The sequence below is a fragment of the Miniopterus schreibersii genome (genome assembly GCF_964146895.1).
Source record: "Miniopterus schreibersii genome assembly, chromosome: 1".
NCBI classification, from domain to species: Eukaryota; Metazoa; Chordata; class Mammalia; order Chiroptera; family Miniopteridae; genus Miniopterus; species Miniopterus schreibersii.
In genome coordinates, this window is record NC_138101.1 from 162,328,073 (window position 1) to 162,590,868 (window position 262,796).

Here is a 262,796-nt window from a genome sequence, read left to right on the forward strand (position 1 = left end):
CTAGCACCTATGCAGCCCGGGCAATATATCAACCTTTCATGTGACCCTTTAAATATTAAAGTTACTGCCCGGCCAGGGGTGGCTCAGCAGTTGAGCATCGACCTAGGACCCAGGAGATCGCTATTCGATCCCCAGTCGGGTGTGCAGGAGGCCACCAATCAATGACAACTCTCATCATTGATGTTTCTATCTCTCTCTCCCTTCCTCTCTCTGAAATCGATATATTAAAAAATATTAAAGTTACTCTTCAAAATACATGTAAACACATATAAAAACCTTAAACACATTTTACCAAAAGTGTAAATTGCTGAAATAGCAGTAAGAAACTTATAAAGCCTCTATAGTTTGTAAGATTTTTATTTCTTTTTTAAATGGACATTAATATTCATTATATATTTACATCTTAAAACACCACCTAATTTAGTGAAAACAAGACACTCAATGGCACACTGGCAGAAGCTGCTTATTAACTACCAATCATTATGAAGTCATATCTATACAAAAACACTAAAAAGAATAAATAAGAATTAACTAAAGTTAATAAGAAACAAGTATAATTATAAATAATACCAGATTTTAAGCAGGAATCTGTAAAGGTTTTACTACATAAGGATTTCACTCAAAGTAGGCAAAATACATAGGAATCTCAAACTTGGAGGATACCAAGTTAATTTCCTCTTAGTTGAGGCCTATCCAACTTCAGTAACATTTCTAGATGAAGCATTTTAAAAGGATTGGTCCAGTTGAGTTTTCTCTATTTTTAACTCCTCCTCTTCATTTACAGTATTGGCAGCAGCACCATTATGTGGATTATCTAGAATGTCTTTGTTAAGTCCATCTGATTCCTCCTCGTTTAGATCCTCACCTGTATTAACATCTTCAACTGTCTGTGCCCCGGATGTGTTCATTAACAAGTCTGAAAGGGAAAGCATCATTACACATTACTTAAGCACCTACTCCAATCTTGCCTAACACAACTCTTTACAAGCTTAGATCAAAAGAAATGATATCTATGATCATTTTAGTTCATGTTAATTACAATTACTTTCTTCCCCCCCAAAAAAGCCATTTTTATACATATATAAAGTTCATTAAAAAACACAAGAGGTCTTGGCCCTGGCCAGGTATTTCAGTTGGTTAGAGCTTAGTCCCAATATGCCAAGGTCACGGTTCGATCCCATCAGGGCACATACAAGGAAAAACCAAATAAGTGGAACAACAAATTGATATTTTTTTCTCTCTTTCTCTCTCCCTTTCTCTAAAATCAATAAATAAAATTAAAAAAAAATTTTTTTTTAAATGCAAGAGGTCTTGAAAGACACTGAACTCAAACTCTCAAATCACTGCCAAATGAAACTGTTCTCATTCAAAATCACAACTACTGAACAGAAGTCTTAAAGATTAAATGCTCTTAACAGCTGTATGTCAAAGTGATCTATAGTAAAGGAAATTTTAGATACTTATTTCTACTTGGGCAAATTTTAAAGTCGTGTATTATAAATAAAAGATGAGCCTTAAGATGCTTATTGCCTTGATAATAACAGTAAGGAAGACACTGCTATCAACAATAATTTTATCTTCATGTAATTTTTCACATGGAAATAAAAGAGCCATTTGTAAATTTAAAAATTAAATTCATTTGATTTTCAATAATTTTCACTTGAGAATTTTATTATCTTGGGTAAAACTTGTTTTATAACATGATAATTTTTCACTACTTACTATAATTCTTATTTTCCCATTTCAAAAGGAAAAACTGGATTGGAAATTGAGAATGACATGCCATCTTGCTTCACTCAAACCAATTTGCAATTTTATTTATTTTTTATTGATTTGATTGATTGAGTGATTAAGAGAGAAACATCAACTTGTTGTTCCACTTCTTTATGCATTCACTGGTTAATTCTTGTATGTGTCCTGTCTAGGGATGAAACCCACAACCTTGGCATATTGGGTCAATGCTCTAACCAATTGAGCTACCCAGCCAGGGCTGCCATTATTATTTTTAATTTTCACCTGAGGATATTTTTTCCATCGCTTTTCAGAGACAGTAGGAGAGAGAGAGAGAGAAACATCAATGTGAGAGACACATTGATTGGTTGCCTCCCTCACAAGCCCCGACCAGGACCAGGGATTGAGCCTGCAACCCAGGCATGTGCCCTTGGCCGGAATCCAACCCAGGACCCTGCAGTCCAAGGGCCAACACTCCAACCACTGAGCCAAGCTGGCTAGAGGCTGCGATTATTTTTAAATACAGTTTTAACAAACTTGGCTGTCTAATTTTCAAACTGACAGTCTATTTTAAAAACAGCACATTTTGCCATGGCCATTGTGGCTGGGTGGGGCATCATCCCGTACAACAAAATGTTGCTGCTTCGATTCCCAGTCAGGCACATGCCCAGGTTACAGGCTCAATCCCAGGTAGGAAGCACGTAGGAGGCATCAATGTTCTACTTTCACATCGATGTTTCTCCTTCTCTCTTCCCTTCCTCTCTCTAAAAATCAACAAAAATATTGAAAAAAAAATAAAAACAGCACAATTTAAGATAGCTTTACTCGAGAGAAGGGAATGTAATGTAATCAAACTGATAGCTCACAACAAGTGACACAATGCAATTAAAAAAACATTTTAGGACCACCTATTCACATCATAGCAAATGGCTCTAAAATACTCAATGGGTATAAAAGGCATTTTATATGTTTAAGGAAAGTACCATAATAATTAATGTTCCTAATTATAATTCTAAAGATAAAATTATGTGTTACATGCTTTAAGGAGTCAGAGAAGAGTATGTTTTTGACAGACTCAGAATCAATTTTAAATGATTAAAATAACTTTTAAAGAGGTACTCAACTATTCAGAAAACCATCTTGCACTCACTTATTCTTTGTGGATTGCAAATAGCTAACATGCTAACACTAACACACACACACACACTGTCTCTTTCTCTCAAGTGTACATAAACTTAATATATACTATGTCATTTTTCTATTCCTAGAGGTATTTTATTTTGGGAGGTAGTAGAGAAGTTAAAATTTCTAACATGCCCTTGCTATATTAATGGCAGCACATAAAAACCAACATAAAATTTACCATTTTCTAGGGACTGACTATTACTCAGTAGCTTTGCCTGCCTTCTTTCCAAGGCCAGCTGTTTATTTCTCTGAATTCTTTGTTGTTGCTCTTCAGTTAGGCTCCTACTTGACTCAGAAGCAAACGTCACATTTTCAGATGAGTTTGTCAAAAAGGGATCTAATTCAGCAGCAGTTACATCATGGCCATCATTTTCCCCTACTTCATCTGCAGTAGAAAAGAAAAAGTGAGTACATCTTTAGTATTAAACTAAGTAGAAAAAGAGCTCATGTAGCTATTAATTTAAAACCAGTTTAAAGTGACGAGGTGCAGACCAGAAGAAACAATTTGTGAGGCATGAGGATGTTACAAACACATGCTTGATTCAAACAAGTGAAAGTAATATTTATAAGTCACTTAAAAGGGGCATTTTAAGTCAAACACTAATTTAAAAATATGCATGTCCAGAAGGCTTGGCTCTGGCTGAGCGGCAACTAGGCATGCATATTTTTTAATTAGTGTACAGATTCTGTAGGGCCATGCTGGACATTAGAAGGGTTTTGGCTTTTACACTGAATAAAATAAGAAGCCACTAAAGGGCTTTGAGTGGAGGACTGACATGACTACACATTAGTTAAAAATACAAAAATATAACCCCTGCTTAATTTTTAAGAAAACCAATTGATTACAAAAGGGTAAATGAAAATTTTCTAGTAAATTTCCAACAAAAATCTTTGCATTAGTGAATGGGATTAAAAAATGAATATCAAGATTTATTAAGTACAGTTAATGATGATCTACTTCCATTTGGATTTATGTATCGCAGTAAGGTAAAAACCAAGATTTGAGGGGAAAAACAATCTACAACTACACCATCAAATCACTGATCAAGAAGTACTAGCCCAAGATTTTTTTTTTAATTCGGTAGAATATTTATTCATATTGTTCTGACTTTAAAACTGTATGGTTATGTTTTGGTGACAACAAAAATGTACATTATGATCAGCATAGTAGTAAATGTATTAGAAAAATAAGTAAATAAAATGCTCAAAACATTTTTATTTTTGTGGTGTCTGATCCAAAAGGTTTGGAGACTATTCCCTTAGGATACAAAAAAAAAAAAAAAAAAAGATTCAACAAACAAGCCTCTCTGATACAGACAGACCTTCTCTGTGTACCCTATATTTTAGCATGCCTGTGATTCTGTGGTCTGTATTCATTTACTCCTCTGCATACATGGCTCCCTGTATCCAAAATCACCTGTCTGACTGTTACTGCTTATATTTCAAAGTTCTTATGATGCCTCCTCTGTGAAGCTTTCCCCTCCCCTAGGTGAAAGTAACCACTCGCCCTTGCATCCTACCCTGTGCCCTGTTCATATCTGTAGTTACAGCATATATCAAACCACTGGCAACGTTATATGTCTCACTTGTTCATCAGTCTGTTAGCCTGTGAGACAAGTGGTCTCATCTTATGTATCTTTATCCCTGACCTTTAGCATACAGTACACAGCCCAAAAAGTGCTGCTGAATAAACTAACCCAGTGGTATATGCTGTGGGATCTAGTACTATAATAACTGATTCCTTTCCATATACAAAATCCTATGCCATTGGTAAATACCATATATTACCAAAAAATTAAATCATGGATTATTTAAATCACAATCTTTTATACTTTTAAAAGTGATTTATAAATAACTTGGGGGAATTCTATATGGAGCATGTATTTTCTACCATATCTACCATTTCTACCACTTCCTTAATGGTGTACATGTATATGAACACTATATTTTTACTAACAAGCACTAAACGAAAACAGCCCAGCCAGTGTGGCTCAGCGGTTGAACACTGACCTATGATCTAGGAGCTAGAAGTTGATTCCCTATCAGGGTACATGCCCGGGTTGTGGGTTCCATCCCCAGTAGGGGGTGTGCAGGAGGCAGCCAATCACTGATATTTCTCTCTCTCTCTCTCTCTCCCCCTCCCCCTTTCTCTGAAATCAATAAAAATATATTTAAAAACAAAAACAAAAACAAACATGTATGGAGCCATCGCACAGAAAATCTGATAACTATACAGACCCTGTCGGCAGGAACCATATGTTTTGATGTGTGTGACTGCCTATGGTTGCACTGTACAGCCAACAAATGCAACCAATACCAGGCACAGTCACGTAGGATCTGCACTCTTAAGTGAAATGTAAACTATTTCTTCATCAAATTATTCTAATTTCCCAGAGCCACTTTCTTAATGGTGTACATGTTAATGAACACTACATTTTTACTAACAAGCACTACAAAGGATCTGTGGGTTACCATCAGAGTTCTTAAAAGCTCATGTTCTATGGCTAAATAGATTTTTATATCTCTTAATAGCACTGCAGCCATGTCTTTAAAGAAACAAATGTCATACAAAACATTCTAAATGTACCAAAGCAATTTAACTCATTCTTATTTACTATACTTTAATTATATACTCAAAATAGACTAAGAACCCAGTCCTGTAATACTGTCCACACCAACTAAATCCATTTCTAAAGGAAAAATTGTTATAAAAGTAGATAAACCTATATTCTTACCATTATTGCTAATAAAATCTTCATGTAAAATAGGGAGATCAAGTCGAATTCGTTTTAAACAGGTCTGAAAATAAAGAGATATTTTTATACGTATTTTTACTAATGACATTTGGGGGGAAATGGTAATTTATTCCATTCTGAGTTTCAAAAAAGGTGTCATTTAAATAACTACTGTTCATTTTCCTTCTCTAGCAAGACAGATTTCAAAATGAAGACCCCAGCTTTAACTAACTTAGCTTTAACTAAATCTATCCTTGTACTAGTCAACATTGTGAATGATATTCATAATAATCTAAACACATACCTGAACTTCCTTTTTATTTCCCAAGTATTCAACTCTGTCAATAAAATCTTCAAATTGCAGTTTAGGGAATAGCCTATGCGCCCAGTGCTCCATGTGTCTGATTAGCGTCTTCAAGTCTTCAGCCTGGCACATAAAAATAAAAATGCTAAATAGGAAACCCATTCTCAGAACTGATCTTGTCAGCAGATTTTAAAATTGAATAGCAATGGCAAAGTCACTGGTGTCATTTTACATTTATAAGGTAAAGAAACTCTAAAAAGAAAAGTATCTATTAAGGGCTTAGAGGATGCAGTCTAAAAGAGCACTGGATACAATTTTTTTTAATCAGAGGGAAAAATAAAAGATGGAAGCATAATAAAAGTTAAAAGATAGTCGCATTTTTTCTGGATAGTAAAGTAACACTAAAAAAAGCTTTAATAAAATATGTCAAGATATCTTTTAGGAGTAACTAAACAAAGTGGCAGTACCCTAAATCATATATAGAGAAGAAAGCACTGAGAATTCAGCATTGTGAAAATACATTCAGAAATCCCAAGGGCAAAGTACTGAAGATCAGCAAGAACAGTTTAAACACTCTCAGACCAGAATACCTGTATTTGAAATTTAAATTTAACAATAAATTTTTTAAAAATTAAATGAAATACAAAGTTTAAATAAATTGGACTAATTAATGAGAAAAGTTCCAAATTCCAGGTTTTACCATAAAATATTTTATTCTTAACAGAATTTTAAAATAGAGTAGTTAAAAGCACAGGCTCTGGCTCAGACTACATAAATTCAAATCTCAATTCTACTACTTAACAGCTGTGACTCTGAACAAAATGCTTCTCTGTGCCTATTTCTTCATGTATAAAATGAGAATGATAATATACATACATCGGGTTATTATGAAGATTAAGTAATATAAGTAAAGCACCTGATACAAAGTGAGCACTCAAATGTTGGCAATTATTGTTGTTATTTAATCTTGTTTAAGCCAATGGTTAAGACAATCATCTCTACCAACAACAAAATATGTAATACTGAGAGTGTAATGTCTTATCATTCTCATTCTGATAATAAAGATAGACATTCTTTTAAAAATTCAATCACCTAAGATCATTTTCCAATTGTTGGGCATAGCTGGCCAGCCACCTCACAATGCCATGTTAGACTCAAGGGACACAAGAAGAGAAATATCTAAATACAATGGGAAGTCCCAAGTCATATATAAAGGAAAAAGTAGTGAGGATTCAACATTGTAATAAAATAGTAAGAATTTTCAAGGGCAAAGTACAGAAGACTAAACTCTTTCACAGCCCACCCTCACCCAGTGAAACCCAAAGTATCAACCCTTCATATAAATTTATCTTACTATGAAAATGATGAAGACTTCATAAATTCAAAGCACCAATTCATCATTACTACCTGAAAATTTCAAGGGCAATGAATTAAGTGAGCTGGTATGGCTTTAATATATCCTGATTTATGTTAGTTTTGTGGCAAAACATGACACAGGCTTATAGTCTCTTCCAGTCCACCGAAGCTGAGCAAATGTACAAGTTTTCACCCTCCCAGATTTGAAATGTTGGGATTATTTTTGACTCCTTTTGCCACCTTCCTAAATCCAATCAACTACTAGTACTGTATGTTGATCTCTACTACTTCCCTATCTATCCAAACTATTTTCACCTTGTTCCACTGGTAGTGCACTGGCTTCTGAATTGCTGTCTGCTTCATCTCTTCTCTTTCCACTTATCCTGAATACCGCACCAAGATGGTGCTCACTTTTGTAACATTATTCAAGCTGGGCTATAAAATGGGAAATCTAGGCTCTGCCCTAACTGTTGTCATTGGACACTTAAAACTCTAAAACTCAGTCTCCTTAATTAAATAATGGGAACAACACCTATCCCACAAATTGGGAATTAAAAGAATATATTTGAAAATACTTCATAAACTGCAAAGCTCTATAAAGATATCATCTGCAAAAAAATGTATCTACATGATTCAAAGATAAGAAAAATTTTAAATGTACATTTGTCCAGTGATTCACAATTCTTAAATATCTCCATTTTTCAACAAAACTTAACTGATGCCTATTATGAACCAGGCATGGTGCCATATCTTGGGGACATGTAAGTGATCAATACAGGTAAAGTCCTTGCTCTCATAAAGCTTAAGACCACTCTCTGAAGTAGATAAAGTAAATTTTATTCCTCAAAATTATAAAGTACAAACTCACGCTTACTGACTCAGATATGATTTACTAAAGCCATACTGTGCAAAACCAAGACTAGAAGACATGTTTTCTGATTCTTCTAACAATGCCTTTTCCAAATCATAGTTTCTCAAAAGATATGATGATGAGTGACTGTATCTGTGAAACACTCTAAGAATTCCTAACAGGCCCAGTTTTATAGATACATTCATCCCTACATATGAGTGACTTCTGCATACATGGATACAACCAATTGTGGGATAAAAATATTCAGGCAAAAAAAATGTTATTCTGTTGCTAACATGTGCTAGTAGTTAGACCTATGATGGTTGCTGCGTCTGTAGTGAACATGTACAGACTTCTTTTCTTGTCATTATTTCCTAAACAATGTAATATAACAACTATTTACTTAACATTCACATTGTATTAGGCATTACAAGTAATCTAAAGATAACTTAAAGTAGGTTATGTGCAAATACTATGCCATTTTATATAATGAACTTGAGCATCTGTGGATTTTGGCATCCGCCATGGTCCTGGAACCAATCCCCCATGCATGAGGACAACTGTATCTTAAAAAACAAAGGTCTAAAATAAAAACCAGATATTTCTTACCTCATGACCTTTACCTTTGAATTTTGTCTTATCAAACACATGTCTTAATGCTGGAAGCCCTCTCTCTGAAATTAATCTGTGAAAAGAAATATGTTTTTAATTCCAAGTTTTCTAGAGCTTTCAAGGCCAAAACAAGACCATAAGAAAAGACATTATCTGAACTGAAAAAAATCTTTATAAATATCTTATGTCCAAATCATCCCAATCAAAAGACTGTAACATAAGAAGAAAAAAAAAAAAATGTAAAAAAAAAAAGTGCAAATGTTTAAGGAAATAGTAAATATACCTCTGAGCATCCAGCTTGGGTATATTCCTTTTAACTGTTCTCTTTGGAGGTACAAGAACAGGTGCTCCTCTTCCTGACTCTGGTGAAATATAACAAAATTTATTATTACTTGAATAACTTAAACCTCACTTATAAAATGTATCTTTTATTAGCTGACAGACGGATAACTGAACACATTTTTTTGGAACTCTATACAGACCGTCATCAGGTTCAGCTTCTTCAGCATCTCCTCTCTCTGGAGAAGCTGGAGGTGGGAAAGGAGGAAAAGTTTCATCTTCTACATGCTCATAATCTGGTAGGTCAATCAACCCATTCTCCTGTGGTTCCAGCATCTTTTCCTCTGGGGGAAAAAAAGTAAACATGTTTATTCATCCAAGTAGACTTTCTATTACACAGTTAAGATCCACCTACAGCAAAATTCAAGTGTTTGTCAGTTAAACCATATTTCAAACTCACACATGATGAAAAGAAGTGGGGATGATAATTGTTATGGAAAAAAGAACTGGGCTAAAAATGAGAACCCAAGACAAACATCACATGATCTTGCTTATACGTGGAATCTAAAGAACTTAATAAACGGATGAACAGAATAGATTCAATGACATGGAAGCATAGATGAGACTGACGAATGTCAGAGGGATGGAGGAAGGCAGGTGGGTAGAGGGGGAGAGAGTAAAGAATTTATGTGCATATATGCACAACCCAAGGACATGGACAATGGTGGGGAGAGGGACTGGGGAGAGGGATGGGACGGGGTGGAACGGGTCATTGGGGAGAAAAAGGGACATCTGTAATATTTTAAACAAAAAAAAAAAAAAAGAGAACCCAGTTCTAATGTATACCCTACCACTAAATAACAGTATTAATTTTGAACAAGTCATTTTTACCTCAACTGTTGAGCTTTCTTTATCATAAAATGATTTAGGCTTTTCAGAGGGTTTCAAACTATGGTCCAAATGGGTGTGAAATATGCGGAAGATGGGTACCTCACCTGCCACTTTAAAGGTTTCCCTTGAAGAAACAGAAATAATCCTCAGGTTGATAACTTGAAAGAATACTTTTCAGTACCATCTAACTTGAACTCTCAGCAACAGCTGACACTTTTGATCAGTTCCTTTTTCTGGAAAAGCATTTCCACTGACTTTTGAAACATAGTACTCACCTGGTTTGCCTCCCTTTCTGGACATTCCTCTTGTATCTTCTTTGAAGATTCATATTTCTCTAACCTGGTCAGTAAGTATCCAAGACTCCATCCTAGGCTCTCTTCACTCATTTATGCACATGGCTTTAATAAGCATTTACAGATGACTCATTAATTTATCTCCATCCTAGACATCACATCTGAGCTCCAGATCCCCACTTTTCATTTCACAGCTCTTAAATTTCTCAAAGTTGTCTGGCTGGCATGGCTCAGTGGTTAAACATCAACCTATAACCCAGGAGATCGACGTTCAATTCCCACTCAGGGCACATGCCCCGGTTGCGGGCTCAATCCCCAGTAGGGTGTACAGGTGTGAGAGAGTGACTCTCTCATCACTAATGTTTCTATATCTCTCTCTCCCTCTCCCTTCCCCTCTCTGAAATAAAGATACACACACACACACACACACACACACACCTATATAAATTTCTCAAAGGCACCTAAAACCAAACAAAACCAAACTTCTAATTTTCCCAATTCACTGAATGACATCTATCCAGCTAAGTAAGTCAGAAACCTACAAGTCATCCTTGACACTTCCTTCCCTCTACATATCCTGTCCATTTTACCTCGTAAATATCCCTTGAATCTGTTCTTCTCCCTATCTCCACAACCACTTCCTAACATTTCTACTTGGATTACTCTGTTACTCCTATCCGCTTTTGCCTTTTCTGAAACATTCTCCATATTACAGCTAAGTTGAATCTATGGAGTGTAAAGCTGATCACTTTACCACTTGCCTTAAATTATTTCAATGGCTTCCTTCTGCTCTTAGCATAATGATAAAACTCTAAGGCTCAGCATGGTTTGGCACCCTCCTACTTCAGGTTCACTTCACAACACTCTTCATGCTCTTTTCTTTCAGTTCTTTGAAAGAGCCACTAGACTTTTGCAAAGGACATTTCCTATCTTGAAGGCTCTTCCTTGACTCCTAACCTCTTTCAGATCTCCACTATCACTTCCCCAGAAAAGTCCAGCCCAATTTCCCTAACCTAAATCCTCCTATAATAAGCCTTCACAGTGATTATTTAATTAATGTTCGTCTCCCATACTAGGCTGCAGCTCTAAAAGGGCAAAGACCAAGTAGGTCTCTCTGTGCTTCACCACTGTATTCCCAACGCTGGTACACAGCAGATGCTCAACATATATTTGTTGAATGAAGGAATGAAGAAAAGAATTCCAAAGGTTCCCCCCAAACTGTAAAATTACTGGAGCTAGATGATCTCTAGACTCTCCAATTCCCATGACCATAATACATAAAAACAAAGTAAATACCAACTCTTGATGATGACCCAGTTTCTTCAAATAAGGTTCAAGAACCATAGATTTTCAAAATTGAAAGAAAGGCATAACCTCTCAAGTAGCTTCCTATCTACAAAAAATATATTTAGCCCCCTTCTAGTTAAGCTCTGTAGGAAGAAATGGGGTTCACATCTTTGAGGCCATCAGGGAGCTCTGAGTTTGATGACAGGACACAAACTATATTAAGTGTGGTGAGATGAAATGTAAGGAACTGGCCGAGCAGGGGTGGGGCTGTAAACTGAGAGTGAACAAGTCATCTCTATTCCTCTTCCTTTTTCAATTTAATTGTATATCTTATATCTTTCACTTCTTGATAATGGTTGCATTGTCTCTTTACTGTCTCTGTTTAGACATAGATGAAATTCCCTTAACTTCTTCCTCTAGTCCTCAAACTCCCAGAGGAATTAACGTAACAAAGAAATGTAATGTCCAAACTACAGTTCGTTTCCAGGGCCCTTTAGATGTCCAAGGTCCAACTTTTTCCAAGTTATCAACACAGAAGCCCCGTTAGCAAGGGAGGTTGTACCAGACCGACTCGACATCGCTCTTTGCTAACCATCCCTGGAAACACTGCATTGCCCATCCCATCCATTCCCCAACACCCTCATTCCCGCTCCCGTCTATTCCCTCACTTCAACTTCACTCAACAGTCACCGCACGCCTTTTATGTTCAGAAGCTATTACAGAAGCTGGCCACGTAAAGATGTCTCTGACACACGTTCCCTCCCGCTAAAAGGCTAGATTTAGTGAGGGGCAGACCCGAAACAGAAACAAAAAGTCAACATGCCCGCCTTTGTCCCCACCGGTCTCCTCTCCCCACAGGTCCAGGCCGGTCAGGCCTCGCCTGTTTGGCTCAGCCCAAGGCCACCTCAGTCCTGTACTCCACCCTCCTCACTCCGGCCTTTGCTACTACTCCCCAGCACCCCGGCTCTTCCGCCCGAGACCCTCGGCCGCTTCTCCCCTCAGCGACTTCACTCTCCCGCTGCCCACTCTCACCTCACGCAGACAGCAGAGGCCACAGCGCCCGGCTTGGCGCCGTTCGAAAGCCGCGCTTCTCGCGAGACTCTAAAGCTACCGCGAAAAGAGGCCTCCGCACTTGGCGCCAAATCCGCGCACGGCCCGGAAGTAGCTGCCGGACCCTCCTCCCTCAGGTCACGCCCACACACGTCCGACCCCGCCTTCCTCGGGCCCCGCCCATCCCACCGCTCCCCTCCCCACAGCTTCCTTCCTCCCGCATCCCTCGGAGGGGTTCGGCCTCACATTTGCATAAAGCTCACCTTTGCTATGCTCTCGGCGTTTAGACTGTAGGAACAGGTCTGTTTTTTAGAAAACTGGATCGTGGATGGAGTAGGAAGGACACAGGCAAACAATTTGATGAGAAACTACTCATTCTTCAGAATTAACAGAATATCTTGAACATGGATTTTTATTAATTGCTTATTGAATGATGAGCTGAGATTAAAAAAGGAGTAAAGAGTGTTAGGAGTGTAGACACAAAGAAGAATGTCAAAGGTTTGTGACTCTTAATTTTTAAGTGAGTCCAAATGTAATCATATTTGTTTCCATATACACATGCACACTAGCACACAAAACTGGAGGGAAATAGATATGTAACACTTGTGGGGATGGGACCTGGGCATACGGGACAGGGTGGGATGAGGACTTAACTCTACTTTTTTTTGAACATATAATTGTATTAACTATTCAAAAGACCAAAAAAAGTTATCTGCAGCAAATATAACATCAAGATTTGACAAGCCAGGAACATAAATGTTTGTAACATTATTCTGTTTTTCTGTAGCTTGGAATATTTCATTAAAATTATAAAACAATAAATCAAGGATGTGAAAATATAAAATAAATTATAAGCTCTATCTAAAATTATGTGTGCAAATATGTATATATACCACATTTTCCTTAGTTTTATGGTTTATTTCTATATATGCAAGATAATTATATTAATATTAAGCAATTAACTAAATTAACATTAACTTGAACAGGAACTATGTCATCCTCAAGAGGCAAGAGACATTCTTCTAATTATCCGGATAGTCTATATTCTCTACTGAATGTCTAATAAAGTAGATATAAACACACTTTGAGAAATTAAAAAGTTATATACCACCCTTCTCACCCTACAAAACAAAAAAAGCCCAGAGCAAAAGCTCTGAGAGTTTGAATCTCATTTCTATCATTTAGTACTTGATGACTTTTGACTATGCTTCAGTTTCCTCATTATTAATAATACTACCTACTTTGTAGGGTTATGAGGATTAAATAATAGTATTTAATAAATGTTACCTATTATTATCTATATAATTTTTAGAATGTTTGACCTTTTTAGAAAATGTAAATACCTTGGCAAATAATTGTTTGTGAGCCCATGTGAATATAACTACCACAGTTGTAAGGCATTGACATATTATTGTCAAAGACTAATAATTGTTTCTTTTTTTCATATGTGAGGAATACTAGAATTATATTTTCCTTAGCAATTTCATCAGAGATATAAAAGATAGCTTTCCCATAGTCCATAGCATTAACACTTTTTAAACAATATTTAAAAAAATGGTGTTAATAAAAAATAAACCATTAAAGACCAAAGATTAAGTATGTAGTGTAAAAGTTATTCTGGCAAGCGGGGAACTGAGTCCAGAGATGAGGTTTGAAAGAAGAGAAATGGCACAAATCTTTCAAAGCAAAAAGACAATGAACTTTCTCTAGCCCACATTTCAAAAGCAAATCTATGAATCTTGTTGATTGGCTGGTGCTATTTGAGGTTATCACTTAGGTAAGCGCTGGACTGGCTGGTGGTAGGAGTCTGCTGTGTACTTGAGGACTCCACCTCAAGATTATGGTATCTACTTGCCCCTCCCTGCCTTGTACTGGCAGCTGGAGTCACATCACCCAGTTAGGTCTGCATCAGCATTAGCAATCAAGGTGGCTAGGCGGGGGATTATGAGTTAGGATCTGGTTCAGCTACAAATACCAGAAAAAGTAAACTAAAATAACAAACAAGATAGAAACTTTGTCTTTCGAAAGTCCACAGTTGTTATGGTGCTCCATGGTGTTAGGAATCCAGTCTCCTGTCTTGCTTTACCATGTGAGTATTACATTCTCAAGATCTCCTCATTGTCCATAGCTCCTGGAGCTCCAGCTGCATTCCAGTCAGCAGGAAGGAGGAAAAAGGGAAGGCCCCACATTTTAAGAACATTTCCCAAAAGTCGCATACAACAATTCTGGTTACATCCAGAGTATAATCCTATGACCACACATAGCTGCAAAAGAAGCTAGGAATATAATCTTTATTCTTGATGGTCATGGTCCAATAAAAATTCAGGGTTTCTATTACTGTGGAAGAGGGGTGAAAAGATGTTGAGGGACAACTAACAGACTGCCGCATATAACAACATAGAAAAAAATTAAGCTAATATTAATTTTGCAAACCTACAATTTTAGAGTGTTTCCAAAAGTAAATATTAAGAATGTGAATAGCTAGTACTTTCACAATAATGCACACAAGCAATTCTTAGCACAAGAAAACTGTAATGTCACTGTACATTGTATCATGCCTTTCAGAATCTTTCCCTAGAATATATCTTCAAACTACAATATCGGCTTTACTAAGAACTAAAAGTCTGACCATGATCAAATCACTTTATTGCTCTGTTTTCTCCTTTGTAATACAAGAGGTGTAGATTAGATGACCCCAAAGGTACTGTTTTAATGGGGGATAGTGAAGGATAATAAATCAACAGGCACTTATTAAGTGTTATGTGTTTTAGGTATAAAATAATCTTTGAACGCCCTTTCTATGTTTGAGGATTCCCACCATCTTATGAATTCATCCCAAAGACAGAAGAGAAAAACTCAGCTTCTTAGGTTCCATATAGTTGGGTGTATACTGGGTACCCCGGTTCCACAACTGAATGAGATTTCAGGTCAGAAGAGGGCAAAGTGAAGATGGAGGCACCATTTGCAATCCATTCTGGAAAAAAAAAAAATACAAAAATCCACCACCACCACCAACAACAACAAAAACAGCTTCCAAGGGCAGTGGGGCTAGAGGTACCAGTGTCCAATGTCAGTGGTGAGAGTGGAAGTCCACTTTTCCCCAGTGGGGTTACCAGTAGGATCTCCACTAGAGCGTCACAACAGCACAATTTCGGTATCAGTCCTCATTTTCTGCTTACTCAGAAATTATAGGAGCCATCTGCATCCTTTAATAAATTTCTGTTTAAGCTAGTAATGAGACTAGATTCTGTTATTTGCAATGAACAACACTAACATACACTGACTAGTTATAAATGATAAGACAATATACAATTAAATGCTGATTTGCTTGGAACCCAAAAGTTGATAAGTGTTAGAGGAAAGAAAGATGAACAAGAGCTGGAGTAGTCAGGGAAGACTTCTGGAAAGATCTGGAACTTGAGCAGAACCTGGGAATTAGGTAAGATTTGGATAGATGTAGGAGAAGGTGCCCTAAGATAAGAGAAGTAACAGAAGCATAAAAAATGATTGAGCTTCAATAAGGAGGCTGACCTAATTGACTCAGATTGTGTTGCTGGGAAAAATGAAAAATAATGTTAAGATAGCTACTTCGAACTAAGGGAGATCTCAGCATAGATTCTTTTTTCCCCAGAACCTCTAAAAGGTTTTAAATATCTTTACATATTTGATATCCACAATATATGTAATACTTATGTATGTTATAAAGCACAACAAAATATACACACCTGAGAACATACCATCCAACCTGAGAACTAGCCAGTATTTTACATCTAGCTATGTGCTTATCAGTTCTCCCATTCCTCTGCATCTCCCATCCTACTGAAATCGCTGCTACCCTGAGTTTTGTATTTGTCATTCCTTTTAAAAGTAGTTTTAGTATATATGTATAGGACTAAACAATATAAGCAATATGTTGTTTAACATTACTTGTTTTTGAGCTTTATAAAAATGCTATCAAACTGTATGCAATCTGCTTGGACTTCCTTTTCTCATTCCATATTTTATTCTGTGATTTTTTCATATTGTTTCATATGGCTGTAGTATAGAAATTTGTCACTGCTGTATACTATTTTATTATTGAATATACCACAGTTTATGTAACCATTCTCTTGTTGATAAACATTTGGAATGGTTTGAGTTTTTTTGCAACTGAGAGCAGTGCTGCTATTAAGCATTCTTACATGTATTTTATACGTGAGTGTTATTTATGTACAGGGTGAGGCAAAAGAAGGTTTACAGTTGTTCGTATGGAAAATAATACAATAATTAATAAATAAAATAAGAATAAACTATTTCATGTACTCACAACTGTAAACCTACTTTTACCCTGTCTTGTATCGATTGTTATATATAAAGCAAAGGAGCAAAGGCCTTGAAAAGACGGGGAAATGGGATCCAGATCGCAGGTGGAAGGGATAGCCTTTGATGGGAGGATGCAGCACTTCTCTCCACTCTAATATGAAGGATGAGAAGTTTGACTGTAGGTGTATTATTTGGTTTGTGAAAGGAAGGGATCAGAGAAGATGACGGGGTCATTGCAGGGTTGAAGTTTGCCCAAGTAAGTACAATGGAAAGAAAAAGAAACATTATTTGAAGTATTTGCAGGAACTGATGAACCTTGCAATCTGAACGGGATGAAGTATGACAGGAGGAAACTGAGTGAAGGTGGAGGAGTGAATGAATCTGAGCTTGGATAGGTCTAAGGCTTGTTTCCAGGAGAGCACTTGAGCAAGTAAGCCCATTGTAGTCAAAAGATAGACAGTTAAACTTGTGATACTGGAGGTTGCACCATTTCAGAATCACACAAAGGCCCAAGATAAATACAACTGACTGAACACTTTCACTGACTGTGGAAGTTAAAGGCCCTCCCAAGATTTTGTAAATACTCAGTGAGACCTAGGTCTCCAGGTTCATCTGGGCCTCTGAGCTTCTGAATTTTTCATGTTATTTATGTCTAGGACCACTTTAATTTAGGCCCTTTCTTCAGTTTCAAAAATAAAAGTCACTTATTTAGTAGATGTAGGCACTTTGTGAGGTTCCTGGAGAGAGGGTTACATCATATCTGGCAAAGCCTTCATCTTCAAGCTACCTTCCCCACTCTTCTCTCTTTTTCCCATCTCCTCTGTTACAGAGACCACTTTTCTGTCTTTGTAAGCTTGGAGCAATTGACACCCTCAGGATAGGAGGAGGAGGCAGCGTATGTGGGTGCTCACCAACATTGAGCACTTATTACAATGCAGTATTCTTCCTCACAAGAACATTTCTCTCCCTTGGAGGACTTTAGTGTTATCCATTAAGGTAGTAAAATGTACTTTACCTCCACCCAAATAGAATTTAATGGAAACAAAGGGTGATAAGAAAGTACAGTCTTGCACTTCACAATGACGTTTCACTCAACAATATATGGATGGTGATTCCATAAGACTATAATGAAGCTGAAATATTCCTATTACCTAGTGATGTCCTAAAGTTGTAGCCCCAATAGGACCTGGAGTGTGGCTATGAGGATGATTATAAGTTGGCTTTGTGAATTCTACCTGATTTTCTCATGGGAGTCACCCTCTCTCCTTTCTTTCCTCCCTCCTCCCCTCCTCCTGTCTCTCCCCCAAAGTGCTCAGGTGCAAATGGAGAGGAGCCAGGAACTGTTGGTCCAAAGACACACATTTTCCACACCCACCCCCAACCCCCGGGGCCTTGGACACCTTTTTTGGGAACTTGATAGTCTTAGCACAAGACATCACTCATGTGCTTTGGTGATGCTGGTATAACTGAACCTAACTGTACCACCAGCCATCTAAAAGTACTGTACTTACCATTGTATTATAGTTGCCTACAGTACTCAATACAGTAACATGCTGTCCAGGTTGGTAGCCTAGGAGCAATAGGCTATGCTATATAGCCTATGTGTATAGTAGGCTAATATCATCTAGGTTTGTGTAAGTACATTTTATGATGTTCACACAAGGAGGTAATCACCTAATGACATATTTCTCAGAAAGTATTCTTGTCAGTAAGCAGCGCATGACTGTATTTCCAAGGTAAGGTGGAGTTAGAAGCAAGCACTCAACCATCTAACAGATTGAAACAGGCACTATTTGATTTTCATGTCTCACATTTTCTAATTATTTCTTCTGTGTTCCCAACAGAAAGGAATTTTGCAATTCTGAAAAATACTTTAAAAAAGAAAAACATATTAGGAACTTTTTGGCTCTCATAATTTAAAAATGTTTATGTTCAAATGTTTCCTAAGAGCATTCTCACCAGGTGAGGGAGCTGGGGAGTGGTTCTTTAAGCTTTTCATGACCAAAGAGCATGTTTTAAAGATTTAAAGTTTAAGAGATGTTATTCAAAATATGGAAGAAAATTTCTCTAATGGCATTCAAATGGCAAAAGTTTGTAAACTATAACATAAAAAACATGAACTACAAAAGACAAGATCAATAAATTGGACTTCACCAAAATTAAAAATTGTTCTTCAAAGGAAATTAAAAGACAAGTTACAAGTAGGAAGAATTTAGTTGCAAATCATATATTTGATAAAGGACTTGAACTCTTACAACTCAATAACAAGACAGACAACCCAATTCAAAATGGGCAAAAGATTTAAACATTCACTTCACCAAAGAAGATATATGGATGTCAAATAAGCACATAAAAAGATGCTTGATATCATTAGTAAGGAAGGAAATGCAAATTAAAACCACAATGAGATACCACTATACCTCCACTAGAATGGCTAAAATTTAAAAGACTGATCAGACCAGATATTGGCAAAGATGACAACTGGAACTGTCCTAACCTGCTGATGGAAATGAAAAATAGCTTAAATAGTTTGGAAGTTTCTTTAAAAGTTAAACAATCACCTACCATATGACTAAGCCACTTTACTTGTAGGTATCTACCCAAGAGAAATGAAGACATAGCCATATAAAGATTTGTACACAGATGTAGCTTTATTTGAAATAGCCAAAAAAACCTGGAAATGACAAAAATATCCATCAAAAGATGAACAGATAAACAAATTGTGGTATAACCACAAAATGACATACTACTCAGCAATCAATAGACTATGGAAATACACAGAAAGTGATTACTCATTCAATTCCTATAAAGTAACAGGACCCAAATTCAGTGCTATATACCCTCAATAACTGGGAACTCAATAAATGTAACAAAATTAATTTAAATACAATTGAGACAACTTTATTCTATATTTTAAAAACATTTCTTAGGCCCTAGCTGGTTTGACTTAATGGTTAGAGCATCGACCAGCAGACTGAAGGGTCCTGGGTTTGATTCTGTCCAAAGGGCCCGTAGCTCAGTTGCAGGCTCAATGCTGGGCCCCCGGTGGGGTGCGTGTGGGAGGCAACCATCTGATGTTTCTCTCTCACATCGATGTTTCTCTCTCTTTCTCTCCCTTCCACTGTCTTTGAAAAGCAATGAAAAAAATATCATTGGATGACCATTAAAAAAATAAAGACATTTCTTAGATTTTGAATCTTTTTTTTTTAATCCTCACCCAAGGATATGTTTTTTTAAATTTATCTTTATTGTTCAAAGTATTACACATATTCCCTCTTTATTTCCAAATTGATCCCCTCCACCCTGCATCTGCCCTCAGCCCCCCAGGCCTTCACCACACTATTGTCTGTGTTCACAGATTATGCATATATGCATATCAATTTTTTTATTAATCTCTCTCCATCCCCCCACCCCCACCTTCCCACTGAGATTCATCAGTCTGTTCCATGCTTCTGTGTCTCTGGATCTATTTTGTTCCTCAATCTATTTTGTTTATTAGATTCCACATATGAGTGAGATCATGTAAAACTGAATCAGGAAGAATCAGAAAACCTGAATAGGCTAGTAACAACTGATGAAATCAAAGCAGTAATAATAAATAAATAAAAAACCAGCAAACAAAAGCCCTGGTCTGGATGGGCTTCACAGGGGAGCTTTCTAATTCTTTAAGTTGTAGGGTTAGATAGTTCACTAAAGATTTTTCTTGCTTTTTGAGGTAGGCCTGCAGTGCTATGACCTTCTCCCCTAGGACCGCTTTCGCTGTGTCCCATAGATTTTGGGTTGTTGTGTGGTCATTTTCATTTTTTCCAGGAAGTTTTTTTTTTTTTGGTAATAAATGTCAGGTGTTCATATATTCAAAGAAAAATACTTTGGGCAGGGGAAGGCAGACAAAGGATAACTGTGGGGGGAGGGGGACTTGGGGGGGAAGGGAGATGTGTGAGTGCTCCCTCATAAAATAATGACATAAAAAGTCTTCCTGGTATGATGACATTTGAACAGAGAACCAAAAGAAGTGACAGAGCAAGCTGAATGGATGGATACACAGAAGAGCATTTCAGGATCAGGGAACAGAGGTCCCTCAATGACAGAATGCTAACTTTCTAAAACCACAATTGAGTATAACGCAATCACTACTACGTACTGGTTATGACAACTCAAAAGGGTAGAAATAAAAGTTGGCACAGTGTTGATTAAATGGGAATCAGGAATAGCTTTCTATGTAACTCCAAAAAAAATCTAATCCAGATTTACCTCCTCTACCAGCTGGACACCATAGTCCCTTTTATTTGGCTGAATGGTCACACCTCTTCCACTGACAAGCTGAGTTAAGTCAATAGGTTGAGTAGGATCAACTAGACCCAAATCAATAAGATATTGCAGTCTGTTGAGACTCAAAGGTTGATACTGACGTCTGAAGCTATGTCCTTCATTAAACCCATATTTGGGGATTCGGAGGTAAAACAGGGTCTGGCCTCCCTTGAAGCCCAGTCAGGGCCGGGTTTCTTTGAATATATGAACACTTGCCGTTCTCCTTCATGGCCTCTACCACATTTTCTACCTCTTCACTGACCTCTTGGTCGTCTTTCCAGTCTCCTGGAGCCTGGATTTGGCTTTAAGTTGGCCAGACTCACACAGGGCAGGGCCTGGAGCAAGTCCAGAGCCCTGCACCCACCGCCTCGCATGGGACCGGCGAGGCCCAGAACTTCCAAGGGCGCCCCAGCGCACCTTGGAGCCCACGTGGTTCACCAGGAAGTTTTTGATTTCTTTCTTGATCTTATTGGTAGCCCATTCATTGTTTAATAACATGTTATTTAGCCTCCATGTGTTTGAAGATTTTTGAATGTTTTTACTATAGTTGATTTCTTATTTTATGCCTTTGTGATCTGAGATGCTCAATATGATTTCAATCTTCTTGAACTTGTAGAGACTTGTTTTGTGTCCTAACATGTGGGCTGTCTTTGAGAATGACCCATGTGCACTTGAGAGGAATGTATATTCTGCAGCTTTGGGGTGAAATGTTCTGTAAACAATAATTAAATCCATCTTATCTAGTGTGCTATTTAGTCACTGTTTCTGAGTTGACTTTTTGTCTGGAAGATCTATCCAATGAAGTCAGTGGGGTGCCAAAGTCCACCACTATGACTATATTGCTGTTGATCCCCCCCTTAAAGTCCTTAAGGTTATTATTGATAGGTTCTTATTTATTGCCATTTTAATTCTTTATGCCTATGTTCTTTCTCTATTTCTTCTTATTATTACAGCAGTCCCTTTAACATTTCTTGCAATGCTTCCATTTCTACTTCTAATTACAGCAGTCCCTTTAACATTTCCTGCAATGCTGGTTTGATGGTGATAAACTCCTTCAGCCTTTTTTTTTGTCTGAGGAGCTCTTTATTTCACCATCTATTTTGAATGATAGCCTTGCTGGATAGAGTAGTCTTGGTTTCAGATCCTTGTTTTGCATTATCTTGAATACTTCATGCCATTCACTTCTGGCCTGTAGAGTTTCTGATGACAAGAAGGCTGACAACCTTATGGGAGGTTCTTTGTAGGTAACAGATTTGCTTTTCTCTTGCTGCCTTTAATACTCTTGCTTTGAATTTTTGGCATTTTAACTATGATGTGTCTGGGCATGGGCTTCTGTGGATTCTTCTCGCTTTAGACTCTCTGTACCCCCTGAACTTGTGTGACTTTTTCCTTCACCAGGTTAGGGAAGTTTTCTGACATTATTTCTTCAAATAGGTTCTCTAACCCTTGCTTACTTTTTTTTTTGAAATATATCTTTATTGATTTCAGAGAGAGGAAAGGAGAGGGAGAGAGAGAGATAGAAACATCAATGATGAGAGAGCCATTGATCGAGCCCGCAACCCGGGCATGTGCCCTGACCGGGAATCGAACCCCGATCGCCTGGATCCTAGGTCGACACTCAACTGCTGAGCCACGCCTGGCCGGGACCTTGCTTACTTTTGACCTCTTCTGGCACTCCTATGATGTGAATATTGTTACATATCATGTTGTCCCACAGCTCCCTGAGACTGTCCTCCTGTTTTTAAATTGTTTTTTCTTTCTGGATCTCTGATTGAGTGATTTTTTTCTACTCTGTCTTCTAATTCACTGATCTGATCCTCAGCTTCCTCTAATCTGCTATTTATTCCTTCCAATGTATTCTTTATTTCCGCTATGTTATTCTTAATTTCCTTCATAGTTTCCATATCTTTTTTTCAGTCTGTTGAGCATCCTTACAATCAGTATTCTGAACGCTATATCTGATAGATTATTTATCTCCATTTCATTTAGCTCTTTATCTGAAGACTTCTCTTGTTCTTTCATTTGGGGCTTGTTTTTTTGTCTCCCCATTTTGGCTGTCTATTTGGGTTTGTTTCTACGTGTTAGGTAGGCCTGCTAGAACTCTCAGTCTTTTCAGGAGGACTCTGGTGCAGACCAATGTCAGATGCTGTTTGTGACTGGCCTTGAGTACCCTGTTTGGAGCTATCAACAACCCACAGCTTGAGGTCCCCTCTGTTGGGGCTGGGTGCATTTGAACAGGACCAAGATGCACACCAAAGTCTGCTTTTGCAAGGCCTGGGTCCAGATACAGATCAGGCAAAGACTCAAAGCACTCTGAGGTCTGCCTCTGCCCTCAGGCTGATTAATCTGATTCTCTTAATGAACCTCAGGCTGTAGAAACTCCACAGGGTGAGATAGCTGATGTTATCAGTCTCTTAATGAGCCTCAGACTGTAGAAACTCCATGGGGTAGGGTAGAGCGAGAGGTTTTCCAGCAGGGTGGGGCAATTGCTTCCCCATCAGGCAAATGCTGCTTGGAAGGTAAATGTCTGTCTCTGCAGTATGGGGGAATGACTTGGCACAGGAATCCAGAGGGGTGCCCTCTGAGCTCTATCTCCAGAGCCCACAACCTTAGATTCTCCTCACACAGCTCTAGTCCACTCTGCCTTCCCTCTGCTGGAGCTCAAGGTGAGTGGCTGCATGCAAAACTTTGTACGTTGACCAAAGGTCAGAGGGATGGAGGGGGGCCGGGGGGTGGAGGGGGAGAGAGTAATCAAAGAATTGATGTGCATACATACACAACCCAAGGACACGGACAATGGTGGGGAGAGTGACTGGGGAGGGGGAAGGAACGGGGGGGAAGGGGTCATTGGGGAGAAAAAGGGACATTTGTAATGCTTTAAACAAAAATAAAAATTATAAAAAAACAACAACAAATGACAGAAAAAAACACACAAAAAAAACTTTGTACGTTGGCCCTTTAAGAAGGTGCCTGCATTTCTGGCTGTCTTTTCCTGGCAGACAGAACCCTGCTGCTTTTCACAGCCAGGTGTTATATGGGCATCTTTCTCAGTTCTGGTGCTCTGGGCTGGGAAGCCCAGGGTTTAGGCTCCAGAGTTCTCAGTGGGAACCCCCCACAGCTGAGATATCCCTTCGCACTTTCAGTGGCTGCCTGTGGGCGCCCAGCCAGCCCTTCCGGGCCTCTGCACTTCCTACCAGTCTCTATGCGGTCTCCACTTTTCCTCCTTGGTTATGAGGGTGTTCTCCAGCTTATCTTCAGTTGCAGTTGACTATTCAGGATGGTTTTTCTATATTTCAGTTGTAGTTTCAGTTTGGTCCTGGGAGAGTGCCAGTGTAGCTTCCACTTAGTCTGCTGCCATCTTTAACCCCCCGGGATATTTTTTCCAATGCTCTTCATAGAGAATGGAAGTGGGAGAGAGAGAGAGAGAAATATCAATGTGAGAGAGACACATTGATTGGTTGCCTCCCACTTGCGCATGCGGCCTGAGAAGCTGGGACCCTTACAGTCTGTGGGCCAACACTCTAACCACTGAGCCAAACCAGCTAGATCTAGACTTCTAATCTTTTTTAGGCTTTCTTGAAGCCTGACTTAAAAAGAGCACATTAAAGAGTATACAACAGCCTGGCTGGCATGGCTTGGCGGTTGAGCATTGACTTATGATCCAGGAGATCAAGGTTTGATTCCTGGTCAGGGCACATGCCCAGGTTGTGGGCTTGATCCCCGGTGAGGGGCGTGCAGGAGGCAGCCAATCAATGACTCTCTCCCATCATTGATGTTTCTCTCTCTCTCTCCCTCTCTCTTCCTCTCTCTAAAGTAAAAAAAGATATATTTAAAAATAAAAATAAAGAGTACACACCATACAATTCCAATTATATACAATTCTAGAAAACGCAAACTATAGTGGGGACAATGGGTAGATGAGAGAAGGATTCTAAAGGGGTCCAGGGAAACTGTTGGGGGATGATAAGTGTGTTCATTATCTTGATTGTGGTAATGGTTTCTCCATATATGTCAAAACTGTTCAAATTTAACAGTTTCAATATATGTCACCCAACTTATGTTATTATGCCTCAAGAAAGCTGTAAAAAAGATTCAAAGTCTAAGAAATGTTCTTAAAATATAGAAGAAAATTCCCTCAATAGTATTTAATTTGATTACATTTATTGAGTTCCCAGTTATTGAGGACATATAACACTGAATTTGGGACCTGTTACTTTATAGGAATTGAATAAGTAATCACTTTCTGTCTTAACTTTTTTGCATTAAAAAGCAAACAAAAACAACAGAAGTACTATAATTGTAAGGCAGAGGAATTAAAAGGGACATGTGAATTAGCTGATTATTTCATTTTATAGATGTTCTCTCTAGCAGTCTTAACCCTTCAAGGTGAGAATGCTTCTTTTTACCTTTACATTGCAAACTGGTTAAAGGGCTTGAAAGAAAACAAAATAATTTAATGCAAAAAGAAACTATATATATATTAAAATCACCAATAAGGGTGAAAAGTTGTGACAAAGAGTTTTGAGTAAATGCCTTGGAATACTTTTTTATAAGAGGGCATTATAGTACATCACAGCTAGAGTTTTTTCAGAAACTTGCTAAGGATTTTTCCTTCTCTAAAATGGTACAATTCTATTTTTTATTTTATTTATGTATGTATGTATGTATTTATTTATTTTTATTATTTTTTTAATCCTTACCCGAAGATATTTTTTCCATTGCTTTTCAGAGAGAGTGGAATGAAGAGAGAAAGAGAGAGAGAGAGAGAGAAACATTGATGTGATAGAGATACATCAATTGGTTGCCTTCTACACGCAGCTGACCAGCTACATGCCCTTGTCCAGAATCAAACCCGAGACCCTTCAGGCTGTGGGCTGATGCTCTAACCACTGATCCAAACCAGCTAGGGCTGAAATGGTACAATTCTATATTTTCACAAAGAGTACAGGAAAATGCATGGGGAAGATGGATTCTTTGGCTTTAGTAAGTTCTCAGGTAGGTTGCTGTGGAAAGAGCCTGGGGCTGGTGAGACACAAGACCTGGATCCTGTCCAATCTTGGCTACTGATTTATAGTGTAACCCAACATGGTCTGGCAACCAGCATCTTCTATAAAACAGAGATCACACTGGATCATGTTACTTAAATAATGTGCCTCAAGATATTGTTTACGGGATCTGGTTGGAAGGAGAATAAAGAGATATATTCATTTGACAAATATTTATTGTCTATATGCCAGGTGTGGTTCTTGGAGCCAGTGATGAAATGGGGAACAAGGTAGATGAGATCCCTCTCTTCTAACAGGGAACCAAAAAAAAAAAAAAAGAAAAGAAATAAAGAAGATAATAAAAGAAAATGGTAATGTGATAGAGAGTGACTAGAAGAACAATGTAGAAAGGGCGAGGAAGTGACATTCGGGCAAAGTCCTAATGGCAAGAAGTGGGCAGATAAGCAAAGGGTTAAGGAAAGTCTGCTCCAAACTCAGTAAACAGGAAGCCCAAAGGCTCTGAGGTGAGAACTAGCAGGAGTGGTCAGAAGGAGGAAAGAAGGTCACTGTGGTCAGAGTTTGGTGACTAGTGGGGAGAGTAAGATGAGGTGAGGTATGGAGGAGGCAGAGCTGGAAAATTCTGATAAGGGTTTTAAAGATGGATCCACTGGGGGACCTTAAGCAGTCCACTAATGTTTGTTTTTTAAAATCCTCTAACTGCTGTATGGAGAATGGACTATCAGGAGGCCAGCAGGAAAGCAGAGAGCCAGTTAGGATTATATATTTGGGAGATAGAATTTAAAGGCAGGCCCAACCCTGATGGTTGCAGGGTTCAAGGCAAGAGAACATATGGAAGCCCAAATCCAAATGATTGTGTATGTAAAAGTTATAAATTAAGCTAAAGACCACTAAATATAATATGTTCTATCCTCCTATCTTGAAAAATACACTTTCATAACAATGTGGAATTCCAGGTTGAAATTTAGATTTCTCAGATTCCTTGGAATGCTGTAATGGAACATGGGGAGAGCTGGCCCCTCGCCTTCCTCCCTCTGTCTCTCTTCTCTTCCCACACTGCAAGGACCTTCATCCACAGGTAGGTGGAAATGCAGCTCACCAGCCAAGTTTTGTCCACACATTCTTCAAATAGGCCCTTGGCCACCTCTTGGAGCTAAAGGAGTCTATGCCCGAGTGCCGTCTGTCACTCTGCCCTTAGGAGGATGGATCAGGGGAAGAGGCCCCTGCAGGCCCTGGGAGCAAGCTCTAGAGTCTTGGGTGATCAGAGAATGGTCTAGAAGGGAGAGCACAGGCTCCATGCAGGCATGACCCCTTGGCCCCTCGTGAGGAGGGGTGCGGCCAGACAAGGGCCAGAGGGGAGCCTCGGAAACCATGGCCCAGAAATGGGCCTCAAAATTTTGTGGCAGGTTGGATGCAGGTGGTGCTAGATAGAGAAGAATCAAGTGGTTATAGTGGGGAGTGGAATCAAGTGCTCCAGTTTAGATGTTTTGAGTCTGAGATGCCCCTTGATATATCCAAGTAGAAATTCCAAGGAGGCAGTTGCCTATGTGTGTCTGAAGCTTAGGAGGAGAGGTCTAGCCAGAAGTAATAAAATTGGGAGCTCATCGACATGTAGATGGTAGAGGTCACATAAGCAGAGAGTGGAGACAAAAAAGGGACTGAGTCTGAGGCACTACCAACTAATAAACATTCCCAACAGATCTGGGAAATGTCAAAAAGCACAAAATAAAAAATAAAATAGTCTCACCTATACTTTCACTTCCTAGAAATAAATACTGTTAACATTTTGAGATATTTTCTTTGTCTTCTCTCTCTCACTTTCTCTGTCATACATATATATACTGTATTTTAATAATAAAATGGCACTCATGTGTACTACATACTTTTTATAAGTGCTTTGTTCACTTACTATTTTTAGAACACTTTCCCGTGCCATTACCATTACTTTTAAAATGAGAATTTAAAACTGATGTGTTGAATTCCATCATGTAGATATATCATAAAATCCTCTATTTTTGGATATTAATTTTTAAGATAATATAATTTATTACTTTTTAACATAAAGAACTCCAAAGAAGAAAATCAAAAATTGTCCATAATCTTCTCACCTAGGAAATATCTGTTGATGTTTCTGAAGAAAATAAAGTAGTACATATACATATATGGGCAGAAAAATCGAACTGTACAAAATGAAAAGCAAAAGCCTTTCTTCCCACTCAGCAATTCTTTCTTTCCAAAGGTAATTACTGTTAACAAATTCTTGTAGTTTTTTCCAAAAAAAAAAAGCAAACACATATCGAGTTCAATAAAAGACAGTAAACAAGTTGAGTATAAAAAAAATTAATTTGTGACAATATCTTACTATGAGTAATGCTGAAACAAACACCCCTATTGCATATAAATCTTTGTGCACATCTCTGATTATTTTCCTAAAATAAATTCCTACCCTTGAACTATATGCGTTATGGACATTATATAATAATTGCTTTTTTTTTTTTTTAATCCTCACCCAAGGATATTTTTTCCATTGCTTTTCAGAGAGAGTGGAAGGGACAGAGAGAGAAAAAAACATTGATGTGAGAGACACACATCAATTAGTTGCCTCCTGCACGCGCCCCCAAACCAAGCCCAGTGACTGAGCCTGCAACTGAGGTAAATGCCCTTGACTGGAATCGAACCCGAGACCCTTCAGTCTGCAGGGCGACGCTCTAACCACTGAGGCAAAATGACTAGGTCACTTTTCTTTTTTTTTAATCAAACAGTTTATAAACTAAATTTAAATGCAATCTAGATCTATCAGTTTCTAAGTTTGGCCCAAATTCATAGAACTCAAAATAACTGTGGACTATGATCTATCCAAATCTACTGAACTTATGCCAAATATGGTTTAATATCACTTGAAATTGATGGTAAATATCAAAATTAGAGAAAAAATGATAAAGAAAAAATAATTATATTATGCCATTACCAAGATCTTTAGTGTCTTTATAATTAAAGATACTTGAAAAGCTAACAAACCTACCTGATGACTAGCAAACAAAATAAAGTTTACCTATTTACTATTTGGAAAGTTACCAAGACTTTTTAAATAATCATTGGCCTGGGAATTGGGATATATGTCCCTGTTCTACCCCTAACTAGCTGTGTAACATCAAAGAACACCACTGAACCTTCTGAGGCTGTTTTCCCATTTATAAAATGGGGTGATTGGACACCATAATCTCTATAGTCCAACTCTAAAATTCTAAAATGAACTCACTTTGTCTTTCTCTATATGCCAAAACCCCACATCAGATGCCATTCCCTGATCTAGTTATAAAGGTCTATCTATTCAGAGAAAGCGCACAGGAGCAAGGATAAATAACCATATGGTTCAGTGGTAATTATAATGACACAACAAAGCCATCATTATCATAACAATATTTTATATTTATGAGGCTATACAATTAAAACAATCTGGCACATTGCAGAGAAAAGATTCCTTGCTTCCCAGAAGTATATAAAACTACAAAACACAAAAATGTATCAATAGTTATAGTTTATAATATCTTAAAGTATACATAAACCCAGAATTATGTATCATTTACAGCTCATTGTTGGAGATGAAACTTTTTAAAGCAAATTCTCAGCTCTCTCTAAGCTGACCTGGCCTCTGAGCAAGAGTGAGAATTATAAAAAAGATTGATAGATTTAAGATAGCTCTGCATGTGTACATCCCATATGCCCTTATCACAGCTCCCAGACCACTACAGTTCAAATGATCATTCTCATTTTAAATTTCCTGCTTGTAATCTTTGCAAAGCACTTGGCAGGAAAAGGATGATGCAGGGGTTTTCCATAGATTAGAAGAAAGCATTAAATTTTTTTTTTAAAGACCAATGATGACAAGCATTCAAATGAATGTTCTGGGAAAGAGATTTGTTTAATCTCAGACCAGTTATGAGAATAAGGATATCCGGGATCCTGGACTGTGATTCAAAAGGAAATCAAGACTTCCTTCCCTACAGCTGCTATCTAGGAAGCTGGTATGTCCAAGTATATATATCTTCTTTCAAGGGTCAAAAACAAAGTACCACATCTCCTCTCTGGAATGCCAAGCCAGGGCGAGGTCCCTCTCCTCCCTCCCCTCCAAAAAAGGCCCCCTATCTGACGTCCTGTCTGGTTGAATGAAGCCACATCCTTAGAGAGTAATTGAAATTGCATGATTCCTCACCTTGTGAAGGCAGCTTTTCCTTTAAATGAAGGGCAAGTGAACATTATAAGTGGCTCCCAAAATAGCCCAGTGGTTTCACTGCATTCAGAATGTCTGACTTCCAGAAGCAAGGAAGTGGATGTACCTCCTCTGAAGGAGGAGAGGGGTAGTGTTACCTTCACACAGTCACTCAACAGAAACAGCTGCCAAACTCACAGGCACTGAAAAATCTAGGCAAGGGATTCCTTAACTATTAATTTAAACGTTTAAAAAATTAGCCCCACACTGAACAGAATGAATTATCGGCAAAGGGAGTTAATGATAGTAAGGCATTTAATAAAAAGTCAGAGGTCTCTCATGACTAGAGATTTGGAAAATATGGTATTAAAGTGAGAAAAAAAATGTAAATGGAATTTCTTCATATGAAATAACTTCTATTTACAATAACTAATTATTTTCAATATCCCAAGTGAATTTTTCATAACAAGAGAGTAAAAGACCTTAATTTGTAAGGGGCAAATGTGGACTTGCCTCTAAAATAAAGCTCATAAACGGATAATATCATAAATTCACTGACCCTATAATATCAACAGTGTGTATGGCTAAGATAAATACAGGTCTCCATAATGTAAACAGAAGTTGTCATTGAGTAGTGTATCAAGAATGATTTTTATGATCTTTTTTATACTTTTCTAGTGTTTCCTCACATAATAAGCTGGTATTAGTTATATATATTTTTTCAAAACTTACAAAATTCTAAACAAAAACAAAATGCTCAGAAGATGCAAATATTTTAATATAAGAAATGCCTATATTATTCTTTCACTTTAAAAAAAGCAGAACAATTAAAAATACATTTTGGTTACTCTGTTCTGTTTTCTGAGGAAAAAACCATAAATTTCTTTTTCTTTTCTATAGAAATTGTTTTATTGAAAGGCTAACACATATCCAGAAAGTTACGTAAATCACAAAGGGGACACACCTGTATTTTTTTGTATTGGATTAGTATTTCTTGGTTAATAACATAAATTTCAGGTGTACAACTTTATAATACAACATCTGTATACTCTATTATGTGCTCGCTACCCGAATTCACCTTGTATTTGACCCCTTTTACCCTTTTTGTCTTCCCTCCACTGTTTTGTTTTTTTAATCCTCACTTGAGGATATGCTTTCATTGATTTTTAAAGAGACAGAGAAAGAGAGAGAAACATCAATGTGAGAGAGAAACATGGATCAGTTGTCACCCACATGTACCCCAACTGAGGATCGAACCCACAACCTTTTGGTGTATGGGACAATGCTCCAATTTAAGCCACCTGTCCAGGGCAACACACCTGTATTTTATTGGTATACAAAGTGATAAACTTGTATTACTTTCTTGCATGTAGCTCTTCTACTCAGAGGATGTTTTGCAGACTCATTCATATTATTGAAGGTGCTAAAAAATTGCCTACTGATTGAAATCTCTGGAGAGAAAAGCCTTTCCTTGCCCAATATTCCATCATATGGATGTATCATAAATGATGTAATTATTTCCCTTTTGTTGAATATTTAGGTGGTTTCAAATTTTAGCTATTAAATAATACCCTTCTTTTACAAAGCTTTCATAATTCCCTTATAAGATATTCATAGAAATGGGATTACTAAGTCAAAGTGTGTGAATATTATTGAAAACCAAACTGTTTTCCAGAAAGCCTCTATCAATTATTTTCCTTCCAGCAGATTATGTTTCTATGAGAAAACTCACCACTGGCACCATTTATTTAGCTCCTATATGTTGGGCAATGTTCTTTTATAATCTGTTACAATGGGCAGTATAATTCTTATTTTATAAGTGAGTTAACTGAGGCTCAGAGAAATAAAGTAATCAGCCCAAAGCAGAACTGGAATTAATCCAGTTCTTTCTCTCTCAAATTCATGCTCTTTTGTTTGTTTGTTTTGTTTGATTTGATTTTGGACCTCATAGAGGATTAAGTTAAATGTAGTTCTCTGTTCATGATACATTTTCATCATCGGTTGACCTTGTATTACTTGGTTCCTCACATTTGTGATCTCACTCTGCTGTGTACTTATGGGATGACCTATATGAAATTGTCAGTATCCAAGAATTTTTTACTTACAAACATGGCAACTTCATATGGCCCAGCCTAATATGAACAGTGTTTATCACATGGTAGTCACTAACTCACACACATATATCTGAGTCTTATTCTTGTCTGTATGGTCAGCACTTATGTTAGGTCCTCAAGAAAAGTAGATAGGACTGATGAATCATTGCCTGCCTGTCTTAAATGGAAATGAAGAAAACTCTCTTATCTTGGACAATTTTACTAACTCAAACTACTAGAGCATTTCTTGATCTGAACTTCCCAGGCCACAGTGACGGTTTAGAAACACTATTCAATGGAGACTGAACCTCAGCAGCATTCACAGACTCATAATATTTAGTATTGGAGGAATTTCAAATTTTTTCATAGGGTGAAAATGAAGCCTTGTAAAGTTCAATTAATTGCTAGAAATCCTACCAGTATTCATTTGCACTAGTAATTATAAAACTATATCAAATAGCCTGTCTTGTTCCTCAATATACATTGTTCTGAAAAATTAGTTTCAATTAATTTTTTTAAATTGGAGAGAGAGAGGAATGCACTTATTTATGCATTCCTTGGTTGATCCCTGTATGTGCCCTGATCAGGGATCGAACTTGGAACCTTGGGGTATCAGGATGAAGCTCTAACCAACTGAGCTATTTGGCCAGGGCCTCAATTAATTTTTTTAAATCCTCAATCAAGGATATGTCTTGATTGACTTTAAGAGAGGAAGGGGGGGAAACATCAATGTGAGAGAAACATTGATCAGTTGCCTCCCATATACATCCCGATGGGGTATTGAACCTGCAACCTAGGTATGTGCCTGGACTGGAATCGAACCCATAACCTTTTGGTATACGAGATGATGCTGCAACCAACTGAGCCACCAGGCCAGGACCTCAATTAAATTTTAATGTTTATTATTTTACTCTGATATGAAGAATTTGCATGTTTAATACGCATAAATACAGGATTACATCTGCTCATACACATTCACACATTAAATTTTCCTATATATTGAAAACTATGAGTTCACATCAATACCCCAATTCCAATACAACACCGCAGGGTTTTCTTCCTTTCCCTTTCCTTCCTTTCTTCCCACAGTGAGGAACCTGGCTCTATAATCCTGATTATATTTAGGCTCCCACCTAAGCTGCCATGCTTCCCCCTCTTGGATGCTTTGCCCTACCTGCCTGGCTCTAGGGTTACCAGACACAGTGTAGGGTTGCCTCCTTGGTGGGCAAGCCCTCTTCACCCTCCCGGGTTTCTACAGCCTTCTTCCCTGCTGGGTTGCTGAAACCCTGCTCTGGACCACCACGTGCAGATGCTTACTTTGTCCTGCGCAACTAATACCTTCAGGACTGAACGCTTCAGGAACGGCAAAGGGGATGAGGAAAACTGAATGTGCATTTTGAATAGGCATTGCACCTCTTTTATGAAACTCTTTATTCACATCTTAATACTTCAAGTTTCATATAACTGGACTTATTGGATGAAAGGGCTTTTCTCTAAGGCTTTAAAAATACCAATCTTCTCTCAAAAAAGGTTGGCCCAATTTACAATCTCATCAGCACTATCCGTCTCTCCGTACCCTCGTCTGTGAGTAGATCAGTACTATTACCATTACAGGCGCAAGGGGCCTCTGAACAAGTTTTCTATTCCCCCACGCTGCCCTTCCCTTGGACCACAGAAGGGGTCCTTTTCCTTATTTATTTTATTATTTCATTTCCGTCAACATAATTCAGTCCCCAAGGGCTCCAGTCACCACAGAGGGAAAAGCAGACGATACCTGGCCGGGACAAACTCACCTCTCCGCTGCCTGCGGGAGCCGGGATGCTCGGCCTCCTTTCCCGCCGGGTCCACCCGAGTGCCTCCGGCCAGTAGAGGGCTCTGTGGAGTCCTCGTGGGACTCCGCCCTCAGGGCAGCACGCCGCGCCCCGTGACGTATTTCCGCGTCATCTGCCGCCGAGGCTCGCGCGCATAGGCTGCCGGCGAGGCAATGGGGGCGGAGCCGAGTGGGTGTGTGGCAGAGGCGTCGGCCCTGGTGCGGGACGCGCGGCTTTCCCCTTCCCCGCTCCTCCCCCGCCCTGCAGTGCCTCCCCGGGACCGCTGCGCGGAGCGACTGGGAGCGCGGCGACGGCGGCGGCTGCACTTTCCCGGGCTGTGGTTGAAGTAGGGTTCTTGTGCGCGCGCTGCGGGGCTGCTCGAGCCCGAGCGACCGGTTGACTGAGGGAGAGAGGGAGGGAATCCTGGGCTGCCGAGCTGCGCCTGCTGGGAAGCCCTTTGGCTCCCTGTGCGCGGAGCCGAGCCCGGGACGAGCAGGGCGGGGGTCCCACGAGACCGCCGCCGCGCCTAGGTGCTGACGGGACCGCGCGGGGCGCGCCGCCCCCCGAAGGCAGTCCCCGGCCCGCGGCCCCGAATTGGCCCCGCGCGCCGGACATAGCAGAGGGAGGAAGCAGAGGGGCCGCTTTCCCCTCGGAGTTGGAAGCGCCTTTCCCAGGTTCAAAATGCCCAAGAAGAAGCCGACGCCCATCCAGCTGAACCCGGCCCCAGACGGCTCCGCGGTTAACGGGACCAGCTCGGCGGAGTAAGTATGGGGTGGGCGCCGAGCTCCGGGCTGGACTGGGGAGGCCCCCGCAGGGGTGCAGGAGCAGAGTCGGGTGTGCGCCTCGCGCTGGGCTCCGCTGGAGTTCGTCACGTACGTCTCGGGCTGGCAGGAGCGAAGAACTCCGGCCGCCGAGCTATCGGTGACTAAGCATTGATTGTGCTCCTGACTCAGAACCAGTCAGTGGACCCAGCACGTCTCGATTTTTACCCCTTTCCCGACCCTTTCCGTCATCCCTGGCCACAAGAAAATAAAAAAACTGGTTCTTCCACTGCTCCTCGCCAGCTGTTTTCTAAATGCGATCCTCTGAGATTCTGGCCTGCAATAGGGAGAGGGGGACACATGCCTTAGAAAGAATTAAGGTCGCATCCGCTGCTTTGAGACCGGCTCAGAGTATAGAGTTGGGACCAGGTAGCAGCGTTCTCACCTTGGTGCCTGACACCTGTGGGCCAGGAGTGCCGGGTTGCCGGCCCGCTGCCAGGCCAGCGGGGGCGTGTGTACACTGGCATCCCAGTGGCTCTTCCCTTGCTGACTTTGAGGGCTCCTAGTCCTTGCCCTTCTTCCTGGAAACTATCTGGTCTTATAGGGAGCGGTTTTCCTCCTCTTCATCTGACTTAATCCACCTGTCCATCCAGTCACTCCTCACCTTGCTTATGAGCCCTAAACTCCTGACCTGAGACATGCACACCATGACCATGGAAACTACACACAAGGCGCTCCATCTTTGCAGCTTCCCGTGTTGCTTAGGAGCCAGCACTTTATTACTTTAAATAATGATGAGATTGTTTCATGGGGGATTCTGAGCTCTCACAACTCTTTTGGGTTTTGAGTTAGAAACAAGAAAGACTGTGAGGGAGAGAGACCCAGCTAGCTGGAGAGAGAACTGGGAAAGATGTGGCTTTTAATCTTTTACCTGAACACTTTAGTAAACTAGCTGATGAAATGAATAGAGTAGGCCTTCCTCTCTCTGGATTTTAATATTCCAGAGACCTGTTGGCTTGGTGAATGTTCATCCCTGTAATGATCATAAGGCCGTTGGTGGACCTGTAGTGTGAGCTCAGCCAAGTTCTTCACACCTGCTCCCAACCACCCCTCTTTAATACTGTAGTGTCTGTTTTGCATGTTATTGAATTGTACAGGTCAGTGGATTGCTTTGCAAACATTTGTTCAGTTTTAGTTTATAGAATTTTATCTCCTTAAAATAGACTGAAAATCCCCAGAGATGGGGATTCTTTAGTAACCGTCACTGTTTTCAGGTCAAATTTTTGACCTTTTGTTTTGACCATAGTGGATTCTGGCTGAATGTTGTGGCCTGTTGATCCTGCTCCTATCTGATTTGGAGGAAGGTACTAAACTAAGTAGAATTACCTGTTGTCATTCTGTTCTTAATTGTGACACCACTGCTGTATTCTTATAAAGGGGAGAAATTTCATTAACAGAAAACAGTTAAGGAAGGAAAAGAAGAAAGTACCCTGGAGCCTGGCAGAAAAATTTGGGTGGGACTGGGAGATTCTAAACAGTGGTTAAGAGGTTGGAGTCTGAAGTTAGGCTAAGTTTGAAGCTTGGCTATGTGGTTTTGTGACTTGAGACAAATCTTTTCAGTCTCTCTAAAGCTTAGGTTTAGTTTTTTCATCTGCGAAAATGAGGCTAATGATAGAACTGGTTTAGGGTAGTTATGAAGATTAAATAAGCTAATACATAGTAAATCTCCCATAGATGTTAGCTGTTGGTGCATTTGTTACTAGGTAAATGTTGAGAAGGCTGAAGGAAACTGGAAGGTAGTTTTCATTCTTTTATTCATTTTGGTGGTGGATATGTGTGTTGCTGGATGAGTGACTCTCCCTTACTTAGTTTTTTGTGCCATATGCACAATTACCTCCATGACACATTGGAGGCATCTTTGTGTAGGCTGCCTGAGACAAACAGGGACTGTCCCACTACATTTCCTGGCACTAACAGGGGCAAAGCTGTGTACACTTCATCTTTCATCTTCGAGAGTGTTTTTCAAGCAAAGCTACTGTTCTCATGAGTTCTCTGATTAGACCAGGTCCAATTCTGAACATTGTCTTACAATGTAAACTAAAGAAGAAAAAAATCCATTGACAGTAAAGAACTCTTGGTACTAAATTGGCAAGGTTGATTCTCCTCTGTGGTTCCCTGGCACCTTGAGATTTACCTCTAATGTACACTTACCCCATTTAGATGGAGCTGGGTTATATGGGACCTGAAGTTTGTGCAAGTTCTGGGAGATCCTTGAAGAAAATGAATGCAAAAATACTTTTGCAAGTTTTGCAAAAAAGCATGATCATATTGCAAGAATGTTAAGTATTAGAATGAAATAAATTGGATATAAGATCATATTCCCCTGTTTAAAATGTTTTTCATGGTCCTATTGCAGTTAGAATAAAATTCAGGCGTCTTATATTGGTCTGTGAGATTAGGAGTGATCTGCCTACTGTGTCCCCAACCCCCATCTCTTTAATCACATTTCCTGCTGCTTTTTTTCTTCCGCCACACTAGCTATCTTTCACTTCCTCTATGGGATGATCCATACTCCGACCAAGCCCCTTGCACATGCCGTTCCTTTGGCCTGGACTGAATCATCACGTCCTCTTTGCAAGCTAGGAAGGAAGCAATCTTCACCTCTCTTAAATGTCATTTCCGCAGAGATGTTCACAGACCACTAACTTAAAGTAGATCCCTCTTTCTCATGTCACCTCATTTTTAAATGACACTCATTCATTGACTATAATTCTTTCCTAGGGTATTTTAAATATCTCTCTCTCCTGTACACCATAAATTCTAAGCACAGGGCTGCCATTTTTTGATTCGCTGCTCTGTAAGTAGTACCTAGAATACAGTACTTGGCACATTATAACTGTGCCAATGTTTGTTGAGTGAATCAGTAAAGTTTCTAATATTTGTACAATGTGTTTAGCCTTTTTATACCTTTTCACTTTTTCCTTTTATTTTCCCTTTTACTGTCATCTCCCCATCCCCATTTTCTTTTCTTTCACAGGCACCACTCACCCACTCTAGGGTATTTAATATTTGGTCTTATAATTCCACCCATTTGTTGGGTATATATGTACTTCTGGGAGGTAGATAATATTGTTTTGTTGTTTCTGAGCTTAGAGTGCTTAATGCTATTGTGCTACTCTTCAGCCTTAAAAAAGAAGGAGGTCTTGCTATTTGTGACAGCATGGATAAACCTGGAGGACATTATGCTAAGTGAAATAAACCAGACATAGAAAGAAAAATACTGCATGTTATCACTTATATATGGAATCTAAAAAAGTGGAATACACAGATGCAGAGATTAGAAAGGTGATTATCAGGGGTGCAGAGGTGGGGGAAATGGAAAGATTGGTCAAAGGGTACAAAGTTGCAGTTATGTGGAATGAATAAGTCTAGAGATCCAACATATAGCATGATGACTATAGTTAATACTGTATTGAATACTGTAAATTTGCTAAGAGAGTAGATTTTAGGTGTATTTACCACATTAAGATATGGTAACTATGTGAGGAGATGGATATGTTAATTAGCTTGACTATAGTAATCATTTTACTATATATGCAAATATCAAATCATTGTGTTGAACACCTTAAATATATTCCTTTTTATTAAAAATGCTATTGTACTATAAATCTGCATTAGTTGGGATAAACTAGGTTATGTTGAGGTTAACAACTACAAAATCTTATTAATTTAACACACTTGCAGGTCAGTGGGAAGCTCTGTTGATTGGATTCCATCAGGGACCAGCCTGATGGTGGTACCATCTCTGAAATATGCTTATGTGAGAAGGGAATCTTGTGAACCATGTTTTGGCTCTTAAAGTTTCTGACCACAAGTGACTCATATCACTTCTTCAACGACAGATATTTCATTGGCCAAATCTTCATGTGGGGGTCTTCTTGGAAGAGAACCGGAATATTTGAACAGAAGCAGTGATCACCCCAAATTTTGAGTGTCTTATCTTTTTATTTTAAAAACCAGATTGCATGTTTCTGAGCTCTATTCATGATGCTTTATGTGTATCTGGTTCATTATTTCTCTCAGTTGCAGAGCAGTAGGTCATGTGCATGTACCACATTTTACTTATTCCCCTAGAATTAGACCACTTTGTTGTTTCCAACCCTTTGCTGCCTCAAACAGTGCTGCCATGACTGTCTTTGTACCATAGCTCCTATTGGACCCTTGTGAGAGTCCTCTGTGGAATGTACTCAGAAATGGGATTGCTGGGTCTTAAGGTACCTTGCCGCTCCTTCCAAGATGAGGCACATTGATCTCCACAGGGGAAGGCTGAGACCTGAGTAGAAATCTCAGTAGTAACACCGGGTACTTCTTTAAGACCTCACTTTTTCTTTGACCTTAGGCAAGTCCTTCGTACTTCCTGACCTTTAGTTTCCTTGTCTGTGAAGCAGAGATAATAATTGTTTACCTTAATGGCTTACAAGGCCCTACCTAATCAGGTTCTTTGTTTTCTTCCAAGGTCCCCTTCAGTCATGTACTCTATCTAGCCACACTGTTCTCTGTGCTGTTTAGCAGTGGGGTTGGCCCATTCCCATCTCAGAGCCTTTGCACTTGCCATTCCCTTTACTTGGAATGCTCTTTTCCCAGATACCCGCATGACTTGCTCCCTCACTTCCTTCAAGACCTCTACTCATGTTTCCACATGGAGGACATCCTGATCACTCTAATGTAACACTTCCTGTAATTTTCTACTCCTTTGTTTTGCTCTATTTTTCTTCGTAGCACTTACCACTAACTAACATTGCATTGTGTACAAGTATTTATCTGCCCCCCCACTAAAACATTAGCTTCATGAGGGTGGGGGCTTGGCTTTGTTTCTTGCTCAGTACGTAGAACAGTGTCTGTCTCCTAGGAGGTACTCAGTAGATATCTGTTGATTAAATACTCATACCTTGAAGGAATATTGTGAAGATTAAATACACTAAACACTTTGAAGGCTAAGGTGCTGAATAAATAGGAGGGTGCGTTGCTTTGCTTTGGTGGCATCCACAGATTTTGGATTTTGATCTTTTTTTTTTTTTAAATATGTTTTTGTTTTTTTTATTCAGAGAGAGGAAGGGAGAGGGGGAGAGAGAGAGATAGAAACATCAATGATGAGAGAGAGTCATTGATCGGCTGCCTCCTGCACGCCCCCTACTGGGGATCGAGCCCGCAACCTGGGCATGTGCCCTGACGGGGAATCAAACCGCGATCTCCTGGATCATAGGTCGATGCTCAACCGCTGAGCCATGCAGCCCATAACCCTGAAACACTCAGCCTTACTTAATTTTTACATTCAGAACATAGTTTATAGCATCAGCAGTTCTGCCAGGTTTGTAAGGGACACATTTCTGTTAGCGTTCGAGGCCCTTAAGGAAGGGAATGGAAAGGTTGAGATAGGTTGATGTTCTTTTTTTGAGGGGCTGATGGTCTCTTATGGTCTTTTCAGAGATGTGCACCATGATAACTAAGAGCTTTTGAAGTGGTGGTAACTGATTTTGTAGTTTTGAACTTGGATGTTTCTACTGGCTAGTTGCTGCAATAACTAATGCTGTGTTGTCTTTTGAAAACAGTTTTTGTAAAAAGTAAGGCAAGCTGAGGCCCATGTCCTTAGAAAGAACATCTCTGCTGCTGTTGCAGCAGATACAGAAGTGGGAAAAGATTCATGAAAATGGCTTAGCCCACGGCAGGGAGATGTGTGTGGGGCTCTTGTTTGAACATAAACACACAAAATACTATTACTTTTCACGCATCTTTGAAAGAAAGGGAGAGGATGCTTCAGTAAAGTAGCTGTTGGCCCTTCCTTACCCATCTAGTTTGATTTTCCTCTTTTTCCCAGTTCACCTGCTTTGGTCCACTCTGACTCATCCCTTTACTGTCCTCCCCGTGGCCTCCAAATACTGCTTTTTACCTCTGTCTAGTCTTCTTCACATGATTTTTGTCTGGGATGCCCTCCCCTCCTTTCCTGTGTGATTTTGTTTTTGTTTTGTACTTGCCACCACCTTTCAGCTTCTATGAGGGCAGGGACCATGACTGTTTTGTGTACTGATGTTTCCTCAGCACCTATCGAAGTGCCTGGGATAGATGAATGTGACCCATCTTTCAAGATGTAGCATAAATGTCTTCTGCTATGTACCCTTCTAACTAAACTCCATGCTATTCTAGGGCCTGGGTACTAGACTTAGTCATACCACTTAATTGTTGACCTTGGGCATGTCATTTAGCTTCACTGAACCTCAGTTTTCCTCATTAGTAAAGTAAGAATGATTATATAATAAAACTGTGAGGGAAGGTGGGAAGGTGAACATCATCTGAAATAATGCTTATGAAAGCACTTTATGGGTGCTGGAGTGGTCTTCTCAGAAACCTGACTCTTACCCTTTGTTCTTTTTTCTTTTTTAAATTTTCACCCAAGGACAGGCTTGGGAGGGGGGAGAGGGAGAAAAACAGAAACATTGATGTGAGAAATACTGATCTGTTGCCTTCCATGTGTGCCCCGACTGGGATTGAATCCACAACCCAGGTATGCACCCTGCCTGGGAGTCAAACCATCAACCTTTCAGTATATAGGATGACGCTCAACTGAGCCACTCTGGCAAGACACCGTTTGTTCTTAATACCAAATTGCAAATGTTGATAAATCATATTGATTTGGACATTTAATATGCTGTCCATCCCTTAAAATCTAACCCAGTCCTGCATCTAATCAAGCCTTGAGACCTAACTTTGTATTTATAGCAAATACCGGGACAGAGGAACAAATTAAATGACACAAAGAAGAAACAGACAAATCCAGGACGTGGAACGTTCTCCAAGACAACTGATCTAGTCTCCTTAAAAAGTCAGTCATAGGGCCCGGCCGGGCGTGGCTCAGTGGTTGAGCATCGACCTAGGATCCAGGCGATCGGGGTTCGATTCCTGGTCAGGGCACATGCCTGGGTTGAGGGATTGATCCTCAGTTGGGGGTGTGCAGGAGAAGGCTGATCAGTGACTCTCTCATCATTGATGTTTCTATCTCTCTCCCTCTCCTTTCCTCTCTCTGTAATCAATAAAGATATATTTTTTTTAAAAAAAGTCAGTGATAGGGAAAAAGGGGGTTTGGGGTAGGTGATGGGTAGTGGTATTCTAGAATAAGAGACTAAGGAACATGCTAACTAAATGGAATGCATGAAATTCGATTGGGTACTGAGTAAAAACATGAAATAGCTATAAAATGCATTCTTGGGAAAATTAGGGAAATTTGAATAGAGAGTTATTTTTTTTAGGTGTCATAGTGGTAGTATGATTATATAGGAGAGTGCTGTGATTCATAGGTGATGCATGAAACTTATTTTGAAATGGTTAAGCAAAAAATACACATACAGCCCTAGCCAGTTTGGCTCAGTAGTTAGAGTGTTGGCCCTCGGACTGAAGGGTCTCTGGTTCGATTCTGGTCAAGGGCATGTGCCTCGGTTGCAGGCTCAATCCCTGACCCTGGTTGGGGCATGTTCGGGAGGCAACCAATCGATGTGTCCCTCTCACATCAGTGTTCTTCCCTCCCTCCCTCCCTCCCTCCCTCTCTCTCTCTCTCTCTCTCTCTCTCTCTCTCTCTCTCTTTCTCTCTCTCTCTCTCTCTCTTCCTTCCACTTTCTCTGAAAAGCAATGGGGGAAAGTATATATGTATTCTCAAGTGAGGATTAAAAAAAAATACGCATACACACATAGTGGTAAAGCAAATGGGACAAATGTTCACAATTGTTTAGTTGGAAAGTACCCAGAGAACAAATCCATCCTAATTTTTATGCCTTTTATAATGTTAACTCACATTTCTTTCCTTTTGAACTTCTGGCCTATATTGTGTAATAAATATCACATTAAATGCAATATCACTTTTAATCATAATACTTTCTTGGTTATTAGGGACCATACCATTCTGGACCCCTGGGTCTTATAACACTGTTGATACCAAGTAAATAATTTTTGGTAGAGTGGACAATGCCAAAATAATGTTTAAACAAACAAACAAAAAACTTCTTGCTAGCTTTTGTCTATATGAAGTGGTAGTTATTTCCAGCATATCTACAGGAAGCACAGGTCAAGCAATGGTGAATCTTTCTGACATCTTGAGAAAACAAATCTAGAGAACCCACAGGCTGGAAAGATGAGGTGAGCCTAAGAAAAAAACTTAGGGTTTTGTTTCTGTTGTTCCGTTCCAGAAGCTGCCAATTTTGAAAAATCATCCTGGACTCTTACTGACACTTGATTGTGGTTTTACTTTATGTCCTGTGTCCTGGTTCTGTTGCCTGAAAACCCAGGAGAACTGTTTGGAGGCTCACAAACCTGTTTGCAAAGTTAACACCTCCCACAATGAATAGTATTTTGTTTTAAAGTAGCAGGTGTTCTCTGAATCCTGGTGCAGGGCCGACTGCTAAAAATGCTGATCCTGCCCCTAATTTCTTTGGTGTAAATCCCAGGGGCATCGTGCTTTGATGTCAGCAAGGGAGTAGATTAAGAAGAGGTTACATGGAAGTTGAACAAAAAGTGCATAAGGATAGAGTGACCTCTTTTCCTCTCATCCCGTCTTTGAATGTTTGCCTGCTTAAGCATAAGTTTCAAAAATTTTGAATGTATAAACACCTTTTAAAGAAAGAACCTACCGACTTTAAGTTTTCCAGTTTAACTTTTGGTTTTCTATTATATACATATTTAGATAGTTGTGATTAGTTGATGATTTCCCCCCAACCCCCCCATTTTTACATGGGGACATAATCCTCATGCTTGTGTTTATTTTTGTCTGAAAAATAGAATTTGATAGGTTCTTGTTTCACAAATGACACTTTGTTAATTATTTAAGTGGCTTCCAGATTTTTATTGTTTATTGATATTCCTGTAAATGTTCTGAACCAATTTATTTTGTTCTGCTTTTAGATTACTTCATACACAGAATCAGAGGCAATGAACCATGTTACCTCTGTTGTTACATATTAACAGAATATGTTCCAAAAAAAGATAGAACTAATTTACAATGTATATTTCAACTGTTTCCTCAAGATTGAGGAAGTGTTTTTAAGTTTAGTGATTTTTGATAGTTTAGTAGGCAGTACAAGGGCTTCTTTGAAGGTCAGTCTACTTTACTTTAATAGTTAGCCAGGCTGTATTTTTGAAATGGGATTATTTTTCTGTATTTCACTAATTCAGTTTCCTATGTGTCAACTGCTTACTGAATGTAATTCACTATGCTGGAAGCTGTGGGTAGGTGAGTAAGGCTGTCTTTGCCTCCAAGATCTTAAAATCTCATGTAGGAGGAAGAGGTTGCAGGCGCACAAGAAAGAAAGAAATGGCTGCAGAATAAGAAAAGTGCCCTGAAAGAAGAGGTACAAAGAAAGTACTGTTGGAGCTCATTGAGAGGAGGAAGACACATCCAGTGGAAGAGATTAGTAGAACCTTCATGGAGGAGATGACATTTGAGCTGGGTCTTGAAGGATGGCTAGGATTTCCCTGGGAATGGGGGTGGGGGACGCCGGAAGAGAACGAAGGATGAGCTACTTTACACAAGTGGGAAAGCTTCGGATGCGTGAAGGAGCCAACAAGTAGTTTAGTGTGCCTGGTGCATCAGTGCAGGTTGCAGGAGATGAAGCTGGAGAGGTAGGTGGGACTTTTTTTGGTGCTAGCTGGACGTTTTGAAGTCATATGCAAACTTTTCTTCCCCTCTATTTTTAAAAATATATCTGAATAGTTTTTATATGCTTTGTATTTTATTTATATTTTTCTTATTTCATGTCTTTTATTAATCCATACACAATTGCTTGTCTTCTGACTTTTTGAAGCAATAGGTCAGTGTGCTTTGTATTTTAAAGTTTTATAAATTACATGGTTTACTACACTGCCCTGTTGTGATTGCCTTTTATGTTGTATTGCTTAAAAAATATATATTTATTTTTTTGTCTGCAAAAACATGTCTTTTTTTATGGAGTGGCTTACTTTTCTTTAGTATTTAGACATCTGTCATCTTTTCATAACTAGCAGGAGTATGTGGCTTCATTTTCTTCCAGTCTTTTCCCTACCTTATATGGTTAACTTTTTGTCCCAGGTAGAATTAATGAATTAATGTGTTTGGCATGAGGGATGGGTCTAAGTTAATTTTTCTCCACAGTGAGTTCTAATATCTTACTGGAGTTTATTAAATATGATGTATTTATCCATCTGTTATATTTTCAGGTTTACTTTTATTTGGTCTTTAGGGTAATTTGTTCTAGTTCTAAAATTTCCTTTTAAGTCACCCTTACAGTTTTGATAGTCTTTTTAAAAATTTTTTAATTTGGTAAGGTTAAAGAAAACTGTAAAATTTTTCATGGTATACTTTGCATTTATTAATATTTCCTGTGATGGTGTTATAGTTTCTTCTGAATAATTCTCTTGTGTCCTGAGTTAATATTTCAAATACTTAACATTTTGATGCTGTTGTGATTGAACCTTTTAAAATTTGTGTTTCCATCTTAACTATGGGTTGATTTGTATGAATTGTTTATGTCCCGTCCCGCAGCTTTGTTAACTTTACTTACTATATCTAGTCATTTTTTTATTGAATATGTACGCATTTCTAGATTTATTAGTGTCATCTGCCAAACACAGTTTTTTCCTCTCAACACCTTTTTTATTTTATAGCCATCTCATCTTTCATTGCTCTCAATAGCAGTTCTTGTGTCCCAGGGGGACACTATTAAGTATAATGAAGTTTCCCAAGAACCTTCTGGCCCAGGGACTTTTCTACTCTTTCCAAGGAGCCATGAAAATAGGAAGCAGCTGCTTGGCTTTAGAGAAGTAGAGCCTGTTAGGACTGGATGGAATCTTATAGATCCTCTAGCCCAGTGCCTTCATTTGTGAGAGGAGGAAACCATTCCCAGAGAGGGAAAGGAACTTGCTCGGAGCTCACACAGCTGGAGTGGAAAGAGGTGGTTAAGCTTTCATCCCCGCTCATTTTCTTATGGTGTAGATATTACATGTTTTCATTTGGGACACTTACTTGGTTTGAAGAATTTTCAAGTTTACCCAACCCTGAATTTCGGTAACTTTATCCAATATCCTAAAAAATTTTTTTAAAACCTGTTTTCTTTTAATCCTCACCTGAGAATATTTTGTTCATTGATTTTTAGAGAGAGTGGAAGGGAGTAAAGAGGGGGAGGAGAGACACACTGATTGGTTGCCTCCTGCACTCTCCCTGACCAGGGTCGGGAATCGAACCCACAACCCTTTTGTCAGAGGGCCGGTGCGCTAACCACTGAGCAAAACTGGCCAGGGCTAAAAATCTCTTTTCAAGTAATAATCTGAAGCTCTGGAGAAGATACCACTCTGTATTACCACTCTCCTAGGTGTTTGAGGGAAAAGGGAAATAAGGAAATGGGGGAAGGAAAGGGTATTTTAGTCCAGGATCCTTAGTAGGAGGGCCTATTTTTAAGCTTCATAATGTCAGTTTTAAAAACAGTGGTTTTCAAAATAACCACAGACAAAAGTCCCCTTGGAATGAATGCTTTTCTAGAGTTGACCTATTTTGAGTTTAACTATTACCAGGAAAGGTTCAGAATCTTGAATGCTCTTCAGTACGTTTACTTTTTTAGACAAAGTGGAACAATTGAGTTGAGTGAATGATGCACTTGGGTTCTAGATTCAAGTTAAAACTTAAAATTTGGGGAGCTGTAGGAAGACATGACTAATTACCCAATCATATTGCTTTATTCACAGATTTGTCTGGATTCAGATTATGTTTCCTTCTTTATTGAGTTATATCCATGTTAGTTTTAAAAAATTAGATGAGACCTTCATTATATTTGAGAGTCCAGAGTCAAAATTATTCATCGTATTTGATTTCATACCATCCTTCAATAAATGATCCTTCAAGAATGTTCTTGTTGAGGGGGGCCTCAGAGTTTACCATGAATTCCATACTAATTGTAAACCTTTGTCTAATGGCTTACTCAAATCCAGATTGAAATCCTACCAAAATGCCAGCCTATATTTCAGCACACCTCTCCCTTGGCCCTCTTCTCTGTCCCCTCTCCTCTCCAGTAGGGAAACCAGAGCAGCTTAACATTCCAACAATTGTTAATAATAGAAAATTTATTCTGTTTACCTCAGTCATTTGTATTCCCTTGTATAAACTTGGTCATTTAAACCATGGAAAGGTTCCATTTACCAAAGGATGGACCAGTGGAATGTTTGGGTCAGGCTCGTAACACATTATATTAATTTAGATAGAGATTTTAACACTTTTATTATTTTACTGGAACACTCCTTCTAAAACAGTCTCCTTTGCCTCGTTTTATTCTGGTAACTAAACTAATGCTGGGTTAGACATAAATGTAGTTTGCTGCATTTTTATTTCTGAGTATACAGAAAACAATTATAAAAAGAAAAAGATAGTCATAAGCATTTCTAAATTTTAAAGAAGCCATAAAATATTTATTAGGGGAAGTCAAGGGGAGAGTTAGTGCGGAAAGTACCAGAAACCACCAACAGGTGTTTTAGTTGCATTGAACAAAGTTTCAGCTTGAAAGGCAATCACAGGGAGGAGTTTTGTGAATTCCTAAATGCTGGTGTGAGGTGAAGGAGACACCGGGTAAGCGGAAATCAGCAGTTCCGGAGGCACAGAGGACTTGGGTTACAAAAGGCTCGCCCATAGCTGAGGACCTGGAATAATTTCTAAGCAAGTTACTTTCTTGGAAGAAAAGAGCTAGATCTGTAGGACCACAGCTGTTAATCTGTAGGGTAATAATTAAGTTTGGGAACAGTAGAATGAAGTCAGGAGACATGAAATTTTTATCCCTGAAGGACATCATAACTGGAAAAATAACTACTATTTATTTAGGGTCTATCTGGTCTGTTTACATCCATTATCTTGAATTTGCACTAAAATTATGCAAGAAAGGTTATAATATTCTATTGTACAAATGAGGAAAATGAAGTTCAGGGAAGTTAAGTATTTGTACAAAGTTATACAACTAGTAAGCAGTGGAACTAAGTTTAGAACCCAGGTCTGTCCTACTTCAACACCCATTCTTTTCCCATATACCATCCAAAGATTGCAAAAAATGCTAGAGGTCTTTTTAGAGCTTCACTCTCCAAAAATGTAGCCACTAGCCATTAATTAATTAAAATTAAAGAAAGTTTAAAAATCAGTTCCTAAGTTGCATTAGCATATGTCAGGGGCCCGGTGGCCACATGTGGCTAATGGCTGCTGTATTGGAGAGCACAGATTAGAACATTTCCATCACTGCAGAAAATTCTGTTAGTGCCTAGAGGTTACATAATTTTACCCTTTTGTTAATTTATTTGATTTTTGCTTCTTTATTTTGTGAAGGAGAAAATGAGAGACAAAGGCAGGAAGTAACTTGTTCAGTGTCATACATCTAATTAATCCAGGCTTTTGGATTGGTTTCTTATCCATTGTTCCACACTCTCTCTCAAAGAAAAATGAACAGAATGGAGATAATGCAAAAGGAGTGACTCCCCTATTCTCCCAGCTTTGCCTGGCCTTCAAACTAGGTTCTTCCCAAAGTACAGCCCTGTGTTTTCCTAAGTTCAAAGGGCATATCTGGATTGGCTTTCCCTGGGGAAATGAAAGATGTTGTTTAGAAAGAAATTGCACGCTTAATATATGAAATAGCACTTTGATTCCTCTGGTTCTTTCTCTGCCTTCCTACCATGCATTTTGTAATTGAACTTGCAGCTGCTAACCATTTGTCTTCTAAACAAGAAGACAACTTCAAAACAGGTCAAATGACAGAGGTATGTATACTTTGAATGCAAGCAGCTGCTTGTTATTTGCTGTTGACTCGAATGGCATTTGTGTTGAGGTCAAATATATTTAGATTACTAAAATTACAATAGATTTCTAACTTGTGTGTTACGAAGATAAAGACGTATTAACATTGATTAAGCTGATATTTAGTACATACCTAATATATATCAGGCACTGGGCTAAGAGATGGACAAAAAGGACTTTTGCTGAAAATTGAAAAAGATGCCAATATTATGGGTGAATTGAATGCATTTTAAAATCTTGTCTGAGTTTTATCAGTATTTGCCATCCATGTATTTACCTATTTAGTCCTGAAATTCAGTAAAAGCTGCAGTTTTGATCATAGCTTTGAGGTAAAGTGAAGAATCATGTGCAAATGTCCTTTTAGTAGGTGCTATTAAAGAGATTTAAATTATACACTGTAGTATCTAAATGACAGTTTAAAGTATGTGTGTGTGTTTGGGAGATGGGCATGTGGGAACAAAAAGGAGGCATTGTGCTGGGGTAATATTTTTAGGAAGCCTAAATGTGATGTTTGATTTCAGTATAATAGACTCATGGTTTAGAAAGTTGTCTTTCAGAAACTGAGAAATTAAAGTTTTGGGTTTTTTCCTAAAGAAATGTTAAAGTCACATGTGTGAATATGCTCAGAGAGATTAAAAACAGAGAAATTAGAACGATGGCAGGGTATCCAGGAAAGTGCCTGTGTTCCCTGCAAGCACAAAGGCAGGGGTGGAGAGGACTTCAAATATGGTGGGGACAGCTGGAAGGGATCTTAAGGAGCTCTGACATGTGTCTGGTCTGTCTAATGGACTGAGATTGTGTAGTGGTGGGGCGGGCAGAGCACTCAGATGACTCCATATATAGTATTGTTTGTAGAGTAGGGTCTGATTTCTAGAAAGTTGGGAATAGGCTATGAGAGTTTTGGAGTGAACAGGCCCAAACGCAGGGTGACCTGAGGAGGACATACTGTTCACCTCTCAGAGTGTTACTTGTTTTTGGATGCTAGCAGTGCAGTGAAGAGCCCAGCTTCCTGATCGGATTTTGAATGAATATTTCTGTCTCCCCAAGTGTTTCCTTTGAATCCAGAGACTATCCTCTCTTCCAGGGGTGTCTGAAAGTCTGCAGGCTTCAGAATTTCCAGGCTGCAGTGCTTTTGAATAACAGTGCTTTGTGTAGAGGAAAAGTGTGTGATTTGAGCTCCTTCCCTGGTGCAGCTGTTAACTCACCACATGACCACTCTGTGCCTGCTGCTTCTCTGCAGAGTGGGGGTAATGGCAATGCCTTGCTACCTTTCAGGGTTTGTATAATGAACTCCACATGACCGTATAGGTCACCACTGAGCACACATTCAAGCTCTAAGATGTTAAGTAGATTAAATTTTATTGTTGAAAGGGATCTTGGAGATCTTTGTTGCTATCCCATTTTTTGGCAGATAAAAGAACCCAGGGCTACAAAGAAGGGTTAAGAGAAATTGGCTTTATCATACAACAGGTTCTATTTTGAATTGTGAGTGTGACTTTTGAGAAAGCATAGCCTGGAGACACTGTTGCACAGCGGAAGGGCTTTGAAGCCAGCAGACTTGGGTTTGATTCCTGACCCTTTCTCTTACAATCTGAGTGATCTCTTGCTAGTTCTTCCAGTCCTTGAGTCTATTTCCACATTAATAAAATGGGCATAAAACACCTTCCCAGCAGAAAGGATTCATAGACACTGTGTGAACTCCTTTTTATGATGAACAGGACTAATGGTAAGGACTAGGACCAGATTCCCAACCCAGGGTTCTTTATTCTCTATCAGGTGAGAAGGAGAGAAAATTCTCACTTCCCAAAGAACTTCCAGTGATGGGGCTCTTCACCTGTTCCTTATCTGCACAGACTTAGAATGGAGACAATGCCAGGCATACTTGCAATTTTTTGGGTTGTGCAGGAAGCAAAAGAATTATTTTCAGTGAACAGGAGACTGCAAAAGGTGCCTAGGAAACAGTTGTCACATAGTACATCCCAATATAGACTCCTCCCAGCTTCTCTAGGACTGCCATCTGCCTGACAAGCACCACTCAGGAAGCTCAACTTTCTTCTTCAAGAGTTTAAGGAGGATTTCCTGGGCACTCTGTGTGTGTTTACCAAGGAAGGAATAGGGAGGTGTATTACTGTCATAAAGGGAAGGTAACACTCCCTTCCTGTGGCTCTAGCCAGATGTTGGTTCTAGGTAGATCTTGGGTTGAGCTTATCCATGGTTCATTCACACATATTTCCCAGTGGGCTCTGGCCTTCTACTCAAACTGTGTCTTCTTCTGGGATTCCTTTCTCCACACTCAGTGCATGTTGAAATCCTAATCTTAGGTCAGAACTCAATTTGTAGGTCACCACTTCTGTAAATCCCTCACGGACCTCTCCCCCACCCCATTCCAGGCAGTGGTCATCTGCTCCGCCTTTAAGAGGATTCTGTACATATCTCACCACACCTAAGTTGTTTGTGTGACTCTGTCTAGTTGGACTGGACTTGGGAAAGTCTGGGGCTGGGTCTTTTTTTTTTTTTAATCTTCACCTGAGGATTTTTTTTCCATTGCTTTTTTAGAGAGAGTGGAAGGGGGGAAGAGAGAGGGAGAAATATCGATTGGTTGCCTCCCTCTCTCACCCTGACTGGGGCAGAGCCTGCAACCGAAGTATGTGCCCTTGGCTGGAATCAAACCTGGGACCCTTCAGTCCGAAGGCCAACACTCTTAACCACTGAGCCAGACAGGCTAGGGCATGGGACTGGGTCTTATTTATCATTATCTCTGGTGCATAGAATGTTCCCTGGCATCTGGTTTGGTAAAATTTTGTTGAATGACTAACCAAGCCTTGAGATGGCAGTAAAGGCAGAGGGCAGAACACGCTCTGCTCCCAAGATCAAGACTCTGCTAATACCTATGAAGGCTTTGACTTTATTGATGGTTGATTATTTTCAGTTTATAGTATCTTGGCACAAGAGGGTCACAGTGTTGGTGGTAATAATAGCATTTGTTCTGCAAGGCTCTGTATACAGTTTATTGTTTTTACATCCATTTATTTCCTAATTCAACTACATGAGACATGTGGGATGTGTGTTATCTCTACTCTGTAGATAGGAATCTGATTCTGGTTAAGGGTTTTGTGCAAGTCCTACAGGCATCTGAGAGTGCCTGTAGACCTCTGTACTGCCTTTTCAGTCAACAGTCCCTTACTAGCCCAGAGGGGAAGCTGGCAGTGACATTCTATGGTATTCCCTCAGCCACATGCCTGGCACAGAAGAAGGCTCAGGGGATTGTTTGGGGCTGGATGGGTCAACGAGCCTCTTCTGAATGATGAGCTGATTACTTATCCTCAGCAAATGCTGGGCTCCTTGATGGATGTGTGACATCGGTGGCTGAGTATACATGGCACCTGTGGCTTTTCACACTTTCCCCCCACGCCTCTCCAGGGACTCGGATAGGACAGATGGCCAGAGATGGGATTCTCAGCTCTGCATCCTCTCTGCAAATCACATTTAGAGAAAAGTTAAGCTTGTGCAGTAACACAATTTCAGTAACACAGTTTCATGCTGCTGGTAGTTGTTTAACACTCTGGATAAATCACACTTCAGCAGAACTCATTTGGGAACAGAGTTTAATTTCACTGTAGGTGGCTGTGATTCTCACCCACCAGTCCTCCTATACCCCCCCTTCCCAATAAATCTAGGCTGATAGGTGAATGTAGCACTAAGCCAGGCTATTTCTGGACCCAGGATAGCATTACATTATGTTAATCATCATTTTTACCACCAACACCTTTCATTCCTTCTCCCCTGAATATAACTGCCTGTCTATCCTTATATGCTACGGATGGAAAAGAACTTGATAGTTCAGCCTGCTGGAAGTATCACAAAGAGATTAAGACCCAGAGAGGCTAGGCAGTTTCCTCAGTGTTAAGTGGATAGTGAAGGCTGGATTGAGGTGCAGGGCCCCTGACTTCTCTTTAGGCTCCTGTTTTCTGCCCTGCCCTATTGCCTGCCCTTTGATCTGTCTTACAAAAAAGGGAGAATATATGTGTTCAGTTTAAAATGAATAAAGGTGACCAGTTGTTCTTTTTTTGTTTGTTTTATTCAGTTGCTCGTTGCCACGAGCACAGAGTGAATTGATTTTCTGCTAACCCTCACAGCCTGTCTTTGATATATCTTTGATAAGGGTCATTAAAGTCTTGACATGTTTCTGTACAGTCAGCTGCAGCCTAAGGGTAACCCTGTGTGGATTTGACTGATAGGATTTAAATTTTAGGGGGAAAAAAGAAAAAGAGGGAAGGCTAATAAGTATATGTAGAGGGAGAGAAAAAGTATTGTTAAGAAAAAACATTAACAGCGTATACCTTTGGCTATAAAAAAACAACAGATTTTGATGTTTCAAATAAGGCACGTCTCCAGACTGCTGTAGATTATTAAAATGTAACAATAGGCCCAAGTTTGAAGCTTGAAAAAAATAATACTTCTCATTTGCCATAGAAGCTTCAGTGTTCTGCATTCTCTAGCTAATGGACTTGGGGAGACTTGGGAGCTCAGCAACTGGTGTGCCATGGACTGTTCTCTGGTCCTCCGCTATTGGGAGTGGGTGCACTCTTTTTTCAGGTGGGAACTTTTGGGAGGAACACACATGCCTGACCAGCCAGAGGGGCCCGATTAACTTGCACTGGGGTGGTGTCTGTAGCAGGAAGTCCAGTTGTAACAGAGCAGATGATAATTCTTTGTACAGGATTTCACAGATAGTAAAATGGTCAGTGTTTACTGATTTCTTGATTTAAAAAAAATCTTCCTTTTCTTTCTTGAATACAAAGATCTCAAATTTCTTAAAGGGGAAAAGAGTAGCTAATTATGCCCTGCTCCTCTTCTAGTATTATGACCAGCTCCCCACATATACAAACTCTCTTCTGGCTCTCAGTCTTACAGGAGGGGTCCATGGAGGCAAACAGCTGAGGTTGGAGTCCTGGCTTAACCTCTAAACAAGCTGTGTCAGTCTGGCTCATTACTAAACGTCTCTCATACCTAGCTTCCTCATTAGTAAATATGAGGGTGATAATACCTAACTTGTAGGGTTGTTTTAAGGTTTAAAGGTCTTCGACATAACACCTAAATCACTCACTGCAAGCACTCAATAAAATGTTACCCATGACTATTTACATTTCATTTGGGGTTTCTCCTTCAAGTTTGTTGCCAGTTTGGGAGTGTACCTCTCCTTTAAGGTTAAAGTCAGATACTATCTTGATCATGAAACTTTGTGTGGTCTTCCTTGGAAAAACTCCAGTGGAACTGTCCATGAACTACTCAGGAGACAAACCACTTGTGAGTGTATGTGTATGGTGATCGTGATACATATCTGTTGTGTTTCACCACCTACCCTGGAGATCTTCTGGAGATCAAGAATTCAGTCTTTAATGCCCTATCTCTAGTCTATGCCTTGCATGGTTGTTTGTAATTGTGGAATGAATGAATGCTGGTGTTAGTTTACAGAGCTCATGTGGGACAGATTTGTTCTATAAGCATACCTCAGAGATGTAGTGGGTTTGGTTCTCTTCAACCACAATAAAGTAAGTATTGCAATAAAGGGAGTCATAATCTTTTTTGCTGGTGGGGGGTCTTGCCTTCAATTTGTAAAAAAAGCAACATCTGTGAAGTGCAGTAAAGTGAGGTGCAATAAAACAAGGTATGCCTGTATTGGATTTTCACTGATATCATATACAATATCGTGCATTGATTTCCTTGATAACTCGTCTTGAATCATTTCTCTCTCTCACTCTCTCTCTCTCTCTCTAGATATATATATATATAAATTTTTTTTTTTTTTTTTTTACCGATTAAGCAAAAGCTGGGCTAGTTGGACTTCCAGATAGTACCAAGAGATGTGACTTCTACCTGATTCTGTTGTAGGTAAAGTACTTAATTCAGTGCTTGGCATGAAGGAAGTTGGAAGTATTATCTGGTCAAATAGAGAAAGCCTAGTTACTAGACGGTATAAGTATGGTGGGTAGGGATGTCATAAATATACTAATGGTCCAGGGCAGCGATTTTCAACCTTTTTCATCTCATGGCACATATAAATTAATTACTGAAATTCTGTAGCACACCAAAAAAATATATTTTTTACCAATCTGACAAAGAAAAAAATAGGTGCAATTTTGAGTGGTTTACCAAAAAAAAAAAAAAAAAAAGAAAAAAAAAATCTATCCTTTTTGCTTCAAAGTGACTTTTTAAAAAATTAGGTGCCTATACTTGTATATAAGGATTTCTGGAACCAGGAATTAACCAATCAGATGCAACCTTATTATGCAACATGACCAATATGATGCATTTCTGTTATATGATCTATATATTTATGTTTCAAGACAGGGCATTCACACCAGATGGCTATTGTGTTGGGTCTTGTCATTTTTTTATTTGACAGTCTAAGGGAAAAGAGGTCAGTGCCCCTGACTAAGTAGTCAGATATTGCATGTTTTTAAAATTCTTGTGGCACACCGGTTAAAAATCGCTGGTCTAGGGGCATGAAAGTGTTAAAGCTCCTGAGAATAGCCCAAGCAACTCCTAGGAAATAGCTTCAGAGGCAGGATGTGGCAAACCAGTATATAAATGAGAGCCCTTCTCCTTTGGAAGAAAAGGAAGTGGGTGGGGAGAAGTGAAGAGGAAGAGCTTGGTGGACAAATCTTTTTATCTGCTGCTACAAGACCATGCATCCCTTTTGAATGCCATGCAGAGCCTGTAGAATTTTGACCCAAAGTGACCAACGTCCAACAGACACTTAATAATTCTGGTTTTGCAGTTTTCTTGTTTTTCCTCCACAGTTCATGTTTAATAAACTCATTTAATATGCAATGGAGTATTATCTTGGTAGATTTTGTTTGTAATCTTCATCACTGGTATGTTCCTTAATGCTCTTTGAGAACTCACAGTTAATGTGAGGTGTCATCCACAATCACATTCTTTTCTAACCAAGAATGAGTTATAAGAAAGGCTTTTTTTTTTTTTTTTTTTTTTAAAGGAAAGTATATCTTCAGTGTGTTTACCTGTTTATCTGTTTTAGAATACATTCTCACCCATTCTCTTTCCAGGTGTTCATAACAGTCCCTGTGATAGAGGACCAAGAGTGGGCTTCCATTTTTATTTATTTTCCCAGTATTTCAAAGACAGTTTTTGCTTTATTCATACACCTTCCCCTGATTTTGTGGAATGATCTCAACAAATTTCAGAAGAATCGAGAAGACCAATTTCTGAATCATCTGGAGTAATTAATTCCAGTGACTGGACTTAATTATGATGAGGCAATTCATAAAGTATGCAGTAGGAAAACAGCAACTGATGAGACTTCATCTGCAGTGGGATTTTTTTCAAAGGCATTCTGGCAGTGCCTTTCAAAGTTAAATGTGTGCTTTAATGGTGGGAAAAATAGTTTATGAGGTTATCATTAGGTATGGTATGAATTATGTGCAAGTGGCCCTATGTATATTTTTGCAGCTAGGATATAGGCTTAATAGGTATATAACATGGAAGACTTAATGACGATAGCAGACCTTAACTCCATTGTTTTTTTTAATGTACAATCTATCATATATTTACAAAAAATCCATTAGTAAAATAGCATGATATGAAAAAATATAAAAATTAACAGGAACATATTGAGTATAAAAATGACAATTTGGGAAGCAGTGTGCTTCCATTTAATGCAGATGAGGGATGTTCAAGGTTAGATGACCAGGTACCAGCAGAGTTGATGGAGGGTTCCAGACCTCTTGACTTCAAGTTCAGGGTTATTTCCATGGACCAGGTAATAGGTAATGAGAGGTTAACTATCTAAAAGAGAAGTCCTCAGTGTGCTTCCAAGGATCTGGAAAGCTGAGCTCAGTAGTTTTTAGACTTCAGATTTCTATACACTCTTTGTCTCAAGGAAGCCAGTCTCTCCTGAGTTGTGCACCTCTTGACTCCATTTCTATGAAGGCTTCAAATAAGAATTTTCTCACTTACCCAAATATCTACCTTGCACAAGCACGTGATGGGTGATTTGACCCCAAAACTGCATGCTTAAATTGCATCCTAGTCAAATTGTGATATCTTCAATGTATTTTAGATGTTTAAATACAGGGCTGGGCAAAAGTAAGTTTACAGTTATATGTGAAACACAAGAGTTTATTCTTGTATTATTTATTTATCATTGTATTGTTTTCCATATGAACAATTGTAAACCTACTTTTGCCCACCCCTATATTAAAACAAATATGATATTTTTAGAAGCTAAGATGTCAGGCTGCTGACCATCCTGAGGCATTTTAGGCTGGTGTGCTATGACCATCTTTTTTTTTTTTTACTTAAGATTTTAATTAAAAAAAATTTTTTTAAATTAATCCTCACCCAAGGATATTTTTTCCATTGCTTTTCAGAGAGATGGAAGAGGGGGTGGGGAGACAGAGGAGAGAGAGAGTGAGAGAGACAGAGAGAAACATTCATTGGTTGCCTCCTGCATGTGCTCTATCTAACCAGGGCTGGGGATTGAACCTGCAACCCATGTTTGTGCCCTTGACCGGGAATCGGACCCGCAACCCTTCAGTGTGTGGGCCGACGCTCTAAGCACTGGACCACGCCAGCCAGGGCTAATTTATTTTTTATTGAGATGTAATTGATATAAAAATTGTGTGAATTTAAGGTGTACAATGTTGACTTGACACATTTATGTATTGCAGTATGATTACCACCATAGTATTAGCTAATGCCTCGTATCATGTCATATAATTATAATTTCTCTTTTGGGTGAAAACATTTAAGATCTAGTCTCATAGCAACTTTGAAGTATATAATTCAGTATTGTTGACTGTAATCACTGTGCTGTGCATTAGATCTCCAGAACCTACCTGTTTATGTTCTAACTGCAAGTTTGTACTCTGACCAATATCTCATCAAAACCTAATTTCTTGGTATGATGTACTGCGTCCTTCATGGTGTAGCCCAACTTACCCTCCAGCCTCAACTGGGCTCTATTCTGGATGTATCTACTTTCTGGCCACTTGGAACTGCTTGTAACTTTCAGTACCTTTTTGTTCATGCTGATGTCCAAGCCTGGGTGCTTTTCTCTCTGCTGCAAAAACTGATATCCTTCAGGTCTAAACTTGGGCGTTACATATTCTGACTTTCACTTTTCCTTCCTCATCTTAGATGGAATTGGGGTCTTTTTTCTGTTCCCATAGCCCACTGTGCCAACCTCACTTTCAGCATTATTATCTACCTGACCCTGCAGTTATTGCTGTACTTGTTTCTCTCTTTCATCTCTATCTCCCTGTCTCCCTGTCTGTTGCACACAAACTAAGATTGCCTGGTGAGGGTAGGGACCTTGTCTTCCTCATCTGCACCTTCCTAGCCGCCGGCATAGATAGTGCGTCACACAGTGGATGTTCTATAATCTGCATTGCATTTCCACAGCTGTAGGCATAAATGGGTGTAAGCCAGATGTCTGCTCAAGTTCCCTATCCCTTGTCATTCTCTAGTTTGGAGCAGTTTTAGAGGTTTACATTCTCATGGCTACTTCTGCTTCTGTGGGATTCACGTTTCCCTTTCTGTGGTTTTTCTCTTCTTTTTGCTGTGTGTTGAACCAGCTTGAGTTTTACCCCCTTTCCCTAGTTTCCACCAAACAACAGTAAGAACAAAATATACACAAAGCTATTTGTGTGCATGGCAGATTGGATTGAAGGTCTGGGTGGGGAGAATTATTATAGCAATAAAGACAACTTATAATCTAGTATTAGGTATTTTCAGTCTTAAATGACCTTTGCCACTTGGCCATGGTGCATCCTTTTCTTCCTATCTCACTACCTCAGAGCTACTTCTAAAACAAGCTTCTCCCATTTTATTCTGCAACATAATTTAGCTCTCCGGCTCTAACTCTATGTGCTGCTGCTCAGGCCTGCTTCTGTCTATGCCAAGGCTCAGGAGCAAGCCCTTCTTAACTATGTGCAAGCCTTCTGGTCCTCTGGTAGCATCTGCTATGAGGGGGTTGGTTAGCACAAACACTTAGTCTTTCAGAAGACAGAAGCAAGCACTATCAGTTTTGGTTTTAATTATATTTTGTTTTCTCTGGTTCGTGATGTTACTTCTACTAGGTAGGTTTTGACCCAACCAAGTCAACTGCTATTTTTTTTTAATTTTTATTTTTTAATGTCTTTATTGATTTCAGAGAGAGGAAGGGAGAGGGGGAGAGAGAGAGAAACATCAGTGAAGAGAGAGTTATTAATCGGCTGCCTCCTGCATGCCCCCAACTGGGGATCGAGCCCGCAACCTGGGCATGTGCCCTGACCAGGAATCGAACCCCGATCTCCTGGATCCTAGGTCAACACTCAACCACTGAGCCACACCTGCCGGGCTGCTATTTTTTTTTTTTAATCCTCTTTCGAGGATATTTTTCCATTACTTTTAGATGGAGTGGAAGGAAGGGAGGGAGGGGGAAAGAGAAAGAGAGTAAGAGAAACATTGATGTGAGAGACACATCGATTGGTTGCCTGCTGCATGCACTCTGACTGGGGCAGGGGATTGAACCTGCAACTCAGGTACACGCCCTTGACTGGGACTCAGATCCGTGACCCTTCAGTCCTAGGACCAGCGCTCTAACCACTGAGCAACACTGGCCAGGGAAGCCAACTGCTTTTAATTTGAGGGCCTGACTAGTTTTCCACACACTAGATTAAGGAGCTGAGTTGCCCAAGTGAGCACTTCTGTGGATTTCTAGCCCCAATCCTGAGATCAGGATTCCCTGAGCATTGCTACAAAGTGATCTAGGGAATGGGATTTTCCCCAGAGATGAGGTTTGCTCACCCCTCTTGTGTGTACTTTGGGTAAGAAGAAGGGAGAAACATGGTTTTATATTTAAGGGAGGTAACAGTTTTGGGGAATTAAAATTCCTCAATATGGACTAGAATTGGAGAGGTTTTGAGTGCTGTGATTCTTCTGACTACATTTTCCTGTCTTTAGCTATGCTTCTGGGTACTTACTGGCTGTTGATCTTTTTGTCCTGGGAACTTGATTGTTCTCGTGGTTTTGGGTTATGAGGTCTAAGATTATAGTCACATTGGGTCCTCTACCTCCTCTTTTATTGAAGAACAACCTGCATCTTTGATTCACAGAGCAGTAGGGACCATTATTACATAAGGTGTTTCTAACATGTTATGTTCTCAAGAACAGGGAATGGGTGGGGTCAAATACATATCTTTCTAAGACTACAGTCCACCAGCTTGTTATTTCAGGAATAGCAAGCCATTCTCATTCTGTGGCTACCACCAGACCCAAGACTCCCTTTGTTTTTCTGATCGTCACCACACATTTATTGTATTTTCTCTCTGGGTTTTCCTTGGTTCTTTCTTCCTTTCAACACTCCCTGCTTATCCTCTCTATCCTTCCCTCCCTCAGTAGTGCCTGGTTTTTTATGGCCACCAGAATTATTACTGCTTCTACAAGTGTGTTTTACCTGGGCAGTGTCCTGTCTCTTCCCTTTCTACCCCAATCAAAATATGTCAGCCTTGGATGTTCCTCTGAAGGGAGTTCTTTGGGTAGATTTAATTTGTTGTCCTTACAAGGACTTTGACCTTTTAGCAGAACACAGTCCTTTACCTCAAAAGAATAAGTCACTAATGGGTAAATACCTGGTTTTAGGGTTGAGCTGGTGGGGGATTTATTTGAAGAACATGAGGTCTCCAGCAAGGTGTGGAGAAAAGATCAAGCTTTGGAGTTCCAGTCCTAACCTTGGGTAAATTACTTAATTGCTCCTGGCCTCCATTTACATATCTGTAAAATGGGAACAACATACCTATTTTTAAAAAATATTTTTTAATATGTTTTTATTGATTTCAGAGAGAGGAAGGGAGAGATGGAAATACCAATGATGAGAGAGAATCATAGATCAGCTGCCTCCTTGATGCTGCTACTGGGGATTGAGCCCGAAACCCAGGCATGTGCCCTGACCGGGAATTGAACTGTGACCTCCTGATTCATGAGTCGATACTCAACCACTGAGCAACGCCAGCTGGACTTTTTAGAAAAGATTTTAAAATTTATTTTTAGAGAGAGAGGAAGGGAAAAGGAGAGAGGGAGAGAGAGAAACATCAATGAGAGTGAAACATCAGTCGACTGCATCCTGCTGCCTACCAGGGATCGAGCCTACAACCCGGGCATGTGCCCTGACTGGGAATCAAATCAGCAACCTGCCCAGCTGGCATGGCTCAGTGGTTTAGCATCACCTATGATCCAGGAGGTCTGGGTTTGATTCCCAGTCAGGGCACATGCCCAGGTTTCTGGCTCTATCCCCAGCAGGGGGCTAGCAGGAGGTAGCCAATCAATGACTCTCTCATTATTGATGTTCCTATCTCTCTCTCTCTCCCTTCCTCTCTCTGAAATCAATAAAAATATAAAAAAAACCCAACCCCCTCCCCCCCAGCAACCTTTCAGTGCATGGGATGACACCCAACCAATTGAGCCACACCAGCCAGGGCATAACATACCTATTTTTTAATGTTGTGAGGATTAAATGAGTTAATGGGTGGCATTTAGGAAGCTCACTTCTTAACTATATCTAAATTTCATTCTTTACCAGACCATTATGTCCCTCTTTGCCCGTCAAATAAATGTGATATTCCATTTTTGTCCTCTATCTTCTGATCTTTTTTCCCCCCTCTCCCTCCAGACTTGATTACTTTTCCTTTTTGTATTTCTGGGAAGTCTGATCCTTTAGGAATTAATTCATAGATGGCTGATATGAAACAAAATATGCCCACTGGGGCAGAAGGAACCATAGGCTGTTGGTTCTTTCAAGCAACAATATGATACCCCTCTCTCTGATTCAGGATGTTGTTCAATATTTAAGAGGAGTCTATGTGAGTGGGTAGTCTTATCACTCCAGAGGTTCTTCTGTGTGTGTGTGTGTGTATGTGTGTGTTTTTCAGTGAGTCTGTCTGCGGAAACATGCCGTGGGAAGGTAATTTATATGATTTCAGAAGCCTGTTTGATTCCAAGGGGTAAGTTGATTTTTATTTTTAAGGCTAGGAATATATGATTCTCATTTGTCTTTTTTTAATTAAACCAGTTTTTTGTTGTTGTTTTTTTACTTTTAAAAACATTTGTTCATTGGCTTGGAAGCCACTTGATTTAAAGTGAAATTAAAGATAAACATCTATCTTAACTCTCATTTTTTTCCTTTACTTTTGTTTTATTCCCCCAACACTTATTCTTTGCTTATAATATTTTAATCCTAGTTGTATACCATTGTCTACAGAGTGGACCTTGTTAGAATGCCCCTTTTCCTTTTTGCTAGCAAAAATTTAAAAAAATTTAAACTTTTTGGGGTAACTTTGGTTAATAACATAATTTTCAGCTGTACAAGATTATAACTTGATGTCTATCTAAATTTTATGTATTATTCTAGACCAGTTCAGGTCTCATTTCCCTACAAAACTTACTCTGATTACTTGAGCATATCCTGAACTACAGCGCCATCTGTGTCATGGGTACCTTGTGAGAATTAGGGGAACTGTGGGACAGTCTTTATTCCATAGTCTTTTTTGGGAGTGGTGATGAAATCAATTAAAGGCAATAAAGGTGTAGTATTTAACTAATTTGTACATTTTTTTCAGATTACTTATTTATTGCATGAAAATGTAGGAATTTCATCAGTAAAATGGGGCTAAAAGTGGTAGTCACATCTTGGTGGTGTTAGGAGATTAAAGGAGCTTATCTACATTTAGCAGAATACCTGGCACAGAGCAGGTATGTAATAAATCAATGGTAGGTACTATCAAATGTTATTAACTAATAATTAGCTGACAGTAGAATAACAATATTAAATATTTGTTTAGCACTTTAAATGATTCTAACTTGTTTTTTACATTACACTCTCATTTAATCTCTATAACCACCTTTTATTGGTCATCACATCATTGCCTTAACCTGTATTCCTTTCGCTTCACTGAGGGCCTTCTCGTGTTGAAATGCATGCATTCTCAGAGAATATCTGGGAAGATGAAGTAATCGATTTAGTCTCAAAGGAAAATGCAGTGAGGATGAGTTAACTGTCAGTGGGGTTTATATATGGACAAAAAGTGATGACTAGGGCCTCAAACCATACAACATGGGAAGCTAACTATTAGCTTGCAGAAATGTATGGTACTTAGCTACAGAGTTCTCTCTTTGGAATATTACAGGAGGAATCTGATATTAGGATTAGAGAATTATAGCACTGAAGAGGACCTTAAAGACCACTTAGTTTAATACCCCTATTTTACCTATGAGAAAAATTGAGGGGAAGTGACTCCTACAAGTTCACAGAGCAAGTAACTATCAAAATTGAATCCAGGTCTTCTGACTTCCAAAGCCTTCACACCTATTTCCCAAGCACAGACTTCTGGCAGCCACATGCATGTTTTTCTACTTTCTAGTAGTTTCATGTGCCATTGTGAAAAACCAGCTCTGTACTGACCCAGAAGCAGCTGATTTCCTGTATATGTCTCTGGCCCTGGAAGTGGGTCTGGGGGCTGCTTTCAAGAACAGTGGCTGTGAGACTCTTCTCACCTACACATCTGTCAGCAGGCAGAGAAGAGTAGGTGGCTGACGTGTGAGCAGCCTGCATAAAGGAAAAGGAAAAAAATAAATCTGCTAAATTCAATGAAGTACATTTTGAACCATGCAAGAGAATGGCTGCACTGAAGCATGGATTCCCACAGCTGCTTAAGAAAATAAGCCCAAAAGTGGGCTCAACACCAACAAGCAGATGCTACAAAGGTCTACTATTGCTGGAGGAGGTATAGGAAACTTTCTCCTGCCCAAGAATTGCCACAGATACGAGGTAGAGTTTGGCTGCCATGGAGAGAAGGGAAATTCATGCTCACAGGGCCTGCTTAAGACTGAGGCGGGACAAGGACTATAGAGAACCTACAACCATCTACCTATTCCTACTACAAGCCTAGTACCAAATAAATGTAATTTCAGTTTACCTGTGGAGGAGGGACAAGAGCATGGAGAAAGACACCACTCTGTGACCAGGCATTAAGGAATAGTTTAAAGCTGAAGGAAGAGTAGGAACACTGAGAAAAAAAACTATGCAGCTCAGGCTCTACTCTTAGCACAAGATAAAACTCACTGCCTGAGAAATTTTCAGCCTGTGGTGTGCGAACATTAACAAGAAAACCTAAACCCAGCTCAACTCCTAACCAATAGCCTAACACATACTAACAGCATGACAGAAGAGTATGCCCATTACCCAGCATAAAGATGATTTACTTCAGTCTTTGTTCTTCTGTAATAATGTCCAGCATTCAGTAAAAAATTACAAAGTACAAAAATCAAGCGAGAGAGGGGAGAAAAACAACCTATTATCAAGAGAGAAGACAATCAAGAGAACCAGACCAAAGGATGACTCAGCTGTTGGAATTATAGGACAGGGGCTTTAAAATAGTCGTGCTTAATATGTTAAAGGTAGATAACATTGATGAACAAATGAATTTTAGAAGAGATGCAAACTAAAAATAGATTCAAGTGGAAATTCTAGAAATTAAAAACAAAACACGTGATATCAAAGGTCAGCAGGCTCATCAGACTAAACAGAACTAAGGAATCAGTGACCCTGTACATAGGTCAATAGAAATTATCCAAACTGAAATACATAAAGGGGAAAAAAAGAATTAAAAGATATCAGAACACCGCATCTAAGATCAGTCTATCTACATCCATCCATCCATTTATCCATCCATCCATAAAGAAATTGAGATTGAGAGAGGAGACAGATAGATACTGACTGGGACTTTTATAAGAATTGGCTTATGTGATTGTGGAAGCCTGGGTAAGTCCAAAATCTCCAGGTTAGGCCGGCAGGTTGGAGACCCATGGAAGAGTTGTAGTTTGAGTCCAAAGGCAACCTGTTGGCAAAGTTCCTCTTCTTCAGGGAGGTCAGTCTTTATTTTATTAAGGCCTTCAAATTATTGGATGAGACCCACTCACACTATGGAGGGTAATCTGCTTTACTGAGTCTACCAATTTGAATAATTTCACATCCCCCTCAAAAGAGACATACTTTCATAGAAACATCCAGAATAATGTTTGACTATATCGGCACTGTGGCTCAGCCAGATTGACACATAAAATTAACCGTCACATACCCCCTTCTAATTACTACCTTTCCCCACAAAAGGTGATCCTTTTCCTACTTTATAGTTGTGTAGATTAGTTTTCCCTTTCTTTGAATTTTATATAGATGGAACATAGTATGTGTTCTTCTGCATCTGGCTCCTTTTACAGAGCCTATATACATAATCCTGGAATTTTATTGCCCAGTTAGTTGACCAGCCCTTCCCAGAGTGGCCTGCAGGAGTGAGGCATGGGAGGATATAGAGGTGGCAGATCTGCAATCTCTATAACACAGATGGGCTAGCCTAGGGTTCAGTCTAGAAGTTGGTTAGTTGTGCCTTTGGCCTTCTCTGTCATTCTCCTTCAGGACCATTCTCCTTTCTTTTCTTACTATTCTGTAACCACTCTTCCACCCCCTCCCTGCATCCTCAGCTGTCTACGGGTTCACTGTGCCAGTTCTCTTTTTTTCCTCACATTTCCTCCACTGCCTGTTGAAGCTCCTCAGCCCCTCAGCTGAACACGCCTCAGCCTTATTCTGCACCTCCTCAGCTGGCTGTCACATTGACAGGCTTGGATCTTAGGATATTTAGACAACTCTCCCCTCTCTCTCCTCGTCCTCCCCATATACTTTTTTAATGGATGTGGAAACTGAGGACAAGAAAGGGCGGTAACTTGCCAAAGATCTCACAAATGGGGAGTGGTATAGGATGTGAATCAAGGGGTTGCAGCCTTAGTCTCTGAGTGCTGTTAACCTCTTAGCCTGAGTCTTTCTGGCTTTCCTTTCCTCTTCCTGTCCCAGGAGCAATCCTCCTTGCCATATGCCACAGGGGAGAAAGAACTTTACAACTCCTTGGGCTCTCTGGTGAGAAGAACCACCTGCACTGGGACCCTTTCTCTCCTTCCTGCACAATGATTGGTTGTCAACCTCTGCTTCTCCCTCTATGCTCCCTCCTGGCAGAGATAGGGCCTGCCACCTAGAGCAGCCTTGCTCTGCCAGGCGAGGGCAAGGCTCAGGTTGGTGACAGTTAGCTGGCTGGTGTTTGGCATGCAGTCATGGCCCATTTCTGTTTAGTGTGTGGCAGTTTGAGAACCCCATTCCTTCGTCTGTACATCACCTCCCTCTCCCGTCATTCCTTTAGTTCAGAGTCCCATTTCAGTGACTGTCAGGATTGGCAGTGGGGACTTGAAAGGATCTCTGTTCTACGAGTTGGAAGACCTGCCACCATTAAGCTGTATGGCCTTGTCCTCTCTGGACGTCAGTTTTCTTACCTGTAAAATGGGTTGGATTAGGTCCTCTTTAATGTTCCTCCCTGTGCTACATTTTATATGGCTTCTTGATTTAAACCACAAGCCACAAATAAAAGATTCCAGTTGTGGTAGTGTAATTAGGCTTAGCAGATGGGCAAGATGAGAGGGAAGGAGATATTCTTGCCCATAGGATTATCTTTTCCCCACCCACTTCCTTGTGCCTCCCTGGTGTTTTCAGAACACAAATGACAACCCTTGTTTTTCTTCATGTTCCTTGTTTTTTTGTGTTCTCATTTTAAACCTATAATCTCCTTGTATCTTGATGAACTTGTGTTTACTGTAAGACAGCGTGGTGCACAATTCACATTACTGTGTGTGGTTTTCTCTCTGCTGTGGTGAACTGGGTGGGGGTCAGATATCATCACAGTTGGTCTCTGGAGAGGGCTCTATGTATGTGTCAGAGATTTTTTGTGCTGGGCTCCAGTTTCTTTTCTCAATCCCTAGTTCTGATTTTGCTGTTTTTGAGTTAGAACCAAAAATTATGAAAGAGGCAGGTTCTTGCCCTCTGAGTTTGGGAGATTTGTGGTGTAGTTGAGGGGCCCCCTCTCTTTCCATTTCCTTTGCTTGAGACATTTCACCTTGGGAAGGTAGAAATAAGCCTTGTTGAACATGATTGACTCCCCGTGCCAGAGAGGAAGCAGTACTGAATACTGTTAAATTATTGAGCGATTTCTTTTTAATGAGTACTGAAAGCCATTTGGATTTGAGAATTTTCTTTTCACCTTCCAATAAAATCTTGTCTTTCACTTTCTGAAACAGTTTTTAAAAAACTGGTAGAGGGTTTTAAGAATTATTAAAATAAAGGAAAGGCAGTATTTCTGGGTCCTGCTGTTGCTGCCTTGGCTCCTGCTCCTTATCCTCCAACCTCCCCCATCTGTCCTAACATTAGTGTAGAAATGTGTCAGAACTCCAGTGTTTCTTCCCATTAGTTTTCTGTGTTGATCCTCCACTGGTGCTGTGAGCATGGGGTTTTTGCTTATTTTACATAAGAGAAAATGGAGATGTGTCAAGGTTAAATGACTTGCCCTTAAATGACTTGTCCATGGTCACACAGCTAATTGATGAACACCACTTGGGGTAAGAATCAGGATTCCAGATTACCAATGACTTGTTTATTTGGCAACAGTATCACACCCTTGGTCATTAGGAGAGTCTTCCCACCGCAACTTATGATACAGTCTTTGCCTGTGTCTGTCCTGGGCTCTATCTTCTGAAAGCACAAAGCAGGGGTCAGTTCCTTACTGGTAGGGTAGGTGGTTAGACAGTATGGCATAGGAATAGAGGAGGGAGGAAGCTGGCACAATGCCCAGATTTAGTTTTTTTTTCCCCCCCTGAAGGTAGGCGAATCACTTATTTCTACAGAGAATTGGGAAAAAGAATAGTCAGCATCCTCCCTCCCCCTTTTTATTTAACAAATGGGTGGTGTCCCACAGTGGAGCAAGGGTGTAATGGCCACTGTATTGAGAAGGTATCTTAGGACTGACAAAACAAGCAAGCAACTCCACAGAATGTAGCGGAATTTATGATAGGGTAATTTACTTATAGGAAGATTGGGTCAGGATGCAGATTATTCCCCACTAACAGACCACTGTTACAGTACTTCTTTTTATATGTAACTCTGATGCTAATGCAGTAGTGCCAGGGGTCATCTCTCTTGGTGGTCTTGTGATAGGTGATTGTTTATAATTGATACTATCATCAGTTTGTTGTCTGTCCCGGTTGTCATGCCATTCTGGCTATTACTAACAAAAACATTTATGGCTACATCTTAAGGAACACAGATAATCTTCAACTAGAAAACTTTGATATACTTTAGTAAGGACAATGAGTTTGGTCAAAGGTCACATGAAACTTAAAAAATGAAATCGAATCCAGGATACAGAGATGGAGTTAGTTTTGGTCACATCTACATCTATACAGGTGGGATTTTTTGTGGCCACTGTTACTTACAAGGCAATGTTCAGATTGATGTGAAGGGGAAATATAATTGCATCTGGGGCAACAGGGCTCTTTGTGTGAGTACACCATTTTCATGTCTAATTGAGCCTGGTGTGTTAAATGCCCTACACTAGGATCTTACCTGTGTTTGTAAGTTGCCTTCCTTGAAAGTATATTGAAGAGGATCCTGGCTCTGCCACCTACTTTCTTTGTGACCTTGGACAAGTTACTTCTCCTGCCTGTACTTGAGTGTGTTTGCTATCTGTTGTAATTTTAGGATTGTTTATTAAATGCATGAGTACATGTAAAACAGAAGAATAATACACAGTGTTGTGAGAGGAGTGGTTTTTCTTCCATCCAGCCCTCCTTCCCTCTCTTCCTCATATCCACTCATTGTGCGTGTGTTTGAGAGCACCTTTTGGAGTTGCATTTCCAGCTGGCCTGATGAGCCCTCCAGGCAACTGCAACCAAGTTTTAGCTATGGGGTCTGTCTGCATTTGATATATGTTTCTAAATGTTGTCATCAATGGGCTCCATTGTGGAGAGAGCTGAAAGAAAGGAAACCAGAGTGTGTGTACTGTGCACTCCAATCATACTGTTTTGAGTCTCCATACCTGAGCGTCCGGGAGCAGCTGAAACTTAGTTGAGCCTTTTAGTAGGATGAAAATATTGACTAGCTGTCAGCCTGCTTGGGCTGCATAATAAAGTACTACAGACTGGGTGGCTTAAACAATGGAAATTTGTTTTCTTACAGTTCTGGAGGTTTGAATTCCAATATAAGGGTGCCAGTATGTGCAGGAGTGCAGGGGAGGATGCCACTTCTTATAAGGCCACCAGTCCTGTCTGATTAGGACTCCACTTATATGACCTTATTTAACCTTAGTTACCTCCTAAAAGCTCTATCTCTAAACATAATTACATTTGGGGGTTAGGCTTTCAACATATGAATTGGGGGGGCATACAATTCAGTCCACAGCATCAGCGTTCCTCTCCCCAGAATTACTCAGTGAGGAAAATTGGTAAGTTCAGCCTTGTGTCCTCTTTGGCCTCATGTGCTGTGTTATTTAAGACAGTGTTGGATCTTCCCATATACTGGGGAGACATTAGGTTTTTGTCTTCCTGCTTTCTGAGGATTGGAATAGAGTGTGAATGAAAAGGAGAAGATTATGCTTGCTTCTACCCTCCAAGCTCAGAATTGGTGTGTGTGTTGGGGTGGGCGCACCAACATTCTGGTGTGTGATGATGGCCTGTCTTGTCACCTGTGATGTTTGTTTAGACTAGGAGCTGAAATAAAGTGAAACACAGTGGAAGCTCTCTCTACCACCCTCCTTACCACCCTCCTCTTAATGAACTCCCAGGAGTAATGAACAGTTTTCAGTTCTTTCTGTAAAACACACTTAGTAATGCCCATAGCATGCTGAACACACAGCGAGGAGGCTGCTCTCTGCCTTGCCCACTCACTTGAGCACCCACTGGTTGAATTATGTGCTTACCAAGAGCCAGTTTGTTCCCAAAACCATTTGTGCAGTTTTAGCTGGTGTTGTAATTAAGTAATATATTTAAATATTAGAAAAACTGATGAAATATGACTGCAAATGAGGTGGTTTTCTTCCCCCCCCCCCCCCCCCAGTTAACTAGTTAACACTAGTTAAAAATCTGTGGAAAGGCTCAAGTTCAAGTCACTAAAAAACATTACTACTCTCCAGTTAGATGAGTATTAAGATTGGAGAAATCATAAAACTCTTAGAATTTTATTCTGATATCACTCTGTAAGTATTTGCATTTTTATTCCACTTTAAAGAATCAGGAATTAGAAATGTTCGACATTGTATTACGTTCTGGTTCATGTAAGAAAGATGATGTCAGGCTCTTACCAGTGTACCCTTACTCAAAGAGAGGGCCTTCCCCTATGTTAAAAGATGGGTGAACAAATGTATATATATATTATGCAAAAATAAAAATTTTTAGGTATATCTTTTTGTGATTTCTTGCTTTATTTTGATTAACCTGGTTTCTGGCCTGATCACATTGGAAAAGAGAGTTTCTACTGCTGTAATTCAGCTTAGAGCCTCTTTTGATGATTTAGTTTGGTTTCAGGAAATAGATTTTACTTTGTATATGGTGTCAACTTAACACAACCAACACTAGTGGGGCTTTTGAAATTGGGGTTTTAAAGGAAATTAAGGTGGCTCATCGTGAAGCCACTTTCCTTTTAGTAGTTTCTTTGGTTCCTCTTATAGACTCACAGCATATTGAGAGAAACCTAAATCTGTCATATTACAAATGAGGAAACCAAGGCCTTCACAATTCAGTGGTAAATTGTGTGGGGTGGCGGAGTGAAGAGGACAGAGCCACAGTGATAGAACCTTCCCCCCTAGCTTCTTCCATTGGGTGGACTTCTCTGGTGACAATATTGACCTGTGCTCCCCCTTTTGGGACAGGACCAACCTGGAGGCTTTGCAGAAGAAACTGGAAGAACTGGAGCTGGATGAGCAACAGCGGAAGCGCCTTGAGGCCTTTCTTACCCAGAAGCAGAAGGTGGGGGAACTGAAGGATGATGACTTTGAGAAGATCAGTGAGCTGGGTGCTGGAAATGGTGGTGTGGTGTTCAAGGTCTCCCACAAGCCGTCCGGCCTGGTTATGGCCAGAAAGGTGAGGGTGCCTTAAAAAAAAAAAAAAAAAGACTGAATCAAGTTTGCTTGGAAAACAGGTAAATGGTTTATCTCTTAGAAGACCTGGGGACCTGGGGGCCTAGGGCAAGGGTGGAAGGAAAACTGACTTTTCACTTAGTACCTTTGGTGCTGTTTGAATTTCAAACTCATGTTATCTATCAGATTATAGATAAACACATTAATGATGTGTTAGTGTATTTATCCCATCCCCAGACTGGAAAATAATAGCAAGTGACCCTTTGTTAGCTTTCTGTGTGTTCTGGAAAGAATGCTAGGGTGCATGTTTGTTCTTTATCAAGTACAGGAGAAGCTGCTTTCATTTACCCAGCCCCAGTGATGCACAAAACTCTCACTTCAAGTTGTTTCCCCCTGCTCCAGCCCTGCCAGTGGTTCCCCTCATTTCCCTTCAGTATAACATCTCAGCTCCCCACCGTATGCCATGCAGTCTTTGAGCTGGACTTTCCTTCCTGCCTACCCTGGGTCCTCTTTCTGAACACAGTCTCCTGCTCCGGTGAAGTTTGACTCTTCCATGTTTTTAAAAAGCACATGTTTATTCCTGTCCATATGTTTTTGCTTGTGCTATTCCTTTCATCATTTCAGAGTCTGCATCTTGAAGGCCCACCTCTTGTCTAGCTTGCACTAGCTGCTGTGGCCCACACTGATAACCACTGCTTCCATGTCCTCTGGTACTCCTTGCCTGTGGCTCTTTTTACAAGTTCAGCCTTATTCAGAAACCATTTCATGTATCTATCACTTTTCTCCCTGGCTGAAACAAGGGACAGATTAGGGGGATATATGGTGGTATCTGAGGATCTGACTAAATTTCAACCACATGAGGCTCCTGAGGTCAAAGAGAAATCTCTTGGGCAGCTTCGGTCAACATACTCAGTTCCTCATTTCTTTCTACTCCTATAAAGCTTGAGTATCAACCAAGTTCTCAAGGCCACTTTCCCTTCATCTCTCAGCTTCACAGGTCCTTTTGGGGGAAACCTGGTGTTCAGCTTTGTTCCTGGGAGGGGTGAGTCCTTATTCCTCAGACTTGGCTCCTAGGAGCAGAGGCACAGCTGGCCCTCCCCTAGTTACAGGTCCTTAAGTGCTTACACCTGCCTTGGTGTGTTGGTAGTCAGTGCTTTGGTTGGGCAGAAACTTGTTTGTTAAAACTTGTCTGTTCCCTCTTATCCTACCTTTAAGAGCTTAAGCATTTAAGAAAGTTCCATCCATCCATTCGTTTATATATTTTTAAAGCCTCTCTTCATCCGACCTTTCTTTCCTTAGCTAATTCACCTGGAGATCAAACCTGCGATCCGGAACCAGATCATAAGGGAGCTGCAGGTTCTACATGAGTGTAACTCCCCATACATCGTGGGCTTCTATGGTGCATTCTACAGCGATGGCGAGATCAGCATCTGCATGGAACACATGGTATGTAGCCACCTGTTGGCCTGTGGAGCCTGGGAGTTGGGTGGCTCTTGTCTAATATTTAGTCTGAAAGGTCACCAGCTTCCTCCTGCTTCTTCCTGGATCCCCATACTGTCTTGGGCATCTGGGGTACCTGACTATAGAACTTAGAATACCCAAAAGATGAAGGCTTCCTGCCTAGATCCCTGCCTCTCTTCAAGGAGAGGTGGCAGCAACCAGTTATCCCTTGTGTGTGTGCCTAGTGCACATCTCCCAGTTTTCTTGACCCCAAGATTTTGATGTGGGTAAAATCTGGTTAATGTAGTTCAAATCCATTTATTATATGCAATGCTATGTGCTAGATATATGGTTCTGAGGTTATAAAGATGAGTGAGATAGTCTCTACTCTCAGAGAGTTTATAATTCACTTTAAGGACAGCCTGAAGGTGTTCTTTGGGTGTGTAGAGAAGTAATCCTACCTGATACACAATAGAGCATGTGAGAGGGCATTTATGTTTCTTATCATGTTTGTGAGCTGCCAGTCTTTCTTACCATTAGCAGTCTGGAGTTCCTGTTTTCTCTTTCCAGTGACTAACAGTAATAATAACAGTAACAGTAATAATGCTAGCAATACTGATTATGATAAACTAATATTTATTGGGTGTATACTATATCAAGCGCTACCCTAAGCAAATTAATATTTTATTTCATTTTCACAACAATCTTATTGTGTGGGTATGTTATCCCCATTTTACAAATGAGGAAACAAGCTCAGAGAAGTGGAATAATTTACTCAAGGTCATGCAGCTAGTAAGTGGTATTGGTAGAATTTAAACTGATGCAGCCTGACCTCAGTGCCTGTGCTTTGATGAATCTACTGGATAGTGATTGGGGCTTTCTTTCCTTCTTGATGCCTAGAACTTCAAAGAGAGAGAGGCTGGCTTCATGGTTGCTATTTTCTTCTGTCCAAATTAGGCAGCCTGGCACAGGAGACTTTGGAATCTGAGATATTTATTCACATCTTCTTTCTCCACAAAAATCCAATTAGGCACTTTGTTTTGTTTGCCACTGTGCCTCCAAAGCCCAGAATAGTCCTAGCACACAGCAGGTGCTCAGTAATTATTTGCTTACTGGTTGTCAGTGTCTCATCATGACCTTGGGCAAGTTTCTTTATCGTTTTGATTTTCAGTTTCCTCATCTGTAAAATAGTCATTGTTATTACCCCATGCTAACATCCTGTGTTTTTATGGTTTTTGGCACTTGTAGCCTGTCAAGATTTACATTAGTTACACTTATTTATAGTGACTATTTATGTGCAAGGTGCCATGTCAGCTGCTGAGAGATGGAGACATTGAGAGTAGCATCTCTGCCCCCTAGAGCTGAATGGTTAGGGCCTTCTCAAGTAAGGATTGTCAGTGCAGATGTGAGGGCTTTTGAGCACCAGGTGTCTCATTTCATGCCTGCTGTCTTCTGATCCACCAGAGATTCTTTCCTCCAAGACTGCCACCCAGAATTCTCCTGTTTTAATAGGGAAAACAGAAGGCTCTTTCTGGAGTGTGAGCATGGTTGAACTTCAGGGTACTTGCTTCAGAGGTTAGGATTAGGCCCAAACATTGATAGGCAGTGACCTATTCATTTATTTAGACCTTGCCAGAACCTCTTGTATTAGCTTTACATGGCTTCTTGCCATGTGGAGGACAATCTTTTTCTTTTATTTATTTTTAATTATTATTTTAAATTTATCTTTATTGTTGAAAGCACTACAGGTGTCCCATCCCCCCCCAATTGACCTCCTCCACCTCGCTCCCACCCCTTCCCCAGGCCTTCACCCCATCATTGTCCATGTCCATGGGTTATGCATATATGCATATAACTTCTTTGGTTAATCTCTTCCCACCCTCCACCCCCCTTCCCTCTTCCCTCTGAAATATGATCATCTGTTGCATGCGTCAATGTCTCTGGATCCATTTAGTTTGTCAGATTCTTTTGTTCATTAGCTTCTTCTCTTAAAGAAGACCCTTTAACATTTCACATCGTACTGGTCTGGTGGTGATGAACTCCTTTAGCTTTCCCTTGTCTGACAAGCTCTTTATTTGACCATCTGTTCTAAATGATAGCTTTGTTGGGTAGAGTAGTCTTGGTTGTAGGTTCTTGCTTTTCATCACTTTGAATATTTCTTGCCACTCCCTTCTGGCCTGCAAGGTTTCTGTTGAGAAATCAGCTAACAGTCATATGGGAGCTCCCTTGTAGGTAACTAACTGCTTTTCTCTTGCTGCTTTTAAGATTCTCTCTTTGTCTTTAACCTTTGGCATTTTAATTATGATGTGTCTTGCTGTGGGCCTCTTTAGGTTCCTCTTGTTTGGGACCCTCTGTGCTTTCTGGACTTGTAAGTCTATTTCTTTCCCCAGGTAGGGGAAGTTTTCTGTAATTATTTTTTCAAATAGGCTTTCAATTTCTTGCTCTCTTTCTTCTCCTTCTGGCATCCCAATAATACAAACATTGGGCCACTTGAAGTTGTCCCAGAGACTCCTTATACTATCTCATATTTCTGGATTCTTTTTTCTTTTTGTTCTTCTGGTTGGGTGTTTTTTGTTTCCTCATGTTCCAAATTGCTGATTTGATTCTGAGTGTCCTCTACTCTACTGTTGATTCCCTGTAAATTATTCTTCATTTCAGTTTGTGTAGCCTTCATTTCTGATAGGTATTTTATTAGGTCATCGATGATCTCACTTGTTTTCGTAATAGGCTTACTAATATTCTTGAGCATCCTTATAACCAAAATTCTGAACTCTGTATCTGTTAGCTTGCTTGGATCTATTTCATTTAGTTCCTTTTCTGGAGATTTCTCCTGTTCTTTCCTTTGTGACATGTTTCTTTGCCTCTACATTTTGGCTGCTTCCAGGTGTTTGTTTTTATGTATTAGGTAGAGCTGCTATGTCTCCTGGAATTGGTAGAGTGGCTTTGTGTAGTAGGTGTCCTGTAGGGTCCAGTGGCGCAGCCTCCCTAATCACCTGAGCTGGGCCTTCTAGGTGCTCCCCTATGTGGGCTGTGTGCACTGTCCTGTTGTAGTTGAGCCTTGGTTGCTGTTGTTGTCACTGGGAGGAATTGACCCCAGGCCAATCGGCTGTAAGGACCAGCTGCAACTAAGCCAAAGAGCTGCTGTGCTGGAGATACCCCTATGGAGCAGGATTTACTTCAGTGGAGCTTTGATGTTCACCAAGTGTGGACCTTGAGTGTTTCACTTGTGGATGTGGTAGGTTTGTAATCCAGCGTGGTGAGCCTGACCACCGGGTGCACTCTCTGTGAGGCTCCCGGGAGGTGCAAAGTCAGCCTGTGCCAGTGCCTTGCCCAGGGCCACCCAGTATGAGCTACACAGCAAACCGTAGATGGCTGCTACTTGTGCTGGGCTTGGAGGTGTCCAGAAGAGGCCAAGCTGTGAACCAATGCAGGCTGCCACTAGTGTCAGGCCTGGGGCCACTTATCAAGACATATGGGGCATGCTGAGCTCAGCTGCTGCTTGTTTGAGAGGTTTTAGGAAAGTCCTAAGCATGAGGCTTGAGAGGCCACTTGCACAGAAAAGCCACTGGAAATGGCTCGGATGAGCTTGCAGGTAGGGAGGGGCGGGGCTTCTGGGAATCACGGGGGAGGGGGTCAAAGGTGTGAGTCAGGTGTTGGAGATTCAAGTATGGTGCCTGCCTGCTCGCTTTGTAGGGGGAGGGCTCGCCAAAGGAGCAATGGCCTCTGCCAGCTCTTCTGCCTGGGAGAAAGCTGCCCCTCCACCTCCTGCCCCAATTTCAGGCAAGTTAGTTCCTCCCCAAATGTCCCATGTTCCTTTCAAGTGTCCGCCCAGTGCTGGAGCTCAGAGGGTGCATGTCTGAGTCCGTGTAAGAGCCCTTTAAGAGGAAAGCCTGGGGCTCCTGCAGCCTCCGTGTCCCCCAGTGACAGTCCCTCCTGGTTTTTACAGCCCGAAGTTGTGGGGACCTCTCTTCCTGGCCCTGGAGCCCTGGGGTGGGGGCCCGATGTGGGGCTGGAACCCCTTACTCCTCCGGGAAACCTCCATTGCCAAGATGTCCCTCCCAGGTTGAAACCGCGGCAGGAGGTGTGGGCCCGCGGCCTCGTCTCATCTCCAGGATTCAGCCCCGATCCACCCATGTCTCTGTTCCTCCTACCGGTCTCGATGCTTCTTCATTTCCCTGGTTGTAGGGCTTCTGTTCAGCTAGATTTCAGGAGGTTCTGAGTTATGGTTGTTCTGTATTTTAGTTGTAATTTTGATGTGGTTGCGGGAGATGGCAGGTACAGCTGTTACCTACGCCGCCATCTTGTTTCTCCTCGACAATCTTTTAAATTTATCTTAAATTGACCTGCTCTGAGGCTTCCTCATTCTGGAATAACTTCATTCTTCTAAGGCCCTTGGCCAGGGTCTGCCTTTCCTAGAAATAAGCTGTGTGCGCACTGCCCACTCTGAATTTTGAGTCCCAAGGGATAAATGAGTGCTCCCTGATTAGAACAGGAATGCGCTTGTCTTTGGGGAAGTAGATTTCTGCTCTGCTGGTAGCTGGGAAACCAGAGGACTGGGGACTCAGGGTTGATGGTTCTCATGCAAGAGTAAAAGCTTTTGAGCCCCCTCCCCCCATAAATCATTTATCTCTCCTATAGAAAACCTTCACAAAAGCACCATTGAGTTGGTTAATAATCGGCTTCTAAAAATAAGCACAGTTTCAGTAGCTTTAGTCAGTGAAGGCAAGTCCTTGGCAACAGTAAAGTAGAATTAAAAGGTTGTGAGGTGAGTTGCAGGCAACTCTGGGTAATCCTGACTTTGGTTCATGCTTCTTAAGTCTTGCTAATTCCACTGTTCATACTGTAACTCTGCTTATACCTCAGAAGGGGGTGAAAGAGAAGAGAGCCAAGGTTTCTTTCTTTTTATTAGAAATATTTACCACAACTCCCAGGGAAAGTGTAAACCAAGACAGTTAGCTGAGCTGCCCTCAGTCCTAGGCTGTGGAACCTGAGCACCACAGGTTCTACTTCATTCCAATTAGATTTTGACAGAGATGTTTTGTTACCTTAAGTCCTCCCTAAGAATTAGGCAGAGCCATTCAAATGAAGGGTCTGAAACCACATTCAGTTGGAAGCAAAATAGAAATGTCTGGGACACTTTCTGCATTGGAGTTCCTCTTCCCGTCCAGTAAAGGAAATTGTGAGGTGCCAGCTGACTTGGGAGTGGTTATCTGGGCTATTGTGTTGTCCTGATTTGGCCACCAGGAGCCTGTGGCATTATGAAGGCAGCCAGGCTTACAGGATGACTCAAACCTCAGCCTGAGTAGGGGCTCTTCCAAGGGCTCTTGGAAAATAAGTGTTTATAGGAGAATTCTGTTTGGTTCTAGATTCGTAAGTCCACTCTTGTATCTGTGTGCAGATTCTGTACGTTTGATTTTTAGGTTGAATTTTACAGTCTTCTACCGTGCTCTTTGGTGGACTTAGCTGACCCACCATTAATTAGATAGTTGTGCTAGGGAATTGGTTATGATTTGAAGTCAAATGTATTCAGGGGTGTTAGTATGCTTTTGAGAATCCACACCTGTACTACTTTTTTCATCAGCATCCGTGATCCAGAGTTGACGTGACAGAAAGGGATTGTTCCAAACTGTCCTTTTTAAAGTGTAGAATTTTTAAGTTGATAATCTATTTTTAGCAGTTTTAGGTAACATTTTCTGAGGTCTTTGTCCCTGAATGAGTATTACTTTCTTACTTCCTTTAGGAAGAAAGCAGTGTTGTAGCTACCGAACAGTGCTTTTGCACCAAATGGGTGTTCAATTGATTTATGGATTTAGTTTTCCACTTTCATAAATGAGTTCACTACTTTAAAAAGGCAAAGTATTTATTCATTGTAGAAAATTTGTAAACAATATAAAAGCACAAAAGAAGAAACTATCATGCAACACAAATCCCTGATAATCTTACTACCTTGATTGTAAGTAACCATTTATAACATTTTTGATGTTCTGGTTTTGTGTGAGTATACACACACTTTTTTACTTCTTTAGTTTATCATGTTATGCATTGTTCTGTGACCTCACAGTCCGTGGCTGCATTGTAGAGGCTGGACGATTTTGGAGGGAACGTCTCTTTGGCTGTGATCACCTCCAGAGCTCAGCTTCCATGTCACTTCTGTTGTGAGTCCTTCCCTTAGCCTCTTTGTTCAGGAATCACTTCCTCCTCTGAACACCTGTAGCAATGTCTGTTCTTTTCATTCAACTATTTGTTCCTTGCCTTGTTTCAGAGGAGGATTTAAGGTGCTTTGCCTCTTTATGAATATGTCCTGGCTCCCCAAGCAGAGTATCGTCGTTTTTTCTGTCTTTATACTTTTTTTCATCCCTAGTTCCTTACATATCCCTGAGGCTTACACAGAGGTGATTAATAAATGATAGGTGATGACGGTAACTGCTCTGTGTAGACAGGATACTTTAGAAAATAATTCTGAGTTTGCAGGAATAATCTCAACCTCAGGGTAATTTTAAATCATGGTTGATTATTGGCTACACCTGAAGCCATAGGGGCACAAACCTATTTCTGTCTCGACACATCAGCATTCCCTGAGTGAAGCATTCTTCAGGATCTCAGGTTAAAATGTAGAATCCATAAATAGAAAGGTCCTGCTTGGAGTGTGAGCCTTGCAGGGACTGGCTTCACACTGTACTTGTATCCTCTCTTATACTCTCCATTTCTGCCACCTTTGTCCTTAGTCCAGCTCATGTCATCTTCCCATGATCTATTCCTTGCTGATCTCCCTGTCTCTTTCTCTCAGATGCTGTTGTTTCCTTCTTAAAACATCCTGGTGGGATTCCTATCCTTCTGTCTCCATAAAGTCAAATCTTGGTTCCTTAGTGGGGCTCTGTGATCTGGCCACAGCCGGCCATTTCTAGCCTGATCCATCACTGCATTTCTTTGTGACCCACAGTGAAATGAACCACATGTCATTCTAGGAGTACTATGCAATTTAATGCTTCTGTGCTTTTGATCTTAATGAAATACTCTGTTCTTTTCTTCCCTTGCTCCTCTCCTATTCCAGGTATAGAAACCACATTTATTCTTTGAGTAAGATTTCAGCTCAAATGCCATTCTTCTAAGTGAAGTCAGAATTCTCCCTTCTTTTGCACATCTACAACACTTTTACATATATTTGGTTTTTTATATTTTATTAAGGGATGTATAGTTTTCCTATTGGTCTTTTTCATATCTTTATCTGCCGTAGAACCTGATGTGGTCCATGGCACTTGGTAGGATTTTTGGAATGAATTTATTGCTTTCTATGACATTTAAAAAAATTTTATTATGATTTGTTAAGATAATACCAAATGCACGTTGTGACTTAAATGATGGTGATAAAATGGCTAACATTGATTGAGCACTTACTATGTGTTAGACATTGTTCTTCATGCTTCCTTTGTATTAGCTTATTTAATACTTAAAATAGCCCTATGATTATTATAATAGCCTTATAATTATTATCATCCCCAATTTATGAGTTGGGTAACTTGGTCAAAGTCCCCTAAATAGTAAGCAGCAGAGTTGGGATTCAGACTTAGATAGTTTGCCTCTAGAGCCTGCACTCCTAATCAGTATACTATACTGTCAGTATAGTGCAAATCAAGCCCTTTGTTGACCACTGAATTTGTCATTTGCTTAATGATTATCATAGGATTTGAGTTACTAGTTATTTGATACCCCCCACAATATTTTGCATTCATATACTATTTGATATCTGGAATAAACCAAAGGGTGCCCTTCCAGGAGGATTTGCCATGTGTGAGATTCACTTTTTTCATGAAGTTTAACATTTGAAAGAATAGGTGGAAACATTGTCACTAAATAGGCTGGTATTCTTATTCTTAGGATGGGGGTTCCTTGGATCAAGTCCTGAAGAAAGCTGGAAGAATTCCTGAACAAATTTTAGGAAAAGTTAGCATTGCTGTGAGTATATTGTGAAGTTTCTCTTCTAAGTTCGTTCTCTCTCTTTCTCTCTCTCATTAAAACTAGAAAAATGGCTTTCTCTATATTAAAATCTGTGTCTTGAAAAGTATGATAGAGTATCCAAAAGAATTCCCATTTGTGACATCAGAAAGCCTATTTTTATTTTTATTGTTATTATATTTTGTTAATCCTAACCTGAGGATATTTTTTTCTATTGATTTTTAGAGAGAGTGAAAGGCAGGGAAGGAGGAGGAGGAGGAGAGGGAGGGAGGGAGAGAGAGAGAGAAACATTGATATGAGAGAGAGACACTGATTGGTTGCTTCCCGCACCCGTCCTAACCAGGGCCAGGGGACCGATACTACAAGCCCTCGGTGCTTGGATCAATGCTCTAACCACTGGGTAATACTGACCAGGGTGTGAAGTGTTTTTTAATGTAGTTTAAACTTGTAATAATCAATTTTACTTAAAAATAATACTCTATATGCTATGTAAAAAGATGGTTTCTTTCTTTTTTCCCCCCATACTATAAGAGAACATTTATTTGGGAAATCACAGAGGTAGAAGAAGTCATTTGTAGAAGAAATGGGCTTAGGAAACAAGTTGTAGAGGTAAAGGAAGGGCCCTTGGAGCTTGGGAGTGAGGAAGGTAATGGTAATGCGCCTGGGGCGATGGGGAGGGAGGGAAAGGGAAAGGCTCCCGGGAGAGAGCGCCAAAAGATGGTTTCTTGATATAAGGCAGGTTAAAAGACAAAATGAAAGAATAAAAAATAAGAGAAGAAAGCAAATTCGTGATGTTAGATAAAATATTTTCTAGATCATTTTAAAATAGAGACATTATTTTCTAAACACACTATTTCCATTCTCTTTTTATGTTCTCTTTCCTTTAGGTAATAAAAGGCCTGACATATCTGAGGGAGAAGCACAAGATTATGCATAGAGGTAAGAAATTACTTGCTAGTTGTTATCTTTTAAGTTTTAGCTGAAATCTGAAAGTTGTTGCATCCTCTTTTATGTTTTAGTGTAAAAGCCATTTAATAGTATTTTTAACTTTTATTACAAATCTTTGGCTATTTAGGTTGATGGTTGGAACAGAAAGTTCCACTCTCTTCTTGGTCTGTGATATACCGATTACCTGAAGCTATAATAGGCATAGAGGGCAGCAAGCTTATCCTAGAGGCTCTTCTAGAACTCAGTTACCCAGCCCCCAGTGTCACTAACTGCCTGCTCCGCTAGATTGTGCATAGTCCCAAAGCTGTGACTAACCAATCAGATATGAGTTTGACTGCAGTGAGATTGTGGTTTTAATTACATTACAAAACACCCAGGTTCTAAAGACACAGATGACTATATGTTATTGAGGATGTAGAGCAACTGGAACTCAGATGCTGCTGGTAGGAATGTAAAATGGTACAGTTATGTTGGAAAATAGCAATTTCATAAATGTTAAGCATGTACCTACTATGCATTCAGCCATCTCATTCTCAGAGTTTACCCTGAAGAAATGAAAGCATATGTCCAGTCAGGTACTTATACGTGAATGTTCATAGTAATTTTATTTGTAATAGTCAAAAACTAGAAACAACCCAAATGTCCATCAACAGTTGAATGGATAAACGAATTGTGTTATATCCATAAACAGGATACTACTTAGCAATAAAAAAGAATAAATCATTGATGCATGAAACAACATGGATGAATCTTAAAAGAATGATGCTGAGTGAAAGAGACAGAAAGCACATACTATGTGATTCCATTTGTATAATTCTAGAAATTGCAAACTAATCGGTAGTGACAATGCAAATCAGTTGCATAGGGAATGAGGGAAAGGGGAAGGAGGGAAGAATTACAAAGGAGCATGAAGAAACTTTTTGGGGTGATATGTTTATAATCTTGATTGTGGTGATGGTCATATATTTTCATCAAATGAAACACTTTAAGTATGTGGATTTATTGTATAAAAATTATATACCAATAAAGCTATTAAAAAACCAAAAGAAAAAAAAAAAAAAAAAGTTGCTGAAAACCAGTGATAAAGAGAGATTCTTAAAAGTAGCCAGAGAAAAGGACAACCACTTTCGAAAACAGTTTGGTAGTTTCTTTAAAAATTAAACCATACATTTCCACCCCACTTTTCAGTATTGACCTAAAGAAATGGAGACATTTGTTCACACAAAGGTTTGTGCACAGATGTTCATAGCATCTTTATTCCTAATAGCCCTGAACTAGAAACAAAATGTTTGGCACCACGTGAGTGGGTAAGCAAATTTTGATATATTCAAACAACAGAAAGCAACTCAACAATAAAAGTGAACACTGTTGATAAACACAACATGGATGAGTCTCAATAACATGCTAAGTGAAAGAGGCCTCACACAAAAAAGTACATATTGTATGAATCTGATTACATGAAATTCTGGAACAGACAATTAATCCACAGTAGCCTAAAGTAAATCAGTGATTGCCTGAGGGTCTGTGGGGTAGGGGCTGTAGTTTGGGTATTAACTTACAGGGACATGAGGGAACTTTCTGGAGTAATCAAAATAGTAAATGTTGATTTTGGTGATGGGTTCACAGATATCTACATTTTTTCAAAATGCTTTAAATTACACACTTAAAGTGCAGAGACATAGAAAGCTGCCTGCTCTCTGACCGGACGCCAACACTTTGTCCCCTTCTGCTCACCGTTAACAAAGGATCAGGAGGAGGTGTTATGGCTTCAGGGGAAAGCAGTTTTCCAGCAGTTTTTGGCCCTTAATCTGTGATTAAGATATGAGTTCCATGTTAGAATATTTTAGTGTATTCTAGGAAATAGGAGTAGCTGAAAGGAGAGGAGAACTGAACATTTCTTGAGCATGGACCTGTGTTCTAGGGCAGCAACTGACATATGTAGTCTCACTGAGAGGGACCCATGAGGTCAGTGTTAGAGGGATTTGGTGAAGTAAAGCCATTACATAGTCTGTAAAATGGAATCCTCACGTCCACTCCTAGGTTGCTGTGAGGATTAATATTACAAAAGGAAGCAACTGGAAACGTGTTTTGCATATAGAAGGGCCTAACAGATGCCAATTGCCTTCCTTATTCCTTTATGTAATTTGTGAGGAAACCGAGACCCAGTGAGATGAAATTCCTTTTATGAGCTGTACCTTTGTGTGTGCCTCACCTTTGCTCCTACTACTGCCTTTCCAGGGAGTACTCCACATCCCCACCCTACTCCCTCATACTCATACCTTTGCAGGATTTAGTCTGTTTATACTTTTTTTTTTAAAGATTTTTTAAAAAATTGATTTTTAGCCTGGCTGGTAATGGCTCAGAGGCTGAGTGTCGGCCTAGGATTCAGGAGATCATGGTTTGTTTCCTGATCAGGGCACATGCCCGGGTTGCGGGCTCGATCCCCAGTTGGGGGCATGCAGGAGGCAGCCAATCAATGACTGTCCCATCATTGATGTTTCTATCTCTCTCATTCCCTCTCCCTTCCTCTCTCTGAAATCATTAAAGATATATTTAAAATAAAATATGTGATTTTTAGAGAGAGAGAGTGAGAGCGAGAGAGAAACATCAATGTGAGAGCAAAACATCGATCAGCTGCCTCTTGCACACCCCTTACTGGGGATGGAGCCCGCAGCCTGGGCATGTGCCATGACCTGGTATTGAACCAGCAACCTTTCAGTGCATGGGATTATGCCCAACCAACAGAGCTGCAGCAGCCAGGGCTGCTCATACTTTAAATACAGCACTGAGATTGGGGAATCAGCCAGTTAAAGTTCAAATCCTGACTCATAAATTTTTATAAAAGGGCGTATAAACTCATTGTTATTTATTCATCTGTAAAATGAGGATAATTCATGCCAAAGAGCAATAATTGCAAATTACATACTTATTTCATATAGTTGTGAGAATTAGTCTTCCTCATAAGTCTTTAATACATTTTAGCTAATAGTAATATTATCACTTAGTTCAGACATCTCGTCTTCTAAGAAGCTTTCCCCTGAACCATCCCCATCCCAGAATATGCTGCCTCTGTATTCCTTTGGCAGTTTCCATTTCTTTCTTGTTGTAATAAATAATGATCATTATTTATTGAGGACCTGTTATGTACCAAGTGCCATATTATATGCTCCATGCTACTTATCTCATTTGTTGTTCACAACAACTTTGTGAAACAGGTATATTTTTCCCATTTTACACTTATGGAAACCAAAGCTCACAGAGTTTATAGGTCTTTCTCACTAGTCTTTGAGTTTCTTTAAATCAGGAAATATGTCTGATTCATCTTTGTATCCCCAGTCCCTAACTTAATTGTAGAAAATAGCTTCTTTTAGAGAGTTGTTATGGGTGTTTGTGTGATTGAGTTTTGTTGGAACACACAAGAATCAACAGTGAAACTTGTCCAAGAACCCATGTGTTCTGCTCTTAACACACTCATTAATCTAGTTGTGTGTGTTTTTCTACCCTGTGCCTTCTCTGTGGTTTTGACAAAAAGCTCTAGCTTTATTTCCATTCCAGAGAGAGGAAGGTTTCAGCTCATTCCTGGAATAACCACTTTGCTTTCCCTTCAGCCTGATGCCGCCCCCACTTTCATAGGAATTTCTTTTCTGGCTTTACCAGTTATTGCTCTTTGACATTAAGAGCTGCTTTGTGAGCCAGATAGGTCTGGGGATAGATGTCTTTGGTGGAGAGTTCACTACTTGCCCAGCCAAAAAGGAGAAGTCACTAGAAGGGCTTCTGCCCCAATGAGCAGCATGTGCGCCTGCTGGCCTGGCTGCTCAGCTCTTCAGACTCCTGCTGTTTGAAAGTGATTTCTCAGTGTACCCTGCTCTAAGTAGAACTAAAATAACTTATAACACAAGTTGCTCCAGGGCTAATTCTTTGCTTTTTTGAAACATTCACCACAGGATCTTTCAAATACAAGTTTTCATAGAATCTTCACAAAGGCAAACAAATCACAATGTGATTCAGACATTTCTTTTTAGGAATATGTCAGTGATACAAACTAGGCACATCTGTACTTATGAATTATTTTGTAAGTGAGAGGAAGTAAATAGTGGTATTTAGGAGGGAAGACAACTGTTTTCAGGTACCATTTAGGTAGTGTTGTATCGTTTTTCAACTAGGTGAGTGTGCCTTGATCCTAGTGAGGTATACCATCTTGGGTGTGCACATGCTAGCTTTCCTACCATTCAAATGTCTTTATGCTCGAGGGGAACTTAGAGAAAGAGCTCCGCTACTATCCCCAGCATCCAGATCAGTGCTTGACCACTGATTGGTTCTGATTGAAGTGCCCACCCATTCATGGACCAGTCATTGTGTCTAGGGGACTAGAGTAGCTTGGCTGGCCATCCTAGGTTATAAACCCACCTCAGTGGCCAGATAGATGGGGCCCAATTGACATCCTAACAGAAACACTTGCTGTTGAGGGAGGGGCATATCCCAAATGAAAAAGAGGACTGCCAGAAGATGGGGAGGAAGGATGGATGCTGAAAGCAAGGAAATTAGAAAAAAAGTTTTCCACTATAAGTACTATTAAGCATTGGGTTAGAAAGACAAAAAACTGCTAACAAATCAAAACAATAATTGAGCCTTTAAGGCAGGGGTGGGCAAACTGGCTTCCTGCAGGTCAAATGTAGCCCACTGCACATTTTTGTATGGCCTGCAAGCTAGGAAGTGTTTTTCAGAATTTTGTGACATGTGATAAATTGTGTGAAATTCACATTTTGGTGTTCATAAATTAAGTTTTATTGGAACACAGGCATGTTTATTTGTAAAAGTGTTGCCTATGGCTGCTTTCGTGCTATAATGAGAAAATTTGTGAAAGAGACTGTGCGGCCCTCAAAGCCTAAAATATTTGCTCTCTAGTCATTTACAGAAAAAGCTTCCAGACCACTGAGTTAAGGGAAAGAAGAATCCCCTAAGGAAACTTTAGAATTTAATCACAAAACTCAGCTTTAAGTTTATCAGCTTTAGTTTTTGATGAAAACATGATGGATGACATAGGTAGGAAAGCGTTTTTTCCCCTGACCCTGGAGCTCTGAAAAGAATTAGCTACAAAAGTTTCTGTGTAGTCTTTCCTTTTACTGTGACAGGAGGTAGTAGGTTCACTTCATCCAGAGCCGACCCCCAGGTGGTTAGATTCTGAGTTAAACTGTGTGTGTTGGGAGGGGGTACTAGGATACAGCTGTTTCCTGCCATTTAAAACAGTGATTTGCATTGTTAGCCTGCCGCTCTTCTTAGCCCACTCTAATTACCAAGGTTTTATTTTGATCAAGACCCTGAAGAAGCATTACATGATTTATATCAGCACAGAGTTCATACAGCTTTGTCCATAAGCTATTTCTGCCTTGGAGTTGCTTGCTGATGATCAGTAAATGGCCAACAACAGTGTTCAATTATGCCTCACCTTGTTTTTCTTTCCCTTCTATCAGATGAAACAGTGTAACCTGCCTGATCTTTATGTCCAGTATTGAATTAGCAGCCCAAGCCTGCCATATAATTAGAAAGCTAGCCTAGATTTTTGTAATTGGAGCAAGCTAGATGGTTCTTCAGAGCTAGAGTAGTTTGTACCTTGGGGCCATCCTGCTTGAAGCCCGCTCCAAAAGAGTTCCTTATTGCTCAGGATAAAGTTTTTTATAAAAACAGGGGTCTCTTGGGTCAGAATGAAATTTAAAGTTTCTTTGGAGACTTGCTGTACGTTTTTTGGACCCTATAAGTTTCTGGGGACAGATGGGCGTCTCTAAAGTACCTCATGGGTATTCCAGCAGCAGCCTCCAGAGGAACTGGGTCCTCAGCCGCAGACAGGATTTCAGCCTCTGAAGTCCACCCTCCCACTTCAGTCAGACTTACTATAAGCACTGGTAGCAAGATACTCAGTGGCCTGAGATTTTTTATTTTGTTATTTTTATTTATTTTTTGTTAATCCTCAACTGAGGATATTTTTTCCATTGATTTTTTTTTTTTTTTTTAGAGAGAGTGCAAGGGAGGGAAACATGGACGTGAGAGAGACACATCCATTGGTTGCCACCTGTATGCACCCTGACCGGGGCCAGGGATCGATCTTGCAACCGAGGTACATGCCCTTGACCAGAATCGAACCTGCAGCCCTTCAGTCTGCAGGCTGACACTCTAACCACTGAGCATACCGGCTAGGGCATTGTTTTGTTATTGTTTTACAGGCTGTTTGTTGGTATCAGTCTCACATGTAATGAGTTTCTGCAACCTTTGCAAGGCACTTTCCTGCCTGCCAGGCTTTTCCTGGTATGTTGCTAGGCTTCCCTGCGCAGACACTCAGGGTTGCCTCTGAGGCTGCACACAGGGTTCTCTCCTGAGTACAGTCCCTGTGTGTGTGTGTGTGTGTGTGTGTGTGTGTGTGTGTGTGTGTGTGTAGATTCTGTGTCTTGATCCATAAGTTGGTCTATGGTGTCCAGGAGGTGGTCCTGGCTGCACCTCTTTTTCCTTTCCCACCTGTCTCATCCCCCAGCCACGTGGTGACAGCCTCAAGGCGGCAGTACATCTACAGGGAGACCAATTCCTTTGGACTCTGTCTAGACTTCCCCACCTTACAGATGGAGAGAAACAGTGGCTAATTAGTAGTTGGCATCTAGTAAGCTGGTCTCTTGGTTAGAAATGAGAGTCACGTTCACTCTAGAATTATCTCATCTGTTATACACACAACTATGATTACAGCTCCAGATGAGTTTGTCTTTAGCTCCTCAAGCAAGGCAGATGGGAAGTTGGAGGAGGCAGAGTGCTTCCTCAGGTCCTTTTAGGGGAGCATCATGGAGGAGGTGGTCAGTTTCCACCTGAAGCATTGGCTAGATTGAGGAAGGAGCACTTCTTCCAAAGGAGTGTGTGTGGTGGGGAGAGGATTTTCTCAGTACACTACACATTTGTCCTTAAATTGGAAAACATACTCTTCTAGTGCTTTTCTTTAGGGGCTTATCCCAATCTGAGCTATGAACAACTGGTGAGTAGCCTCTTGACTCCTTTCCAGACTTCTTTTACGAATCATGCTGAGCTGTGACCTAGACACAAATGGTATGCCTTATTTTGGTGGAGCTTGGGTTGCCATAAATACAGTGATGTTACTAGGAATTTTCTCCCACTCCATTTAAAAATGAACAGTTGTCCAGCCTGTCTCTACCTTTTCTTTTACATTGCTTTTATTTTCCCTCTCCTCCTGCTGAGCCAAATAGGTAATCCTTCAGCAGGTCAAAACAGGTCTTTAGCTAATTTTCGTTTCTTGAATAGCAGATGATGAGTATCCAAGTTAGCCAACACTGTATTCCTGCCCACTGGGGTTGAATGGCTTTGTGATAGATTTTGTGATAGATTAGGTGTCTGTGTGTCTTCTGAAGTAGCTTAGATAGTCTGGAGGGGAAATACACTACTTTAAGGCACGTTATTTTAGTGGAAAGGTTATTTTATGATCTTTGACAAGGAACTTCACTTGAGCCTTAATTTCCATATCTGTAAAATGGGGCTGCTTTGCCAAATATCAGGGGTTATTAGAAATGAGATCAGGGGCCCGGCTGGGCGTGGCTCAGTGGTTGAGCGTCGACCTAGGATCCAGGCGATTGGGATTCAATTCCCGGTCAGGGCACATGCCCGGGTTGCGGGCTCAATCAATGACTTTCTCATCATTGATGCTTCTATCTCTCTCTTTCCCTCTCCTTTCCTCTCTCTGAAATCAATAAAGATATATTTAAAAAAAAGAAAAAAAGAAATGAGATCAGGGAATCAAGGACCGATAAGCATTTTCCTTTACTGCCCCTCTTTCCTTTTCCTCTTTCTCTCTGTCTCTCTGACTCTCTCTCTAGTGTAACCCCTGTTTGTTTTGCTCTGGCTTTTGTTATATCCTATTTTAAAAATTTAGAACATTTCTTAGAGTGGTGTGTGCTAATGAAAACCAGATCCTGACTCTTGTAACATCCTCTCGGAAATGAGTAGTGAATTTACAGAGAGGGGTGCACAGAGGTAGAGAGTGAAAGCATTTCAAAATTAATGAATCTTGGGAGGGAAGAAAAAAATTTTAATGCAGTTACTAGACTTGTTTGCAAAAATATTGAAAGTGAAGAGAGATAGAGAGAGCTGCTTGTTAGGACCTGGCATGTGTGCTTGGAAGGCTCCCTGTTGAACTCAATTGTTAATGAGAAGGTGGTGGGAAACAACCTCTAGTTCCTTCTGTTTCTTGCAGTTAGACTTGTCAAGGAGCATAAAGAGCTGGAGCTCAGAAGGAAGCACACATTCACTAAGCCTGAGTAGAGAATTATTTTCTTTTACAACCAGATTTCAAGGATTTCAGCCTACCCCAAGTCACACCCTATTCCCAGATAAAGCTTGTTTCATGAGTGACCCTTCTCCAACCAAAACTTGTAAAAAATTGAGATACAGTTGACATAACATTGTATTAGTTTTAAGTGTACAATATAATGATTTGATATATGTATATATTGTGAAATGATTACCACAATAAGTTTAGTTAACATCCATCACCATACATAGTTACAGGGTTTTTTCTTGTGATGAGAACTTTTAAGATGAATTCTCTTAGCAACTTTCAAATATACAATACAGTATTTGTTAACTATAGTCATTGTACTGTGTGTTATATCCCCAGGACTTCTTTAACTTATAACGAAGTTTGTACCTTTTGACCACCTTCACCCACAACTTAATAATGACTTCTGAAACTTCGGAGTATAACTCACTATGGTTTACCATTTGATCTGTTGTGTACCCAGATTATCTAGGCTCTGGATAATCAATCAAGAGTCTATGAGTTCTACTGTAGCCTCTGCCATTAGTTCGCTTTGTAATTTTGACAGGTAACTCCTGGACTCTGGACCTCAGTGTTTCTCATCTCCGCACAAGGGTTCTTAATGCTTACTTCCCAGCATTGTTGTGAGAATTAAAGAAGACAATATATTTAAAAGGCCTGGCATAGTAGGTGCCATAGACCCAGAACTATTGTGGCATCTTCCTAGGTCTGCTGGGCTTCCTGGCTTCCCATCCTCCCACCCCAGTCTTACATCTGCATTAATTTTGCTTAGCCTGGGGGAAGGCAGCAAGGGGAGAAAGCTGGAGCCTCTTTTTAATACTCTTGGGGAAGGTGGGATGGGAAAAAGAGGTTACAGGTCACGGCTAATTGAAGAGGTTGGGATTTTCTCTGAATTTTAATTAACTTTGCTGCTTAATTAGCTCTCAAGGCTATGGGTAACTGGAGGTGGCTCTGTGGAGACTGCTGTTTGACTCATCAGGGTCAGCTGCCTTCCCTTCTGCCTTTTCATCTTCAGAGAAGGGTTATTAAGGGTCTGCCAGGGTTGCTAAGAAGAGGTCATTTGAAGCCTAGAGTCACCATTTTAAAATTTCATCTGCCTTTTTTTCTTTAACCTTTAACTCTCACTTATCCAAGATTATCTTACTTTTGGATTCAGCCGCTGTCACAGATGAGCCAGAGTCTGGTGTCAAGTGTCCTCAGCTTGCTTCTCCGGGGCCCCCATTTCTTCCCTCCATCTCTTCTGTTCCCCGTTGCCTCCCCTGCTCCTCTGCCCTTCCATTCCTCCATGTTCTACCTTCTTCCACTTTCCTCTTCCCCCTCCCCTACAGTAGGTAACTCATCTTGTAGTATTAGCCTAAACCAAACATAATGAGGTTACTCAAAACATAGTACCCTCTGCCTGCTTTGTCTGCCTCATGGGGCCTCACCACCCAGTCAGGCTGGCCTCGGTCCTAGCTGCTTAGAAGAATTTAGTCTAGCTGAGTCCACAGTGCCCTGACCATTTCTCTCTTCGCTCTTATTGCCACACACGTGCACACGTGTTCTTGTTATTTGTTTGATTCTGTCTCTAGTGGCAGTGGCCTTGAGACAGGGACAGGGACTGTGTCCTTTTTACTCATAGCTCAGTGCAGGCATTCTATAAATGTTTATAGAACAAACAGATGACCTGCTTATTTAATTCAAACCCCTTGTTGTAGAGTAGTAGAAAATGCTTAGAAATTAAGATAAAATAATGTGTTCTTGGGGGGGGAAACAGGGGACTTTGGTTATTTCTGGGGCAGAAAATATCAGAGAAGAACATATTTTTGTCACTTAGCTTTTCCTAAAACTTCCTTGTTCATTTTTGAGAAGGGGTGTTTCCCCATCCTCATTGTTGCAGAGGCTGAGCAGGATGGCACTATCAAACCTCAGCGTCTTGTGGGTTTCCTAGGGAGGCTTGTAAGCCTGGGAGCCTGGCACGGTGGTGGATGCTTCCTCCAGACTGCAGCCCAGCCACCAGGTGCTGGGGCTCCTCCTAGCCTTTCCCTCTTGATATTGAAGGGTCAGATAGAGAACCCAAGGTCTGGAGAAGGCCTCAGGAAGTAGGGAGAGACCAGGCCTATGATTTGAACAGTGTTTAAGGTTGCTGCTAGGAAAGATATGGGAGGAAACCAATTAAACCCTGGGCTCCAGAAGCAGGGCAGTATTCCACGTTGGGAAGGGGACACAGAAGAACTAGGCACCTAGAAGTAGAGGTGAGTAGCGTAGTTGGTAACGGAGGATGCCTCAGACATAGGTACCAGTACAAGACAGCACAGTCAGAGAGGCAGGCAAGCCTGAGCCGGGAAGAGATGAACATGGAGACACGGAGAGGTAAGGAGGGACAATGGAAGGCTTAGAAAGGCAGGCCAAGGGCCTTGGACTGTACTCTAAAAGCAGATAGGAGACACTGCAGGCTCTGTGCAGGGGCTGTCCCTCTGGAGGGGGAAGATTTGGAGAGCAGGAATAGAGGAGGGAGGTGTGGCGATTGTAGAAAGCAAATGTGGATGCTGATAGTTAGAAGGAACACTCTCTGTGGTGTTGTCTGACATGTACCTCTTTTGTGCCCTCAGAGAAGAGCTCGACTTGGCTGGGGCTGCCAGAGAGGAGCTTGCTCCAGCCTGGCTGCTCCAGCCACATGCTCTGGAGTTGAGGGATTTAGTGTGCCCAGGTCTCCAAGCAACTTCTTGTCAGGCTTCCTGGGTCACCAGGAGGGGCCATGTGCAGTGCCTCTGGCTCCCAGGATGGATGTGGTCCAAGCAGGGAAATGCCCCTCAGGGTTTCCCTCTGCTCCTTTCTGACCCTACCCCCATCATGGATCTTTGCAGCCTCCCAAGCAGTGCTGTTCCCTGGGGCAGGGCGGGGGAAGCTGTTGCTGACAGCCAGGGATGGAGGAAAATGTGTTACATAAGTTTGAAAAAAAGAAGGCTTGCTTGCCATGTGAATAGAAATTAGATACAAGGACAGCTACAAAGGCAGTGCAGTCACTCCTGAGCAGCAGCTACAGCCTGGAGAGAAGTGTCTAAGCCATCAGAGGAAGGAGTCCCAGGCCCTGGGGGAGGAAAGGGGGCTGGTGCTGTCCTGTCTTGGAGGACGACTTGTGAAAGAATCATTCTTTGTGTTCCTGTAGCATTTTCTATGCCTGCATTTCATTAGATTGACCCTGGTCTCCATCTGGTGAGGCGGCAAGAGCCACGATTGCCCCTTTCTGATAAGCAAACCACAGACTGGAGAAGCAAAGTGACTGCTCAAGGCCACATGTACAACAGGTGGCAGGGCCAGGATTTGAATGCAGGTGTCTTGTCTCTTTAGCTACTGCCGCTCTTTTGCTTTAAAACAAGGTCTAATAGGCCATTTCTAAATAGGCCATGGGAGCATTTGGAAGGTGAGGGAGCTGAGGGCTTCTTGGTCTAGGCACAGGGATGAAGGGTGTGGCGTTTGGTGGGAGTGGGAGAGAGGCTCATGTTGGTGTGCCAACTATGTGCTCTCCACCAGGCCCCAGCAAGCACTGTCACATGCCTAGCTCTTCCAGTTCTGTCCTATTACTCAGCCTCACTTTCCACATACCGAACACTGACTTCTAGGGGTCAGTCATCTGTCTGTCCTCTGTTTGAGAAGGGTCACAGTACTGTGGGGAGGAGGACCTCCTTGGTTGAAAGTGTTAGTCTAGGCTTTTCCTAATATTAGGCTTGCAAAAGAAACAAAAGAAAAGCTAGTCCCCGACCTCCTAAAGTTTATAATCTCGACCCTTGTGCTTGAAGTAACTCTCCAGGAAGTCACACAGCTCCCTCACCTCATCCAGGTTGTTGCTCAAGGATCATCCCACAGCGAGGCTTCCCTCATTGCCCTGTCACAACAGCACCCCACCCCTACTGTCTATGCTTTTTCAAGGTTTTGTTATTTTTGTTTTCTTCATGGTATTTGAGAGACTACCTGACGTTACACATTGGTTTGTCAGTTTGTTCCTGTCTCTCCTCACACTAAAATCTAAGCTTCATTTTACACTGGAAACTTGATCAGTTTGTTCACTGTTGTCTTCCTGGTACCTGCATGGTGCCTGGCATGTAGTTAGGTGCTCAGTGGCAGCAAGGTAGGTGGGAAGAAAACAGGTCTAGGTATTGAAGGTCTGAGTTCTGATTCTGGCTTTACTCAGTTTTTGCTGTGTAACCTCGGACAAGTCCCTGGACTCCTTTGGGCCTTAGACATTTCATCGTCACCATGAAGGAGGGGGAACCAGATGCTGGGACCACTTCTGATGCCTACATTCTGAGTCTATATATAGGAGCCACAGGGTTGCTAAGGGATTTGGAAAGATCTCGTATCCTTTGTTCTCGTATCTTGTGACATTATGAGGGCGGGGTCTTAGAAAGACTGCACAGATGGCTTGGATTGTGTGCATTGTGGGGCACTGTGAGTATAGATCCATGATTCACAGTGTTTTGGAGCACCTGCTCTGTGCCAGGTCTCTTCCTGACTCAGATTACAGTGGTGAGGCAGCAGCCAGCATTCCCCTTTCTTGGAGCTGATAGTAGGTGGAGAGGGGCTAGAGTTGGCTAGGTGCTGTGGTTATGGCCCCACCGGAGCTGGAGATGCTGAGGGGCTAGGTGGGGGTGGGGTAGGGAAGGACTTACTGGGCTATGAAAGGGTGATTAGTTTTTCAGTTTATTCTTGGAAAGATACTAAAATAGAGCTGTTAGAATCTGTTTAAAAATAAATAAATTTATATGAGAGTATTAAAGGGAAAAATAAAATGTTAATAGCAGTTCTGGTAGGTTGGAATTATGGGGATTTGGTTTTTATCCTGATTCTCAGATGTTCTATACAGTGTCTGTATTACTTCTGTCAAAGATTCCCTGTCATAGTTTATGACTTTGTCCCTGGGTGTAGCCTGTTCTTGAGTGGGTCTCATGTTTGCTGATGTCTGTCTACAAAGTTCTGGCCTGGGAACTTTTACTGAGTCCCAGCCTCAGTTTTCCCACCTGTAAATGAGAATAATACTTGGCCTTGGTCTGCCCACTTTATAGGTCAGCTGTTTGAATCAGAGGAGATGGTGGAAGAAAACATTTGGAAGTTTACCTCTCTCTGCAAAGGGAAGGGCCAGTGGACTAGCAGTGGAGATGGCAGCTAGGGTGGGAAGCGGGGAAGGTCTGTGTGCAGGGAAGGGGGATGGTGCTGGTCCTGGGGGCACTGCCTTGACCACAGTGAGGAGCAGTTTTCCAGGCCTTTCTAGTTCTCCAGCTCTCCTTGATTAACAGGTAGACGCTACTGTGTAGGCTGTTAGGTAAATTATTTTAGTGAAAGTCATGTCAGCTCCTAATTGCTGCCACACATATTCATAAGACCCACATGCTCTGTGCTTGTAACCAACATCAAGAACAGGAAATCCCACCCCCATTCCATTCCCCTTTAGTGTTTGGTCTGTAGGCTCAGCAAGCGTACAGGTCTTATTATTTGTGTTTTTCTTCCACCCTTATGATCCAACCGTAGATACTTTGTTTTGCCAATAGGGGCAGTTGAAGCAACAGACTTTGAAGTCTTGATTATTCATGGTAATTGACTCCCTTCTTTGGGTCATCTGGCCAAATCTGGATTCTCAGAGTTGAAATTTACTGGCTTTCTGTTCTGCTTCTGCAGCAGCTTGTCATTCCCTCTCCTGACAGTCTTTCCTCAAACTCTGAACAAGGGGGAATTAGGGAGTTTTGGTGTCAAGTGTTTGCAAGCTGAGGGCTAGCTCTGTGTTGGGGGTTGGGGTATGTCCTAAGACTCATGGTCAGGGCTGGTCTGTCTGTAGAATGCTGACTCTTCTCCCCAACCTAGCTGTGTCAATTCCCTATTTAAAAAAAAAAAAAAAAGTTTTTATTGATTTTAGAGAGAGAGGAAGGGAGAGGGGGAGAGAAAGAAAAAAACATCAATGTGAGAGAGAAACATTGATCGGTTTCTTCCTGCATGCACCCCAACAAGGAACAAACCTGCAACCTGGGCATGTGCCCTGACCGGAAATTGAGCTAGTGACCTCTTTGTGCTCAGGATGATGCTCAATCAACTGAGCCTCACAAGCCAGGACAATTCCCTACTTTTGAATTTTCTTTTCCCTGCAGATGTCAAGCCTTCCAACATCCTGGTGAACTCCCGTGGGGAGATCAAGCTCTGTGACTTTGGGGTCAGCGGGCAGCTCATTGACTCCATGGCCAACTCCTTCGTGGGCACAAGGTCCTACATGTCGGTATGAGCAACAGGTTCCATTTCTGGAGCTTCTTGTCTAGTCAGGGATATTTGCTAAGTGGGTGCCTGTTCCTGTGGAGCCAGAGCCTGGTGATGGGGGAGGGGAGGAAGAAATGATCGGTGGTGAAGCATTGTGGTCCCCGAGGAGATTGCAATCTAATGGGGATATGGTCTCAGCCTTTCATAGGCCTTGGAGCATAATTGGGGTACTGAGCTTTGTCACAAAGGTCTTCCCTCCTGCTTTCAACTCCAGTGGTCCCACTGCCACCAGGGCTCTGTGTGAGGCTGTGCCCACGCCCATGGCAGCTTGTTCTCTTCCCTCCTCCATACAGCGAGCTCTTTGGGGCAGGGATAGGCCTGTAGGTGTTTCTGTTGTCCCTAGAGTCTGGCTCAGGGCCTGGCACAGGGTGGGTGCTCAGGGAATGGTTGGTGAGTGGGTGAATGTTTGGTTGAGTAAATGGGTGGGAAGTGGCTAGCATGCTCCTTAAGAGGATTTAGAAAGGGGGAAGCTTGACTGGATGAGTGCTGAGTGGGGCAGAGTAAAGGAGCATTAGAGTGAGCGAGAGGTCCCTATGGAGGTGGACATGAGTGCAGGCCAGGATTGGAGGGGGCCAGGCACAGAGACTCAGGGCATCTTTGCACGTAGAGTGTTTTATGTGTTCCCTTTCAAGCACTTTCACACCTTTGAGTGATCCCATTTGATCTGTGTGGTTGTTCCCATGTTAGAGATGAGGAAATCTAGATTGAGGGAGGTTAAGTGATCTGCTCACTTAAACTTGCAGAGCCAGGATTGAAAGCTAGATCTCTTTCCTGCCAGTCTCCCTCCCTTTGCACTGCATGCCCTCGTTTCTTAGGTAGGATTTGTCAGCTGCTCCTGGCCTCCCTGTGTGGAAGTTCACGTTCCCATCTTCATTCCTTCTTGCCTGCCCCCTACTCCACTACAACTCCAGTCACTTGACATCACTCAACCAGCACTGACCCGCATCTCCACACTCCATTCCATAGTCTTAAGAAACGTGAAACCCATGGGTCCTTCAGAACTCCCTTCTACTCTCTCTCCTTGCCATCCCCTCATTGCTTATTCCCTGCATGTCTAAAAACTGGGTCACTCACTGCCAACTCTCAAATTCAAAATTAATTAACAGGCCCTGGGACTTATTGATCCAGGGGTTTGTTTAGTGGTTTGGGTTTTTGTGGTTATGTGGTCAATTCCAAAATAGTCCAGTGTTGGAGTTAGGGGAAAATCCTGTAGGAGAAGTTAATTTGTTGTCTAAATAAATGTATGATGGCCCTGGCTGGTGTGGCTCAGTTGGTTGGGCATTGTTCCGTGCTCTGAAAGGTTGCTGTTTCAATTCTTGGACAGGGCACAGACCCAGGTTGTGGGCTTGATCCCCAATACAGGGCATGCAGGAGGCAGCTGATCGATGTTCTCTCACATTGATCTCTCTCTCCCTCTCCCTTCTTCTCTCTCCAAAAATCAATAAAAAAATTTTTTTTAAATGTTTTTATTGATTTCAGAGAGAGGAAGGGAGGGGGAGAGATAGAAACATCAAGGATGAGAGAGAATCATTGATTGGCTGCCTCCTGCACACCCCCTACTAGGAATAGGGTCTGCAACCCAAGCATGTGCCCTGACTGGGAATCAAACTGTGACCTCCTGGTTCATGGGTCGACACTCAACCACTGAGCCACACTGGCTGAGCTAAAAAAAACTCTTAAAAAATAATAAATGTATGATGGTCAGATAAGGAATTTTTTAGGGTTTTGAAATACATGTGCTATTTCAAATAATGCTTTTATATAGCACTATATTCTTACTTCTTTGCTTCTTCCCATGAGTAACAGCTCATATTTGTACACCATTTTGTAACATGCAACATGTATTTTCATTTGTTTTGATCTTTCTAATAACCCTAGTAAGTAGAGTGGGTATTTTGTTATTACTATTGTTACCATCATCACCAGCCCCATTTTATAGATGAGGAAATGGAGGCTCTGGATCATGTAGCTTATAAGTCCTAGAGTTGGGGTTTGAACCCAGGTCTTCTGATCCTTTGCCTATTCTGCCATTCCATATTATCCAAGAGCAGTGAGTCAGTGGTAGAGCTAGGCTTAGAACTTCTTTCTACCCACTGTACCATCTCATTCATGACCCATGTTCCAGAAGCTTCATGTGAGTCTCTCATGTTGGGCTCTGGACAGGCTGCCCCACACATGCAAGACAGTGACTAGGCTGGGCAAAGCTGGAACCACAGCTGGGTTGGATTTGGTTCAGGGCAGGTTTCAGGGGAGACAGAGAATTGAGGAGGGGTCAGAGCCATGGGAACCGGCTAGGACTTGGTAAGCACAGTATTTGGGGACAGGCAGAAGGCCAAGTTCAATAGGTTAGTGGAGGTATTAAAATGGGATGTAAACTCTGGAGAGGAAAGGGCAAAAGAAAATGAAATGTATCAGCAGACCCAGGGCCGAACCATGTGGGGAAGCCCACTCTCCTGCAGTGCAAGCAAGTCTCAAAGGGGCAGGAAGTCGTGAGGCTCCCTTTGAGCATCCATGGGGACTCGTCCATCCCTCTTCTGCATGTGCACAGGTTAGCTCACAGGTGATTGTAACTGTTTCGGTCTCTCCTGCAGCCAGAAAGACTCCAGGGGACTCATTACTCGGTGCAGTCGGACATCTGGAGCATGGGGCTCTCTCTGGTTGAGATGGCGGTTGGGAGGTATCCCATCCCTCCTCCAGATGCGAAGGAGCTGGAGCTGATGTTTGGGTGCCAGGTGGAGGGAGATGCGGCTGAGACACCACCCAGGCCAAGGACCCCTGGGAGGCCTCTTAGCTGTGAGTGTCCTGGTGTGCCCCAGCTTGGACTGTGGGGGTCCCTTACTGTTGGGCATTTCTGGAGGGCTGATTCTTTTTATACTCTCCCAAGACTGATTCCCTGTCTCAGGATGCCAGGCTGGGGCCAGGGGAAGCAGAGCAGAAGTCTCCAGGTAGGTGTAGGAAATTACTGTTATAAACAACTTCCTACCATTTGTTTTAAGTGCCTACTATGTTCCAAGCACTGCACTTTGCACTTATGTGCATTATCTAATTTTTAAAAATCAGACATTTTCTTTTTAGGTAGACTTTTTAACTGAGAGAAAATTAATATAACATAAAACACACATTTAAAAGTGTTCAGTTCCGTGGTTTTTAGTATAATCCTCCATGTAGTGCAGCTATTGCCGTTATGTAATGCCAGAACATTTCCATCACTGCAAAAAGAAACCTCATTTCCATTAGCATTCACTCCAGCTCCCCCTAACCCCATCCCCAGCAATCTGCTTTATATCTCCATGGGTTTGCCTATCATTGTCTAATTTTAATAGCAGTTGCGAGCACAATTATAATCTCCATTTTAGATATGGGGAAACTGAGGCATAGAGCACTTGACTTGCCAAGCCACATACACTTATGAGTGGCCAAGTCTGACTCTGCAGTGGTCAACACTGTGCAGTACTGCCTGCCTCTTTGAACATGAACAGTGTGAAGTAAAGCTGGTACTCAGAAGATCCTGGCTCAGCCATCTTCTACTACAGGTCCTGCCAGAACAATCCTGTCTGGCCAGGGAGACCTGGTCTTTACCCTCATGAGGCCCACATGGGAGAGGGTGTGTATGAAGGGAGCAGCACTGGTGGCTGTGGCCCCTGAGACTGGCCCATGACTGGAGTATAAAAGGAAAAAACCCAAGTTCAGGGAGAATTAAAACTAAGTTTTTTAGTCATTTAGTATTACTTCATTTGCTCCTCTCTCAATATAAGGAAGGGGGGACATAATTATTATCTATCTCTACTTTATAAAACTCACAACTACGCTCAATGATTTGCCTAAGGTCACAAACCTTGAATGTGGCAGAACCTAGATTCATACCATGGCTGGCTGACTCTGTGGTCTTTGCTGGTGCCTTCTGTGTTCAGGTTTGATCTGTGGCTGTTCCATCTCTTTTTTGTCCACTGCCCTATTCTGGTCCCCAGTATCCATGCCCACCACTTAACCTCTTATTGGCAAATAACCTCCTGTTTGTTTCTTCTTTTTATAAAATCTGTAGCTTATGGAATGGACAGCCGACCTCCCATGGCAATTTTTGAGTTGTTGGATTACATAGTCAATGAGGTAAGTACTGCATGGCTTCCTTGACCATGGAATCTACTTGCTCCTCTTAAGAAAAAACTCACAGTTGATTTTACTGGGAAGCCCGCGAGTCATTCCCATGGAATGGGCTGCTTGGGTCCCAAGATTCATGGGTTCTGCTTTGTGCATCATGCTTTTGGAATCAAGTTGCTGGTTTAGAGGCTGCAGGAATCCCTTCCCCAGGGAACATCTTCAGGTAAGTCTGAGTCCCTCTTCTTTTCTCAGATTTAGAAGCCTCCACGTTATCCACTTACATTCTCATTTCTTCATTTCTTGTGTACTTCCTATGTGCTAAGTACTGGGGGGGTGTCAGGAATGTGGTGAGGATCCAAAGATAGAAAATCCAAAGTTGCTAGTCTTAAAGACTGTTAGATTGTGTAGGGGAGGCAAGGTAAATGCATTTATAACTGCAATATAAGGTTTTGTCTTGTGCCATTAAAAAGCAATGAAGTGGGGGAGGGAGGAGATCAACCAAAGGATTTAAATGCTATATTGCATAACCCATGGACACAGACAGTAGAGGGGTGAAGGCCTGGGGAGGGGACAGGAGTGGGGAGAATGAGGGTCAATGGGAAAAGGGACATTTATAATACTTTTAACAATAACGATAAATTTTTTTAAAAAAAGCAAAAAAGCAATGAACAGCCGAACTGGAATGGCTCAGTTGGTTGAGTGTCATCCAGTGCACCAAAAGGTGGCTGGTTCGATTACCCATCAGGGCACATACCTGGGTTGCTGGTTTGATCCCCCGTTGGAGAGTGTATGGAAGGCAACTGATCAGTGTTTCTCTCTCACATCAATAGCTCTCTCCCTCCCTCTTTCCCTCTCACCCTCCCTCTTTCCTTCTCACTCTGCCTTCCTCTTTTCCTCTCACTCTCCCTTCCTCTTTCCCTCTCACTCTCCCCCTCCCTTCCTCCCTCCCTTCCTCTCTCCTTTCTCTAAGCATGTCCTCGGGTGAGAATTAAAACAAAATAAAATGAAAAAGCAATGAACATTAAAAAATGACAGTGTAGAAATATGGAGAATATTCACTATAAATTGTTGCATGCAAAAAAACAGATTACAAAATAGTATGTATATTATGATCACTCTCTCTTCTTTCCTCTCTCTAAAAATCAACTAAAAGCCTGGCTGGCATGGCTCAGCGGTTGAGCATCGACCTATGATCCAGGAGATCAAGGTTCAATTCTGGGCCAGGGCACAAGCCTGGGTTTCGGGCTCGATCCCTAGCAGGGGGCGTGCAGGAAGCAGCTGTTCAATGACTCTCTCATCATTGATTTCTATCTCTCTCTCCCTCTCCCTTCCTCTCTCTGAAATCAATTAAAAATATATATATATATAAAATGAAATGAAATAAAAATTAATTAAAAATAGTATGTATACATATATGTGCATATAAAGTCTAGAAAGTAATACAATATAGGTAGAATTACAGGTGATTAAAGGTTTCTTTTTGCTTATTGCTGTTAGCCGACTTTAATACAAGGAACACATGTTATTTGCAAATATGTATACCAGTATGTTTAAATGAGAAAAATGATAGCCCTGGCCGGGTGGGTAGCTCACTTGGTTAGAGTGTTGTCCCGATACGCCAAGGTTGTGGGTTCGATCCCCAGTCAGGGCACCTACAAGGGTCAGCCAATGAATGCATAAATAAGTGAAACAACAAATTGATGTTTCTCTCTCTCTCTCCCTCAAAAAAATCAATACATTTTTTAAAATGCTTAAAAAAGAAAAAGAAAGAAAAGGATCAAGGAACGAAGAGACTGATAAGCATTCATCAAACTTGGGTGGGTTTGGGAGGAATGGAAGCTATAGACTAGCAGCACGGTTGCTCAGAGAGGGTGGGGCAGGGCTGGAGGAGCTGGGCTGGGGCTCAGGACAGGATTTCAGATATAGGGCCAGCACTCCTAGCTTCAGGAGCAGCATGGGTAGTAGACGACAAGGATAAGCTCTGGCATGTTTGGGAGGCAGTTGAAGGCCCCCATTCGGCTGGGGTATATGGTAGAGGGCATCACCCCATTTTCTTCCTGAAGAGTCTAGTGGGATAAATTTTCATACTTTTACTGCTCTCTAAAACCAGATCCAAAAAGGCTCAAAAAGGTCCCCTTATCTATTACAAACTCAACAGGGAAGATCCTGGTACACCCCAGCAGTTAATAAATCAATGTCACTGACTCACAGTCTGCTAGGGAGGTTAATTGACTTCTCTTTCCTGGCTGTCTAAGTGGCTTCAAATTCAGCACCGTGGGACACAGAAAAGAAGTTCATCTGATCTTGGCTGCTTAAGGACTCAGGAAAGGCCATGTGCATTGCATTTGTGGTGGTCAGGAAAGCCGTCCTCTACTGCTGGACCTAAGCTGAGTGGTGCTGGGTGGGAGCCACGTTAAGGGAAAGATGGCCTGAAGTTATGCAGCCGCCAGTCTCCTAGTGTGCACTTTCTTCCATATTTTCACATTTTCCTAATCCTCCACGCACTGCTCAGGTGGGTCCAGTTGGCTTTGTTATCCTCTTCATACAGGCGAAGAACATGAGGCTCCAGGATGAAAGGGGATCAGGTTCTTCCCACCTAGTGCTATTCCTTCTTTACCACCTACTCCCCCAACCCCCAGCCCCCCACCCCAGCCTCCCAGGAGGCTGGGCTGCATGGTGACAGGTGCGTGCATCTCACACTCTGCTGGTGCACAGTCCCTCCCTTGCCCAGCCCCCTCCTATTCAGGACTGTCTGGCCTCTGGAGGCCAAGCTACTGGTTTCACCCTTGAATGCTCCCTTCATAGTCCCCTCAGCAGCAGAGACCATCTGCAGAGTGGGCCTAAGAGCTGGGTTTTACTCCTAGACCTCAGATCACGCTTATTCACCTGCTGTTCTTACAAGGCCAGGGTGGGGAACCTTTTTTCTGTCACGGTCCATTTGGATATTTATAACATCGTTCAGGGGCCATACAGAATTATCAACTTAGAAATTAGCTATGGAAAAAGCTCCTAAATTTATTGAATTTCGAGTTCTGCCTGCGGTTGCCTTGGCACGGCCAGACCAAATGATTTTGCAGCTGTATACGGCCTGGGGGCCGGACGTTCCCCACCCCTGTACAAGGCATTCAGGGAAGAGGGCTAGGCTGGACTTTTTTGGTAGTGTCAATATTTAATTTTTAGTCTCGAACCACCTATTTATTTGGGCGACCCATCAGAGCAATGGCATCCTGGGCAGGGTCTGGGGGGCAGCTTACAAGGAAGCTGCACACAGCCCTAGCACGTCACATGGGTGGGTCACGTTTCCTGAGCTGTGTGGTACACAGGTGCTGCAGGGCCTTGTCCTGTGTAGCCCTGAGTGATGTCTACCATACACCCTCGGAAATGAGCTGTGGCCAGTGTTCTTCCTCTGATGCCTGCAAATAGCTTCATTCCTGGAATGACCGTGCAACTAACATTCTTCCAGACCCAGCCCTCTGCCAGTTAATGTTTTATTAACCTTTCTTTGTTCCTTCGGGGCTTAGAAAGGGTATATATGTTTTATTTAGTTAGCTAGTTAGCCTTCTATGACTTTCACAAGTGCTGTCTGGGCTGGACTATGCCTGGTGGTTTGCATATGCCCCTAGCTGCTGCTACTAGTAATTGCTGGTTGTTTCCTTGCCACACTCCAAGATTTACTGTTTTAGAGTGTGTGCTGGAAAGGGTCATGAGGCCCTCCTCATTTCATAGAAGGGTAATTGAGGCTCAAGAGGAACTGCGGTTTATTCAGTAACTAGACAATGAGTGGTTCTAACTGGTTTGAGACCAATGGTTACACCAGAGTGACCCAGGAGCCAGCCACTGGCCTCCGACCCTTGGCCTTTCCTTGCCTGGATAAGGGCAGCACTGCCCAGAGGCAGGGTTGGGGAGGAGAGATGGCTGGGGCAGGAAGCCAAACTACCTTTTTTAAAAAAAAGGCATTCATTCATTCATTCCTCACCCGAGGATATGCTTTTTATTGATTTGAGAGAGAGGGAGGGAGGAAGAGAGAGAAACAAACATTGATCAGTTGCCTCCTGTATCCACTCTGACTGGGGATTGAACCTGAAACCTGGGTATGTGCCCTGACCGGGAATGGAACCCACCACCTTTTGGTGTGTACAGGACAGTGCTTCAACCAACTAAGCCACACTGGCCAGTGCAGGAAGCCAGACATCTCTTATGTGTTGACATGTATTTGCAGCCTCCTCCAAAACTGCCCAGTGGAGTATTCAGTCTGGAATTTCAAGATTTTGTGAATAAATGGTAAGTTGGCTCCTCGGTATCTGGGAGTACTGTTTTTGTTAGGCTCCCCACCCCACCTGACAGTTGAAGTTGGTAAAATAGCTGCTGCTTTTGCTGCCTGCTCTACAGGGATTGGCATGTTGCCTTGTGACCTTAGTTCAGCATTTATTAGTCTACTGTGGGCTAAGAACAGGAGGGTGAATAAGGCTCAGGCCCTTGGAACCTGTAGGGTGTGGGGACAGGCAGGCAAACATAAGTAACTGGAGTTAGGCACACTCCAGGCAGAAGCTCTCATTGTTATCTTTCTTCCTTTAAGCTTAATAAAAAACCCTGCAGAGAGAGCAGATTTGAAACAACTCATGGTAAGTCCATTTATTTCAGATTCTTACACTGTTCTCCTATCAGTCATCCATCCAGTCCTTCCTGAACCCATTCCCTGCTCTGCAACTGCAGTCCAGCTGAGCCTGCTGCAGAACACCAGATATCAGTCTCCTCTGTCCTCCTGTCAGTTTAAAGGAGAAACTGGGGTGGCCCTGCAGCCCCAGGAGTCACAGGGACAGGGTCTTTTGGTAATACTGACTGGCTCACCTCACATTCAGCACCCTCCCCAAGCTACTCTCCACTTGCCTCCCCTTTGGTTGTGGTGGTAGAGGGAGGAGTTGGGAAGTAATAATATAAATATCTGAGCTTACATGCCTTGTGGAGCCTGTACAGTGTAATGTGCACTTCTTTTTTGTTTTTAATATATTTTTATTGATTTCAGGGAGAGGGAGAGATAGAAACATCAGTGATGAGAGTCATTGATCGGTTGCCTCCTGCATGCCCCCTACTGGGGATCGAGCCCAAAACCCAGGCATGTGCCCCAACAGGGAATCGAATCTACATCTCCTGGATCGTAAGTCGATGCTCAACTGCTGAGCCACATCAGCTGGGCCATAATGTGCACTCTCAAGCCCATTAGTTTCTTTGTTCCTTCTAACAATCATGTGAGGCACTGAAGGCAGAGCTACTATCCCTATTTCATAGCTCTAGAGAGCAGGCCCAGGGACGTGAGCAAGTTGCCCAAGGCCTCACAGCTGGTATAACTGGCAGAGCTAGGCAGAGCTGGTCTTTTGTCCTGCAGCTGGCCCTGCTTTCCTGGCCCCCACTGCTGCTCAAGGGCAGGCTCCAGGAGCTCCTTCCAGCTTTAGACCTACCAGGACTCTTGAATTTTCCTTCTTGGTGGTTTTTTAACACCATTGTTTCCTCACATGTAGGTTCATGCTTTTATCAAGAGATCTGATGCTGAGGAAGTGGATTTTGCAGGTTGGCTCTGCTCCACCATCGGCCTTAACCAGCCCAGCACACCGACCCATGCAGCTGGTGTCTAAGCGTTTGGGAAACAGCAAAGAGCGAGTCCCCTGCCCAGTGGCTTGTCATGTTGCTTGCAGGCCTCTTTCCTATGCCTCTGTCAGACATGCATTTCACCTATGACAAAGGATGAAGAACACAGCATGTGCCAAAATTCTATTCGTGTCATTTTTAATAATTGCTGTCTTTACTCTTACTATTATTATTCCCCTAAGTGGATTGGCTTTGTGCTTGGGGCTATTTTTGTGTGTTGATCAAAACATGAGCAACACTGAATTACAGTGAAACTTTGGTGACTGTGGGTAGTCATTCTTACTGAAAATTGCACTGCTCTCCCCTCACCGTGATTGGCTGGCCACCTGTATTTTGGGGATTCTTTGACACTTGGTACTTCATTCTTGCTGGGCATGCCTTCTTTCTACTTGAGGAAGGAGCCTTGTAAGATCCTTCACAGGCAGTGCATGTGAAGCATGCTTTGCTGCTATGAAAATGAGCATCAGAAAGTGTATGTCATGATATTTTATTATGTTTTTGCTTTTGGTGTAGAACTCAGCGATTTCTATCAAAGTCTAGTCAGAGCCCTTCACTGCCATGATAAATGGGGCTTCACCAGTCTGTCTACTCTGATGATTTGTAGATTTCTGGTTATATTTCTATATTTATTTTTAAATATACTGTGTGGGATATATAGTGGTATATGTCTCTAAGTTTGGATTAGTGTTTCTAAAATGGTTACTTTGAATGTTACAAGTGTATCAAGGCATTAAAATGTATGAGATTTATCTTTCCCCAAATCCAAGTACTGATGCTATTGTAAACAACAGTGTGTATAGTGCCTAAAAATTGTATGAAAATCCTTTTAACCATTTTAATCCAAATGTTTAACAAATCTAATCTCTTATTCTAATAAATATATTATTGAGTTAAAAGGCTGAAATATATTTCTACTTTTGTGTTAGGATATTCAGTGTCTCTAGTACACAAGAAATCAGATGATTTAGCCAAGCGTTATTGTGAGGGGAAAGATAAAGACAGGAAGGGGGCTGGAAGGCGGAAATGCCACCCTGGAGACAAGTTCAGTGCTTTGGACTAATGGGGCTTCCTGAAATTCCAATCTTTGGACTTTTTCCAACTCTTCTCAGCAAACACCATTATCTGTGAATCTTCCAGCCAGCGACCTATCCTGTGGACCTGGGAATGAATCCCATCTGTTCCTTCTATCTCTATAAGGGAAAAACAGTAGGTGGGGATGGCCAGCATGCACACAGGAGCACCTTGCTGGTGGTGAGTGGAGCCTGGCTGGCTTTGGAGCCTCCACCCGGGACGGTCTGTCCATGATGCTTTGCTCCCTGAGCAATGGTTTCCCTCTTTCACTGGTTACACTTAACTACACCTTTCTGGAGAGGAGGAATGTGCCTGGTGTTGGTTTTGTTATGCCTGTGAGGTGGCAGTGAGGTCACAAAAAACAAAGCCATATCCCAGCTGGCCACTGGTATCCTTTTCTTCTTTGAAAAGTGGACTTTTGGAACTTGAGGTGCATGTGAGGCTGCCTGGTCAGCACCTCTTCAGACCTCTTTTTCTTCTCTGAGAGGGAAGGTTAGAGAAAGCCAAGTAAATATACAGGAGGTGGGCAAAAGTAGGTTTACAGTTGTGAGTATGCAAATACAGCTTATTTTCATATTATTATTTATTCATTATTGTTTTTCTGTATGAACAACTGTAAACCTAACTTTTGTCCCACCATGTACATTTTGAAAAGCCTATTTTGTTTTCAAAGTTAAAACAGAATTTGGGTAAGTATCTTGGGCAGGTAGCTCCCCTCTGGATCTACTGGAGCTTGGAATTCAGCCAGGATTCTAAAAGCTGCTCAATGCTGTACACTGCTGCCGCGGCTAGTCGGTAACATTTCTCTTGCTGTGAAGCCAATATCCTAAGTCAACAGTCTGACTTACACATTTCTGACATACAAACATTCACACCTTCCTCATACTGTCTTTTGTTAACAGAAAATGCAACCACTGCTGAGAATGTCTCATTAAAACGAGCAAATTCCATCCGAGAAGGAAGGAATGGTGTAACCTGGAGCGTCAAATCTGGAGCAAAACGCTTTCATGCTCAGTATCTTTGGAGGGCTGTTTTTAAATTCTCTATTCACCTCCAAAGGAAGTACATCTTAAGAGGCAAAAGATGCTTTCTCAGTAGTTCCTAAGAAAGATCCCTCGCAAGAATGAGGCTCCCTGCATCAGTCCTACTGTTTTGAGTTTCTCCCCAGACTTCTTACTGAAACACTGACAGTGCTGGGTTTTTCAGCATCTCATTAGCATCCCGCAGTAACCTGTAAAAATGCGAGCAGGAATAGCCTCATTTTACAGATGGGAAAGTGAGACTTGCAAAGAAGTGAGGGCCGCGATCAGATAGTGGTAGGGCTAGAATTCATAGCCAATTTTCTAGCTCCTAAAAACCCATGCTCATATTTTAAATTAGACCCCCAAAATGTATACCTGGAGGCGCGTCATTGCAAAACTATCTTCACATTGTGTCTTCTAAGAAATGCGTTCATTTAAACTTCTTGCTGCTTCCTCTAAGAGTAGCTCAAAATAACTTGAATGAACTGTTGTTAAACATATCCACGTTCTCTCTCCTGGAACAGTTACATAAGAAGTTCTGCTTGAGGAGGTTCTTTGTGTTATGTTTGGCGTTTCTGTTGCATGGGCAGGGCAAATAACTTTTAAAAAGCTAAGTAACTTAACTGTACGTTCAATGGGTAAGGGACAGTATGCAGAAATAAATCTCAACTTCAAATGCTAAGTTTTAACAACACCTATTCTGTAACTATCATCTCTTTATTATAAAAATCCAATCTCCCAAGCATAGTGATTCCTTCTTTAATGGCACATTTCCCCCGAAGTCCAGAAATGGGTTTTAAACCATCCTGCTGGCTGTACTGTTTTCCCCAGAGAGGAACTGATCCATTTTCCTGTTGCTATCTGGAAACCAGCAAGCTGCATGATGGCTATTCATCTACATATTATTTCTATGCACATTTTATCATAGCGATATCTCAACCTAGAAGTGATGACAGCCACACAAAACAGTCTGTAGTGGGCAGTGTGCTGCGATGTCACTGAGAGGTGGCAACAACTGGTGCTCTCAAGTGGTGGTCTGTCCTCCTTGTCATCTTCCTCTCCTGGACTTTGGCTATGCTTACAAGGGTTCAATAGTATGCAAATAGCCTTTAACTGGTTTGCTTAAAAGAGGCATTGTTGATTGAAAAGGCTAGCTTGTACTTACACTCTGCCCTTTTTCAAATGCCAGACTTTCTTAATAGCATTTCAGAGGAAATTTTCTGTTTTGAACACAATCACTGGATCTGACCAGAATACAGACACAGCACCACCCATATTGCTCAATGCTAAGACACTACATCTTTGCTTTTCTATGTGTCACTAATTTTTCTTAAAGCATTCTGAAACTTGAATTTTTGATGGAACCATTTTTTACAAGTACACATCCTCCTAAAGTTCTTGCTTCCTTTTAAAGCAGGCCATAGGGCCCAGGGCAGGAATTCTTTGGAGAGAAAGTTTCTGCAACTTAGAAATTTAATTTGTAGAACTAACCCTGGCTCTTTCCCCACTTCAGGAATCGGATTCTTCCTCTTCCTCCTCCTCCTCCTCTTCTTCTGGCGCATGGCTCCTTGTGCTCAACTCCAGCGTAGTTTGGTTGATTGATGCTTCATTGTCTACATGCACCAACATCTGCTTTAGCCAAGGACATTATGGATTAGTAGGAGGGCCTCAAAACAGCAAATTCTTAAAAATGATTTAAAACCAAATCTCAATTGGGTATTCATTCCCAGTATTTACCACTAAGGTATGGCCACTTTCCTATTTCTCCAAATTCGTCCCCCACTCCAACCCGCATTGCCAAAATGGGAGGGTAAATGCCCTAAATTTGACAGAATGTTACGTGATTTATAAACATGGTTCTTACATAAGAATTATGCTGGCTTAGATGTATTGCTTCCAAATGGCTTCACACAACTGGGAGAGATGCTCAAATATGGTATATTGACAAAGATTCTGATTTTACTGATTTAAGTGAGGGCATATGGTAAGAGGAGGCTACGATGAGGACTAGAACTCACTCTCTAGTACTAAGCTTTGAAGTTGAAGCCACACTACTTTTGAACCCCAAACTTATTCATGGAGCAGCAAGAGGTTTGACATATCCCTGCAAAGATCTCCACTCTCCCTGCATTCATTAGAGTAACCAGAAAGGATAGATGACTAGGATGGTGGAGGCAATATAAGTACCTAATTAATAAATCAATATTAATCAAAGTGTAACCAGCTGGGCTGTTCCCTGACTAAAACAGTAAGATCAAACGGCCAGTTTATCAAACTAGAATATTCTTATTAGTACTTCCCAGAGTCCTTTGGGCTTGATAATTTACAATAATTTTTTGACCTCCAAGCAGCATGACAGCAGAATGGACTTTGCATTCATTCCCTAGGCCCACACTTGATTAAGCTTACATCATGTGACGGTTCATGTGTAGCTTGAGAAGACAGCATCTCATCCCCTCTTCTAGAACTAATCATAGATTGGAGGGCCAATTCTTCAACCTAGAAAAGAATTAAGGACATTTTTCTTACTATTTCACTGGGCTACTGATATGGGAAAATTTACTGTCCATGCTGTAAAAGGTTGGCATCAGGAGAAGATGTGAAGATAGTGTAATCTCCCAGCAGTTTCAGAGAAAAGGGTGGGGTTCTTAAGTTTCCCCTGCCTTTTAAGGAAATAAGCAAAGAAAGCCTCTAGCCCTTTCCCTTGAGGTACTCAGGTGTTCTGACTGAGCCAAGGTTTCCACCCCCCAGACCTAGCTGGCACTGGGAAGAAAACACAAGTGAGCCCTTAAAAAAGCCAAGTGTCATCTTCTGATTCCACAGAGGGCAGATTCCTTAGGCTTGAGCTTGTCTACCTAGTAATGAGAAACTGAAAGCAGGAAAAATGGAAAAGGGAAGTGTTTCCAGGAGCATAAAGAAATTTAGGCTTTGGAGGTCATCATCAACACACACTGGTGCTATGAGAACATAAATAACTGTAGGATATCACAACTGTCCTGAGGAAAAGTGCATATTATTTTGATACATGGCACATGTATACACGTGTACAATGTTTTTCAGTTTACAAAGGGCTTTCATAAATCCTCATCTCATTTGGACTTAAAAGACCCTGAAGAATGGTGCTAAGCAGGAATTATCAGGATCATTGCACTGGGGCTGAAGGAAATGAATTACGCAGAGGTCTGGGAAATGGTCCTGGTGGGCCTAAATCTATATTCCGTGTCAAGGCCGTGGTTTCAGTAACGGCACGGGGAAGAAAAGCTACTGGGAACTCTGCGACTTGTCTCTTCTCTCCGCCTCCTAGTCTTTCTTAGCACAGTGGGAGAATGTGCGAGTCTCTCCTAGCTTTGCAATACTAGAGCTGTTTCAAGCGGTTTATACGAGCCAGGAAACGGCGGCTAGGAAATGTTGTAGGAGCTCAGGAGGAAGAAAGAGGTCGGTGGACGGGGAAGATCGAGGCGAGCCTTCGGGAGGTGGCACTTCTTCCCCGCGTGGGAGCCACCTGCATTTCCGGGGTGTCGGGTATTGGAATGAACTCGCCAAGTGTGCAGACTGCTGGGTTTCAACCTAGACCTACAGGATCAAGATTCTGAGATGGGCCCTTAATCTAAAAACAAGCTCCCCAGGGGCTGGTAAGCCACCAGATCAGCGCCCCAGCCTCCAGGTAAGGGAGAGAGCACTAGCAACAGGGAGGCGCTGCAGACACCTGGGGTTCGCGTAGAGCCGGGCTCGGGGCAGTGGGGCGGGTGGGGGCCGCGGGGTCACCTTGAGCCTGTTCAGCTGGTCGTGCAGTGCCGCCTTCAACCGGAGCAGCGTCTCCTCCTCCTTGCGCAGCTCCTGGAGCCGGCTCAGCATCGCGTCTCCACACGCCCATACGGCCGGGCGCTCGCTGATGACGCCACAGCCTCCGCGTTTCCGGAAACGGAACAGCGAGCTGGTTGCACGTGGGCCGTGGCGCTTCCTGCCAGCTCCACCGAGGGGTTAAGTCGGGGTTTTAAGCCATAAAAACTAGACTCCAATAATGATTCTTAAAGCACAGGCCGTTGGAGCCGTACAGATCCTGGAGATAAAGTTGCTCAAGTATCGCCCTGGCCCCGGTGGCTCGGTTGGGGCGTTGACCGGTACACCAAAAGGTTGTGGGTTCCATTCAGGTCAGGGCACATACCTAGGTTGAGGTTTGATCCCTGGTTGGGTCCATGTTCCTCTCAAATGAATAAAATATATCCTCTGGTAAGGACTAACAAAGAAATAATGCTCAAGTATCGAGTTTCAAATGCTTGTGGGGACAGTACTTTCACTTCCAATGTTATGTTGCAGTTAAGTGGTTATTTTAATGCCACAAAACCTGCAAGTGCGTTTTTTAAGGCAGGAACTATTACCAGCATTCAGCACAGGCACAGGTGCCCGTTTTCGTAGGCAGATTCCTGGTTAAATTTTTCCCAGGTCTGTACAAGTTAGAGCATGAAAATAATGCAACGAACCAATTGGGAGAGGGTGCCTTGACATGCTAGGTTAACTCTTGAATCGACAGGTGGGAGTATTATAGATCACCCTTGCTATGGATTTGACCGCCAATGGGAGAAAAATCAAGATCCTGACATGAGACGACTTTAGAGTGGTCAGTGAAATAGCTTTAGAGAAAAATGCTTGTGGGTACATTTTTCTGCACCACGCTTGATCAACAGTCATCCCCTTAGTAAAACTGAATACACAAGTAGTTCTGAAAATAATGAGGTGGCAAGCATATCCTCCAACAGTGGTCTATCATAGCAGGTTATAACAAGAACACTTCAAGGGAACCAAGTTTCTTACTGCTACACCTCAAAACATATTGATTCTGCCCTCTTGTGGTTACTGGTCAAATCTTTATGGAATTTTCCTAAGTGCTTTTCTTTTTTCGGTGGTGGTGGGGGGGAAGTAAATTCTAACAGCTTCTGTATTTCTGAGACAAGTCTTTTAACCATCTTTCTCAAGAACATTACTTACAAAGTAGATTTTATTACTGACAAAGTAGATTTTATAGCTGGATTTATGGAGCATCCCTCCTTCCATTCAACAGCATGGATTTTGTATAAAGCCAATGCTCCATTTTAGACCAGACTATAACAAGTGAAAGGCTGAAATTATGGAGAAAGTGTCATCAAAAAAATTCTAATCAAGATTCACACAACACACGCAACAAGTCATGTTTCTCACTGCCTTTGATCACTTTTTTATTCAAAATTAGCTGTCCAAAGTGATTTGACTTTTATGGAATAAACAAATTTAAGTTTATGCCACAGGCTTCTTTTCTTCTGTGGTGGGTTTCTTTTCTGCAGGTTTCTTCTCAGCTGCTGGTTTCTTGGTAGCTGCAGCCTTTTTTCCCACCAAAGGCTTCTTCTGCTTCTTAACGCCAACAGCCTTCTTTCCTTTCTTCCCTACCACAGGCTTCTTGCCTGGAGCCCCCTTCTCATCTGATTTGGCTTTTTGCGCTGCTGCTGCTGCTGCTTTATTCACCCGGAGCTTGTGCTGCAACAAATTAGGAAGAAAATCTAAGAATCAAGTTTTCTAAAAAATCATCATATCTGCAAAAGCCGTATCATTATTTACGTTTTTGGCCTGGCGAAGAATGGTGTTCCGGCGCATGGTCTTTGCATATGGGTTTAGCTTCAACATGATTCTCAGGTTTTTCAGTGGATTCTTCTTCAGGACTCTGCGATGAATCTTCTTGCTATAAAAAGGTAGATTCTATCTTAACATTTTAACCAATTATAATGAGGTTGGGGCAAGAATTACTATAAATATCACAACTTTACCGTGGTGCTCGGAGGGCTCTTTGGATCTCTGGGCTTTTCAAGATTCTGCTAAGGTCTGTATTAAGCATCTTGTGCATGGGAAGGCTGAAAGAAAAACCAACAAAATGTTGAAAATAGAGGCCCAATTCTTATTTCTCATGTGTTTAACATGTACCTCAACAGAAGATAAAATTTTAACAATTTAAAGCTTTCCAGAATTCAACTAAAATTTCCAACTACACTATCACTTCTCAGAGTATCTCACCATTTCAGCATATTGCATCTGTACGAGGGGAAATAGCAACACAATCCATTATTTAGAAAACATGAAAACCAATTCTGAATGTAAATATCCGTAGTATAAACATCAGTGTTCAGTATATGAATGTAAGAACACTCACTTGTAGTTACTCTTGAGAGAGGCAGCTTTACGCCATGTGCCATACAGCTCATCTAACTTGCGGAAAGCACTTTCAGTCCAAATGCAGAAACGGCCCACATGCCCACCAGGAGCAAGTTTCAAAATGTTCAGTTTGCTTACATTAAGCAGAGTAATTCCTTTTAAAGGGAAAGGAGAATTAGGGAGGGTGTATTTCAACAGAAGAAATGCAAATCATCTTTATGGCTTACGGGCTACATAATATACCTGAGAGCTATCATCAGTTATGAAGTTTCAACCATTAATGGTGCACTCATTCAGCCAAGAATCAGATATTCCACAAAATCATGTGTTTCAGAAACACGGACCATAAGTGGAATCTCATCATAATAAAAGCTGAGTAAGCATGCAAAGCATGGGCAATCAAAACACGTAGGCAACACAAGAATTACCAGGGATGTTTCTGAAGGCTTTGATGATACCGTTGTCCTCATTATAGATGATGCAAGGACCCCTGCGCTGGATACGACGACGGTTTCTCATTTTGCCCTTGCCAGCTCTCATTCGCTGTGAGGCATAGACCTACAAAGCGAGGTTTAGTATTCTGATTAAGATGATTCCAGTAGTAGATATTCAGTTACAAAGCCCCATTTTAGAAATAAAACAGATTAAAATGACTTCCCTAACATTAAAACACAGCTATAAAAATGGCAGTCACAATCCACTCAAGTATTGTTATCCACTGCATAACATTTCCATCTATGATAAATCATACATAGACAGTGGTACACTACACAGTCTAAGTGTGTAATCAGTAGGATACATACCATGTAGGTTTGTGTGAGTACTCTTATAGTTGCATAACCACAAAATCACCTAACAACGCACTTCTCAAACAGTATCCCTGTTAAGTGGTGCATGACTATAATATGGTTCTAGAGTCCTTGCTTTCACATCCAAGATGTTAATACTGCCTCCTTGAGCAATCTTTTGAAAAAAAGTTCTGACACATTTGTGAGGGCTACCAAAAACTGTAAATGTGTTCATCAAACCTACCTTTTTAATGTCATTCCAGGCCTTAAGTTTCTTAAGAAGCAAAACAGCCTCCTTGGTTTTCTTGTAGCCTTCAACTTTATTTTCAACCACCAAAGGAAGTTCAGGAACTTCCTCAATACGATGACCTGACAAAGCCAATTAACATAGAACTGGTTACCCTGAACCTTTTGAAAAATTAAGCACTTCATATAATCCACAAAAGCAAAATGGTACACAATTTGCCAAATCAGAACTTCCACAAATATCATGTGTTTCAGAAACACGGACCAATGAAGTGGAATCTCATCATTTTGACAGTTAGAAGAATTGGCAACATGATGGGAAATTTTCTAATATGCTAAATGTACTTCCCCAGTTATACAGCATTCACTGATGACTGATTTGTTAGAGGAAAACAGTCAGAATTAGTATTTAATAGAAGGAAATTTAGTCATGCACTCTGGGATGAACAGAATTTACATGTTATTAACACAATGACAAGGGTTCAGGTGAAGGAAGGAAAAAATGGGCATTTTGTTATCAGTCCTACAATACAAAGTATCACGAACCTTTAGACATGACCAGTGCTGGTAAGGCAGAAGCAGCCAAGGCAGAGCAAATGGCATATCGTTTCTGTGTTGTGTTCACCCTGCGGTGCCAACGGCGCCAGGTTTTGGTTGGTGCAAACATGCGGCCCCCACGACACATCTATTTTTCCCAGTTAAGAATCACATTTCTCAAATGTCAGGGGGAAAAAAGGTTATGTTATGTCTTGCTCAGTAAGAATTTTCGTCACCCTTCTGAACCAGCTTACTGACAGCAGGCAACTGTCGCCGAGAACAGAGTAAGACGCAAATTACGACATCATTGCAAGTAAAACTTTCCAATGTCAAGCCCTTATTGTCTTTAGTATTTAACAAAAAATCTACCAGATTCCAGATCTGTCTAGAGTTACCTGGACACTATTTGTATTCTGGACAAAAATATTTTCAAACCACTAACACAAACAAACCAGGCCCAGTCTGCTAAATTCCATGACGGCTGATCAGTCTAGGTAGTGACCACAAAAGATACATTTCCAAAAGCACCCTGGCCAGAACGATGAGTTCCACCACCTCGGACTCTGGGAATTCGAGCCACAGCTCTGCCAGTACCCCAAGACTCGGCACTGGTCTGATGACCTGAAATTGGGAAAGAGAAAAGTTTTAGCTATACAACCATAGCACTGTGACTACTATGCATGATAGCAGACAGCATCAGAACATCCAGGAAAATCATCTGATTCAGAAACACGGACCAATGGAGTGGAATTTCATCACTGCTGTTAAGCAGCTCTTAAAGTATCAACCCATGAAAGATCTAAGTTCATACCTGCCAGTTCACTGACAGCATAGGGCTGTCTATTGTTTTTGCGCAAATTGGTGTGAACGAAGTTCACAATATCTGGTCGAATGGGAGCCTTGAACACAGCAGGTAAAGTGACATTTTTGCCAGATGTTTCCCCCTTTTCAGAGTACACGGATATCAGTGGACGAGCACACGCCTAGGAAAAAGAGAAGATATTGATATTGACAAGCAATGTAAGAAGCACTCATGTGCCAACAATTCCATTAAATGCTCAGTTACAGTTTGGTGAGGTAGACATTGCTTAAAGCTAAAACAAAGGCTATGTTCACAACACATTAAGTCTATTAGCTTCAATAAGTTCTTATACTGGAAGGACACTTAGAATCAATCAAGTTTTGCCACGTAACTTTCTAAGAGAATGGTTTATCACTAAACTTTCAAACCAGGGCTTACAAAACAAAATGATCAAAACTATGTTTTAAGGTTTGAGAATGCTGTTAAGCCACTATCTAAATGCTTTAACCCCAAATGTTAACAAATCTTGTCTAACACAGCTCTACTCCTCCCAACTTCCATCCTTGCCCCCTTCATCCCATTCTAAACACATCTTCCAAAAACTTACTAAAAACACTGGTGGTTACTTTCTGCTCAACCTTCTCCAAAGACTTACCACCTGAAAAGTTCTGAGGTTGGCCTACACAATATGTTCAACCTCATCTCCCATACTCTCTTCAGGATATGCTCAGGGTAATCATCACCCTTCTACCTCAGAGGTAACAAGTCTTCTCCCAAAAGATACTCTTAGCATGGTTCCTCACCTCCTTCAAAGGAAGGCCACCTTTCTCTAGGTTTCTCGGATCACTGTTTAAAGCTCAACTACTGCCTCCTTCCTAATTTCTTATGTCCGCAGCACTGACTACCATCAACCATTACTGTGTATTTTACACCCAACTCAATCACGACCCAAGCATCATATACTGATATATTTTGCCCATTGAGCTCTCTAGGGCCCAGAACACTACACAGTACATATAAAAACATTCTTTATGGAAACGCAGTACATTTAACATCTGCCGAACTATGAGCGGGTTGAGAGCTAAAAGATTTAGGGGGCACCAAATAGAAAAATTAATTTTTAAGGTAAGAGAATCAGAAAGCTTTTGATAGAGGCGATTCTTAAGGCGAACAGGCGGGAATTCGGAAAAAGGTGTTAAAACAAGTTGTTTTAACAAAGTCTCTCTCAAAAGACGAGAATATCCTTTACTAATCAGCACATGCATATTTAAGACCTAAAATTGACTCTCTCACCACGATCTATCTTAGGATCCAAGAACTCCCAAGACTTCAGTAGAGCTCATGCTTTCTAAGATCAAGGAAAGCTAGAATTCCAAAAGTCCCTCTGCGTCTGAGAACCATCTGGTGTCCAGCGTTGCTCCCAGGAGCGCCCCGTGCCGGGAAGCCCACGTTGCCTCTAAGATGGCTGCCCTACAGCTGCACCACCCAGCTGTCCGCAACGCACAGACGCAATTGACTTTCATCTCCTTTTGCTTGTTTTCTCTACTGAAGACTTTATGTTCTGAACCCCCAGTGCATTCCTGCCAGGCCGGACAGCAGGGCAAAATCCAGAGGAAAGAACTTCCACTCACCATGGCAGGGAGAGGAGAGAGCCACACTCCTCTCTACCCGGCGGCTCCCACAGGAAAAGGAAGTGCTTACTACTTCCTCGTTCTATATGTAACCTTCAACTCGTCCCCTCGCTGCTCCGCCTCAGAACCAATCCAGAGACACAAAATATCTCTCTACCACTCTAAGAAATTAAAAATAGCTTATTACTTCTTCATCTGCGTCAGATTACAATATCTATTGACTTCCAAAGCCAACAATAACGCTTAGAAACGAGGGACTCCTTTTCGCGGAATAATTCTTAAGTGGGCGTGGCCAACTCTCGCGAGACGTGATGTCTTCCCTTCAACTACTGTAACGTGTTTTAACTTTTCCTTATGGAAATGAAAAATTACTGGGAAGGGGAAAACCGCTGTGTGCTTTAAAACAAAGTTTAACTTGTGAACAAACGGGACCTATTGTGGGTGGTGGAAGTAGTCCCGGCGGGGGTGGGGTCATGACGCCGGACGTCAGCGTCCCGCGCGAAGTTTAGTTTGGCTGCGTCGGATCCGCCGAGACTGAGGCGGGATGTGGTCGCGAGTGAACCGAGCAGCTGAGGAGTTTTACAGTCGTCTCCTGCAGTGAGTTGTAGCCCCTGCTGTTGGCTAGGTTGCGAGGACACTCGGGGCATCTCCGTTTCCCCCCAAGCCTTGAGGATTGGCGCCTTGTCAGTTCTCAGTGGCGCGTACGTTATACACTAACTTTACTGGGGTCCGGGGGTTGGCGAGAGGCCGTTATCTGCTCCAGTGTGGGGTTGGCTCTGTGGGGGCTTGGGTGTAATATAGTTGAGGAGAAAACATCTGTACGTTATCGTTTGCAGTGGAAGGAGACAGATTTCCCAAGAGGCACGTTACTCATTCTGATAATGCACACAACTTACAGTATGTTAGAGGCACCTTCCAATATATGGAAAACTAGATGTTGGCATCCTTCACCTGTTTAAAGACTTGCTGGTGTGAAACGTACTGCCATATAGCCCGTTCAAGACAGTTATCATATGAGCTACGGTTATGATAACGTGATGGTGTGTTGGCTTTTAAAAGTACCTTTATTTCACTGGGCCCTAAAAGTGCATTTTATTCTTATAGTGAAGTATTAGTACCAAAAGTAGAGTCCGTCTAGTCCTGCATACAACGTAAAAATGGAATCCATTAGTTATCAAATTTGAGCGTGCATCAGAATCACCTGGAGGGTTGTCAAACATAGATTGCTGGGCCCCGTCTCCAGGGTTTCTGATTTAGTAGATCTGGGTGGGGCCAAAGAATTTGCCTTTCTAACGAATTTCAGGTGAAGCAGATGCTGCTGCCCTGACACACTTTGAGAACCGCTGGTGTAATCTAACCCCTTATTTTCTAAATGCTATAAATTTTCATTGTTTATCTTTATTGGTTTTTTTCTGCTTACAAAAGTGGTCATTCTTGTCAATTTTTTGATCGTTATAGAAAGAACACTAGCTTTTTTAAACTAGCAGTGTCTTGGATAGCTTTCAGTATGAGAGCCTATGGATCTGTCTCTTTGTTTTTATTAACTGCTATACAATATTTCATTCTATGGCTTGAGAAATATACACGTGCTTGAGAAATGATTGCTGAATGATGGACTAACATCCCTGAGTTGTACACTGAAGACAAACATCTTTAAGTCACAGTCTTGTCCAAAATGGCAAAAGCAAATTGGTCTAAAGTTTTATCTCCTGTTTTATTTCAGTAAGTCATAGAGTAGATCAAATAATAAATGGTATCATGAAACAATTCCATTGGGTTCCTTTAGGACTCTAAAGATTCTTTTTCTCTTTCAGAGTGTATAGCAGGCTGATGTGCATTTTGGTATGTTAATGGTTTATAGGTTTACATGCTTTGGGATCACTATTTTAAAATTCTCTTGACTGAAATGATAATTATTTGATGATATTCTAGAGTTTTGTGCTTACATTTTTAAAAGGAAATTGTTTAAAATGATTAAATTTACTAATTTTTTAGTAACAGCTCATAAAAGTAGAGGGAGGATGGGTGCTTCCATTTTAGCCATAGAAATCTAAGGCCGGGGACCCTTAATAACTTCTCTGTTGTGGGCCACTGGTTCATTGGCAGGTCAAAATCCAGCCATTTTTGTCTGGCTGGCGTGGTGCAGTGGTTGGGGGCGTGCAGGAGACAGCCGATCAATGACTCTATCTCTCTCTTGTTTCTATCTCTCTCTCCTCTCTCTTCCTCTCTCTGAAATAATTAAAAAAAGAAAATCCAGTCATTTTTACTTCCCAAAAGTCATGTGGTAAATTACCTTTTAATAGTAGCTAGTCATGTGTTTTAAAAGATAAAAGAGTAGAGCTACCTCTTAGAAGCAGGTGTACCCATTTGTGGGCAGCAGTCTATTAATCTCTACATCTCCTTTTTCTTCTTAATACTCTTTTTCTTCTTTTTGCCCCTCTTCCCAACTATGCCTTAGGGATGTCATGACTACTTTGCATTTTGCTTTTCTCACTGTTGTCACACAGAGATGAAATGGTTGACTAACTCCTGAGTTGAAATGACAGAATACTGTAGCTCTGTTTTTCAGTGTGGTTCTGCATTACAGGGAATTTGATGAAGAAAAGAAGGGAATCTGTAAAGACCCATTTATCTATGAGGTATGAAAAATTTGTTTTTTAAACACAACTCAATAATCTTAAAATTGTGACTTTTAAAAAGTTGGGTTTATTGAAGTTAATTTGCATAAAGTAAATTTCACCCTTTTAGAGTGCAGTTCAATGAGTTCTTACAAATGCATTCAGTCATATAACCACCTCTATCAAGACATAGAACATTTCTATCACCTCCAAAAATCTCATGCCCCTTTATAGTCAACCCTTTTCTGTGTTCCCAGTCCCTAACAACCACTAATCTGTTTTCTATCTCTGTTTTCTGTCTTCTGTTTTGCCTTTTCCAGAATGTCATGTAAATAAAATCATACGGTTTGTAGCCTTTTGGGTCTAGCTTCTATCAATGAGTAATAATGCATTTGAGAGTCATCTGCGTTGTTGAGTGTATTAGTTCATTCCTTTATATTGCTGAACAGGTTTCCATCATGTGCATGCACTATAGTTTGGTTATCGTCTACCAGTTGAGGGACACTTGGATTGTGTCCAGTTTTTGATAGTTCTGAATAAAGCTGCTATAAACATGTATGAATTTATTAAGCATCTAATATATGCCAACTGTTTCATAGGTAAACTCCCCATAGAGTTTAATCCATAAAGTAATTAGTAACCTAAGGTAATTTTATACTAAAAGACAAGCTGGGGAGAAATAGTTGTAAATGATAAGGGTTAATATCCATATATAAAAAACATAAAAAGCTCTCTAAAATTAATAAGAAAAAAGACAACTATAATGGACACAAATAAGTAATCATAGAAGGAAAAATACAAATATCGTTATCTTGCACTATCTGAATTCTTGTCACCTGATACCTATATTAGTTACCTAGGGCTACTGTAACAAAGTACCACAAATTGGTTTGCTTAAAACATCAGAAATTTATTCTCTCACAGTTCTGGAGACTAGGAGTCTGAAATCAAAGTGTCAATAGGACCATGTTCCCACTGAAGGCTCTGGGAAAGTTTCTTTCTTTGCCTCTTCCTAGCTTTGGTGATTTTACTCTCTGAACTTGGTATCTAAATGCTTCAATATCCAAAATAAGAAATTAAACAGATTTAAATAATGAGAGATAATATGTAATAATAAGCATATTAGAGACTATTTATCTTCATTAGTGCTCAAGTAAACGAAAATGAAAACAATCACAAGATACTATTTTTTTGCTATGAGACCATAAAAATAATGAAAATAGTGTATTGACATAAGTGATGGGAATGCAAATGTGTGTGGTATATGTGAAAGACAATTTGACAATATCAATATGATTTTATATATTTATCTTAAGAAAGTAATTGAAGATGTCCATTATCAATTGTTTTTTATGGAAAATAACTTGAAACTACTTAAATGTCTGACAGTGTGGAATTAGTTATATGATGGTAGAGCCATGACAGTCAAAGAACATCTAATAGCATGGAATTTTATGGTATAAAAACTATTAGAATATCCTATTTTTATTAAACAAAATCATATCTATATCTAAATAATAGATACATTTTTATTTAAATAGATTTATTTATATGCGTGGAAAAAGAGCTAGCAAATATATACCAATAAGGCTAATAACAGTAATGATTACCCTGGCTAGTAGAATTATATGTGAGTTTTTTAAAATCTCTTTCAGCTTTCTATTTTCAAGCTTTTCTACAATAAATGTGTATTATAATTGGAATGAAAGACTATGCATTTCCTATAAACTGATAAAGTTTTAAATTCCATAGTTCAACCAGAAGAAAGGATAATATTTTGTAAAGGGCTAATTTTGTGGTACATAACAATAAATACAATGTGATTAGAGGAAAAGGCTGAAAGTGTGATCCTAATCCAAAGAAGGCTTTACAAGGCAGGGTGCATTTTAGGTGGGCCTTGAAGTATGTGTAGATATAGATATGAGCTACATTTTCTAAACATGAAAAACAACATGAGCAAAAAATAAATCTTTTAAAATATATGTCTTGTTCAAATTCTCCTTTCTAGTTACTTGCATAGAACTGGTCTTTATGTGTTTAAATATTTGTACAAGTATTAAATATATAAAGCATTGCTTTACATTATCTGTTTTTAATAGGCTGATGTCCAAGTGCAGTTGATTGGCAAAAGCCAACCAAATCCTTTGAAAAATATTCTAAATGAAAATGATGTTGTATTCATCTTGGAAAAAGTGGTAAGTAGTACTTGGGCTTTGTGGTTGTTCTATTCTTGATAACCAAATTTAGTTTCATGGGTACCTCTAGTACTAGGAACTTTTTGGAAAGCCAGGCCAGCCTGCAAGGAAATGAAATTTGGAATCTGGCAAAAGAAAGTCAAAGTTGAGGAAACAAGCATTTAGGTCTGATACCTATTAAATTGGCAGAGGATTTACCACTAGAAGAGACTGCCTAGATTCATGTGTTGGCTTTGTACTCAGCAGCTATGTTATCATCCTAGGCAAGTTATTTAGCTATTCACTATCTCAGTTTTCCCATCTCTAAAACAGAGTTAATAACACTACCTGTCTCAGGGCTTTTATGAAGAATAAAAGAAAACTTAGAACAGAAGCTTGTACCTGGTAATGCTTAGTAAATGTTAACTCATAATTGTTGTTGTTATTGGCAATACTAAGCTAGTTAACTAGTTAAACACATAGATATCAGAAATAAATATGCATCAGAACCCTGTAACACAAGTGAGAGTTGATAGCTCTAAGAGGAATAGCTTAAAGGAATCTTTGCACTTTGGGAGTGAAGAATTTGACAAAATCAGGGAGTCTCCTATGGGTTTTCCTTGGTATTTTGTCTTTAGCTCATCATTTTGTACATGTTGGAGCACTTTTTTTTCTAATGGCATCAGATGCTTCCTTTATAAGTAGCAACCTAGAACAATATCTTTTGATAGGACAGTGGAAATACTTCTGATAGCTAGATAGGTTGGTACCAAACTGGTTTGTAGCTATGATTCTTGCCATATCCCAACTCTTTGTGTTTAAAGTTTTAGAAATTAGTGCATTATGTTCTAGCATAGTGAACAGTTGACTGTTACCTTATGTTTTCTTTCATTTGGTTAAATAAATTTAAAACATTTTTTAAAGCCTTTAGAGAAGGAAGAAACAAGTCATGTTGAAGAGCTACAATCTGAAGAAACTGCTATTTCTGATTTCTCTGCTGGTGAGAATGTTGGACCACTTGCTTTACCAGTTGGGAGGGCAAGGTAAGTTTTTTCTTAGTATTGAGGTAGGAATAGGGGTGGAGGTTGGGAATTTAAATTGAAGCATTCTTATAAACATTGGGGGGAAAAATATGTATTTAGCACAGATCCCTCCCTCCTTCCTTCCCCCTCCCCCTAAATATGTATACCCAACTCTCTACTGAATGTCCCAGTGGTATCCCAAACATGACCAAGAAGGCCGCAGTGATTGTCCCTTTCTCTATTCTCCTATACCACTTGTTGTTGCTTCTTAAATGTTTTCCTTGTGTCTAATCTGGTTCCCCTCCAATCTTTCTTCCTCACTGCTGCCAGAAAGTCTGATCAAGTTTCTTTCCTGCTTATAAATCCCTCAGCAGTTCTCATTGCCTCATGATAACATCCAAATTCCTTTTGAGTGACACATAGGAACCTTCCTTGTCTAATCCAGTGGTCTTCCACCAGGGATACCATGCCCAGTGGGCATTTGGAAATTGCAGGGGTACTTTTTGGTCATCATGATGACTGAGGGGAGCTATTGGCTTGGGCCATGGATTGTAAATGTCCTGCAATGCATGGCACTCTCCTGCCCAGTGAGGAATGATCCTACCCTATTAGAAATTCTGCTGCCTCTCTCTGCCTTGCCAGCTTCACTTCCTGCTTCCTCCCTGTGCAGCCATATGCAATTCCTTCTGCCTGGCCTCCCCCACCTCCAGAACCAGACAGGTCCTTGCTATCAAGGAGTTCTGGAGGATAGAATCAGGAGAATAATAACATTTAGAGAATAACAACTGTAATAACATTCACAAAGCAACTTTCCTTCATGGCGGTTTTTGTTCATTTTGCTATGTAGAAGCTTTTAACACTTTTCAGTAGTTAAATTAAGCAACATTTTATTTCATGGCTTCTTGATTTTAAGTCACATTTGGCTTTTTTTCTTTTTCTCTCCCACAACTTAAACATTATTTATTTATATTGTTTTCTCCAGCCAGTGTTTGTTGGGATTCACCCATATGCTTATCATTTCTTTGCTTTCCATTTCTTCTTGCTTTTCAGACCTTCCTTCTGGGATTATTGTATTTCCTTTTTGAAGTATAGTCCCTTAGAAATTCCTTTCCTGAACATCTGTTGGTAATAAATTCAGTTTTCATCTGTTTTAAAAAAATTTAAGCCACATTTTTGGTAACTTAATTTTGATATGCTTTCAAATTTACAGAACAGTTACAAGAATAATGGAGGAACTTCTGTATGTCCTTAACCCAGATTCAACAATTGTTTATGTTTTGTTGTATCTGCTTTGTCGTTCTTTTATGCCGCCTCCTCCTGTCCCACTACCACCATCTATATCCACATACCACACATGCAACTTTTTTAGTATGTTGGAGACATTTTACTCCTTTACCCATAAGTATTTTACTATATATTTCCTAAGAACAAGTATATCTCTTGTGTAACCACAGAACAATGATCAGAATCTGGATTTTTAACATTGTTATAATACTATTATCTAATCCACAATCCATATCCTAATTTCCTTAAGTGTCCCAATGACTAATAACTTTGAGCATCTTTTCATCCTACTTATTTCCTTAGCTTAATCTCATACCGTACTTCCACTCTCACTGAACCTCTACCCTTGCTGTATTGAACTCCCTGCTTATAGTAGCTCTGTACCTGTCATTGTCACTTTCTGGTGTGTCATTCTTGATCTGCCTTGTGTGCTCATCTCTCACTTCTTCATTGGGTGAAATATTTATGTACATTTTCAGATTTTTGTTTCTGGGAGACCTTTCATGATATCTTTGGAAAAGAAAAATTCTTGACTGTTCACAATCTCTACCTATAATTTATTCTTTCTACTCTTGTTTTCAAGGCAGTTCATTGGACTTTACACCATGGCTCATAATCCTAATATGACCCATTTGAAGATTAATCGGCCAGTTACTGCCCTTCCTCCCCTTTGGGTAAGGTGTGACAGTTCAGATCCTGAAGGGACCTGTTGGCTAGGAGCTGAGCTTATCATGACAAATAACAGCATTACAGGAATTGTCTTATATGTGGTCAGTTGTAAAGGTGAGAGCTCACTCTTACTGCTTTTATGGGTGTATGGGTGTATATTTATTTATTTGATAGTCACTGTTTTGTGGTTTTTACTGAAAGTTGATATCGTTTAGAGGGAAGTGCACTCGGTGGAACTTGTGTTAGCCACCATGAATTTAGTCTAGTGTATAACTTGCAGCATGTAGGTGATATTCCAGAAACAGATCTCCAAAAGTCTGGACAGGAGTTTATGGCTGTTTTGTTTGGGTTTCATCTGATTTGTATGGGTATAATTTTGGAAATTTTCATTAAAGGATCAGAAACGGAATATAATGACAATCACCTGTGATTTAAACCTAAATTTCAACTGTTATTAGTGTTAAGTTGTAGTACCCTCAGAATTTTAATTTTCTAGTGTTAAGATGTAATTTTGAATTGTACATTTAAATTTTTTCCTTCTTTCATGTCCCATAGCTGATAAAAATTATTTTGAAAACCTTGAAGACTTAAAAAATTCACATAAGAAAAGACATCACTTGTCTACTGTAAGTATTTCTCTTCTCATATTATTTTCTTCAAACTGTTACTGACCTCACTTCCTATTTAAAGGTTTTTTTCACTTCTGTGTGAGGACATGCTTTTCTGTGGTATCAAAATGTTTGTTTGTTTCATATCAGCTAATGACTAAAATTAAAATATATGCCTTGCCTTTTAGCTAATCTTTGCGATTAAAAATAATTGTCTTATTTTTCCATTTGGGATGAAAGTATAGTACTGAAAATGGGCCTTTGGTCACATGAAAGCATAGCTGTTAGTATGCTGGATGCCCTCTTTTCAGGTTACAGCCAGGGGCTTTGCCCAGTATGAGCTCTTGAAGTCCACTGCCTTGGATGATACAGTCTCCACATCACAGACTACGATCACTTTGGATATTTCCTGGAGTCCTGTGGATGAGATTCTTCAAATCCCTCCACTCTCTTCAACTGCAACTCTGGTAGGAGCAAGCCCTGTTTTCTGTTGAGTTTACTCAGTGTAGGTTTAATTTGGTCGTTGCTGGTGCTGCATGCTTCCAGTCCCAGCCCTAGCCCCAGCCCCCCCGCCACCCAGCTCTTGACAGCTTGTCCCTGAAGTACCCAGAGAGGCCAGTGGAGGTTTTGCCAGGTGGTCTGATCTATAAGTTGCCCACAGCACTGCAGTTATATAACTTAAGAATTTTCCAGTGATTAATAAAGTCTCTTGAGTTGGAACTCAAGTGAAATTATCAAAGTGGCATCATCTCTGCTATTTTTATTATTATTTTTTCAATTGCAGCTGACATTTAATATTATATTAGTTTCAGGTGTACAGCATAGTGTTGGACATTTATATAACTTATGAAGTGATTCCCCTGATAAGTTTAGTAGCCACCTGGCACCATACACAGTTATTATAATATTATTGACTGTGTTCCCTATGTTGTACTTTACATCCCTGTCATCTCTGCTATTCTTTTTTTTGTTGTTAATCCTCACCAGAGAATATTTTTTTCCATTGCTTTTCAGAGAGAGTAGAAGGGAGGGAAGGTGGGAGAGAGAGAGAGATTAATATTGATGTGAGAGAGACACATCAACTGGTTGCCTCCCACACATGCCCTGACAAAGGGTGACTGGGGGCAGGAAAAGAACCAGCAACCCAGGTATGTGCCCTTGACCAGGAATCGAACCTATAACCCTTTGGCATGAGGGCTGACACTTTACCCATTGAATCACACCAGCCAGGACATCTCTGCTATTCTTAAAGGAGTGCATATATTGGCACTACATCAAGAATTATTCTATTGAGCCTTTTCACCCTATAACATTTCTAGGAATCTATCTTAAGAAATTAATCAGAATTGCTAACAAATACATGTACAAAGCTATTCGCAGTGATATAGCTGTGTTTCCAAAATATTAAAAACAAGACCTGAATGTTCAATAGGGAGATGACTAAAATAGATTTCCATGATGAAATATTACACCTTCTTGAAAAATCTATATTTAAAGTGTCTTTTATAATAATAGGAAATGCTTATTAAGTAGACAAGTAGAAAGTGTAAAATTGAATGTATAGTACAATCTCAACTATGTTTTTTAAAATGTGTACACAGAAGCCTGGATAGCTCTTTATTAAACTAGTGGTTCCTGCAGGGTGGTGGGATTATGGATGATCATATTCTTAATGCTTTTCCTTCAGTAGGAATTTACATACAACAGAATTTAATTTTTTTTTCACCCCCTTTCTTTTTAAATAATATCTTAGGGTTGTAAAATTTTACCTCCAGGTAGGACAGCATACTGTTAGGAGTCTAAGGAACATATTTATTCAGGGAGGTGTATTTTTGGTATGTGGTAATGCTAAGTTTATCATTGAGTCTTGAGCTGTATTTATATTTCTCCTACTTGTCCTTTGGAAAGTTGGTGGGAGAGAGCAGGAGAGCATGTAAAGAGAGCAATTGTTCCAGGCAGGTACAATTGTGGTATAGAAATGGGGTGTGATGACCCTAATTTAGGTTACTATATTGGGATGATCTATGGTATCTCTGAGTGAGATGTTCTAAGTGAAGTTTTGCCCTACTTTTTCAATTCATTAGTGCTTTATGAAATGTATTTTGTAATGTGTGGGTAGTTTGAAATGCAAGTAACTGTTATCCTTATGCTGAGAAGATGGGATTACCAGTGAAAACTGACTTTGGGAAATTTTTAGAATATTAAAGTGGAATCGGGAGATCCCAGAAGTCCTTTGAATCATCTTCAGAGAGAACTGAAATTTCTCCTTGTGAGTATCCTGGCATTTGTAACTTGCATTAAATCTCATGTTTTCGTAAAAAATGTTTGCTAATATCATTGTTATTTAGTTTTGTGTTCTTCAGAATTTGTTCCAAATGTTATGTATGCATTGGATACTCTTGGCAATTTGGGCAGCTTAATTTTACTATGTGGTAGTTGTCCATACATTTAAAGTGAGCATTAGTTAGATAATTAATAGCTACAGTTCTGCCTTTTTTGACTGGAGTGTTTGGTTTTTATTTATTGATGGATTCCCCTCTTTCCAGGTGAGTTAGCTGCCAATTTATTTCACATGCATATGTAATCTGCTTGTTAATAGCTTGGGTTTTGATTGATGCTAAAGATTAATGAGCATATATTTCAAGAATTTGATATTTCAGTAATTTTAGCTCCACTCTACAAATTGAATCTCAAGGGGGTGCCTCATTTTAATGCAGTAGAAAGTCCAAGTGTCTTAGCTTGTCGTACAAAGTCAGTTATGTCCAATCACTGCCCTACTTTTTTTTTAAACAGCTTCATTGAGATATGTTACATCCCATAAAATTTGCTTGTTCAATGGTTTTTAGTATACTTACAGAGTTGTATAACCATGACCATCTTTAATTTTAGATCATTTTCATCACCCCCAAAAGAAATCCCATACCCATTAGCAGTCACCTGTCACCCCCATCAGTGGTCGCCCCTGGCAATCACTAATGTGCTTTCTGTAGTACTTTTTCTACCTTTCTCACTTGTCTTCTTGAAAGCTCCTCTTCCAAGACTGCTTCTCTTCCAAGCATGTGGGCTGCCATCATGCTTCTGCCCTCATGTCTCTGCCCTTTTCTCGCCACCCTGGCAGAGCTTACACGTTCAGTGATTTGACTGATGCCTTTATGAGGGAACTCCAGATCCCTTCTTTTTCTTTTTCTTTTTCTTTTTTTAATCCTTACCTGATCAGGGTACATAATATTTTTATGTAAATTTCTAGTTTGTTTTACATTTGTTCCCAATTATTTCATATGTATTACCAGTTCTTTTTTTTTTTTTTTTTTTTTTTTAAATATATCTTTACTGATTTCAGAGAGAGGAACGGAGAGGGGGAGAGAGAGAGATAGAAACATCAATGATGAGAGAGTCATTGATCGGCTGCCTCCTGCACGCCCCCAGCTGGGGACTGAGCCCGCAACCCAGGCATGTGCCCTGACCGGGAATCAAACCACAATCTCCTGGATCCTAGGTCAATGCTCAACGGCTGAGCCACTGCCATCCGGGCCCAGTTCTTCTTAACCAAAATTAAAAGCATCTTCAGGCCAGGCTCATCAGTTTTGACTCTTGTAGCATCTATGCACATGGCATCATAGTTCAGAACATTGTCTTTGGGTGTATGTCCTAGCACCGTCAGTTACTAATTGTGTGACCTTAAGCAGGTTACTTTAGCCTCTCTTAGCTTCAATAAAATGAAGGTAAATAGTAATATCTGCTTCATAGAGATTTTGTGAAGATTAAATAACATATACTATATATGAAACACTCAGAACAGTCCTGGCATGTGATTAAATACTCAGGAAATATTAATACTATTAACTGTATCCTTACTGATTAAACTGTGTTTTCTGCTAACAAGCTTTTGGGTTTTTTAAATCTCCCATAGGTTTTGGCTGATGGTTTGAGGACTGGTGTAACTGAATGGCCTGCACCTCTGGAAGCAAAATCTGCTGTTGAACTTGTGCAAGAATTTCTGAATGGTGTTTGTTTTCCTAATTCACGCTTCTACATTGTTTATTTTTCTTAATTGGGAATTTATACTTGCTTTATTTAAATAGAAGTTGTCTTTTTAGACTTTGTATTGTTTTGGGTTGGGCTATATAAATTATGAAGTCTGTCGTGGTCAGAAGGACGGCTTTCAGTTGGAATTGCTAATGGCAACAGCCTAAGTAATTTTAAGAATAAGATTTAATTTAAAATTAATATATCACAACCATATTTGAGATTGTAGGAGAAGAGAGATGGAACAGTAATAGTAATGTTCAAGCACCTGCCATGTGCCTAGCATTGTGTGTCGGGCTTTCACTCTACCTCAGTTCACCCCTACCCAGGGTGTATCTATTATGACTTCCATTGGAGAGTTAAAAGTAATTTGCTAAAATCCCCACTTGTACTTTTACTGTCCTCATTTGCTACTTGAAAATAAGATTAGGATGGAAATAATTTCGAAAGCAGAAAAATAAAATCCAGAATTAATAAGTTTTTGCCACTTTTCTAGACTTAAATAAGCTGGATGGATTTGGTGATTCTACAAAAAAAGACACAGAAGTAAGTGATTGTTAGCATTTAGAAATGTACACTGAAATAGCTTTTAAAATGTGGTTGTACTGTTGTCCTTCATGCTGTATCATCCATGTCAAATGGATCTGGTACAGCAAAGGCAGTGGAGAGTAATCTTTTCTTGGTCTTTAATGTCAGCACTGGTGATTGTTTTCCTTAAGGGCTGATAAGTAGTTTTACACAGAACTAATACATATGTATTACTAATTCTCAACTGCAGAGATGTAGAAATGAGTATGTTAATATACTATAACATGGTATTACTTTAGTACATTAAAAGACGGCATGTTAATATGCCAGAGGTGATACTATTATTATTATTTTTTAAATATGTTTTTATTGATTTCAGAGAGGAAGGGATAGGGAGAGAGAGATAGAAACATCAGTGATGAGAGGCTCATTGACTGACTGCTTCCTGCACACCCCTGCTGGAGATCAAGCCTGCAACTCAGGCGTGTGCCCCGACCAGGAATCGAACTGCGATCTCCTGGATCAGAGATCAATGCTCAACTGCTGAGCCACGTTGGGCAGGCCAGAGGTGTTATTATTAAATTAAACTAATTGTGTTGTTATATAATAAACAGGAAAATGGAGACAACAGTAATTTAATTAAATATTTTTACATGAAGGAAAGTTGATGCTTATCTTTGGCATCACAGTTTTAAAACAATTTTAGGGGCCCAATTTTTCACTGTCTATTGATCTGTGGCTCCTCATTAGTGAATGAAGTTGTAGAAAATTCATTCACATCTTTCTCTGTGTGTGTGTGTTCATGGGCCCACATTTTCTCAGAGTAACATTTGAAAGTTTATTGGCCTTAAACTAATTCACTTTAAAAAAAAATTAAACTGCGTATTCTGTGGCACTTCTTTTTCAGACAGTGAAGCATGACAGTGCTGCATTTGATCGTTCCATCGAGTGTCTTTTCACAGTACGGGGAGATCTCGATTTTGCTGAGCAGCTGTGGTGCAAAATGAGTAGTAGTAGGTGTTCATAATGGTTGTAAAATAAAAAAATCTTTTTCTGTTACTTCTTAGGTTTACTTTTAACTCGGTCTTTTGGAAATAATACAGCGTGTCCAAGTCTGGTTCCTGTTTTACAAATTCATTTCTAATAATACACTGGCATATTCTACTCAAGAATTGTACTAATAATATAAGGCAGTTCATAGAATCTATTCTTTTCTTCTGCCTAAGTCTTAGGTGGGTTTTAGGCTGTGTTTATATGAATCAAAACATATACCTTAGTGAAATTGCAATGATTAGAGAAAGGAAAATACATTCCTTAATATTCTACTAAGTGTGTTATTTTGTGGCAGTTTAATTTCTTTCTTTAGAAATGCATTGTCTTTTTCTTTTCTCTTCCCCATCCATAAAGTACAGATACTTGTCTTCCTTTTTACTTGTATATGCTTAAGATTAATGACATATTTGATCTGCAGAAATACCATGAAAATAATGTTAGACTGACTTGTTTTTCAAGGTGTGATTTCATATCAAGACTTGGTAAAGTGTTTCACGTTGATCATCCAGAGTCTACTACGTGGTGATATACAGCCATGGGTAGGTTTAGTATTGTGTGTGTTGAATGTTTTTCCAGCAGCATAGCATGATGGTTAAGGACACAGGCTCTGGAACATACTGTCTGAGCTTGAGTTCCAACCCTGTGACTTACTAGCTGTGTAAACTTGGGAAGATTCCTTTTTTCGTCTGTGTGCTGGTTTCCTCATCTGTAAAGTAGGGGTAGGAATAATACCTACCTCATAGGTATTTGTTTAGGATTAATTTAATTAATGTAAAGCTCTTAGCACCAAGCTTATGGGTAAGTGCTCAGTATTTATAAGCTACTAATATTGTCATTGTTACTATCGCTGTGAACGATAATTCTCATGTACTACTGATAAGGGTATAATTTGGAACACTCTCTTAAAAGCAATTTTCATAATGATCCTGAAAATGTGTCATGCCCTTTGAATCAATAATTCTTTTGTTAGGATCCATCCTAAACTTAGACATGTGTATCAAGATTCTTTATATTAGAATAGTCATTAGAGTTTCATTTATGGTAGCAAAAAATTATAAATAACCTAAATTCCCACTATTAATGAAACGACTAAGTAAATAATAATATAACCACATAATGGCACATGTAATAGTTGCTAAAAAGTGATGCTGACAGATGATGTGGAGAAATGCTTGTAGTGTTGAAAACGTAAATTTTGGAGAGAAAAAGTGGCAGCAAATATGCTAAAATGTTTTAGCAGTACTTCTGGTGTTAGGGTTACAAGTGAGTTTTTCTAACTGCATTATAAATTTCTATACTTCATGAATTTTCCGTAATGAATTTGTGCTTCTGTAATCAAGAAAGAGCTATGTAAAAAGCTAGAAACAAAAAGATTCCTTATTGAATAGGAATTACTGTAAGTCATGTGGAGGTTAATTCATTACTATGAAGCTTTGACACTTCAATAGGTGTGAACAGAGGTACATTTCAGAGCAAAGGCATTCAAACTGCCCCTGGTTAATTGGGCATTAATGATTCTGGGTGTTGTTGTCTTGGACATTGAGTTTTTTTCTTGAGAGTTTCTTTGTTTGTGAAATGCTTACAAGTATATCCCTGCTATGTGCAGTGAGTGAAAATGAAGTGAAAATAGTTTTAAAAAAGAAAATTCAAAAGATTGTGATGAAAATTATAGATCACAGAAAGATAGTGGTGAGAAAATGTCAGATAGTTTAGGTATGCTTATAATTAATTGTTTAACATTTGGAACATATATTAGATCTGTAAGTTTATAGCTCTTTTTAATTTGCAAATGATCGAGTTAGTATGTTGGATATCGTAACCAATGAGGAGTTCCTTATGACACATGCATGGACCATTGAGGGAGTTTTCGGCTACAGCAGATTTTCAGTGTAGTTGAAGATGTTTGATTTGGGCATAGATGCTCTATAGCACTTGGCCAGGAGAAGAGATTTTCTGGCTGTAAAGCTTCAAAGGACCAACTCTGCCTTCTTTTTGGTGGAATTGCATCTGGGGTTGATAAGTCTCAACTTTTCTTAATTGCTTTGGACTTGAACAAATGAGGCAGGAAAGGCACTTTAGAAACTATGTTTGTAACTTGGGGGTTTTTATTCAAACAATTTATAGTATCAGGAGACAAAAGATGCAAGCTTACAATTTTTAGCTTGTAGCTAATGCAGTTTGCTTCTCTTTTGCTTCTTGAATTTATTTATGGTTTTATAAAATTTTCTTGATTTCTAGCTCCATAGTGGAAGTAACAGTCTACTAAGTAAGCTCATTCATCAGTCTTACCATGGAGCCATGGACACTGTTTCTCTCAGTGGGACTCTTCCAGTTCAGATGCTTTTGGAAATTGGTTTGGACAAACTAAAGAAAGATTATATCAGTTTTTTCATAGGTGAGTCCCTTTCCAAGCTCAAAAAATTAAAAAGTATATCACAGTTGTATGCTCATAGGTATTCCCAGATTTTATCTTTCTACTTGTCCCTAGTCATTTGTAGTCCTGGCTTTGCCCGTGGTTCACGGTGACTCAAACACTTTCATTCTCTGGGGCTTTAGTTTCTTCCTAGATAAAGATACTTGGGTCCGGCCGGGCATGGCTTAGCAGTTGAGCATCAACCTAGGATCCAGGCGATAGGGGTTTGATTCCCAGTCAGGGCACATGCCCGGGTTGCAGGCTGCAGCCAATCAATGACTCTCATCATTGATGTTTCTATATCTCTCCATCTCCTTTCCTCTCTCTGAAATCAATAAAGATATATTTAAAAAAAAAGATACTATAGTGTTTGTTTTTAGTTTGAACATTTTGAGATTCTGTGAGGATAATTTAGTAAATTAGGGCAAGCTGTGATCATTTTTAAAATAAGGACTAGTATGTCTTTATAGTATAATGTGCCAGAAAATTTGACTATCTCTGAGGAACTGTTTAGCTTGAGCATTTCTTTTATATATGAACTATGAAAGTTTTTACTTAGGTTTTTTAACATGTAAAAGATAATACCTAAAGCTTATTTGCATATATGTTTTTTTCATAATAGGTCAGGAACTTGCATCTTTGAATCATTTGGTGAGTTTATTTTTTAATCAAAACTTGGTTTTTCTTTTAGTCATTCATTCTGTATATAATTATTAAGTGCCTAATCTGTGCCTCTCTGTCCTAGGTCCTAGGAAACAGAAATGAGACAGTCAGTGCCTTTAATGCCTACTCTGTAGTAACTAGACAGACAGAAAAAGTAGCCCATTTGGTGTCATTAATCATTTTCTATAAATTTATGATACTGACATATAGTTGTATCCTGCTCAAGCCAGTGTACCCATTTATCTAAAGTAGTTAGGGAATGCCTGTCTTTGATAGACCCTATAAAGGGATTTTTTCTTTATATTCTCTTGACTCTTTTCTGTTACACAGATTCCAAAGAATTTATGATGTTCTTTAATATATGGATTCAAAAGAGACTTCTGGTTTCAGGGTCATGATTACAAACTTTGGTATTTTTCTAGTGTCTTTATTTAGGAAGTTTAGGAGATCGAACTGCATCTCTACTGACCCTTGACATTCGATGGAAGATCCTTTTAGAAATGAATCTATAGTAGCAGCTCATTTGTCATTTGTCTCTTAATAAAAATACAAGATAGAAAAACTCTAGCTGTGTCTGTTGTGCAAAGTAAGACTCGACTGGATTTTTTGGAGGTTTAATTTTTGCTTTTCAAATTTTAGACATTTTATATATCTTTTTAGTGGAAACATGCTCTGTCTATATCTACCTATATATAAACGTATACATACACATATATACATATACATACACAGAGGGGAATGGTTTGATACATTATTTTAAACTTAGAAAGCCTTTAACATTTTTGAAAGTTAGAATACTGTATAGGGCAAATATACCCTTAATCTCATCACTCAAATGTTAATACTCTAATTTTTATGAATTCCCCTCTAGTCATTTCATATGCCTGTTTTTTTAAAAATATGGTTTGACTTCAAACTTTTGACACAATAGTCCTTAAACTTGAGAATCTCCTAGAAGGCTTGTTAAAATGCTAACTCCTAGGCCCCGGTGACTCGGTAGGTCTAGGGCCAGTAATTGTCTTTTTAAACAAGCCATCTCCTCCAAATAACACTGATGTTTTCCCTTACTGTATTAGTTTTCTGTTGCTGCATAACAAATGACTACAAACTAAAAAGCTTAAATGAACACAAATTTATCTCACTGTTGCCAAGGGTTGGGAGTTGGGCACATTTTAGCTGGGTCCTCTCTGCTCAGGGTTTTGTCAATCTGCTACATTTTCATCTGAAGGCTTGAGGGAAAGATCTACTTCCAAGTTCCCTCATTTGTTGTTGGCAGAATTCTTTTCCTTGTGGCCTTATGACAGAGATCCCATTTTCTTGCTAACTGTTGGCCCAGGATCAGTCTTAGGTCCTTGAGGTTGCTTGTGGGTCCTTGCCAGTGTGGCCCTCTCCACAACATTACAGGCAGTTTGTTTCTTCAGAGGCAGTAGGAGAACATCTCTAATGTTTCACCTTTTATTTACTTATTTATGTATTCATTCATTCATTCATTCATTCATTCATTTTTTTTTTTTGTTAATCCTCACCTGAGGATATTTTTTCCATTGCTTTTCAGAGAGGGAGGGAGGGAGGGAGGGAGGGAGGGAGGGAGGGACGCATTGATTCGTTGCTGTCCTGACCAGGGGTAGGAAGGGAACCCGAAACCCAGGCACATGACCAGGAATTGAACCTGCAACCCTTTGGTGTCTGGGCCAACACTCATTTAGCCACATGGGCCAGGGCATGCTTCACCTTTTAAAGGGCTCACCTGATTAGGTCATAGTAATGACTGTAATCTCTCTCTTGGTTGATTCAAAGTCAATCAGTTAGTAACCTATTCACAAGAGTGACATCCCACCATATTCAGAGGTTCTGGCTCGCTCAAGGGGAAGGGATTATATAAGATGTGTACTCCAGGGGGTAGGAATCCTGGAGACCGTTGTAGAATTCCACCTACTATATTTACCATGGCCTTTTTCCCTAGGATGGCTTCTCAGAAATAGTATTAGAAGGTCTGAGCATTTTATGATGCTTGCTGTACATTGCCAAATTTATTTTCTAGAGGGTTATACCACCTTACCAGTGGTCTATGTGAGCGGAATCTTAGCAGTACACTTGCTTAACTTCTTGGTACTTCAGGCTTATTACCTATTTCAGAGGTGGACACTTCTGTCAACCTTGCAAGGGTACTGAAGTTACGAATTATCTGTGGATTTGCCGTTTATTCCATCTGGAGAGGTGGGTGGGTAGCATAGTCATGCACTCAGCCCTCCTTCGTGAAGCAGTTCTGTGATTTGCTTTCACCGAGAATATGTAGAATGGTTTGCTTAGAACATTTTCAGTGAAGATTTTACTTACAGATTAGAGAAATAGTATTGAAAAATGGTATAGTCTATCTAGCTGCCTCCTGTCTGCTGCCCCCCCCTCCCCCCGTGAAGTAAGCCTTCAGACTTAGGTTTAGCAGGCATAGCCATATTCTTTCTAAAGACTCCCCTTAATTTTCTCTCTATTTTGCTTATTCTTTTTTATTCTAGGAATATTTTATTTCTCCATCAGCAGATATACAAGAACAAGTGTATCATGTTCAAAAACTCCACCATATTCTAGAAATAATAGTCAGTTGCAAGCTTTTTATTAAACCTCAACATGAGCTCCTCTTTTCTTTAACACAGTAAGTATTTCTCTGTTGTTTTTACTCACATAACAGTATTCTCTTCTGAAATAGTTGCAACCAAAATATATGCCTTTTTTATTATCGCTTAGGATAGAATCTGTGCACCCTGTCTTCACAGTAGCAGAATGGTTCTAAGTCACTGTCATAGGAAGGAAAGGCTTTGAGTTCAGAAGGAATCAGTTTGACACTTGGCTCTAGCATTTCCTAATGTCCAGAGGAAGTTTCCTTTCATTGTATCTTGTTTTCTCATCTATAAAAGGGATCTAATAACCTCATGTGTTTGTTGTCAGGATTAAATGATATAATGTATATAAAGTACCTGTCACTTAGTAGGTGCTTAATAAATATTAGTTCCTGTCTTTTCTTTACATCCTTATACATACTGGCCAAACTAATTGCCAGCCATCTATATGGTAACTAAATGGATTTAAATATTACCAGACCTCTGTCAACAGTATTGCTGTAATTTTAGAGATTTCTGCAAATCAGTTTGATTAAAATTAGTTTGGAATAATTCTCATACCTGGATTGCTCGTGTCTTGTGTGTATTGGAGGTCTCAAACTGGAAATAAGTGAACCACCCAATGGCAGGGCTCTGTTTCTTTTTCTCTGTGAAAGGAAATGTACCTCTGCCTTTTCCACACTTAGAATTTGCCTCAGTTGTAAAGGGAAAAGTACCAAGTATTGTTTTTTCCGTTAAAGATAAGTAGTATAAACAAGTTAATTCTAATCCCTGAAAACCATGGAGGCAATGGTTTTCTCTTTTGCTTCTTTGTTTATTTCTTTCTGATAGCTCTCTCTCCCCACTTAAGCCTTTATTTGGGCTCACCGTAAATGTATTTTATATTTATAAGAAATATGTCTACTACTAATTTTTAAAACGCAAGTGATATTTCCTTCAAAGAAAAAGAAATATTTGTTTTGTTGGGAGTGGGGGTATTGTATGTTTGTTTTTTATTTTTGTGTCTCTGAAATTATTCTGATGTTGATGTTGTGATTAGTGGTATTCAACAAAATGTTTCCCTTGTGAGTTTTAGACTACCAGAAAGCCTTTATCTCCAAGTGGCATTTTTTTAATTTTCATAGATCCTGCATAAAATATTACAAACAAAATCCTCTTGATGAGCAACACATTTTTCAGCTGCCAGTCAGACCAACTGCTGTAAAAAACTTATACCAAAGGTAAGCAATTCAGTAATTAAATTGTACTTTGTTTGGTTATGATTCTAGGCAGTTTTGGTGTCTGTTCCATGGGGACCTCATAACCCAGAGCTGCTTCTCCTCTGAAAGCTTCATCATCTTACCCCCTCTCTGGACAGAGTCTGGTAGAGTTCACCCTCTGCCCCACCTTCTCCCACACCTTTTGTCTACTCTCTTTCCACCAGTGAGCCTCTAGTCTTTCATTTTCTCTCAATTTGTAATTCCTTTGCTGAACAGGATGGAAAGTATAGCCAGAGAGGAAATGGCAGTGGAAAAAGAATGATCAGGGTGCCCAGCAGGGCTTGGCTCAGTGGTTGAGCGTCGACCTAGGATCCAGGCGATCAGGGTTCGATTCCCGGTCAGGGCACATGCCCGTGTTGTGGGCTGCAGCCAATCAATGACTCTCTCATCATTGACATGTCTATCTTTCTCTCTCTCCCTCTCCCTTCCTCTCTCTGAAATCAGTAAAGATATATTTAAAAAAAAAAAAAAAAAAAAGAATGATCAGGGTAATAACAAAGTCAAAGGTATGGCAGTGGGAGTGAGAGAAGAGTTTGGGATTGGGGAAGTAGAGAACTGTGAGGCTAAGACAACAGATTCGCCGTCCACATGATACTGAGTTTACCTCAAATGATGGTCTCCCCTCAGCATATAATACACTTAAACTTTCTCTCATACTAAAGGCACTCTATTTATACCCTTCCTCAATTTAGTCCCCTTATTGAAACCCCAGCACTCCCATGAAACTGCTCTGGCAGAGGTCATCAGTGGCCTTCTTTTTTAAAGATTTTTTTATTATCGATTTTTTTTTTTAGAGAAAAAAAAAATCCATTTGTTGTTCCACTTATTTATGCATTCATTGGTTGCTCCTTGTAAGTGCCCTGACTGGGAATCAAACCTGCAACCTTGGTGTATCGGAATGACACACCAACTGAGCTACCTGGCCAGGGCCTATCAGTGGACTTCTAATAGCCATATCTGGTGGACACTTTCCAGTAAAACAGTGTATTTTAGCTCCTTGTGCAATTAGCTGGCCCACCAATTCTTTCTTCTTCAGTAAGCACTTATAAGGCAGTTTGGCATATAACAATTGCTTTCTTGACCTATCCCCTTCTCCATTTCTGTGACATAGCAGTCTGTCTTAATTTTAATTCTACCTTTCTGGTCCACCTCCAAGACAGAATAGTTCTCTATCAACTTCTGTCTGCTTTTTATATGCGAGTTTTCACCAGAACTCTGTTTTCTGCCCTCTTTTCTTCTTACTTTCTATCTTTCCCTGGGTGATTACATTCATTCTCAAGGCTTTTCAGTTCCTCTGGGCTAATGCTAATTCAAAACCCACATCTCCAGCTTCTCCTAAACTTCAGAGGCATATTTCTAAATGCCTATTAGATGTGAATCCCTAACTTCAATGTCGTGTAGGTAGGTAGCTCAGACTCTAAAATCCTGACATTTAGAATTGTGACCTGTTGGTCTCTTCTTCCTTAGTGCTTATCCCATAAGGACTTTACTAAATGACTGTAGAGGGAAGAAAGGAAGGAAATAACTAGTTTTCCCCCCCCTTTGATGTTTTTTATTTCCTTAGCGAGAAGCCACAAAAATGGAGAGTGGAAATAAATAGTGGTCAAAAAAAGGTGAAAACCGTTTGGCAACTGAGTGACAGTCTACCTGTAGACCATCTGAATTCCCACAGACCTGGTAAATATAGTTTGTAATCTATTTAGAGAAATTGAAAATGAAAATAAAATTTTACTGGTAGAGATAATTATTACAGTTCCTGTGCCCAACTTTAAATAATTTTCCTAAACTCTACATGTAAAACATATTTATTCTGAAAAACATCATTATTTCTCATCCTGGATAGAGGAGCTTTTATTAAAAGCGATCAAGCAGTAGGGACATAGGAGGAGAAATAGTTTAAAAGATTGAAATGCCATACTTCACACCTTTGTGCACTGTTTAAAATAGTGATATTTCTGCCCAAATGTCTTCTCTGTGTCTGCAATAAGGGTTGAGATTTCTAGTATTCTATCAAAGATGGTTTACATCAGTCAAAGAATATCTTAGCCCCTGGTGTACTTAACTGCCTCACCAAGTCTTCCTCCTTTGTTAAGCACCTCTAAAAGTGTTATCTTCACATAAGTGGATTGTATGGTGCTGCCATCTTTTACTTGTGTAGGTCTTAAATGGGCTGCATTCAAATATTGTAAAATTATTTCCAGAAAATGTTTATCCTTCTCCCCAAAATATATTTTACTTCAAGCATAAATGGAACTTCTCTCAACTAGAATGGAAACTTCTCTGTTCATGTGGCTGAACTGTATAAGTCCTAAAGAAAATGAAGGAACTTTCTTGAAAATCATCAGTTAAAATCATGCTGTCTTTTCTAAGTGTGATATAAAACATGGAAGCTTTATAAAAGATTGAAAATCAGCTATATCAAAATAGAAAAATTTCTGCATGGAAAAAATACTGGAGGCAAAACAGACAAATGATAAACTAGGAGGAGAAATTTGTAGCTCAATTTCAGAAAAGGGGCTACATGCCCTAGTAAAGAAATTTTAGATCAGGAAGAAAAATATTAATATCTCAATAGAAAAATAATCAAATGATATGAACAGTTTAACAGGAAGGAAATTTAGATGTCATTTTAAAAATAAAAGTACTCAACTCTACATGTAATCAGACAGATGTGAATTTATGTTATATGTCATGGCACATACCATCTTTCACCTGTCAGTTTAGCAAAGATCAAAACTTTTGGTATCACAGTGCTGGCAAGGACATGGGGGAACAGGCAGTCAATCTCCAAAGTTGTACAGCTTCTTTGGAAGGTGATATCCACCAAAATTTTACAAGAATACATTTTTTGGCCCAGCAGTTTCTTTAATAGGAATTTATTCCACAAATATAACCAGATGTGCAAAAAGACCTATGAACAAGGTTATTAATTGCAGGTATTATTTACAGAAGCAAACTACTGGATTAAACATGGAGACTGTGGCATAGGAAAAGGTCTGGAAGGATACAACCAAATTCCTGAGGTGTGGAACGGTGATGGCCAGAGTGGTTCTCATCTTTGGCTGAACGTTAGAATCATCTGGGGAGTTTTTAAAGTTGAAAGTTCTTATACCCAGACCAAGTAAATCAGAATCTTTTGAAGTAGACCTGGAAATCAGTAATATTTAAAGTTCTCCAGGTGACTCCCTTATGCACCTTAAGGTTGAGAACCACCAATTTAAACATCTTATTTTATCTACATATGCTGTTTGAGATATGTGTTTTTTTAAGATATATATTACTTTTATGATTAAAAAGTAAGTTTTAAAGATATGAACATATGTGAAGTATTTTTGGAAAATGCCATTTAAAAATCTAGCCCCACCTGGCCGGGCGTGGCTCAGCGGTTGAGCGTCGACCTAGGATCCAGGCGATCAGGGTTCGATTCCCGGTCAGGGCACATGCCCGGGTTGCGGGCTGCAGCCGATCAATGACTTTCATCATTGACGTTTCTGTCTGTCTCCCTCTCCTTTCCTCTCCCTGAAATCAATAAAGATATATTTAAAAAATAAATAAATAAATAAAATAAAAATAAAAATCTAGCCCGGCCGGGTGTGGCTCAGCGGTTGAGCGTCGACCTAGGATCCAGGCGATCGGGGTTCGATTCCCGGTCAGGGCACATGCCCGGGTTGTGGGCTCGATCAATGACTCTCTCATCATTGATGTTTCTGTCTCTCTCTCTCCCTCTCCTGTCCTCTCTCTGAAATCAATAAAGATATATTTTTAAAAAAAAATTTTTTTTAATCTTATTACATAAAGATTAAACTTCTGTCATGAGGAAATTCATGCAAGATTAAACACCTTTTTCCAATGATGCTGAATAAGTGAAGTATACGGAACATATGTTTCAGAGTTTTCTTTGACTTAGTTTGCTTCAAAAAAAACAGTGAAAGTGATTTTGAATGTTAGAGTTAAAACAATTGCCTAATGCATTGGTCTAATGACTCCTATGAAAATAAAATTTTTAAATGAAATTGTATATTTGTGTGCTTAGACACACTCAAATTCCATTTTGGCTTGGATGTTATAACCTCTTCTACCCATCATATATTCTTGATGTGTTTGTCTAGAAATTATTCAGTGAGCTTTGGCCCAAAACAAGGCCCACTGTTGATGGAGGATCTCATTTATATTCAAACAAAGCCCTGATTGTAAATATTAAAGCCCAATAATGATTTTTTTAATTTATTTATTTAGCTAAAGAGCATATGTATTTAAGAAGTTAGACTTTCTATTTCATTGGATTGAACACTTTGGTTGAATACTAGTTTTTCAAGATATCTAGTGGTATGATACTCTTGAGTAAAACAGTTGATATCAAAATCAGAAAAACTTAAGAGAGAAAAATGTGCCTTTATCTACCATGGGAAGAGATGATAATGATATGGAGTTAATGGGGGGAGACAGTGTCCAGTAGAGTGCTGCTCACCCAGTGGGTGTTCAGCAAATGATTGTTGTTAATGGCGAGACTATGGAAACCAAAATATTGACCCACAAGGAAGTGGACATAATCTCATCTAAATGTTAATTGTACCATTTATTTTGAAACACAACAGACTTCTGGAGGAAAAACAGGTATGTGTCTAGCCCTAAGACTACAAATCCTAGGCAGAATATGTTTTCTGAGATACATGTCAAGATTGGAAAAAATTGTTTAACTGTAGTGGATGAAGCACAAAAAACTAAAGCAAATTAAAAATACACAATTTTTAAAAAATCTGCTTTATATTTTCATTTGTTTAGTCATATTTTCAATGGACCAAGAGGGTTTACTATTTAAAGGAATTTTCCTTTCTGCTTTTTGTCTTAAATTCTCTTAAAGTAGAAGACACATCATTCAGGCTACCTTTCTGTTATGGTAAAATTCAGCAGTATACATGGTAGAAAAGCCAGCAGGGTGGTAAACAGTTCTGATCTCACTATCTTTCTGGTTACAGATTTTTCTGAATTAACATTAAACAGTAGCCTGGAAGAAAGGACATCCTTTACTAGCATGGTTACCTGCAGCCAGGTGCATTTCAAGTGAAATGTGCTGATGGGTCCCCTGTCAGGTAGTATGTTCACTTTTTGTTCTCTCTAAATACTTTGTAATGTGTTAAATACCTTATGTTTTATATCTTTCCACAACATAAATGCTGACTTAATACATTAGGCATATGGATTACTTATCAGTAATCACATAAAAGGCTTACCAGATGTTACTAAGCAGTGCAAATCTTTAATTTCCCTTCTACCTTCATAATCAGTTTAATCTTTTTATTTATTTTTTATTTTTTATAATCAGTTTAATCTTAAAACCAGAGAAACAAAAACGATTTTTTTTGAGTGGTAATGTCATAGAGTAGAAAGAGAGTTTGATTTCAAAAATATTGATGGAAGAGAAAAACCCTAAGTGAGCACATCAGTTTGATATTGAAAGCAAAGATTTGTTAAAAGCGATTTTGCCCCAGCCCAATTGTAGGACTAAGCCCCAGGTGTAAATACCATTTTTAAAATGTTTAATTTGAGGTAGTATTAACCAACCAAAAGGATTAATGGAATAGCATTTCCTACTATCTTACTGATTTTACATTTTAGAAACAACATTAAGTAGAATCAAATGAGTAAAATGCCTGATGTTTTTCCTTCTAAAGCCATGTTTTGTCCTCAGTTAAATGGTGATTAGTTAATTTTAGCATAGTTAAGAATAAAATGAGCCCTTATTTTAAAAAACAAAATATCTAGTTACAGAAATATAAAGTAATTTTATTTCCCTGAGATATTTCATTGAATGAAGTGAATTGAGATTAGGAAAGTGTGCTCATTTGCTTGGTTCCCACCTGAGCTTTTCCCTAGTTGCCTTATAGGATTTATAAACTGAAAGGATTGTTATCCATAGATGATTGACTGTCTATCATGTGTAGGACAGTGCTTAGGTGGCATTCATTTCTACATTAAAGTTATGTTTCTGGACAGATTTAAAAATGAAAAAAATATCAAGTCATAAAACAGTTTGTACTCTGTGATCCTTTTTTGCAAAATGAAAATAGATGCATAATATACCGCAAAATACTAACTTTGGCCCTTGATGGTTTTGCTCAGTGGTTAAGCATTGGCCTGCGGACTGAAGTGTCCTGGGTTTGATTATGGCCAAGGGTACGTACCTTCGTTGCCTTCTCAATTCCCGGTCCAGTGCATGTGGGAGACAACCAACAGATGTGTCTCTCACATTCATGTTTTTTCTCTCTCTTCTTCTACTCTCTCTCTGAAAAGCAATGGAAAAAATATCCTCGGGTGAGGATTTAAAAAACAAAAAATTAACTTTGACTTTGAAAAGGATAAGATGATGGATGACTTTTATTTTACTTATTAAATGCTTATTTTATTTTCTAATTCTTAAATCCCAGCATAGACCCAAAAAAGAAAGAGCCTGAAACAGAGATGTATATAAATCTTTGAAGCAGAAAATGGAGGAAGAGCCGGAAGATTCTCTCTGAAAGATGAAGCTGCAAAATGGGTAACCCTGTCTCAGCTCTGGCTCCGCAGGAGGAGCATTAGGAGAACCGCAGTGATTAGTACACAGAGGGTACAGACTGTAGGTACCACGATCTCTGTCACCATCTGCATATGACTTAGCAAAGGCTCTGAAATGAGAGAGAAAACACAGCCACAAATATGATCATTTTAGCAAGTATAGTTTCATCCTGAAGGCTTTAACTGTATTGGAAAAACTTGGAAAATGGCATCACGCTTTCTAATTATTCTCACTTGCAATAAAAGAATTAAATGTTATAAAAAATTATGTGAGGTCTTTGGAAAATATTTCAGAAAACAGGATAAAGAATGCCTAAATTTGGCTTCTTCTATAGGTACTGTAACAAAGTCTAAATGTGTATTAATACTAGTGCTTACCATAATTATTCTCAGAATATTAGCAACTATATCCCATGGTGTCTGTGATTTTCACTGGGGGGATTTGTGAAAGGAAAATCCTTAGGAAACATTTCCAGCCTTTCAAAGACGTTATTGTGTATTTTAAGAGGTATAGGAGTTTCTATATTGAAACATAGTAACATAGTTAAGTAATAGTCCTGAAGAGTTAAATGTTAAGCATATTTCATGTGCATGACTGTAGCAGTAGACGTTGATGCAATCAATACCTGCCTTTAGGTTTTGTGCCAGGCACTCTGTAAAGGCAGGTATTGATAAAGTACAGGCCCTACTCTTACGGAGTTCATAAGCTCAACAATAAATTCTCCATCATGTCTGTACATGATAAAAGTTTATTTTAATTTAATGGAATATACATCCTTAATGTTACCTGGTTATTTCGATGTGGGAAGGGGGATAGTCACAGTGATATATTGGCCTATAAAAATAGCAGAATTGGCAGGGTTTGATCTAGCACTTCCCACCTCTGATACCACATTAAAGATGTATTTATTAAAACAGGAAGTATACTTTTCTGATTGCCCTTATAGAGAGATAAAGATAAAATTCAAAGAAACAAATGATATGTGTTGGCATTTCTTGTTATTTTATATCTCTGAGCTTTTTAGATCCCATTGCATAAGAAATGATGCCTTCTATGAGGTCAGGGTCCTTGTTTTGTTCATTGCTATATTCCCAGAGCTTAAAACACCCTGTTCCTAAGAGTGAGTGCTTAACAATTACTTGAATATAATATCTCAAGTGTTCTTTGATTTTTCTTTATTTCATTTGGTATAATGGTTGAATTTTCCCCTCCTTCTGCAAAGCCCAGTATAACAAAACTTACAGATTTATAAGTTTACAATATGATTCAGGAAGAATAAGAATAAAGTGGACAAAATATTTCTGTTTCTGATAGGTTTTTAAAATATTATTTTAAATGCTTGTAGAAATTTGAAAATTGCTTCAAAAGAAAAAACTTTTTAATCGTGATTTTGGAAGATTGACATAGGATAGGTCCACATTTTGAGATTTTGGTGATGTCATTATATAATTATATAGTTTAATTATCAAAAGGAAAAATTAAATATACTCAACCTGCGGCAAGCATCTGATTGTTGATAGAGCAAGTTTCCAAGGCTTTGAAGTACCAACTTTCCACCTAATAAGAAGCCACTTGGTAGTTAATGTTGTTTTTAATCTGCTTGTAGATTAAGTTAGTTAACATTTATTGAATACCTCTGTGCATCATTGGGAGGGGGTCGAAAAGCAGTCTTTATTCTTGAGGAGCTTATAATCTAGTGCTTTTCTAGTGATACAAAACTCATGAATGCCTGATAGCTATGTCACTGCTCCCATGTGTAGTCTCAGTGGGGTCACCCTAAAGGAGTGTTGGTAAAGAAGTGAAGTTTAGTTTTAAAAAATATTTTTATTAAGACATTCTAAATTACAGTTTCTATTCTCTGTCATTGGGTTCAGCAACATAGAGAGCTGATAAAATAAATTGTATGTTATTGAAAATCCCATTGCATAAGACATGATGCCTTCTATGAGGTCAGGGTCCTTGTTTTGTTCATTGCTATATTTCCAGAGCTTAAAACACCCTGTTCCTAAGAGTGAGTGCTTGTTTGGTATGTTTTAAAGGATTATTACATTTAATTCTTCTGAATCTCATTTTGGAACCAGTGCATTTGTGTCTCTGCCACTTGGTGGGAAAGGAAATGAAAACTATATGGTCATTATACATTTGATTTAGTTGACTTCTTTTTTTTTTATATAATTTTTAAAAATCTTTATTGATTAGTTGACTTTTTATGTATCTTGTAGAATTTGCAATATTTGTTTACATTAAGATACAACATTTAGAATAACATTTAACTTAAAGCCTTTATTGACTAATATGTCCTAAAGCAAACAGGACTCTTGCATTACCATAGTCTGCCCTTAATGTTCTGCATGTTAGGGTTGAACTTTAATGTGTGCTTACCCTGTTATAAGCAAATGAGCAAAGAGGTTGTACGAGGGCCACGCTCCCATACGCCCCTGTCCTCTTTCATGGAGCACCGGAGAGAGATGCTTGCCGAGCTTGGTGCACCCCAGCTACCTAGCTCTTCTGAAATGCAGAATGAGTAACATGGATAACTAGTCCTACCTCTCTTGGATTGGGAAAGCCATTGGCAGTGATAATCTTCTTATAATATTCAACTGAAGCCTTTGGATACCGCGGCTTATTTCTGTTGTTAAATTCGACATAGTAGAGTCCATATCTATCTGAGTATCCTTTCTCCCATTCAAACTTATCCAACAGAGACCACAAAGTATATCCTTTTATGTCAGCACCATCTTTTATAGCTGCAAAGACATTTTATCCCATATTTAATATATTTCATTTACCTGGGAAAATAATATTGTGAAGATACTCTTAAACATTTTCATTTATGAGATTTAGAAACAAGTTTTAGTCCACCATGCGTATTATCAAATTTTGTTCAAGTTAAATAGAAAAATATGTGAAGACAGGCTTGGTTTGTATCTCACCTTTTAACATTTCATTTATATATCCTTTAAGGTATTTAATTCTCCACTCGTCACATAATTGAGTACAGTGTAATTTTTGCGATGCTCCATTTTCCATCACATATATGGGAGGATCACCATATTGAGTCTGAAAGTGAGTTATAGTAATAGATATGTTAAAAAAATCCAACTTACAGGTGGGTTTCTGAGTCTGAGGTACATATGGACACACATGTTCAAGCCTGCTGTATTTTAATCTAGTGTGTTTAGTGTTTAGTAAATGCCAGTTCATACATTTATTTAGAAGTGAATGCAGGCAGGAGGCAAGTTCATATGAAAGAATACATTTCTCAATAAATCAGTATCGTAGAGAGAATGTACTTCAGGTCTTCCTACATATTCCATTTCAGGTGAGAAGGGCAGCAAAATAACTAAATGTGGAATAAGGCTTTTAGCTACAGTTACACACTTTGAAATGCTTATTTATAACAGGCATTATCTGTAATGTAAGGTCTGTCTAATCTGTTAGCCTCTGAGTACGAGTAACTGGGTTTGTTTTGTTTTGTTAATAACTTTAAATGTAAGCAACTGCGCTTAAGCTCTAAGACCATGAATTCAGGTAAAAAATGCCTTTTAAATTGCTTAATGTAATAATCACCTGAGCAAAGTTGAGGAGCCTCCTAAGTCCCCATGGCACAGAATATAGCCACTGAGACCCCAGATCAGGCCAATTTGGGTCAACCAGTTCTACTAAGTCACGATCGTTCTGGTAGCTGGGCCCCTGGCGGGAGGGGTAGTTCCTTTCTGCGATGTACCGAGTTGTAAAATGACCTAATCCTAAGAAATCAGATGTGCCTTTAATGTAGCTCTTTTCCTGGAGGGAGAACACTGGTAATCTCGACATATCCAGGCCTTGCTCTGCACTCTTTCTTCCTATTGAGATAGGAAAATAGAATTTAACAATTTTACCTTCTCACAATCATCTTATGTACCATGATGATACTGACATGTTGACATCAAACCTTTTATCCAAATCCTGGGCTTTGGGATTCATTTGTATGAAAAATGTAACCTTAGCTTTTCAAACTAGAATTTTGACATTTGAATATGATCCTAAAATTTAAAAGTTTATATTGTTCAAAAGTAATACTTCCAGAGATTATTCAGTAAGTTGTATGTGGACAAGTGTGTAGCCATCTGGAAAACGGCTGAGTTGGATTCTATGTTATTCCTTACATCAAAAGTTGGTCATTTTGATTGCCCCTGGGAAGGGGACTGGAAGACCAGTGGGAGGTGGGAGACATACGGTCATGCTCATGCATTGTCGTAGGGTGAACTGTTACAGCTCTGTGTTGAGAAATATTTTTTTATTGATTTTTTTTTTAGAGAAAAACATCGCTTTGTTGTTCCACTTACTTATGCATTCACTGGTCACTTCTTGTATGTGCCCTGGCTAGGGGGGTCTAACCCACAACTTTGGCGTATCAGGACAACAATCTAACCAACCGAGCTACCTGGCCCAGGCAGGAAATTTTGTTCTAGCTTTCAAAATTGTAAAAGTGTATGTCCTTTCACTGATCAGTTACAAATCTGTTCATCCTACGTTTTATTCACACATGTAAAAGGATATACAAGGATCTTCATTGTAGATTGAGTAGCAAAAGTTAGAAACAATCTAAATGTCTGTCAGGAGACATTGGTTAAATAAATAATGGGGTATTCATCAGTACAACACTGCAGCCATTAGAATGAATGAGGCAGTACTTTGTATACCAGCATGGAAAGAATGCCAAGATAATGCATGTTTAAATGAAACAAAGATGCAGAGTATTACCTGTAATAACAAGTATGATAACAGGTACCACCTAGAAGCAGTGCTTTTGCTTCTGTGCACAATCCATGCCTGAAAGTGTGCTTCCTCCTGGGGAGGATAGGGGGGCAGGGGGAGGGACAGAAGCTTGACTTTTCACTGTGTACTATCTTGTACTTTAAAAGATTTGGAACAACCCTGGCTGGGTAGTTCATTTGGTTAGAGTGTTGTCCTGATACACCAAGGTTGCAGGTTCAATCCCCGGTCAGTACACATACAGGAAGCAACCAATGGCCCTGGCTGGTGTGGCTCAGTTGGCTGAGTGTTGTCCCTTGCACTGAGAGGTCACCCATTTGATTCCTGGTCAAGGCACATGCCCGGGTTGCCAGTTCAATCCCCAATAGGGTATGTGCAGGAGGCAGCCAATTGATGGTTCTCTCTCATCCATGTTTCTGTGTCTCTCTCCCTCTTTCTAAAATCAATAAAAACATTTAAAAAATAAAAAGAGGAAGCAACCAATGAATGCTTAAATAAGTGGGACAGCCCTGGCTGGTGTGGTTCAGTGGTTAGGGCATTGACCTGGGCACCGAACGGTTGCGGATTTAATTTCCGGTCAAGAGCACATACCTGGGTTGCAGGTTCAATCTCTGGCCTCATTCAGGGGTGAGCGGGAGGCAACCAATCAATTGCCTCTCTCTCTCATCCTTCCCCCTCCCACTCTTTCTAAAAATAAATAGAAAATAATATTCTCAGGTGAGGATTAACAAAAAATAAGTGGAACAACAAATTGATGTTTCTCTCTTTAAAATCAATAAATAAAATTTTTTAAAAAATTAAAATAAAAAATTTGAAACATGGATATCCTTGTATAATTTATGTAAAAAAGTTTTAAATGCATAAGTAAAAGTAACATTTTTATGAGTTGATATAAAATATAACGATAAAAATGTTTCCACTGAAGCTACTGATTTAAAGAATTGAAAAGTTTGTATTATTAAATGCCTTTAAGTGATTAGCATGTTATTACTTTCAGTTACATTTAGTAACTTGAGAAAAACCACAAGTTATTGCCACTTTACTGTCTAAATATAATAGCCACTCACCACATGTGGCTATTGGAATATGGCTAGTGTGACCTTATCTTTAATTCAGTCACACTGAAGGACTAAGTTTTTAATTTTAGTAGACAAATGGCTATAGGCTGTCATTGGCTAGCACAGATATACATTATATATCTGTATACACACACACACACAATTCATAATATTTCCATCATCACAAAAAGTTCTGTTGGTCAGCACTGGTCTAGAATTACTTTTGTTCATATGTTTATTGTGACTAAAAGGGTGCTTGAGATGCCTGGAAGTAATTTGTGAACAAGATTTCAAGCAGATGCTTTCACTACTAAAAAAAATATTAACTGCTCAGAGGATCCTTTCCACATTGTGCAAAGGAAAAATTCAGCCCAGTTTCCACTTGGATTATCACAAAGTTGGAGTTGGTAGGGTCTGGGATGATTGGCCTGAAGCCCAAGAACTGCTCTATGACATAATCAGTTTGCCTTTCAGTGCGGTCCTGTTGTGGCTCCTGCAATGGCCTCTGCGGTCCTGAGAGTGATTGCACCATGTGAATGATGGGATGTGCCTGCAGGAACATGGGCACTGTCTAGTCATGAGGGCTTTTTCCTTGTGCATCTTGAGGAAATCATTCCCAAGATTTTGAATGTATGTGTGTTGACTTGTCAAAGAACTGGTCATTGCCAAAAGATTTTTAGAGATGATTTTGTCTAATTCTTCATTTTCAGATGATAAAACTGACACCCAAAGAAGCAAAGCACCATGTCCAGTCACTCACTGATTAATGGTAGAGTTGGAATCAGATAAGTCTGATAAATGGTGCTTTAGAAAAGGAAAGTTTTGATATGTTGACAGTTCTCAGACATCCAGGATAGCCTTGTTACATGAGATTGTAACCTATTCAATGCCATCCTTGTCTCTTTTTTTAGTGGGGTGTGAGCTGATACCTCTAAATCACACAGAGATAATACATTTAGATTCCTGTGGCGAGACACTGCTGGCTGCCTGCCCAGTAGTCCCATGCCCATCTTTGCCCTCTTCCAAGGCACCATATCCTTTATGGGAGTCCTGGCCCCACCCCAGCCTCAGAGGTCCTAGTCCTGGTGGTCTAGGGCACTCCAGGGCACGTGGTTCTGTCCCTTAAGGCAGGAAGTGAGGGAAGCTTTGGGTGGAAGCTGTTTCCTGGGAAGATTCTTGTTCTTAAAAACAGATATGACAAAGCTATTTCCTTTTTGTGCCCCTGGGTATTGATGTGTAAAGATGTGATGCCTGGAGCTGCTGCAGCCATCTTGTGGCCATAGTGAGTAGTTGATGTTGCCAGAGAAGAAAGATGGAATGAGCCGAGTCCTCAAAGACATCTCTGAGGGCTGGATTAACTTAGCCCTGGATGGTCCTTTTCTGGACTCAGGTGAGATGGTATATCCCCTACTTTCCAAGTGACTTTAGTTTTTCAAAGATGGAGTTTTCTATTTTGGGGCTCTTAAAAGCATCCAAACTGGTACAGTCTTGTGAGCTCTACCTGTCTTTATTCTCTTCTCTGACACCGGAAACCAGAGCTTGGAAAGTATTTCTCAAGTGACAGAAGGAACTGGCAGTAGAACTGACACCGCCCACAACTCTGCCTTTGATTTCTCTCTCCTACTTCCCCGGAGTTAAAATGGAGTGGAATGGGGAGGAAAAGACAGGACAGCAGGACAGGAGGGAGCGCAGCCCAGAAAACTGCTAAATTTTTCTCCTGGGTTCTGAACCTCTTGGGATTTGTTTCGCTGCCCCCCACTCCCGTAATTCAAATAACCAGTTCTCAGTTCTTTGGGGGTAGGTTATCCCTTGAGTGCTTCACCCAAACCCATTGTGTTCTAGCCCCCTGCCTTTTGGTCATTTCACATGATTTCAGTACTGTTGCTGTGGCATCTGGAGTTTAGAAATGGGTCTTGGCTCACCGATACGCTCCTTCATGACTTGGGGGTAGTCACCGGCATAAATGGGGTTGGCAAACCAGCCCAAGCAGAACTGTAGGTATCTCTCAGCAGCTTCTATGTCCTTGGGATTACTGATGTCCACTGGTTCCCCCCAGTTGCAGTTCAAAGTAATCCCCACCAGCCCTTAAAGGAAAAGAAAGAAAAAGGGATGGCAGTTAGAATGATGTCACTCCTCTGGGCACTTCATTCTCAGCACGTGTGTGGTGGTGAGCCTCACCTTGCTGCTTGCTGCGCCATGTGCTGTTGTAAGAATGCCAGGCTTGGGCATGGGCCTGAAACAGGAAGGAATTCATCGGAGAGGTCTGACCATCCATTTCTCTGCCTTTCAGTCTGAGGTGGCCTTTCCTTCCTAACTCCAGAGATCCAGTTGGAGTCCTATCATTTTCATGAGTCTAGCCTTGATTATCCCAATCCATAGTCTCCCATCCTCTGACCTCTAGAGGCACTTACTTACTTTGTACGATACAGGAGACTTGGTCTAAATCTGGCATAAACACATAAAACACCACTTTGTGTGTTTATTTCTAAGATTTTTGCTTAAGTTTCTCATGTTCCTGGTCCTCTGGAATAACTTGGCAGTGCTTTTCCTCTAATGAGCTCAGGAAGCTAGGAAAAGACCAAAATCTGCAGCAATCTTGAGAAATGGGATTTAAGTGTGCCAACCCACCTTTTCGCCATATTCTCTACCAGTGACCCACTGATGTCTTCAGAGTTCTGCCCTTTAAATATTCACAGTTTAAGAAATCATAAGCCAAATGTAGAAAGAAAAAGTTCTGTACCCAACATGAATTTGAGGGTCTGGCATGTCACCCAGTGGCCCCTTCCTACTTCTCAGATGTTCCACCTTCTGCTCAGAGTCCACTGGGGCCTCCCATCATGCCTTGTACCCCTGTTCCCCAGTTCATCACCTTTACCCTCATATATGTCCTATAATGTGACCCAATTCCCTTCTTTCCCAAGCCTTTCCGGTAGCCTTGTAACCATGGTATGTCACCTTCAGCATCTCTGAATGTCTCCTTCACTTTTGTGCCCTGAGCTTGGTCATCCTGAAAGACTACCTCCCTTGCAGCTCTTTCCAGGAGAGGCCATTTCCCCCCCCTATACCCCACACACCTTAGGGTAGTGTCTGTATTGTTCTTCATTGCTGCTTCTAAGCCATTTTTCCTTCCTCCTCCAAAAACCTTAGGTCTTTTGAAGTCCGTGCTATCAGAGGAGCGCTCCTAACTTCTTACTACTGTCCTTCACCACCCTCCAGTTACTTTTCATTCATTGAAGATTTTAGCCCTTAGCTCACTGTCATTCCCCCCCCCCCGCCCCGTCACCATTCCACACAAGACAGCTTAGACCTATAGGTGACGAGTTTTCACATGCTCATGCTCCATCCCTTGGCTGGATTGTAAACCCTAGAGAGCAGCCAGCAAGCATCGTCTCAGCCGCAGTGTCTTGTAGAGCACTGGATGACAACACTCCCACATAAGTCCTAATGGAAGGACAGTGGACGGTGTAAAAGTGCTATGGAAGATGCTAGTTCTGAGGTGCAGCTGCAGAGGACTGAGCTCAGGCTCAGACCCCTGGGGCATGTGAGCTGACACGGAACCCAGACACTCCTCCCAGAAGGACCCACCTCACCTTAATGATGTGGTGTGCCGCCTTGTACAGGCCTGTGCCGTGTAGCTTCAGGCCTGGCGCGTGATGGCCCGTCTCATAGCCTTTTTCTGCCATTGTCTACAGGGATGGCGAGTGGAAACCAAAGGACCCGTGAGCAGTGGCAGGGTACACTTTGGTTTGGGAAGTGGGTTTTCTCATTGGGAGAGGGGCCCTGCTTACCCGAGGATCACTGAAAGTGACCCAGTGCTTCACCCGGTCCCCAAACACCTCGAAACACAGGTTGGCGTAGTCACTGAAGTAGTTGGTCATGCTCATGTTCTGCCACCCACCATACTTGACCTGAAGCAGCTGTGAGCAGAGGAGTGGAGAGAAAAGCAGGTGCCCCAAGGGTCTGTCTTCAGAAAAGACTTTTGGAGGTGGTTGGCCAAGTGTGTGGGAAAAACGGATGATTACAGTTACAGAGGATTTTCGGAGAAGAGCAAAGATGCAGGGTGTTGAGCATTAAGACTTGAAGGTGGTGGCAGTGATGAACCATGAAACATAAATATGGAGATGAACTGTGGGACATATCTTATACAAACAAGACAGATAGAACAAGGAGGGTTTGACACATGCTTAAAAGGAACTTGATTGAATATTTAAGAATATTTGGCAAGGGAAAGAGATCCAATCATGGGAAAGAATCTTGAATATAAATTCTGAAGAAATAAGATACTGGGCATGAAAGCTCTGATTAGAATTTTGAGGGCCGTGCTGATGTCAGAAACCTCAGAGAAGCCTCTTATGAGAGCGGGCTCTGCTGTCCTCAGCAGAGGGCTCTCTCCCACCCAAAGGCATCTGCTTATGAGGGCAGGCTTTCCCAAGATACATCATCCCGCCAATATTACCTACCAAGCTCTCCTTGGCGGGTTTGAGGGGATGCTAAAGGGGCTGGTAAGTGAAGGCAATCAAGGAAGGAGCTGGGGGGTCGTTTCCAGTTCATCTGCCTAAAGCCTTCTCTCTGCCCCTAGCCCCAGCTTAGCAGCCTCTGGTGACTTTCCTTCCCACAGAACAAACCCCTGTTACCTTAGCTTTGCAGTTGAGGCCTTCCAAGTTACCCCTCCAATCTCTCCAGCCTGCTCCCCATACTTTAACCCAATTACTTGCCCAGCCCCTCCTTGCCACACTCCCTCTAGCCAGAACACCCCTTCCACCGCATGCCCCAACCTTTCAAAGCACTGATCAGACTCCATCTCCTCCCAACACCTCCCTGAAGCCATGTCTCTATGCTCTGATCTCCCGCCACCCTGTGTCACACACAGCTACACACGTGGTTCCTCTCCTGGGTAGGCTGTGGTCTCTGTGTGGCCTTGTTGAGTGAATGAAAAAAAATCCCCTGAATAGTGATGTCTAACAGTGATGTATTTTAGCATGCTGAGACTTCATGGAAACTGCTTGGGGAGGTGGTGGGCCTCACATATGAGCACAGATGGTGCTGGCTCAAGCAAACTGGGAAGAAAAGGCTAAACAAACTTGTTAATTATACCATGTCATCAGATCTTACTCAAAAGATGTTTTTTTCTTTATAGTTTGATTTGTTGTTTTTAGGACAAATGTTCTGGAAAACCTCAAAATCCACAGTTAATCACTTATTACAAACATCAGTTAAACCAGTGTGACCCCCTGCCATGGGTGTCACTCCTTCCTATCTTTTTGTCCAAACCCAGTCTTTGTCTCTACCTTGCCTACCCCAGGTCCCAGATCAGTCTCCCTCCTGCTGAGCTGAGCTGAGCTGAGCTCCCTGTGGGCCTCAAGCCTGCACAGCCCTCACCTGCGGTAGATCCCAGTGGTGCAAGGTCACGATTGGGGTAATGTTGCTCTTCAAAAGGGCATCGATGAAGTCGCTGTAGAATTTGATTCCCTTCTCGTTCACCTGGTCACCTGAAGGTGAGATAAAAGAGGGCTTGACAAGAAAAGATCATGGCCTTGGCCTTCTGAAATGCAGCATTCACAGGCATGAAGGTACCTCAGCCCACCAGCACTTGAGCCTCAGAGGGGTGGAATAGATACTTCTGGGAGTTCAGCTATCTGCAGAGCCTGTGAGAGCTGCTGCCAAAAGAAACCATGTCCGTGGTCTCCCTCCCCAGGATTTTGTGGTGTCCCCCCAAAACCAACATGGCCTAAAGGGGCCACACTTGGGCTGGGGAGGGACTGCCCTAGCTTACCTCGGACACCAGTGGGTAGGAGCCGGGGCCAAGACAGGGAGAGTTGGTAGTGGTTCACGTGCAGCTCCCTTAGCAGAATGATGTCTTCCTGTGCAGATAGAGCAGGAGGCAGGTCAGGGTCACCCAGGGCCCTGGGGTAGGCAGATAGGGGTCTTGCTGGGGATCCCAGGCCAAGGCTTATTCATGTCCAGACCCCTAGAGGGTGAGGAAGCATCTGTTTCCTCATCTGTACAATAGGTGTGATACCACCCACCCCTGCTTCCTCCTAAGGATAGAGTCAAATAAAATGGGGGCGCTTTGAGAAGGCCATCAGGGTATCCCTAATAAACTTGGGTAATGAATTCCCCAAACAGTCAATCCAGAGAGAAAAAGTGAGTGCTGAGCAGATGGATTGAGGATGAGCTGATCCCACTCCCTCCACAGGGACTGATTCACATGCAGGGATCAGGGATTCAGGCCACTGTGGCCTGTAAGCTCTGGGCCATTAGCATCAGCCTTTCAGCTACCCATCACTTGGGTACCTCACCAAGGCCCTGGTTCAGGTGGGTCCTGCTTTCCTTTCCTCCTACATCTACCTTCCCACATTCTGCACACACTGCCAGTCCCCAGTCCCCACTGGCCCTGCTCCCTTTGGTGGGGAGTGTTTAGCAGAGCACTGGGTTAATTTTGTCACCTGGGCTCCCCTAGCATGTCACTGCCCACCTCTCAGCTAGCTTCATGCTTAAACACCACAGACAAGCCTTTCACTCACCTGGACCTTGTAGTAGCCGTTACAAGCCACGTCTGCTGTCTCATCCGCAAGCACCTTCCCTTTCCTGCTGTGTGTGAAGACATCCCAGATGCTGGGCCCCTTCCCATCCTGGTCCCAGGCCCCTTCTGTCTGGAAGGCGGAACTGCCCACACCCCAGGAGAATCCTGCAAGTAGAGACCCCAAGCTGTGCTCTGGGCCCTCCCACTTCCTGCCCAGTGCTGGGACTGTGGGCTACGTTCCCAGGCCACAGGGCAAGGCCCCTCCCCAGCAACTGCCCCTGTCTCTCTAGGAGTGGGAGCCTGTGGGGTGGGATGGGGGAAGACATAATGCATTAAAAACATTTTTTTGCACAATGTTAGCTCTGATTAGCATACTACCTGTTTAGTAACTTTAGACAAATCTGTTAGGGACTTCTCTTTTATTTTAGAACAACTACATGGAGTTATTTTCCACATTCTACCTGTCAGCTAAAACACTGAACTCCTTGGCAAGTCAATCAAGGTGGGTAAGCTGACAGGCAAACGGACAGACCAACAGAGGAATGGACATACCAAGTGGGAAGGTTCCGTAGTAGAAGGCCTCTTCTGGGGATCCCTTTCTGGTGGCCCCCAGTCTGGACACCAGAAGTAGCATCCACCAAAGGGTGACACATGGCACTGGCTTCATGGCACCTGGCCCTCCCCCATTCCTGGAAAAGCACACCTGGGCAGGTGTAGGCCCAGGCAGCCAGGGCTGGGGGGCCCAGATCCCAGCTTGGGCCAAAGGCCAGGAGGGGAGGACGGGAGGAGGTGGGGATGCTCTATCTAGAGAAGCACTGGCTCTGCTGGCAGCAGCTAAACCATGGTTCTGCTGAACCAGATAGAATTTCTGTGTGAAACACTAAGGAGAAGATGAGCACTGGGTGTGGAGAGCTCTGGGTCTGATGGGAAAGGCTTCAAACCAGCCCCACTCCCTGTGTGACAGGGTGACCCAGCCCATACCCTGTGAGAGACCCCAGTCTAATGGGGAAACCACCTCTGCCTTAGAGAAGCTCCAGTTTGATGGGGGAGGTGAGACAACCACAGAGCCACTGTAGCACCCCCACCTACACACTGGTATGTGCAGAGAGACAGACACCCTCAAGTTGGGGGCCTTGAGTAGGGTCACCATCCCAGGGCCTCCTGTCCTGAGGCTCAGGTCAATTCCCTCCCACTAGGATCCCGTCTCTGATGCCAGCCTAGCCAGCTTACCTAGGATTGTTCCTGGTCCCAGACTGCCCCAGAGCAGTACTTGGTGGCCACAGGGCTCTCAGACTGGCCCCAATGGTTTATGTTGCCCCCTCACGGCCAAGCCCACAGCCCTCCCGAAAGCTCTGGTTGGGGGCGTGGTCAGTGGCCTAACCCCTGTACAAAGAGCTTCAATAGCCCCATTCAGTAGGGGGCAGGAATGCTGAGCTGGCCAGTGGGACCTGAGTCAGCAGCTGTGCAGCTTAGCCCTGGGTCCAGGGGCATCCAGTCAGCCTCTTCCCAGGGAAGAGGAGCAGTGACCCAGTCCCCTTGACCTTTCTGGGCCTGACATGCCACACTTGAGCCTGCTAAGCTTAAAGTAGGGGTATGGGAGTGGGGAGCAGCATGTGTGGGTACTGTCTCTGTGTCTACCCCTTCCTGCTACAAGAGAGCATTCACGGTAGAAGGTAAAGTTGGTTTTCCACCTTGCATTCCTCTCTTTAGACCCCTCGTTTATTTCTTTACTCACTTATTCAACCAGGACTGCCTGCTCCCTTCACCTCACTCAACCTGCATTCTTCTTGCCTTTAGCTGAGCCTTCATTGTGGTTATCTCAACTTTGTAGTTGATTAATTTCTTTCTATGCATCCTTCAACTCTTCTATGGGCAGCAGCACCTCCTCCAGGAAGCCTTCCCTGACCCCCCCATCCCCAGGTCAGTTTAGGTGCTTTGGGTTTATCCCTCCAGCCCTGCACTTCCATGTGTACTGTTTATGTATCTGTGCCCCTTGCCCATTTGTAGGCTCCTGGGAGGCAGGGGCGTGCCTACCTTGTTCACCCAGCATTTCCAGAGCCAGTACTTAGTTGGCACTCAGTCACCTGAGTTGAATCTAAATAGTACAATAATTATCCTAAAATGGCCTAACACTTATTGGGCGCTTCCTGCAGGCCAGGTGTTTCCAAATAGTGATTCATTTAATCCTCCCAGCATCCCCTGCAGCAGAAGCAGCCTCATCCTTGGTGGGGGGAGAGGGTGTGGATTTCCTGGCCCCCTGCAAGGGTAGGATTGTACTGCTGTACAGACAGAAGCAGCCCCTCTGGGCTTGACACCAGCCTGGAGGTAGCCCTACTCTGAGGCTGGTACCACCACTGGACCCATTCTGAGCTCCTCCACCATTTCCCACCTGAGTTCCTTCAGGCTGCCTTGCCACCCTAGCAACTGTCCAGAGATTTGCTGCGAGAGGCCTGGGGGCAGGTGCCTGGACATAGGCGTGCGCTGCTTTCCCTTAGGCTTTCCCCACCCCCACCCCTGGAGCCCAGCTAGGGGCTCGAGCTGGCTCCCTTGGGCTTCCACTGCCAAAGACTGTGATAAGGGACTAAGGTTCTCTCCTCCTAGACTCCGAGGCTCCCCAGGCACATTCATGGGACAGAGACTGCTTCTTGGAGTGGATGCCAGGGCTGGTAGCTATCTCCCTACCACTCTCCATGGTTTCCTTCACAAGCACTTCCTGAGTTCCCACCAAGTACTACAAGAGGCCCTGGGGACCAGAGTGAAATGGGACTTGACCTGTGCCCTCCAGGGTCTCTGGTCTGATGGGGGAAGGGGAGGGGTAGAGGGGGAGGCGGGTGGGTAGTTGTAAACATGGTTCAGAGCTATCAGGCCTCTAGTGGGAGGATAGGACACTGGAGGCGTGGGGAGGTGGGGCTGGCTTCACAGGAGAGGGAGCACTGGACATGGTACTTGAAGGATGGGGAGGCTTTTGCTAGATGGCAGGGGAAGTGATAAAGGGAACAGTGTGAGCAAAGGCCTGAGGCATGTCTGGGGACCTGGGAGATGTCTCCTCTGGCCTCTGGCCTCCAGAGGCAGGGCTGTGTCCTCAGGGTGAGCAGGCTGCTGGATAGCCACCGTCCTGGCCATCTCTCCTGTGGATGGATTGCTGCGAGTGTCCATGGCCGGTGACGTGCCATTTGCTCTGGAGCTGGTGCCTGCCTCTCTAGGCTCGTGGGCTTTGGGGACTCCACTCTCTGGGCTGAAGTAGGCAGGAAACATAAAACTTTAAGAGCTGATGTCACCTCTGAAAAATGCCCCCTTCTCGCAGAGCCAGGGGCCCAGTGTTTGTGTTGGAGGGTCTGCTGGTTGGCCTGGCATGGCCAGGGCTGCCTGGGGTGTCTGTGGACTGGGTCTCTGCTGTCTGATCCTGTTCTTCCATGGCGCAGAGCCTGACTCTGGCTGGTGAGCCCCCTACAGACTCCCTCCCCCACATATACACACTCCAGGGGCTGCTTGGGCCCTGAGGCCTGGAGCAAGCAGGGCAGGACCCTTCTCTTGAGTTGGGGTCTGAAGTCCCTGGACCAGGGCTGGCTGAAGAGCAGGTGTGTTACTGGAGGTGCGGCTCAGCCCCTGTAGCTTCCTCCTCTTCCCTCCTTGCCAGGGGCTGCAGAGGCAGGGCTCCCACTCTCAACAGTTCCAAAGGGACTTGGTAAAAGCCAAAGGTCTGGTCTTAGGTCCTGGGGAGTACTGATGGGTCCCAGGCATGCAAGTATGAACATGGGAGGCACAGCTCAAGGACTTGCTGGGCAACCCGAGCCCACTCTGTGCCTCAGGATCCTTCAGAGAGAATCAAGGGGCAAAGGACTCTGGGGATTCAGGAAAATGGATTTCTGCCTCCATGTAGCTAGGAACTGGCTGTGGGATCCAGGGACAGGCACTTCCTTTCTCTGGAACTGAACCATCCCATCTATGAAATGAAAGTTGCTCTTTCAGTGTCTGACATTGCAGGGCCCAACAATGCTCTTCCCTGGCCTTAGGAGCTGGTCTTTCTATTTCCAGGAGGGTTTCTAGGCCCCATCTACTGCCTTCCCCCACTCTGAACCCCTCCCCACAACAGCCCTGCAGCCCAACTCAGCCCTGCCCAGCCCTGAGCTAAGGAGACAAGCCCCAGGAGATAAAGCTCAGTCCTGGTGTGCTGTGTGACATTGGGCCGACCACTGCCCCTTTCTGGGCTTTCTTTTCCTTCTCTGCAAAAACTATGGAACCTAGCTCTATCAGCTGAAGCCTTCCTTAGCTTTGGGATTCTATTAAAGGGAACAGGCTATTTTCAAGTGTCTAGGTTTTGATTTTGTGGTAGGCAGGGAAGCTGGTCAGAGCAGCTTCCTGGGGAGCAGAAGTTCAGGGGGAGGAATGAAGTGTTTGGTTTATAAGGAGCACTCTGGGCCTGACCCTGACTTTCTCCCAAGCTTTCTTCTGAGGCCAGAGCAGAGACAAGTCTGTGACAGGCCTTTGGGGAAGGCAGTGGGAAAGAAAGTGGAAGGGATGGGGACAGCAGCTTGTGCAGCAGAAGAGGCAGGGTTAGGATCGAAGCCTCTGGAGTCAAACAGACCTTCGAATCCCACCTCAGCATTTGCTAGGTGAGTGTTACATACAAGTTACTGAACTTTTCCCAATCATTTTTCACATATATGGGAATGACAATAGTCCCTGCATCCTAACATCACTTAAACATTAAACAATGTAAATGTAAATGCTTAATGCAGCACCAACAGAGAGAAAAGCCCCATTAAATGATCCCCGTCATCAACGCCATCATACTGTCAAGGCTGAAATCCAACTCTGCTCTTTACGCAGGCACTCTGTGCAAGGCACAGTGCCTCCTCGATGGCCTGACAACAGGTTTCCACGACGTGAGTGCTCTGTCTGGGAGATGCCAAAGTCCCACCATGCTTTGGGCTCTAGAGGAGCAAGGCCTCTCTGTCCCTGTTGAGGCCAGAGCTTTGCACCTAAGAGCCACCAGCTCTGGTCATGGGCCAGGTGACCGGGCGGGGCAGGGGAGGGGGGTCCTCTGCTAGCTCTGGCTCTGTGCACAAAACTCAGGGCCTTTCACTTTCTGGATGTTGATTGTAACTTCCAAAGTCCACTTCATTTCTTTTTTTTCTCTTCATTTTATTTTTTCCATCACCATTTATCCCCCCTTTACCCTTCTCCACCTCCACTTATCTCCCTACCCTTGCAATCACCATACTGAGTCCACTTCATTTCTTAGAGCCTCCAACCTTTTATTACAAAAATGCTCAAATACAGAAAAGTTGGAAGAATCATACAGTCCACAGCGTATGTCCACCACTGAGAATCCCTTTTAGTACAATTGTTTCATTGCATGTTAATCTCTCTATTTTCCCTTCCTTCCACCCAGCAATTCATCTTACTTTTTTGATGCATTTCAAAGTAAGCTGTGATGTCAGTTCACCCCTAAACACGTCAGTGGGCCTATCATTAACTACATTTGTGTATAATTCTTTTCTTTTTGAGGTAAAGTTTGCTGACAGTAAAGTGCACAAATCTTAAGTGTACTATTCTGTGAGTTTTGACAAATGCAGTCATTTTGTAACAAAACCACTATTAAGATACGGAACACGCATTGGTTCCTTTCTAACTCTGAGTCACACTGCGTCTTTCTGAGGACTTTGAGGGGAAACTCCAGCAGGTCTCAACGGCAGGAGTCCATGCTGACTTGTTTCCCTCTTAGCTCTGGCTGCTTGGAATTTCCGAGATACATTTGTGGCTTGCCTCCAGCATACACTCAGGACTTGAATTAAGCATTTCTGTGTGTCATCTTTCTCTTTTCCCTGATTCCCTTGTCTGTTATTTTTAAGTCCTCTGAAGTATATACAACTCTGCAAGCTGGTTCTCAAATCCTTTTTTTGGAACAAGACTGAAGGAGTGCTGCATAAATAATCATATTGGAATTTGCAGGATATTTCAATGGTTTGTGGTGTCCAAATATGTGAAAATTGAAGCTGTTCCAGTAAGTCTGGAATGAATTGACACCCTATGCGCAGAGTACGGACCTGTGTGTAGAGTATGCAGTGTACGCTTGCATACACACACACACACACACACACACACACACACACACACACGATTTCTTTTCTCAGTCTAGAAACAGGCATTGGTAGTGAAACCATCAATTCCAAACTGAAAGAACTCACTCAGCAGTGGTCTTGCTGCCCAGGATCCCTGATGGTGGAAGCTGGGGAGGGGATGGTGGTTTGAGCGGTGGCCTTGAATGGCCTCAGGCTGGCACTTGTGAACAAGAGATGATGATGGTGACAGGTCTGGACCAGCCTGCCATGGTGGACCGCACATCCCCACCAGGCTCTTTGGTCTGAGTTCATCTGCTGTGGTTTTCTGAGTCCTGTCTTGCATTTCTCCCCCTCATCTCCACTCGTGGGGAATTTTGGGAGCAGCTGCTGAAGACCCCAGCCAAGTCTTCAGGTTCCAGTTCCTGAAAGGTGGAAAGGGGAAGACATAGCTGGGGAGAAGGAGAGTCTCAGTAAAAGCAGTGGGGGTGGGGGGCTCCACAGCTTTTCTCTCCTCAGGACATTCTCTGGGTCTGTCTTCCAGAGTATCCATCACAGACCTCTTTGATTTAGGATGCTGTTGGATTGGAGTCTGTCTCCTCACTGGATTCTAATCTCTGTTGTTATTCACCATCGAATCTCTGTGGCTTCAGGGCAATACTATTTACTTAAGGAATGAAAGAATTAAGGGTGTGTTTTTCTCTCTCATCCCTCCACGGATGATGTAAGAACAAGCTCAAGGGATCATCCTTGGGCAGGAAGCAGGCCTGGGGCAGGGGTTCTGGGGTCCTGGTCTGACAACCCTCATTGGTGCATATAGCACCTCATCTGGTAAGGGGCACCAGCTTGGAAGAGGGGAGCCTGGGTCCTTCTACAGAGAGGTGCTGGCTCCATCCTCAGACACAAGTGTCTGTGGATCCAATGATGATCTCAGAAGTTTTCTGAAGCAATAGGTAGGGACTTAAAATTTTTATTGATTGATTTTTAGAGAAAGAGAGGAAAGGAAAAAGAGAAAGAGAGATGAATTTGTTGTTCCACTTATTTATGCATTCATTGGTTGATTCTTGTATGTGCCCTGACTGGGGATCTAACCTACAATCTTGGCGTATCAAAACAACACTCTAACCAACTGAGCTACCCAGCAAGGCCAAGGATTTAAAATTTTAAAGACAGTGAAAGATTTTATATAATTATATAAAATCCAACTGTAACTAAAAAATACAAATATAAAAATAAAATTAAAATATAAAAATTAAAAATATATAAATTTTAATTTTTACAAAATTACACAGAAAATATATGAATATATTCACATCACATAGAAATGGTAACCCCTTTCCATGCTACCCAGAGAGGTTGTCCATAACGTGTCTTTCTGCTTTTCTGTCGTAACTTTCACAGTGACTGGAGCCCTTGAGCTCCTGAAAACAAAGTAGGAGGATGTCCTCAAATGTCTTGCAACAGGACCTCACTTAGGTGGCACCAACCTTGATTTTAAAATGGAACAATTATCTACAAGAGGAAAACTGAGGGCACCTACATCATAAACATGAAGAGAACCCGGCAGAAGCTTCTGCCATTGTTGCCATAGAAAACCACTGATGTGAGAGCCCTATCCTCCAGCAATGCCTGCCAGCAGCCAGGCGCTGTGCTAAGGTTTGCTGCTGCCGTCCAGCCGCTCCTATTGCTGGTGGTTTCACCCCCGGAACCTGCACTACCAGCTCTAGACAGCCTTCTGGGAGACAGGAGACGCTCCATCTGGTGGTTACTGATTCCCTGGGCTGACCACCAGCTTCCCACAGCGGCCTCTTACGTTACCCTGCCCTCCATTGCCCCGTGTGACACACTCTCCTCCACGCCTTGCGCACTTCGCCAGCCCCGTGCAACAGGGAAACGCCCTCAGCGGGCCCAGGAAGCTCTGCGCATGCGTGGCACCATCTCCCATGAGCACCCGCGGGCCGTCCTGCCCGGTCTCTACTTCTACGGAGATCCTGAGGAGACTGAGGAGAAAGAGCGGGCAGGCCGCTGCTGAAAAGGCTGTGACTGGGGGGAAATTTCAGGGCGAATGGACCTCTCCAGACTCAGATTTACTGCTACTCAACCTGAGGTCTCAGACCGGCCTGGAGGCACGAAGGTGCTCTTGGTGGTGCCCGTCCAGCTGTTCCCTGCTGACTGGGTAGGAAGGGCCCCTGAGTGGTCGTAAGCCCTTTTCCACACACTCTTGAACACACGTGAAAATAATGTTGACAGAAACTAAACAGTTTCTTAAAAAAAAAGAAAGAACGAAAGAAAAGGAAGAAATAGCAACCGTCCCTGATGTATATGGAATAAAAAAGGGTAAGGCCCTTGTGCCTCTCCTCACCTACCCTTCCCCAGATGCCACTTCTGACAGCTGGCTGTATCCTTCCCTGACTTTCCTCTGTGGTTTCATACAAATCAGGTAATATACATATATGTAGTTTGGTTTGATTTTCTACATTAGTGGGGATAGATATGTGATAGTGTTTGGCAACTTGCTTTTTTTTCACTTATAATATATGTTAGAGATCTTTCTGGATCTGTTCACCCAGAGCTGCCTCATTCATTATAATGGCTTCACAGCATTTATTGTGTGGATGCTCCATAATTGGCCTAACCAGTCTCTTGTGAAGGGACACTTTTTTTTTTTTTTTTTTTTTTTACAATGCTTTGCTCTCACAAAGAATGCTGCAGTGCTGTGTCTGTACATGTAATCTCATACCTGTGTGTGTATATCTATTTCTTTTTAAAAGTGGAATTGCTGAGTCCATTGTGATTTTAATGGATGTTACCAAATCATCTTTCATTAGAGTTAACTTCGTAAGTAGTTAGAAATGATAATGGAACTATGGCTCAGGATGTGGGAGTCAACAGGACCACAGGCTGGTGGTTGAGGAAAGGATTAACTCCTGCTGGGAGCTCAGTAGTAAGAGGGAGGTACAATTGCTCTGGTTAATCCCCAAAGAAACCCACACTGGTCCAGAGCTTTATAGTTTACCGGGTGCATTTCTGTGCATAATCAATCTCATTTAACCCTATTGAATGAGGAAGGGCAATATTACTTATTTTCATTCCATTCTATGGATGAGGAAACTGAGCCTTGAATGAGTCTCACACTCAAGTGATTGGCAGGCCCAGACTTCAACTTTCAGGCATTTTTCCACCATGTCAACTGCTCTTCCCTTTCTCTCTGGGTCACATCCTCTGTCTCTCCCCTCACTCCTTGCCACCCCCTCTATAACCAAATCCTCCCCAAACAGTGCTGACCTCAGGGTCACCCCCAAAGCCCACTCTTCAGGCTACAATAAACCCAGGAATGTACAGTGAGATTAGAGGTGGTTCAGATTTGCCTGGAACACATCCATCCCCCAAGGCTGTCCCAGTAGAATTTGTAGCTTCCTGTTGTTCCACAGGCTCAGAGACCGAAGGTGGGGCCCAGACTCCTTCCTACACGGCCCCTTAGCACCCAGGGCCAGAAAAATAGTTACTTAAGTTTGGAAAATAAATAATTGGTGGGGGGTGCATAAAGGAGTACATGTGTGGAAAAGTAAAAGACCCAATTTATAAAGGTGCTGTATCATCCAATCCCTGTTTGATTTTGGTATCTTTGAGGGTCTTAGAACCAACCCCCACAGATACCAAGTGACGACAGTACAGCAAAAGTGAGGGGGGGGTCACTTCCAAAATCAGGTTACAGAAGGACTGTGTACCTTCAGGTTGCTCACCTGCTCTGAGGGAAGCCAGCTGCTATGTTGTGGCTGCTCTACAGAGGAGCCATCAAGATGAGGACCTGACTCTCTCAAGAGCTAGCAAGGACCTGGGACTGCCAACAGCCCAGTGAGTGAACTTAGAAGTGGATCCCCTCCCATCAAACTTTGAGATGTCTGCAGCCCCAGGCCACACCCAGATTGCAGGCTCCTGAGAGACCTTCAGCCAGAGGCACCCAGCCAAGCTGTACCTGGCTTCCTGACCCACAGAAACTGGGAGATAATAATAAATACTTGCTAAGCCACTAAGTTTGAGGGTAATTTATTACTCAGAAATAGGTAGCTAAAACACATTGTATGGTCTACATTTTCCTATTGCTGAATGTCTGGACTGTGTTTAACTTTTCATTAATATAAAATTATTTAGTGAACATCTTCTGTCCAACAAGCCTATCAACGTAAGAAACATTCAAACCTGTGAAGAATTTTGGTGAGTTTATTTGAGCCAAACTGTAGACAATTATTGGGAAGCAAAATCTCAATGGATAGAGATAATGCTCGGGAGAATGGCAGTTTTTCTCCTTATTTTATACATTACAATTAAAAGAGGAGACGTAAGTGGGTTACATAAAATCCACTGGTGACAGATTAGGGAGGTGGGAGAAAGCAAAGTGGGAAAACCTCTGGGACTGGATAAAAAGTAAAATGATAGACACACACTTCTTTATATAGGTGGGTACAGGATAGTTAACAGTCAACAATTAACAATAACAATGAGGGGATTTGTGATTTCCACAGAGGAGGTACCTGTGCTTTGAGGGGTTCGGAAAAAGGAAAATTACTTTGGCATTCCAAAGGTATGTCATCATAGAGGCAAAAAGACAATATTCAGGCTCAGTTAAGGTAAAGATTGAACTATGTCAGGGAAGATACTGGCCTAGCACATGACTGCCCACCATAAACTGCTTTTAGTTAAAAAGTTTTAATTTCAGACCATCCTTTGTGGTTATTTTAGGTCTCTGAGTTTGTAAGGCCTCCATGCAGGCCTCCTCTGAGCTTGACAGATTTTAGTATATGGCCCCTGTTCATCCACAAGGATCATTTCTGAATTTAGGATCATTTCCTGAGGGTGACCCAAGCAGGGAGATGATTGAGGCCAAGTTTCAAGCATGTAAGATTTTTCATAAACTTCTCCAAATTGCTGTCCTCCAAGGATGGGTGTGACCAAGTTGGGTCACCAGGAGTGTCCAGGCCCCCATTTTCACATACCCTTGGCCAGCACTTTTCTTAGTCTTCCTGATTATTAATGTCTCCAATAGCAATCAGGTAATTATAGTACTTTCCTTGACTACCTCTCAGGGTTATTGTTAGACTTGAAATCAAAATCAAGTAAATGAAGTTCCCTAGAGGCTGCACTGTGTTCTGTAAGGCTGTGAGAGGTTAGAGTTTTTCTTACCATCCTAAGGGCTTCTCAGAGCTCAGTTTATTCCAGTGCGTCGCTATGTCATAGGAGAGGAAGAAGGGGCTCAGAGATGAGCAGGGGCTTACTCGGGGCTTACACGGTAATGCGTGGCAGGGCTTGGACAAGGTAACAAGGGCCTTTGGCCTCCAGCGTGGAGCTCCTCTCTCTGACACTCATAGCCTCCCAGCTTGCCAGCTTTGCCTGAACCTAATATCCAGGTGGAACTACAGGTCTCTACTTCAACCTGAGAACTCAGAAAATCCCTACATTTCAAGAAAAGCTGGCCCCAAATCCTCCCTCCCTTTACTGACCTGGCCACTCAACAAAGCACCCTCATCTCCACCAACCAAGGCCAGTAAACCACCCTGTGTATCTTTGCCTAGCTCACTCCTCCTGCATCTCTGGGCAGGCTGGCCTTACCACTGAGCCTCCTCTCACCAGGGCCCCTCTCTTAGGCCATGAACCCAAACCCATGCTCTTTCCATCCCCCTGTCTCTGTGGCCAAGAAAACAGGAAGCATCTGAGTCACCCATTGTCCCCTGGGTCTTGGCTGTCTGGGCCCGAGTTTTAGAGTCAGGGAAGGACAAGGAAGGAAGAGGTTGGCCTCACAGAAGCCAGGACTGTCTGTGGAGCCCACTCTTCCAACACTATCTTCCAGCTTGTGGGACCCCCAAATCCTTCTTGGGATAAAAGGAAGAGCACTGTCTTAAGATTTGGAATTCTGGAGTTGGCTCTGCTTCCCACTGGCTTTGGGCCTTGAGCTTGTCCGATGGTTCTCAAGTGTTGGTTATGTATTAGAATTGCCTGGAGAGCTTTAAAAAATACTGACATCTGGGCTCTACCCCAAATGATTCGGACTTAATTTTTAAAAGCTCCCAGGTGATTCCAAAGTACATCCAGGCTTGAGAACCATTGTGCTAGTCACTCCCAAGCCTCAGACTCTCCCCTCTCAAATAGGGCTAATGATGCCTACTCTCCACAGCTGCTGAGAAACAACTGCAACCCTGGGTGTGTTCAGGCACATTGAAAACGTAGCACTAGTGTAATAAGTCTTTACATGTCCACCATGGTAGGGCTTGGGTGGAAGTGGGGTACCCTGAGGGTTCCCTTGGCATTTAGAACCATGGCCAAGATGACAGTGGTAGGACATTAACAGGATATTGATGAGCATGATGAGCAAGCCTGTCTACTGCCCCCTGTGGTTGTCCTCCAAAGTGCCCAGCACTGAGCAGAGGAAGTGCAAGGTGAAAACCACAGGGACACCCAAGGCCCAGGCCCTAAAGAGCTCTTGGTCCAGTGGGGAGAGAGGCAGGAATATAACGGCTCAAAATATAAGGCGGAGGGATAAAGGGTACCAGACTGGAGGGAGTAGGGAAGGCTTCTTGTAGGAAATGGCATTCATCCTGGGGGCTCCCTGGAACAAAGGCATAAAGGAAGGGATGAAAGAGCAATTGAGACTTCCCAGGGCCAGCTGGGGGTGTGAATTGTGAATGGAGAGGATAGGACAGGCAGGAGGCTGAAGTGCAGAGGCCAACATTCTCTTCCAGCCCTTTCCTCTTGGGAACATGTATATGAGGACATACTGTATGATTCCTTTTATGAAAAATTGCAAACACATTTGTCTTACAGCATGATTATTCCATATCTCATGGATCTTTTTTTATATTTATTGTTTGAGCTGACCCTTGGTATTGTCTTGTCACCTTGTGTGCCTGGTTATCTTTGATTATAAAATAGACATTTGTTTGAAACATTACTTCTAGAAATTACTAGAGGCCTAAATTCCTTCAGTTAGGAGTTTAATTAGCTTCTGCCAGGCATCCAGGGTACTAGCAATTCAGGATCACCTTGGTCCAATTTCAAGGTTTGTGGATTACCCAGACAATTCAAAGCTAGAGCATAGACCTTGTAAGAGCCAGTTTGCTTCTTGGTTCACCTTTAGTCTTAGAATGTAGCCCCTTGGATTTCCCAGTCCCATGTGTGGTGTGACTTCCCAGTTCTGTGCCCTAAGTTCTGTTCCTTGACTCCCTTAAGGCTCTCAGAGGTTCTGCTCAGCTTCTCAGCTTCCTCACCCTGATCAGCCAACTCCATCACTGCAGAAGTGCCTCCCAGTGCCGGGCTTGCTAGCCAGGCAATTTTTTTTGTTTCCTATTAGCTTTTTGATGCTTTTAAGAGTATTAAAATATTGTGGCCAGTTTTTAAAAGTTGCCTTCAGTAATAAGGTTGGTATGAGTCATCTAAGTCTGCCTTTACTGAAAGTAGAGGTCCTCTCCAATTCTAACATGATAGTGTTCCTACTTAATTTTTTTCCTCACCCAAGGATATGCTTTTTATTGACTTTAGAGAGAGGAAGTGGGGAGAGAGAAACATCGATTAGTTGCCTCCCTTACACGCCCCGACCGGGGATGGAACCTGCAACCTGAGTATGTGCCCTGACTGGGAGTGGAACCCACAACCCTTCAGTACATGGGACAACGCTCCAACCAACTGCGCCATACCAGCTCAGGCTTTATTTTTTATCTTAAAAACGATACCTCTTTTTCTTTTAAATTGAAAATATATCAAAAAATACTTATTTGCTTTTTCTGACAACATACAAAAAAGTTCAAAACAACAATACCAATATGAACAATAAAATCCACAGCATCCATCCAGATGTGATTTGTCTTGGGTCTGTGCAGTTCTCTGGGACCTCACTCCAGGCTTTCCTCAGGCTGCTGTGGTGGCCCCAGGATAACACCTTTCCCTTCTAGGCTAACACTACCAGGGAAGTAAAACCAGGGGTTCCCTTCCAGACTTTAAATTCAGCTTGAAAATCTTACTATTCAATTTATGTACCAAAACTTTAACAATCTCCTTTCACAGCTCTTTGAATAATGTTTGGTCCAGTTTATAAACTTAGTTAATCAAATATCTTAAAATAGTTTAAACTTTATTTAAAAATTAGACTTCCTGCCCTGGCTGGTGTGGCTCAGTTGGTTGGAGTGTCATCTTGTACACTGAAAGGTCACAGGTTAGATTCCCAGTCAGGGCACATACCCAGGTAGCAGGTTCAATCCCAGATTGGGGCACGTGCAGGAGGCAACTGATCAATGCTTAACTCTCATATTGATGTTTCCTTCTCTCTCCCTCTTTCTTCCTCTCTCTCTAAAATCAATAAAAGCATGTCCTTGGGTGAGGATTAAAAAATAGTGAAAATTAATAATGGTGAATTTAAAGTTCTCTTATATGTTCTAATATTGTGTATAAATTCAGTAAGAGTTCAATTTAAAATCCTCAGTTTAAATTATTCAATTATACACTTTCAATTATTAGTTAAAAAGCCATCACTCTGCCCTGCTGGGCATGGCTCAATGGTTGAGCGTCGACCTAGGATCCAGGCCATTGAGGTTTGATTCCCAGTCAGAGCACATGCCCAGGTTGTGGGCTTGATCCCCAGTCGGGGGCATGCAGGAGGCGGCCGATCAATGACTCTCTCATCATTGATGTTTCTATCTCTCTCCCTCTCCTTTCCTCTCTCTGAAATCAATAAAGATATATTTTTAAAAATATATGGATCGAGCCCACGAGCCGGGCATGTGCCCTGACTGGGAATGAAACCCCAATCACCTGGATCCTAGGTCGACGCTCAACTGAGCCACACCCGGCCGGGCAATAAAGATATATTTTTTAAAAAAGCCATCACTCTAAAAGACCAAAGTATCTTATACATTACAAGTATTACAGAGTACCAAATATGTATAGATTGTCTCTTAATACAGAAATATCAGGGTCACACAATACAATATGCAGATGATGTACTATAGAATTATACACCTGAAACCTACATAATTTTATTAACCAATATCACCTCAATAAAGTAATTAAATTTTAAAAATGGAAAAAAAAATCAGGGTCAAGTAGCCCACAACCTTGGTGCCAAATTTTCTACACACTTCCCAGTTCTTCTGGTGCAGCTCCCTCTCAGGCTGATAACCTGATTGGATTTTGAATCTTAAACTAGGTGTGAATAACACCCACCCACCCCCAAAGATGTGCACATCCTAGTTACTGGAACCTGTGAATATGTTTGTTGCCTTACTTGGCAAAGGGACTTTGTAAATGTGATCAAGTTAAGGGCCTGGAGATGGGGAGAGTATCTTGCATTATCCAGGTGGGCACGATAGAAGTACAAGTTTCTTATACGGGAAAGAGGGAGGCAGGAGAGTCACAAAGAGAGATGTGATAACAGAAGCAGAGGCCAGAGTGCTGTGATTACTGACTGAAAGGGAGCCACGAGTCAAGAAACGAGAGCAGCTTCTAGAAGCTGCAGAAGGTAAGGAAGCTGATCCCCCCTAGAGCCACTAGCAGGAATTCAGCCCTGCTCACACCTTGATTTTTGCCAAGTGAGACCCATTTGGGACTTATGTTCTCCGGGACTGTAAGATAATAAATTTGTGTTGTGTTAAGCCACTAAGTTTGTGGTAATTTGTTACAGCAGCAATAGGAAATTAATACACTATATGAATACATTTTTTTACTTAACCCTAAGGATTCTGAATTCCCATGTGATCCTAAGATATGTAAATATCTATTCCATTGAACTTTAAGGACTTTTGAATGACTGCAACAATAAAATTACTGAATAAATGGAAACTCCATGTTTTCTACACTGCTGTGTTTGCCCAGCACCCTGCACTGAAGACTTGAGTTAGATTCCTCATACTTCCTCCTTCCGTGTGGCTATGTAAGCTCTTACTGATGGGAGTGTTTTGGTTCATTTCTAATCGGCCAGTATTCACTTTCTACAGCTGACAGTCCTGGGTTCTTAGAAGGTGGTGTCTGCAGCTACTTGTGCTTCCTGATGACATTCGGGCAACTGAGGACAGTTGTGGAAGTTGGTTCTGTAGGCTACTTATGAGACAGCTCCCCCCATCAATTCTTCAAGAACTCCCAGAACAAAGAAGCGAATGGGATGGGTCTGCACCCTCAGAGCGCTCACCTGTAGGGGGGAGGCACAGATAATCATGATATGGTGCAGTAACAGGAGGACCAGCAGTGGTGCTGAACATCTGTCCAGCAGAGAGGAGAGAGGGTGAGGAGGAGGGTGTGGTCAGGAACTTGGGCTGAGAAGGGACAGCACACAGACTGTTCGAAATTGGACATGGCCAGGCTGGGAAACATGAATGAATAGTTGCCATGCCTGAGGGCCCTTGGTGGGGAGGCAAGGAGACCTGGGCTGGTGCTGGCTGGAAGGCATCCTCTGGAGACTGTCAGCCTGGGCTCAGGCTGGCTGGGTTCCAGTCCCAGCCCTGTCTTATAACTTCAGTTTCTTCATCTGAACAGTGTCATTCATACTAGAATCTTCCTCTTCACAGGGAGGCAGGAGACCTCTGGGAGAGCAGGGAAGATGAACTATGTCCAGGAGGATGAACCGCTGATATCAAAAGGTAAGCTGGGCTCCAGCCAGTGTATGCACTAGTTATCTGAGCTCTCTCACTTTCTAGGAAGGCCCCTGCCTGTTCCCCACTCCTTGAGGCTCAGATCTGGGCTTTAAATTGCACTGATGACATGACTGTCAACCAACAGTGAAGGGTGTTTGAGAAACAGGAGCCAGGTTCTAGCCTATACCAAATGAACCGGAATCTGTGATTATGTATGTGTGGAGAGTTAGTTCTGGGAATCTGAAGCCCAGGGGACCCTGGAGCCCCTCTAGGATTGAGAACTGCTGGGTTATAGGCCCAGGACTCAAGGCTGGGTTCACATGGGCTATTCCTGACCACCCCCTTTCCTTAATAAGTGCATGCCTCAGGCCTGGCATTCATTGTAGTATCATTCTCTAGGTCCACCTTCCCATGGTGCCTTTGGGTTTGTACACAGCCCCTACACAGTGTCCCCATACTCACTCACTCATACTGACAATGTTGGGTCATACACCGATATGTAGACTTGATTCCTGAGTAGGGCTGCCAGATTTAGCAAATAAAAATACAAAAGCCCTGTTAAATGTCGATTTCAGATGAGCAACTTACACTTTTTTAGTATAAGTATGTTCCAGGTATTGCAAGGACATACTTATACTAAAATTATTATATGTTGTTTATCTGAAATCCAATGAACTGGGCATCCTGTGTTTTACCAGTTAACCCTGCTGCTTAATCCCCAGGAGTAAAAGGCAATAAAACCTGAAGAGGGCGCCCTCCCCCCACAGGTTTCAGAGCCCACCTGCCCAGTGTTGGTGGTATATTGGATGGAGACAGGTCAGGCCCCAAAGGAAGACACTCACCCAGGTCAGAGGTTCTTAAAGTGTCAGACCTATCACCCTCCTTCTAATATAAAATATTGTGGATGCCCCTTTTACCATCATGAAATAAAATTCACAAATATTACCACCAATCAAGAGAGAGAATGAAAAAACAAATATAATACTTTAATTGTAATACTGAAGGAGAAATTGAGAAAGTAAATGAGAATAAAATACAATGTATTTCAACCTGTAAATGTTTAAGCATTGGCACACTAGGAAAACCTTGTAATTTTTCAGTACCCCTGGCTTTAGCTATAAATAGAAGCACTGAGCATGTGACTGGTGAAATGCAGGTGGATACAGGGGTGTTGTTCTGGTGAATCAAATACCTGAGATAATTTTATGAAAGAGGAATTTTTCTTGATAAAATTCCAAACTAAATGAAGTACCTGTCTTTCCTTGATTTACAGAGTGGTTGCATTCCAGCGTATGCTTTTAAAGCCATAAAACAAAATACTTGTGTTTATATGTAAAATAGAGTTACCTTCTAGACTTGGGGATTTATAAACAAGTTTTTCACCAATATGGCACCTGGGGCAATTTTCTCACCACCAATGATGCCCTATCCTCTACATAAAACATGTTCTGGGGCCAGTATCTGCTCTCTGAGGATCAGCATCAGCATCAGCACTGGGAGGACATAGTTCCCTCTCTGAGCTCAGGAATGCAAAGTAATGGCAGCGGCAGCATCTTTACCATCAGCTCCATCCAGGGATTCAGAGAATTCGTTCACAGATGTCTCCTAGGACATTTAAGGAAATTAAGAAAAATATTTATTGACTGCCCACTCTGTGCTGGTTCTACTTCCTCCAGGCAGCCTTTCCTTACTGCCTGTACCAGTGCATAATCCTTGCAGGCATCCACAATCTGAACTGCCTTTCTCTTGCAGCACTTTTCCCCCCTACCCCACCCCACGGTGGGGTTTGTAGCTTATCTCCACTTCTGCTCCCAGGCTGGGAGGGCTGGGAGGGAAAAGTTGCCTGAGGAGGCAACTGATTGAAGTCCTGCAAATTCCAGCCTTGACCCCTGTACCCCCCAAACACTAAAGGAAACAGAGGTCAAAATAGAGGCTTCTATTTTGGAGTTGTGGTTCTAAGGCCTTAAGCTCTTCTTTTTCTCTCCCTGCTACTCCAGCCAAAATGAGTTCTTAATCCACATCTACCTCCCTCTCCCCAGATCCATTTTCTTTCTAGAATCGCCCATCCCAGTCCTATTACACTACCTGCTATCACACAAACTCAAAGACCCTCTCCATTTTCCCAATCCTAAAAATTCCTCTACCCCACTTCACCAACGTCTAATTGAATACTTGATGGTAGCTGATAAGCCCTGTGGGCTTTTGCACCACCTGGCTGTGTGACTGTGGGGGAATCAGTCACTCTTTGAGCCTGTTTCCTTATGAATAAAATGGGGAAGGTTGTATTCATTGTGGTGGGATCCCTAGAATGAACTGGTACAATGATGTGATGCAGATGAGGTGGTGGAGAGGGCACTGGGGACTACTTACGTAAGGTCAGAGAAGGCTCCTGGACAGGAGTCAGGCTTAGGAACGTGGCCCAGGACAAAGCTTAGCTCTCAGAGAGGAGCGGTCATTTAGACACAGTGAGACTCACTGGTGAGGGGGCTTCTTAATTCTGGCCAATGGAGGTCATGGAAAAAGAAAAGTTTTAAAAAGGATAGAAAACTCTTTCAAAAAGGGATGCCTGGGGAGATGTATAGTAGCTACTTCAGGAAAGAAACAAAGCCCTGCCCTACATGCTTCTACCCTTTTTCCACTACAAAACAAAAGCTTTAAGCCACTTTGAAAAGAAAGGACAGTGTTCAGGGCACAGGGATAGACTTAGTGCAGCTGGGGGAAGGGAATAGAAAACGCACACACCATATCCATGGGGGAGAGAGAGAAAAAGGAGTGGGTCCAGATCTTTAGAGAGCCCTTATCCTGAGAGAGGGACAGGATTACAATAATAAAAAATATGAATACCTCCACCCCTCATCACCAAGCTAGCAAGCAATGAATAAACCATGTCAGCAGTATAGTGCTGGAGGAGAGACAGTCTGAGATGAAGCACAAAGGCAAGACCTAAAACAAGGCTATCCACTCTTGCCATTCTCTTCAACATTATAATGCAACTTTCAGGCAATGCAGTAAGGCAAGTGGAAAAAAGGCTCATAAATTGGGAAGGGAGAAGTAACACAATTCACATACAAGATTGTCTACTTAGGAAATTCCCCCAAAATCTACAAAAAAAGCTAATAGTAGTATTAAGTAAATTTAGTAAGATCATAGGATACAGGGTCACTATGAAAAAAAAAAAATGCATCCTAATGCTGTATAGTAACAATAAACAATTGGAAATTGAAGTAAATTTTTAAAAAGCACCATCTATAACAGCACTAAAAACCATGAGATGCTTTGGTGCCAGATCTGTATGCGGAAAACTACAAACTTATGAAGGAACTCAAAGAAGACCTAAACAAATGGAGAGATATACTATGTTCAGGGATTAGTTGCCTCAAGGTTGGCAAGATGTCACATTTTCCCAAACTAATCTATAGATTAAATAAAATTCCAATTAAAGTTCCAACAGGATATTTTCAGTAGAGATGGACAAGCTGATTCTAAAATTTATACAGAAAATCAAGGAAACTAGAAAAGCTAGAACAATTTCATAAAAGAAGATAAAGTTGGAAGATTCACACTGTTTTCAAAACTTACTATAAAGCTACAGTAGAAAAAAGGTAGAAAACTCATGTTTATTAACTGTTCTGTCCTGTGAAATCACACAGAATATGCTTTGGGAACCTAAGACATAGGAGAACTTAGCAGGGCTTTGACAGGTGGGAACCACAACATGTGAAGCATGCATGGGGTATACACAGACTTGAGCTGTAAATGACATGATGTCACCAATACTCCGGAGAGTAGGGGCTACTGCTGCTCTCTGTTCATGGGTCCTGTAAGATCCAGCTAAACATGTAGCCCATAGCGGACATGAATTATAGATAAAGGGTATATATGTACATGCGCACTGTGTGTGTATGCTCATCACCTCTTTGGAGACTGTTTCTGCCACTTTTCCTTTTGCCCAGAGAGTAGAGAGAGCTGACCCAGCAGAATAGATCACTGAGTATGTATAGGTTCTCTGTGACTGCCCAGAGTGAGAGGCTGCTGACTTCAGGGAGGAGGAATGCAAGCTGTCTGAAAGCACAGTGATGATGGATGAAAGGGAAAAGGCTGCATTCTTTCCTAGCAGAGAGCTGCCAGGCGTGAGCATATGTGTGTGTGTGTGTGTGCACACACTCACGTATGTGTGTATGTGTGTGTTTCGGGAACCCAGGAGAATGACATTTCAGTGGCTGAGTTCCAACTCAACTCCCAAGAATTTTTTATTTTTTAATTTTTAAAAATATATCTTTATTGATTTCAGAGAGAGGAAAGGAGAGGGAGAGAGAGAGATAGAAACATCAATGATGAGAGAGTCATTGATTGAGCCCGCAGCCCGGGCATGTGCCCTGACCGGGAATCGAACCCTGATCGCCTGGATCCTAGGTTGATGCTCAACTGCTGAGCCATGCCCGGCCGGGCCCAAGAATTTTTTAAATCAAAAGACACTTAGGGTCTTGCTTCCTGCCCTATCCCTGCTGTCTGTCTGTCTGGCTGGATCTTGGGTACTGAGGCAGGGTGGACAGTGCTGCTGGTATGTCAGCCAGGGCTCTTGTTTGCAGTGTCCCTGTCAGGTGCCCTGACCTTTGCCCAGAGGCTTCCGGAGGCTCCTTCTAGGTGTCTCTGATACCCTCAGTGCCAAGCCTTTATCTCAAGGTATAAGTTAACTGTTGTGTCTCAGCAGTGGGAAGGGTAGAGGGGGATGGAAAGTGTGCCTTTCCCCTTTAAGGGCAGATGCAAGCCCTGCTTTTCACAAGTGCTCACCCCGGAAGCCAGAGCTCAGTCACGTGGTCCCACCTAGCCATGAAGCAGGCTGGGAAAGGTGCCCAGCCAAAACACAGGGGTTCTGTTAATAAAGAAGAGGAGAATGGATATTGGGGAACAGTTAGCAGTTTTATCCATAGAGCAAGATATGTGGAGAGTGGATTGGAAAGCCTGAGTGTGGAGGCAGGGAGACCAGGTAAGAGGCCATTGGAATACTCCATGTGAGAAATTATGATGGTCTGGACTGGACAGGGCAGCTGGGATGAGACAGGTGGAAGGATGCAAAAACTATTGAAGAGGGAGAACCAATAGAATTTGGTATTAAATATTGAGGGTGAGGAGATGGAGGAATCAGGGACAACTTCCATCTACCTGGCACCAAAATTGGGCTCATTTATTCAGCAAACATTTACTGAATCCATCCCACATGGCAAGTACCAGGCCTGAAGATGTGTGGCATCGCCTCTGTCCTCAGGGGCATTGAAGGGGAAGAAGTAACCCCCAGGACACAAGGAGAGACTGACAGTGGGTGGACAGGATTTCAGGGGAAGCAGAGTCACCTTCAGGCATGGGGGCATTTGATAGGACTGAGCTCTCCTAGAGGAGGAGCTTGACAGTCCTGGTGAATAAGCAGGAGGACCCAAAACTTAGAGGTGGCCTAAGTTATACAAAAATTTTTTCTCGTGATGGCATTGATGGTCACGGTGCAGCAGAACAAGCACTGGCTTTAGAACCAGATAGACCTGAATTCAGATCTGGACTCTGTACTCACCTGTTGCTGTTGGAATTGTAAATTGGATCAATTTCTATTGCAGATTATTTGACATTATCTATCAAAACTAAATATACACATACCCCTTAACCCATCAATTCAACTTCTGGAATTTATCTATAAGTATACTCATACATATATGAAGCAACAAATATATAAGGCTGTTCACTGCAGTATTACTTTTGTAACTGCAAAGGATTGGAAACAAGTCAACTGTCCATGATTATAGGATTGGGTAAATAAATTGATATATTTATGCAATGGAATGCTGTGTGAAACAGAATGAAATTACTCTCTATGTATTAATATGGAAAGATCTCTAAGATATGTTGTAGGTGGTAGAAGCAATACACAGATCAGTGTATATAGTTTATTACCATTTGGGTAAAAAACAAAAATGGGGAGGGAAGGATATCTATATTCATCTATCTATCTAAATATGTATGTGTGTATTGTTTCATATTTGCTTGTGTATGCATAGAATATCTTTGGAAGGACACACAAGGCCAGTTGCTTCCAGAACAGAGAACTTGGTGGCTGGGAGTCAGGGTTGGGGGGTCAGATTTTTTACTGTATTCCCTTCTATATTTAGAATTTCAAATTATGTGAATGTTACATATATATTTCCCAGTTCTGCCATTTTGTAGCTGTGTTGGGCAAGTCATGTGCTTCTCTCAGCCTTAGTTTACTTTTCTGTAAAATAGCGATACCACCACTGGCCATGTAAGGTTCATCAGTGTTGCCTGGGACAAGAGCAGTGCCACATACATCCCTCTGATCTCTTCTTTCCTTCATCATCTGGCTGCTAAGCCTTGCCTGGCTCACCTGCTTGCAGGTGTGCGCTGCCTGCCCTAGACTTACTCGTGTTTGGGAGTCAAAGTGCAGAGCACTTGACAGCTGTCCTCGTGATTCCCAGCATCAGCCAAGACCGGAGGTGCTCAGGAAGAGGAGCAGGTTTGGAGGTGCTGAGTGTCAGGCTGAGTGTGGTATATCCTAAGGGACTCAATGTCTGGGATGGGGATGAAGATTTGAGAGTCTTCAGACCCTTTGACTCAAAAGGAATCGTAATTGTAGTAATAACAATTGCTAACATTTATTGAGCATGTACATGCACTAGCTCACTTAAACCTCTTCAGGGTTGACTATTATTATCTCCAAAGTTACCCCATCAGACTGGATTTCAACCCAGGTCTGTCTGACCAGAACCTGGGACCGAGACTTACAGCAGATCCTTAAAATCGGTAACTTTTGGGTTGGCAACTGTTTTCTGTAAAAGGCCAGAAAGTAAATATTTTAGGCTTTGCAGGCCACACATTGTCATAACTGCTCAACTCTGTGATTATATTGTGAAAGTATCCATAGACAAGCCATAAACAAATGAGCATGGCTGTGTCCCAATAAAACTTTATTTAGGGACACTGAAATTTGAATTTGATATAATTTTCATGTGTCATGAAATATTATTCATCTTATGATTGTTGTTTTTTTCCCAACCGCTGAAACTTGTAAAACTATTCTTAGCTCATAGGCTCTACAACCCCCCCCCCACACACACATCCTCTGATAACCAGAAAATGTACCACTGGCACCAGTACCTTCTTCAGTCTGGTTTTTGCCTCCCAGAGGCCAGTGGCCATGATGATAATACCTGCCCCTCTGTCTGGATGCTTGTCTCCAGAATAGAGGAGGAAGGAGCAGGGCCTGCGCCCTGTTCCCTATTAAATCCAGCTCCTTCTTAAAAGAGAAACAGGTTTTCTCAAGGGCCTGACCCTGCCATGTCTGACATCTGTCTTGGGGAAGAAAGCAGGGGCAAAGGTTGGCCCCAAATGCCCCTCTTCTGCCCTGTTCTAGTTCCAAGCCTGTCTCTGGGCTAGTGTGGGACAGGGCCAGCTCTGGTGGTGTCAGGGGGCTGCAGGCTCAGAGTGGGCCAGGGAGAGAGCTGGCCAGGGCTGTTGGGAGAGGCCAGTGGTGTCACCTGGGGCCTTCCTTCCTCTGGAAGACAGTGGATTTGGAGATTTTCTTTGAAAACCTACGGCAGAGTGTGGAGGACTCCAGTGAGCGAGACTGTACTGACTACTCTTTCAAAGTTTGCTACTCTTCTCTGTTCTCTGTTCTCTACTTTTGGCTAATCTCCTCTTCCCAACCCTCTTTTCTTCCTCTCCTCTCTTGACCTCTGTTCGGTCCCTTCTCTCTGGTCCCCTCCCAACATGCCCTGATTCTGCTGCCACAGAGCCTTTGTTCAGACAGCTGCCTCCTCCTGGAAGTCCTGTTCCCCTTTCCTCTCCTTTCAGGTACACCTTCTCCTCTTCCTAGCAGGCCAGGGGTTTGGGCTGGGAGTCTACCTTCCTGGATGATGGGTATATGGAGCTGGCCTTAAGAGAACCACTTCCCAGGTTTAGTGCTCCCCAGTACTGAGAGGGCAACTCCAGATCCCTCTGCCTGGTGTGCAAGGCCTTTCATGATCTGTATCTGGCTTTTTCTCCCACCCCCAACCCCACCCCCAGCCACTTGCTGCCCTTGATGCCTTCAGAGAGCTCACAGTCTAGTAGGGAGGAAATACTCAACCCAATGCCATGCAATAGAAATATAATGTGAGCCACAAGCATAATATAATTATTTTAGTAGCCACATTAAAAAAGTAGAGAGCCCTGGCCAGTGAAGCTCAGTGGTTAGAGCGCCAGCCTGTGCTCTGGAGGGTTTTGGATTTGATTCCCACGTACCTGGGTTGCAGGTTCGATCCCTGAGCATGCGGGAGGCAACCAACCAATGTGTCTCTCTCACATCAATGTCCTCTTTCCCCATCCCTTCTGTCTTCCCTTCCACTCTCTCTTAAAATCAATGGAAAATATCCTCAGGTGAGGATTAACAAAACAACAACAAAACAAAAAACAAAAAAAAAAAAAAAGGGAAAGAAAGAGAAAAAGTAGAGAGAAACAGGTAGAACTAATATTTATACCCATTATATCCAAAATGTTATCATCTTGACATGTAATCAATATAAAAATTAATGAGATTTTTATATTCTTTCTTTTTTACTAAGTCTTCGAGATCCCATGTGCATTTTACACTAACAGCACATCTCACCTCATACTGGCCACAGTTTAGTTTCACATGTGGCAGGTGGCCTCCATGTTGGACAGCTTAGGCCTAACCTAACCCAAACCCCACAACTGTTAGCTGTAAAAACTGCGTAAGTAATTACAAAGCAAGTGTAATAGAAGGCTCTGTTGGAAATTAAACCTGTGGGTTTTCTTTTATTTTTTGCTTTGATTTCTCTGGGAAGAGTAAGTGGTGCCTATTGGAAGCTTTGTGTGCATCTTAGAGTTGTTGTTCCCATAGGAGACAACCAAGTCTTGCCCAGAAAGTGGGGAATGGGCAGCCCTTTGGGTGTGAAGGTCAAAAATGAGCAGCTGTGACCTGGGTCCCCAGAAGAGAACTAGGTGGCTGTGCTGGGGTGGGGTTCGGATGGCTAGGGCAGTGGGCTCTTGTCAGTACCAAGCTCTGGATCTCTGTGGAGTCCCAGCTGGGGCAGCCACTTCCTGTTTTGGGTAGCAGGGAGTGTTTGTAGAAGAGGTCAGTGATCTCTTCCCTTCTCCTTTTAGCACCTTATTCCATTCTTTTCTTTCATGTCCCCTTCCTCTCTTTGCCCCAGAGCTAATAAGGTAGGTACCCAGTGAAAAGGTGGTATCTACCTGTTCATTCTTTGAATGCCCAGGCTTTGTTGGCTCTAGAGGAGCATGCTGGGAAAAGAGGCTGGCAGATGCTGGATTCTGTCCACCTGGAGGCTTGACCTCACCTGTGGGTGGTCTCTTCCCATCTGTGCATTGTGACTGAGAAGGCAACCCAGCCACCTGTCTGTGGCTTCAAACACTAGCCCCTTCCACTCGGAGTCATTTATAAAATGTATGTGAGTGTGTTAAGGAGGACTCCCAGACAGAGATGAGGCAGGGGGCTGTCTGGGGCACAGGGTTGATTGCTGGGGTCCGTAGACAGCTCTGGTATAAAGGATCATTCATTCCTGACAGGTGTGTGCTGGGTCCTGGGCCTGGCCAGGGCCAACCAGAGCTTTCAGCAGAATTTAATCAGGCTGAGGTGGGCCCCTCCCTCCTGAAAGCTGGAGCTGTGCTCTGGCAGAGGCCACTGTTTCATGCTGGAACCCTCTGTGGGTAACAGAAAGCCACCTGACCCTAGAGCCAGAAGGCCCCCTGGGTGACCAGCTGGTGCAGCCTGCTTGTGTTACAGGTGGGCAAAGGCCCCAGGTAGAAGGAGGAAATGAGTACCAATTCAGGGTCACCCTGTGGGAGTTAACTTGTTCATAAGTCCCTTATGTGTGGCTTATTATCCCTATTTTATAGGTGGGGAAATCAAGGTTCAGAAGCTTTAGGAGTTTGGCAGAGGCTCGTGGCTGGTAAGTGGCAGAGCAGGTACTTGAACCCCAGTACAGTTATGTGTCTGTGCCTTCTGCTGGGTTCATCTTTCCCTCAGCTTCTCTATCCTTCCTTGGGGGCTTTGTTTGAGGGGGTTTGGGCACAGGGAGGGAGGACCTCAGGGCTTGAACTGGGTAGTGACTCAGGTGAGCAAGAAATAAAAATGAATTTTTCAATCATTCCACTTACATCGTTTTAAGCCCTCCTTAGGGAGGGGAAGCAGAAGGAGGAAGTGGTACAAAGTTAATCTTCGGCTGTTTGGGTTCTTTCCCTTTATCCCAAAGGGTAGTCTCAATTCTATGGGGCAGCTCTCCCCTGACTTAGTGCCACTGTTGTGGACCTGAGAATCATCCTGACCCTTCTGAGGCCTCGTTGGGACCCAGAAACTTCTGTGGTGTGCTCAGAGCCCTGAATGCTTTCCCAGAGGTTCCCCTCCTAAGGGAGGCTTCCTTGGTGCCTGGACCCTCAAACGTACCTCGGGCTCAGCTATTTCTCAGGATACCTTAGAGTTCAATGGATTCCATCATCTATCTACCCTGCAATACAGGGGCTGGGGACTGGGTCCTGGGTCGGCAGCAAGGGAGGTGGTCCTCTGGGCTCCTGGGGACTGACCCACCCTGGTCCCTGGCAGCTCTGCTGATGGGAGCAATGCAGAAGTGTTCTGAGGGTCCCTGAAGGTCAAGGTGGCCTTCCACTCTCTTTCTTGGGGAGCAGGTTGCATACTGCTCTGACATCATTAATCAACTGTGAGTTCCCAGGGCCGTGGGGTTCTGTGGCCCAGCTAGGCTCTGAAAGCCCTCTGGGCTTCATTTCCCTGACCAAACCAAGGGAGCAGGTGCAGGTGCTCCTGGTTTGTCTGTTCCTGGTTTGTAGTTCCTGGGACTGAGAAAACTGGGAAACTAGGAGTCTTAGGTACACTGAGTTGAGCTATCACCCTATCTTTTCCCTCCCTCCCTCCCTCCCTCCCTCCCTCCCTCCCTCCCTCCCTCCCTCCCTCCCTCCCTCCCTCCAGTATGGCTGGTCTTGGGAGGGGATAACAGAATCAAAGCCCCTTCATTTCTATGTTCTTCTATATTCTATGCTTGGGTCAGGATGTCAGACAGACCAGGCCTTAGAAGTTGATTTGGGGAGACAAGACTCCTTGGTGCAACTAGCTCCAGCCCTTCCCACTGTCTTCACCCCTGTTGGAGGAGTAAGGGTTATTTTTGGTGCTCCTTGCCTCCATGCTAGGCCACTGCCAAGCTGGCCTCCTGTTGAAAAGTGTCCCAGGGGCTTTTGAATCAATAGGGCCAGGAAGCAGAGCCCCTGGGCCCATCCTGTCACACTCTGTGACTTCGAGCAGGCCACCACGCTTCCCTCTGGCCCCTAGTCTCCTTGGCTGTGAAATTGAGGATTGGATTTAAAGGATCCAGTGAGCCCCCTCTGGCTCTCACAAGTTATTTGAGCCCACACAGATGAGAACCTTGACACTTCTTCCCATATTTATAGCCCTGGAAAATCTAATGGGAGGCCAAAGGCTTGCACTATCAGGCTTTGGGCAGTGCAGGCCAAGGACACTGCCCCGTAGATCTGGACAAAGAACTACATTAGCCCTGCAGCAAGTGGCTAGAGCCGGGGCTCCCATAGGACTTGGACCCATCCAGTAAGTCCAACTCTCCCCACTTTTGGAAGCAAACAGGCCCAGAGAGGGAATGTGAATTGTCCAAGGTAACACAGCAAGTGTGTGACTGAGTGGGCATTAGATACCTGGTCTCGTGGCTACTCACCAGGGCTGTCTTGGGCCCGTCTCAGGATCACTAATATTACTAAGTGCCCTTCACATGGAGCGTCTCCTCCTCCTTGCCCCCATTTTGCCCAGAACATCCTATCCTCCAGCTTCCTGAACCTTAGAGATGGATCCCACAGACATGGGGCTGTGGTTCACCTCTGAGCTGCTGGAGGAGCTGTGTTGGAACTGGTGCCCTGATAGAATGGGGGAACTAGGAAGTAGGGAGCAGCTGGGAGAGTTGGGGTGTGTGGAGCCTGGGTTCCTAATGGGTGTGGGGTCTGAAGCTGGGTCCTTTTTTTTAACAGGAGCTTGGCTCCAGCAGAGGTTCTTAGACTTTAACATCGTTAATAATAATAACAAAAATAGTAACAGTCATAAAATATGCCATTTATTGGGCACTAGATCTGTTCCAGGCTCTGTTCTGAGTGCTTTACATGCATTTAACCCTCACAGCAGTCTTGTGGTAGAGGGAATATTATTATGACCATTTTACAGATGAGAAAACTTGGCAGAAAGAGGTAGATACTATCACATGGTCACACCACTGAAGACAGGAAGACAAGTTCCTATTCCCAGGAGACTGAAGCAGCTTGAAAGGTCTTGTCCTACATTTAAAGCAGAGTTTGCCTTTTAACACCCCTCTGTGACAAGTTTAATTTAAAAACAGTGTTTTACATGACAAGTTTTATTAACCAAATCTTGACATCAAATTAAACACCAGTAGGGAAGTGAATGGCTTCATATTTCCTGGGACACTTGGACTAGTTGCCCCCAGGGGGCACTCACATCCCATCTGGGTAGCACAGTCTGGCCAGAGATACCTCCCAGGACTGGCTGCAGGCCCCTCAATTAATGATGCTCTGGAGGGGCAGGAAATATTGGGGGAGGGGGGCTGAACTTTCAGCTCCATGATATGATTGTCCCCATTAGGAGAGCTCCACTGGGGTCTGCCCTTCCCAGAGTGGTGCAAGCATGGGCTTCAGGGAATTTGTGTGCAAAATGATGTGAGGGGGACATTATAGGATATTTCTAGGGAGAGGGCCCATGGTTTTCATTAAGCATCACAAAAAAGGCTGGTACCCCCTCATGGTTAAGAGCTCTGTTGTGGGTGCCAGAGTCCCAGGACAGGGGTGCTACCTCCTGAACCATGTCCAGTCACTTTGGTATGCCCCTCAGGCAACTCGAACTTCTCTGAGCACCCTGAAAAATGCCAACAGAGCCCTCGCCCCCCACTCTCCTCTCCAAAAATGGGAGCCTGACAGAAAACTCTGTCTGTTACCCCTGCAGATCTGGGCCACTCCTGGATGACGATCCTTCTTCTCTAGGAACATAGCCCTCTGTCCTGCAGAGCAAAGAAACTGGCAGAGCGTTTTGTTTTTGTTTTTTTGCTGACCAGGCTTTCCTGCTGCACCCTCCCCAAAAGGTAACAAGTAGGTGGTGTAATTATGCTAGAATTAAACTCCACGAGGGTAGGAGTTTTGTTTGTTTTGTTTACTGCTGTATCTTGGGACCTAGAACACTATTTGGCACATAGCAGGTGCTCAGTAAGTATTTGTTGAATAACAGATAGAGCCATGGAGAAGGGCAGCCTGACAAACCCAGAAAAGTGTAGGGAGGGGCTGTGACATTCTTACTCAAAGGCCCAATTTCAGCCGCCAACTTTCTGAATCACCTTGGGGAAGTCTCTTCTCCTCTTTGGGCCTGTTTTCCCATCTATAAAATGAGGGAATTGTCCCAAGGAGTCTTCAGGCTCTATCCATTTCTAACACCTGTGCACTGGTGGGAAGCATGACCCCTGCCCCTCCCTGCCCTCCATCTTAGGATTTGATACAGGGAAGAGGGGTGGGCATGAGAAGTCCAGGTGGTCTGAAGGAGAGAGGGAGGGAGGGGCTGCCATGTAATGGGGGTGTGGCAGGTGGGCACTCATTCTACGGAGAGGCCTAGATCCAGACCTTGGCAGTTGGGGACTGTGGACAACTTTCTATTGCCACCCACAAGGGGCAAGTGCTCCCTCCCCACCTCTCCCCCTTGCCCCAGCCCTTCACCTGCTCAGTAGAAGGAGCTACAGGCAACTGCTTCTCAGTTTGCAAAATAGGCAAACACTAAGATGCTGTCCTGTTCCCAGCTCTGGGGAAAAGACGTCCTGTCTCTAGCTGGGATCCTACTCCACTCCTTGGGCCCTTCATATTTCCCTGTCCTGGAGAGACAGAGTTGACTCAGTGGAGCTTTCATTTAGCTTAGTGTTATCATAAGCCATTAAATACTAATCCCTACCACCATTCCCCTTTCTCTGTATTCTCTCCCTGAATTTCTTCTTCGAGTTAGCTGATATTACTTTTATCCTATTGCCAGATATAAAGACATATCCAGGCATATACTTAGACATACTTTATCACTTAAACAATGGACTGATGACTATTAAAATGAGATTTCCATGTGTCCTGAGAAAGTTCTAGTATGTTGCCCCCTCCTCAAACCAGCATTATCTTCAGCAGCCACTGAACTGGTGCTAAGTATAACCCAATTGCATTAAAAATTACTTATAACAAAAATGGTATGTTCTTTTGGGTGAACATTACAGAATTATGAGGTTTTTTTAAAAGTGAAAATTCCCACCCCATCTCACTTTAATATTAACAGCTTAGAGTACCAATTCAGACATTTCTATGCATATATGCACTCTGCAAATACTTATATCATTTTTTGTGCAAACCAAAAGCATAGCCTACATGCTGTTCTGCAGCATACATACCCTTCCAAGTCGGAACACGTGCGTGTCCTTTATTTTTTGAATATCCACATTAATGGGCATTTGGGTCATTTCCAATTTTCTATTATTGCAAACAATGCTGATACCTAATCTTTGTGCACATGTATGAATTTATCTGCAAGGCAACTTTCCAGAAGAGGAATTACTGAGTCAAAGAATATACAATTTTATTATTATTATTTTAATATATCTTTATTGATTTCAGAGAGAGGAAAGGAGAGGGAGAGAGAGAGATAGAAACATCAATGATGAGTCATTGATCGAGCCCACAACCTGGGCATGTGCCCTGACTGGGAATCGAACCCCGATCGCCTGGATCTTAGGTCGACGCTCAACCACTGAGCCACGCCCAGCCGGGCAAGAATGTACAACTTTAAAATGTTCATAGATGTCACCAAACTGCAAAAATCAAATTTTGTACATTTATAGACTGTGTGTGCAGTTGTCTATTTCCCCATGCCATCACCAAGTCATTTAAAATCTTTATTTACATGATGGGTGAAGATTGTATCTCAGTGTTTTAATTTGCATTTCTTAAACTCTAAGTGAAATTGAACACCTCTTCTTAATTTATGGGCCTTTTATAACTTTTCTGATATCCATTGCTCACTTTTGAGTTGTCTGTTTCTTATTAATTGTAAAGTGCTTTTTACATACGAAGGACATCATCAAATTAATCTTTGGCTTGTCATAATTATTGGCAAATATCTTTCTTAATTTTTTTATTTGTTTATTTCCAAAATCTATATAATATCAGAAGAGGAATTACTGAGTCAAAGAATATACAATTTTATTATTATTATTCTAGTATTATTATTACCAGTATTCCCTGAATGGAGTCCTGGTTTCTTGCCGAATTACATTTTTAATACTACAACCCCAGTGAGTGCGAAGGTCCTTAATCCACATATTGAGATTTAGGGGAGAATGGATTTTGCCATTTGCGGCTGAAGAGCGAGAGATGCAGAGGGACCTATCCTTTGCCTGATCTGGAATCTGATATTTGAAGGGAAACAAGGGCAACCAAGAGACAGCATGGTGTGATGAAGAGAAGTTCTAGACCTTAGTGCCCTGTCATCCCTTAGTCTCAGTTTCTCTGAATGCAAAAAGGAGTTGAATTGGTTGAACATTTGATGAGTCTGTTCGTACACGGTGTGCCCTCAGACAGGTCATTGCTCTTCTTGGGAACCATTTCTTATGTTCCATAAAAGGCAGAGGTAGAACAGAGTGATGGGACAGGACCTTTCCAGCACTGAGAACTCGTGGCTGCACGGGTGAGCTTCCCAACCTTCACCGGGCCTCAGAGGTACCTCTGGTATTCTTTCCCAAAGCGAACAGTCAAGAATACGAAGGCCCTGGCCCCACCCCAGGACGATTAGATGAGTACCCTTGGAGGTGGGGCCTCACTAGCTTTTAATGCTCAAAGCTGGTTGGTATGTCTGGGGTCGGCCTGAGATTCTGCATTTCCAACAAACCCCAGGGCATCCTGATGCTGCATGTTCGTGTTCAGCTCCCCACTGTCAGTAGGAGGCTGGCAGCACCAGTACCACTGGGCAGCTCCTTAGAAGTGCAATTGCTCTGAGTCCCAGATTGACCCTTCACTTTGGCTTCCCCTAGTGCTTCTGTGCTGCTTGGGTGAACAGACTTATTTTCAAAAGCTGGGCTTTGGAGGTTACACTGGTGTATTCACTTTTTGATGATTCGTTGAGCTGAACACTTCTTATCTAGCCAAAGAAAAAGGGACAGGACCAGGTCCTCTTAGACCCCAAAAGGATGAAGAACCCCTATACAGCTGCTCTTTGCAGTACAGGCCACACACAGGGGCATTATTGGGGAGTCAAGAGGATAATGCTGTTGGGTGCTTTTGTTCTCTTTCCAACATGAAAGGAAAAAGGTCTAGCTTAGCTACTAAAGAGTTCCCTGGGCCTATGGATATTTGAAGTGGATTTTGTGTGAGTCTCAGTTTTCTCATCTGTACAGTGGGGCTAGTGATGCCTCATTCTCTAAGTTATTGAACTTTAAGTCAAATAACATTTAAGCAGGGCAGCTAGCCTGGCTTGATAGGTAACCAAGTCTATGCAAACCAGCCTTTGGTGGGGGCTTGCTATGAAACAAGTTATGGTCAGATCTTGGTGCTGGGGCCATACATGCGCTGTGCCTACTGGGGTCAGACAGACCTGGTTTGCTCCTCATTAGCAGTGGGACCATAGGTGAGTCATTTCATCCTTGTACCTCCGTTTGCTTGTCTGTTCAATGCAAATAATCAAACCACTTTGGCAGGGTTGTCATAGGATTAAATGAGGTCATGCATGTGAAACAGGGAGGCCTGTGCCAGGCCTAAAGCCGGCGACTCTGTCGGACTGAGTTTAGGCTGTGGGTAGCTGTCTCCTTTCTGCCCCGGGGGGAGTCCTGGCTTTACAGAACACAGTTCCCTTTGACTCTGCTGGCCACCAAGGTCATTACACCACAATCACTGGTCAGCAAATATCCCCTGGTCAGCAAATATCCCCTGTCAGGTCCAGCCTTTTTCTTGGCTACAGCCCCTCCAGCCAGCCAGCTTTGGGTTTGGCCAGGTAAGTGGCTGGGCTTTGATGTGAGTGGTGCTGAAGCTGGGAGATGGAGGCGTGGGCTCCCAGCCTGCTTCGGTGGCTCAGGGCCAGCTTCTACTCGGCACCAGTAGGTCCTCACACCATCCCCCGAGGACATGATTGTTATTCCCATTTTATAGATGGAGAAAGTAAGGAAATTGCTCTCTAGTCCTGGTGACCACCAGAACACATGGGAAGGCAGATGTGCTTCCTGATTTGGTCCTGCTGTGGGTCTGAAGGTCCAACCTGTTCCCTGGGAGGGGCCTCCTCTCCAGAAGAGCCCCATGTAAATGGCACGTAAGACCCTAGAAGGGCTAATGCACATCCACACAGGTTTATTGGGCATTTGGTTTGTTCCTGGCAGGGAGATGAGTCAGACACAGCCCCTGCACAGGCACAGGTTGAAATCCCAGCTCTGCCACTGGCCAGCTACAGGAGCAGCCCTTCTGAGGGGCCTCAGTTTCTTCATCTGTAAAATGGGGTGTAGGGAAAATTAAATGAAGTGTGTGTGAAATTATTGTGTGTGAAAGTGATTTAAAATCTGTACTGGTATATGCAAGCGAGGGACTGTTACCACTGCTGAGCTATACCCAAGTCTCTGTCACTGACACAGAAAAAGCACAGGAGAGGATGGCCGAGGAGCTTTGATGAGTCCCACAGGAGAGAGGATGGGTAGGTTTGTTGGGCGAGGGAAAATGCACTTTCAGTCAGAAGGCTGGAAGGGGCAGGGGCTTGCTTGTCCAACCCTCTCTGCTCATTTCTCAGAGGAGAAAAAAGAGGCCCAGAGGAGGGTTTTGATCAAAGACAGTGAAGAAGCAGGAGCCAGTCCCAGCTCTTGGCAGGTGTACCCTCTGGACTTCTGGGCAGCCCTGGAAAACTGTTTTAACCTCTCTGGGCCTCAGTTTCACCCTCTGTCAGTCACAGTGAGGGCTGCTGGGGGTGCCATGCTTCTGAAGCACCTGGGCATCATTTGTACAATGTGGCCCCCTTGTCTCATGGGATAACCCAAAGGTCCACTGAGGTGGCGCCCCAGGACCAGGCTTAGGCTGGACCAGTTATCATGGACAGGGTCCAAGTTGGGGAGCCTCCCCAGTGGGGTGCTAGGACTCTAGGGGAGGAGGTGGCCTTGTAGAGGACAACAGCTTCATCTCTGACTGCTGAGGACAAGGTGGTCCTGGGTCCTTAGGAGGGAGAAGGAGGTGAGGGTCCCGGGTGACCCACAGGCATTCCAATCCCAGGGTGGTTCTTGAGGCAAGGAGAGAAGCCAGTCTGGAGCCAGGCCTGCGGGCCGGTGGGGAGGAGGAGGAAGAGGCAGGGGATTTAGGCAGGAAATGTCTGCCGGCTGGCATCAGGCGTTCTTGAGCTAGCATGCTTCCTGTAAGCGGCTTGCACAAGCCCAGTGACCTCACCACTCAGACATTCCAGGACAGCCCCCTAGTTGAAATAGGCCATCCCATTGTCCCCTGGAGCAGCAAATGGGTGGCGGCAGGAACCTTTCGGCATCTAAACAACATCCATCCATTCAACAGTGTTTCCAATCACCCACTTTGTGTGGGCACTGTGCTGGGCACCGGCACATGGAGAGAAACCTTGGAGCTCAGCTGTGAAGCAGTCTGTGTTTTCCAGCCAGGCCCCTATACCTGGAGCTGGTGCTAAACCCCTCACTATTCTTTCGGTTGGGACAGAGGTCATCATTGATGAGGGAGATTCCCTAAAGTGGGTGAACCCCAGGGGTGGGTTTGGGGCTGGGGGGGAGGCCCACAAACATTAATTTGGCCCCATGAGTGCCAAGTGCTCCATTGAGGTCTGCATCTATTGTGTCACTTAATTTCTTAACAACCAATAAAATGTTATCATCCTCATTTACAGAGAATCTCAGGCGAGTGAACTTACTCTAGGCCACACAGTTCATAAGAGTTGGGGTCAGAATTCAGACCCAGGCCTTTCCTCATCACCAAGACCTCAGATACTGAAACTGGTACAATTGAGCCCCTGCCCTCAGTTTGAAACCACCTACTAGCCTTAGTGGCTTTGGGCAAGTCACTTAGCCTCTCTGAGCCTTACTTTTCTCATCTGTAAAATGGGGCTCATGGAGTCTAATCAGTAGGATTGATGTAAAGTTAAGTGGAATAATGGATATAAAAATCCCTGCCCACTGGCTGAGGCAAGGATACCTTGTTCAGTGGGGTTTTGTCTCTGGAATTCTCTGGTCAGACAGGACCTGGAGAAGTCCTGAGTCCATTCCTCTGCCTCCAGGTCTAATCACTTTGGTCATCAGCAAGAATTGATAGGGTACATGCCATTTTGCTTGGCATAATGGGCAAGAGGTAGGGAGAAACACTAGGAGAAAGTACAGATAAAGAATAGGACATGGCACCCCTGTCACCCTTCCTGTCTTCCCTCAGGTCCTTTAGGATGTTATGTGAAATAATGGGACCAGTGCAGGCCACTATCTCTTTGCTCACACTTTGCTTTATGAAAATATCTTGTGTCTTAACTCATTTTATCCCAAAGACAGCTCTGTGAATTACTAATACTGTCCCCATTTTGCAGATGAACAGATAAGGAAACTGACCCTTGAACAGATTTACCAGAGGCCCCTGAACTAGTAAGTAAGTGGGATTTAAGTCTCGGCTGGTAAACCCAATCCTCTGGGAGAGGCTTCCAGAGCCAGGCAGTGGAAGGAGTAGGTTCCCATTGAGAAAAGGAGAAGGCCTTCCTTTTTACAGCTGTGCAGGACTCCTGTGAAAGCCGTGAGGCAAGTAAAATAGAAGCCACTATAATAAAATCCCTTCAGATGTTTGCCCCATGTCCTCCATGATAAGAAAGCCCTGCATCACATCTACCCTAAAGCCCTCTCACTGCAGGTCCCACAGCCTCATCTGAGCTGACAATCATTCTGCCCGGGTGCCCCTGGCCATCAGGCTGACTTTTCCATGGAATTGTACCAACCTCAGGATGTCCAAACAGTGCTAGGGACCTGGTAAGGGTCCTGGGTGTCATCACCAGCTTGATGACTTTGAGCCTATCCCAACCTCTCCAAGCCTCAATTTTGCCCTCTGTTAAATGGGGATATTGATAAATGGAGTGACAAGAAGACTGCACTGGGCATAGTCTGGAACAGTTTGCCTAACAAGCTTTTGGACTTGGCTTTCATTCTTCCCTCCCTCTAAGGCAGGGGTGGGGAACGTCCTGCCTGAGGGCCATATACAGCCTGTGAAATTGTTTGGCCTGGCCCTGCCAAGGAAACCACAGGCAAGACTCAAAATTCAATAAATCTAGAAACTTTTTTCATAGCTAATTTTTAAGTTGATAATTTTGTATGGCCCATGAATGATGTTATAAATATCCAAATGCCCTTGGCAGAAAAAAGGTTCCCCACCCTTGCTTTAAGGAGAAGTAGCTTTTCCCTGGTCCTTCCTGCTTGAAGATGGCATCCGATAAAGGAGAGGCAGTTCGACTCTCTGAAGAATCCCAGTCATTGACTGTAGAGAGTTGAGCTCAAAACCTGATTATCCCTTGTATCAGCTCTGCTAAGTGTGTCAGTTCTCTAAGCCACAGTTTTCTCATCTGTAAAATGGGGATACAATGTCAACCACCCAGAGTGAGCTCCCTTCATTCACCCAGAGGTGCTACCCACCAAAGGAGAGATTTACCATTAGATCGATGACTCTGTGGAGAGGAGGCAACACTCAAGTCAGAAGAATGCCTTGAAGTTGGTGACATCTCAGAGCAGTGGGAAGATGTTTCAGGGTGAGGCAAGGCCAGGTGAGGGTTTCTAGCACTTCCTAAAATCAAGTCACCTCTCTATTCAGATAGAAAGTTGGTTCAGATATTCATAAAGGGAAACCAAGTTGCTCCAAGAAGGAATATGGCCCCCAGGTCACAGAACGCCAATGCAGGTAGGGACAGAGGCCCTGAAAGGGGAGTAGGCTGGGCTTCTTCTCGTTTGCCTGCTCTAGTTTAATCCAGATCAATGCAACAGAACCTTCCCAAGCTTCTATGTGTGGGTACCATGCTGGGCACTTTGTAGGGTCAGATGAATCATGAATCAGACACTAACTCTGCCCTTAAGAAGCTTATGGTCTAGTGAAAAGAATTGATGATGAAATGAATAAGGTATCTCCATGTTCCCCCTGCCTCAAGGGCTGGTACCTAATAGGTGCTCAGTACATGTTCACCAGAGGTACCTAGTAGGTGCTCAGTACATGTTCACTGAATGTAACTAAGCTGTGAACTACAATAGGGAGCAGACCCAGGGTTGGGTGGTTTCCCAGAGGTAATTTATACTGGGCTTTGACAGCCACCTAAGAGTCCTCTGCTCCTCCATTTGTCTATTGATCTTCTATCAAGGCTAATGAAGACCACAGAGGGCAAAACCACAGCTTCTCCTTGCTCCTGCCCAAGAGCCCTCATCTGAACTCTGAGGAGTCTCCGGATGTGAGGAGGAAGTAGCAGGGCTGCGGAAGGCAGGCTCATTTCCAGCGTGGGGCCGGGCCGCCATCCCCAGGTCCTGTTTACACAGCAAGGCGGACAGGCCGACAGGACTTCTGCCTCTGAGAACAGAAGGGGCTGGCAGAGCCTTGCTAGACCCGGCATGGAGAGGCCTGTGCCAAAGGGAAAGAATGTAAAGAGTGTTTCCTCCTGGCCAGGCGGCCCCAGACTTTTGTCTCCAGTCTGCAAGCAGTTCCTCCAGTGATTCATAATCAGCGGGAACTTATAAATAAACCCCACCTCTGCCTTGCACCACAGCCTGGCTGGGACCTGGGCGGGAGTGAGGGGGTGGTTCTGGGCGACAGGGAGGCTGAGGAGAGGCCCTGAGGAAACTTGGGGACGTGGGTGATGCTGGCTGCTGGGCAGGGCGCCTCTGGCTTTCCAAGAAGAGGTTGCATGGCTGTTGCCAGCAGTCACGTTTTCCACCAGAGGATTGGGGATTTGGGCCACTGCTCTGGAGCAAAGAACTCTGAGAGGCCTGGATTTTTATTTGCACCCTAGGAATGCGTAGAGAAAACTAGGTAGAATTTTGAAACAGCTGGGCTTTAAAACATTTTTTGATATAATTTTAAATTTATGAAAAAGTTGCAGAGCTAAAGCAGAGAGCTGCCATGTAACCTGCATAGCCAGATTCATCGATTGTTTACATTCTGTCCCATTTCGCTTCATTCTCTTTTGCCCATATTATTTCTTTTCTCAGAGCCAGCTAAAACTAGTCTTCTAGCATTGCACTTCTATGCCCCTTCTGTCTTCAGTGTGCATTTCCTGAAACAGCCAGGGTTTGAATTCCTGACTGACCACTTACTAGGTGTATTCCAGAGCAAGCTGTTCAAGCCCTGTGTCCTCCGTGAAGTGATGCTAGGAGGGCCCCTCAGTGTAGAGAGGATGAGAAGTAACAGTGGAAATATCTGCTGGAATAATAATGATAAGCACAGCTCATTATCATGTGCAAAGCAAGTTGCACAATGTGCGATCTGCACAGCATCCCTCCTTTTCTAATGAAACAGGCTCAGAGATGGTGTGTCATTTTTATAGAGTCACACAGCAAGGTAGGCTTTGCTGTATACATTAAGCGCTGAATTACTCCTGGGTCCTGTCCTCTTACCTATTAACTGTGTGATTGCAACCAAGGACAGGGCTTTCTAGCACCTCAGCCACCCCATCATGCTGTGGGCACAGGGATCTCTGGAGTGGGATGAGAGATGCTTCCACAGCAGCCTGGCACTCTGGATCCCTGGAGACCAGGTAGGAAGAAGCCCTTCCTGTGTCAGAGCCAGAGTAGAAGCTGCTCCAGCAGCCAAACCAGCTTCCTCTGAATTCCGGCTGCATCATGATCTGGGCTAAAAATTCTTGCAGATTGTTTCTGGAAACTCTGGGAAATCTGACCAGAAAATCCTGAGCCTCCCAGCCTTCGGAGCTCCTGCAGTGATGATGTCTGGCCACCAGATGGCGTCATGCAGGCCATTGTACTCTCAAGGAAGAGGAGCCTGGTTTATCCTGTGTCTGTTTTACACCGGCCTCTGTCTCCTGAGAATGTGTCCGCACAACTATCCCATTAACCTCAGGTTGCAGACAGGGAAACTGAGCCCAGGAAGGCAGCGACCTGCCATGGTCACTCAGCTTGCAGTTTGTTCTTCCCAGGGGTTGTTACCCTGGTTGAGAAAGGCCCCAGGACCATGAAAAGAGTTGAATTTCTCTAGGCCAAGAGATTTTTCAACCTTTTTCATCTCATGGCACATATAAACTAATGACTAAAATTCTGAAGCACACAAAAATGTATTTTTTGCCAATCTGACAAAAATAAAATAGGTATAATTTTGATTCATTCACACTGGACAGCTATTGTTGAGTCGGCTGTTGTTTTTTAATGTGACAATCTAAGGGAAAAGAGGTCAGTGCCTCTGACTAAATAGTCAAGTATTGCATGTTTTAAAAATTCTTGTGGCACATTGGTTGAAAATCACTGCTCTAGACCTCAGTTTCCAAATTTACAGAAAGGTATGAGTCACTTCTGCTTGGCTTTCTTCACAGCGCCTAGGTGTCAGTACTGAGCCTCAGTTTCCGTCTCTGTGACATTGGTATAATGGTAGAGGCTGTTTGGTGGTGTCATGAGGATACAGCCCACATCTGAAGTGATTTGAGGCATTAAGCCTGTAGGTCAAAGTCCAGCCACCTACAGGTGAGCTCTGGGTCTGCCTTCAGCTCCCAAAAGAGCCTCTGAACTGCAGCACAGGACTTCAGAGTGGGAGGAGACCCCAAGGCTCATCTCACCTGCACTTTCCGTTCCTCAGATGGAGGCAAGTCCAGAGAGGGCAGTGATCTTACTACACCAGAACTCAGGTCCACTATGCCTGGAGATAGCTATCATTAACTCTTCTCTCACCTCTGCCCAGATCCCAGCAAAGAAGCCCATATAGGAAAAGGCTGGTATAGCTGGGCAGGAAGGAGCACACAGAGAGGGCCACTATGAGCTGGAGGCCAAACTGCAAAAGGGCCCACCTCAGAGCCCAAGGAAGTCCCTTCTCCTAAAGGACAGCTACTTCCCCCCAACCCCTAAGGTCTTCCATGGAAAAACCCCTCAGGACTCACCTACCCAGACCCTTGGGGGAATATTTTTAAAAGTTTAAACACTCTCCAGGGAACATTTTGCATTTCTACTCATACAGTGTATCTATGTTTTTATTTATGAAATAAAAAGGCTTCTGTTCTCTGTTAATTAGTGGGCTCATATAAACCCTCTTTCCCAGCTCAGGATGTGGAGGGAGGGCAGGGGGGAAAAAACCCCAATAAAAATATAAAAATATGGAATTCCAGATGCACTGGTCAGGACCAGCCTTCCTGCTTGGGGAGAGGGAGGGGCCTACTACCCCAAATTAGTAACTGTCCAGAATCCCAGGCTGATAACATGTATGTTTTGGGAAGAGCTTGCTAATAACTTGAACTCATTCATGCTGGACTGCCTGTAACTGACTGATGGAGGGGCTTATCATTGAGCAAGCTTGGGGGAAGAGAGGGGGAGCAGGGCCTGAGAGTCTGGGGGAGGAGAGGAGGGAGGAACAGGAGTGTGCACAGAAATGGAAGCCAAGGGCCCAGAGACTGATGGTGTTGCCTTGCCCATGTGCCAGAAGGAAATGGGAGACTTGTTTCCCGGAGAGGCCTGCCTGGGTTGCAGGGGGCACAGATTACTCATTTCCATGAGTCAGTGCTTATAACCTAGGGGGGAAGGAGCATACCTATAAACCAGATTTCTCCAGGAGAAAGGGCTGGCTTGTGTGCCCACATCCCTCTCTCTGCAGAGCCCCACAACTACCCTGGGAAGGGGGCACTCTCATCATCTCCATTTCTCTCCCAGGAGACTGAGGGCCAGAGAAAGGGAGAGACTTGTCCAAGAGTAGTCACACCGAGTTAGTACCAGAATACCTAGGAGATCAAAGGTCTTGTAGTCAGTTGCTTTTTACTCATGTTCTGCCTGATTCTGGAATTAGGCCAACCCAATTCCTGGCTCTGTGACCCTGGACAAGCTAAAGAACCAGTTTTCCTCATATGTAAATAGGAGTGATATCACCTATCTCCTGGGGTGGTTAAGATTTGATACTGTATGAAAGGGCCTGGTGCACAGTAGGCATGCAGTCAACCATAGCTGTGTTACAGAGGGTATGATTCTTACGGCAGTTTAATGCAAAAAACCAAAAACTGGCACCATGAAGAGTTAAACCCTTATGGGGGTGAGTAGGGAAGGAAGAGGAGGCTTTAGGGTCACCAAGGAACCAAGAGGGCAAGCGAGACATTGCAGCAGACAAATTGTGTACAGGGGAAGGGGTGCTCTGGAGGCCTGGCAGGGACGCGAGGGTCAGTGCCAGGATGGGCAAGGACTTGAATGCCAGGCAGAGAAGTTCAGGACCGTTTGTTGTTGTCTGGAGATGCTCGGTTTGGGCAGTGGAGTGATTAAAGGGAGGTTCCCTGTGTGTGTGTGAATTTCCACCCACCCCCAAAGTTGTCTCTGTGTAGAGGGCTGGGCCGGTTTATGGCTCCTGGCTGCCCCTGTGCGCCTCTCCCATCCCTCCTCCTCCCTGGCTGTCTGGCAGCCAGCTGAATTTTATGTGGGGAATTTAAGGAATTTGAAAAGGCAGAATGCAAATGCCACTGTTGGAGATTTCCCACCAGCCTTTAAGCGGGAGAAGCCCTCTCTGTGGGACAGTGGAAAAGAAGTATGGCACTCGGGGTTCTGGACCCAGTCCCGATCTAACCCCCCTCCGCGGAAAGGGGTAACGCCACCACCACCTTCCTCTGGAGCCCTTGGAGGGCCAAGCTCGGTAGCAGAGAGGGGTCCTTGCACTCTGCAAAGCGCCTGCCACGCGCCCTGTGTTGAGCGGTTATCAACGATTCCCCAATGCCCCCCCCCCCCCCCCCGTTTTACAAAGCAGACAACTGAAGTCCAAGGAGTAAACTTCTGTCTGGGGTCACTGGGGCAGCCCTGGGCCGGGGCCAGGATCCCGGCGCTGATGGGGGCTTGCTGGGGGCCGGCCCGGGGGCTGCAGGCGAGCGGGCTGAGGTCGCGGGGTGGCCTCGGACGTGCGCGTCCCGGAGCCTCCTGGCCGTGGGCGCGCCCGCCGCCCCGGGTCTGCCGGTTGCGGCCCCGGCGGCCGGGGGCCCCTCCCGGGCCACGGCGACTCTATCTCCCGGGGCCGCGGCGTCTCCGAGTCTCGGCGGCCCGAGCTCCGGGCGCGTTATCTCCTCTGGCCCGGCCGGGCCCCTTCCCGCTCTCCCGCCGGCCGGGCCTCCGCGGGGACGGGCCGCTCCCCACTTATCAGCCTCCCCCGCCTGGGGCTAGGCCCGCGGGCGCCGGCATGGGAGAGCCGGGCCCACGCCCTCCCGCACCCGCCACCCCTTCCCCGACCCACCCGGGCCCTCTGATGGAAGCGCCTTCCCCTACGGTACCGACAGCATCAGCAAAGGGTTTTTTTGTTGGTGGTGGTGTTTTTTGGTGTGTGTGTGCGAGTGTTTCAGATTTGCCCTTTCTTTAAAAAGACAGGCTTATCCACCAGATCTCTCTAAAATGCTTCTGCTCTGGGTTTAATAGGTTAAATGTGGCACCTTCTTCGAAGCTTAGTTTCCCACCTGAATATTTGAAACTGTAGCACCTGAAGGTCCCCATAGTGCTGGTGGCAGAGAAGGCGGGTGCAGCTAGCTCTTTGTAACAACAATTTGGCAGTATAGATGGAAAGCCGTTAAAGTATTCACACTCTTTGACTCATTCTGGGAATGTATCCCAAGGAAATAGTCCAGCAGCAGCAAAAGAAAAAACAACTATGGGTTCATCCATGTGTTTGTTGTTTGTAAAGCTAGTGAACATCTTTCTAAGTGAAAAATTGGAAGACATGAGTCGTATGGAACTGGGATTGAACCCACCATAGTGGCCTACAAAGCTCGGTTGAGTGGCTAACTTTGCCAAGTTTCCATTTTAAAGTGGATAACCGACCACTTAGAGGACTTTTTTGGTGAGAATTCCAGGAGACAACCTATGAAAGCCTCTAATACAAGGTTTGAGGTAGAAGAAGAACATAAGAAATGTTTGTTTTCCCCCTTTCTCTGTCCTTACAGAAACAAGAGCATGGGATATTTCAGGTCATATTTGTAAATACTAGAGAAAGTGCATATGGTAGTTAAGAAGGGGACTTTTGAGTCCTTTCACTGTGGATTGGGTCAGAATCCTAGCTTTACCACTTATTTCCCAGCTGTGTGATCTTGACAAAATGTATTTCCTCATTTATAAAAGGAGATAGTAGAGCTGTAGCTGGTTTGGCTCAGTGGTTAGAGTGTCGTCCTGCAGACTGAAGGGCCCTGGTTTCGATTCCGGCCAAGGGCACATACCTTGATTGCAGGCTTGATCCCCTGGCCCAGGTGGAGTAGCGTGTAGGAAGCGACCAATCGATATGTCTCTCTCACATCGATGTTTGTGTCTCTCTTTCTCCCTTCCAGTCTCTCTGAAAAGCAATGGAAAAAATATCCTTGGGAGAGGATTAAATAAATAAATAAAAATAAGAGATAGTAGACTCTACCCCATAACTGTTGTGAGGGTTAAATGAACGAATAAGTGCAATGTGGTTATGTCTGTGCCTGGTATGTAATAAGCACTCGATAATGATAGTTATTATTAAAGAGTATTTAAAACTGGAAATAACTTCAATATCCAAAAAGACTCCCAGTTATATAAGTTAGTGTATCTTTCAGTGGAATACATATGATGCAGCATTTAAAAAGTGAGATAATCAGTGTAAGCTAATTAGGAAGGGCGCACATGATATGTAAAGACAGAAACTTGTATCATTCTGGATAAATGACCTAAATATGAAAAATTAGAAGTATAATACAAGGTAAATATTTAGGAAAAGTCTTGTATAATCTTGGGGATAGGGAGGATCTTCTCAAGCAAGCCAGGAAACCAGGACTGTAAAGGAAAAGACAGATTAGATCATATAAAATGTTTAAAGGTCAACATGGTAAGAGACTCCACAAACAAGTCTAGAGACAATAGTAGATGGGGAGAAATATTTGTTGTGTAGAGGGTAGATAAAGTGTTCATGCCTCATATCCCTCATAATACCTCATACAAAATTCTTACAGATTAATTAGAAAAGTCAAACAATAGAAAAATGGACAAAACACTCAACAGAAGAGGAAATGCAAGCATGAGAAAAAACACACGACTACCTCAATTGTTGGGGAAATGCAAATAAATAAACAAAATACCGTTTTCCACCAAGCACTGTTAAAATAGAAATGGGAATGTCCTTTGCCCCAGCAATCCCACTTTCAGAACTTTATCCATAAAAAGATTTTTTAAATTGCAGTCTTCTTCATAGCGACAATCTCACTGTCCACCTCCAGGGGTATGGGTGGATACATTTGGTTACATCCATACTGGGGAGTATCGTGGACCACTAAGAATGAGCTTGTTGAATCTACATGCAGTGACTTTTGGGGTTGTGTGATGTTCTGTTAGGTGACAAAAGGTGGTTATGCAGTAAAGTATAATCCCATTTTGAGTTAAGAAAATTGGGGGGGTGGAAGGGGAGAGAGAGAAGCAAACCTCCAAGCTTTCACCAGGGTAAATATGTTGGTTATGTTTGTATGAGCCTAAAGAAAAGTGGGTGCATATATTGAAAAAAGTGGCAGGTGATTTTTTCCCCCTCATATAGTTACAATTCTCTTTTCTATGGTAAGAACATTTTAGCTATACTCTCTTAGCAACTTTCAAATATACAATACAATATTGTTAACTACAGTCACCATGCTCTGCATTGCATCCCCAGGACTTATTTATCTTATAATGAAAGTTTGTACATTTGGATCTCCTTCACCCACTTCTCCCACCACCTCTGGTGAACACCGGTCTGTTTGCCCATTTTTTGATAGTTTGACTTTTTCCATTTCGTTTGTAGGAATTTCATATACGAGGGATGTGAACCCTTTCTTCGCCTGTTCTGTGTAGTTGCCTGTGGTGGGAAGAGAGAGGGGTGGCATTTTCTTGGTTACCACCTCTGTGACTTTTGGCTTGTTGAAGCGTATGCATTGTTGTTATAGTTTAGAGAATTGCAGTTAAGTACATTTGATCACATACAACAAAAGGAAAAAAGTTGCAAGGCAACAAGTAAACCCTGTGGTTCCATTGTGTGAAACGGAAGAGCCTGTGATTGTAAGTATGTAGAAGAAGGCTGGGAAAGGACACGGCTGGCTATGGGAGGTCACTTCTGAGCCGTGGGCTGTGCTGAAGTGGGTTTTTATTTTTACATGTCACTATTGTTTGCATTTTTCACAATGAGCATTATTACTTTTGCAGTGACAAAACAATAGAGTATTTTCCCCTCAATTATACAGAGGTGTTTGTGTACTGTAATTGCAAGGAGGAAATGTGGACAAGGACCAGAAATTGGGTTAGGATGGTGGGACTCATTCCCTAGTATTTTTTTTAGATTTGTGCTTTCTATTTTTCTATTGTGGTAAGGAACACATAACCATAAAATTTACCATCCTAATGCTTTAAATGTACAGTACATAGTGTTAGCTATATGCATATTGTTGTACAACAGATCTCTAGAACTTTTTCATCTTATATGACTGAAACTCTGTACTCACTGAACAACTCCTCCACTCCCCCTCCCCTCAGCCCCTGGAAACCATATTCTACTTTCTGTTTCTATGAGTTTGACTACCTTAGATACCTCATATAAAAGGAATCATGTAGTGTTTGTATTTTTGTGATTGACATTTCACTTAACATAATGTTCTCAGGGTTCATCCATGTTATCACTTATGACAAATTTCCTTTTTTAAAAAAAAAAAAGTTTTAAAATTGATTTTAGAGAGGAAGGGAGAGGGGGAGAGAGAGAAACATTCATATGAGAGAGAAACATCTGTTGGCTGCCTCCTGTCAGGGATTGAGCCCGAAACCTGGGCATGTGCTCTGACCATTAATCAAATCGGTGACCTTTTGGTGCACAGGACGACACAACCAACTGAGCCACACCAGCCAGGGCAAATTTCCTTCTTTTATAAAGATGGAATAACATTCCACTGCGTGGGAATACTGCATTTTGATGATCCATTCATCCTTCGATGCACATTTAGGCTGCTTTCACCTCTTGGTGATTATGAATAATTCTGCAGTGAACGTGGATGTGGCAATATAGCTTCGAGATCCTGTTTTTAAGTTTGTATTCTCTAAATTCATATGTTGAAACCCTAATCTTAATGTGATGATACTTGGAGGTGGGACCTTTGGGTAGTAATTAGCCATGAGTGTGGAGCCCTTATCAGTGTTATTAGTGCCCTTATAAGAAAAGACGAGAGCACTAGGTAGCTCTCTGTTTTCCACTAGGTGAGGATATATTGAGAAGTCAATGGTCTGCAACCCAGAAACGGCTCTCTCTAGGACCTGGTTATGCTGGACCCTGATCTCAGACACTCAGCCTTTAGAACTGTGAGAAATAAACTTCTGTTGTTTATAAGCCCCCCCCCCCCCCAGTCTATAATGTTTTCTTATTGCAGCCTGTATATAGACAAAGACATATACCAAGAAGTGGAATCCTTGGATCATATGTAATTTTATTTTTAATATTTGAGGATCCACCATACTGTTTTCCTATAGCTGCCTATAGCAGCTATAGGCTTTTGCATTCCCACCAACAGTGCACAAGGGTTCCAGTTTCTCCACAGCCTCACAAACACTTGTCATTTTCTGTTTCTTTGATAGTGACCATCCTAACAGGTGTGAGGTGATGTCTCATTGTGGTTTTTGATTTGCCTCTCTCTGATGATTGGTGATATTGAGCATCTTTTCATATGCTTGTTGGCCATGTGTATCTCTTCTTTGGAGAAATGTTTATTCAAGTCCTTTGACCATTTTTAAATTGGGTTATTTTTTTTATGCTATTGAGTTATAGAAGTTCTTTATATATTCTGGTTATTAACCCCTTATTAGATATATGGTTTGCAAACATTTTCTCCCACTCTCTAGGTTGTCTTTTCACTTGTTGATTGTTTCCTTTGCTGTGGGAAAGTTTTGAAATTTGATGTAGTCCCCTTTGTTTATTTTTGCTTCTGTTGCCTGTGTCATATCCAAGAAATCATTGCCAAATTCAGTGTTGTGAAGTGTCTTCCCTATGTTTTGTATCAGTAGTTTTATATTTTCAGGTCTTACATAGGTCTTCAATCCACTGTGAATTGATTTTTGCATATGGTGTAAGCTGAACTCTAACTTCATCCTTTTGCATGTAGCTACCCTGTTTTTCCAGCACCATTCGTTGAAGTCATGTAGCCTTGGCATCCTTGTCCAAGATCATCTGACCGTACACACGAGGGTTTGCTTTGGGGCTCTCTATTCCGTTCCATGGTTGTATATATCTGTCTTTAGGTAGTAGCATATTGTTTTGATTAGTGCAGTTTTGTAATATATTTTGAAATCAGGAAGTGCGAGGCCTCCAACTTTGTTCCTTTTTCTCCCCCATATTTTAATGTGGCAGATTTCCGTCAAGTAAATTTTGAACTGGTATCCCTGGGTAGCTGGCTGGGAAGATCCAGGGAAAGAAGATGGAGTTGGATTCCCACCTTGAGAAGCTCCTGTTAGTACAGATTGAGCAGATAACATTGTTTGCCCACCCAGCCCTCCACCACTGTATCTCTTGGTCGACTGGGCCTGTGGCAGCCCCGTATTGGCTGGCTGATGGGGGTGATATTACTTTCTGTTTTTCTTCCTTCATTACTTTCTTTTCTTCCCTTCTCCCTCCTCCCCCATCTCTTCCTTACTCTTTCCTCACTCCCTTATTTCTTTCCCTCTCCCCCCACCCCTTCCAATCCAGCTGATCCGGGTGGCTTGCCTAAAGCAATTTAGGAGTGACACATAACCCTGTCCTCTCTACCTGTGTCCCTCCTCTCAGGGAGGAGAGGAAAGGAAGGAGGGAAGCACCTTGTCTGCAACACCTACCATTGTCCAGACTCCCTGGTAGGTACTTTGCTCTCAGCCATGGTGTGAGCTAGGTTTATTGTCTCCATTTCCTCATGGAAATCTGTAGATCTGTAGGTGAGGAAACTGATGCTTAGAGGGCTAGTACCTGCCTGAAGACATACAGCTGCACATATCGGGGCCATTCATGGTCCTGGGGAAGTGCCTCCCATGGATTACCTAAATGCATCTTCCTAACAGCACTGTGAGGACAGGGCCTGTTCCATTTTCCAGATGAGGAACAGGAGGCTCAGGGTGCAGGGTCACACAGTGTGCTAATAAAGGAGCTGGAATCTAATTCCTGACCATGGGGGCTCCTAATCACCACACCGCCCCAGGCCTGCTCAGCTCCCCTTCCCCACTTGTGCCCCAAGTCTCCTGACAGAAGCTGCTCAGTCAGCTCTCCACAATCCTGTGACTGTGTTTGTGGTGGCTGGTTTATTGTAACTGGTTAGGTTAACGTCTGATTGTGTTACTTGTTGTTCATTTTTTGTTGTTGTTTTTTACTACAAATGGTAGATGAGTCTGTAGCTTCCAAGGTGCTGGGTGGTCCCTGATCTCAGACACACAAGGGCAGGTGTGAATAACAGGAACAGGAAAGCCTTGAAAAGCATTGGATTTCACCATGTTGTGGGATTTCACTTCCTGGATTTCACTCCAGGAAGATGGCACAGCATAAACTTGGAATAAATCAGTCACTACTTACCAAGCGTTTACTCTGCATCACGACTCTTCTAAGGACTTTATATACATTAATTCATTGAATTCACAAACAAATTTATGAGGATGGCATTATTATTCTCACTTTACAGGTGAGGAAAGAGACTCAGAGAGGTTCAGGAATCTGCCCAAGGACACACAGACACACAGACAGAATAAAAAGAAAGCTGAGCCAAGGCTGAGGCCTCAGGCCTCCCTCCCTCCCTCCCTCCCTCCCTCCCTCCCTCCCTCCCTCCCTCCCTCCCTCCCTCCCTCCTACCCTTCTTTTTCTTTCTTTCCTTCTCCTGCCTTCTAACCTCCTGCTCCTCCTGCTCCTGCTTCTCTTGCTCCTCCTCCTCCTGCTCCTCCTCCTCCTGCTCCTCCTGCTCCTCCTGCTCCTGCTCCTCCTGCTCCTGCTCCTCCTCCTCCTGCTCCTCCTCCTCCTGCTCCTGCTCCTCCTCCTGCTCCTGCTCCTCCTGCTCCTGCTCCACCTGCTCCTGCTCCTGCTCCTGCTCCTCCTGCTCCTGCTTCTCTTGCTCCTCCTCCTCCTGCTCCTCCTCCTCCTCCTCCTCCTGCTCCTCCTGCTCCTGCTCCTCCTGCTCTTCCTGCTCCTCCTGCTCCTGCTCCTGCTCCACCTGCTCCTGCTCCTGCTCCTCCTGCTCCTGCTCCTCTTCCTCCTGCTCCTCCTCCTGCTCCTTCTTTTTTAGCAAAAGGGGTCCTTTGTTGAAGGGGCAGCTTTGCGGAGCTCCTAGGCCTTTAGAAACCAGGTAATTGGCCCTCTGTGAGTATGCCAGTAAAATGGGGACAATGATTATTGTTCCCCTAATTTCCCTTGCCGAGACTGCCACCTCTGCTGACAGCAGAGAGAATTATCAGCCGCGTAGCACAGCTCTGGGGCATTAAGGGTGAAGGAGCTGTTCCCAGGAGGCCCCCACTCCAGCAGCACAGGTCTAAAGCAAGGTTTCTCCTTAGGTCCCGGCCAGTCCTGTGTCCCTGGTAGTACTGCGCACTGCAGGGCTGTGGGAGCCTGGGGGCTTCTTCCTGACCAACCTTCCCTTTGCAGGGGCCCATGCAGGGCAGCCTGGGTCACCCAGAGTGGCCTGGGAAAAGACCCTTGAACTCTCTCTCCACCCCTCACTCGCAATGTGACCTTGGGCAAATGCCTTAACCTCCTGGAGCCTCCTTTTGCTTCACTAGGTTGTTGTGAAGATTAAATGAGTTTATATGTGTAGGATACTCAGAACAGTGCCCGGCATAGAGTAATTGCTATATAAGTGTGACTGTTATTTTTTTGGAGCAACAAATACTTATGGAGCCTGTGGGTGCTGGAGAGACTGGAATGGATAAGGTAGAGTCCTTCCTGGCTTTTACGAAGCTTGGTGTCTGCCAGGTGAGCAAGCATCCTCACTTGTCAGAGCCTGAGTGCTTTCCTGCCATGTGGACTTTTCGGTCCCCAAACTGGGTACGTCTGTGGCAAACTGGGACAAGTTGGTCACCCTACTGTCTAATGGGAGTGCAGATAATTGAACAAACTATTCCAGGCAGGACTAGTATAAAAAGTTTGGGGTGTCATAGAAGCATCCCGTAGGGGAGGACTAAAGCCTGGGAATCAGGGAGGGCTTCCAGAGGGAGGGCATTTAAGCTGACACTTAGAGGATAAGAGAGAAGAAGCTGAGCAAAGAAGGAAAGGAGGGGTGTAGGGAGTGAGGGTAGGGGGAGAGGGGGGGAGAGTGTGCCAGACAGAGGAATGGCATGGGAGCAGAGCTGGTGGCCAGTGAGAACGTGGCACGTGTGAACCAAGGCTTGTCCAGAGACATGGGCACATGCACCCAGGAAACCCTTGTGCAAGGACTGGGGGAAGATGCATGGGCCAGCAAGGCAGAGATACACACATATATAGTTGTTTATATATCTACAAGTCTTACCATTGTGTGGCCTCTGGGGAGAGCACAGGGGGAGGAAGTGCTGGAGTTGAGGGAAACCCTATGGAGCTTTTTGAACTGAGAGGATGTAATACCTACACCAACAGATAAAATAATCTAAACTAACAACCATGCATGTCTGTGCTCACCCCTACACCCAGCTCATTCCAGGCAGGGGCCTGGAGACAGTGGCTGCAAACCCCCTGGCAAGGGCTGTTCCAGCCTAGGGGGCACCAGGCTGGCCCAGGAAGGGGAAGAGGCCACAGCCACACTGTCTGCCGCCTGGGCCTCCCCCCAGGCCTGTGGCAGACAGAACTAAACAGGCCTTCTTATCAGCTGTCGCCACGGTGTCCCACCCGGCTGAGCTGGGCTCAGTGCTGGGAAAGTAGCCCCCAGCCCTTTGCCAGGGACAGCACTGGCCCAGGGTGGGGGAACCAACTGGGGGTGTTTTTCCAGGGGTCAGGCTGGGGTGGGGGTGTCTGGTGAGTGTGCAGCGCCAGGCCTAGCATCCTGGAGTTGTTTTGCTGCAGACATGCTGTGGGGTTTTGAGAATGAATTTTTGGTGTTATTTTAAAATTATACATGTGATCCAAAAATGCATTCTCCTTGTAAAATAATCAGTATGTGAATTAAAAGCCCCCCCCCCCCCGACAGACCTGTTGGGTGCAGGTTTGAGCTATACTTTGTAGCCTCCATGCCCTCATTTAGTCCTCACAGCCCCTGGGGAGGTGGGCACTGTGGTTCTCATTTTCTAGATGAGCAAACTGAGGCCCTGGTTGATTCAGGTTTGTTCTAGTCCCCAGGGCAGGGGAGCAGCAGAGCTGACTCCTACATAGCTTCCCACTCTCTTCCAGGAGCCCCACAATGCCTCCTCATTGACAGGTGGGGACACAGAGGCCAGAGGGGAACATTATGAGAAAAGCATCATCGGGCCTCTCTGGGCCTCAGTGTCCTCATCTCAGCAATGGGGTCAGATATTCCGGCCCTGTTCTCAGAGTAGGTGTGAGGATGGGGCAGGGACTCTGTGTGCCAAGGGAGAAAGGGGTAGAGGCTCCTCGTCTATTCCAGGGTTCCCAGCCAAGGGTGATGGGGAGTTGCCCCCAACCACTGCCTTTATCACGCAAGGTCTGTCACTCCCCACTGGGTTTGGCATCCAGATGCAGTGCACCTGGTGTCCTCCTGGCTTCTTGCACAGGGAGACCAGACTTCAGCCTAGCTGGCCTGACTGGGCCAAACCCATATCTGGGTGTGGGAGTTGGTGCTGGGAGGGGGAGAGAGGGAAGGAGGATGGGCCTGCAAAATCTCCTAGAGCTGTGGGATATTTTGGACTGAGACTGATGGAGGCTGGAGGTAGGAGGTAGGAGGTGAGGGTTGGGGTTGTGGGGATAGAGTCAGGGCAGAGGGGAGGACTGGGGCTGGACCCCACCACTGCAAGGGCTCCCACAGGCACCCCCATGAGGTTGGTCCAACACTGTACTCATCACTTCTCTCCAGACCTGCCCCAGCTCTTGTAGAGGTACACCATCCATTGGACCTAGGCTAGAATCTGGGTGTCCTGCTGGCCCCTTGCTCCCCAGGGACAGTCAGTCATCAAGTCCTGTGACTCCTGCCTCCCCAGTATCTCCTCAGCTAGGGCCCACTTTCCTTTCTCTGGGGGCTCAGCCTCTTTTCCTCCTATTAGGGTCCTGACCCCAGTTCCCCAACAGGCCTCCCCTGCCCCCAGCCTTGCCCACCCCTACCCCTCACTCATTCATACTTCTCCCTAGAATTCCTCAAGTCCCAGCTTCAAAATGCAATTCTGATCCCTTTACACCCCTGTTTAAGATCCTTTAACAGCTCTCCACTGCTTAGAGGGGACTGTCTGAGCTCTTTAGCATGGCCTTTGAGGAACCCCTTGCCTGCCCATTCAGCTTCTCTATCAGCTTACCCCCTCCCCACCCTGCCTCTTTCAGTCTTGCTGATGTTCTCTAACCTGGGGTGGGGGAATTCTTTCAGTCTCCCATGCCTTTTTCCCTGCTATTTTTTGCACTGGAACCCCTCCTTGCCCCACTCTTGACCCTCTCACCAGGCCCTGGTTGCTCCTCCAACTCCTGCACAGCTCTGTGTCCACACATATAAGCATTCACGGCAGGCAGTGGGGAAGGGCTCTCATTTATGAGTATGTGTCTGTCTCATCTGTGGGACTGGGGTTCCTTGAGGGCAGGGCTGGTCTTTCATCTCAGCATTCCCAGTAACCAGCATGTGCTTGAGTAATGGCCTGTCCTTCTCACAAACTGGGGTTGGGGACAGGTTCTGTCCTGTGGGTTTGGAGAACTGGGACCCGACTGGCTTCCAGGTGAGGAAGGGTCTGGGTCTCAGCTCTGTTCTTATGTACTCTGTTCTAGGTTCTGAGCCCAGCCCTGGGCTACCAGGCCCAGCCTCTTTCTCGTGGGCCTATCCCTCCCACTTGTAGGAGGCTGGCCTTGAATTCTGGGGTTTGGACCCTGCCCCCTGGAGGAGTTTTTTGGTGTGATTTGGGAAGGACAAAGAGCCCCTTTTGTCAATAGGGCAGAAATTATATGGTGGGTATTCCTGGCAGGCATGCGGGAGTGTGATGCTGGCCCTAGGTCTGGTGTGGGCACCAATGAGCCGCAGAAATGTGCTTCTGATTACAGCATGGATGTGGCTGGCTGGACCCAAGCATTTTACAGGCTCCTAGTGGAAGGAACTCTAACCAATTCCTCTTATGGTGGTCGATCAGGGGTGGACTGGCAGATGCTGACAGCCAGATTGGAAGGGAAGGGAGGAAAAAAGTAAGGAGGTGATGTGATGTGGAGGAGTGGGGGTGGAGGCTGGGGGTGGGGGTGGAAGGAGCAGTCTCAGGGAGAGAGCCCTGATTGAGGCATCAGATCTGAATTTGAACCCAGACTGGGCGACTCCCCCACCCCCCACCCGGACAGTGACCTTGGGCAGGTCACTTACCCTTGTAGCCACTCAGAGTCTCAGGTCTTCCACTAAAAAATGGAGGCAAGATTTTTTTTTTCTTTTTTTAAAAAATATCTTTATTGATTTCAGAGAGAGGAAAGGAGAGGGAGAGAGAGAGATAGAAACATCAGCTATGAGAGAGTCATTGATCAGCTCCAGCCCGCAACCCCCGGCATGTGCCCTGACCGGGAATCAAACCCTGATCGCCTAGATCCTAGGTCTACGCTCAACCACTGAGCCACACCTGGCCGGGTGAGATTTTTTTTCTTGCAAGGATATTATGTGTGTCTATCCCTGAGGACTATAGATAATGTGTGTAAAGTGTTTAGCATAGAGCCTTTACACTGGAGATGTGACAAAAAAGAAAACCTTTAAGCTCCTGGGTAAGGATCAAAGCTTGGAGTTCTGCTAATTTTATAATTTTTAAAAAAATTTGTTTTTAAAAAAATATCTTTATTGATTTCAGAGAGAGGAAGGACAGGGAGATAGAAACATCAATGGTGAGTCATTGATTGGCTGCCTCCTACACGCCCCCTACTGGGGATCGAGCCTGAAACCCAGGCATGTGCCCTGACCAGGAATCAAACTACAATCTCCTGGATCCTAGGTAGATGCTCAACCACTGAGCCACACCCGGCCGGGTGAAAAAAATTCTTTTTTCTTACTATAAAGCAATACAAGATCATTGTCAAAATATTAGTATATAGAGATAAGGGGACAAAGGGATAGTTCCTTTGCCAATTATTATTAATTATTGTTACTTATTCAGTGTTAGTGGTGGGATTTAAGGCACTGGAGATGGGCTGATGGTGTCAATATTTCCAGAGTACCTCAGATTACCTTGTTTAGCTGGAACATAAGAGCTATCACCCTCCTCCAAAGGAGGGCAGCCTGGGGGTGGCTGACCCCTGACTTGGTAATGTTGGAAGCTGGCTTTTCCAAGAGGTCCCCCAGCTTCAGCCTGCAAGAGTGGCCTGCCCAGGGCCACCTCCCAGTAGCATTTCAGTGATGTGTGACAGAAAAGGTAAAAAAATTAAGAGTTTGGAATCCCACAGACCTGGTTGCAACTTGGCTTTGGCCCTAAGATGCTTTATTAAAACTTTATTATTTTGCTAGACATGATGCTAGTGATTGTAAAAAAAATTTTTTTAAGTATAAGAAAGTATGAAGAGAGACCTACAAACCCTACCATCCAGAGGTAACCACAGGTACCTTCTGGGGGAGCACCCTTCCAGTCGTGTCTCTGTGCAGATAGAGGTGTGCGTTTATTCAACTTCACATGAATAGGGTCAAATGATAGATGCCGTCTGAGCGATGTGCCCTGGCACTCGCCTAATTCAGTTTCACAAGGCCACCTGTAGGTGGGTGAGCAATGGGATGCGGGTCTTGTATTCCTAATGTGTCTCCCCTCTGTTGTGGCCCAGTCAGGGGCTGGGAAGTGCTTCCTGTGGGGGTGGGGGGAGACGAGCAGCAGGAAGGCTTGCAGCTGAGACAGGGATTGTGGGTTTCAGGTATCTGGGAACATTCTCCTGGAAGCCAGTGCAACATGGCAGTTAAAGAAAATCAGTGTTGGTGCCAGGCTGCCTGGGTTCAAATCCCAACGCTGCTGCTTTCTTGCTGCCTCACCTTGGGCATATTGCTTGATCTCCCTGTGCTTCAGTTTCCTCATTTGCAAACCAGGCGATGATAATAGAACCTCTCTCATAAGGTTGCCTGAAGTTTAAATGAGTTACTTCAAGTAAAGCACTTACCATTCCTGGCACTAGGTGAGTGATTTGTAAGTGTCGGTTGTTATTAATGCCGCTGTTGTTATTCTGTGGTCACATTGCTCAGTCTGTGGAGCTGAAGGGTAGCTCCAGGGCTACAGGGGCCAAACTGGTCTGGGGCCAGGTGCTCTAGGCTCCCATAGGGCCCTGCCCCTCCCACCTTTTAACTTGCCTTTCTGGATCTGTTCACCGGAAGCACCCTCCCTCTGGCAAGTCTGGGGAGGCAGCGATCACATTGGGTATTTGGGAATACAGTATAACCTATAAAGTCCTGAGCCCATGTGAGCCCACTGTTATTCTTGGCTACCTCTGGCTTTCCATCTCACAGTCCAGAAGCAGAGCCAGAAAAACTGTTGTTCTTGTGGTTGTTGTTTTTTAAAAATTGGCCGTTCGGGGCCCTCTCAACTGACCTCCCATTTTACATAGAGGAAACCTGAGGTCTAGAGAAGTGAAGTACTGTCACCCACTGTTAAGTGGGAAGTGCCGGTTAGAGCTCTCTCCAGACACTGGGCAGTGATCTGCCTGGAGATTCGTCTCTGTGTCCATAATGCAGCAGTGGTGCTGCCAGTACTTAGTCTGAACCCCTTTTAGCATAGCTCTGTGCTCAGTGAATGCTTGCTCGGCAAGGACCGTAGAAGTGGCAGCTCTCACTCTCTTCTTGAACAGAGGCCCAGAGAGGAAGACTAGCTGATGGGCTTGGGTCACATGGTAAGCCAGGATGGGGGCAGGGCCACAGAGCTTAGTGCCTGAGCCAGTGCTGTGCCCACTTTCCCTCCCTGCCTTTCCATTCAGTCAGCGCACTTGTGGAGCACCTCCACGAGGGAGCCAGTGCCCTGTGGGGAGTATGTGGGAACCAAGAAGAGGGGTGGGGAAGGATGGCTCTTGGGGGCTGGCCTGAGGCATAAAACAGAGAACAGGATGTGGCTCATCCCAAGACCATATTCCAGGAGGAGGTCATTCCTCCAGCCACCTTAGGATGGAGAGGCTGACAGGGAAAAGACCAGCTTTGTTCTTCCTGCAACTGAGGAACTGCTTGCCCTGCTGCAGTTGAGGAAACTGAGGCAGAAAGCTTTAAAGCAAGTTAGTGATTCATACTCTAAGCAATCTCCTCTCCAAATTGTCCTCCTGTTAAATTATTCACACCCATGTCTCCAATCACTACCCCTACACTGCTGCTGAGTCCAAAATAGGGATCTCAGGCTCAGTAACAAACCCATGTGTCCACCTGAACATTGGATATTTGGGCTTAGTTTACAGGAACCTCAAACTCAATATGTACAAAATGAATTCATTACATTCTTCATCTAGCTCAGAGAATCAAACCACCATCTAGCTAGTTGCTGAAGCCAGAAACCTAAATGTCAACCTTGATGTGACCTTTTCTGTCACTTACCCTGAGCTGTCAAATCATTCACTTGTCCTCTCTACCACCACTGCAATGACCTTTTTTCACATCACCACTATCTTTCACCTCATGGAAGGCAAATACTCTTCTTACCTGTTCACCATGCCGCCAACCAACTGCTCACCTTCTGGACAGAGTGACCCTTAAAGTCAAAGCTGGCCATGCAGCTCCCTGCTAGTGGTTTCCCACCAGCTTTTGGGTCAAATCCAAACTCCTTAATGTGACTTAATTTTTCTATCTGACTAGCTCTTGCTTAACTTTGTAGTCCTCAGCACTCCTGTCAACTTCACCATACCTCAACTTCACCACATCCCAACACATTTTCTTTGCTTAAATCATATTTTTTTACTTTGTGTCAACCATGCCTCTTTTGCCTCTAAGTCTACTTTGACTCTCTCTCTCTTAAAAAAAAAGTGATTCATTTGGGTCCAGAAGAGTCAATACCAATACCTTCTGCTCTCAGCCCCCTGATTTCCAAAATTCTGGCTCAGGTACCCAAAATTCCTGAGGGCACCCCCAGACCAGAGGGATCTAGAGGCAGGGTTCAGTAAAGCCCACTCTGCCTTGTGGGGTGATTTTGGAACAAGTCACAGCCCTTCTCTGGGCCTCAGTTTTCTCATCTGCACAATGTGTTAATGGTGATTACTGGCCTCACTCATCCCCTGAAGACTGATACAATGGATACAACTTTTCTCTGAAAATTATAAAACGAAGGACATGTATGAGGTCTGTGAAGGGAACTTAGAAAAACTAGAGGGACGGGGGAAGATGGTTACAGTCATCCAAGGAGAGAGGTTATTACAAGTGGTGTCCAAACTCTGTGTGTTTTATCATTACTACTCTGTTTCACATTTGCTTATATAGTCAGTTAATTTGTCTTTTTACTGCTTCCAAAACAGAATTTACCACAAGTGTAACGAAAGAGAGAGAAAGAGAGAGAGAGAGAGAGAGAGAGAAAGAAAGAAAAAGAAAGAAAAGAGGGAGGGAGGGAGGGAGGGAAGGAGGGAGGGAAGGAGGGAGAAAAGGAGGGAGGGAGGGAATCCATTGTGTCATCTCCCATGGAAACCACTGTAATGTTTTGGTGGAGCTCCTTTTTGCTATGCATGTGTTTTAAAATATATGGATGTATATGTGTGTTAAAGACTATAGAATAATATTTTATATGTTGTTTTCTCCTTTTTCCATAATATTTCCATAATATATCACCTCATCAACAAGTGTCCATCTCTAGCACCCTTTCTCCCTCACGGCTGTGGAGAATTTTGGATGGGGACACTGTGGTTTGGTGAAGTCCAAGCAGTTTACGTGACAGGCACTGTAGCACCCCAAGGTTCCTATCCACAGGCCTCTGCCCTGGATAGTGAGTCTGGGAGTGGAGAGAGAGGCCTGGGAGGCCTTCAGGAGGCGAGGTCTGTCTCCTGACAACTCAGGCTATGAGGGGACTCTTGCAGTGGCTGGGGAGGGAGAAAAACCAGCTCTGTAGGAGCCAGGCTCAGATCCGCCTGCAACCAAGCTCTGCTCTACTTACTCACAGGGCCTCTTGCAGAGCTGGGGATGGCATCTCCAAAATAGATTTTACCACTTTGCTGAGCCAGTAGAGTGCTGCCCCTTGGCCAGGGCCACCCAGTATGGGCAAGCAGCTATGGGGGATGCACAGAGGCAAATTTGGCCTAGGGCTTGTCTTGCTTTCTGCTCTGCCCTCCAGACCCTGAGTCCCTGTGTGGCATCTTTGTTTCATGGCAGTAAGGCCAGAGATGGCTTTTTGCACCTGAGGGAGGCTCAAAGGGGCAAGGAAGAGGGAAGGGATAGTTTATCTTGGACTCAAGGGTCATCTGCTCTTACCTGTCCTATGGCAGGTGAGTACACTGAGGGCCAAGGTCCCACTCCAAGTGATAGAAATGCCAGGCCAGATAACCAGCCTAGGGTTTGTTTCATGCTACCTCACCTGCAGTAAAGCATTGCCAATGAGATCACAGTCCCTGGGCCAGGCGCCCTGGGATTGAACCCTGGCACTGTCACACACAATCATTATCAGATGTATGACAATGGGCAAGTCACTTAACTTCCCTGTGCCTCAGTTTCCCCTTCCTTAAAGTGGTTATACACATTGTCACATATATCATAGGATTGATGTGAGGCTAAAACAAGTTAATACATGTACAGTGCTTTGAACAGTGCCTGCACACAGTAGGTGCTCATAAACGCCAGCTGTTTTCTTTCTGGCATTCTGGAAAAGTTGTAGGCTAACTTGTGTCCTCCTCCATGCCCTCACCAAAGTCTTCAATCCCAAAGTTACCTGAGCTGGCAGAACACACAGACATGAGGGCATCACCTTTTGGGTGCCCGCCGCTGAGGGACTCAAGATTGTCCTCTTTGGATTGTCTTCTCCCTGGATGTGCTCTTTTCTAGGAGCCTGGAATTTATGGATATTTTTCTTTGTGTGTCACCTGGGATGATCACTTACCCTCTCTTGAGAAGCAAGAGTTGAACTTCAGGACTGTTATAGCTACTTCCAGTGCCAAAGCAGAGGATTCTGGGATTGAGTCCGGAGCAGGACAGTTTGACAGATGGGGACTTGGCAAGTGTTATGGGCTGAACTATGTCCTTACCAAAATTCATATGATGGAGTCCTAACCCCAAGTACTTCAGAATGTGGCTGTGTTTGGAGATAGGATCTTAAAAGAGGTAACTAAGTTAAAATGAGGTCATTAGGATGGGCCCTTAGCCAGTATGACTGGTGTCCTTATGAGGAGATAGGACAGATGTACATAGAGGAAAGCCAAGTGAAGACGCAGGGAGAAGACAGCCACCTACAAGCCAAGGAGAGAGGCCTCAAAAGAAACCAGCCCTGTCAACAACTTGGTCTTGGAATCATAGTCTCCAGAATTGTGAGAAAATAAATTTCTGCTTTTTAAGCCACCCAGCTTGTGGTTCTTTGTTATGACAGTCCCAGCAAACTAACGGGTTAGGTGTTGTCTCCCTGGTCCTAGAAGGACTGTCTTTGATTCACCGGGCTGCAAGGACCTGTGGAGGGCAAGTACCTGTGTGCCCCCAGTGCTTCCAAAAGAGCAGAGGCCTTAATTGTTGGGCCTGTGGACCTTGGGGTCTGCAGGATAATAAAAATTAGCCCTACTGTGTGCCCACCGCTGGCCATTCCTGTTTCCCTTAGTTCTCTCTACACTTCAAAGTAGGTATTCTTAGTCACATTTTCAGAGAGGAAAACAGAGGCTCAGAAAGTCACCTGCCTAAGGATTGCAGCCTTGGAGACCAGGCTGTTTCCTGCATGCCCTAGTGCCCCTCCAAGAAGGCTTTCCATCCTGCCTCCGGTTAGCCTGTGCCCAGTCACAGTGTGGCAGCTGCCACCTCAGCACTCCTGCACCCTGGGTACAGGGAGATCTGGGAAAGTCCCAGGCTCTAGGCAGGAACCCCCCCTCCCCCAGCTTTCCTCAGTTCTTTTTCTGTTGTTTCTTTGCTCAGCCGGGCCCTGTTATCTCCCTCTGACTCTGACGCCTAGTTCTTCCTGTTTAAAATTCAGACTCTGGACTTTTCCTTTGGGGGCGGCTATGTGTTTGTTTTGTGTTTTGAACTGCCCCCCAGCCCCTGTCTCTGGCACTTTAGGTCAATAGGCTCAGCACCAACCCCATTTCCAGTACCCCAGTGCCCAAGTGAGTGAGGGGTCCTCTTTGCCCAGTGTGCTGGCTGGGGTACTTGGGTAGCAGGGGAGGGAGGAGCCTGTTACTTTTTTGGGGGCTATAATACGCAGGGTCCCTTATCCCTTCCCTGCTGGTCCCTTTTCACCCATGGCCTCTCCTCCACCCTGGCCCAAGCCGAGGGTCTCAGGGCTCCCTGCGACACTCTGATTTGAGCCCAGCACACCCCAGGAAGGAGATTCCACCATAGAATAGGGTAGATGTGAGTCATCCTGATGAGTTCTACTCTTCAGAGTGGAGACAGGACCCTAGAGAACCTAGTGCATGCTGCCTGCATGGAAGAGAGCATTGAACCAGGAGTCGGGAGACTGGGGCTCCCATCTTGGCTTTCCATCCCATGCTGTATGAGCTCGGGCATATCATGTCCGTCTCTGGGCCTTAGTTTTCTCACAGGAAGGTGGCTGAGGAACTGAGTCAACTGGGCCCTGAGAGCCTTCCAGCCTGATAAGCTGTATTTTAGATCTTGGTGAGATGCTCTTGGGGACTGTAGGTGAGGTGATTGTGGGAAGACACAGGGGACAGAGAGCAGGCAGGGGGAAGGTGTGCTTGGCCTCCTCTAGGCAGCCTCAGTACTTCTTTCCCCCAGAAACACTGGCAAGGCTTCAGACTTGTGGTGAGACTTTGGGAAGGTCCTTAACCTCTCTGATCCTCAGTGTGCTCTTCTGTCAAATGGGGATAATATTAGTCTTCTAGGGCTGCTGGTGGTTCCTGGCACATAGGAGGAACTGAGTGAATGGTGGATGTGGTTGTCATTATTTCCTGGTGGGAGAATGTACCTGTGAGGGCTCTTCACTGGCTATAAGCTCCTGGAGAGGAAGCATCAGGTCTGACCTATCTTTGGGTACCCCTGGCCTGGGGACCACTGACTGAGAAGGGTTGTGCCTCACTGGACATGGTGTCAGACACCTCTCAAGCCTACCTTATATCCTTTCAACTCATCTTTGCCTTTAAAAAAAAATGATTTGAGAGAGAGAGAAGGGGGTGGTGGTGTTCTACCTATTTATGCATTCATTTGTTGCTGCATGTATGTGCCCTGACCACAGATTGAAGACTGAACCCACAACCTTGGTGTATCAGGATGACACTCTAACCAACTGAGCTACCCAGTCACGGCCTCAGCTCACCTTTGTATGCCAGCTCTTGCTAAGGCAACCAGCTCTGTGCAGGCGCATGCTGATGGCCCCGGGCCTTGCAACCCAGTTTAGTACTTGCTTTCTGTCCCAGGTGATGAGAACCAGTGGATAACATTCCCCTTCCAACCTGCAGGGGATGGGTTCTGAGTGCATTCTATGCAGCTCCTTCCAGGCCCCCTGCAGGATGGAGCCCCAGTTGTCCACAGCAGTGACTAGTTCCATAACACCCCAGGTTGGCTTTCCTTCCTCCCTTGTTCCACTTATCCCAGTCCTCATTTCTGACTTTGGGGAGCATCTGAGAGAGGCCAGAGTCTTTGAGAAAGATCCCTAGAGATCATGGTCAGTGTGTGAGCTATAGCCAGTGCGCCTGAAAACCTCAGGCTGAGCCCAGTGGGCTGGAGCTGGGGTCTGAAGGCAAAGCTCAGCCCTGCAGAGACCCTGTGCCCAGATTCTTTCCGCCCCTCTCACCAGCCTAGCAAGCTCGGGATGCATGGCCTTGTCTTACGGATGACAGTGGAGCAGCTGGATGTAGTGGCAAAACTGGGCGCTGAACCCCTGTCTGCAAATTCCCAGTCCACCCAGGCACCATTCATCCCGTTGAGACCCTAAGGAAGGGCCAAGCTAGGCACCACTTCTTTTCTCCATCTGTTTGCAAGTTTTGTAGTATCTTTTCTGGTTCCTAATTTTAGAAAAAAGTCTAGTTATTCTTCCCATCTCTCAGCCCTCCCCCTCAGGGGAGGCCCCATAGCTCTGGGGCAGGGGCCTAAGAGGCTACCTTCCCCCTTCCCAGGGCCCTGGAGCCCCCCCTTATCCTCCCCCACCCCGGACAAGGGGCAAGCTGGCTGCCCTAAGAGGGCCTTGCAGAGGCCTAACCATTAGGAACATGGGCTCTGATTCCAAGCTTAGTTCCCCGGGCATGTTACTTAACCTCTCTGGTCTCAGTTTCCTCATTTGTAACGTAAGAAGAATAATACAGCCAGCCTCACAGGGCCCTTGTGGAGATCATGTCAGTGCCAGTACATCATGAACTGGGTCTGTTCAATCTCTGTTCTGAGTGGTTCCCTGCCTGCTCAGACAACGGAATCAGGCTTTGGCAGACACTGTGAAGTACAGGGTGGGATAGAATCTGGAGTTTGGAGCCAGAGACCCAGGTCCCAACCTGGCTTTGCCAATGACTGGCTGTGTGACTTTGGCCCCATCGGTGGCTCCAAGTACATGGGGATAATTCTGGGGAGGCTCCAGTGAGAGCCTGTGCTGGATGGAACCTGTCCCCACTGGCCTGGTCCTAGTCCCCACCCCAGCCAGCCTGGGCACTAGGATAGGCAGGCATAGTGATCACGGGCAGCCGGCTCCCAGCATCCTGCCGCCAGCTCCCCAGGCCACCCGTCTGCACGTCCTGCCCTGCCCAGCCCGCCAGGGTGGCTGAGGGCTTGGAGCCGATGGAATCAGTGTGCCCTTCCCTCCTTTGTCTGCTGGTGCTTCCTTCCCTTCACAGCGTGCTTTCTTTTTTCTGGTTTATCAGGCCCTGGGGAAAGCCTGGGCCAGCCAGGCTCCCAGCCGAGCACCCCTGGGAGGCCGCCAGCTAATGTCTTAGTCTCTAGGGCTGGCGGCTCAGCCATTCCGTCCCTCCACCTGACCCCAGGAACTCCAGCCTGGCTGTCTGGCCCTCTCCCAGCATGGGGGAGGCCACCAAAGCCTCCTTTCAGAGGCTTGAAACCTTAGGGGACTTAGAATATACTGAGGCCCCCTCCTCACTTTAGGAGAGAGGAAACTGAGGTCTAGAAGCAGGAAGGACCTGGAAGGGCCTGACTCCTAGCTTAGGACTCCTTCCTCATCCCACACAGCTGCCTGTTCTCTCCCAAGGTGACTGGCAAGTCAAGGGACCTGTGTTCTTAAAGTCTCTGCTGTCACTCACTAGCTGGGCAAGTTAACTAACACCTGTGCCTCAGTTTACAGATCTGTACAAAGGTGATAATGGTACCTGCCTCACAGTCTGGTTTGAAGGCTGGAGGAGACGATGTGAATGACTCCCTACCTTAGAACAGGCATTCTCATGAGGTGACATTGCCTCCCAAGGGACAAACACTGGTTCAGGGAGGGGGCATGAAAAAGATCTTAAATCATTGATATTCATACACATGGTACTTAAATAGACATATAGTGTACCTGGGGTATTAGAATTTTGTACTGGGGAGTGAGTAGAAAAAACTGTCTCTAAAGGCTCGGCCCGGGGGCGGGGGAGACACAACAATGCATGATATTTAGACAAAAGGGGGAGAGTCACTGATCTTGGGTTAGAGCTCAGTAGGTTTATCCCTCTTTAGAGCCTTTTCCTCACTTCTCTGGCGGGCACCGCCCAGCACAGGCTTTACTGTAAGACCAGGAATCAGAAGTCAGGTGATGCTCACCTTGAAAATTCCTGAGAATGGTTTGTGGAATCAGCCAGGTTTTGACATAGAAAAATTCATTCATTTGACATTTGCTCAACATCACAAAACTGCCCCTCAGACCAGGGTGCAAGGTGGAAAATGACAACCTTGGTCCCAGCTCTCAACAGATAGCCAGGATGAATGGCTGGGAAATGTGACAAGCCTGTGCTAGAGGTGAGACCAAAGTCCTGGGGCAGGCGAGGTTGGTGGCAAGCTTGTCCAACTCAGAGGACAAGGGACCTTCAGGGTGGGCTTCGATGGATGGCTAGGACTTTCTTAGGTGGAAAAGAGCAGAAAGAAGTGCCAGGTAGAGGAAACCACCTGAACAAAATACAGAAGTGTGTCTGAGGGCTGTGAGTGGGACAGGTGCCATAGTGAGGAGGTGGAAGGTCAGGGCACCCCTGTGCAGCGTCACAGGGCAACCTTATTCATACTTCCTCTTTGGTCCTATTTTCTCCCTGTAATATCCTTTTTATATACAAGTCATGTGCATTCTTTGTAGAAGGGTTGGAAAGCCTTCAAAAGTGAACAGAAACCTCAGAAGTGAACAGAAGAGAATTTTTGAAGGAGTTTCTGTCTTTTTAATTTGTATCTCCCACTATCTCCAATGAGCCTGCCCTTCAGGAGGGAGGCAAGGACATGCACACGTATCCTCTCTCAGTGCCCAGAGCTGTGCTCGCTGCTTTACATGCATAAATCAATTTCCTGCTGGACTCTGTGGAAACTGAGGCCCAGAGCTGCTAAGTGACACAAGGTCATGTATCTGGTGAGTGGTGGGGCTGCCTTGGAACTCAGGCCTGTCTGTTTTCTGAGCCTCTTTGCACCACACTGGAGAGCACAGACAGGCCTCAGGGGCTCCAAAAACTTCTGAAAATACAGGCGAAATCTGGACAGATAGAGAAGTTTTGGGGACAGGCTGACAGTCTTTGTTAGACTCCCAAATGGGTCCATGCCCCAAATTGAACCACTGTGGGCCCCAAAGAACCCCCAGAGTTCAGGGCCCTTCTCATGGGAGACTCAGACACAGCTCCCTGGGGAAACCAGGGTGGGCACTACTATGGGGCAGGAGAGAGAGTTCCAAGGAAGGAGAAAACTGGGTCCCATGGGCCTCTTCTCTGGCCTTAGTTCCTATGCCCAACTTGTTCCACCCTTAGAATGTTCTTCCTCATATATCTACCCTAAAACTCTCTTGCAGAAGCTCAAGCATATTTTATCCTGTCCTCTGTGCTACCTGAAAGTAGAAAGAGCTCCAGGGAGTAGGAAGAACTCCAGGTTCTCGGCTGTTTATTATAAGAGTAATGATAACTAACCACATAAAGGTAGGCCATGAAAAACAAGCACACAAACAACTACTTGCAGGAGAGACTGGCTTTGCCCGAGACACCTGTCTTCAGTTGCCCTTGAACCTCAAGCCTTCGGACAGCTAAGCCTGGTGACTCATATCATCTGTAGCAAAGTTCTCAGGTCCCTCCTCCTGAAGGCAATGCTGGTTGCACTTGGGCTCAGCCCAGGCCACAGTCTCCCCACCTGTGACATGAGGAGACGGGACAGGCTGACCTCGTTGGCTTTTTCCAGTGCTCACTCTGTGATTTCCATGATCAACTTGCCAATCACAGCTGTTGTTCATGCTGTACCTTCTGCCAGGATGTCTTCTCTTTTCTGTCTGGCCCACCCCTCCTCACTGTTCTTCAAGGCTTGCTTCAAAGGTCACCACCCCCAGGGAAGCCTTCCCTGATCTCTCAGACTAGAAGGACTCATGCTTTATTCTAGATCTCACCTCAAAGTGCTTGCATCTTGACAGCCCCTCGGGGAATTATGTCCCTGCCAGCCCAGGAGCAACCTAAGATTGTTTTGCTCCATCTAAATCCTCAGCACTAGTACAATGCATGACATTTAGACAATGCTCTGAGTTTATTGAATGAATGAACCAGTGAATAAGTGAGTCAATGAGTAGATGAATCTCTATGTACCTCCTTCCATATCCCTGAGTCAGTGGCCTGGAACGCCTTCCCCACTGCCTGTGTCTCAGCATCTTGGTGTAATTGGCCTGTAGTTAGTATTTGATGTGGCTCAGCTGGGAAGGCTGGGTAAAGTGCATACACCCACTTATTTGGCTTGGTTGGCCTGTCATGGTGCACAATGCTGCCTTAGTCTGGGGAAGCTCAAAGGGACTGTGGGGAAGTGGGATAGGGAAGGCTTGCAATGGTCTAGAGTTTCTGACTGCACCCGGTTGCCAGAGTCACCAGCCACCTGGGCCAGCCAACTGGCCATCGGCACATCTCTAGGGGCCAGGGCACAGAGATGGTCCAGCCAGTGCTGGAGGCCACCAGGCCTGGCCAGCAAACAGAAATGACTTCTGAGAGTAACTGTCCCAGCGCTGAGCTTAGGATACAGATAGGGAAACTGAGGCTTGGAGGCAAAAAAGGGCCCGCGCCCCAGAGCTCATTATCAACATGATAGAATTATAGAAACGGAGTGGGATGGGAACACAAAGGTTACGTAGTCCAATTCTATGAATTATTTTTCTCTGCATTTGTCCTTGAAAACGGGGGGTGGTTTCCGGAAAGCCACACAACCAAGTAACTGCCTTTTGTCTTGTGGTTGTTACATGTCAGACATAAGGCTAAGTGCTCCTCTTCTAGAATAGTGTACATCTTATAAATGAGGAAACTGTGGCTCAGAGAAGTTAAGCTGACACAACAGCTAAGAAGTACAATCAGGGCTGAATTCAGGTCTAGGTGGTTGTGTGCTTGCACTCCTGACCACTTGGCACTACTGCCTCTTCGTTGCTCAAGGTAGACTTGTGGATGAATTACATTACTTGATTTTTGTTTATCTGTATTTTCGAATTTTTCTTCAATGACTATGTAAAACTTGTAAAATTAGCTAAATGAAAACAGCAGTTGTGTATGAGTTTGTATGTATAAGTGTGTTTTAGTGATTTTACACTAATCATGGAATTTATGCCACTCTAAGTGTCTCTTAGCATCTCTGTACACCCTCCTCAAGCCAGCTGTGTCGTTCTTTAAATAGCAGTCCACCTCCAAAACTTATTAAGAGAGGTTTCTCAGTCTTCCCTCCCCACAGCCAACTGCAAAGCCACTGGTACCTTTAGAAAACACGGCTCCCACTAAATTCAGAATGTTTAAATGCCTAAGTGCCAAGGCAACAGGGAGAGCACTGGCCTGGGAATCTGGTATCTTGAGGTCTGGCCTATTGCCCTGCTCTGTAGCCCTGAGAAAGCCCTTGCTCCCCGCCCTGGGTCTCAGTTTCTCCATCTGTCAATGAGGGGTTGTACGACGTGAGCTCTGAGGACCCTTCCTGCCATCATGGCCCTGTTTGTGAGTGTTCTGTCAGCAGCAGGGCTGAGGTGGAGTTGAAGGCACCTGGAGTTAGCTCATGTCTCTATAACAGTAGGAATTTCAAATGACTTTATGCACCAAACTATCAGCAAAGCAAAGCAGGCCACCCACTCTGGGAAACAGCCCTCTAGGTAATCCCTCCAATGTGTTTGTGAACAGAGATCATCAGGGTCTGCTTTTGTGTATACAGAGTGTTGAAACATAAGTACGCTCCTATAACACAGCCCTAGACTGCCTGCCAGCTTATCAGGTTTGGATGGTTGATCTCTAAGGCAGAGCTAGCAAGAAGTGGCTGTTCAATGTATATAGCCCTTCCTGGAGAGTTAGCAGTTGATCAGGGAAGATGGGAGGATAATGCTTATCAGAAAGGAGTGGAGATCTAAGAGGATTTTCTGGATGGGAGATGTCTTCCTGAGGCCTCCCACCGTACCTTCATGTAAGCCAAGTCCAGTTGGTATGAAGGATTCTGGGCCAATGGGATGTTCCCATCTTTAAACAGGCTCCCCCTGCAATTATCTTGCTGGTCTAGCCTAGGGCTGGACTTTCTGTCTGTCCCTGATGTCCTGTCTTTCTGTGGCCATGACTGCTGGAGCTGGGTCTGTTAGGCCAGACCTCTCCCCAGGTAGTTCTGATCATATAGGAAGGGCAAAGTCTGTCTTTCCCATCCATCACCAACACCAAGTGGGAGAAATACAGGGAGCAAGCAGAACCAGGAGTCAGGGGAGGTTTTCTGGAGGAGCGGGTCTCTGAGCAGAGTCTGCAGATCACCAGGCAGAAGTAATAGCCTGTGCAAAAGTGTGCCTACAGAATGGCAGTGTGGGGCAGGAGGGCTGGCGGGAAATGAGACTAAATCCCATCTTGGAGGCCATGGAAGCTGTGCCAGGAAACCTGGGCTTGTTCTGAGGTTGATTGAGAACCAGAGAACCAGGATGGAGGAGAGCTGAGGACTGATCTGTGTTTTAGAAAAGCAGTTGTATGGGGAGGGAGAAGAGCAGATGAATTTGAGGTGGGGTCAGGTGTGTTAAAGAGTGCGCGTGGAGGGCTCTATGTTTCTGTCTGGGGGTATGCAGGGGAATCTAAACATGTCCTTTGGGGACAGAATGCTTTCCGGGAGACCAAGGAAAGCCAGGTGGAGTGTCCAGAGTGCAGCAGACAAAGGCATTTAGAGCAGAGGGGGAAGATACTTGAAAGTCATCTGTGTCCAGGTGGTGGTTGAATCTGTGAGCATGGGTGAGCCTGTCTTCAGAGAGTGAGGACAGAAAGGTGAGCCTGAAGCCACTGTGTCCTAACATTAGGGGCAGAGTGGAAGGAAAGGATCCTCTTCAGGAGCCTGAGCAGAAGTGGTTGGAAAGTGCAGGGGGAGGTACTGAAGAGCATGGGACCCAGGATACCAGGACAGGGACAGTTTAGTGAGGGAGTATCCAGCTGGCCCAACAGCACAAAGGATCATGTGGATTTGGTCACATGGAGATCACTAATGAGCCTGTCAAAGGCAGGTTACCAGATGAGGCCAAGCCCCTGGCATCTCTTTCTCGGGCAGCTGCCACAACCCCTTGTCTGGTCACCTGCTCTGTCCTCAACCCTAGAGTCCATTCACCACACAGTGATTGTGAGGGGTTCTTAAAAACACACCCAGGTCATGGTATGCCCAGATTTCTAACAGTCTCTTGCCTTCCCACCACCATCCTTACCATGGACCACCATTCTTGATACCTTCTAGCCTCTGCCCCATCCCCATTCATATTTTGGGTCCCTGCTCTGAACGAGGTGTCTGCTTCAAACGTCTCTGGCCTTAGTCCCTCCACATGGGATACCCCCATGGTCCACATCCTCACCCCCTTCACCTGGCTCTATGGTGCTGTCAGATCACTGGGCAAACTGCCTTCTAAATGAAGGTCCCTGAATGCCCCTTCCTCTCCCTCTCCAAAGTAGGCCGTCCTCATTTTGAACAAACACTGCACCCGATGAGGAATACTTCCCACAGCTGTCAATGAGTTTTTAATTGTGTTCCTTATCTCTCCTTTAGAACGTGAAGCACTGTGAAGGGCAGAGGCTGGTTCTGCTGTGTCCTCTGTAAATTGCAGCACCAGGCTTGGTGCCTGGCATGGAGAAAGGGCCTAGTGAACTTTAATGAGTGAGCATTAATGAATGAAAACACAGGTGCAAAAGGGTTAAAGGACATGCATGGAGCAAGTGCAGGCTATTGAGAAGCTTGAATGAGAAGTTGTAAAGGGGAGAGTATGATACAGGGCCTTAGTCAGGCACCAGTCCCTCTGAGTCTTTCTGTTTTAAAGGATAATGGTAATGATTTGAGGCACACAGTACGTGGTCAGTAACCGATGGAACCCAGATCTCACCCATGTTGGGTCTTACAGTGCAGCCCATCTTGGGTGGGGGGATAGGCCCCGTGCACCATCATCTCAGGATGGGTGGTCCCCTAGGGCAGGAAGCGACCACTCCTGACCCCCACTCAGGTGGGAAGACTCTGTAGCCCTGCTGAGGAAAGCCTGTGGGCAGTGGGGTGGTAGGGCCTGTGGCTGCAGGATGCGCCATTCCCAAGTTCCTAGAGACCCTGGCCTGCCTCAGTTTCTGTGCCCACAGCCCCCAAGGGTGAGAGCCGGGAAGGAGGCCCCTCTGCACTGCCTGCCGAGTGGGCCATAGTAGGGTTGACCTCGCCAACCCCCAGCCTCCTGGAGGCGGGACGAGGGTGGAGTGGAGGCAGAGTCCTAACAGGGAAAACCACGCAGGGAATCCGGTGCACCCCACCCGCCTGAGCGGGTCCCCCCTGCCGCCCCGCCCCTCCCAGAGCCGAGCCGCCGGATGTTTGACTTCGGTTTCTGTGACCCAGAAGGACGGGAGGGGCCGCCCGCCGAGCCGCCGGCTTATCGCGCCTGTCTCCGCGCTGTCTCCCGCCGGCAGGCCTCCCAGGCGGACGGCCTCTCCCCCCACCCGGCTCCCGCTCGGCTCCACGCTGGCGGGCTGGTCCCTCCGGGGCAAAGCTAGGGTGGGGGTGTCCCGCAGAGCAGAGAGGAGGCGTGCCCCCAGTCCCTTGGGCTTGGGGAGGGTGTGGGAGAGACGTGGGTCTGCTGGAGCAGGGAGGCCCGAGCCACCCCCTTGGCAGCTGATGTGGGAGGAACTGGCCAACTTGGAGCTGAGAGGACCTTTGTGGGAGATTGCCCCATCCCCATTTTATAGAAGACACACTTGGGGCCAAAGTCGCCCCTCCTCCAACCTCCCATCGAGGTCTTTCCCATCCTGGGTCTAGAAGCCTTCCTTCCCAGAGCCTAGGTGCCTGCGGCCAAGAGGCACAGGCCAGCTGGGCCCCAGAAGTGCCAGCCTCTAGTGAGGCCTGAGGGGGCCCAGGCCTGACCCAGCAAAATGACTGGGTTCCTCTGCGGTGGGGACGGACACGGCCAAGTCCCCTTTCCTACCACTGCCTCTCTGCTCTAAGCCACACTGGCCACCTTTGCTCTGGTTGTTCCCACTGCTTAGAGTGAATGATCTCTTCACCTCAGCTTGTAGGAATCCCCCTCTCCCTAAGGTGCCACCCAAAGACCACCTTCAGCCCTAGGTGATGGGGGCGGGGGGACTAGCACCTGTACGTGAAAAATGGAGGAAAGCCACCTCTCCACTCACTCCCAGCTGCGGGTGGTCTGAAGTAACCCAGGAGGATCCAGGTGAAGACATTTGGGATGGGGGGAGGTGGTATAATCTTCTCTTTGGGGCTCTAAGATGGGTCAGCCCTGCAGGTGAGTCAGCCCAGATTTTGTGCAGCCACCTCCCCACACCCTGCCTTGCCCTCCACCAGTGCCATGTGTAAGTTAGGGGGCTGCTGAGCTGAGACAGTGCTGACGAGCTCGGGCGGGATGGAGTCCTGGGAGAGGAGAGAAGCCAGAGAACACCCAGACCAATTCAGACCAATTCAGACATTGGTCTGGGTGGTTAAAAGGAAGACAACAGAGAGCCCAGCATGGGCAAAGGCCTGGGGACCCAGGCGAGAATCTGGGGTGTAGCAGAAGGAGGTAGGGTGGTTGGGGGAGGTGGAGATAAAAGGTAAACTGGGGCCAGATTGAGAAGCTCTTACACCTCAAAGCAAGGAAAGGACGGAAGAACAGGTTTCATATTACATGTTACTTTGCCACGTTAATAAGGTGATAAATGATAATAATAGGTATTATGCCCATCTTACAGCTGAGCAAGCTGAGGCTCAGGGAAATGCCTTGGCCAAGACTATGTCAGGAACTGGGAGAACTGGAACCTGAGTCCCCATCATCCTGCTGCAGAACCCCAGGCTGCTGCCTTCCTGCCACAGCCTCCAGGGACTGGCGTTGTGGAGAGGCCCTTGGTGCCATTTGCTCCACCCTCCGCCCACCCTATTTTTATGGATGAAGACACCCAGGTCCCAAGAGGGGCCGGGCTTGACCTCCTTTTCCTTCTTCCTAAATTGTCACCCTGGTATCCTCCCGATGTTCCCAGGCCAGGAGCTGGTTAATAACAGATTTTCACCCCCTGCCCAGTCTCCTGCCCTCCCACTTGGTGGGTCCCAGGCAGGGCCTGGGAATCTGTAGCTTTGGCAGGCGTTTTGGTGGTTCTGAGCCTGCTGTTTGCCCTCAGTCATTTGGGGACCATAAACTTTTCCTTCAAGCCTCTCACTGAGCCCCTTCCTGGCTGGCTTCCTCCCTTCCCCCTCAGCCTGCCCCCCAAGGGCATGTATTTCCCCCATTCCCCTCCACTTGTATGCACCCCAGGCCCTTCCTCTTCAGTCTCCCCCTCTCAGAAAAGTGAAAACACATGGTTTCCTAGGCAACCCCATCCCTCCTCCCAGTTTGCCCCGAGACCTCCCAGCGTCTTTCAACCGCTCAGAAGAATATTTCAAATACCAGCCTCGCCAGGCAGAGGCTCACAAAGGCTATGTCCCCTCAGAGCCTGCATCCCTTCAGAGCCTTGTTCCCCTCAGAGCCTGCATCCCCTCAGAGCCTTGTTCCCCTCAGAGCCTGCATCCCCTCAGAGCCTTGTTCCCCTCAGAGCCTGCATCCCCTCAGAGCCTTGTTCCCCTCAGAGCTTGTCTTCCTCAGAGCCTTGTTCCCCTCAGAGCCTTCTCTCTGAGGGGCAGTGGCCCTGCTCCCTCCACCCTGGAGGCCTGGAGTCTCAGGGGCAAGTGCTAGGCCACAGCTTTGGTTACCACCTGAGCCCACTCCCCGCACCAACCCTCAGCCAAGAAGCTCAATTGCTATTTGGCTTCAGAGATCTCTTTAGGTGGGGAAACCAGAGCCTAAAGAGGGCAGGGACTCACCCAGCTTACATGGCAAAACTGTGGCCTGAGTAAGGGACAGAGGGGAAAGGAAGTAGGATTGGCTAAATATCCACTCCCTGCTGCGCACAGTGTTGGATGCTCTTGAGACATTAACTTGTCCTCCCTCTCCACAATCCTGTGAGGTCAGTTTTATTCCCATTTTATATTTGAAAAAATTGAGGCTCAGAGAGATGAAGTACCTTACTGTGGGTCACCCAGTGTGTGAATGGCAGAGTCAAGTTCCAGGAAGCCTGATGTCTCCCCAACAAGGCCCTGGTCTCTGTACTTAGACTGCGCTGTTCTCAAGGCTGGGAAGGGGATAAGGAATTATGGGGCTCTGTGGAGTCCTTCCTGACTATTATTTTTACATTTCCATATTAGAAGATTTGGCTGAAGTTCTTTGGGGGCTGGGCTCCAGATGAGTTCCTCTCTCCCACCTTCTCTCTGCCCTGGATTCTGTGGCCAATATTTCTCATTCCAAGATATCTGTAACTGGATGAGTAAGGATTGAGATGCCATTTGTGCAATTCATGCCTTCTCTCGGTACCTCAGTTTCCCCACCAGTAATGTGAGGAGAGGTTGGAATTGAAGACTTTGGAGATCCATTCTAGCTCAGATATCCTTGAATTCTCACATCAAGTATATGTGTGTGATTGTGTGTGCAATTGTAGACAATTAGGTGTGTGATTATGTGAGTGACTGTATGATTAGGTGTGTGATTCCATGTGGGGGATGGTGAGTAAAGGGTGTAATTACATGTGTGAGAGTATATGTGTGTGGATTATGTGTGAATAATTGTATATGTGAATGTGTGCGATTGGAGTGTGTGTGTGATTATATATGTATATGGAGAAAGGTGATTGTAAATATTGTATATATTGAGTGTGAGTATGCATGTAATTGTGTGTGTGCATGTATGTGGGTTGTGATATGTGGGTCTGTGGGCAATTTGGGCTGTCTGCGAGTATGTTATTGTGAGAGATTATATGTGTTTGTGGATGTGGATGTGTATGATTAGGTGTGGGTGACTTGGAGTGACTGTGTGTGTGTGTGTCGTTGTATGTGTTGGAAGGCCATGAAGCCTCTTCTCAGCCTGGTTGATTGGGACCTAGGGTGGGCAAGGTCCCTCCTCCTTGACCCCTCATGGGTGAGGCCAGGCCAGGCATAGCTGCCCATGATGCCAGCAGGGCAGTGGAGCATATCCCTCTGGTAATCAGCTCCAGACGCAGCTGTGTTGCCCGCCTCTGACGGGAGGATGCTGGAAATGCCTTCTGGCCCCAGCCAGGTCTCTTTGGGGGAAAAAAATTAAAGGGAGAGGAAAAAAATCCCCGAAAGGCAGATCTTTACTGAAGCATTTCGTGACACGCACACCAACTAATTGATTTCCTTATTAGTAGCAGATTTTCTCCCGGCCTTTTCTCCTGCCTGAACTTATAAAAATGAGGGGTGGAGAGCCAGCTCGGTACATTCCCTGGGCCAAGTTTCTCCCTGGATCTGCCCAGGGCCAGGGAGTCAGCAAGAGCACAGGGTTTGTTTGCTTTTCTAGGTCTAACTATAGGTAGAGGAGGCACGAACACCTGTGGGATCAGGTTTCAGAAGCCAGGGGGAAGCCCCCTTGCCATTCCTCGATTTCCTCTTCCACTCCATTGCGTTGACTGCTGCCTAAAACCCCACCATTAGTGAGCGTGCTGTGGGACTCTTAGAACCTCATCTGTACACAGAGAGGCTCCTGTTACTGATGTTACAGGGTGCTTGTAACAGGGAGGTTAATTAAGATCAGGTGTGTGACTCCCAGGGCCCTTTGTAAATGGAAGTTGTTCCCATTACGATGACAGTGACTCTTTCATATGTAGTGCATATGTCAACGCACAATTCAAGGCCTGAGAGTTAACAAGGAGGGATGGGCCTTGCATTTAGCAGAGTTAGGAGGGGTTGGGCAGCAGCCAAGTTCAGGTGAGGTCTCTCAGGAGATCTTTCCCCTTCCAACCAGAAAGCCAAAGCTACCCCTCTGTCTGGGCCTCTGGCAGATGGTGGCTCAAGCTTCATCTAAGGGTTCATGAAAAGAGAGGGAAGACACTTTGCCCAAATGGTTCCAAATGACGCTTTAGACAGCCATTGTTAATCCATTTGCCATAGGAGGAAACTGAAGCACAAGGGGTTTACAAATATACCAAAGATCACACAGCTACGAGAGGGAAGGCAGACATTTGAACCCAGGCCTGACTGGTTCTGAACCTATATTCATTTAACAAAATTTTCATTTAACAAAAAACTACAGCCCCTCTCATGAAGGTAGATAGAGATGGACAAGACAGCCTGGGCCCTCTCCCTAGAATATCTCAAGGGACAGACAGATAAGGGAACAGATATTGGGGATCATGGTGTGACAAGTGATATGACAGGAGTAAACACGGCCGCTGGAAAGGGCCCCTCATACTGGCCAGTGGGATCAGGCAGGACTTCCTGAAAGGGTGACACCTACAGGTGGATGGGGATGCATCTGCAGGGCTGACCTTCAGCTGGCATCATGGGCATGATCATGCCAGTGGTTAAAATATTGATGCACTTATATATGTGTTTGAAATAACTGACGTCAATGCTCCCCTCCCTTCTCCAGTGCTCAGACTGCCTGGCCCTCCCCCCAATCCCCTGGACCTTCCTTATCCAGAAAACTTAACTGCACATCCAGGACCCTGCTAGAAGGGTGGGTGAGCACTGTGACTATAAAAGGCACAGGAGGGGCCCCAAGGCTGGGCTGGAGTCTGTTATTCTGGTCTTGTTACTGCCTCTCCCATGGGTGGGTGGGGGTGGAGGCGATGGGCTGGAAAGTGGCTGCAAGCTAGACTCCGGCCCAGCAGACAGGCCTGCCGCTTGACACGTTCCCTTCCATTCCACGTGGACTTCCTGGAAATGGCCAGGGGCCTCTGTCGCAGTTCCTGTTCCCAGCAGCTCACAGTCGCCAGACCCAGGGAGACAAAACGTCCCTGAATGTGGTGGGGCAGGAACAATATGGGGCGGGCGGAGGAGGGCCACAGGAAGTGTGGCGGAGACAGCCAAGGAGCTGGTCCCCAGGCTGGGGGTGACTCAGGGACTTGTGACTTGATAAGGTAAGATGACTCCAAAGGAAAACAGGGCAAGTTGGGGGGTGGGGGTGCTGAAATGGCCAACAAGACGGGATTTCCGGCACCTCTTCAGACATTAGTTCTTGAGTCTTTACACGTCTCTGCACAGCAAAGGACCTTAAACATTATCCAACCAAACTGCTATATTCACTGGCCCTGTTGGGTAGGTATTAAAATCCCAACTTCACAGAAGAAGAAACTGAGCCTCAGAGAGGTGAGGTAATGTGCTCAAGGTCACACAGCAATGGCAGTGCAGCCAGGGTATGCACCAGACAACTCTGACTCCAGCTTGCATGCCAAGCCAGACTTGCCAGCAGCACTGCTCCCCACTGTCCCCGGGAACCAGGCATGCCTGTAGCTGAGCCCAGGGACTCTTACTGGGCTTTCACATCCTTGCCCACAAAGCCAGGGCCCCCCTCACAGCCCCTGAAAAGACCTTCAACAAATAGGGCCATTTTGCCATTAGAAATTAGAGCCTAAGAAAGTGTTTGAAACGGGGCAAAAGTACATGTCTTGGCTCCCAAATACAACATGACCACTGCAATAAAATGGATAATCACAGTAAAAATCATATTTACTGTAGGATCTGTGGGTTTAATATGCCTTTTATGGAGTGGAGTGGGATCTCCTAAATAAGAATGCCCAGGGTGAGAAAGTCTTAAAACTGCCTTGCCAGGGGCTGGTCCTCTAGCCTTGTGAACACTCCCACAGGGGAGCTGTGGCTGGGAGGCTCAGTCAGCTCTTGTCCTTGGATGGGTCATGCTACTTTTCTCAGCCTCCCACCCTGCCCTCAGTTTCTTTATTAGTAAAATGGGACCACGATAATAGCCCATACTGGGGTGATGGGAGGGTTAAATACAATAATGTGTTCAGAGAACCTGGCCCCATAGTTGGGGCTCTACTATTGTTTCTGCCTCCTCAGGCTGCCCTGCCCAATTTCAGGAAGTCTTTTTTTGGCTGGAAAGTTCTTAGGATGAAAGAATGTTGGAGAGAGAAGGCCATTTGAGATAAGGCAGAGCCAGCCTCTCATGTGGGAGGGTGACTTCAGGATCTCAAAAGGCTCGTGCCTTAAGCGCTATTCTCACCCCTGCTCTTTGCCCAAATTCCGCCCTTCCAGCGGCACCCTTCCAGCCTCAGGCTTTGATTAGGTTACAATGCACAGCCCTCCTCCCCTTCCCCTCCAGGGTGCTGGAAGCAGAGTCCAGGTCAGATTTATCTCTGTGTTTCTTTCATGTTTTAAAAACAGCCCTGTTGAAATGTGGTTGACATACAATAAATTGTACATATTTAGAGTGTACAACATGATAAGTTTTGACATATGTTTATGCTCATGGAACCATCACCATAATCAAGAAAATGAACATGTTCATCACTGCCAAGTTTTTTTGTGCCACTCTGTGATCCTTCCCTCTCTCCCTCTCTCCCCAACCCCCACCTCAGTCCCCAAGCAACCACTGATCTGCTTTAGGTTACTATACATTAGTTTGCATTTTCAAGAGTTTTATATACCTAAATGGAGTCAGACAGAATGTATTCTTGTGTGTAAGGCTTTTTTCATTCAGCACATTCTTTAAGACTCATGCATATTGTGTGTATATCAATCGTTCATTCCTTTTTATTGCCGAGTAGTATTCCATCGAGTGGATATCCCACAATTTACTTATCCATCTACCTGTTGATGGGCATTTGGGATGCTTCCAATTTTTTACTATTATAAATAAAGCTGCTATGAACATTTGCATACAAGTCTTTGTCTGAACATAAGCTTTCATTACTCTTATGTAAATACCTAGAAATGGGAGGCTAGGTCATATAATAGATGTATGTTTAACTTTTTAAAGAAGCTACTAAACTGTTTTCCAATGTAGTTCTATCATTTTCATTCCAACCAGTAGTGTAAGAAAATTCCAGTTGTTCCATATCCTTGCCAGTACTTGGTATGATCAGTCTCTTTGGTTTTAGACATTCTAATAGGTATGCAGTGATATCTTATTGTGTTTTTAATTTACATTTATCTAATAACTAATGCTATTGAACATATTTTAACTTGTTTATTTGCCATCAATATATCTTCTTGGTGAAGTGTTTGTTAAAGTCATTTGCCCATTTTTAATTGGGTGGTTTATTTTCTCATCACTGAGTTTTGAGCTCTATAAATGTTCTGGGTACAAGTCCTTTATCATATCTGATTTGCAAGTATTTTCTCCTGGTCTGTGGCTTATCTTTTCATTCTCTTACCAGTGTATTTCAAAGAGCACAAGTTATGTTGATGAAGTTCAATTTATAGTTTTTTTCCTTGCATCAATTGTATTTTTTGTGTGTACCTAAGAAATCCTTGTCTAATCCAAGGTCACAAAGATTTTCTCCTGTTTTCTTCTAAAGTTTTATAGTATTAGGTTTTACATTTAGGTTATGATCCATTTTGAGTTAATTTTCATATATGGTACAAGGTATGGATTAAAAGTTTGTTTTGTTTTGTTGCATATAGATATCCAATTGTCCCAGCACCATCTGTTAAGAAGACTTTTGTTTCCCCATTGAGTTATCTTGGAACATTTGCCAAAAATCAATCAACTGTTTACTTGTGGGTCTATTTCTAGACTCTCTATTCTGTTTTATTGATCTATTTGCCTACCATGGGGGCAATACCACACTGTCTTGATTACTGTGGCTTTATAAGTCTTGAGGGCTGGTAGTATAAGTCCTCCAACTTTGATTTTCATTATGGCCACTTTAGGTTCTTTGCATTCCCATGTGGATTTTAGATTCAGCTTGTCAATTTCAACAAAAAATGCCTGCTGGGATATTGACTGGGATTGCATTGAATCTACATGTCAATTTGGACAGAAATGACATCTTAGCAATATTGACTCTTCTGATACATGAAGATGGTATATCTATCTCTTCATTTATGTATGCTTTAATTTCCTCTTAGCAATATTTTATAGTTTTCACTGTATAGGTCTTGCACGTCTTTTGTCAGATAGATCTGTATTTGATATTTTTAAATGCCATTTTAAATAGTACTGTTTTTGTTTTAAATTTCAAATTCTGATTATTGATAATTTCAGGTAGCAGGAACTGGATTTGTTATGCCACCTGAAAACAACTGAAAAACCGGACAAAATATAAGAAACAATGACTCTCAAGACATTGGATATCAGCCAGTAAAGAACAGTGATGAAAAACAAATGAGATGAACTGTGATTGCCTCAGATTACTGCCTACAGGGCATTTCCAGGCCACAGTGAAGGGACAATGAGTGACTAGGAAGGGCCCAGCAGTTACCTTGAGTTGAGAAGATGAAGCTAGGAGTCCAAGGAAGCCAGGGTAGCTAGAATTCACAGGGAAGAGCACTGGATAAGAGAGAGCTACATCAGAAAAATCAGAGTTCCCTCTAGTATTCAATTGAGTACTGATGAGCACATATGTGTGAGAAAACTACCCAAGGCCAGGAAAGAACCCCAAAAGATTACAAAGAATAGTACCTGGAGCTCCACAGGGCTCAGAATAGTGCCTGTTCCTAATAACCTGAGTGTAAAACATGTATAGCTCATGGGCCATCTGCACATTGTGAAAGATCTCATGTCAGTAGTGAGGAGGCTTAACCCTAGACTAGCTGCTACTATTGTCTTGCTTATTGAAGCTTAAGATCAAGACCTGAAAGGATCACACTCTTTCCAAGTAGCTCAGCCATGTCCCAGAACTAATCTCAAGATTAATTTTAGAAATACAAAAAGATTTTATTCAAGGATCACAATGTAAAGAGAGGGTCATCAATGCATTTTGAATAAAGGGTATAAAAGCAGCTCTTAAAACTGTGTTCCATGAGTTCAAGAAGTTAAAGATTGAACATATTAAGTAGAGACATATAAGACATAAAAAGATCCAAATCAAACTTCTAAAGATGAAAACCACAATGTCTAAGATGAAAAATATATTGAATAGAGTTAATGATGGATTGAATGTTAAAGAAGAATATGAATGTGAAGAAATAGCTAAAGAAACTGTCCAAAATGAAACACAGCAAGAAAAAAGGATTAAGAAAAATGAACAGAGCATCCGTGAACTGTGGGGTAACTTCAAGAGGCCAAATATATGTAACAGCCAAGATTTAAAGAAATAATGGCTGAAATTTTTCCAAATTTGATGAAAACTGTAAACATATAGATCCAAGAAGTGCAACAAAGTCCAAAAAAAGAAACAAAGAAAAACCAAAGTGCATCATAAACAAATTGCTTAAAACTAGTGATTAAGAGGCCAAATTTATAAGTAGCCAGAGGGAAAAAAGACACATTGCATGCTGACAAACAAAGCTAAGGAAGACAGCAGATTTCTCATGGTAAAATATGCAACATTATAAAAAACGGAACATTCTCAGAGTATCAAAACAAAAAAGTGAAAAATCTCTAACCAGCAAAGCTTCCAAAAATAAAAGCAAAGGAAAGACTTTTTTCCTGATATATGAAAAGTGGAAAGAATTAATCACTAGCATATATGCCCTACAAGAATTTTTAAATTCTTAGAGGATTCAAGCAGAAGAAAATTCAAGCTGAAAGAAAATTTAAATTCAAGCAGAAAGAAAACGATTCCTGATGGAAACCTGGATCTACACAAAGAATAAAGAGCACTGGAAATGGTAACTACACTGATAATGTTAAGGCAATTTTCCTTATTACTTAATATATTTAAAATATAATTGACTGCTAAGAGAAAAATAATAACAATGTATTGTTGAATTTATTATAAGTGTAAATGTAAACTGTCTGACAACAGTAGCACAAAGGCTGTAAGAAGACAAATGTAAACATACTATTATAAGATTCTTGTTCTCTCTGGAGTGGTATAGTATCACTTGAAGGTAGACTGTAATAACTTAAAGGGATATGCTAAAGAAACCCCTAAAACAACACATACACACACAAGGAGTTATAGTCAATAGGCTAACAAAGGAGATAAAACAGAATCGTAAGAAACTACTCAGTTAATTTTTGAAAAAGATGAAAAAGGGAACAAATGACAGATGGGACAAACAGAAAACAAATAACAAAGTGATAGATTTAATCCCAACCCTATCAATAGTCACATTAAATGTGATTAAATGTGAGTACCCCAATTAAAAGCCGGAGATGATCAGATAGGATAAAATAGCAAGATCCCTAAACTACTTTTATCATCCAAACTACTTTCATTCAATTTAAACATAAATTTTCACTGTTAAAGTAAGAAAAACAAAACTAAATAAAACCCCAGCAAGACCCAACCCTATACTGCCTACAAAAACCCCACTTTAAATATAAAGAAAACAGTAGGCCAAAAGTAAAAGGATAGAAAAAATATACTTTACTAATGCCAATCAAAGACCGAAGTGGCTCTGTTAATTTTAGACAAAACAGATATCAGAGCAAAGTCAATACCAGTGATAAAGGAGTTTATTTCATAATGATAAAGAGGTTAATTCCTCAAAGTGACATAACAGCCTTCAATGTTTATATACCTAATAACTACACTTCAAAACACATGAAGCAGCCCTAGTGGGTTTGGCTCAGTGGTTAGAGTGTTAGCCCATGGACTGAAGATCTCGGGTTCGATTCCGGTCAAGGGCATGTACCTCAGTAGCAGGCTCCATTCCCAATCCCGACAGGATCCTTGTGTGGGAGGCAACCAATCAATGTATCTCTCTCACATTGATGTTTCTCTCTCTCTCTTTCTCTCCCTTCCACTTTCTCTGAAAAGCAATGGAAAAAATATCCTCGAGTGAGGATTAAAAGAAAAAGAAAATCAGTTCGGAGTTTCATCAAAAAATTAAAAATGGAACTGCCTTATGACCCAGCAATTCAACTTCTGGGTATATATCTGAAGAAACCCAAAACACTAATTCAGAAGAATACATGCACCCCTATGTTCATTGTAGGGTTATTTACAATAGCCAAGCTATGGAAGCAGCCCAAGTGCCCATCATTAGATAAGTGCATCAAAAAGTGACAGTACATATATGTAATGGAATATTACTCAGCCATAAAAAAGAATGAAATCTTACCATCTGTGACAGCATGGATGGACCTAGAGGGTATTATGTGGGTATTATGCTAAGAGAAAAAAGTCAGACAGAGAAAAACAAATACCATATGATTTCACTTACATGTGGAATCTAAAGAACAAAATAAACAAACAAACAAACAAAACAGAAACAGACTCATAGGAGATCAGACTGATGGTTTTCCAGAGGAGAGGGGAGTTGGGGGATTGGGTGAAAAATTGAAGGGATTAAGAAGTACAAACTGGTAATCACAAAATAGTCATGGGGATATAAAGTACAGCATAGAGAGTATAGTCAATAATATTGTAATAACTATGTATGGTACCAGGTGGGTACTTGAAATATTGGGGGGGACCATTTTGTAAAGTATATGGTTGTCTAACCACTATGCTATACATCTGAAACTAATACAAAATAATATTGAATGTAAACTGTAATTGAAAACTGTTTTTAAAATCTTTAAAAAAAAAAAGTGTTGGGCATTCTGGGAAGGTTTCCTGGAAGAGAGAGACTTGATATTTTGGTCAGAAGAAGTATGGACATCTCAGGCACAGGGAACAGCATTACAGGGATCTGGAAACACATGCAGGATCTGTTTTGGGGAAGACACATTATTTAGTTGTCTAATAGAGTCATAGAGGCTAATTGTTCTTGGGAGCAGGGTGGAGTGTAAAAGGGAAGTTAAGTTATGAAAGGCCTTGGATGGCAGGAGAAGGGCTTGGACTTGATTCTGTGACAGTAGGGAGCCACTAATGCTATTTGAACACAAGAAAGATGGCAGTTGTGCTTTAGGCTAGAATCAGGGAAATTACAGATTACAGCAGTGGTTCTCAAATTTGAGGGAGCATCATAATCACTTGGAGGGCTGGTTAAACCAGATTGCTGGACGCTGCCTCCAGAGTTCCTAATTCAGTGTGTCTGAGACAGGGCCCAAGAATTTTTTTTTTTACAAGTTCTCGGGGGATCCTGCTAATGCTGGTCTGTGTATTGGAAAACCACTGGAAGCTTTGCTAGAGGACAAGAGTCAGGTCGGGTGGGCATCTCTCTAAGCCTCCCAGGCACTAGCAGTGGAAAGACCCCTTTCTCCCCCAACTGCCATCTTTTACAGATGAAGAAACTGAGGCCTGGAAGGCAGTGGCCATAGTAGGCTATGATGTTTCCAGGCATTGAGCCTAGAATCCTGGGTCTGAGTCACCATGGCATCTGGAACCCCTCAGAGGAAGGCTTCTCGGACCTCCTCCTGGGACCACTTGGCTTAGGCCCTTCAGAGGGCACTGCCATTGTGGGTTGGAAAACAGGCCCCCAGTAGCTAGGTCTCCCATAGTTTGAGAAGGACAGGACAGGGAGACAGACACAGCTCAAGGACAGATGCCTCTGCTTGTGTCAGCCCCACCCCATCACAGGTCACACCTCCTCACACAGTGTTGGTTTCAGCTGGGTCACAAGTGTGTGGCCACCAGCCTGGCTCCACTGGTCTGGCTGAGTCAGGCCGAGGCTGCCGGCATACTGACTGAGGACAGCTGGGAACAGAGACAGTGAGAGGAACAGGAGACGGAGAAAGGGTGCATCCAGGTTAGGGAAGGAGCACTGAACCGGGAACCTGCCAAACAGTCTTCCCTGGTCTTGAAGAGCTGTTTAACCTAAAGGAACTTGCTAAACCTCTCAGGATTTCATGCATTCAACAAAAACTTACTGTAGACTTGGCTGTGCCAGGTGCTGGGATGTAGTAGTGGACAGGACCCACATGGCGCTACAAGTCCTGGGTAAGAGCACGACCCCTGAATCCCAGCTTTCCATCCTGCTGACTGGTGACCTTGAGCAGGATACTCAGCTTCTCAACTTCTCTGCACTTCATTGTCTTATCTATAATTTGGAAGTAAAACATCTACCTCATAGGGTTGTGAGGATTAAATAAACGTATACTTGTAAAGCCCTAGGAATAGTGCCTATCGAGCACTATTAAGTGCATAATAAGCTTCAGTAGTAGCTATTATTATTGCTATCCCCACCCTCTTGGAGCTTATATTCAAAGATATCTCTTATTTAAAATTTCTTTTCCATTATGAGCTGACATGTAAAAAAACCCCATAAACACTGTGTCCCCATCACCCTATTTAAGAAATAAGTATTATAAATACATTTCTCTCTGCTCGACTTTAGTCAGGCCTTGATATCCTGTGCCCTGGGAGCCTCTAGAGTCTCCTGCCTCCAACCCTTTCTCTGCTATGCTCACAGTCTGTGAGATCCAGATAAACACAAACCAGACCCTGCCATAACCCTGCTTGAAAATCTCCACCTATAAGATAAAGTTGGACACACCCCACTACATCCAAGGCCTTCACTCTGACCCCCATGACGCTTCCTGCTCGGTCTCTGCCACTCAAGACCAGAGTTCCTCTTAACATTTCTTAAGCAACCCTGCTCTTTGCATATGTCACCCCCTCTGCCTGGGGTCCTGTGTATTGCTTGTCCTCTCTCCTTCACTGACTCCAGGTGGAGTGCCATCCTTTGGTTCCCCCAGGCTCTGTGAACACTGTTCCAGTGATGCAAGCGCGCTCGGTGTGTGTGAGTGTGTGTGTGTGAGTCTGTCTGTGTCTTCTGCTAGACTGTAAGCTCCTGACAGAGACCCACAGCTGACTCATTTGCTTCTCCCCCTAGTAAAGGAGAGGCAGGCACTAGCACACAGCTGTAGTTGAGTGTGTTTGGGGCGCTGTGCTGGGTGTGGTGGGGCAGTCATCCAGTGACTCCAACACTGTCTTTTTCATGGGGAACTCACAGTTCATTAGCCGTAACACAGTTGGGGAAGAACACAAAGCTCATTAAACGGGGTTCTCATCCTAAAGACACTGCAGCACAGTGTGATTTCCTCCACAGTGCCCAGCTTCCCCCTCACAAGCCCCTTCCTGCCCCTTCCCCGGTCTCGTTCTTCCTCACGCAGGCTGGATCTTCCCCAGGGACTACGATGTAGGACGTGCAGTGGCCATGTCATGGCTCCAAGAGGCTTGTGGTTTTGGGGAAACCAAGTAGATGCCAAGCCTGGCTCCAGACAGCCTAGGCTCTAGGAGCAAAGAGGAGGTGTTTCCAGAGCCAGGACTCCCAGCCTGTTTTCATCCTGTCAGATGTATTTGCAAGGCAGATTCTCTTCATAGAGAGAGGGGAGCCTAAATCTCCATTTAAGTAAATTGGAAATGAACTGTGTGCTCAGGTTCCAGGGAAATAGCTGGGTGCCTAGGGCAGGGGTGAGGGTGGGGGAAGAGAGACACTTACCTCCATGGACATTTTGAATTTTGTACTATGTTCACATCTGACCTATTTTTTTTTTTTTTTAATGAAAACATATACTGGATGGTAATCAGAAGAGCTGGGTTCCAGTATGGCAAATACCAATTACCAGCCTGCTCACCTAGGTCTCTCTGAGCATTGCTTTAATAACCACCCAGTTCTCAAGCTCAAAGAGTAGGCACAAGGGAGACCTTTGTAAACTAGACAGGCTGGGCGCACTTAATTATTATTTACTCTCCATTCAGTTCAGCTCAGTAGACAATAACTGAGGCCTCTCTGTTGGCCACAGTGTGTGGGTCTCTGTGCAAGTGTGGGTGTGTATGTCTGGGCATGTGGGTCTGGGTGTGTGTGTGTGTCTGGACATGTCAGGGTGGGGTGTGGGGTGACTATGAAGTCGACCATTAAGGGTCCTTACTCCATGGAGCTCCTGATATAGTAGGACAGGTGGCCATTGAACAGCTTCCTCTATCACTCTTGAAATCTGCTAAGGGGATAAAGGAATGAAAACAGTGGCTGCACAGAGGAGGAAACGTGAATTCAAACAGGGGCCTTTGCAGTGGCTGATTCCATTTCTTGGAATGTTCTCCCCTCAGGGTCCTCAAGACCCACCCCCTTGCCTCTCTCGACTCTTTGAACAATGTCACCTTCTTGAGCTGGCCTCCTTGACCACCCCATAATAATAAATAGCAGCTCTACTCCACAATCCCCAAACCCCTCCCGGCTTTAATTTTAGCCAAAGCCCTTACTTTCAATGATAGTAGTTACCTGTAATAAAAATATCTGTTTTTCTCATTCCCTTCATTAGAATGAGAGCTTCATGAGGGAAACCATGTTCGTTGTGTTTACTGCTATGTCCCCAGTGCCTAGAATAGTACCTGGCACAGAGTATACACATTCAGTAAGTATTTGTAAATATGGTGGTGATAGGGTGGGTATTCCAGGGTGGATGGCAGCAAACAAGCCAAGGGCATGCCTGGGGAGGCAGCCAGAGGGCCGAGGCTGCAGCAGGGAGCTGAGGGCCACTCGGTGACGTGGTAGCTGAGGGAGCTGTGGAGGCAGGAGCACTTCAGCGGGCACAGGGAGGAAGACGTTGCCTAGAGAAAACCTGAGACATTTTGGGGGCTGTTCTATGTGAAATTGCAGCTTGGTGCCCATCCCTTCCCATTGGTACTCTGAGAATCAGAGCCTGTTGATATGGGACAGGGAGATTCGGGAGCCCTGTTGCTTTGTGGAGTAAGCGATGGTGGACCCATTCATGAGAACCAAAGCCACCTGGAGGTCCCTTGGCTAGGAGAGAGTGCCTGCGGGATGTGTATGTGTGTGCGCGTGTGCATTTAGAAGGGAGGTGGCAGCAGAAGTCCCTGCGATGGTGGTGGCTGAGCAGAGATGTTGTGTGAGTCTTGGAGAACGGATAGCAAGGTCCAGATACAGGGCACTCTTGGGATCAGGGGCCAAAGAGGCTGAGCAGGCATTGAGGCCTGTCTGGGAAGGGCCTCGAAGGCCAGGCCAAGGAGTCAGCATAGAATCCTGGGGGCCTTGGAGAGCTCACGAGGATCTGGAGGTGAGAATAGGGGGTGGCAAAGCAAGGTAGGTATATTCAGGAGGAATTGCCGCTTGGGGTCTTTACCCGTGTGTGCTGCCCAAAGGGGTGGAGACATGCTCTCTGAGTCTTGTAGACAGAGAAGGGGGCAGATGGTCATTTCACTCATTTTACCCCACTCATCACTCGTCCATTTACTCATTCACTTTATTAAGCACTTAATGTGGTGGGACCTGGGGATGCCACAAGGAGTCAGTCCTGAACTCTGACCCCAGGCAAGGGGGAGAGTGCCCTAGGAGAGATGTGACAGCTTCAGGGAGGCTGCAGTTGTGTCCAGCGGATAGACCAGAGAGGGCTCCCCAGAAGAGGAGGCATATAAACTGGGAACTGAATGATGGCCAGGGGTTTGAAAGTTAGCTAATTGGGAGGAGAGGAAGATTTACAGGAGCTCCAAACCAGAGGGTTTTAATTCACCCAGCAACTCTCAGAGAAGGTATCCAAGGCAGTGGAGGCGAAATTTTACAGATAAGGAAATAAAGATCTTGGGACCAAGCCCAGAGAGGGTAAGTGCCAAGCCCCAGGTCACCAGCTTAAAAACAGCAAAGTTGGGACTGGAGCCCAAGGCTGTTAGACTCCCAGCCAAGTGCTCATCCTGCGGGCTCACAGCAGCCACTGGTTATTTTGGAGCTCCAGTCACTGCAGTTTACTCGGGTGCTGTGGAGGGGCTATTAGCCAGTTCCTAACCCCCAGGATGTTGATCTGCCCCTGCCTGACCCCTGATAGGATCCAGGATGTGGGCCAGTGACCCAGCCCAGGCTTCCTGGCAGTTGGCTGAGGGCAGGCAGTGGCCAAGGTGGAAAAGGATGCCTCAGACTTTGAGTCTGAGGGCTAGGGGCTGGTCTCAGCGGTAGGTCCTGGCTGTGCAGCCTTGGGCAAAGCATTTCACCTCTCTGTGCCCTTTGGTTTCCTCCTCCATCAAATGTGAACACTATGCACTCCAGTATTCCTCACCTCCAGTCAATTGAGAAACTGAGGACGTAATAGGCTTGACCCTCCTACAAAAAAGTTAGCTATTATTATTTTAAGGGACTGGGGGTCAGTTGTGCCACTAAAATGATGACAAGGATGTTACTACACTGCACCTACTACCAGCTAACCTTTCTGGAGTCCTTACCAAGTCCAGTGCAAAGTGCTTTATGTACATTCATTGCATGAAGTGTGGATTGGGAAACATTGGAGGGAAAACGATCATCAATGTATATGATCTATAAAGATGATGATAAGATTGTGCAAAGCAATGTAACTAAAGGATTCACAAGTCTTTGAGAGCACCTGGGAGCTTTGCAGACTGTGTGACCTGGCCCCTCGGCACAACTCTAGGTCTTTGCTTCATTCAGTGGAGTGGCCAACATCCCCAGAGCACAGGCAGCCAGCCCCCACCCTCAACTCCCCAGCCCCTGGATGAGGTGTTCAGGCTCCAAGCCAGGCCAACTCCAAGATTCCTATTCCGGAGCAGCTCGGCTGCAGCCCCAGGAGGGCAGCCAACAAGGGGCCCAGCAGCTTATCGCTCCGCAGAGACTCTCTAGCGGGCAGACTGTCTCCGCTGCTGCTGAGCCAAGCTGATAAAGAGGACAGACCCTTGTGTTTACTGTGGCTGGGAGAGTGGGGCCTCCTGGGGGCGGTCCTGTCTCCTCTGGGAACAGACTGTCTGTTTGCTGAGATACCATCGCATTCCTGCAGCCATGGCCACCCCAGGATGGATGGGGCGGGGGTGGGGTGTGGAGATGGGAGCAGAGGAGGAAACATGACAGCTGCCGGCCCTCTGTTTCCCTGGGGCCTACAATGAGAAGGCCTGCACTGGATCCTCCAAGGAGTCTATAGTTTTCAAGTCTGATTGTTAAGCACTTCATAAAGGTCATTAATAGCCAACATGGGCACTTCACTCTAGAGTTTACAAAGCCTTTTCTCAACATTTATCTTTTTTGCTCTTGTAGATAACCTTCCATTTAGGTAGTCTGGGGTAATGAAATTTCACAGGAGAGAGATGCTGAGCAAGGCTGCAGCAGAGGCCAATGACATGGCTAGACATTGGGGCAGGGACCCTGAATGACCCTCAGCTGACCACACCGACCCACAATAATAGCAAACACTTGTAGAATGCTTACTGCGTGGTGGTCACTGTCAAAAGCATACTAAATATATTAGTTCATTTAATTTTCACAACAGCCCTTCTGAGGTGCTATTATTATACTCATTTTGCAGATGAATAAATTGAGGCAGACACAGGTTAAGTAACTTACCTAAATCACATAGGCAGCAAATGGGAGGGCTGGGGTGTAAACCCCAGCAATAAGGCTTCAGAAGCTCCAGTTGAACCACTGTGCTGCACTGCTAGCTTAAAGTTAGGTAATGACGCATATATTTCTACCCTGCTTCCGGCTGTAGAGGCAGCCTAGCAAAGGGAAATAACTGGCGTTGGAATTTGGCTTGGGTTCAACTCCCAGCACCAACGTTAATGAGCCCTGAGGCTGAACCTCACCTTTCTGAGCCTTAGTTTCCTCCTCTGGAAAGTAGAATAGCACCTGCCTTAGCAATGCGTGAGAGGTGTTGTATGTGAAGGGTCTGGCACGTGGTGGATTTTCATCAACGAATTACTATTATACTTTGCCAGCTGAGTTGGGGAGGTGGCCTGCCCAAAAATGAGACTTCAGAAGAGTATTTCTTAAAAGGGAGGCCCAATCGCTTAGCTCTGAGAGCACAGAGAAGGGGTGACTTCTAGGTGAAGGAATCAGATGGCTTCGTAGGAGGCAGCATGAACAAGTGGTTTGAGATTTTGGCTTCAGGGTTGGGCAGACTTGAGTTCAAATTCCAAAACCTAACTTATTTGCTGGGTGGCCTTGAGGGATTTCCTAATCACTTTGAGTATGCAAAATGAGAACACAATAGAACCTTCTCATAGGGTTGTGAAGAATAGATGAGATCATTTAGGGAAAGGAACACTGGGCACACTGACAGGCACATGGTAAGTGCTCAGCAAATGCTGCTGCCATTATTATTCATGGAGTGGGGGTGGGGGGTGGTAGACAGAATAGTGTACCTCCCCCAAGATGTCCTTGTCCTAGTCCTCCCTGGAACCTGTAGTTATGTTACATTGCATGGCAAAGGGGAATTAAGGTTGCTAATCAACCTTGAGATGGGAGATTACCCTAGATTATCTGGGTGGCCCAAAGTAATCATAAGGGTCCTTATAAGCTTATAAGTGAGGGAAGGAGGCTGAGAGAGTCAGTGTCAGAGTGATGTGAGTGAGAAAGACTCTGCCAGCCATTCCTGACTTTGAAGATGGATGAAGGAGCCATAAGTCAAGGAATGCAGGCTGCCTCTAGAAGCTGGAAAAGCCAAGGAAACAGATTCTCCCTAGAGCCTCCAGAAAGGTACGTGGCCCTGCCAGTGCTCTCAATTTAGCCCAGTGACTTCCATTTTGGATTTCAGACTTCCAGAACTATAAGGTAATACAATTTGAGTTGTTTTGAGCCACTAAATTTGTGGTAATTTGTGATAGCAGCAAGAAAGGGTGTGAGTTGGTCCTTGAAGACTGGCAGGATGGTAACAGGCAGAGGTGGAGCCAGGACACACAGGAAGAGGAAACTGTGCACCCAAAGGCCCTTAGGCTGGAAAGCACAAGGCATTTTGGGGGGCCAGTGGGAAACCCTGTGTGGTTCTTTGCAAAAATGGACATGATTCTCCACCTTTGCCAGTATCCCCTTTACAATGTAACCGGGCAGCTCTTCAGATTAAGAATCTATTTTCCCATTGCTTGAATCTGCATTTGGCCCTATGACTTGCTTTGGCCAAATATATGCAAGCTCTGACCCTGGGCCACAAAAGGCATTGTGCAATTGTACACTCACTGATGCTGTTCTTAGAACCCTGCCACCAGTGTATGACCAAGCCCATGTGTGACAAGCAGCCTCTAAAATGGCCCCAATGACCCCCACCTCCTGGGATTAACATCCTGTGTAACCCTCTCCCACTGACTGCTGGCTTGGACCTAGTGCTTTGCTTCTAACGAAGAGAATACAACAAAAGACATGGGCTAGCACTTCTGATATTAAGTTAGGAAAAGACTTTGTGATTTCTGTCTCTCTCTCTCGTTGGCAGCCTTTGAGGGACTCCAACTGCCATGTTGTGAGTGCCCTGTGGAGAAGCCCACTTGGCATGGAAGTGATGTCTCTGGTCAACAGCCAGTGAGAACCTGAGACCTGCCAAAGGCCACACGAGTGAGCTTTAGAAGCAGATTCTCACCCCCGTTTGAGCCTTGAGATGACTGAAGCCCTAGTCGATTCCTTGATCGTACCCTTGTGAGAGGCCCTGACCCAAAGATACCCAGCTCAGTGACACTTGGATTTCTGACTCACAGAAACTGTGAGAAAATGAAAGTTTGTTGTTTTTAGTTCTGTCATTTGTTACACAGCAATAGATAACTAATACAGCACCAGACTAGTCTGCTGGATGATTAGTGACGTGTGACCCAGTCACTTACTTTCACCCAGCCAACAGCCAGACAACCACCAGACATGTGAGTGAGGCCATCCTAGACCACCCAACCCCAGTTAACCTGTTAGCTGCTTGCAGATATGTGAGTGAGCCAAGCCAAAGTCTGCTGAGCCTGCTTCAGATCAGCAGAACTTCTGGCCAACCTTAGACTTGTTAGCAAAAATATAAGTAGTTGTTTTAAGCTACCGAGACTTGGGGTGATTTAAAAAAAAATTTTTTTTTTACCCAGAAATAGCTGATATAACCCGCACAGCCAGAGGGTTTTATGTGCAGTAGGAACTGAGCCCGGGTAGCAGGGTAGGGGCCTGAATGTGGAGGGCTTTGATGTCAGATTAAGGCATTAGTTTGCTGGCAATAAGAGAAGGTACTGGAGCAGGAGAAAAAGATCGTGATCAGAGCTTTGACTAAGGACTTTCCTGTGGCAGCAGGAGTGGCATGACTCAGAGGCAGGGGGCTCATTTAGGAGGTTGCTGTCCTGAGGCAGATGAGCAGTGATGGAGTCCTAAAATTGCATAGGGGGTGAGGAATGGGATAGAGGGAGTAGAGGTGGAATCAGTGGAACTTGTTCTGGATCGAGTTGGGGGCAGGGCAGTGGCAGAGAGGAAGCTGACACCCAAGTTTTGATCCTGGGAGGCCAAATGCTTGGTGCTGTGGATAGAGATGGGGAAGTCAGCATGGGGGGTAGAGAGATGCATGGTATTTGGGACAGACTGAGGGTTAAGTGCTAAAGGGACCTTCTGGGAAGAGGCCCAGGAGACAGTGATTCAAGACTGCAAAGGGAGCTTTATCCCCAGCCTGGTATATCAGACAGGTCTGGGGAAGGGTAGAGAATAGCACATTCAGACTGGGCAATTGAGAAGGGTGGATAAAGGACTACGTACAAAGGCGTGTGAAGAGTTTGGGCATTACAGGAGGGGTGGCGGAGTAGCTTGGGACTAGCAGTGGTGGGGAACTATAACCCCATAGGTCTGAGGAGGCCCCAAGGGAGGGAGCAGGAACCAGAACCAAGAGAGGGTATGGTATGGGGAGCCTTACAGGAACCGTGGCATTCAGGAGAAGATGCCGACAATCCATGGCAACCCAGCAAGGAGGGCACAGGGGAATAAACACCCTGACGGCTCCCTCTTCCTGTTCTGGGAGCACTTTCTGGTGTCCCCTATTGGCTGAGTCCAGCCTGGAGCCAGAGAGCAAGGTTACCTGTTGATGCCGCTGGACACAGCAGCCTCACAGGACACAGTGGGTGCAGAAGGGCAGGAATGAACAGACGGTATCTAGGCCCCTAACAAATTACATTTCTTTAGCTTAAGTCAATCAGTGACCCTATTCTGGCAAATGAGATTTGAGGGGACATCTGCTCGGGAGTTTCTGAGGAAAGATTCTTGACTCTTACGAAGGAGACAGCAGGAAAGATGTTCTTCACTGTGTGTGACTTGATGCCTGGAACTGAAGCAGCCATTTTGCAACTGTGAGGAAAACCAGCCTAAGGGGAAACTGACTCACTGAGGATGGATAAGCAAAGAGATGGAAAGAACTGGATCCTCTGTGACTTTGTGGAACTTTTCCAGGAACTGTCCTACTTCTAAGTTATTTTTTCATGAAATAATACAGTTATTGTTTGAACCACTTTGAGTTGGACTACTTGTAGCCAAAGCTTCCTAGTGGACACAGCTGCCATCCACCGTCTCCAAGGCCATGTGCAAGCACCTTTGGCTCCCACAGACTCCCACAGATCAAGCCTCCTGCTTTCCTCTGCTGACCGCAAGCTTGCACTGACTGCATCAAATTCGGTACAGAGTTTCAAATGCTTTTCCAATCTGTGATGAAAGAATCAGAAATGGGAGGTGGACCCTCTGCTAGGCTACAGATGGCTTCTGCTGGGGGCACTGACCACAGTAAAGAGACTTCCCTTGAGGGAGGTAGTATAAAGTAGGTGTAGGGCACAGGCCTTGTCAGAACTCGTCTCAAGCCTAGGTCTGCTGCTTTCCAATTGTGTGATTTTGGGCAAGTTAGTTAGTCTCTCTGAACCTTGATTTTGTTTGTTTGTTTGTTTATTAATCCTTACCCAAGGACACACACACACATATTTTTTTTCCTGTTTTTTTCCTTCTCGTATATTTTTATTGATTTCAGAGAGAGGAAGGGAGAGGGAGAGAGAAAGATGGAAACATTAATGATGAGAGAGTCACTGATCAGCTGCCTCCTGCACAGCCCCCAACTGGGGGCTGAGCCCACAACCCTGGCATGTGCCTTGACAGGGAATTGAACCCTGATCTCCTGGATCCTAGGTTGATGCTCAATCGCTGAGCCACGCCCAGCGGGGCCTGAGGATATTTTTTCTATTGCTTTCTAGAGAGACTGGAAGGGATGGAGGGAGGAGAGAGAGAGAGAGAGAGAGAAACATCAATGCAAAAGAGACACATCTATTGGCTACTGCCTCCCACACATGCTCTGACCAGGGCTGGGATGGAACTTGCAAACCTAGGTACGTGCCCTTGACGGGGAATTGAACCTAGGACCCTTTGGTCCACAGGCTGATGCTCTAACCATTGAGATAAACCAGCCAGAGCTGAACCTTGGTTTTCTTACTGGAGGTGGTAAGGGTTGAAAGGTGGTAAGGGTTGAATTAGATGAAAGAAAGAAAGAAACAAAGCCTGACACAAGTCCTAGCCCTGAGAGGCTGCCCTCAAAGGCCCTCACCTCCCTGTCCTTATCCCTTCCCACTGCTGGGCTGGATGTGAAGGAAGGTAGGAAGGGTCCAAAGGGATATTAGAGAGAAGCAGCCCGATCAAAGGGAGAATGTGAACTCCCAGAGAGCAGTGACGTGACCTGACACATAGAAGGGCCATCCATGTGTTTGTATGAGTGAATGAAAGGATAAACGGGGGGAAAGAGTGAGTTAGAGCTGGAAAGATGGAGAAATTTTACCCCAGAGCAAAAGGCTGAAGGAGGGTTTCATGAAATTCCAATCACCAATATCCAGGGTGCAGGTGGTAGGTCAGTCAGGACAGGCTGGTGACGTGGTGGTAACGAACACCCTCAAGTCCCACAGCTTTACGGTCAGCTTTATTTCTTGTTTATACACCACTTGGCGCGTGATCAGGGTGCTCTGTCCTTCACAGGCGCTCACAGATCCAGGTGAAGGAAGCTCCGTGTTGACATTCTCCCCCCACAGCGGCGGCAGGGAAAGGAGTATGCGGCAAACCCCACACCGACTCTGAAATCACCTGCTCGGAAGTGCTCCGCATCGCTTCTGCTCATACTTCACTGGCCAAGGCAAGCCACATGGCCACAGTTGAATTCAGGGCTAGATAAGCATATAGAATCCTACTGTGTTCCCAGAAAAAAGGACTGGCTACTTGTCAACAGTCCTAATAACTGCCGTCAATGGTTTAGGCCAGAGGGGAGCTTGGGCCGAATGCAGCTCAGGCATGGATGGTTTGGCCTGTTCAGTCTTTTAAATATTTTTATAAGGTTTCCAACATTTATGATATTAGATATGTCACCTGCAAATCTGTATAAAAAGTTGGATAATCTGGTGATAGCGAGCCCAGTTGTATTAATTGGGATCAAGTTAGGCAGATGATAACAGAAAAACACAAAATAACAGCAGCTTAAATAAGATAGATGCCTCTTTCTTATATAAAAGAATCCAGGAGATAAACAGGCAGTCCAGGCCTAGGGTAATGGATTAAAATAAGCCATCAAGGCTTTTCAGTGAATAGCTATTGTCTTCATGGAAGAGCTCCCATTTGCAAAGTCTGCTTCACAGTCTATGATGGCTTCCAGGGCTCCAGCCTTTACATTCATACTCTAGGAAAAGGAAAAGTTGAAGGCATAAAAGGGAGCCTCCCAGCTGAGCCGGCTCTCCTTATGCAGCTTTCCCAGAATTCCTGCACAAAGCTTCTATCTATATTTTATTTGCCAGAAATAGTTACATGGCTATACCAAGTACAAGGGAGGATAGAGATTGTCAGTCATGTGTCTATGCTCAGGCAACACTAGTCCTTTCCCCAGAATAAAAGTTGCTCAACTAAAAATATATCATTCTGCTATTAAAGAGAAAGGGGAAGAAGAGAACTGAGGTTGCCATAGGCACCTAACAGTCTCTGCCAGGGGCCTGCAGGCCTTATTGTCTGGAGTAAAGTAATGGATGCTGTGTTTACACTGGGCCTGAGTTCACCAATTTGCCACAGACCCCACCACTCCCTAATGCCTCTCCAGCACTCAGTGTCAGTTACTATTTATCATGGGACTTGTGCTGGCTTTTTTTTTTTTCTTAGTGGAATTAAGAAGAGAGAAAAAATTATATATCTATTATTAAAAATATATATATTAAAAATATATATATATATTAAAAATCAAAAGGACAAAAGATATACCAAGAGAGTCATGTGTTTTAAGAAAAATGAGAGTGGACATACATTTCTTTGGGGAAGAAAAAAATATTCCTAGCTGTGTTTCATACAAACAAGGTGTGTTGGGGGGCAGAAAAAGCAACTTAACACACCATTATGAAATAGCTTTACTCACCACTCTGGCCTGGCAGGCGTTTTACTGGTTGTGCAGCTCCCTGGGAAGACAGTAGGCCTCAGATTTCCCTGGTTCTGCATAGCTCAACCCTCTTCCTGGGAGAACAGTCTCATTTTGTACAACCTCTCTTACCCCTCATTTGGAATGATCTTGCCCTTCTTTGTATTCAGGGCTTATTTTGAGCAAGTTCAAAACCGCCTCGCAAAGTTCAAGATCATTATAACAGGCAAAAATGCAGTGAAATAGCACACCACTGTCAGTTAATTACTAAAAATCCTTTAATAGCTGACATTATTATAAATTATATACCCATTATGACAGGGACAATTGGGCTCTCTGTTTTTCTAGCCCTGCATTGGAACCCCAAACAATGCCTTCTTGTTGGGGAGAATGACCTGGATGCACTTAGAGGCAAGTGGGGAGTTTACATGGGCTACCTATGCTGACCACAGCAGCCTGTGGGCCTCTGAGGACACCCTGTTCCTGGGTGGGAGTGATGCAGTGGCCTGATGAGGCCTTAGAACCAACCCTCTCTCCATTTCCGCCACTGCCATGTCTACAGGAGTCTCTTCCCCCTGGGCCTCCCAACTCCCTCTGCCCTGTTCTCTGCTCTACCCCCTGTCTAGGCCCAGCTCAAAGAGCCCCTCTTTCAGGCAGTCTCTGTTGATTCTCTTTCCAGTTCCAGACACATGGTAGGTTGGTTCTCTTTTGTTTTTGAATCAGATACATAGAGTATACATCTTAAGTGTAAACCTTGATGACTGTTGACATATGTGTATATTGTGTAACCCCCCTTCCTAACCAAGATGTAGGACATGGGCCCTCTCTTAACTAAAAAATGTTCCTGTGCCTGAGAATCTCCTTGGGAGTATATGAAAAATGCAGCCTCTGGCCTAACCCCGAGATGATGGTTCAGGGGGTCTGGGATGGCCAGGAGGGCAGATTAACTGCTCCCAGGTACTCAGGCTGAGGGGCCCGCAACCTGCCCTTGCTGGGGTAGGTCCTGTGTCTTCTTTGTTTTTCTCCCCTTAGGCAGGGGCATAACCCTTAGAGGGCATCTGGTCCCTTTATCTCAGGGTCCAGTAAGGTTCTTGGCTGAGAGTGGCACCCACAGGGGTAGATCCAAGCTGGGTGCAGCTTGAGGCTGCCTTTAAGAAAAAGAATACTCTTTGGGGTGCAGGGTCCTTCTACAGGTGACGTTTGCCCTATTTTCAATCCGCAACTGGCAGTCACTGAGAGTTTGTGGTCTTAGGTGTTGTCGGGGTGAGAAGTTGTGTGATGGACAAGGCAGGTTATTCCCCAGCTCACTCCTTCCGTCCGTAGGAATAGCCATGGGGATGCGTAGCCCTGCCCCAGATTAGAATCATGTGGGGGAGCTTAAAACACACACACACACACACACACACACACACACACACACACACACGTATATATACACACATGCCAGGCCCACAGCAGATATTCTGATTAATAATTGGTCTGGAGTGAGGATTGAGTTTTAGTACTTTCCAAACTCCTAGGTTATTTTAATATAGTCAAGGGCAAGAACCCCTGAGCAGTAGCCTGACTCTGAATTTTAATTTTTCTTTATCTGCTCCAGACTTATACTAAGAGAAAGCTGGTAACTGTACCTTCCACCACGACCACCACCTTCTTTCTGCCTCTCCTTCTAAAGGGGCAGGACTCCTGGCTGTGGTCAGTGTCATCGACACCAGCCACATCCCTGGTCCACCTCCAGAGCGCTCCCTCCATCCTGGGGACAAGTCAACTAATAATATTAGGGATCTGTTAAGTGCCTTACATTATTTTTAATCCTCACTGCAACACGCATTTTAGCAGGGAAGAAACTGAGCTCAGGAAGCCTTGGTGATTGCCTGCAGAGCCCAGTGGATATTGCTGGAGCTAGGATAAAGTCCTTGTGTATTTCCCTGGCCAGGCTGCTCCTAGAAGCTATACCTATCTATTGAAACCAGCCAGGCCTAGATCACGGGCCCAGGGCCGACTTATCCATTTAGACACAGTGGACACAGTACCTAGGGTCCATGATAATTTTAGGAGGCCTATGAAATGTTTCAATTTTGTTTGAAACCAGAAGAAAAAAATGAATAATGAATGTATACAAATGAACTCAGCTTGGATTACATTTATCTTTATGCCAATACACTTCTAAAAAATACTTTCATATATAGACATAGATATATATTAATGGAAGAAGGGTCTTGTGTAGACAAAAGTGTCTAGAGCCCATGGAAGTCATGATGCAGCCCTGCACGCAGTCCTGGGCAGCGGAAGGCCCTTCCCAGAGTGTGGCTAGTGCTAGTGGGGATTAAGGCAAGAACAGTTTATCACACACCTTCTGTATGCCTAGCTCTGGGAAGTAAACAAGAGCATAAAGACAGCCCTGGTCTGGCTCGGAAGAGGAGATATACACACAAGAAACCAAGAACAAGACAAGACAGGATGTACTCTCCAGTTGTCCTCATTTCTTACTTACATCTCTTCTTGTGTTTGTCATTTCACTTGTCATTTAGTCAGGTCCTGCTTGCAGGTGATTGAACTATTTCATGTATGTAATTCTTCAAACAACTAGTTTTTTGTTGATTTATTCCTGTCTTCAACAAATGTTTACTATTTAAGAATACATTTTTTATTTTTAAATACTTGATTTAATTTCTTTTGAATGGGTAATTCAGCCCATGGTGCAGAACTTCAGAATGTACTGAAGAATACACATGAAGAAGGCAGGAGAGAGATGGAGGCTTCTTTTTACTAACCCTTTGGTCCTGTTTAGACTTTGTACCAGATGCAAGCATTATCTATTTAATAGAATGAATTAAAACAAGCAAGCCAGCAAACAAAAAACCCAAGCAAAATATGGGCTGAATAGTTAATCTCCCTCTCACCAGGCTTCCAGCTTCCCGGTCCTACCTCCAAGAGACAATCAACAATAACAGTTTCCGATGTATCTTTACAAAGACATCTTATGCATATGCAAGCATATATGCTTTGTGAAAAAATGTACACAAATTGTAGCATACTGTATGCATTGTTGTTAGCCATTTAGGATTTTGATCTTTTGATACTGAGGGCTGCCTCATTCTCAACAGCTGGATGATCTATCATAATTTATTTAACTAGATCCTCTGTTGATAAAGGTGGTTTCTAGTTTCTTTCCTTTTTTTATAAAGTAACCTTCTGGAGCATAACTCCCACTCTTTAAGTTGTGTGTTATTTAAAGGTATAAAGACACTGTTTCACTCCTGTGCAAGCACATCTGTATGGTGTATGTGAAACTGTAGCGTCAACAGGTGTGGGCATTGCTGCAGGGACAGGAAGTTGGTACAACTTCTATGGGGAGGCCAATTTGGCCCTATTTATCAAATATTAAAACCCCTCTCCCCAAACAATTTCTGGAGTCCCTGCTGGGGGCTGGGCTAGAGGTTCAGACATGAGGAGAGTTCAAGCTGTGCGCTAGGGGCTCTCAGATGCAGGCACATCATTTCTAGCCCTGGGAGGGAGGGATGTAAAAATGCCAGGATGGTGCAAGGAAAACAGCCTGGGCCTGTCCTTGGGAAGAAAGAGAAAAAAAGTTTGCTTAGAGGAAAAGAAGGAAGAGCATTCCAGATGGATGGACCAGCATGTGTGAAGGCTGAAAAGCAGGGTTCCCCATACTAAATTCCTTTGGCCAGTAGCAAGTGCCTAGGAGAAACATAGTCAAGCACCAAAATGAACCACATCCCTGGACATAGGCTCTTAAATAAGGGCTCCTGTATTACCCTGAAGGTGGAGGGGGGTGAGCCTCTTCTGGGGTGGGGGATGGGGGATTAGGTCAGGTCTGGGGTTGTGGTCTGATGCTACTCACAGCAACTGTGACATACTTTAGAAGTCTCTCGTCTCTGTCCAAAACTCATGGGAATTTCACATTCTATTCCCTGATATATCTGGGTTAGCTTTAATATTAAAAATGAAATATATTATAAATATAATATACAAATAAATTTCCCCAACATCTTTGAGTCAAATCCTCCAGGAAAATCCTTTGACTTCAAGAGCACCCCCTCTACCCCACATCACCAGTTTGAGAGGGGTGCAGGTAAGCCAGTTTCACTGTAGCAAATCCAGTCTTCACCTTGAACTTTGTGCTCCTGCCTCCAGCTCTCTCAACAACCATGAGACTCTCTAGTCATTCAGTCATTGGGTGTTGCCCTCTTCTGTGGTAGTCACAGGAGCAGAATGACAACAGCAGCTCTAAATGAATGCTTTACATTTTTATCTCAACCAATACTCACAATGACCCTGTGAGGTAGATACTATTATTAAGCCCATTTTACAGATGGGGAAACTGAAACTCTGAAAGGATAGGTAAAGTGACCAAGGCCACTGTGTAAGGGGCAGAGGCAGAATTAGGACCCAGGCGGCCTCACCCCAGAGCGTGTCCTCTTACCTCCTGCACTACATGCATTGCTCAGCTGGGGGCGAGAAGCCTTAAGTACCGGGATAAGGGGTGAGCCCTGGGAGTCAGCAAACCTCTGCTCAATTTGCTGCTCCTACCAACTGACCCTGTGATCCTGGACAGGTCCTTCTCCTCTCTTGGACCTAGAATATACCCAGGCTCCCCGTCCCTGCCCCATTCTGCCCTGCACTCCTGAAAGGCTACATAGACAGTGGAGGGTTAAATGCAGCCCAGGGGGTGTGACCAGTAGCATCTGGGAGGGAAGTTCCTGCTGGTTCCCTTACACAGCCCACCTTCTTTCTCCAAGTCACTTCCCACGATGAGCTTTTGAGTCCTGCAGTGTGTGAAGACTTGACTCACTTAACTCCCACCTTGGTCAGATAGGTCCATTTTATAGATGAGGAAATTGAGTCTTACATATTAAGTAGTTTCCAGGGTTAGTTTAGTGGCTTAACCTGGTAATGATTGACTCCATTTCATATAACTAATAATAGCTACCATTTATGGAGCACTTATTAGATGCCAGACACTGTGCTAAGCATTTTAATCTTCAAACAACCTCCCAATATTATTATTACCAGTTAAGTCACAGGCTCCCCCTCTGTAATCTATAACATGGGAATAATAATAGTGCACTATTGGGGGTTATTGTAGGAGGTGAAGTAAGTTGCCCAAGGCCATATAGCTACGAGGTGGCTAAGCAGGATTTGAACCCAGGTCTGTTGGGTTCAACAAAGTAATGGTTAAGAATCATTGCTCTGTAGTGCCCAAGCACAGGCCGCCTGGGGTGGCAGTAGTAAAACCAGCAGTTGATTCAGAGAGGCTATGGTAATGGGCACCATAGTTATAGACAGGACCAGGAAAATCATTCTCTGAGAGAAAGTAGTAAAAAGCCAAAAAATAAGCAAAAAAGTCTAAATGTGAGTGAGATTAGGAATTGGTTAAGCCAGTATTCCCAACATTTCATGTATCCTGGTGGTTCCCAGGACAATTTCAGGTGATGCAAAGATAAACATATTTTATCTGTTTATTTTAAAGTGATAAGTATAAGTAGCACGTTTGTGACTTCATGGATATCACTGCTTACAATAAGGCTAAATTGACATGGTGAGTTGATTTTAAAAATTAAGTAAATAAGCATCAATAGCATGTGTTCACTGTTCAGATATTCTCTCACACTCTCCGGTATGTAGCAGTAAATCATGCTGGCTCCATCTTCAAATACATTCAGGATCTGATCACTTTTCTCCACCCCAGCAACAGCCTTCTATCAGGCCCCTGCTGCACCCGCCCTCTGCAGCCTATTCTTCACACGGCCGCTAGAGGGAGCCAGTTAAAGAGGATCATGCCCCTGGCCAGGAACCTACAGGGGCTCCCAGCCCACTCAGAGGACAAGCCAAAGACCCAACAATGTCCTGTATGGACCTACAATCGCCCTCCAGTATTTCTCCCATCTCATCACCTCTTTGTTGGTTTTGGAACATGCCAAGCATGCTCCCACTTTCTCTGTGCCTGGAACATTCTTCCTCCAGACAGTGTCATAGTGGTTCGTCCATCACCATGAAGACCTTGCTCAAATGTCACCTTCTCAGGGAAGCATTCTCTGATTACTTTCTCTGAGCCACACCTACCCTCTCCTAACATTCCTCTCTCCCCTTCTTGGCTTTATTTTCAATCTTGGCACCTTTACTTTCCAAAACACTTTATAACTGATTATTTTGTTTATGGTCTGTCTGTCCTTTCACTAGACCCCTTGAGCTAAGGAATTTTTCAGTTTTGCTTACTGCAGGATTCTTAGCACCTAGAACACAGTAGTATTAAACCAAGTAGGAGCTCAATAAGTATTTGCTAAATGAATGAACACAAAGTTCCATTCATGCACATGCACATTTTACAAGAGAGAGAATCCATAGCATTCACCAAAGCCTTAGAAGGGTAGTCTACCACCCAAGGGTTCCCAACTCACCCATTTTGGGCCATGTTGGTCAAGTAGATTTACCTTCCAAAGGGGCAAACAATATCACTTAGCCAGTTGGGGCTATGGTTATTTTTCATGAGAATTAATGAGTGGGGCCCTTGTTTATTCACTAGTCTCCTGTAAAGTAGGTTAGAATGAATCAGTCTCCCTGCCAATCCATTTGACTGTAGTGAGAGGTGGTCCTGACTCTGTCTGTGATACCTCAGTTCATAAGCAGTGGCCCCTAGAGCCCGCCACTTCCCACCACCGAGAAGTAGGTATTGCCTTGTATGATTTCTGTTTCATGCCTTGTCTTCCCAGCTCAAGTGGAAACTTCCCAAGAGCAAAGAACCATATTTTCTTTTCTAGGACCAGGTGTTAATGAGATGAATACTCACCTCAAGCAGCCATGGGTTCAAGTCCCACTCTGCCACCTATTGGCTGTGTGACCAGAGATGAATTCCTTAACCTCTCTGTTTCCTTCTCTAAAAAATCAGGTCTAGCAAGAATAACTCCTTCATTGTGTTGATGGGGGGATTTGACGAGATAGTGCATGTAAGTGTGGTACAGGATGATAGTGAGCGTGGAGCTTGCTGAAGTGAGGGATTTCAATTCCCGTGACAAATATTTACTGAGTGCCCACTATGTTATAGGCATTGTGCTAGGGACTGGCGGGGGTGTGTGTGTGTGGGGGTGAGGCAGGTGCTGTCCTGTGTGAATTAGTTTCTTTGAGGGCACAGACAGAATGGCATCAAATGGCCTGCTTCTGACTCTATTTCCTTAGTGCCACTGTGGGTGGCCTGTGCCTGATAGTTTCAGCATCTCTATCCAAGTGGGGCTTCATTCTAGGGGCAGAGGAGAAACACAAGTTGTATGGCTGCAAATTGTGAGAAGCACTGTAAAAGGGAAGCACAGAGTACTTTTGGGGAAAACTGGAATAATGGGAAGGGGGCAGATTTGAACCTGAGAAGTTAGAGTTCTTTGTGATTTACTTTGTTAGTGACTTGGCTACAGACAGCTGAGGAGCAGCAGCTGGGACCCCCCACCCCTTGCACCTCTCCTAAACCCCCAGGGAATTAGAACTTGTTCTCTAGGAGGGTGCTCTTGGGCTGTACCCTGAGGTCCTGCCCTGCTGGGCCACTGCCACACACACCCTCTAGTGGTCACAATGCAGGCCAGTGCTAGGCTGAATGGGCCCTGGGAATCCAAGGACGGTGGAACTGACTGGTCACTGCCCTTCCCTCCCTGATACTATCTCCCTTCAGAAGCAGTCTTTCAGTAAGGCAGGATGACTCCGGGTCCTCATGTCCTAATTTTGGTAACCACCTCAAGTAGGATTCCTATTCCCATTTCACAGATGAGAATCCCAAGTCTGAGAAAGGTTAAGTAGGGTTAGTACTGAACTCAGGCCTAGCTGATTCTGGGGTCAGCACTCTTCAGGCTCATCCAGCTGGCACCTAATGGCACCCCACCCCCAATACCACACCTCTGGATGAGCAAGAGCTGAAGCCATACTTGGTCCAAGTTACCGCCCAGGGAAGAAAGCAGCTCTCCCAGGAAAGCCCCTGCTTTAGACTGCCCAACATCCCTCAGAGCAGTCCGCCCCTCCCCCAACCCTGTAGAAACGGATGCCATGGTACCTCAGGGAGGTATGGGGGATGGAGGGGAAGGAGCCACAGTTAACATATTTGCCTCCAGGGGTAGGTGCTGAGCATTTATGGAAGCTGATCACCCATTTCCTGGCTGCTGTTCCATTTTCTTTGCTTCCCATTACATACACATACCCCCCCCCCCCCAACTGGCTGGGTTCAAATTCTGCTTCTGTGTTAACTACAAGCTTGTGCAAGTTAATGACTTTGTGCCTCAGTGTCTATCTGAAAAGTGGTGGTTAACAACCATACCTACCCCGAAGTTGTATTGTATATGGAGTCTGGGGCCTTACCCCATAACAATGTGATTCAGCAGGCCCAATGGACCACATTTTGAAAATCACTGCCTTGAAGGGTGTGCTCTGATTTACACACCACTTTCTAGCTGTTGGGGGTGAGCGCTCATACTGGTTTATTATGCCCCTCTGGTTTTAGCTATCTTCATTTCGATGGCAAATTGAAAGGGCAAGTTCCTGTGCCTCAGTTTCCTCACCTGTAAAATAGAGATAATAATACCTAATCAGGGTT

At 43.3% G+C, this 262,796-nt stretch overlaps 6 protein-coding genes across 24 annotated transcripts; 2 read left to right on the top strand and 4 right to left on the bottom strand.

Moving 5' to 3' along the window:
- Positions 1 to 341: 341 nt before the first annotated feature.
- TIPIN (TIMELESS interacting protein) lies at positions 342 to 34,343 on the bottom strand. 6 transcript variants are annotated; one of them, XM_081151770.1, is made up of 9 exons: positions 34,283 to 34,343; positions 12,837 to 13,011; positions 9,256 to 9,396; positions 9,057 to 9,135; positions 8,771 to 8,846; positions 5,956 to 6,078; positions 5,652 to 5,715; positions 3,095 to 3,301; positions 342 to 916 (listed from the first exon to the last, which is right to left on the bottom strand). In XM_081151770.1, exons 3-9 carry the CDS (start codon positions 9,386 to 9,388, stop codon positions 726 to 728), a joined length of 873 nt encoding a protein of 290 aa, XP_081007896.1. In that variant the 5' UTR covers positions 9,389 to 9,396; positions 12,837 to 13,011; positions 34,283 to 34,343; the 3' UTR covers positions 342 to 725. The 6 variants fall into 6 exon arrangements, with proteins under 6 accessions (XP_081007896.1, XP_081007894.1, XP_081007898.1 ...); XM_081151768.1 differs by lacking the exons at positions 12,837 to 13,011; positions 34,283 to 34,343 and adding exons at positions 10,219 to 10,282; positions 12,556 to 12,641; XM_081151772.1 differs by lacking the exon at positions 12,837 to 13,011 and having other exon boundaries at positions 34,283 to 34,342.
- Positions 34,344 to 34,467: 124 nt separating this feature from the next.
- Positions 34,468 to 106,473, top strand: MAP2K1 (mitogen-activated protein kinase kinase 1). Of its 3 annotated transcripts, XR_014000080.1 has the most exons (12): positions 34,468 to 35,061; positions 70,687 to 70,897; positions 72,193 to 72,339; positions 80,209 to 80,286; positions 81,174 to 81,225; positions 95,674 to 95,798; positions 98,428 to 98,629; positions 99,879 to 99,943; positions 100,025 to 100,157; positions 104,154 to 104,215; positions 104,511 to 104,556; positions 105,451 to 106,473. XR_014000080.1 is itself a non-coding variant. In XM_081155577.1 (11 exons), the coding sequence occupies exons 1-11, from the start codon at positions 34,982 to 34,984 to the stop codon at positions 105,562 to 105,564; spliced, it is 1,182 nt and encodes a 393-aa protein (XP_081011703.1). In that variant the 5' UTR covers positions 34,468 to 34,981; the 3' UTR covers positions 105,565 to 106,473. The 3 variants fall into 3 exon arrangements, 2 of the variants coding, with proteins under 2 accessions (XP_081011703.1, XP_081011704.1); XM_081155577.1 differs by lacking the exon at positions 100,025 to 100,157; XM_081155578.1 differs by lacking the exons at positions 34,468 to 35,061; positions 100,025 to 100,157 and adding an exon at positions 44,648 to 44,721.
- SNAPC5 (small nuclear RNA activating complex polypeptide 5) lies at positions 70,820 to 111,581 on the bottom strand. 8 transcript variants are annotated; one of them, XR_014000083.1, is made up of 5 exons: positions 111,436 to 111,581; positions 110,080 to 110,169; positions 109,162 to 109,299; positions 108,046 to 108,185; positions 104,544 to 105,661 (listed from the first exon to the last, which is right to left on the bottom strand). XR_014000083.1 is itself a non-coding variant. In XM_081155607.1 (4 exons), exons 1-3 carry the CDS (start codon positions 111,523 to 111,525, stop codon positions 109,180 to 109,182), a joined length of 303 nt encoding a protein of 100 aa, XP_081011733.1. In that variant the 5' UTR covers positions 111,526 to 111,546; the 3' UTR covers positions 70,820 to 70,907; positions 109,162 to 109,179. The 8 variants fall into 8 exon arrangements, 6 of the variants coding, with proteins under 6 accessions (XP_081011733.1, XP_081011735.1, XP_081011732.1 ...); XM_081155607.1 differs by lacking the exons at positions 104,544 to 105,661; positions 108,046 to 108,185 and adding an exon at positions 70,820 to 70,907 and having other exon boundaries at positions 109,162 to 109,302; positions 111,436 to 111,546; XR_014000084.1 differs by lacking the exon at positions 110,080 to 110,169 and having other exon boundaries at positions 104,950 to 105,661; positions 111,436 to 111,561.
- Positions 111,582 to 112,853: 1,272 nt separating this feature from the next.
- Positions 112,854 to 118,104, bottom strand: RPL4 (ribosomal protein L4). Its single transcript, XM_081161677.1, has 10 exons — positions 117,852 to 118,104; positions 116,230 to 116,401; positions 115,933 to 116,039; positions 115,428 to 115,566; positions 114,880 to 115,004; positions 114,276 to 114,405; positions 113,846 to 114,002; positions 113,466 to 113,549; positions 113,260 to 113,380; positions 112,854 to 113,178 (listed from the first exon to the last, which is right to left on the bottom strand). The coding sequence occupies exons 1-10, from the start codon at positions 117,852 to 117,854 to the stop codon at positions 112,942 to 112,944; spliced, it is 1,275 nt and encodes a 424-aa protein (XP_081017803.1). The 5' UTR covers positions 117,855 to 118,104; the 3' UTR covers positions 112,854 to 112,941.
- A 91-nt stretch (positions 118,105 to 118,195) lies between these two features.
- On the top strand, positions 118,196 to 147,454 carry ZWILCH (zwilch kinetochore protein). Of its 3 annotated transcripts, none has more exons than XM_081159011.1 (19): positions 118,196 to 118,448; positions 120,439 to 120,490; positions 122,569 to 122,664; positions 123,568 to 123,686; positions 125,533 to 125,732; positions 126,174 to 126,244; positions 126,538 to 126,693; positions 128,424 to 128,495; positions 130,137 to 130,230; positions 130,749 to 130,798; positions 131,688 to 131,793; positions 132,293 to 132,372; positions 134,072 to 134,228; positions 134,869 to 134,897; positions 137,423 to 137,559; positions 138,649 to 138,744; positions 140,348 to 140,460; positions 143,760 to 143,873; positions 145,209 to 147,454. In XM_081159011.1, exons 1-18 carry the CDS (start codon positions 118,396 to 118,398, stop codon positions 143,846 to 143,848), a joined length of 1,770 nt encoding a protein of 589 aa, XP_081015137.1. In that variant the 5' UTR covers positions 118,196 to 118,395; the 3' UTR covers positions 143,849 to 143,873; positions 145,209 to 147,454. The 3 variants fall into 3 exon arrangements, with proteins under 3 accessions (XP_081015137.1, XP_081015138.1, XP_081015139.1); XM_081159012.1 differs by having other exon boundaries at positions 143,760 to 143,876; positions 145,209 to 145,318; XM_081159013.1 differs by having other exon boundaries at positions 145,214 to 145,313.
- Positions 145,330 to 158,369, bottom strand: LCTL (lactase like; the record flags this gene model as incomplete). Of its 3 annotated transcripts, XM_081159028.1 has the most annotated exons (13): positions 145,330 to 145,445; positions 146,830 to 146,893; positions 147,884 to 148,083; positions 148,270 to 148,396; positions 148,907 to 149,181; positions 153,075 to 153,236; positions 153,331 to 153,385; positions 154,743 to 154,838; positions 154,941 to 155,069; positions 156,532 to 156,641; positions 156,926 to 157,013; positions 157,677 to 157,840; positions 158,228 to 158,369. In XM_081159028.1, 13 exons carry the CDS (start codon positions 158,340 to 158,342, stop codon positions 145,330 to 145,332), a joined length of 1,701 nt encoding a protein of 566 aa, XP_081015154.1. The 3 variants fall into 3 exon arrangements, with proteins under 3 accessions (XP_081015154.1, XP_081015155.1, XP_081015156.1); XM_081159029.1 differs by lacking the exons at positions 146,830 to 146,893; positions 147,884 to 148,083; positions 156,532 to 156,641; ... (1 more) ...; positions 157,677 to 157,840; positions 158,228 to 158,369 and having other exon boundaries at positions 154,941 to 155,030; XM_081159030.1 differs by lacking the exons at positions 146,830 to 146,893; positions 147,884 to 148,083; positions 154,743 to 154,838; ... (2 more) ...; positions 157,677 to 157,840; positions 158,228 to 158,369 and having other exon boundaries at positions 154,941 to 155,030.
- Positions 158,370 to 262,796: the final 104,427 nt, after the last annotated feature.

Coding starts and splice junctions, on each gene's coding strand:
- TIPIN (XM_081151768.1), bottom strand. CDS start 10,243: ATGTCCAGAAAGGGAGGCAAACCAG. Junction 9,397..10,218: donor CAGAAAGGGAGGCAAACCAG/GTGAGTACTATG, acceptor TTTTTCCCCCAG/AGGAAAAGATGCTGGAACCA. Junction 5,716..5,955: donor GAAATAAAAAGGAAGTTCAG/GTATGTGTTTAG, acceptor CTTTATTTTCAG/ACCTGTTTAAAACGAATTCG.
- MAP2K1 (XM_081155577.1), top strand. CDS start 34,982: ATGCCCAAGAAGAAGCCGACGCCCATCCAGCTGAACCCGGCCCCAGAC. Junction 98,630..99,878: donor CCCTGGGAGGCCTCTTAGCT/GTGAGTGTCCTG, acceptor TAAAATCTGTAG/CTTATGGAATGGACAGCCGA. Junction 104,557..105,450: donor CAGATTTGAAACAACTCATG/GTAAGTCCATTT, acceptor CCTCACATGTAG/GTTCATGCTTTTATCAAGAG.
- SNAPC5 (XM_081155607.1), bottom strand. CDS start 111,525: ATGCTGAGCCGGCTCCAGGAGCTGCGCAAGGAGGAGGAGACGCTGCTC. Junction 110,170..111,435: donor ACCAGCTGAACAGGCTCAAG/GTGACCCCGCGG, acceptor ATTCTTTTCTAG/GTTGAAGAATTGGCCCTCCA. Junction 109,303..110,079: donor CACATGAACCGTCACATGAT/GTAAGCTTAATC, acceptor CCTTGGCTAAAG/CAGATGTTGGTGCATGTAGA.
- RPL4 (XM_081161677.1), bottom strand. Junction 116,040..116,229: donor TGCTGTCAGTGAACTGGCAG/GTATGAACTTAG, acceptor TCCCAATTTCAG/GTCATCAGACCAGTGCCGAG. Junction 115,567..115,932: donor GCCAGGGTGCTTTTGGAAAT/GTATCTTTTGTG, acceptor TGGGAAAAATAG/ATGTGTCGTGGGGGCCGCAT.
- ZWILCH (XM_081159011.1), top strand. CDS start 118,396: ATGTGGTCGCGAGTGAACCGAGCAGCTGAGGAGTTTTACAGTCGTCTC. Junction 130,231..130,748: donor TGTGCAAGAATTTCTGAATG/GTGTTTGTTTTC, acceptor CCACTTTTCTAG/ACTTAAATAAGCTGGATGGA. Junction 132,373..134,071: donor GTGGTGATATACAGCCATGG/GTAGGTTTAGTA, acceptor CTTGATTTCTAG/CTCCATAGTGGAAGTAACAG.